The sequence below is a fragment of the Diceros bicornis genome, chromosome 35 (genome assembly GCF_020826845.1).
Source record: "Diceros bicornis minor isolate mBicDic1 chromosome 35, mDicBic1.mat.cur, whole genome shotgun sequence".
Taxonomy (NCBI): domain Eukaryota; kingdom Metazoa; phylum Chordata; class Mammalia; order Perissodactyla; family Rhinocerotidae; genus Diceros; species Diceros bicornis.
The window spans coordinates 14,114,664-14,396,822 of NC_080774.1; the positions used below are offsets into that span (position 1 = coordinate 14,114,664).

At 46.2% G+C, this 282,159-nt stretch overlaps 4 protein-coding genes across 7 annotated transcripts; 1 reads left to right on the forward strand and 3 right to left on the reverse strand.

The window, feature by feature from the left end:
- Positions 1-1,071: 1,071 nt before the first annotated feature.
- Positions 1,072-17,781, reverse strand: HRK (harakiri, BCL2 interacting protein). 2 transcript variants are annotated; one of them, XM_058531508.1, is made up of 3 exons: positions 17,323-17,781; positions 3,369-3,801; positions 1,072-2,639 (listed from the first exon to the last, which is right to left on the reverse strand). In XM_058531508.1, exon 1 carries the CDS (start codon positions 17,652-17,654, stop codon positions 17,379-17,381), a length of 276 nt encoding a protein of 91 aa, XP_058387491.1. In that variant the 5' UTR covers positions 17,655-17,781; the 3' UTR covers positions 1,072-2,639; positions 3,369-3,801; positions 17,323-17,378. The 2 variants fall into 2 exon arrangements, with proteins under 2 accessions (XP_058387491.1, XP_058387490.1); XM_058531507.1 differs by having other exon boundaries at positions 1,072-3,801.
- A 19,970-nt stretch (positions 17,782-37,751) lies between these two features.
- On the forward strand, positions 37,752-152,982 carry FBXW8 (F-box and WD repeat domain containing 8). 2 transcript variants are annotated; one of them, XM_058531509.1, is made up of 11 exons: positions 37,752-38,070; positions 53,157-53,261; positions 71,613-71,777; positions 75,480-75,568; positions 88,898-89,055; positions 112,749-112,945; positions 115,896-116,102; positions 134,402-134,529; positions 148,510-148,683; positions 151,310-151,420; positions 152,075-152,982. In XM_058531509.1, the coding sequence occupies exons 1-11, from the start codon at positions 37,783-37,785 to the stop codon at positions 152,217-152,219; spliced, it is 1,767 nt and encodes a 588-aa protein (XP_058387492.1). In that variant the 5' UTR covers positions 37,752-37,782; the 3' UTR covers positions 152,220-152,982. The 2 variants fall into 2 exon arrangements, with proteins under 2 accessions (XP_058387492.1, XP_058387493.1); XM_058531510.1 differs by lacking the exon at positions 37,752-38,070 and adding an exon at positions 47,868-47,897.
- A 7,601-nt stretch (positions 152,983-160,583) lies between these two features.
- On the reverse strand, positions 160,584-207,382 carry TESC (tescalcin). The gene is made up of 8 exons (XM_058531511.1): positions 207,222-207,382; positions 188,462-188,531; positions 174,647-174,727; positions 168,758-168,897; positions 167,327-167,388; positions 167,121-167,228; positions 163,022-163,069; positions 160,584-160,858 (listed from the first exon to the last, which is right to left on the reverse strand). Exons 1-8 carry the CDS (start codon positions 207,277-207,279, stop codon positions 160,781-160,783), a joined length of 645 nt encoding a protein of 214 aa, XP_058387494.1. The 5' UTR covers positions 207,280-207,382; the 3' UTR covers positions 160,584-160,780.
- A 29,479-nt stretch (positions 207,383-236,861) lies between these two features.
- FBXO21 (F-box protein 21) lies at positions 236,862-274,868 on the reverse strand. 2 transcript variants are annotated; one of them, XM_058531514.1, is made up of 12 exons: positions 274,630-274,868; positions 273,623-273,758; positions 271,677-271,771; positions 265,228-265,349; positions 262,532-262,678; positions 262,099-262,235; positions 260,751-260,887; positions 256,870-257,049; positions 255,420-255,552; positions 248,185-248,375; positions 246,042-246,199; positions 236,862-237,291 (listed from the first exon to the last, which is right to left on the reverse strand). In XM_058531514.1, exons 1-12 carry the CDS (start codon positions 274,866-274,868, stop codon positions 237,104-237,106), a joined length of 1,863 nt encoding a protein of 620 aa, XP_058387497.1. In that variant the 3' UTR covers positions 236,862-237,103. The 2 variants fall into 2 exon arrangements, with proteins under 2 accessions (XP_058387497.1, XP_058387496.1); XM_058531513.1 differs by having other exon boundaries at positions 248,185-248,396.
- Positions 274,869-282,159: the final 7,291 nt, after the last annotated feature.

Genomic DNA, 282,159 nt, shown 5'->3' on the forward strand with positions numbered 1-282,159 from the left:
AGCAGGGCTGCTCCTCCACAATAGATCTGCTAAGATGCTTCCCAGACGGGATTCTACAAACTGGCACATTGTAAGTGCTCAATAAATAAGTACTGAATGAATGAATCAGAATTTAAAAGTGAAACTTTCAGTTTAAGCTTTAAAATGACACTTTTGTCATCAACTTCTTCCCTCCATCAGCTCCCATGGGACTACGCCAGGGTGTCTAGCCTGTCCCCCCTGACCCCCCCAGCCAGCTTCTGACCCTCTGATTGGCCCAGGTGTACTTATGAGGACATTCAGAAAAGGAATTGGTATCAACATAGAAGAACAAAACTTGTGTTATGGTCACTGCAGCTTCTAACACCAGGTGGACTCTCTAAAAGTCCACAATGGCAAGCCAGTGTCCCCCCAAAAAACTTGAGGATCAGAGGAGGATCCCCCCCCCCAATTTCCCAGTGAGGGGAAGTGATATTCTGTCGCTGTCAGAAACGTGATAATAGACCAGTGACATAAACTGTGGAACCAAAGTCACAGCTCCATTGTCCTGTGACAAGATTGTTTAAATCACCGTTTTTTCATCAAAATAGAAAATAATAAAAAAAATGAGACCCCTGGAAAAAGTGGAAAAGAAGTCTCCAGTATCCCAATGAAAGAGTTAAAAAATGAGAATTGGGTTCTAGAAGACTTCCATGGCCCAGGACCATGGACAGCGGCCAGAGAGGCAAACGGGCTCCCCCCAAAGAAACCTGTTACTCAAGCTACATCTGTGCCAAAGGGAATATGAAATGGAACTCTAAATTTGAAAAGGGGAAAAGAGACCTTATTTTCTTGTGGGGGATGGGGTAGGGGAGAGAAGCTTCCAGAAGGGAATGGATCTAATTTGGAATGCTGAAGTCCCAAGAGACTCCAATCCCTGTGACTCCTGGAGGCCCCCACCCCCACCCTCTGAGAGCAACCAGCACCATCAGGAAGGAGGAGGCTGTTCCCTTTGCTCCTCGCCTCATTATGCAGCAAGCTACCTAAACGATGATCTCAGAGGCCTCCCCCTGCTTTGCACGGGGAACACACACACACACACACACACACACACACACACACACACACACTGCTGTCTGCTGAAACCCGATATGAGGTCTTTTTTAAAATTTATTTCAAAGCCTCCCTCCCTCTCTCTCTCTCTTCACAGACGCTCTGCGGTGAAGCTAATCAAAATCAATGACTCCTTGGCAGCCAGAGAAAATGGGGGAAGAAAGGGAGGGACGGTGCCAGCACTTTGCACACGGTGGAAATATTTTTTTAAAAAAAGCCACCCCACTATCTCATGCAATCCAAGTAATGCAACAGGAGAGACGGTGGGAACAATATATACATATATCTCATGCTTCAATTTCCTAATACAAATGTCCATCAAGAAGTCAAATCTCATATAAAAACAAGCATTAAAAACAACCCCTTGTCAAAAATCGGGGCAGTTGAGAAATGCACTCAAATTAATGATGTGCAAGAAAAAGCCAGGATTAGATAAATACATGGTTTCTATTAATACAAGAGAATATGTACAAGGGACTTGGCTGCAAAGCTCCACGAGGAGGTCACGGGTGCCCAGTTCTCTCAGCGATGTGGCTTCATTGAAATCAAAATTGCCCGAAACGCCAACCCTAGCATTTAGAGTTTGGATCCTCCAGCGGAAATGTCCTAAGCTAGTCAGGGTTGAAAAAGGGATTCTCTGACCTTTCACCTTTCCCCTGTGTCTAGGTGGTCAGTGTGTTCTCACCGCAGTCTGGAAGGTACAGCCTTAAAGCAGCAGAAAGCTGTGATTGCATATAACTACAGTAATGAAAATCCCCTCCCCCAAAATGGGGTGAGCTGGAAAGACTCTAGTGTCTGGCTGGGAAAGTCACTAAACATAAGCAGAGACTGGATTTCATATCATCCTAATTAATGTGCCTTCTCTAAGTTCACGGCTTGGTGGGGATGTCACCTGTGCTCTCTGCAGACCCTGCCTACACACCCATCCCCTGTAAACATAACTCTGGGGAGGGCTCCAGTAATGAAAGGGAACCCGTTCTCCATAAACAAGCTTTCTTTTTCGCTGTGCTGAGTTCCAGGCTGGAGGGGGTAGGGGGCTGCCCTCACCTTCCGCAGTTCTGGGTTGCATTTTTCTTTAAAGGGTTATTTAAGAAAACATAAGGCATGGATAAAAAAGAAAGAAAGACAGCTCCCAGCTTGCAGCAGCATTGAAAGGTCCTGCATTCTAAAGGACCTGGTAATTTTCAGCAAAGCCTATAGGGAATAATTCCCGTGTCAGCCCCCTGTCAACCTTCGCAACGGCTGATCCCTCTGCTGGCTTCTTAGAACTGGAAGGGTGTCTGCTCACCAGCCCACTGGACCCCCTGTCCTTGGGTACTGGATGGTGACCTGCAAATCCAGCCTTGTCGAATGACAGTCTGAACCTGCAGCCTGGCGCCTCACCATCGCAGCTTTGAAAACGGCAGTGTGATACCCCGCACAGAGGAATAATACCTGTTTTTGTTGGATCTTTGAAAATGAAAGCAAAAAATCATCATTGTTCCCTGACGAGTCTTTGCAGCCAAGTCTCAGTCCAGCACACATCTTTTTTTAGCCCTTCTAGAAACTTCTGAAAATAGTAGCTTATCCTGGGAGGGAAAAAAATCAGACCCTCAGTGAGATGCTGGTGCATTTCATTTAAATGACCCACTCCCTCCCGAAACATCCCTTGCTTATTAAATCACCCTTGACCAGAACGTAGCCATTTCTTGGCTCTTTAATCCATAAAACCTAAGCCCTGAAATCCTCTGGGGGGAGTGGGGGAGGCTGTGGGCTGAACTCCCAGGATACTTTGGTGGGGGTGGAGGAGACAGCAGACAAGTCACAAATGAGGTCAGTCTTCCACCTCGTCACCAGCAAGCCACTCAGTGCCGTCCCCTCCCTTCCTCCCTTCCAGACCCCAGGGTTTGCTCCCAAACACCTCTGGATATTGGTCCCCACAGAGAAAGAAAGAGACTCTCAAGTGGCACTTTTGCGACTCATCCCTTTTAAAAAAGCCTCCAAAACAGCAAAATAGAAATCTCTCTTGTCCCCTGGCCTTGCAGAATACCATGGCAGCACCAGCAAGAACACACTTAGCACCAGCAAGATTTAAGTGAAGCACCAGAGACATCAGATTGGTAGGGGAAAAAAAAAATCCCACTTGTCCTGATGTGACAGGGGGACTAGCCGTCTATCTAGGTAGGTGTAGAGAGAGAGGCTAGGACTTGTCAAGATTTAGAAATGGAGGTATCCCAGACTGCCCCCACAAAATTGGCCCCAAGTCCTCCTCGCTTTTTTTTTCTTTCTATTTTGCCTTTGGCAATTTTCCCTCTTACTCTGTCAGCATCCCTCCCCAGGCGGTTGGTCGACTCTGAGGCTAATTCCCACCAGTCTTTGCAAATTTTCTAGGTACACAGTAGGCGTCTCTCTTCTGGTGCCCCAGACATGAAAGAATATCAAAGTTCATATCGGAAGGTGCAGAAAAGGGAGGGACCACGTCCTCGACAAGGCATGCACTGAGTAGTAATATTCATATTTTCTTTTTTTTTATATATAGAGCTGTATGTAAATAGCATTGGGGTGTCTGTTTCTGCAGCTGGATATCCAAAGGGCTTCCCCAGTCCCATTCCTCCATGCTACTATTGCTCCAGGCGACGTCTTTATTCTCCACTTCCTTCTTGAAGTGCCAACTGCGGCCTTTCAAGCTCTGGGCTCCCCCTCAGGAAAACGGGAACCAGCTTTCTCCAAGGCCACAGGGTTTTCACCAACCTGCAGAAATAAAGATTTGTATTTTGGTCAGTAGGCACGTGCAGACAGCCAGTGGGGATGACGTCACCACCTTGGGCCTCTACACAGCCAGCCCCGTATGTCGGGAGGGGGAGGAGGGGAAGAGCTGCTAGATAATAGCTCTGATTTTGAAAGCTTCCCCAAAAGCTAGTCTTAGTGCCACCCCCCACAGAAGCTCTGTCCATATAGCAGACTTCCCCAAACATCATTTGCACACGTGCATGCACACACACACACACCCATCTGTTTTCAGACCTAGACGTTTACATAGGCATCTGCTGTGATTAAAAAAGAGAATGTGGTGCTGTGCTACCTTTTTGCTCCTCCAAATCAGGAACAGGACCCCCATCTATTCATTTCATAGATCCATATTCAAGACAGACTGTGGGACAGTCTCTGCTCTCATTCACTCATTCATTCATTCATTGCCAAACATGCCAAGTGCCATAGTAGGTGTTACAGAAAACAGTGACACGGTTCTTACCCTTGAGGGGCTCAGAGGCCAACAGAGGGAGATGGGAAGAAACTGATAATGACAGTGTCATGTGAAGAGCATGCAATCTGGGTAAACACGGGCCACGGGCTACGGGAGCCCAGAGGAGAGGCAGCTCATGACGGGGAGGGGGAGTCGGAGAGTGTTCCTCGGAGAAAGAGGCAGACCTCTGCCGAGTACCAAAGGATGCCAGGGAATTAGCCAGAATAAGATGAGGCTCTCCCAGCAGGGCAGAAAAAACAGCACATCCCCAAGAAAATGGAAAATCCACATCCACACAAAAACTTGTACACAGATGTTCAGAGCAGCATTATCCATAATAGCCAAAAAGTGGAAACAACCCAAAATGTCCATCAACTGATGGATGGATGAATAAAACGGGGGTATTTCCACACAATGGAATATTATTCAGCCATAAAAAGGAATGAAGTACTGATACATCCTGCAGCACAGATGAACCTTGAAGGCATTGTGCTAAATGAAAGAAACCAGACGCAAAAGGACAAATATTGTATGATTCCATTTAAATGAAATGTCCACAGGAGACAAAGCTTTGGAGATAGAAAGTAGATTAGTGGTTGCTTAAGGCTGGGGGGAATGTGAGGAATCGGGGGGTGACTGCTAATGGGTCCAGGGCTTCTGTTGGGGAAATGAAAATGCTCTAAAATTGATTGTGGGGATGGTTGCACAACTCTGGGAATATAATAAAAACCATTGACTTGTGCACTTTAAAAGGATGGATTTTATGGTAGGTGAAATACCAGGAGGAGGAAGGAGAGAGGGAGAGGGAGGAGAGGGACGGGATGGGGAGAGGAGGAAGGAAGGAGGCACAGGACAAGCGGAGGAGCAGAGGAATGAAATATCATGACTAGGTCAGGGAGCTTGACGAGGCTCAAGCAGAGAGCGTGCGATGGGGCCTGGGAGAGACGAGGCTGGCGAGTTAGCAGGGGCTGCCGGTTAGCAGAGGAGATAAGAACATTTCACACGTTACTCTAAAGCACGTAGGATAAGAACCGCCATGTGAGAAATACAAACCAAGGAGCGTAGGAAAGAGTGGCAGAGAGATCGCTTTATGACCTCCAAGTTGGAAAAAGTCTGGGATGTTGACCTGTACAAACTGCACCGACAGGCTCCCTTGGCCTCTGGCTTCCTGCCAGGTCCAGTCAACAGAAGGCACTAAAGTGACAGCGAGATCAGGGTATCTGTTCCCCCAGCCCCCCTCCTGCCGGCCATAGGTGGGCCGCAGCACCTGCCAGGCAGCTCTCTGGTTCAGCTCCAGGCCCCTGTCCAGGCTCCAGGCTCTATTCCCTCGCCTCACCCCTTCAGGCCAGGTGGTTCCAGCTCCCCTCTGTTGCCAGCCCTGGGGTACTGCATTATCCCTCATTGGTTTCCTAAACCCTGCCCATACCTTTGTCATCTTTACTAAATTCTTCTCTGATTACTCAGTGTGTGGTACTCTCTGCCTCTTATTTGCATCCAATACATATGACTGCACAAAAGAGATGAGTCATGATCACATGGACCCCCCCATCTACATTAGCTGACAGTCACAAGCATCCCAGTCTGCAACTTCAGACCTTCTGCTCTGACCTGCTTAGGTGGAGGCAAAAGACCTCTGCAGCCCGCCACCCCCCCACTCCCCTTCTATCTCATGAGAGCACAAGCACAGTAGGGCTTCTGCATCACTGTGTAGCCACCCTGTGTTTTCATGGAATACTGAATCAGGGTCATCCATCAACTCAACGGAGAAACACACTCGATTCAGTTTATGAAAACCAGCTTTTGTACATCCTAAAAATCTTACTTTGTTGGTTTCTGGTCATACGGATCTACAGAATGAAAATCATTGGAACTCTGCAGCATTACCTACAATGATTATGCTGCCTTAAACACGGGTATAAAAATGGAAGGATGGAGGGAGAGAAAGGAACCACATTTATCAAGCACATGCTATGTGCCGCTGAGTGTGTTAACTTTGTGCTAAGCATTGTTCTCTGCTCTAGCTAAGGCTTGGTGCCTGCCCTCCACATGCCTCCAGTCTTACTGGGGCAGACCTGACATGCCAGGCGCCAGTGCTGCAGAAGACCATTGTCCGCAGGTGTACTTATAGCCCAGAAGTCAGGATGCGGTTTCGCCCATCAGGAAAGCTTCAGAGAGGAAGCAGGATGTGAACTGGGTTTGGAAGATGTACATGCATATTTTTTCAATATTTGGAAGAAGGAAGGAAGGATCGTTAAGGTGGGAAAGGCCCTGAGCAAGACGCAAGGGCAGTGACAAGTATGGCTCGAACAGGGGACCGTGATGAGCAGGGAACTGCATCTGCAAGTTGTGGGAATGGAGCTCGTGTGGATAGGTGAGTTGAATGCAGATGATGAAGGGAGAATAAAAACAGCATCAGGAGGGGGGGGACTGCATTTTTAAAGCTGTGATCAACTGCATCCATGAAAGGAATGGCATTTTCTTGCAAAACTGGGTAGGACCAGCAACTGATTTTCACTTTTCCCACCTGTTAATCATTGAGCCTATGACGAGTCTTTCTAAGGGTTTCCCAGGGCTGCTAAATGGATGAATTCCTGCGCCCACTCATGTATTGGTGACAGGTTGGTGTCCACAGTGAAAGATGAACACCAGAAGGGTCCCCTGCACAGCCAGGGGACACCATGTCACCACGTCCCACCATCAGAGAGTGGGCATGTGCATACACTTTAGGGGCATCTTAAATTGGACACCCTAGGCTAAGGATCTAGCCCACAGAAGGGGTCACATAAATGTGCTCCAGGATGTCCCTTCCAGCTTTATTTGTAATAGCAGCAGTTTGGAAACAGCCCATGTGTCCATCGATAGGAGACTGGATTAATGAATTAACCTACAGGCACATTAGAAAGAGGTGATCTATGGGGCCGGCCCAGTGGCACAAGCGGTTAGGTGCGCGCGCTCAGGTGTGGCAGCCCCGGTTCACTGGTTGGGATCCCGGGCACGCACCAACGCACCGCTTGGCAAGCGATGCTGTGGCGGTGTCCCGTATAAAGTGGAGGAAGATAGGCATGGATGTTAGCCCAGGGCCAGTCTTCCTCAGCAAAAAAAGAGGAGGATTGGCAGATGTTAGCACAGGGCTGATCTTCCTCCCACACACACAAAAAAAAGAGGTAGATCTAAATGTGCTGAGACAGAAAGATGGCTATGAGTCTTCACTGAAAAGAGAAAATGGCCAAAGAGCACAATCTCAGATCTTTTTTCCTTTAATGAGTATATATATATATATACACATGTACAGATATCTATATATCTACATCTATCTATATACCCATATAAAAAGGTGTAGCAAAGAGGCAAAATATTGTAATGGTTAAGGCACAGACTCTGGAGCCGGACACCTGAGTTGGAATCCTGATTTAGACACTTAAAAGCTGTGTGACCTTGGGCCAGTTATTAACCTCTCTGGGCCTCAGTGCCTCTACATGGAAAAGGTGGGGAGTAATAGTCAATCTCACTGTGTTGATGTGAGGACCAAAAGTATTAACATTTGTGAGGCACAAAGTCCAGCACATAGTAAGGGCTGCATTTGTTGTTATTCTTATTGTCATTGTTGTTATATACTCCAGCCTGAAAGTTACCCCAGGCGAGTGGCTTTGGGGATGGAGTACAAGAGCCCTTGCAGGGCTTTACTTTATATACTTGTATATCATTTATGGTTTTTTTTCTTTTCTTTTCTTTTTTTTTTGCCAGGAGCAAGTAGTAAGTGTACAATTTAAAACTATTGTGAAAACACAAAGTCCACCACTCGCTATGAGCCACTGTCCTGCCCCTGGGATATTTCCCCTCACACTTGGCTCATAAAGAACTTTCTCGAATGCTGACTCACAGCCAAGGCGCACAACTGAAGAATTCATGAAACGCCTTTAAAAATGTCCCTGTTTCCCCTCTGCAGCCACAGTGAGGAGAGGCTAGGCGGGCAGAGGGGGAGAACGTGAAATCTTGAGGCCCTGCCCCCTGGGCCGCTGTCTGTCACCCTGTCTTGGGCACTGAGAGTGGAAAGCTGTGAACTCCAAGCCCCGCTGCAGGGTTAGATAAAGTGGGAGGCTCACCCCCTTTTTCCTCTATCTGAGAAGGGTTAGGACTCTGGGGTTCCCTCCTAAGAGGTCCCAATTTTTAATTTAAAAAAATACCATTTTTGCTCTTGGTATTTGCATACCTGATAAGTTACCAACTCAAACAGCAGAGGATATAGAAATGAAAGGTAAGCCCCCTTCACTGCACCCCTAAGCCTCCCCGAATATTTTCTGAGCATTTGCAGACACTGTGTCCCGCCCCCCCCATCATTACATGCCCAGAGCCCAGCACAAGGCCCCACACACAGTAGGTGCTCAGTTCAACCTGTTTAACGACAGTGAATAATAGTGGCAACCAGGAGTGCTTAAGACTCCTGGGCACAAAGCTCTCCAGGCAGAATCTTCCTAGAGGGAAGAAGATTGCTCTGGTCTGTGTCATGGCTTAAATCTCCATCCGTGTGGCTCATGCTGGCCCCTTAGAAAGCTGGGCGCTGAGGAGACTGGGGTGAGAGGACTGAAAGAGCAGAAGGCTGGTTTGGGGGGTGTCAGAAAGGACAAGGCCATTTGGCAGCTCCTGGAAGAAGTATTTGCTCCCCTCTGCCCAGCCCCCTCCTCTCCGTGAATAGTTATCAATGTGGTGGGTGAATAGTTGATTATGTAAAGACTATGGAGAGAGACCAGAGAACTCATAGCTCCCACTCACTATGAAGTTATGGCAGGTGGGCCTTGAATGCCAAACTAACTTGATTTCCAGAAGCGTGAGCTCTGAGAGTGCAGCAGTGCATGACAGAATCGACACCAAATCAAACGGGCAGACCCCTCTGAAAGTAATCTTGCCATATGCATCCCGTGTTATCACATGCACATTCTTTGACCCAACAGTTTCACCCCTAGGAACTTCACGTTTTTTCCCAAAGTTGTCCAAACAAGAATGTTCACTACAGCCTTGTCTACGCTCTCAGAAAATGCAAAACAGCGTAAATGTCCCCAGGGAGATGACCAAATAAGTAAATCATGGTCCATCCAACAATGGAACACCATGCAGCCATTAAAAAGGATGATGGCAACATTTCTTTGTTGACATGGGAAGATCTCAGCAAGCTATTTTTAGTGGGGAAAAAGCAGATTACAAAACAGTATGATCTCATTTATTTAAAATAGGATATGTGTGTGGGTGTGTGGGTGCATCGAGAGAGGTCTGGTAGGGTGGTCCTCCAAATCAGGGGTCTCGAATTTAAATGCATTGGGCACAGTAAAGTGTGCCCAGGAAGGGCGAGGTCACCAGAGAGTTTGCGTCCCATCTAAAGGGGTTTCCGACACTCATCTCCAGCCTTTTGCTGCCACGTGGGAATTCTGACTCTGTGTTGTCAGATCTTTCCATTTTTTCAAGAAAAACTGGAAATACAGGCTTCTACATGAAAGTGCCTGATACTTAAGTGCTGGGGGAAAAAAAAATTCCACTCAAATAAAACTCAACTGCAGGCCAAATTCAGCCAGGAGACCACCAGGTTTCAACCCTTGACAGACACGAGACAGTCAGCTGGCATTGAAGCCTGCCTCATCTTAACCCTCAGAAGCTATCTCTGTGCCTCAGTTTCCCTGTCTATAAGGTGAGGGACTTGGGGTAGGTGGTCTCTAAAGTCCTGTCTAGTCTGGCTATGTTTCTAGAATGGTGACCTTTTTGGGTCATAGCTCTTTGGAAAATCAGATGAAAGCCATAGTTTCTCTCTCAAGTGGGAGGAAACAGAGGAGTCTGAAACTGGACATAATCTTGGCTGCAGTTGGGATGGGCACGCAAGGAGTCATCCTCACTCTTAAGCACTCCGACAATGACCAGAGGTGTGGTCCACGAAGAACATTCCACAGACAACACAGATTTAGCTGAGGATGGTGAGAGCCAAGCTGATAACCACCTTATGTACAGAGGCCAGTGACATGAATGAGAAATGGGAAAAAATGGCAGTGTTTGTCTAGAAAGCCTTTCTGGACCTTTAGCATGAGATTTTATACTCTTTAGACAACTTTTATAATAAAAGAATGTTTACCAATGGCGGCCAGCCCCGTGGTGTAGTGGTTAAGTTCGGCGTGCTCCATTTCGGCGGCTTGGGGTTCATGGGCCCGGATCCCGGGCGCAGAGCTACACCACTCATCGCCATGCTATGGTGGCAACCCACATACAAAATAGAGGAAGATGGGCATGGTTGTTAGTTCAGGGCTAACCTTCCTTCAGCAAAAAGAGGAAGATTGGCAATAGATGTCAGCTCAGGGCAAATCTTCCTCACCAAAAAAAAAAATGTTTACATACACTTTAATATCAAAGTTCCACTTCTGGGCATTTTTAAGAAAATCATCTGTGATGTGCCCAAAGAGTTATACACGAGGATGTTCTTTATCATGTTGGAAACAATCTCAATGTCCAACAATAGCGGACTGGGAAGGTAAATGATGGAACAGCCAGATAATGAAATACTGAGCAACCTCTAAGAAGTATGTCACAGAAAATATTATAAGGCATGGAGAAATATCCCTGATATAATGAAGTCACATAGTGATTCCATTTGTTAAAGTACCTATCAATGCATTTTTTAAAATGGAAAGAAATATTAAAATGTTAAGAATGGGTAGTAAGATAAAAACGATGAAAATTTTCTTTTATTCAGTGTTTTCCAAGTATTTGATATGAACTTGCAATATATTTTGTAATCAAGAAAAAACATTTTTTTTTAAAAAAAAAGGATACTACACAAAGTTTCCCAAAGCAATTTAATTCCATCTTGTCCAAGTCTATGGCCTGGGGAGCAAAGATTCAGTGATGGCAACGCTCTGTGTGGCAGCCAGTTTTCTCTCCACAGGAGGGTAAAGGAGCTTTCTCTTTCCCTGCGTATCTAGCAGTAATAAAAGGACATATCTCATTGATGTGGGCTAAAACAGAGATTCCCCCACCCAACAGCAGGGGCACCAGTTTAGGGCAGGAAGGAGAGTAGGGAGACAATACTGAGTTGAACGGCGAAATTTCTTAGGCAATAGAAATCCAGCCAGTATCCACAGCGTTCTCAGGGCAGTGAGGGCTGGGCATCAGCGAGCTGGTACAGGATCAGCACCTCTCAGACCTTGGCTGGAGGCGAACTATTTCCCTTTCACTGAGAGGCTGGGTGAGGGTCAGAGCCAGGCTCTCCTGCCCCTGAAGTCTAGGAGCATCTGAGGCCAGGAGCTGGGATTTGTTCATGTCTGCATCCCTGCATCCTGGTGCCTGGCTCTGAGCTGATGCTCGTGTTTGCGGATGCATGATGACAGAATGTAGCCCCTTTATTGCATCACATCTAATTCCCCTTCTGCAAAGCACCTCTTCATGCACTGACAGTACCTGTGAATCACATTACTTATGAAAGCCTCTCTGAGCTTCCTTCCCATTGCACCTAGAACAAAACTCAGCCTCCCCGCCACGGCCTGATCTAGCCTGGGCCTACCTCTCTGACTTCTCCCCCAAGTTCATATGGCATTAGCCATGCTGCTCATGTTTTCTCTTCCTCAAACGCACCATGCAAAATTACACCTCCAGGCCACCGGACATGCTATTCTCTCCTCCCAGAACACCTTTCTTGCAGGTCTTCACATAGCTGGCTCCTTCTTGTCAATCATGTCACCAGTCCCTAGCTCCTCCTCGAAGTGGCCATCCCTAACCCCTGCAGGTAAGGAGTCCCCCAGGCTCTCTCCACTACATTACCCTTGTCTATTACCTTCAGAGCCCTCGCGCTTTCTGAAATTATCTCTGTGTTAGATTGCATGATCCAAAGATGGCCACAGCAATATCTCCTGTCTCACATGCTAGTCTAGAACTGTGCTGCTCCCCCGTGGGGTGGCGTCTAATTCCACTCCCCTTGAATCTGGGCCAGCTTGTGACTTGCTTCTAACCAGTGACTTCTGAAGCTGGGTCAGAAGAGGCAAAGCAGCTTCCACCTGGTGCCCTTGACACTTGCTTTTGGAGCTCTGAGTCACCAGGTTGGAATCCAGCTACCGTGAGGCTGCCATGCTGTGGAGAAGCCCAGGCCACAAGAGGAGGCTGAGTGGAGATGCTCTGATTGGCAGTCCCAGCTGCTACCCAGAATCAACAGCCAGACCTGTAAATGAAGATCCCCCACCGTGATTCCAGCCTGTAACTAGCCTGGAGCAGATGAGTCACCCCTGCCATGCCTTGTCCAAATTCCCAAGCCACGGAATGTATGAGCATAATCAAATAGGTGTTTTAAGCCACTAAGTTTGGGAGTAATTGGTTACACAGCAACAGTAACCAGAACAATCTTTATTGACTTATCATCTGTCTCTTCCCACTAAAATGTAGGCTCCATGAGAGAAGGGGCTTCTATGTCTCGGTTCTTCCTGTGTCCACAGTGCCCTGCACACAGTAGGAACTCAATAATTAATAGCTGAATAAGTGTAAGAAGCTGAATTCAGGAAACAGTAATACTTATCTTGCATAGTTTCTGACTGATTCATTTGTTCATCACATAGTTATTGCATACCTACTATGTGGCCAGCAAGTCACCAGGGGCCAGGGATACTGCGGGGCAGCTCACTGTTCCTGTGAAATCCCATCACACATACGTGGTGATGACCAGAGGGGAAACAGAACCCCCACTCCACCCCTCCCTGCCCCCACCGTAGGTCTGACAAGCTGACTTTTCAAAAACCAGAGGTTGCCAAATCCACCCAGCCCACATCTGGGGATGTATTTAATTATCCCCCAGTGTGGCTCTTTTTACATCCACAGCTCAGTCACTTGTGCCCTGGCCTCTCACTAGGCAAGCTGGTGACTCCAGACAGGGACCATGTGGCAGGAAGGCCCTGCACATCTGGCCCCTTCCCAGGGTTCCTCCCCAACAGCTGTCTCCTTCAGTTCGGATTGCTCCCTCCTCTCGCCTAGACTTTCAAGATCTAAAAGTAATCCTGGCAGGGGTGCAGCCAGCTAGGAGGGAGGCCTGAGGGATGTGCCTCCAAGTTTAACCACTTAATCCCCAAAGTAACTGCCAAGAACCAGTTAGCACGTCTGGCTGGCTGGCGGGCCAGGCCGTCATTAATTCATTAAAGCAGGCTCCTGCTGGCCCATTATCTTCTTTGCCGCTGACCACGTCGCCTCTTGGGCCTGCAGACTCTCCCTTTCTCTCTTTCTCCTTAGTTCCAAGGCAAGATTCTGCCCACCCTAGCCCCCTCTAGCAGCCAGATTCCTGGGCTCCATTCTCTCTCCCTCCCTGCCCCCTCCCAAGGCGCACTTCTCCCTCCCTCCCACGCCTCTGCCAGCCAGCGCTAACCATAAAGCATCTTTTGTTCCTTCTCTCCTGCCATCTTCCAGCAGTGACTGGTTAAATCACACCCATCCTACTCCCAGCCTCCCCAGCCTCCAAGGAGCCTCCCCTGAGGCTCTCTCCTAAAGGGAATCTCACTAGTGCAGGCATTCTCGGCTCACCACCTCCTCTGCTTGCTACCCAATATCTTCTCCTGCCCTGCATCCCCCAAGTCATCTGGGGGTCCACGTGCTACCAGCCTTCAAAGACAGAAACTCCAATTCTCTTTCTGACTTTGCCACTGATCCTTTGGGAAGACGCAGGTGAACTCTCTCTGCCTCGGTTTCCCCTTTGAAATAATAAGAATGGCATTAGCCATTTCATAACATCCTCTGATGAGTGAACTAAGCGCCAGGGACTGCACCGGGCACCTTAAATGGATGCCCTCCTTTCATCCTCCCAACAACCCTGACAGAGGTACAGCTCCAGTTTACAGATAAAGGCTGAGAGAGGTTATGGTTCTTACCCAAGGTCACACTGCTAGCAAGTTCCTGGGCTGGGACTTGAACCCAGCTCTGTCTGGTCCCTAAACCCATGCTCTTAACCACCGTACTGTCCTGGCCGTCTGGCCCTGATTCCCCAAGAGAGCAAGCAGGGATGGTGTGGAATTGCCAGCAATGACAATGGCAAAATTTTGTCCACTTCGGGAAAGAAAGATCCTAAATGCACAGTCATAATCATGGTAGCTCACATTTATATCCACTTACGTGGCTGGCAGTGTGCTAGAATTTTCTGTATATGAATTCATTTTACCCTCCTGACCACATCTATGCATTAAGTACTATTAGTGTCCCCATTTTACACATAGGAAAACAGTCTCAGGGCTGTGTGTGTGTGTGTGTGTGTGTGTGTGTGTGTGAGAATGATGACTTCTAAGAACAGTATTGCTGCTCACAGTAGAGGCTCAAACAAGTTTGCTGAAGATAGCTAAACTCACCCTTAAGCCTAAGAGAAGAACTGTCTGCCCTTTATGGCTGACTCAGGCCTCCCTGAAACACCCAAGGTACCCCATTAGTACTCCTGTTTCTCTTCTAGGGTAGGAAAAGCGGAGAGGACCACACACAAAACTCAACAAATTGTCTTTTGCCAGTGGATTTCTTTTCACTTCTCCCTAACTTACCAGAGGCCAGGAAAAGATGGGTTTCCCCCCAATAAGGCCAAAAGCGCAAGAAAGGCCAGAGCTGCAGGTGGTGGGTGGCAGGGAGGGAACTCCAGTCCCTGGGAAAGGGGCCAAGGCTGGGAGCCCGAGCATGGCGAACCCGGGATGGGAGCGCAGGAAGGGGGTGGTACCCAGTTCTACCGGTGTCCCGAGGGAGTGAGGGGCGGCGCTGGAGGAAAGTCTTGCCGGGCATCCTGGGTCAGGGCCCTCGAGGCAGGAGAACCCTGGAGGGTGTGGCTGCCGGGGACGCCCTGGCGGGACGGAGCAGGCGGAAGGATGAATCCAGGGGTGTGGGGAGGGGGTGGCCGGGAGTCAGGACGCAGCACGGACTCTGAGGCAGAAGCAGAGAGAGCAGGGGGAAACAAACTCTAAAGACAGTTATCTGCCCACGCCGCACCAGCGAAACTCCTCTCCGCCCCCGTCGCCTGCCGCGTGAGCCCGAGTCTCCCAACTGCTCGCCCGCGCGGAGGTCTCCCGCCTCCTCCCGGCCCGCAGCCTCCTCCTCCGGGCCCGCACCCCCAGACCCGACGCGCACACACAGCCAGGCCCTGGCCGGGCGTTCTCCGCCTCCTGGGTGGGGCGCTCAGCATCCCGCACCGCCCTATCCTGGGAAGGGAGCGCTCTCCCAGTCTCACATGGACCCAAGACTAGAGGAAGACGTGTCCTAGCCCCGCTCTCCAATTCTACTGGATTCCTCTCGCTTCCCATCTTTCCTCTGATTCACTTTCCCACTGTCTTGCAACTTGTTCTCCAGGCAGTCTCTCTTTTTCTCCAGCTGCCTCATCCTCCTTTCTTTCCCTGTCTCGCCGCCCGCTTTTCCTTTCCCTCTCCTCCCACCTTCTTTCCGCCTTTCCCTAAATTCCACGCTTTGGGCTTCGCGTCTCTCCCTCGACTCCCTTTTTCTGCCGCCTGCGTCCCGTTTAAAACGTCGTTCCTGTGCCTGGGAATCGGCAGCCCCAGCCTGGCCCCTTCCCGGCTGAGGGCAGCCCCGGGCCTCTCTTTCTGGAGGGGGAAAAGCGGATGGGACCTCCGGGAGCCGGCTGGAGAGCTCCCCGAAGCGCGCACCTCTCCTCGCCGGCGCCCGGGCTGCGCCGGCCCACGCGACATCTGTCGCCCGCGCTCCCGGCTCACACCCCGCGCACCCCCGCAGCTCCCCCGGCGCTGCCACCCCCCACGCTCCGGCTGCCGCCTCTCCCCGCGGGCACAGACGCTCGGGTCTCGCCTGCGGGCGCCGCGCCAGCTTCCCAGGGTGTCGGCGCACCGGGGCGCTCCGCCGGACCCGAGCGCGCGGCATCCGTGGACCCGTGGCATCCCAAGGTGGCTGGCTTTTTCACCTTCGACCCTCACCTTCGGCCCCAGACTCACCTATGGTGGGCTCAGCCTGAGTCTCTCCACCCCCATTCTCTGTAGCTCTCCTCTCTATTCCAGAATCTGAAAAGATGATCCTTATACGTTTGCTCGCCCAAAGCGCCTAGCGCAGTGCCAGGCACACGGCTGGTGCTCAATAATTCCCCAACCCCAAGGGCCTAGTGCACAGTAGATGCTCAATACCTTTCTCCCACTGGTACCAAACACACTTAGGAGCTCCATACTCACTCCCCACCCCCACCACCGCGCAGTGCCTAGCATACCGCAAGCTCTCAAACATTCCATCCTTAAACAGGGCCTAGCATCCAGAAGGCGCTCAATAAATGCTCTTTCATTAAGGCTTCCCCTTGGAGCTTCCCTAAGAGCCTCAGATCCCAGCCCACTTCGGGGGCATCTCCTTCTTCATCTCAGTCCCAACCGTCTGGTGAAGAGGAACCCAAGCTCCTTAAACGGGACACCTCGCTGGAGAAGGAGTGAAAAAGTTGGCAAAGCGGAGGAAAACTGCCAAGTGCGCGGGCCTTGGGAGAACAACAGCCAGCTAGGAACCTGGAGGGAGAGGAAGTCGCGAGATGCACTCGGGGACCCAGAGACTGGGGAACAGAAAGTGAAGTGACACTTAGGAAGAAGAGGGTTTGGAGCGGAGGTGATGGAGATGGCGGCGACTTAGGACCAGCAGGAGGCTTGGAAGAGGACGGGGGACTTGTCTAGAAACGGCGATAGATTATAATTATTTGCGTGGCTTGTAACTACGTTCTCATAGAAAGAACCCTTTTTAACTTGTATTGTGTGTTTACTTGCGGGGCTGGTGGGGATTATGGAGGCGAAAGTCTTCCCAAAGCCACCCCACTGGAGGGAGTGGCAAGATGCGCTTAAGCATTCCGAGAGAAGGGGACAGAAACAGTGGACCTGACACTCGGAAGGAGAGAAGGGAACTGGATAGGAGGGGGACGGAGATCCTTGCGAGAGAAGGGAGCAGAGGAAGAAGGAGATGGGAAGAGAAGAAAGCCAAACTTGCCGCGCTCCCGCTCCCAGGCCGGCCCAGCGTCTCCAGTCCCCAGCTACCGCGCCCTGGCGCGCGCTCGCTCGCTCGCGTACCTGTTGCTCGCTCCGGCTGGGTCTCGGCTCCGGCCCCACCAAGAAGCCCCGCGTTCCTACAAGTTCCGCCTGCCGAGTAGCCAGGCCGCCAGCGCCGCCACCTGCGCGGCCGCGCACAGCCAGGGCCAGTAGGTGGGGAGCGCGCCGGGCGCCGGCACCCTCCGGCTCCGCGCGCGGCGCCGCCACATGGTGCGCTGGTGCAGCTCGTCGCCGAGCGCCTTGAGCCGGGCGGCCGTGAGCTGCGCGGCGGACGAGCGCAGACCCAGGCGGCCCGCGCTGCAGGCACACACGGCCGGGGGGCCGCGGCCGCGGTGCAGGGGGCACGGGCACATGACCGCTCCACTCGCTCCCTCCCCGCGCTCGGGCCGCCCCTCGCCTCCTCTTCCTCCGGCCTCTGCGCCTGCCTCCGCCGCGCTCCAGCCGCCGGGGGCCTCCCCTGGACACCAAGTTTCTCCTTGTGTTGTGCGTTTGTTGTGCTGACGGCGCTATTATTAATTAAAGTGTCACATGGTGGAGGGGGGCGGGGAGGGCTCGAGGAGGGGGGTTACATCATCCGGCCCCGGGGGGGGGGGCTGCAGGCAGAAGAAACCGAGAGGTAACTTTTAACCCTTGCAGCGCCGATAGCGAGGGGGCGCGCGGTTTGGGGGAGGGGCAGCGCGGCGCGCTGGACGCGAGCAGGCACCCCGCCGCCGAGGTCCCGGGCTTGGGGGGTCGCGGGGGACCCCCGCAGAGGCGTGGAGCGCCAGCGAATGTTTCCTCGTCCTCTTTTTCCTGAATTCAGCTCCAGTTCCGATTTGGCGACGGAAGCAGGATCGTTTGCCGTTTTGGATGAAGCTGGTATCGAATTCGGCTGTATTCAAAAATATTCCGAGGCTATTGTTTCGTTTTGGGGAGGTGGGTTGATCCAAAATCTTACGAGAGGGCCAGTGTCAACCCAACTTGCCTACTTTCAGGTCTGACTAGGCACCTGTAGGCTTCGGATTTGAACACACCGGACACACGCCCCCACCCGGCTCTGGGCTTTGGAGCCAGACCCTATCGCGCCCCCAGCGCGGCTAGAAACCTTGCTGGAGGCCCGGTGAGGGGTTAGAGGGGTCGGTCCTTAGCCCCGGCGGGGCGCGGAGGCACGCATTCGCTGCGCGCCGCACTCGCACCCAAAAGACCCTCCCAAGGGGCTTTCTAGAGGGAAACTTATTTTTGTCTCCTTCCTTTGTGAATATTATTTTCCTGCCAGGGTTATAGTTTCTAGCGGCGATCCCGATTTAATGCGCGGTGGATACCCTAAGGGGTCGGTGGCGGGAGGGACGCTGGGGACTTGAGCCCTTTTCTCTGTGCAATCCAAAGGCTGCGCCTATGTTCCTTCAGACTAGAAGGTCTGGAGTTGTCCCTGCTAGTGAAGGTACAGATGGGCGAGCGGCTTTCAGGATTCTTTGGGAGAGAATGACCATCTCCGATCTTAAATCCATTGGGATTCAGATCAGTTTGGGAGTCAGAAGACCGGAGGAGCCCGGAGGTGGCTCAAGGTGGTGGTCTGGGACCTGATGAGGAAGCTTTGATTCTCTCCAACCCAGGGCAGAGTGTTGCTGAGGCCTAATGAGTCCTCTGGTCACTTGGAAAAGATTCAAGACCATGAACTTCGTTTGGATCTGGATTTATTACGAGGAGAGATTCCCCCGGCCTGCAGCATGTTCACGGCTCAGATCCCAGCTCTGCTGTGTGATCTCAGGGGCCCTTGCCAGCCCCGGTTCTCCTACCTTTAACCATGATCAACACTTCCCTTACTTAGCCTTCTTTGTGGGTTACTGGGCTAAGGTCTCTGCCTAGCTGCCTAGAGTAAATCTCGCAACAATTCTAGAGGAGGAGAGGGTGTTATTACTATCCTACATTACAGATGGGGAAACTGAGGCACAGGGAGGTAAGGCCTCTTGCTCAAGCTCACAGAGTTAGTGCAGAATGAACCTGTATTTAAACTAGGGCAGTCTGCCGCAGGCTCTAAACTCTTAACCACGGTTTTATACTGCCCCCTGTAATCTGGGAATAATAATACCTCCCTCCCAGGATTGGGGCAGAGATTAAATGAGAAAAATGTATGCCAGGCACCTGGCATGCAGTGGGCCCTGGATAAACCTTGGTTCCCTTTGCTTCTGGCCAGAACCACTTCCCCATTCTCCTGGGACTCACCTCCTTAATCCCCCCTAGTCTTTGCAGAGGGGAGCTGATCCATTGCCCAGTGGAGCGTTCCAAGAATGAAGATACAGTGTCTATTTAAAAAGCCCCTTGGATTTAAATTGAACAATTCCCTCCCCCCCCTTTTTAATCTGCACGCTTTTAACGGCTCACTTCATGGACATTAATTTTAATGGGACGATTATTACCCTGTTTGGAAGCCTGCCCCTCAAAATGCTGGACTCGCAAGGTGGCGCTGGGTCCGGTCCCAGCCGCTTGGATGTTTTCTGTAGCAGAGAGAGTGCAGCCTTGGCCGTGGGGACGTGTCATTCAGCAGAGGGAGAAGAGAAGGGGGTGATGGAAAAGTAGGGGGAAAGAGAAAACCTCTCGCTCCCCGACTCTGCAGTTGATAGTCGCTCATTTGCTCACACTGGAGTTGTTCTGCCCTGTCCCCCTATTTACCAGCTGGGGAACTTCGCCTTGAGATGAGGCTTTTTGGAGCCTCCATTTCCTCAACTGTAAAATGGGGATAATAGCCCCTATCTCACAGAGTTAAATAAGATCATTCCTATAAAGCACTCAACGTGGTGTCCAGCACATTCTTAGCATTTAATAAATGTTGGCTATTGTTAACATTTTAAAGTAGGTCATAGAGTCGCTAAGCAGTGTGCTTCGAAGAATGTTGGAGGGCCTGCACCCTCAAATATATATGGTTCCCCTATTGTGAATTGGCGATTCTGTCACTCATGTTAAGTATTGTCCAGAAAAAGCAAATTCTGTGGGAGAGTAACATAATGCTCTCGTAACACTTTAGTTAAAATGAGTTTTTGATTTTACTATTTAATTTGATAAACACTTATATAGTGCTTACTCTGTGCCAGGCACTGTTCTAAGTGCCTTAGACATATTAACTCATTTAACCCTCCTAACAATGTTATGTAATAGGGCAGGTACTGTTATTGGTCCTGTATTATGGATGAGCAAACTGAAGCAGAGTGTTTAGTGTATCCAAGGTCACACAACTGTCTGGCCCCCAGAGCTTGTGCTCTTTAGCATTATGTCACCACTGGGGACTTGGGAAGTGAGAGGGAGGCTGTTATAGGCTGACTTGTGGCCCTCTCCCTCCCCCCAAATTCCTACGTGGAAGTCCTAAGCCCCAGTACCTCAGAATGTGACTGTTTTTGGAGACAAGGTCTTTAAAGGGGTAATTAAGTTAAAATGAGGTCATTTGATTGGGGTCCTCATCCAGTATGACTGATGTCCTTATAGGAAGAGGGAGAGGCACCAGGGGCTCGAGAAGATGGCCATCTTCACACCAAGGAGAGAGGCCTCAGGAGAAACCAACCCTGCCAACCCCTTGATCTCAGATTTCTGGCCACCAGAACTGTAAGCAAATAACTTTCTGTTGTTTGAGCCCCCCAGTGTGTGGCACTTTGCTGTGGCAGCCCTAGCAAATGAATACAGAGGCAATGTGAGGGGCAGAATGTCCTAGAAGGGAAGTTAGAAGCAGATAGTCACCAGACTATGGCCGCTTTTACTGCCGGGTGTGTTCTTGGGCGTTTTTCTGGGTTCTTGAAGAGGGCTGAGTTCCAGGACTTCTCCTGTGTTCCCCTTCTTTCTCCTCCATGTCCCGTGGGAGGCTTTTAAGGGAGGAGGAGTTTTAGGGGATGATTTTGAGAAATAGTTCATGAAATCCAATTGATACCTTTATTCAGAGAAAACTTTCCCTACCAGTTGCAAGGATGCGCAGCCTCTCTCTCATAGAGTGAAGAGATAAGACAGATTTTTCTAGTCCATGCAAGTTCCCTATGGAATCCCAGTACTTAAAACTGGGCTTAGCACATAGCAGGTGCTCATAGCAGATAAATGTTTGTTGAAAGAAAGATTCAATGAATGAATGAATGAATGAATGGTAAGCATCCTGATTTGTCTTTCTGTCTTTCAGACATGCACTGTGATGTACATAGAACTGTTATCATTAATAACATAAAAAAATTCTTGCCCCAAATCATTCCCATACCTCCTACCAAAATCAATACTCGAGTGTTTTGAGCGGGAATGGGAGGGGTCTTTCTTTTCTTTAATTAAAACAATAATTACCTACCCTGGTGTTTGAGACTGAGTGAGCCTTACCTTATGTTGTTTTAATTCGTGTGGCTTGGTGGAGTGGTAAATGAATGAACAGCTGTGACCTCCTCCAAACAGCTGTGTTTCCTGAAGCCATGTATCAATGCCAGGGCCAGAGTCGATGCCAGGAGTCAGTTTGGGGAACAACAGAGTTCTCGAATCGTAGTCAGTGTGATAGCAGAATGGTTTGATACTCCAAGCCAGAGAGACTTAGGTTTGAACCCTAGCCCTGCCGTGCAATAGCTAGGTACCTTGGGAATATTTTTCACTTCTGTGAGCCTCCATTTTCCTATCTGCAAAATGGAAGTAATAATCATAGTTCCTCATTGGATTGTTGTGGGGATTCAGAGAGAATGTATCAAGTGTTTAGCAAAGTGCCTGGCACTCAGTAAATGTTAGTTATAGTGCTTGTTGATATATCAGGATTATTAAGTATCCACTTAAGCAACAGAACTGGGACCCTGACCCAAACCCACTGGGAGAAGAAGAGGATTCAGATTTCAGTGAGTCCAATATTCAATTACATCACATTTATTCCCGGGAAAGCCCCCTCCATTCAATAAACCGGGAGCAGGACAGCTCTCCTCTCTCACATGTATCCTATTTAACCCTCTGATACCTGAAAAGAGGGGCTAACTCCTCCAGGGATCTCCAAATTATTCATTAGATACTTCTCTCTTAAGGACCTTTTTGTTGCAAGTAAAGAGGGAACAGCAGACAAATGTCCGCAGCAGGAGAGAAAAAATTAACCAGCCCATAATTATAGTCTCATCAATACTTGAAGCGAGAAGGGTAAACCTCACTTAAATAAAACCTAATGCCGTGATTACTGGAGTCACAAGAGATGGGGTTGGTTAAACACGCACCCCTGCTGTGAAAATTCAGACATAGCGTCCTTTGCTCCAGCAATAATCACTTTATTGAAGGCAACCGAGCTTAGTCTACACAAGCGAATCACTAGACTTGAAATTATACTGAGAGGGTAAATGAGGATAAATGCTAGAAAACAATTTGGCAGATCTGGAAAAATTGAAAATGCGTGTGCTCTATGACCTGGTGGTTCCATTTCTAGCTATTTACTCTAGCCCAGTGGTTCTCAGCTAGGGACAGTTTTGCTCCCCGGGAGACATTTGGCCACGTCGGGAGACGTTTTTTGGTTGTCGAAACTGAGGGGTGCTACTAGTGTCTAACGTTTAGAAGCTAGGATGTAGTAACATCCTACAATGCACAGACAACAAAGAAATATCCGGCCCAAAATGTCAACAGTGCTGAGTGTGAGAAACTCTGCCCTAGATGTATCAGTTGGTACCCATTTGGTACAAGTAACAGAAAATCCAACTGGTAGAGACTTAAATCATAAGGATTCTTATTATTTACTTGACAACAAGTCCAGAGCAGGGATTGGCAAACTATGGCATGTGGGCCGTTTTGGTTTGCTCCCTGTTTTTGTAATAATTTTATTAGAATACAGTCGTGCTCATTCATCTACGTATTATCTCTGGCAGTTTTTGTGCTGCAACAGCAGAGTTGAATAGTTACAACAGAAATTGTATAGCCCGCAAAGTGTAAAATATTACTATCTGGCCCTTTACAGAGAAAGTGTGTCCACCCCTGGTCCAGAGAAAGGCAAGCTCAGGGTTCGGTTTGTGGTGCAAATATTTCATTAAGGATCAGGCTATGCCTTTGCTTCCACTCCACCATCCTTAGTATTTTGGTTTTAGTCCTCAGGCTTATTGCCTCATGGCAGCAAGATGGCTGCCGTAGCTCCAGATAGCACATGTGTACTGGGTTGAATAGTGTCCTCAAAAGTTCAGTTCAGTTCTCCATCTGGAACCTGTGAATGTGACCTTACTTGAAGATAGAGTCTTTGCAAATGTAAACAAGTTAAGATGAGGTCATACGGGATTAGGTTCTAATGTAGTGAATGGTTATAAGTTAGTTATAAGATACAACTTTGTTGAAATGGAAGTCCTGGCACCTAAGTCAAAATACAACTATGCTATTGATGGATGAATGGATAAACAAAATGTGGTATATCCATACAATGGAGGATTATTCAGCCTTAAAAAGGAAGGAAATCCTGATACATGCTACTTGATGGATGAAAATTGGAAACATTATACTAAGTGAAATAAGCCAGACACAACAGGACAAATACTGTATGATTCCACTTATATGAGGTTCATAGAGTGGTCAAATCCATAGAGACAGACAGTAGAATGGTGGTTGCCAGGGGCTGGGGGGAGGGCAGATGGGGAGTTAGTGTTTAACGGGTATAGAGTTTGAGTTTGGGATGATGAAAAAGTTCTGGAAATGGATGGTGGTGATAGTTGCAACAATGAGAATGTACTTAACGCCGTTAAACTGTACACTTAAAAATGGTTAAAATGGAAAATTTTAAGTTATGTATATTTTAGCACAATAAAAAAAAAAATCACCAGAAAAACCCCCCACCTAATTGTGATTCCAAATGTAGAAACCTTTCCTTGTTCTCAATCTTTTCTTTTACTTATTCCCACAACTTTTAGATTCACGGAATTTCAGATTTGAAAAACCCCCAGAAAATCATCTCAAAGTGTGGGTCTCTGGACCAGCAGCATCAGGCTCATCTGAGAATTTGTTGGAAGTGCAAATTCTCGAGCTTTACCCAGAACCACTCAATCAGACACTCTGGGGTGGGGCCCAGCACCGTATGCTTCTGATGCTCATTAAAGCATGAAAACCACTAGTCTAGATGATCTGTTCTATTTTGTGGATGAGGAACGCAGGGATCATAGAGGTCAAGATCACAGAGCTGGTTCCCTGATGAGTTAGAACACTAGCCAAGGTCTTTTGTCTTCCTGTGCCTACCAGTTGCTGCCAAATTCCATACTATATGGGCTCAGGGCTTGTAGCACACATGTTAAATGAAATTAATTCACTTTTTTTTAATGCCATCTAACGCTACAGCAATGCTTTTTCCCAACTGCAATAGAAAAAAGTGAGACCAACAGAGTAAAAGAGGGAGAGAGAGAAGGCAGGAGGGAGGGAGAGAGAGAGAAAGAGAAAGGGAGAGAGAGAATGAAGCAGCAAGAGAGACCTGAAGCCTTGTTTGAGAGCCTGAGTTTGCACCTACTCCTGAACCTCCCAGAACAAAATAAATTCTCTTTTTACCTAAAGTCATTTTAAGTTGGATTTCTGTTTTTTTTCAACCTGAGAATCTTCCAGCATGGTGTTGAAAAGGAACGGTGAGAAGGAACATCTTTGCCTTGTTCCTGATCTTAGTGGGAAAGCTTCTAGTTTCTCACCATTAAGTAGACGTTAGCTGTAGGTTTTTTGTAGTTATTCTTTATCAAGTTGAGGAAGTTCCCCTCTATTCCTAGTTTACTGAGGGTTTTTATCATAAATGGGTGTTGGATTTTGCCAAATGCTCTTTTCTGCATCTATTGATATGATCAAGTGATTTTTCATTTTTAGTCTGTTGATGTGACAGATTACATTAATTGATTTTTGAATGCTGAACCGGCCTTTGCACACCTGGGATAAATCCCACTTGATCATGGTGTATAATTCTTTTTATACATCATTGGATTTGATTTGCTAATATTTTGTTGAGGACTTTTACATCTATATTCATGAGAGATATTAGTTTGTAGTTTTCTTTTCTTGTAATGTGTTTTCTGGTTTTGGTATTGGGATGATGATGGCTTCATAGAATGAGTTAGGAAGTATTACCTCTGCTTCTCTTCTCCGAAAGAGATTGTAGAAAATGGGTATAATTTCTTCCTTAAATGTTTGGTAGAATTCACCAGTGAATCCATCTGGGCCTGGAGCTTTCTGTTTTGGAAGGTTATTGATTATTGATTCAATCTTTAATAGATATAGGCCTATTCAGATTGTCTATTTCTTATATGAATTTTGACAGATTGTATCTTTAAAAGATTTGGTCCATCTAGGTTATCAAGTTTGTGGGCATAGAGTTGTTCATAGTATTCCTTGATTATCCTTTTGATGTCCCTGGGACCTGTAGTGATGTCCTCTCTTCATTTCTGATATTAGTAATTTGTGTCCTCTCTCTTTTTCTTCTTAGTTAGCCTGGCTAGAGGCTTATCAATTTTATTGATTTTTTTCAAAGAACCAGCTTTTGATTTTGTTGATTTTCTTGATTGATTTTCTGTTTTCAATTTCATTGGTTTCTGATCTAATTCTTATTATTTCTTTTCTTCTGCTTACTTTGGATTTAATTTGCTCTTCTTTTTCTAGTTTCCTAAGGTGGAGACTTAGATTATTGATTTTAGATCTTTCTTCTTTTCTAATATATCCATTCAGTGTTCTAAATTTCCTTCTAAGCACTGTTTTCCCTATATCCCACAAATTTTGATAAGTTCTGTTTTCATTTTCATTTAGTTTAAAATATTTTAAAATTTCTCTTGAGATCTCTTCTTCATGTGTTATTTGGAAGTGTGTTGCTCAATCTCCATGTATTTTGGGATTTTCCAGTCATCTTTCTGTTAGTGGTTTCTAGCTTAATTCCATTGTGGTCTGAGAGTGGACATTGTATGACTTCTATTCTTTTAAATTTGTTAGGTGTGTTTTATGGCTCAGACTGTGGTCTATCTTGGTGAATGTTCCATGTGAGCTTGAGAAGAATGTGTATTCTGCTGTTAGTGGATGAAGTAGTCGATAGATGTCATTTCTATCCAGTTGATTGATGGTGTTATTGAGTTCAACTATGTCCTTACTGATTTTCTGCCTGCTGGGTCTGTCCATTTCTGAGAGAGGGGTGTTGAAGTTTTTAACTGTGATAGTGGATTCATCTAATTCTCCTTGCAGTTCTATCAGTTTTTGCCTCACATAATTTGATGCTCTGTTGTTAGGCACATACACATACACTCTGTTGTTAGGCACATGATTGTAGAATTGACCCCTTTATCATTAGGTAATATCCTCCTTTATCCTTGATAACTTTCCGTGCTTTGAAGTCTGCTTTGTCTGAAATTTATAAAGCTACTCCTGTTTTCTTTTGATTAGTGTTAGCATGGTCTATTTTTCTTTATCCATTTACTTCTAATCTATGTGTATCTTTATATTTAAAATGTCTTTCTTGTAGACAACATATAGAGGGTCTTGTTTTTTGATCGACTCTGACAATCTCTCTCTTTTAATTGGTGCATTGAGATCATTGATGTTCAGAGTGATTATTGATGTAGTTGGATTAATATCTACCATATATGTTACTGTTTTCTATTTGTTGCCCTTGTTCTTTGTTCCTGTTTTTGTCTTCCATTCTTCTTCTGCCTTTTGTGGTTTTAATTGATTGTTTTACATGTTCCATTTTATCTCCTTTCTTAGTGTATCAGTTATACTTTTTTTTTAATTTTACTTTTTTTAATGATTGTCTTAGAGTTTGCAATATACATTTACAACGAAGCCAGGTCCACTTTCAAATAACACTATATCACTTCACAGGTAGTGTAGGTACCTTATAATGACAGAATAATCCTAGTTCCTCCCTCTTGTCCCTTATATCATTGCTGTCATTCATTTCGCTTATATACAAGCATACATAAGCATATATATACATACATAAGATATATACACAAGCACACATAATTGAATACATTGTTACTATTATTAGTTTGAACAAACTGCTATCTGTTAGGTCAATTAAGACTCACTGAAGCATCTTGCTTCAGTCATCCCATTGCCTTCTGTCCCTGTGGTCAAATCTCCCTCTGCCTCCTTCTTATATAAGGATACTTGTGATTGCATAAGACCCACCTAGATAATCCAGGATACTCTCCCCGTCTCAAGATCCTTAATTTAGTCACATCTGCAAAAGCCTTTTTATCATCTATTTTACCTTCACTTACTCTTTCTTTGATGCTCTTCGTTTCTTTATGTTGATCTGAGTTTCTGATCTATATCATTTTCCTTCTCTCTACAGAACTTTTAACATTTCCCGCAATGCAGGTCTACTGGCAAAATTCCCTCAATTTTTGTTTGTCTGAGGGTCTTTATTTTTTCCTCACTTTTGAAGGATAATTTTGTAGGGTACAGAATTCTAGGTTGGTGACTTTTTTCTCTCAACACTTTAAATATTCCACTCCACCCTCTTCTTGCTTGCGTGGTTTCTGAGAAGTCAGTTGTAATTCTTATCTTTGTTCCTCTGTAGGTGAGATGTTTTTTCCCTCTGGCTTCTTGTAGGATTTTTTCTTTATTTTTGATTTTCTGTAGTTTGGAAATAATATGCCCGGGTATAGGTTTTTTGGCATTTTTCCTGCTTGGAGTTCTCTGGGTTTCTTGGACCTGTGGTTTGGTGTCTGACATTAATTTAGAGGAAATTCTCAGTCATTATTGTTTCAAATATTTCTTCTGTTCCTTTCTCTCTTTTTTCTCCTTCTAGTATTCCCATTATGCATATGTTATACCATTTGTAGTTGTTCCATAGTCTTTGGATATTCTGTTCTTTTTTATTTTTCAGTCTTTGTTCTCTTTCCTTTTCAGTGCAGGTTTCTGTTGAGATATCCTCAAGCTCAGAGATTCTTTCCTTGGCTGAGTCCAGTCTACTAATAAGCCCATCAAAGGCATTCTTCATTTCTGTTACAGTGTTTGATCCGTAGCATTTCTTTTTGGTTCTTTCTGAGGATCTCCATCTCTCTACTTACATTACCCATCTGTTCTTCCATGCTGTCTACTTTATCCATGAGAACCCTTAGGATATTAATCACAGTTGTTTTAAATTCCTGGTCTGATAATTCCAGCGTCTCTGCCATGTCTGATTCTGAGGCTTGCTCTGTCTTTTCATATTGTGTTTTTCTTTTGCCTTTTAGTATGCCTTGTAATTTTTCCTTGATAGCTGGACATCATGTATCAGGTAAAAGGAACTGCTGTAAATAGGCCTTTAGTAATGTGGTGGTGAGGTGTGGGGAGAGGGGAAGACTTCTATAGTCCTGTGATTAGGTCTGTCTTTAAGTGAGTCTATACTTCTGGATGGTGAACTTCACAAGTGTTTCTCCTTTTTTTTTCTCTCCCCCTAGGTGGGCTGGAGTTGACTGCTATTGAGTATTTCCCTTCCCCCAGGTCAGTTAGGTTCTACTAGTACCCCAGCAGGTTAGGCTCTGTTAACTAGTTTCTCCTGAGGGCAAGCCTTGTTAAGAGAGATGGAGTGCTCCGGTGTGTTTCAAAATTGTTCCTTTCCCCTCTCCCTGCAGGAAGCATGAGGGGATTTTTCTTTGATATTTTCTGTGAGAATGCGGTTAACTTCCTGGAGGTAAAACTCACCAAAGTGTGGGGATTCCTGTATGACTGGATTCCCTGAAACTGTTAACTCAGGCTTGTCCACACTGAGCCTCTGGGCATTCGTCAATTACAGTTCAGCTTTTCCTATCCTGGCACTGGTTCCTGCAGTGGTTTCCACTTGTGAGTTTCTGTTCTAGTAAGCTAAAATTCTGTATTCGCATGTCTGTCCCTTCAATCTTGGGGGCAGTGGTTTGCCCAGTGTCCTTGCCTCTCTTACAGATCCAAGAAGAGTTGTTGATTTTTTTGGTCTGCTCAGCTTTTTACTTGTTAGGAAAGAGTGGAGATTCCCAAGCTCCTTAAGCAAAACCAGATGTCAACCTATTGTGGCCGGCCTGGTGGTGTAGCTGTTAAGTTCACACGTTCCGCTTCAGTGGCCCGGGGTTCGCAGGTTCAGATCCTGGGCCCGGACCTACTTACCACTCATCAAACCGTGCTGAGGCAGCATCCCATATAGAAGAGCTACAAGTCTACAACTATGATACACAACTATGTACTGGGGCTTTGGGGGAAAAAAAGCTCTTTATTAAAAAAAAAAGAAGTCAACCTAAGAATCTTAACCCAATCTGGAGAAGGAGGAAGGCAGGGAAGGCTTCTTGGAGGAGGTGACCTCTAAAATGAAACCTGGTAGGAGGTAGGCAGGTGCAAGAAAGAGGGGATGAGAGTTCCAGGCAAGAGAGAGCATGTTGGGGTGGACAGCTATAAAAGGTTGAGATGATTAGAGCTTAGACACTGAGGAGGGAAAGTGTTGAGAGATCAGGTTACAGAGATGGGCTAGAGTCAGACCTCAGAGGGTCTTACATGGCATTGACCTTGGAGAATCTCATGAAAACGGACATTAAGCTTCCCAATCTCCAGATAACTCAGGCGCATCATATACATTCCTGCCTTCATCCCCACGACGGCTCCTGGGCTGTCCGTCTGCAAAGTGCTTGGGGGAAATTCTGAGTGGCTTAGGGCTCTTTGCTGCTATTAAGTGCCCACGTAAATTGCAACTTATTGGCTCAAGTGTTTGATTTCCTATTTTTCTTTCCATTTGTGTGTCACCTGTAATTAGAGTTCCAAGTGCTCAGTGCACCAAAGTGCTCGGAGTGATTTTTCTATTAAAACAGAAAGGAGAGGAGACTCATCGCTTCAGCAGATTGCAAAGTGCAATGGACCAAGTGACTCCATCTCCTGTAAGGGCACTTGTGCTGGGATTGATGAGACTTACAATGACGTCCCTCACTTCGTTCTTAAAGGAGTGAATTCATCTCTCTCTGCTACTGTGTGTGTGTGTAGTTGTGCATATCTTTATTACTTGCAGCCTCATCAGTAACACAGATATTTATTGAACATCTACTATGTGTGGTTACAAACTTCAGAAACACCGTTTGCCTTCTCTTAGCTCCATCATTCATGGATTCATTTGTTCACTCATTTATTTATTTATTCATTCAACCAACTGACAATTACTGAGCACATCCTAGGAACCAGGCTCTGTGCCAGGGGCTGAGAACAAGGATGAACAAGATAGACATGGTCCCACCCTCAGGGAGCCTCCATTCTAATGGGAGAGACAAACAAAGAAGGAAATAATAAAGAAACAATTTACGCATTGAGGTAAGGGTCAATTTCAGTGATATAGAAAATTGTGTGCAGAAACGTTACTTAGATGAGGCACTTAGGGATGGCTTGTCTGAGGAGGTCACATTTAAGTGGAAGGCTGAAGAGTGAAGTGGGGGTGGCTGCACTGAGAAGTGATGCAGGAAGAATGTTCTAGGAAGAGGGAGGTGAGTGCAAAGGCCCCTGTGGTGGAAAAGGGCTTAGCTTCTTCAGACTACAGGTCAGTGTGAATGGGAAGATGTAAGACACACTGCTGGTGGGGATGTAAAGTGGTGTGGCCAGTTTGCAAAAACAGTGTGGCAGCTCCTCAAATGATTAAACGTAACTAAAAATGATTTAATCCAGCAATTCCACTCCTAAGTATATATCCAAGAGAAATGAAAACATACATCTACACAAAAACCTGTATGTAAATGTTCATAGCAGCATTATTCATAACAGCCAAAAGGTGGAAACAACCCTAATGTCCATCAATTGGTGAATGGATAATCAAAATGTGGTACAGTCATGCATTGCTTAACAATGGGGATATGTTCTAAGAAATGCATCGTTAGGTGATTTTGTCATTGTGCAAACATCATAGAGTGTACTTACACAAACCTAGATGGTATGGCCTACTACACATCTTGGCTGTATGGTACTAATCTTATGGGACCACCATTGTCTATGCAGTCAATCGTTGACGGAAATGTTGTTATGTGGCACATAACTGTACATCCATACAATGGAATATTATTCAGCCATCCAAAGGAATGAAGTACTGAAACATTATATAACATGGATGAACCTTGAAAACACTATGCAAAGTGAAAAAAGCCAGTCACAAAGGACCACGTATTATATGATTCCATTTATAGGAAATCTTCAGAACAGAGAAATCTATAGAGATGGAAAGTAGAATTGTGGTTCCCTAGGGGAGGCTTAGGGGTGATGGCTAAAGGGAATTGGGTTTCTTTTTGGGGTGATGAAAATGTTCTAAAATGTGGTGATGGTTACACATAACTGTGAATATTCTAAAACCATTGAATTGTACACTTTAAATTGGTGAATTGTGTAGTATGTGAATTATATCTCAATAAAACTTTTTAAAAATGATTTTGTTTATTTCAAGAACAGTGGAGACACCTTAAGGTGTTTTGAACAGAGGAGAGTCCTGATCTGATTCACTTTTTCAAAAGCTCTCTGGCAGCTGTCTGATTCATTGCCAAGAGTGGAGGCGGGGAGACCAGTGAGGAGCTACTCCAGCTGTGATGACGGTGCCTTGGACTTTGGGCTGTTGGATTTAGCAAATAGCAATACAGGACACCTAGTTAAGTTTGAATTTCAGATACGCAAAGAATTTTTTTTTAGTATGTCTCACACATTGCGTAGGATATATTTATACTAAAAGTTATTCTTTGCTTATCTGAAATTCTAATTTTGCACGGACACTTATACTAAAGTTGTCTATCTGGAATTCCAATTTAACTGGGCATCTGTATCTTATCTGGCAACCCTACTCGGACTAGGACGGTGGTGGGGGAGATGGAGAGAAGTGGACAGATTCAAGATATATTGTGAAGGTAGAAATACCAAGACTGGTGTGAGAGGAAAGGGAGAGAGAGAACCAGGTTCCTGGCTGAAGCATCAGGGGAGTGTTGTCATTTGCTGAGACGGGAAAAACTTGGTTGGGGAAGCAAGGAAAAAAGTAATGTTGGGGTTCTTGTTTCATCAAAGTCAGGGTCAAAGTCATGCTAACAACAGGAATATCCTTACTGCACGTGGCCTTGACTGGGACACCTCCAGAAAAACTCAGGCTTGCCTTGGTGTGTTGCTTCTTACGTAGGCAGGCAAGGAAACCGGCTCTGGGAGTCTTAGAGTCTGAGCAGGAGTGAGAGCACTTGTCCTGTGGACCAAAGCCATCGCCTCCTCCGTCTGAGCCAGAGGTGGCTGAACAAGGCTTCTCCGATGAGCATGAGGCTGGAGCTGCATTTTCAAGACAGATAAAAGTGACCCAAGGACCGAGTCTGTTCGGTCTTCCTTCTCTGGGGAGGGAGACACTCTCAGAGGGAGGGGCTTTGGAACCAGGGTGGGGAGATTAAAGGGGGGGGCGCTCAATAAAAGCAGGAGGGGATTGAGGAGAGAAAGAGAGGTGGGGAGTGGTGTCCATATGGGACAACTTCCTTTTGAATGATTAAGTCTGTGACTGGCAGCTGACACTGAATCTCGTCTGTGCAGCATTTTTTAAAAATGAAATTATTGATGGGAAAGTTCTCAAGAACAAGCAAATTGTTCCTTGGTCCGTTTTTGTAAATCTGTTTTTCCCCCCACAGAATTTTATATTTTGCTAATATGAAGGCATAAAACAGCAGCAAAGGGCGATAATACCTATAGTGATGAACATCAGGGTCATGTTGGTATTCAACGTGGCTACTTACATCATTCTGATGTTTTTGTTAATGTCTCTAAACCATATACTTTGAGATCATAATCATTTCCTTTGATTAGTTTGCATAGTAATCTTCTGGCGTTCTCCCCACATTAGTGATCCCAAATGAGGTGCGATTCTCTAGTCCTGCTCACAAGAGCTAAAGAGGTATCTTAATGTAAGTTGAAAGGAGTTTTGTCCTAACTCATGGATTGTTCAAGAATGAACTGTTGGGTTTGAAGTCTACTGAATGCAACTTACACTTTTAATAAAAATCTTTATTCCTTAAAAAATGGCATTTGTTGCTAATAATTAGAAATCAGGATACTGATTTTTAGAATATATGGACTAAGATCCAACTGTTGGGTGGAGCAGAGTATTGGTTTCCCACTCTAGATGGGCATCCACGCTTCAGTTTGCTACAGTCCTCACCTGGCCCACTTGCCTCATTTTTGTTTCCTGGAGTCACCTGTAGGCATTTGAGTCTGTGGTCACTGAAGGCCTTCTGTAATAAGCTGAATATTGGCCCCCAAAGATATCCAGGTCCCAATCCCTTCAACCTGTGAATGTTATCTTAGATGATAAAAAGGCTTTTGCAGATGTGACTAAATTAAGGATCTTGAGACGGGGAGAGTATCCTGGATTATCTAGGTGGGTCTTATGCAATCACAAGTATCCTTATATAAGAAGGAGGCAGAGGGAGATTTGACCACAGGGACAGAAGGCAATGGGATGACTGAAGCAAGATGCTATGTTGCTGGCTTTGAAGATGAAGAAGGAGCCACAAACCAAGCAATGCAGCACTAGAAGCTGAAGAAGGCAAGGAAAGAGATTCGCCTCTGGAGGAAGCACAGCCCTGCCAACACTTTGATTTCAGCCCGGTGGAACGGATTTTGGACTTTTGGCTTCTAGAACTGTAGGAGAATAATTGTGTGTTGTTTTAAGCCATTTAATTTGTTACAGCAGCAACGGGAAACTGATAAACCTTCTTACCTTGTACATGAGAACAAATAAATTAATACCCTCTGCTCGTGTTCCCCGCCCTCACTACTTTTTTGAGACCTACTTGACCCTGCAGGAAAGAAATTCTTGCACTTTGGAGATCCAGTGTGTGGCTGGTTGGGGAGGACAAGTGAGATGGGAGGTTCTTGGGGGAAGGATGATGGCCATTTTTCAGCCATCTTTCAGGGGCTCTTGCAGACCTGAGCTGAGGTTCCCAGGGGAACCACAACAGATTGAGAATGGGCAGGAAAGGCTAGTAGCATGAGAGACACTAAGACTGAATTCCCACAGTCTCCCTCCCAAGATAGCTTTGTAGATGTCTTAATTTGGACCACTATCCCTTCCCCCTTCTTCTGTGTTGGGGAGCTCTGCATCCTCACTTCACGGGGTCCTGGAAATCCAGCCCATTGTAACCCCTGCCCCACAATCAAGGGCTGGGAATGTGACCCAAACTAGACCATTCAGATGATCCTCTGGGATAGTGGTTCTCAAGCTGGATTGTGCATCAGAATCACCCAGGGGGATTGTTAAACCATAGATTGCTGGTTTGTACCCCGTGAGTTTCTGGGCTGAGAATGTGCCTTCCTAACAAGTTCCCAGCTGAGGCTGGTCCAGGGGCCACACTCTGAGAACCCCTTCTGTGGGAATGTGAATCCCAGAAGATGGAAGACAGGTAGGGATTCAACCAAAACAGATGGTTCATGACTTCCTGTAATGAAATCCCTGAATCTGATCTGATTCAGGGCATTCTGAGGGTCTGGTTGTTCCTCTTTTCTTTTAACTTGGTGAGCCACCCTGAGTTCAATTCCTTTTTGCTTAAGGAAACAAGACTTATTGCTTGCAATCAAAGACTTTTAATGGATTGAACTTGCAAGGAACACTCTTGATATGGAAAAATTGGGGCTCGTGGAACCCCAACCTTACAGAGCATAGGTTAGACGTAATTTCTGTTTGCCAAGACCGTATTAATGTGGATCATAGCCATCATTTATTGAATGCCTACTATGTGTCTTATAGATGCTAAGAGTTCTACAGATATTTTATGAGCCTTACAGTCACTCTGAAGGGAAGATATTTTTATCTTTATTTCTCATTTGAGGAAATGGAGGCCCAGGAATTTGCTATTGGAAAGATATAAAATCAACATAAATATTGTCAGTGAATGGTAGGCAATACTGAGAAAAAGACAGTATTTTCCTCCCTCTTAGCATATTTCCCTTTTCTTTCACTTTCTCTGGGTGACTAACGGCCCTATTAACCTGCCTGCACCGCTCCTGCAAAAATTCTTTTAAAGGGGCAAGAGGAAACATTGATTTTTGACCATCATAATTAAGTGTTTAAAAAATTTCCAGTGTGCTTTTTGTTTTAAATATTAGATGTTCCATAAATTCTAGAGATATCAGAAGAGCCACATTTGGCTTTTGACCCACAAGTAGATCATCAAAACAAGTTTGACTGACCCTTGGAATTCATATGGAAAGTTAGCTGAATGTTTGGGGGAAAATAGCTCATTGTTTTTACTTTTACTATAAGAAGAATAATTCTTGGACACTTCTTATGCCCCACATCACATCCTCTTGACTCATCTTTTACTTCAGTCACTACTGTAGCAACTGGCTTTGTGCACAGGTAATCTGACAGACCCTCATATTAGCTGCATAGAGTATCTCTTGCTTTTAACCCCAGGGCCTCTCTGCTGCCTTGGTGTGGGACATCCATGGGAACTCGTTTCCTTATACCCAACCTGGACGTGAGAGATTATGAAAAACTCCTGGTTTAAGCTTTCTCTAACAGAAGATGAGCCAGTGGATAAACGCTCCCTTCTTCCGGTTCTTAACTCTTGGGAGGACAATCCTAAGATGTGTTCTTCAAGACTCCTTAGAAGTTCCCAGTGGGATGGAGTGTAAATTGCCTATAGCAGGGCCAACTCTTAAGATTAGCTGTCTCTCCTTCCCTATTTCACTCTCCTCAGTCCCCTTCCCCTGTTCCCTGAAATCACTTCTACAAATAACCAGCTACCTGATAGCCCAGGTTTCAGGCTCTGCTTTCTGACGGAACCCAGGCTAGGACAACATTCCCTGTAGAAAATTAGAATATACAGATAAAGGAAAAGAACACCAAAATCACCCATAATCCTGCCCCCTCTAGAGAGCTCTTCTGTTAAGATTTGGGTGTATATTCTTTTTAAAATGCATACACACTTTTTTTTTTAAAGACACTACTGGGATCATACTGTGCTATGGTTATGTATCCTGACTTTTTTCACTTGCAATATTGTGAAAATCTTCATGTGACTAAATTTTCTCCAATGAAATATTTAATGGCCGCACAGTATTTCATTTATTCATTCATTACTTATAGAGCAGCTACTATGTCCCAGGCACTGTTTTGAGTGTTGAAGGCACAGAAATGATCAAACAGATGAAGTCTCTGCCCTCCTGGAGCTGACTTCTGGTTAGGATCTTTCTTACAATCTAACGGGGTGTAACTTATTGAACCAGCGCCCTATTGTCAACTACTTAGATTTCTCCTGATCTCCAGGACTATAAACAATGCTTCAGTGAACAGCCTTGAAGGTACTCTTTGAAATCCTCAATTTTCTTCTCTTGGGTAAATTCCTAGAAGTGGAATTGCTGGGCGAAAGGGGATGCGAGTCAATGAGGGCGCTGGGATTCCCACCCAGATCTGTCTCTCTGTCTCTCTGACTTTGGAGCCTAGGCTAACAACCATGCTGGTAATAGCACTGAATTGAAAACAGTCGTGGTAGCTAGAGGCCGCCAAATGGTTCCTAGCCAGCTTAGGCATGTGGGCTGTATGATTTTAATAATTAACAGGTCAGGTCCTGAGTGTTTAAAAATAAAAAAAGATTAGAATCCTGGGTCTGCAAATTACCAGCTGTGTGATTTTTGGCTCAGTTTTTTCCAGAACTCTCTGGACAACAGTTCTCATCTTCGAAGTTGTTACTTATTCAGTAAATATTTATTAAGCACCTACTAATAGCTGGCCTACTAATAACTGGCCTCCATGCTAAGATTGGACAGTCCAGCAGGGAAGGGAGATATTAATAAACAATCACACAAATATAAAATTACAATTGTGTTCTGTGCTATGATGAGAAGTATAGGATGCCGTAAAAATCAGTAACAGGGAGACATGATTTTTTTTGGGGGGGTGGGGGTTGAGAGATTGAGGTATGAGCTGAGATATGAAAGATGTATAGGAGTTAACCAGGTCAAGGCGGGGAGAAAAATTCCCTGAGGCGGGAGCAGCAGGTACAAAGCATTTTGAAGATGGCATGCAATCGAATGCCACTTTCTTTCCAACCTCACAGCTCTTGCACTTCTAGTTCCTTCTGGAAATATCTCCTCTGAGATCTGATCTTCCCGTGGCTGGTTTCTCTCCTCGGGTGGTCTCAGAGATAGATGCCTTCCTTGAACATCCTTCTAAAGGTAACCCATCCTTACCTCTTTTATTACCTCGTTCTATTTTCTTCCCGACACCTACCACTGATTCAAGCGCTCATGTTCATTTGCTGAACATCTCCCCCACCACTTGAACGCAAACCCCAAGAAAGGAGGGATTGTTTTGGGGTGAGGCAGATTTAAATACTGAATTCTCAGCAGCTGGCATACAGTAGTTGCTCAATGCATGCTTGTCGAATGCAGGACCAGTGCTTGGCGCAAAGTCTGCGCTCAGCAAAAGCCGAGAAGCTGAGCGCGCGGTCAGCGCACAGACCCGGTCCGGGGGCGCGCCGGGGGCGGGGCGCCCGCCCGGAACCCGAGGGCGGCGGTTTCCGGCCGCGGCGGACACTTCCGGCGAAGGGACCGTGCCGTGGCGCCGGGGCCGAGGCGGACGCGGAGGCCGGGCCGGCGGCGATGGACGACCAGAGCCTGGACGAGTTCCGCCGGCGCTGGCAGGAGGAGCTGGCGCAGGCCCAGGCGCAGAGGAAGCGGCGGCGGCCCGAGGCGGCCCCCGGGCGCGGCGAGCAGGCCTCGGGGTACCTGGCGCTGGCCCAGGGCCTCCTGGAGGGCGCGGGCCGGCCCCCGGCGGCGCGGGCCGGCCGGGCCGAGAGGCAGGACGCGGCGAGCCGCTCCCGCTCCCCCCCGGCCCGCGAGGGCGCCGGCGGCGGCGAGCAGCTGGTGGACCAGCTCATCCGCGACCTGGTGAGTGGCCGCCGCCTGCTGCCGGGGCCCGGCTGGCCCGCGCCCCGGCGCACACCCCCGAGTGCGTTGTGCAGTGACTGTGCCACGGTGAGGGGAGGGATGGGCAGAGGCACCCGCGCCTCCGTCTGCGTCTCTGGAGGCCGCGGTCCCAGCGGGGGCGGGCGTGTCCCGGAGTTGGCGGTGTCTGCAGAGATTTTTGGATGCCGCAACTGGGGGCGGGGTGGTTGCTGCTCGTACCCAGCGGGTAGAGGCCAGGGATGCTCAGGAACATCCTGCAACGCACAGGGCAGCACCCACCGAAGATTATCTGACCCAGAATGTCACTAGGTACGAGACGGAGAAATCCTGCTCTAGGAAGACCCCTAACTTTTAGTTAACAAGTTTGCCTTTGGGGAGGAGGACCCAGGACACGGATGGGAAGGAGTGTTAACTTTTCTCCATGTGCTGTTTGGATTATTCAGGTTTTTCTAACTGTGCGTGTATTACTTTAAAAACATTAAAGTTTTAATTTAAACTAATTAAAGCTAACTTAATTTAAACTAAAAAAAAATAAATTTCCAATTAAAGCAGGAAAAAAAGAGGAAGAATCCTTCAGGCACTACCATTAGCATGGAGGGTCTTATCATTTTGTGGGACATGGATCCCGTCAAGAATCTGGAGGAAGAGGAGGTCCCTGTCTCAAAAAAAAAAAAAAAAAGAAGCCCCCTTCACAAAGTTAGGACAATCAAGACCACCTGCAACACGTCCATGGTTAAGACAAGACAGCAGGTTTTTCTTTTATTGATATAACATTGGTTTATAACATAAATTTCAGGTGTACATCATTATATTTGGATTTCTGCGTAGACTACATCATGTTCACCACACAAAGACTAATTAGAATCCATCACTGTACACATGTGCCCTATTACTCCTTTCACCTTCCCCTCTACCCTTTTCCCATCTGGTAACCACCAGTCTAATCTCTGTATTTATGCTTTTTTTTTTTATCTTCTGCTTATGAGTGAAATCAAAGGGTATTTGACTTTCTCTGACTGACTTATTTCGCTTAGCGTAGTACCCTCGAGGTCCGTCCGTGTCATTGCAAATGGCAAGGTTTCACCTTTTTTATGGCTGAGTAGTATTCCATTCCAAGTATATCACATTTTCTTTCTCCATTCATCCGTTGATGGGCAGTAGGTTGTTTCCAAGTCTTGGCTATTGTGAATAATGCTGCAGTTAACGTAGTGGTGCCAATATCTTTTTGCATTTATGTTTTCGTGTTATTTGGTTAAATACCCAGCAGTGGAATAGCTGGATCATATGGTAGTTCTATTCTTAATTTTTTTGAGGAATCTCCATACTTTTTTCCATAGTGGCTGCACCAGTTTAAATTCTCACCAGCAATGAATGAGGGTTCCCTTTTCTCCATGTCCTTTCTAACACTTGTTATTTTTTTGTCTTGTTAATTATAGCCATTCTGATGGACTTAAGGTGATATCTCACTATAGTTTTTATTTGCATTTCCCTAATAATTAGTGTTGAACATCTTTTCATGTGCCTGTTGGCCATCTGTATATCTTGTTTGGGAAGATATCTTTTCAGATCCTTTGCCCATTTTTTAATTGTGTTGTTTGTTTTTTTGTTGTTGAGTTGTATGAGTTCTTTATGTATTTTGGAGATTAACCCGTTATCAAATACATGATTTGTGGATGTCTTCTCCCAATTGTTAGGTTGTCTTTGTTTTGTTGGTGGTTTCCTTTGCTGTGCAAAACAGCAGGTTTTAATGGTTCGGTTTAGATTAGGCTCAAAGGAGTCTTCTGCAGCTTCCCAAAACAGTAGTAATTCTGTAATTGGCAAGGTGTTTTGATTAAGTGATGGCTTAATATTTAATGTAATATGTAGTTATATTCAAGTAACATTAATAGCTATATGAATTTTCCCCAAGTGTCTGATCCTGTGTTCTGCCTTATCTCTAAGGTTAGAGATAACCATTTTTGTAAATGTGTGTTATAAACATTCTCATTTAATGTGACAATTCTTATACGTATGAAAATTCGTGCTAGCATCATGTAAAAAGTGGGTCATCGCTGAAGAAGTCTGACGGATGTAAAAATCTTTCAGTGCCTTGGGAAGGTGGCTTAGCACCTGACAAGTTGCTCAGGCCAGGCCAGATCTATGCAGAAGTTATTCCTATGGAAGTAGATTTGTAGGCTAAGGCAAGACTGGCTTATCGAGTTACAGAAAAAAGGGAAAGCTGGTTGTTAGGGCGAAGGCACATTTGGGGCCTCACAGCTGAAATCCTCCCCACTGAGTTTGCCAGTGTCTTCAGACTTCACAACAATCCTGGGAGGTATTGTTAGTCTCCTTTTACAAGTGAAGAAACTCAGAGGTTTCCTGTAATTAGCCCAGGGATACCCAGCTGGTAAGTGCTAGGGATTGGATTTGGATCCAGGTCTGTTGGACTCTAAATTTTACCACGTAGGAGTTTTGCAAACTTGACTTGGTGTAAGAATCACCCTAGCCCTTATTAAAAGACAGGTTCTGGCCTGTTCCCCACACCTGCTGAATCAGTCTCCAGAGGAGGGGCCCAGAAATCCTATGGGTGGGGTGACCAGGCAAGTTTGAGACGTTGTCTCTGCTGTATAGCTTCCTTTGGTTTGAGGTCCTGATTCTCAAGGCTTTCCAGCGCTAACACTCCTGAAGGATAGGCATTGATACCAAAAATTAGTGGAGCCCTAAATGAAGTATTTTAAAAATGGAAGAGGCCTGCCTACTGCAGGATCCAAAGGGCACATCAGAATCTAAGTTTCATATGTTGTTAGAAAAAGCCTGCCCTAGAACATGTGCCCATGATCTCCTCTGCCCCCTCAGAGTCATCATGTTAGCTACTGGTAGGCTCTATGCTACCATGAGCAGCATCCAACCTGTGGGGCACCTCTAATTTTTTTGAGTACTTTGCAATCATCAGTAACACTGCTATAAACAAAGTAATAATTCATTGCATGCTTACTTGCTCCTTGGTACTATCTTAAGGATTTAGAGACATTATCTTCAGATCTCCCAACAACCCCAGTGGCCATTATTAGCCTCATTTGGCAGATGAGCTTTAGGAAAGTAACTGATTTTTAAGGGGCAGTGAATCTACGCAATATCTTAAGTCTGAGAAATGATGGTAACCTTTATAGAGAAGGCTTGGATTCTTATGTCAGTGGTTGTAAGCCCCGAAGCCCACAGAGGCAGGGAATGCAAATGAGTGAAGTAGGCCAGGTGTTGCTCATTCAGTCCTCTTTCCCAGTTCATCAGGTGTTGTGTTATGCATCTTTTCCAGATTCCAGCTATACTTCTGTAATGATGTGTCATAATTGCTGTTGTTCTTTTTTGTCACATTAAATATTAGACATGACAGATAGTGTAGAAATTGTCTTCATGATATCCCTAAAGAAAAATAACAACCATTTTTCTTAAAATGTGGCCCTCGTCTTGGTCTTATTTTTCCATTTTTTAAAGTTTTTTTAAAAAAAAATCAAACTCTATTGAAGTGTACAAGTCATAAATGTACAGGTCAAATAATTTTCAAGAGTCTACATGTCTGCATAAATAGCACCCAGATTACCGAACTGCATTACTAGCTTGTCAGAACCCCCGTGGGTTCTCTTCCACCCAAGGGTAACCGCTCACCTGACTTCTGACACCTTATTTTAGTTTTGTCTGTTTTTGAACTATGTAAGTAGAATCATACAGCATGTACTCTTTTGTGTCTGGGTTCTTGTGCATAGTATTATGCATGAGATTTATCTCTATGAATATGCCACATTTTATTTATTCTACTGTTGATGGGCATTATTTGTAACTAGTTTGTTAATACCCAGTTTGGAACTATTGGGAATAGCACTGCTGTGAACATTTTGTACATCTTTTGGAACATGTGTACTCATTTTTCTTGAGTATACCCCTGGTTGTGGAATTGCTGGGTTATGAGGTATGCATATGTTCAGCCTTAGTACATATTGACAAACAGTTTTCCAAAATGGTTGTACTGGTTTTCTCATGATAGTAACTCGAGTATGTGGAATATAGGATTTCACCTTCTTTGCCTTAAATATAACAACACCTAATTGAGATGACATATGGCAATGGAACTTGACCCCAGCATGGGTGAGATGATAGTGACAAACTGGGAAATTCATGCCATGGCTGGGTTAAAGGTGGGAGCCACTGTTTAGGTCACCTGGTTCTTGTCATGTAGGAATGTGTTCCCAGTGTTGCAGAGTCTTTAGATTTTTGTCTTTTAATTGGGAATATGTATTTTCATATGGCTCTGTCAGTTTTTGCTGCATAAAAACACCCAAAACTTTGGCTTAAAACAACACTATTTAGGGGCCGGCCTGGTGGCATAGTGGTTAAGTGCACACACTCCGCTTTCGCGGCCCAGGGTTCGTGGGTTTGGATCCTGGGTGCACACCCATGCACCGCTTGTCAAGCCATGCTGCGGCTGCGTCCCACATAAAGTAGAGGAAGATGGGCATGGATGTTAGCCCAGGGCCAATCTTCCTCAGCAAAAAGAAGAGGATTGGCATTGGATGTTAGCTCGGGGCTAATCTTCCTCACACACACACAAAAAACCCAAAAACACTAGTTATTTAGCTCACCATTTTGTAGGGTGGTGGCTTGGGCTGTGGATGAACTCACTCACGTCTGAGGTTAGCTGCTGGTCAGAAGCTCTGTTCCTGGGGGTTGGCTAGTTCTGTGTGTGTGTATCTGGGTTATGTGTGTCTCATCACCCAGCAGGTTAGCCCTGGGTGGGCCTTCCCAGAGTTACAAGAGCAGCAAGAGGGCAAGCCCCAGTGCTTTTTCAAGTCTCTGCCTAGGCCATGTTTGTTATTGTCACGTGGCTAAAGCAAGCCACATTGCCAAGCTGAGAGCCAGTGTGGAGTTACCCAAATGCCTGGATACAGGGAGGCATGAACAAAGTAGGGGCCATTAATACAATAATCTACCACACAAACTCTTCCCATTTTTTTTTTTTGCTGAGGCAGATTTGCCCTGAGCTAACGTCTGTTGCCAATCTTCCTCTTTTTTTGTTTTTTTGGGTGAGGAAGATTGGCTCTGAGCGAACACCTGTTTCCAATCTTCCTCTTTTTGCTGAGGAAAATTAGCCCTGAGCTAACATTTGTGCCCATCTTCCTCAATTTTGTATGTGGGATGCTGCCACAGCATGGCTTGATATGTGGTGTAGGTCCATGCCCAGGATCTGAACCTGTGAACCTGGGGCCACCAAAGATGAGAGCCCTGAACTTAACCACTGCACCAAAGGGCCGGCCCTGCCAATCTTCCTCTTTTTGCTTGAGGAAGATTCGCCCTGAGCTAACATCCGTGCCAGTCTTCCTCCATTTTGTATTTGAGTTGCTGCCACAGCATGGCCACCAACGAGTGGTGTAGATGTGTGCCCAGGAACCAAGCCTGGGCTGCCAAAATGGTGCATGCGGAACTCAACCACTGGGAACTGAACCACTAGGCCAGGGGCTGGCCCCGTAAACTTCCCATTTTTAATTGTTGGTAACTGATACAAAAAAGTTACATTTTAACTAGCACTGCTGGTTAAACAAAAGCTGCCTGTCAGCTGGATCTGCCTTGGGTCATGTGAGTTGGTGATCTGTGCTTTGTGTCTTCCCAAGAATCCGTGCTTGATCCACGAGTGACTCCTGAAAAGGAAGATTTAGTTCTATTCGGGACTCCCTAGAAACTGACAGGCTGATCCAGTTGACATGAAAGAGAAATAAAGATCTGGTACCACCTCCCAACATCCTCTCCCTTTTTTTTTTCCCTGAACCTGTGGTGCCCTCTGTTATACTAGTGCACGTGTTGTGTTTTGGTAGTCTCTTCCACTGCAGAGCCTTCAGGATCATCACTAGAGTGAGAACAACTCCTAAGTTAGCAGTCAGGAGTTAAGTTGCCTTTTGATGGGTAGGTGCACAGCTCTGCCTCCGAGTGTCGTCTGGCTGGGTGCAGGCCAGGCCTTTGATGGACAAACACAGCTGAAATGGAAACTTAGGAATGACTCCTCTGGAGCCTTGTCTTCTCTTGTGAAGCTTTTGTAATAGCACTTAGAAGCCATCTGTTTTTGGATGGTGAGTTGAGAACACCTAAATTGTCTTCTGGGTATACGGTTAAGCTAGTGAAAGAAATGATACACACCTGGACGGAATTTCAGAAGCAGAAGGCACTTTCTCCTTCTCTCTTCCATGTCCCTCTCTCCATACACTCGGGCTTCTCAGAGGTAGCGGAGGCACTTAGTATAAGCACAAGTATGCTTGCTTCTTTCTTTGTTCACTGTGGTGGTTGCGATGTCCAGTTGCTTGGTCCCATTTCTGTGTAGGTGATGTATCAGGACTCTGGGCTGCAAGCAACCGGGACCCGACTCAAACTGGCCTAAAAACCCAAACGGGAATCTCCTGATGCATATAACTGAAAATTCTGGGTGCTTAGCTAATGTAAGTAGAAATCTCTCTGTCTCTTGGTCCTGCTGTCCTTTTTGCTGGCTTTATTCACAGGTGGGCTCGCTCTCTTTGGGATAAAATGGCTACCAGCAACTCCAGTCTTCCATTCCATCATCTTAGCAACACAGGGGACAGAGAGCCTCTGTTTTCTGTAGCAAAGGTCATGAACGTAAATTCTCAGTTGTCCAGACTGGGTCATGTGTCCATCCTTGAGCCAATCACTGACTCAAATTGGCCAGGCTTGTATCCACTGCCCACTCCTGAAGATAAGGGTGGGGTCAGCCCCACTAAACCATGTTGACGGAGAGTGGAAGTGGGGTGGTTTCCTAAAAGAAAAGAAGAGGGAAAGGATGTTGGGCAGGAAACAACAGAAACGGCAGATGTCCACTTCAGGTGGTGAGTGTTTGAAGCAGCACTGACGATGCAAATGTGTGTGTTTTCTATTCATCCAACATGTATTTATTGATCGGCTGGGTGCTGGGGGATCAGTAAACAGAACGGATACTTCCTGACCTCAGAAGCCTGTAGTCTTGCTTCTTTTAATTAAAAGAAGGACATTAATGGAGGCAGAATAGCCCAGCTTGTGAGTCCAGGCTCTGGAGACAGGCAGACCGGAGTTCAAGTTCAGGCTCTGCTGCTCACTAGCTGTTTGACCTTGGGCAAGTTAACTTACCCTGCCTCACTTGTCAGTGAGGATGATTTGTGAAGAGGCAATGAAATAAGGCATGGAACGTTCTTAGCGCCAAGCCTGGTGTACAGTAAGCATCCAGTGAATTTAAACTGGTGCTATTGTCATTAGTATCGCAGAAGAGTTCATTATACTATCTCACTCCCTCTTGGCTCAGGCTTATCACTGAAAAGCCCTTTGCCTCCCTACCTCTTGGATTGGGAATCTCTTGGGGGAAGTCTTTCGTCTTACTCTTGTACTCCCACCTACACTCCTCAGTGCAGCAGGGCCCCATCTACTTTCGTAGAGTTGAAATAATGGGGGCAGAATTGCTGCTTCCAAAGCAGCCTTATAAAGAGGCTCTTTGGTCGTTAGAACCCGTGTGAATATTCAAAGCCTTCTTTACATTAAGATTTGGGTGTTCAGGCCTGATAAAAGTCTTAATACTGCTGGCCAATATCTGTTGCTTACTGTGTCACTATTTAATTTGTCAGAGCCTACGTCTGTGTTGTCAACAAGATAATTTAATGGCTTAACTTCTGTTTTTAAGTTAGAAACAGGCAAGGAAACTCGCTAACATGAAATGAGAAGACGAATGAGTCAGATGTGAGCTCGTGGACTGGCTTACCTGGATGCCTTCTCTGCCTCTTTGCCTTTCTTTTAAGGCTCAACGTGAATTCTGTCTCCTGTGTTAACTCTTCCCTGATCCCTCCAGCCCAAAGCTCTCTTCCTTTTCCCTTTCCCCCACCTAAAAAGTTCTTATTGTCGGTGCCATTCGTTTTTTCCTGTTATGAATTAGCAGGTCTCTACTTGGGCACGTTTGGAAATAGTCCCTGTGTATCCTAACAGCTTGTAGCCAGCTTCTTGTTGGAAGGTTCTGCTCCTTGCAGCAGCTTGGGCTTCACTCCTCCATTACACAAGTATTCATCAAGTAGCTGCTTAGCACCTGGCACTTTCTAGGCAGTGAGGATACAGCAGTGAACAAAACAGAAAAAATCCCTGCCTTGTAGAACTTACATTCTGGGGAAGAGGGACATACACAGTGAACAGATAATTGTCAGGTCGTAAATGCTCTGGAGAAAAATAAAGCAGGTAGAAGGGATAGAGTGTGTGTGCGTTGGGGAAGGGCGGTAATTTTAAATAGTGCTCTTCAAGAAGGGCTTCCTGGGAAGGTTGCACTTCACGGAAGGAGGTGAGGGAGCAAGCATGCTGAGACCTGGGGAAGGGATTCTAGGCAGAGAACAGCAAGTGCGGAGGTTCTGTGGTGGCCAGCGCCAGCTGGCCTCATGGGCCTGTGTGGCCTGTGTGTGGGCCCCAGGCTCAGAAGGGCCCTGTGCTTGGTTTCATGCTCTGTTGTTGCCATCCTGAAATTCTTAATCATTTTTAAACAAGGGGCCCCACATTTTTGTTTCACACTGGACTCCACAAATTATATAGCTGATCCACATGGTAGGAATGTGCTTGGAGTATTTGGGACCCTTGATGTGAAACCCTTTACTCTTTCCACAAACAAATCCATACCCCCCAAAACCCCTCTGGGGCCCAAAGCTTCTGACAAGGGAGCCCCCCACCCCCTGACTTCTCTCCTTTGTGGGTCCTAAAGCTCTGATCCCAGTTTAGACGAAAAGGCAGCTTTGAAAGCAGAGGCCCAGCCTCTTCCTCACACCGACTCCCTTCACCTCCTCACCCAGCCTCCTGGGATTGCCCCAGCGCTCATTGCCCCAGTCCTTTAGATTGGCCTTTTCTGTCCCCTCCCTTGCCAGAGTGCACAGGGAATCGTACCAGTAGGTGGTGAACAAGAATGGTTCTAGGAGTTGGAAAGCCCATAAAAAAATGATAAATCCCATGGACATTTATTGTGCATCTACTGTGTGCAAGGCACTGTGCTGGTTAGATACTGTAGTGTTATAGTTGCGTCATATTTACACATGCAGTCCACAAAAATTTATTGAATGCCTTTTGCCCTTTCTCATAGCTAGGCTTGGGGATTAGGTTAAATGGTAAGGGAGAAATTGGCTTTTTGTGGACTACTTGGGAGCTTAACCACTCTTTATAGCATTGTTGCTTTGGAGAAATGACTTCAAGTTCTAAATAGCTGACTTACTAATGGACTTTGGAATACCTTAGGGGACTATCTAGACTGCCTTTTGTATTCTCCGGTTTTTATTCCATTTTACGTGATGATGACGACTTATCTCTATAAAAGATTTTAGCTCTTGGAGTGTAGATGTCATTTCTCATACACTTGCTAATAGTACCTCCCCTCCCTCCAGCACCTGGCATGGCCCTGAATTCAGATAGTGTTTTGAACATAAAACACCTTATTTTAAAAATATATTGCTTTTCTTTGGGAAAATATCACATGCTCATTGTAAAATATTTAGGAAATTCATAAAAATAGAAAGAAGAAACAAAAATCCCTTGTAATGTCATTGCTCAGAGGCTACTGTTAACATTTTAGTGTACTTCTGTCATTTTTTAACATAAATAAGAACATGTATTTTGAGACAAATTTGGGATTGTAAACGGTTGCCTGGTTATCTTGACAGTGTTTCCAATTTTTTTCCCATTTAACCAGTTTTTTTCTAATGAAGACGCAGGTGAAACTGGAACGCCTCAATTCCTCCTGATTGAGATGGTGTGGGTCTACCCTGCTCTTCTGTAGTATGTGGGAAGTTGAGGTAAATTCCTTCAGACAACAGTCTCCTCTCAGTCACGGATTTAGCAGAAATGTTATTACATATCTATTGTTTGAACTCGGGTGATTTTCTCAGTTTCTTAAACACCACTTAGAGAGATCCTCAGTGTTCACTTTGCCCTGGAGATATACATTGGGAACAAACCTCAAGTCAGATTCTTCACTTTTCACTGATTTGGCTCTTAGTAATTATCCCTTCTTCTACTAGACAAGAGAAGACAGATTAAATTTCTAACAGTAAGGCACAAAACCAATCCATTTGCAGAATTAGTCTTACATTAGCACATAGGAGTACAAATCACCCTCCCTGGGGATGGATCTATTTGCAGTTTCTCTTAGCATTTTTGGAGGAAGTCCAGTAGACTTTGGGAAAATCTAGTATTCACTGACTTTGGATTAACAAAGTAATGTGACCCCTTTGTGGTTGGGTTTTTTTTTTTTAGCTTGACTGAGAAAGGATTGATTTTTATATCTGTATGATTTAGGGTTGTGGTTCTCAGCTTTTACTGTGTGTGAGGATCCCTGAGGGAGAGAGGCTTGAGCCCCACCCCTGGAAATTTGGGGCAGTAGGTCTGAGTGAGACCCTGGACATTTGAATTAAAAAAAAAACTACACAGATGGTTTTGATGTGTAATACAGGACGAGAGTCATCAATAGTGGTGGAGAATCAATATCTGAGCCATTAAAGAATTAAAAGCCAGGTGGTATGTTATCAAAAAGATGTTTTTCCTTCAGTTTGTAGGTCTGTTTATATGTTGGATTTATTGGTCTTCTATATGGTCTTCTGTAGCATAAATTTGGCCATTCTCACATTGCTTGGGCTATTAAATTGATGCGAAATTATTCTCTCTCAACATTGTAGTCATATTGACATTTTTGTAGTGTGACCAGATTTCCCTATATTAATATTTCCAGTGTCTTTAATCTCTTTTCCTCCTTCTTGGAATATCTTTGTTTCCGAAATGCTGACATGTCCGTTTCCGTGTTTTTAAGTCAGTATAGATATAGGTTTGGTTAATGGAGGCTGTAACTTTTTGGATGGCTATGTGCTTCAAAATAGCCCAGGTGGAAGACTGATCGCACCTTTTAAATTACAAGGTATTTTTCTGCACACTAGTGGCAAGTAGTGTTTTTTACTTATATTTATGAACTGTGGGAAGTACTAAGTGAGAGTGTTTAAGACATTCTGCTGCTGCTATTAGGGTATACGTGGTTACTGGGCTACAGCTTCTGTCCAGGATGTGGCTCCGTATCCTTGTCAAATCATACATACCTATAAAAGAACGGCATTTGCAAACACAGGGTCAAACATGCTCATAATTCTCAATCTTTTGTAAGGTATTTCCCAATTGATATGTTACTGGTAATAACAAAGTGAAGTTTGTGAATGATTTACTTGACATTGCAGCTACTCCAGTTTTTGTTTGTCTGTCTTTGGTATAAGAACATCACTCTAACTTCCTGCATTCCATTTTGCCTCCTTGAGTAGAGGAACGGGACGTGGGTTACCTAGACTGATGTTTCTAGGGTTGTGCACAAGAACCCTTGGGAATGTGTTGAACACGGGCCTGTCATGGATCGCATCTGCTGCTTTGGAAAAGTTGGATTTTCCGTGAAGCAGACTCTGAGATGGAGATTTGCATGCCCATGGTTTAGTGGGTTGGCCTTTCTGAGAGGTCCCGAATCAAGGCAAGGAGGCCAGGCCTTTGTCCCCAGGTATTGACTAGTCATTGAATGCACACTGCCCCCCAGAAGTGGGTGTAACCTGGGATGAAGCAGCTTGTTTGGCCAAGGGCAGTGCCTAGGAAGGGACTCAGCTATGAGCGAGAGGCAGCAGTGTTCTGGGCATCTGGGAGAATGAGTGTTGTGGACTGAGAGGGGAAGTCTGAAGGACCCACTGCAGCATCCACTGCAAGAGCCGATGATTGAATGTCTTGCCAAAAAGACTCCGAGTGTGCAGCATGAAACTTCAGGATTTGGTCTCCTGACTTCGTGGGTCTACGTATTTCTTAAAGATGTGGACCTTCCTTTATATAGTATATTGGTTTCTTTTTTTGCCCCGCCATTCCCCAACCAGTGGTAGCAACAGAGAGGGTCATTTATATGAAAGTCTGGGACTTGATCTGTTTGGGATTGATAATCATTTTGGAGTTTAGATGTAATTCTAAGAGCACAGTGATTTAAAAAAAAGTTTGGCTTTGTAATGTTGGTATTTACATATTTATAATTCAATGTGTTGAAACAGTTGTTGCCCTCCAGAACTTATAAATGGCCAAGAACCATCACAACTGCATCAGTAGTGAGACCAGCGTGGTGTCTCTGATTGTTGTATGGGGGCCACAACACCCCTGACTGGTCATTGGCACCCTGGTGGCTGCTCCTTTTTGTCTGCTGTGCACTAGAGCAAATCCTTCTTTAGTTATTACTGTGGCATAACTTTTAAAAGTGATGATTCTGTTTTAAAAGTCCTCTGGGAAAAGACCTGTGGTGTGGATACTTTCAATGTTCAGACTCCTGAATAACTTAGCCTCCACTGTACCATCCTTTTTTGCTGTCATCAACTATCATCTGCTTATGGTATGGCAAGGGGAGATGACTTTCTGTTTAAACAGCCAGCTGGTATAGGAGTAACATGGAATGTGGACCTTGGCAACAAATATTTGTTGGGGTCGGTCTGGTGGCATCGTGGTTAAGTTTGCACACTCTGCTTTGGCTGCCCGGGGTTCGCTGGTTGAGATCCTGGGCGCGGACCTACACACTGCTCATCAAGCCATGCTGAGGCGGCATCCCACATAGAGCAACTAGAATATATACAACTATGACACGCAACTATCTGCTGGGGCTTTGGGGAGGAAAAAAGGAGGAAGATTGGCAACAGATGTTAGCTCAGGGCCAATCTTCCTCAAAAAAAAAAAAATTTGTTGAAGGAAAAAAAAGGGAGCTAGAGGGCCACTCAAGGAAAGAAAATAGCAGTATTCACAATCAATTACTGCATGCCTGGCCCTTTCCATGTATTATTTCATTTTATTCTTAATAACATACCTATTTATAGGCTATTTGTATCTGTTTTACAGATGAGGAAGCTGGAGCTCAGATGTGTTTAGCCTGGTCTCATGGCTAGTCAGGCGGCAGAACTGGGATTTTCAGTTTGAATATTTGCTCTACACCTGCATGCTGTGCTGCATCCAGAGATCATGGTGGTTGGGATAAGGAGGCTGGTGGTAGGGTCGGGGGACGCTAACATAGAGGCGCTGTTTTCAAGGATGAGAATAGAGGATTGGCCAGCTGCATGGGCAAAAGGGGAAAGCTCCTGCCACTGGAAGTGTGACTTTTCTGCACCAGAATACCTAAAAACAAAGCCGATTTCTGGTGCTTGATCACAGCAGCGTCAAGTCCAGGCGCCAGTGTGCAGTGAGTCCTGAAGGGACCCACAGAAGCAAGCAGTGCCTGGCCCGTCTCTAACAGCGAGAAGCTCAGCATGGGCTCAGTGTGCACGATTGCAGGCTTTTCTTTGCCTTTGTTCTGCTCATCTGAGGATAAGGAACATTTTTCTCTTGTTTCTTTACCATGTAGGTAAAGTAGACTTCTCCACCTCACCATGGTCAAATAGTCCAAAAAAGAAAACAGAAGGAAGTCCAGGGTTGCAAAGGAGCGTCTCGTGTTGTGAGTGGCTTTCCTCCACTGGCGGTGACTCCCTCCAGGGTTGTGTTGAGAATCTCGAGTTATGTCTGTGCTGAGAGAGAAAGTGATGACTCTTTTTCTTGATGAGTGAAGCCAGTTAGTTGTCGGAGGGGACCTAGCCTGGCATTTGACCACTGACTTTCTATTGCTTTTTTAGGTGAGGACCTCTTTGTTTTCAAATTACACTTGCAGATTTTTTCCTGTTTTTTCTGTATAACCAACATTTTTCTCCTGGTTGAACATTCTGTTCCTTCTTGCCCACAGAGGACTGTCAACTTGTGCTCTTTTTTCCTCTAGAGATCTTTTTTGGCCCTCTTACTTAGCCTTGCACTGTTTTTGCAGTTGAGTACATTTCCTTCTTATGCCCTGTATTATCTTTTAGCCCTGAGACTCCTAGATGAATGGAAACATGATTCCAGAAAAATCTTTATCCTGAATCTTGGTAGGGTTTAAGTCAGTGCTCACACTCCCTTAAAAATGTCGAGACTATTTTCAATTTTTAGACTGCAGCCTTGCAATATATGACTGTTGTATTTGAGTGGTGAATTAATAATTTTCTTGCAACCACTAAGTCACTGATGTCAGCCAAAGCTTATTAAAAATGAATTTTATTAAGCGAGTTCTGTTGGGACAAAGAGCGCCGCTTTCCCTGGCTTTGCAGAAGCTCACACCAAAGTGAACTTTGGCAGGTGGATTTGGGAAAGGGCAGAGGGATACTTATGCACACTTGGCTTTTTTTCTGTTTCACACTCATATTTCTTTGTGCTACTGGGATCGTCATGACAGCCTTATCTCTCAAGTAAAACCTGTTACCTCATCCCTAATTGCTTATCCAAAGGCAGGCGAGCTCTAATTTCTCTGCATTAATAAATGACACCGAAGAAGAACTGCTTTGTTTGCTCTGGCTCACTCAGGTTAACCAGTGTAAGCCCCTGAGTGCATTAGGGAACCTTGTGCTTCTGCAGCGGCCACGGGGAGATGGGCTTCACCTCACCCAAGAGCAGCATTTTATTTTATTTACTTTTTGCTCATGCTCACAGCCCTATTCTCCTTTTCCTGATGAAAACACTTGAGTGACCTTGGTCAGCCTTTCTCCAGCTGTGGGTACTCACTTCCCTCCAAGTTGGGGGTAGTAGCAGTTGTCCTGGAAGGACCAGTGACCCCTGATTTCAAGCCTCATTTTCTTGGTGCCTGCTGCTCTCCTTTCCTTAGAAGCTCAGAGGCTTCCTACAAGCCTTTGCACTGAGTCCTGTGGGGTACCCCAGGTTGTCAGATGGCACCCCTGCTTCTCCTTTTTGAAGCATTGTGGGAAATGGTCTTGTGGATTACATAAGTGGATGTGAGGAGAGAGGCTTGTGGGGTTGGAGAATTGAGAGTGGCTGTCGAGTTCTGACTTAGTTCTATGACTGTGCTCTGCGAAATAGAATGCTTTGCTCCTCTTGGGAAAAAGCATCATCTCTCTTGTCACCACCTAAGGATATCTCTGGTAATTTAAAGGGCCTGTAAATATGAGCATGTTCGTATCTCAGAATCGTAAGCCTATTTCCTTTTTTCTCCTCAGAATGAAATGGATGATGTGCCCTTCTTTGATATCCAACTGCCTTACGAATTGGCAATCAATATATTTCAGTATCTGGACAGGAAAGACCTAGGAAGGTGTGCACAGGTAAGCCGTCACTAACCGATGTTCAAGATTTACCTACATGTGTAATTTAAGTATAGGAAGCTCTTGGGTAACAGAAATTTATTTAACAGAATTATAAACTTTAAAGAATTAATGAATTGGATAGCAACTTTACTTGAGGGTAAGCAACCTTGAACTTAAAGGATTGTGTTCCACATCACCACTTGGTGTTTATCTTTTTGTGACCATCTGCTCAAGAGCTCTGTTCTCCGTGCACTCTGAGTTATGGCTGACCTGTGGCAGTGTGCTCAAGGCTGACAACTCTGTGCTGGGCCTTTATTGAGCTAGCCTGAGCTGTTAATGTCCTCACCCTTTTTAATGCAAAGATGCCAGCCCTTGGTTAAATCAAGCCAGTCGTTAGGTTGGGAGCTGAGGGTCAGCCTGGGGACAGAACAGTGAAGTCATGTTTTAGGCCTGTAATCCAAATTACCCTTTAAACACCAGACTCCCACTCAGTGAGGTGTGAGGCATGTGAGAACTGATACCCGCTGAAGGAATTGCAGATCACTGCCACCTATCTCATGCGTAGTCTGGGTCATACGCCCGTGGAGTGGATGGTGGGAGATGTTGCCTAGGCCAAACTTGAGTGTGTACATGAATCACAGGGGATCTTGATAAAATGCAAATTCGGACTCAGGAGGTCTGAGTGGGGCCAGATATTCTGCACTTCTAACCAGATGATGCCTCTGTGGCTTTGGCCACGCTTTGAGAGGCAAGGGTTTATGGCATTCAAATTGGTCTCCTGTTCTCTTCTTTTTGGCGAAGAGTGTGTAATTTTTCACGAGTTAAATGTGTGTATGATTGCTGACCATTTGGCTTTTCATGGACAACTGTGTTCCCAGAAGACACTGGAGTATGCATTGTCCATAACTGCCAAAGAATAATTTGTTTATTGATTACCATTTCCCATCCCTGGATTCTATAATGCATTTTACACAAGTGTCTATGCCTTCAAGAGAAAGAGTTTGGTAAAATTGAGAGGCAGGAGAACTATAGACTAAAAATCCAAAGTACCACCGAGAATGTGAAGTTAAAAATATTAAAGTAGTTTGAGTGGTGCAAACTGTAGCCAAGTTTAGACTCTACAGCTTGCTGCCTCTGTGGCAGTTCAACGAAATCACACAAAATACAGGACAGTTTAGTTTTTGGTTTTACACTATTTCTTTTTTTTCTTTCTCTTTTTTTTTTTTTCTGGTGAGGAAGATTTGCTCCGAGCAAACGTCTGTTGTCAATCTTCCTATTTTTTTTTGCTTGAGGAAGATTAGCGCTGAGCTAACATCTGTGCAAGTCTTCCTCTATTTTGTATGTGGGTTGCCACCACAGTGTGGCTTGACAAGTGGTGTAGGTCTGTGTCTGGGATCTGAATCTGTGAACCCAGGCCGCCGAAGCAGAGTGCACCAGACTTAACCACTATGCCATGGGACTGGCCCCTTATGCTCTATCTTTATGAAGAATTTTGCTTAATCAAAATTATTTTTCTACTTAAATATGAATTTGAAAGTTTTCCTATTCTTTTTTTTTTTTTTTTTTTGTGAGGAGATCAGCCCTGTGCTAACATCCGCCAATCTTCCCGTTTTTTTTTTGCTGAGGAAGACGGCCCTGGGCTAACATCTGTGCCCATCTTCCTCCACTTTACATGGGACGCCGTCACAGCATGGCTTGCCAAGCAGCGCGTCGGTGCGCGCCCGGGATCCGAACCAGCGAACCCCGGGCCGCCGCAGCAGAGCGCGCGCACTTAACCGCTTGCGCCACCGGGCCGGCCCCGAAAGTTTTCCTATTCTTGATTGCCACAATGTTATTTAAGTTGGGAGTGTTGGCAAATATTTTTTGATGCAGTGTCTGGAAATCTTTAGGAAATGATGGAAGAAATTATTCAAAGGCTAAAATTCACTAAATAAAAATGTACTGAAGTGTAAACCATGCTCAGAGCCTATCGATTGCGTTAAGTGAGAGTACCTATGTTGTCTTCTTTCCCTTGGAAGTTGGATTTGTTATAGTCTAACTTTACACATTGGCCCTGTGCCCGAGAATTGAAAACAAGGGTGTAGCTAAATGAGTCCAACTCCTGGATTTCAGCCTGATGCTGTTAGCCGAAGTCTTGGAACAGGGTCTAATAGCTAGCTGCTTTCCACAAAGTCAGCATTAGATGATAAAATCTTCATTTTTGATAGGGAGCTGCTGTTTAAGGAATCGTTTCTTTTAACGTTGCTTTTTGCTCTCCTGCTTTGTAGAGGGCCATGTGGCTTTCACATCTGCTGCTGGTTTTCTCATCCAAAGAGTTTATCAGTGAAAGATAGGATCTTGTGGAAGAAGAGATCCCCTTTTTACAATGGGGCTGCATTTCAGGGTAGATTGGTTATGCTGGTGAGATTATTCTGCAGGTGTGAACAGTTTAATTTGCAACACAGTAGTCCAGTTGTCCACTAGAATTCTTTCCTCTTTGGCCAATTGGATTTAGGGTTTTTTTTTTTGTTTTTGGTTCAACCTAATTTTTAGAGCGCATATATAAGAATAGAAAATATTCTTAAACAGAACCCCTAAGGTAGCTGTGATCTCTGAAGCCAGGATTTTTTCATAGAATTTGTGCATGAAGATGACAGTGGATGGCCAGCAGTTTGTAGAATTGGCTTTGTTTTTTTCAAGTGTTAAAATAAAACCGCAACGTAATAAAAACCAGGAGCCTTTTCATTTGCTTCTTGTGTTGTTTTTATTTTTAAATGGGGGAAAAAGTCCTTCTGTTGAGTGGAGTGTCCTGCTGCTTTATTATTTCATTTTAGAGGGGGCTTGCTCGGTCTGTCTCTCTTCTCTTTTAATCCAGCTGCCTTGGGATTTTCGTGAAATTGGGCCATTGATGTGGAATTGGCACCGTGAACTACATGTGTGCCCTTGGAGAAAACCTGTTTGCTTAGATCTTTATGCCAAGTTGGTAACTAACAGTAAAGAACCCTGATTGGGGAGGACTTTTGAGATTTAATTATGCCACAAACTGTGCTGGAGAGCTGATTTTGCTCTGACTTGGTCTCCTTTCTGCATCCTCTCTCTTTTCCTGCTTTGTGAGGCTTTATGCTGTCAGAACTAAAATCTTGCTACATGAGCGAATGAGCCTTGTGTACTTTTTTTTTTTTTTTGCTGAGGAAGATTTGCCCTGAGTTAACATCTTTTGCCAATCTTCCTCTTTTTGCTTGAAGAAGATTCGCCCTGAGCTAACATCTGTGCCCATCTTCCTCTATTTTATTTGTGGGTCGCCACCACAGTATGGCCACTGACAGTGGTGTAGGTCTGCGCCCAGGATTTGAACCCAGGCCGCCGAAGCGAAGCATGCTGAGCCTAACCAGTAGGCCACCGGGGCCAGCCCCAATCCTTGTGTACTTTTGATGTGACCTCTCTAGCTCCATGCTATCAATAATTGTCTCTCAAGAGATTTAGTATCTCTGTGGGAGTGTTTCATGCTGAAATGTCTCAAACTGTGACTTCTAGCAAGCAAAGTTATGCATTGGGCAATTCATTGAACTGCTTTATCCTTTTGCTATTTGTAGTTTTATGTTCATTTTTGTTTGTGTGGGTGCACAGAATTCCTGGCATTTTAAAGGGTAATATTTTTAATTGGATAACAATTACAAAATTGTCGATTTTCAAAATTACAAAATTGTTTGGTTTTTATGAGAAGACTAAGTCTGCTGTTATATAAATCACAACGTGAATAATCCTGAGGAGTAAAGGTTTTTAGGGATTTACCAACATTCATTTTTAAAACTTTTAAAATAATTATAAATTTACAGGCAGTTGTGAAAAATAGTACAGAGAGGTCCTCTGTACCCTTCCCCCAGTTTCTTCCATTGGTAATATCTTGCATAACTATGGAACATCAGAGCAGGACATTGGCATTGGTGCAGTCCACAGCGCTTATTCAGGTGTCACTAGTTTACACGCACCCATCTGTGTGTGTGTATTTGGTTCTGTGCAGTTTTATTACAGGCGTAGATTCGTGTGACCACACAGTCAAGATGCAGAACATTCATCACAAGGGTCTCTGTGCTACCCTTTTATGGCCACACCCACCTCTATCCCCTTCCCTGTCCCTACCCCCTGGCAACCACTAATCTGTTCTCCATCTCTATAATTTTGTCTTTTTTTATTTTCATATATTTTAGTTACATGTATTTCCTAATGTGTAAGTTTAGAAATTTAGCTTGCATAGGCAACAATGTCATGTTTTTCAAGTAAAAGGTAGAAAAATGTACATGAAGAAAGCAATAAAGAAAAAGAGGAAAGATGCAGAGGTTAATAACTTGAGATTTATGGGGGCCGGCCTGGTGGCGCAAGTGGTTAAGTGTGTGCGCTCTGCTGCGGCAGCCCGGGGTTCGCCAGTTCGGATCCTGGGCGCGCACCGACGCACTGCTTGGCAAGCCATGCTATGGCGGCGTCCCATATAAAGTGGAGGAAGAGGGGCACGGATGTTAGCCCAGGGCCAGTCTTCCTCAAGAAAAAAGAGGAGGATTGGCAGATGTTAGCACAGGGCTGATCTCCTCACAAAAAAAAAAAAAACTTGAGATTTATGATAAAATTGGTGAGCAAGAAGTAGGTGTTACCAAAATAAATAAGTAATTCTGGAAGTAAAATATTAGTTTATAATATTTGAAGTTTCAAGGAAAATGTGATCTTATGATCTTCCCAGATGTTCAAATAGGAGAAACTAAAATCTGAGATTTTATAGCTAAAGGTTTTAATGAAATCTTTACAAGTCGCGAATCCATAGCTAAGTGCGGCTGGATTGATTTTTCACAAGAAATGATTCTGAAGACCTGTGGTTGCTGCAGGGTTCTCTTGGTTACCTTTCACCTTTGCCACCAGACTTCTCTCAGGGAGATATGTGCATGCCCCAAGACCCAAGGACCCTCAAGGCTTTCCTTTTTTTTTGGTAAGGAAGATTGGCCCTGAGCTAACATCCGTTGTCATTCTTCCTCTTTTTGCTGAGGAAGATTGTCCTTGAGCTAACATCTGTGGCAAGCTTCCTCTATTTTGTATGTGGGACGCTACCAAAGCATGGCTTGATGAGCGGTGTGTAGGTCCTTGCCCGGGATCTGAACCCACGGACCCTGGGCTGCCGAAGCCAAGGGCGCAAATTTAACCACTACACCACCAGGCCAGCACCTGGGGATTTCCTTTTAATTCACCAGGTTGCAGTGGCTGTCTCCTTTACACGAGGTTAGGAAAAGCAAAGCAGAGCTAGAAGAAAAGATGGGGAGCTAGATGAAACGAGAAGGGCAAAGTGCTGATAATCATTTCAACTGAGTAGGGAAGACTTTGGAGTTCTTTATGCTGTTCACTTTACTTTTTTGTGTTTGAAATTTTCCATAATTAACAAGTTTAAAAGAAAAAGCAGAAAGCAGGAGAGTATTTACTGGGAAAGTCAGAGCCTCTTGAGGGCAACACATGCCTGAAGCTGACCTTTGAAAGTAAAAGCAATCCAGTTTTTTGAAATACTGAATTTTTAAGAAACTGGACTTACTGTTTTATCTCATTCAGTTATTTACAGAGGGCCTACTACGTGCCATGTCCCGTTCTAGGCAGTGAGTACAGCAGTGAACGAGACATAAAACACCCTGCCTCTCAGACCTTACATTATACGCAGTAAACACGTAATTAAATAGAGTGTTTCAGATGGTGATAAGTGCTATGGAGAAAAATAAGAAAACAGAGGTGATGATGCGGTTGCACTTCTAAGTGGCCAGGGAATACTTCACAGAGATGGTGACCTTTGGGCAAAGACCTGAGGGAGGGAGGACGGAAGCTGTGCAGGTCTCTGGCAGAGGCAAATAGCAAGTGTGAAGGCCTTGAGGTGGAGCGCACCTGTTGTGTTTGAGGAACAGCAGGAAGGTCACGGTGGCCAGCTTGGGGTAGAGTGAATAATGGCCCCCCAAAAGGTGTCCATGACCTAATCCTCAGAACCTGTGAATATGTTACCTTTATGGTAAAAAGGCCTTTGCAGATAGGAGGAAGTTAAGGATCTTGAGACGGGGTGATTATCTTGGATTACCCAGGTGGGCTCAGTGTAATTACCAGGCTCTTTATAAGAGGGAGGCAGGAGGTCAGAGAGGAGAGAAGATGCTATGTTGCTGGCTTGGAAGGTGGAGGAAGGGGCCACAGACCAAGGAATATAGGTGGCCCCAGAAGCTGGAAAAGGTAGGGAACCAGATTTTCCCCTGAAGCCTCCAGAAAGAATGCAGCCCTGCTGCCCTCAGCTTGATTTTAGACTTCTGGCCTCCAGAACCTTAGGAGAATAAATTTGTATTATTTTAACACACTAAGTTTGTGGTAATTTGTTAGAGCATCAATAGGAAACTAATACGGGTTGGGGTGTAGTGAGCAGACAGTGATAAGAGAAGAGAAAGTCAAAATGTAAAAGGCACTTAATCCGTTAAAAGAACTTGAACTTTTATTCTGAATGAGGTAGGAAGCCACTGGAACGTTTTGAGCAGAAGGGTAGCAAGATCTGACTTACATTTTTTTTTTTTTATTATTTATTTATTTGTTTATTTTTCCCCCAAAGCCCCAGTAGATAGTTGTACGTCATAGTTGCACAACCTTCTGGTTGCTGTATGTGGGACGCGGCCTCAGCATGGCCGGAGAAGCAGTGCGTCGGTGCGCGCCTGGGATGCGAACCCGGGCCGCCAGCAGTGGAGCACGCACACTTAACCACTAAGCCACGGGGCCGGCCCTGACTTACATTTTAAAAGGGATCATTTTGGCATCTGTTAGGAGAATAAGGTGTAGGGGCACAAGGAGGGCAGCAGGGAGACCATTTAGACCACGAGCTACTGAAATAATCCAGACAAGAAGATGTGGTGGCTTGGACCAGGACTGTACCAGCAGAAGTGGATGGAGTCAGGATTGCTGATGGGTTGAGTGTGAGGAGAAGAGTCAACAAGGACTCGAAGATGTCTGGCCTGAGCAAGTAGAAGGATTAGGTTGCTGTTGTTGACAAGGGGAAGAAGGTGGGAGGAGCAGGTGTGGGAGAAGATCAGCTGGATGTGAGGCAGGAGGTGAGTTCTGGGTTGAGCGCAGGGCTGAAGATGTAAATTTGGGAGCTGTCAGCAGCTCACCGATGGTATTTAAAGCCAGGAAACTGGACGAGATCACCAGGGAAGTGAGTGTAGATAGAGGAGGGGATTCAAGGGTTGAGCCCTGGCACATCGTGATGATGATTAGAGGCACAGGAGACTGAAGAGGCGGGACCTGAGAGGTAGGAAGAAAACCCAGAGTGCATGGTTCTGTGGAACCAAGGGATAAAAGTTTTCGAGGAGAAAGGGACCAAAGGTGTTAAGTGCTGCTGTCAGCCAAGTAAGGGGAGGATTGCGAAGTGACCATTGGATTTAGCAACTTGGAGATCACTGGTGACCTTGACCAGAATCAGTGGTGTGGTGGGGGCAAAAGTGAGTGGGTTCAAGAGCGAACGGGAAGAAAGAAATTGAGATGTCTGTCTGTATACAGCTATCTGTATATGATGTGTTCTCCCCGAGTAGACTTGGTATATGAACATGTGACTAGAACAGTGACACTTTTTCCCCTGTTGTGGGCCTCACTGGTAACCCTAGTCCGGGCAGGGTTAATAAAGCTGATTTTTGAGCCAAGGGCTTTTTTTTTAATGCTACAATTCACAGTGGTGCTATAAAGCAAATGCTGGAGACACTTTTATTAGCACATTCTTGCAGCTGAGGCTCACTCAGTGGGGCTTTTACTAGGCAAGGCCATTTCAGTCCTGGTGTATTAAAGAAAGACCATTAGGCCTTTGGAAAATTTAGGCTTGTAAACTTGCTGGATTTAATATAACTTAAGAAATCAAAACAATTAGATTTCCTTTTGGCGAGACTCTTTAAAATTTACTTGTGGAAGTTGAACTAGATCTTTTTCTGTTGATTTTTTTTTTCCTGCAGGGTTAAAAGAAATTCTTAAAGCCTGTCACTTTTGTTCTCCTTTGAAAGAAGAAAAAAAAGGCGCCTTCCCTTTAAAGTTTGCTAGAGAAATTGTTGGCACATTTCTGTGTTAAATACCTAATTGTAGGTACAATCCTGATCCCTTTTTGGAAGTAATTTTCACCTCTAGCTTTTATAAATCCCTCAAAGAGATTTATTGTTTGTTATCTGGGATTTAAACTTTATCCTGAATATTATTTTCTACAGAATAAGACCTGTGATCTAGGGGTTAGCTGTGGGGATGATGCACTGAAACATCAACTTTTTGTTCTCAGTTTTTCATCCCATAACCCTGTTGTACTAATTTCAGATTGTGTTATTTAAAACAACTTGGCATTTTCTTTGAAGCTGATATAAAAATCTGTTTCAGCTTCCAGAGTTTTTTTAAGGTCTGATATATTTGAGAATTTTTGAAAGTCTCACTGAAAAGTTTCTCCATTTTAAAGTGGCTGAAATTTGTGCGGTTTACTCTCATGAAAACTGGTCCAGAATGTCTAATTTAATTGGAATCTTCTAGTTTATAATCACTGAGTATTGTATTTTCCTAAAATACTGATGATTCCGTGGCTCCATCTAACAAAAAGCTTGTAGCTAATTTTTGGACTACAGAATTTTTTCATCTTTTGAGTTTGCCCCCTATTAGGGGTCAGTCTGGTGATCCAACCTGACTGTTAAGAACAGGGACCAAAACTTTTCCCCATAGCTTCCCCAGCCATGGAGAAGCAGCCCCCAGTCTGGGCACATCCATGGGATGTCACTGACATGCAAAAGGGAATGGTTTGGCAGGTGGAGGTGGAAAGTGGATGAGCATTGCTGGCCTCAGTGCCCAGCACGTAGTTAGTGCCCCACACATATCTTAATTGATTGACCGATAACCCATATCGCTGTTCTCTCAAGGGTCTTCTGCAGAGCGCTAGGCTTTTGAGACACTCCTTGCAAGAGGAGTTCAGAACCAAATTAGTTTGGGGAATACGGCTTCGTACATCTCCTTACAGATACGCAATGCATGTCAGTCTATTAAAAGCTCTAAGAAGTTCTGCAGTAAAGAATCCTACCTAGTTTTGTCTAAACCAGTATTCCCAAACTCATTTGACCCTGGGATCTTTCTTTTAAGTAGCTCATTAACACCCTGAGGTGGTTGTTCTACTGAACATGCTTTGGGAAGTGCTAGTCTAGGTAGTGAAATAATGACTACATTTATATGTTCTCTTAGCTGTTCTGAGTCTTTTGTCTAGTAGTTACATTTCATAGTTTTTACAAAATTTTACATGTTATAATTTTTACAAAAAAGGCTTGTGTATCCCAAGATCAGAGTAAGCTGCCCTGTGTTTAGTTAGCAGTTTCTGCCTTCTAGAACCTATGAGGGTCTCTGTATGTTATCCCTTATCTTATACTTCAACCCTGAACTCCAGGGGTCTGCTAGGGAAGTACTCTGTCTGGAGCTATTTGAGTTGTTGCCTGGCTCCATCACAGCTGGTGTTGGTCTGTCTCTGTCTGTGTTCCATGACTGCCTACTGCTCAGACTCAGTCTGGCACAGACGGACAGACACCACCCAGTGTCATGGGCAGGCTCAGCTGTGGACCAGACTTGCCAAAAATAAAACCATGGTGTTCTAGTCAAAATTGGAGCGCTGATGTTATTGAGTTGTTATCCCATTCTTTGTTGCCTGATCACTTGTGATCAGATGAGGGTTTGTTTCCCTGATGCCCCTATGGCTAAGATGGAGAAGTGTGGGTTGAGTGTGGTTAAGTGGATTTGGAACTGATGCTGTAGCCATGCCCAGGGTGGGCTGCTTAATGGATCCATGTCAGGCTGCGGGGAGGGCTCTAGTGGTTTGCCATGGGTTCTGTCCTCAGCCTCATGCTGGTTAACTTTTTTTTTTTTTTTTTAAATAATTAAGATGCGATGGCCCGCAGACCATACACTGCAGATGACTTATGTATGGGAGAAGTAGCTAATGCAACAGATGACAGAATTCGGATTCAAAGATGATCTAAAATGCTAAGGGGGGCGGGGGTTGTAGCTGAGATGAGCTGGGATGTAGAATGGATAGAAAGTTTAGAAAGTTAAGAATTTAGGTTTAAAAAAGACTACTGTGGAAGGAAGAAGTGGGGACTTTTTTTTTTTTCTTGCAGTTTGTGTTTAAAAAGACTCTGAAGAATGATGAACACCAAATTGAGATTACCACTGAGGGGAAGAGGATGTGGACACAGATACACAGAAGTTTTAAGCTTATAAGTAATATTTTATTTCTTAAGTGGGACGGTAAGTCCAGGGGTGTTTATGATATTCTTTATACCTTTTTATTTGCATTAAATATTTAATAACTTAGACTCTAGAAGTTTTGGTGGACCATTAGTTCAGTAGCCATGATGACGTATCTACAACAAGTGACATGGCAAATTAGTGTCTGACAAAATCTTTCTGTGCATAGCACTTGACAGCCCATATTTGGGGTGTTGTTCAGTCCTGAGTACCACATTTGAAGAGGGACACTAGATGCACAAACATTAGGGTAAGTTCAAAGATAATGGGTATGGGAACTAGTCCTGGGACAGTTAGTTGAAGGAAATGGGTAATATTTGGACCAATGAAGAAATGACTAAGGGGAAACGTGATGGCTGTCGTCAGCCATTTGAGGAGCTTTCAGGTGGAAGAAGGAATAGATTTTTCCTTCAGAAGGGCAAAATCAGGGCCATAGGTGGAATCTGGTTTCTTTTCTTTTTTTTTCTTTTGTGAGGAAGATTGACCCTGAGCTAACATCTGTTGACAATCTTCCTCTTTTTGCTCAAGGGAGATTGTCCCTGAGCTAAGATCTGTGCCAGTCTTCCTCTATTTTGTATGTGGGACACCGCCACAGCATAGCTTGACAAGCAGTGAACCCTGGGCCGCCGAAGTGGAGCATGCCAAACTTAACCCCTACGCCATCGGGCCCACCCCTGGAATCTATTTTCTAACCAATGGAAGGAAGCACTTTCTAATAGACTGCCTTGCAGTGGGTCAGACTGACTGGGGAGGTCGGCTCTTCACCAGAAGCCTTCCACCAACCAGGGATGCTGTGCGGAGCTTTCCTGTGACGGAGAGTTGTGCCTCGTGGATCTCCAAGACCCCTCTTAATTCTTCAGTTTCTAAACCACTGAAGACTTGAGCCCGTGTGACACCTTCAGCATGATAGTGTGACACTTTGGTTCAGGAAAGTGGCAGAAGCCTTGCCACTTCTTTATGCTACCTGGTCTAACTTCCGATGCTGTGGATTCCATGCAAAGTGTCCATGTCTGCAGGGAAGGGGACTTAGGTGACGTGACTGCTTGTCATACCTAGAGCTTGCATGCCTACATATGCAGCAAAAAGGTAATTAAGGAAGCCAGGACTTTAATGTGCCATCAGAGTGTTCTGTTGGTCTCTATTGCTTTGACATAGTTTTGGTTGAATGAGGTATTGTAATAATGATTACTTTCAGTATAGTTTGCTTGAGATGGAAAATCATAAATTTTGAGACTGAAAAAAGCTCAGTTCTTGGATTCTGACTACTTTTTTACTTTGTAAGTTTTAGCCTCTTTCTGCTGCCATAGGGCAAGTAGAAACGCATTATAGATTTAATAAAGTTTTTTATTAAAAATATAAGAAAGCTGGGCCGGCCCCGTGGCTTAGCGGTTAAGTGCGCGCGTTCCGCTACTGGGGGCCCGGGTTCGGATCCCGGGAGCGTACCAACGCACCGCTTGTCTGGCCATGCTGAGGCGGTGTCCCACATAGAGCAACTCTAGGGATGTGCAACTATGACATACAACTATCTACTGGGGCTTTGGGGAGAAAAAGGGGAAAAAAAGGAGGAGGATTGGCAATAGATGTCTTCCTCAGCAAAAAGAGGAGGATTGGCATGGATGTTAGCTCAGGGCTGATCATCCTCACACACACAAAAATATATATATATATATTTCCCTATATATATATATATATATATATATATATATATATTCCCTATATATATTCCCTATATATATATATATGTATATATATATAGGGAAGCTAATGGCTTCCTCATTTAAAGTGTTATTTGGAAAAGCATAATTTCGTAGTAAGGAATGTGTGCATCCTGTAGTGCTATCAGGAGTGATCTATAGTAGTACGTGGCATATGTGGAAAGAATTACATTTGTAGAGTACTTTTCTTGAGCTCTGTGATTGAGATACCCAACAGTTCTGTTGGTGGTGGGGTATGATTATTTACATTTTAAAGCTGGGGAAACTAAGGCTGCAAGGTGGTAGAATTTAGTGTTATAAAGGACATTTTAGGATCTGACTCTCCCCCACCCCTCATTTCACAGAGGAAAGAGGTGCAGTGGAGCTTCGTGCCTTTCTTGTAGTATCACAGCTAGTTAGTGAAAGACTTGGCAGTAGAATCTATATTTTTTCCCCACAAGTGTACCGGGTTTTTTGTGATATCATGCTGCTGCTTGAATAATGCTGGTGATCTTAAAGTTATGTTCCTAAAAATTTATCAAATTTATATATATATCCCTATCACTTTAGGTCTCCGTAGGGAAGTCATTATGTAAAGGAGCTCTGCCATGAATTCTTTTGTACAGTGTAGATTTGTTTTGAATATAAATAACTCCTTTACTATTTTTTTAACTTTTCAAGTTTTGGTTTTTTTTGTTGTTGTTGTTGAGGAAAATTCGACCTGAGCTAACATTTGTTGCCACTCTTCCCCTTTTTTCATTGAGGAAGAGCAGCCCTGAGCTAACGTCTGTACCAGTCTTCCTCTATTTTGTATGTGGGTCACTGCCGCAGCATGGCCAATGAGTGGTGTAGGTCTGCGCCTGGGATCCGAACCCACAAACCCCAGGCCGCTGAAGCAAAGCATGCCAAACTTAACCACTACGCTATGGGGTCAGCCCCTAAAGATTTTTGTTTTTTTCCAATCTATGTGAACTTTGTGTGGTTTTTATCCTTTATTCTAGTACTACAACGTGTCATATTGATTTTTGTATGTTAAACTAACCTTGCATTCCTCGGATAAATTGCATTTGGTCATATAGATAATCCTTTTTATATGTTGCTGGATTCAGTTTGCTAGTATTTTGTTGAAGATTTTTGTATATATTCATAAGGGATGTTGGTTTGTAGTTTTCTTTTCCTGTGATGTTTGTCTGATTTTGGTATCAGGGTAATGCTGGCCTCACAGAATGAGTTGGGAAGTGTTTCCTCCTCTTCTGTTTTTTTTGAAGAGTTTGTGAATGATTAGTATTAATTCTTTTTTAAACATTTGGTTATTCACTGGTGAAGGCTGCTAGGCCTGGGCTTTTCTTTGTGCAAAGTTTTTTTTTTTTTTTAATATTATTATTATTATTACTTCAACCTCTTGTTATAGGTCTATTCAGATTTTCTATTTCTTCTTGAGTTAGTTTCAGTACTTTGTGTCTTTCTAAGAATTTGTCCATTGCATCTAGTTTATCTAATTTGTTGGTGTATAATTGTTCGTAGTATTCCCTTATAATCCTTTTCATTTTTGTGGTTGATAGTGATGGCCTCTCTTTCATTCTTGATTTTAGTAATTTGAGTCTTCTCTCTTTTTTTCCTTTGGTTTATAAAGATTTGTCAGTTTTATTGATCTTTTCAAATAACTTTTATTTCTTTCATTTTCTTTATTTCATTTATTTCTGTCATAATCTTTATTTTCTTCGTTCTGCTTGCTTTGGGTTTAGTTTTCTCTTTTTCTGGTTTTTTAAGGTGGAAGGCTAAGTTATTGATTTGAGATCTTTTTAAATATAGGAATTTATAACTATAAATTTCCCTCTAAGCACTGCTTTCACTGTGTCTCGTAAGTTTTATATGTTCCGTTTTCGTTTTCATTCATCTCAAAATGTTTTCTAGTTTCTCTTAGAATTTCTTCTTTGACCCACTGGTTATTTAGGAGTGTGTTGTGTAATTTCCACACGTTTATGAATTTCCCAAATTTCCTTCTGTTATTGATTTCTGATTTCATTCCATGTGGTCAGAGAACATACTTTGTATGATTTCATTCCTTTTAAATTTTTTGATATTTGTTTTATGGCCTAGCATTCTTCAGGTCTATCCTGGAGAATGTTCCATTGCACTTGAGAATAATGTGCACTCTGTTGTTGTTGGGTAGAGTGTTCTATGGATGTCTCTGATGTCTAGTTGGTTTATACTGTTGTTCGGTTCTTTTATTTTCTTGTTGATATTCTGCTTAGTTATTCTATCCATTATTGAAAGTTAGGTATTGAAGTCTCCAAGTATTATTGTTGAACTGTCCATTTCTTCCTTCAATTTTATCTCTTTTTGCTTCATATATTTGGGGGCTCTCTTGTTAAGTGTATATGTTAACACTTGTTATAACTTCCCAATGGACTGACCCTCATAAAAATGTCTTTTGTCTCTAGTAACAATTTTTGTCTTAAAATTTACTTTAAGTGGTATTAGTATACCTACTCCAGCTGTCTTTTGGGTATTGTTTATATGGTATATCTTTTTCCATTCTTGTACTTTCAACCTATTTGAGTGCTTGAGTCTAAAGTATGTCTCTTGTAGACAGCATATAGTTAGATCATGTTTGTTTGTTCTGCCGATCTCTGTCTTTTGATTGGAGTGCTTAGTCCATTTACGTTTAATGTAATTACTGACAAGGAAGCATTTACGTCTGCCATTTTGCTATTTGTTTTCTGTATGTCTTACGTATTTTTTGTTTCTCTTTTGCTTTATTACTTTCTTCTTTTGTGTTAAGTAGATATTTTTCTAGCATACCATTTTAATTTTTTTTCCCCCCAAAGTCCCAGTAGATAGTTGTATGTCATAGCTGCACATCCTTCTAGTTGCTGTATGTGGGACGCGGCCTCAGCATGGCTGGAGAAGCAGTGCGTCGGTGCGCACCTGGGATCCGAACCCGGGCCGCCAGCAGTGGAGCGCGTGCACTTAACCGCTAAGCCACGGGGCGGGCCCAAGCATACCATTTTAATTCTCTTGTTTCTTTTACTATATTTTTTTGAGTTATTTTCTTAATGGTTGCCCTGGGGATTACAATTGACATCTTAAAACAATCTGGTTTGGATTAATATCAACTTAATTTCAATAGTATACCCTAACTGCTGCAATATAACTTTGTTCCCTCTCCTTGCTTCATACAAATTATGTCTTTATAAGTCCATCAACACAGTTTTATGTTTTAGGCAGTTGTCTTTTGAATCAGATAGAAGAAAAGAGTTGCAAGCAAAAATACATTTATGCTGTCTTTTATATTTACCTATGTAGTGCCATTGAGTGGTGTACCGTACTTCTTTGTGCAGATTGTTACTGTCTGGTGTCCTTTCAGTTTAGCCTAAAGGACTCCCTTTAGTCTTTCTTGTAGGGCAAGTCTACTAGTGATGAGTTCTCTCATTTTTTTGTGTATCTGGGAATATCTAATTTCTCCTTTATTTTTGAAGGATAGCTTTGGTGGGTGTAGGGTTATTGGAGACTGCAAGAACAGTCTCTTCTTGCAGTGCTTTGAACATGCCGTCCCACTGCTGTCTGATCTCCATGGTTTCTGATGAGGAATGCAGCATCCCTTGTTCGCAGTGAGTCTTTTTCTCTTGCTACTGTCAAGATTCTCTCTGTCTTTGGCTTCCAGCAGTTTGACTATGATGTTTCTAGGTGTGGGGATCTCTGAGTTTATCTTCCTGGAGTTTGTGTGCTTCTTTGACTTGTAGATTGTTTTTCATCAAATTTGGGAAGTTTTTGGCCATTAGTTTTTCAGATAGTGTTTTTACTCCTTTATCTCTCTCCTTCCCTTCTGGGACTCCCATAATGCCTATGTTGATTCATCTGGATGGTGTTCCACAGGTCTCTGAGGCTCTGTTAATTTTGTTCATTATTTTTTGGTTTTTCTTTTGTTTATTTTTTCATTCTTTTTCTTTCTCAAACTAGATAATCTTAATTGACCATAAGTTTGCTGATTTTTCCACTAGCTTAAATCTGTTGTTGAGCCTCTCTAGTGAATTTTTTGTTGCAATTACTGTACTTTTCAACTCTAAAACTTCTATTTGGTTCTTTTTAAAAAATTTCTCTCTCTGCATCAATATTCTCTACTTGATGAAACATTGTGCTCATACCTTCATTTATTTCTTTAGACATGCTTTCCTTTAGTATTTGGAACATATTTATAATAGCTGATTTAGAGTCTTTGTTCAGTAAGCCCAATGTCTGGACTTCCTTAGGGTCATTGACTGCTTCTTCTTCCTGTATATGGATCATACTTTACTGTTTCTTTGCATGTCTCATAATTTTTTGTTAAAAAATGGACTTTTAAAATAATGTGACAACTCTGGAAATCAGATTCTCTCCATTATAGAGGGTTTGTTGTTGCTGCTGTTTGTTTGGTGACTTTTCTGAACTAACTGTCTAGTTTGTACTCTTTGTCATGTGCGACCACTGAAATCTCTGCTCAGTTAGCTTAGTGGTTAGCTAGGGATCAGGCAGAGATTTCCTTAAGTACATTGAACCAATAGGTCTCCCAGCCTTTGCTGAGGTGCTCTCTGTATGTTGGGGCATGCCTTCAGCATGTCAGCAGTTCACATCTCTGCCTTAGCCTTCACTTCCTGCTTGTGTAGAGCCTTAAGGTTAGCCAGAGTGGAAAGATCAGGGCCTTCCCAGGTCTTTCCTGGGCTCACACACAGTCCTACGCTTGCTCATGGCATTCTTGAGTCCTGGAAATATATTGGAGCCTTTCAAAGCCCCCTATGGACATCCCATTCCCTAGGTTTTCCTTTTAAGCCTTTTGGTCAGCGTCTTTAGCCCCAGTTGCTAATGCTGCCTCAGGCAGCTGCAATGTCAAACAGTTGTCCCTTATGGTTTCTGAGAAATACTCTGGAGATAGGACAGAGCAAGATCTAAGTCAGATCAGATAAAGGCAAGCCTTCAAAAAAGAGCTTTGCAGCAAGCTGCCGGACAAATCAAATGGTGGCAGTTCTCTGGGGATGGCACTTTTGGGGAGCTGTGCACCCATCTCGCCTCCCCAGTGGCTGCTAGGCCACTGGTTTTTACAGCTACCATAGGGGCAAGGATGTCGGTTTTCAAGGTTACTATGGGCTGGAGGAGGATGGGATTAGTGCGAGTTAAAACAACACAAAGGTTGCTATTCTTATCAAGATTCAGCCATTTTTCTTGAATAAATGCTCCTCAATGTTTCAAGCCTTTAATTAATTTCTAGAGTTCTGAAAAAATTGACTGACACTTTTTGGCAGTATTCTTGTTGCTTTTATGGAGAAGCAGATTTTTCTTAGATCTTACTCTGCAGTCCTGAAAGTTAACTCCCCATCAGTACTTTGTTAAACAAGGCACCCTTGTGCAATGAGAGTTTGCCGTGCACGTGCTGTGTGCTCTCTGCCTTACTTTGTCTCATGGTTCTTCTTCTTGTCTGCGTATTCGATGTCTTGAAGTGGTCCCGAGGGATTGTTAAGGAGCACAGGTTATTGTAAACCTCTGGTCATGACTCTTATTTATTGGAAGTGATGGCAGCCTTTGGATGGGCAGCAAGCAGAGGGTGTTGCAGACCGAAAGCATGTTGATCTGCTGGATCAGTTGCTCCTGTTGCCAGCAGAGTCCATCTTTTGCAGTCTGCCCAACTTTGTACATTATCCTGTAATGAAGAAACCCATCCTTCCCCTCAGTTAGGGTTGGAAGACAAAGCACTAATAGTTAAAATGGCCATTTCCTCTTGATACTGTTGGGATTTGAAATTCCGTCCAGACGTAGCATTAATTTCTGTATATCAGATCTTATGGACCTGGTTCACAGCTCGAGTTTTCTGTTAAAAAATTTTTTTTATTGTGAAATTTTTGTTGTACATTATGTGTTAAATATTTTTTAATCTACATATTTAAAATCTAAGTTTTCACACATAATATAAATTTGAATAGGACCAGAAGTTTTGAGTTATGAGTGTTTATTTTATCACAGCTTTTTATTTCAGAGGCCATCAGTCTCCAGCTGTATAAGATGGAAATGCAAGTGCCTCTTGCTAAAAAGTAGAGATTCTGTTCTGAAAAGCTCTGTATGATTGTGTATCTATTAACATGTTACAGTGTCTATTTTTTGCCTTTTGTGTATTTTTCTTTTATATTATATAATAATTTAACCAAATAGTCTAAAATGTGATATTAGATAGTAGTACAACAATTTTGAAACCTTGAAAGATAAAATGGAAACATTTGCTTGTATTTTTTTTTTACCTCGGAGTGTTTTGTTAATGAGACATTTTATACTGCCATAAACCCAGGGCAACAATAAAGGTGTTGATTGATTTTTGGATGACAAAGGGCTTCTCTAATTGCAGAATTTGACACTTGTGTCACTTCTGTTTTAGGTGAGCAAGACGTGGAAGGTGATTGCAGAAGATGAAGTGCTCTGGTACAGGCTGTGCCAGCAGGAAGGGCACCTTCCCCAGAGCAGCATCTCTGATTATTCTTGCTGGAAGCTCATCTTCCAAGAGTGCCGAGCCAAGGAACACATGTTGAGAACCAACTGGAAGGTAGGCAGTGGCCAGTATCATTACCTGTAGAAGGGTAGCCTACCAGGACACGGGAATCCAAGCCTGGGATTAAACACGGAGTCCCTCCAATTACAGCCCGAGGTTAACTGCCAAAAGCAAAGAGAGGAGTGTGGTGAGTGCCCCTCAGTTGTTGGTGCTTTGTTGTCCATTTTGTTCGCCATTAGAGTATCTGCCCCCATTTTCAACCACAGTATTTGGGAGCGTCCTGTTGTTCTCCAGGAGAGAAAGGGGGAGATTGAGTGCCAGTCCCTTCTCCTCTGGTGGTTAGGATCTTGGGAGGAGTGCTCAGCGCAGCCCCCTTCACTTTCACCATCTGGATGGATCAAGACAGCAAAAGCACCACCTGAATACAAAAGAGGAGCTGAAAATGCTATTTCCAGTAAATGTATTAAATGTCTCTAAGTACTGTCTTCTCTTCCCTCACATAACCTATTGGCTTGCTTCCATAACATTTATCACTTCAAAATCTCTACAGAAATATTAGATCACAGCTAAGAATTTTCACAGTGAAGTGTTTCTATAGGAAATAACTGTCGAGAGCAGTGTTACCTAAGGCTGTTTGAGCATGATGAGACAGCCGTGTGGTGGAGTGTTTCTCCCAGCTGGGTAGCTGGATATCCAGTTGTATGGAAGGGATAGAACCATACTCTCTCCTCTTCTGTGAAGGTCAATCCTAATAGACTTTGAGATTAACAAGCTTTTGCTCATTACTGATGGTGACATATTGCCTATGTGCACGTCTGTCCCCAGTCACCTCATAACCTGATTAGTGACCGATACTCTTGATCTGGGGAACTGCACAGTTTTTTCCTAGCAAAGTATTAAAGAGCAGTGTGTCTCTAATTCAGGATTTCCCAGCCTTGGCACTAGTGACATTTGAGGCCAGATAATTCTTTTTGGTGAGGGCTGTCCTGTGTATTATAGGATGTTGAGCAGCATCCCTGGCCTCTACCCAGTAGATGCCAGTAGCATTGTCCTCCTCCCTGCAGTCATGACAAAAATGTCTTCAGACATCATCAGATGTTCCCCTGGGGGCAAAATCACCCCTGGTTGTAAACCACCTTCCTAAAGAGAATTAGCATAGCTGTCCTTTCTTGGGCCGTTAAAACACCACCACTAAGTAAAAATCATGCTGGCCCCACAGCTGCATCCACACCAGGTAATAACTTCATGTGGAGGCCCCCAACTCTCTTGATGTGTGCTTGGTCAGGTCTGTGTGAGGGACACAAGTGAGGGACGGGCCTGAGGCTTTGACAAAGCGGCTTAGACAGCTGAGGGGCCAGAAAGCAGAGGGTCTGACCCTGGTCGGAGGGGCTGTAATTTAAAGAAAGCTTGAGAATTGGGCATTAACTAGGGCCTTTCTGTGTGGAAAAGAGGGATCCTTTTGAGATTTGTGAGCATGGGAACTGGAGATAGTCAGTGTACCCTGGCTCGAATTCAGAGATGTCACACCCCGAGAGAGAAAGCAGCAGCTAAGTTCTTTGTTTCCTCTTTGATAATAGAGAGGGGGTAGGAGGGAGGCAGGTACCACCTCATCTGGACTGGAGGTGGCAGAGTGAAGGTGTTTAAAGACCCACCTCATAGCATCTGGCCCTTAATAACAGTATGCAAGTGACATACAATTTAACTGAATGTCTGTTTATTGTTTTTTCTGTAACAAGCACCAAGCCATTTGTTTGGTAAGTGCTCAGTAAATGGTTGTCATGGGATGAGCCTGGAGTAAGACTGCAGGCAGAATGTGAGGGAGGCTTCTCTCTGGGGTGTCCCAGGCCCATTTCCTGACACTGCTAGAATGAGGACTATCTAAGTGAAATGTTAAATGACGCATCTTACATTAATTGTAATGATAGGACTCTTATTGTGATTCTAGAAAGAAAGCCCTATCAAAACATGAAAGGTAGTGTTAGAGCAAGGTGCTTTACCCCGTTGTAGCCTACGTTTTCTCATCCCTAAAGTGGGGCTCAGAATAGCCCCATTCATAGGGTTGTGGCCCTCGCCTGTCTAAAGATGCGTCTAAGGATCCTCCTGTAGGGCTTGGCCCATGTCCCGTTCTCAGTTACTGTTGGCCTTGGAAGCTCAGAGGCCTTTGCATACACATGCTGTGGTTCAGTGCTATTCTTGGTTAGCTTCAGGATGGGTTGGGCAGGTGATTTGGTTTGGTATCTCCTAGTCAGTGTCTGGAGAAACCCCAGAAGGGACCCCAGAGTTCTCAGGTACCTCTGCATAGAGCATCACCTATAAATGTGTGAACTTACGTAGACCTGCAGTTCAGAGCCAGTGTGGAAAAGGTTTGATAAGCTGGTTGTGGTGACTATATATTCCTTTTCCTGATATTTGCATAACTCTTTTTTGCTTGGGCATTCTAGAATCTCTCTAAGACCAGAATACCAGTGTGGGGTTGGAGCCTATGAGGGGGAGGGAAGCCATATGACAGAAGTTAGTAAATGCTATAAGCACACAGGTATTCATCCCAGGCCCTCTTCTTTTCTTTCAATACCTTTTGCTGTTCTCATCATTTTGGCTGTGGCCCTCACACAGATGACTCCCACGTCCTTCCCTTCCATCCTCATATCTCCACTAGCAGGACAGATCCACTTGGATGTGTCCAGCTTTGTCCCTCAGCCTTGGACTTGGCCCTCAAATTGAGTTAGATCATCGTGCAGATTATCTTGCACTGTGCCTGGAATATAGCTGCTTAATAAATGTTGATTTTAATGGAATGGATGCCATCTTTCTTCGAATATAAATAATAATAATAGAAGCTGCCATTTATTAAATGCTTGATGTGTGCTAAGAACTATGCTTGGAGCTTAGACTGTTTCTAATCCTGTGCGAGTCCAGCAAAATTGAAATTGCGGATTACTTGGTATTCGTGAACGCTGCATTCACGCTTGCTTCTTGGCTTAACTGTCCCACTCTTGCCAGCAGCCCACATGTGGATACTTTATATTCCTGCCGATTTCCTTTATTTTTATTTTTAAAATAATTATTTTATATATATATTTTGAATTGATAATAATGCTCTTGCTACAAATAATGCGAAAGTCATGAAAGGGCATATAGTGGAAAATACATCTCCCTCTCGCCTCTCTCCACCTACCACCTAGTTTCCTCCCGAGGAACAACCCATGTTATGGGTTTTAGGGTTTCCTTTAAATACCATTTCATGAACCTCTGACCTCTCAATCAGAAATAATGTCTTCTCTTCTTCCTTTTCCCCATCCTGATTTTTCTCTCTTTGTATATACTTTTTCATTTTATTCTGAGAGTCCTTATAAGGGTTGTTAACAGGTAAAATATCATTAAATACTTTCTCTCCTCTGAACTAAACTTTTTTTTGTACTTTATGCCTTTCTTCAGACATTTGCCGTTACCAGCCTACTGTGGAGTGTAGTTATTTGTGCTCACGTGTTTCCTCCATATCCTGTAATCTCCTTGAGTACAGGGGCAGCATCTCCCACATCCCGTGCCCTCGAGTTCAGTGCTTTTCGTGTATTGGTAACTTGTAAATGCTAATAGCTTAACATATTATTGTCATCTTTGTCCTTTCGAATGCCCAGATTACTTTGAACACAGTACATGCCGTAAGAAATCACTGTGGAATGTAGGTGAAAGCAAGGTGCTTTGTCTTCCGGCTATCCCAAGAATAGTATAAACCGCATCCCCCTTTTCCTTACACAGAATCGCAAGGGTGCTGTGAGTGAGCTGGAACCCGTTCCTGACGCAGTTTTATGTGATGTGCGTTCTCATGATGGTGTTGTCATTGCTGGGTAAGCAAAAACAATTTTTCACTTAATACTCTTCACCTTAGGGTCTTTCATTTTTCATGGACCAAATTCTGAGTCCCAGTGACCTTATTTTCCCTTGAGAATATGTATCTGAGATGGAAAATCTCCATGAGTCTGTTCCCAATACCTGAGAGCTCTGAAGTCAGTGGAGAGATGTGAATGGTATAGAGTGAATCTGTAATCCGTCCATCTCAACATCTTTCCTAGCTTTTAGACCACTCTTGTGGCATGTTATGTTAGATTTTCATTAAGGCAAACAGTTTGTGTTTTATGAAGACATAAAGTCAAGCAAGAGTAATAAGTGTTGGCACAAACAGGTCCTGTTCTTGTTCTCTTATTTGAAGCCTTTATTATGCAGAAGGGCTGTGGCCACACATAACCTTCCTTCTCCACCACACAGTACATATTTGCTATTTAACTTGTCCTGAAATAGGCGTTTTATTTGTCTCCATGGCCAAGAAATTTAATTTTAGCTTCTGTAGATTTCTTTGGCTTCTGTTCCAAAAACCACTTCTATGAATTCTTCATATTTTACTACAGAGATGCATTTATATATTTCTTTAATGTATAATGAGAAGAGCAATTTTCTTTTTGGATTAAGAAGATATCTTGAACTGTGGTCTCAGATTGTGTACATAATGCTATAAAGTGAGACCAGGACACTTAAACTTTGAGTCTGGATTGGCTTTGGAGTGAGCCACCTAACACAGGTTCCTTCCTGGAGGAAAACGGCAACAGACCTTGGACTTAACTTAGTAGTAGGGGAGTCTTTTTCTGTAAAGAAAAATCTTTCCTTAAAGAGCACTATTTGAATGGAAATTCCAGACAATCAGATTATTTTAATATTTTGTTGTATGTAATACCTATGAAAGAAGTATTTTTACTTTAAACAGGATATGCCCAGGAGGAATGCTTTTCTTTAGCTTTTGTTTTACCAGCCACAATTTAGAGGTTAATGCTCTTCTTGGGAGTGCTATAGAACCATTATTTTTAGAAAGATTAGTGGACCAGAAATCTGTCCATCCAGTTGTCAGTGTGGCTTTAGGCTTCTGCCTCTCATTGCTCAAGTGTGGGCCTAAGACTTGCTCATGATAGTCAGGTCCTTTCTTCCCACTAATTCTGAGACTCCCTGGTAACTCTGAAAGGCATTTATCATTCTAGCTCAACGGGGTCTCCTAAAGTGTCAGAAGATACTCGAGGACAGAATGTTGAGATTGGACTGAAAGATTTATGAAAGAAATTGGGAGTAAAGGAGACTTGAGTCTGGAAAGCCGATTATAAATTTCTTACTGGACATGGACCTTACCCAAGGCAAGCTGGCCATGAGTCCAGATGCCAGTCCTGCTTTGCCTGCCTCTCCGTTCCCCTGAGGTCTGCTCAGCATTGCTCTGTGCTGGCATAATCTGTAAAGCGATGGCAGAGTTTTTTGGATCGATAAGATGAAACTTGATCTGTGGGTCAGAGGCTCCTCACGGCTCCTCTTTCTACGAGAACCTTAGGTTTATGGCCTAGCATCAGATACTTCAATCTTGCTTGTATGTAGAGCATCTTGTGTTTATCATTAAAATTTTATCTGGTGGTTACGATGCTTGTTTTCTGGGTCAGATCTTGAATCCCTTTTCATTTGAGACAGTGGTGTTTGTGGTTACCTCATTCTCAATCAATGTTGTATTCACCAGGCCCTCTACAGTTATGTATCTCCAAGGAGCTTCTTAAAGAGACAGTGGCCACCTCACCATTTCTTTCTCTTCTACTTACCTTGCATTTCTCTTCTTTTTCTTCTCCCTTTCCTTTTTCTCTTATTGTTTACACAAGTGGAATCTGTTCAGAGGCTTAGTTTTGTATATCTAGAGCTCAACTATGTAACATTTTTGCATTTAAACCTATTAAATATATTTCATGTAATTGATGGAGAGGAAAGACTGTTGGAAAATCTCTTGCTTCTTCCCAGCCTTTCTATCCTCTCTGTAAAAGATCCTGATTTGGAGTCGTGTTGCTTAGGCCCAGACTAATTTGTATTTTAGCCTTACAGTTGACCCAGCCTTGGTTCTGCCTTACTCTTGCACCTGGAACCAGGTAACCTTCCAATGCTAGTCACTCATAAACTCACCTGAGACACTCGAGTACCTATCAAGTGAACAGGACTGGCCCCTGCTTACCTGAGGCCTGTTTTTTCCAGTAGAGGAAACAGACGTCTTTCTCAAAGCTTGTCTGATCTTTCACTCTTTTGTCTGTGAGTCTTTGCTTCCCTTACTGTCTCATGGATGATCATTTCCAATTAGCTTTTGTGACATTCCGAGCCCTTTAAAATTTGTTTCCAACCTCCCTTTCTCCTCATTACTCTCCTTGGTGTACCTTTGTTTTTTTCCACGCTATTCTACTTAGTTACACTTTGACCACGTCTTTTTTTTAAATTGAGATGTAATTCATATATCATAAAATTCACCCTTTTAAATTATAAAAGTCAGTAATTTTTAGTATATTCACAAGGTTGTGTAACTGTGTACCACTGTCTAATTCCAGAACATTTTATCACCCCAAAAAGAAACCCAGTCCCCATTCTTTAAGGGCCAACTCAAGTCAGTCTCCCCCCACAATTGTCGATAGCACTGTCGCCTGTAACCCCCCCACTGCCACCCCCCACCATCTACCCTTCTTGTAACTCCTGGAGAAGTGATTATCTGCAGCTTTAAGGCAGCTAATCATGTGGCCTCGCGGCTTCACCTAAGTATTTTTGTTTTATGTTATTTTATTTTGAAATAATTTTTAACTTTACAGCCAACTATTTTGTTCCAGTTAATTTGTAAGCCTCTTTTAGAACTAGAGGGAGTATGAATATTTTATTAAATGACCAATAGTGCTTGTACTTTTTTGTCTAAATACTCAGACCCCTGCAACACCTGTATACTATAAGTGAGAAACTGGAGAAAGTTCTAATTTCTCTTGTCTGTTCTCTGATTTCTCAGTTTTTTCAACTTAGAATCATGCAATTTTAAGTGTGGAAGGGACTTCAGAGATTATCTATTCCAAAGCACTTATTTTGTGTGTGTTAGCTGAGGCTGTGAGAGGTCAGATGAGCCCGGGTGGGCACATGGGCGCTGCTCTGCTTGGCTCCTGCAATGTCTGTGTGTAGAGCCGGGCCGCAGGGCTCCCTTCTCAAGCCCTCATTTGCTCCTCTGACAGCTTGTCTATTACAGCATCATTTTGATTTTTCTTCTTGGCATGCTTGTTTCTTGTCTGTTAAAAATGAAAGCAGTAGTAAAACCATGCTGTTTTTGCAAAACTGTTAGCAAGTGGAGAAGAGAAAGCCACCTAAATCTCAGCATGCTAACACAACTCCTGTATGGTTGTTGGTGTGTATGGTTTATTTTTCAGTCAGTTTTTCTGTGCATATTTTTACATTATATAATCATAGCCTACATTACATTTTTGGCCTTTTTGTCCTCACTAAATTGATGAGATTTTTTTTTCATGTTATTACATGCTTTTCATTACTTTGATTTGTTGCAAAAACTCCTAGGATATAATTATATCCCTTTTTTCTTATTCTTTCTCCTAGTATTGGACATTAAAGTCATTTTCTGTATTTTGTTATTGTATAATGATATGACTATTTTATGTATAGAAGTTTGCAGCTTTTTTCCTTTTTAGTACTACAAATATTTATTTTTATTTTTATTATTATTTTTTTTGATGAGGAAGATTCGCCCTGAGCTAACATCTGTGCTAGTCTTCCTCTACTTTGTATGTGGCACGCTTCCACAGCATGGCTGATAAGTGGAGTGGGTCCGTGCCCAGAATCTGAACCCATGAACTTGGGCTGCCGAAGTGAAGCACACGGAACTTTAACCACTTGACCACGGGGCCAGCCCCCCAAATCTTTATTTTAAAGTGATAAAATGCATGCTTATTGTAGGAACTTTAAATTCCATGTAAGTGTATAGAATAAAGAGTTAAAGTTCTTCCATTGTCCTCCCCTAGTCTGATTATTTTCCTAGGCTAGAGTCCGTAAGTGGAATTACTGGATTTAGGGGAATGAATTTATTTTCCAGATTAAGAAATTGTTGTAAAATGCCTTCATAACTCTCAACTTCTTTCCAATTTAACTTTTTTATTTACTTATTTGTTTTGTGAGGAAGATCGGCCCAGAGCTAACATCTGCCAATCCTCCTCTTTTACTGAGGAAGACTGGCCATGGGCTAACATCCGTGCCCATCTTCCTCCACTTTATATGGGACGCTGCCACAGCATGGCTTGCCAAGCGTTGCGTCGGTGCGCGCCCGGGATCCGAACCGGCGAACTCCGGGCTGCCACAGCGCAGCACGCGCACTTAACCACTTGTGCCGCTGGGCCGGTCCCTCCAATTTAACTTTTTGATTTGAAGTCTCCAAACCATCCCTCAAGCCTGCTCTCCTGAATATACCTTCCCTCTTCCTACCAGGGCCATAAGTAACCAGGGAGCACACCTCCCTTCTTTACTATCCATGACTTAATGTCCTGCAGTCTGGCTTCCATCTCAGCCCTTCCACTGAGGTACACTCTCACAGGTCACCTGTGGTCACGAACCAATGGCCTTTTCTTGGCCCATCCCTTTCAGTCTCTTGGCAGTGTTTGATCTTGTTGACTCTACCCCTCTTAAAATGCTGGAGACTGTGTATTAAGTATCTTTGTACCCTCAGAGCCTAACACCAGTCCCAGCACCCAGGAAACTGAGGAAAGTGTGTATGCAATGAGAACTCCTCACAGGTCTGAGACCCTGCACTCTCTGAGCTTCCTTGCCTTTGACCTGCCTACGCTCCTTCTCTGGCCCTTCTTCTTGCCCTTCTGTGGTCTCATTTGGCCGCTTAGCAGTGGTATGCAGCATCCCAGAAAACACCTGAACTAGTTGTTTTCTTTGCTGGTCAGATAAGTGGAAGTTCCTTCTACTGCGAATAAGCAATTCAAACACAGCCTTTACTTTGATTTTCCAGTTAAAATTTTTCATTTCTTTAACTTGAGAGAAATTTGTGTTCAGAATCTGGTATACTTATGTATTCTATACCAGTTCAGATTGGTATAGAAACCAAACTCTGTACAATAAGCCGCATGTCGCTCTGAGTTTAGCCTCTGCTGCCTTTTCTTTGTGATGTGGTAGCACTCCTGAAATGTAGTGAGGTTTAGTGTGGGCTTTTGTTCTATTTTAGAAGAAGAGATGTTATCTGGAAAGTTTGTTGATAATAAGTGATTAGGAAGCATGGTTTTTGTTTTCTTTGTTTTGTTTTTTGATGGTGACAGCTCTGAGAATTTTAGATTTTTTTTTTTTTTTTTTTTTTTTTGGTGAGGAAGAGTGGTCTTGAGCCAACACCCGTTGCCAGTCTTCTTCTGGTTTGTATGTGGGACGCTGCCACAGCATGGCCTTATGAGTGGTGTAGGTCCACACCTGGGATCCAAACCTGCGAACCCAGCCACCAAAGTGGAGTGCGCCAAACTTAACCACTGTGCCACCGGGCCGGCCCTAGAATGTTTTTCAAATTATCTGTTTATCATTGAGGGAAAAGAATAGAAGAGATGAGAATGTGGCCGCATCCCTGACCTGTTCTGTGATGCTGAGACTGTTCTCTTTTTCCCCAGGTGCCCTCTGGAAGTTAAGTGTTGAAAACAGATGACATCATGAGTTCAGAAAGGTCACATTATAAAACCTGAGATGTAGGTCTAGGTGTAATTTGCCAGAAGTCTGTTTGCTTTACTGCCACCTAGAGAAGGAGAGCATCTCAGGTAGAACTTGCAGGAGAAAGTCAAGCCTGGGGCTCACTGGAGGCCTTGTGCCAGCTCTGCTAACCATTAAGCTATTAGCTCACCAGAAGCTTTTATCAGATGCCCAGGAGTATGGTGGTGTTTTTGCAGTAAACTCCCTCCTCACTGTTACTTAAGATTCATAAGTTGAAGCATTTCAGTTTGCATGAGAAAGCACACTTTTCTATTCACATTGGAGGACCATTTCCCCCCCTTTTGGTTTAAAAAAATATCAAGCACCCTCTTTGTTTTCAGGTTTTTCTCAACACTCCTAAATGGTTTTTCTCCCCTGTTTTCTGCTGTTGTGATCTGCTGTTTTAAGGTACAGTTCCCGCCTTTACTGGAAGGAACAGTGACTATATATCCATGTTTCTCCTCGTCCAAGTGTGGTTGGAGGGAAAACTGTTATCATTTAATGTTGCAAAATATTAGCTATCTTCTTTCCCTAAAAATATCCAGTTGTCCCACTTAGTCTCATGTGTTTTCATCCATCTCCATTCCCTTTGAGACAAGGGTACCCAAGTAGACACAACAAAACTGCGACACCTCTCTAGCTGCCAAGTGACCTCTGGCTGTTGTTCTGGCTTTGTTGTTATTAGCTGTGTCTGTCCACACAGCCTGGACGTCAGAGGTGAGAGGGTTTCCAGTCTTCTGTAGACGTGAAGCAAAATTTTGAGCTTCCAGTTTATAAATGTAGAATTTGATGTCTGAATCTCTGGTTGGTTCAGTTTGCCCATTGGCACTTGTATTGGAATGTTATCATTGTTTATAACTGAGAACTGTTTGAAAATATCAGTTCAAACATAGGTGTACATCTAAGGTAACTTGAAATACCTTGCTTTTAGCCACTTTTTTCCTCCGCTTTTCCCAGTAATTAAAAATGTGCCTTTGTATTGGCCATGTACCATGCCAAAATATAGCTTCAATTTGCAATAGTGTATATTTGCCCTGAATTTTAAAATATTTCCTGTTCAGGAGCTGAAGACCTCTAGGATGGTGTTTCTAATACTCTGCTAGTTTCATGTGAATGTATAAGAAATGGATAATACCTCGGATTACTTTGAGGTTCATGAGATAACAGATGCTTTGTAAATACAGATTGGTGATAAAAGTTGCATTAGATAAATGTCTCCCCATATTTATACTTACTAAGGACATACTTTCTATCATTCTCCTTTTTAAAAAACTTTTGACAGTTTTCCTTTCAACTTTGTTTTATATAGATTTTGTGCTGCTGCTTATGATGACATTGGGCTGTTTCCCATAAGGAATTGGATCATTACCCATTAGGGACCTCCTTTTAAAAATACTTCAATTTATTTATTTATTTTCTGCTGTGAGGTGTACATGCTTTTCTGGTAAATAAGTCTGAGGTAAGATATTGATAAGAGACCAGAGGAGAGCATTACATTTGTTATATCCTTAGTAAAGGAGGTCCAGAATGTACTTAATAAATACTGGTGAACTCATGACTGCATTTATCCATCTCTGGTTCTCCAAGGAATAATGGGAAGGGACCCAGCTACAATAACTCTGCATAATCATCATTGACTCTGACTCTATTGATTGTGATTAACCAAGATATATGGAAAACAGTTTTAAGTGTGGAGTGCATGTATCTCGTAAGGTCCATTAAGATGTTCGTTATTTTTCAATTGATGCGTCTTAAGCTGCACTTGATGTTTGTAGTGGTGCATTCCACAGAAAGACTGCACTGCGGATGGAGTTCATTTTGTTAATTGCATCATACAACACAGTCGTGTTTCATAGAAAACAGTAAATACTCTTGATTTCATTGATTTGTAATCTTTGGTATTACTAAAGAAAGTATGGAGCACGTGAGTAGTTCTTAAAACCTCTGCATGGTAAGGACGTAAATGTTTCTTGAAATGTGGGCTTTGCATTTTTAGGAGCCTCTGCCTAATTGGTTTGCAGGCTTTTTCAACCACTTCCATCTTCTGAGTTTGTCAGTAAATTCATTCATTCAACATTTACTAAACACAGATGAATACTGCAGACACATCCCTTGCTCATGGGGAGAGATGCACATCGGTTGCCTGCATTACAGGCTGTTACCGAATGGCGTGGGAGATGTTAGGGGAGGGGAAGAGCAGGACACGTAGCACTCTGGGGAGAGGCACCTGGTACAGGCTCAGAGTCAGGCCGGGTTCCTCCTGGGAAGTGACTTCTCAGCTGAGGCTGGAAGGATGAGTAGGAGTTGGGCAGGTAGAATTTTGTATGGGGCAGGTATGCAAATAACTTGTACATATGCAGCCACTCCTCACTCCCAAACCAACAGTGGGCATTAATAATCCATTACAGCACTTATTTTTCTGGTGAACTGGATGGAAAACAGCTTCAGAATCCTCAACACAGGGCTGTAGGCAGCCACTATCAATTTATTGGATTTGACACACAAATGAAACCATTTGCTGTTCCTGGCCCAAGGCCTTATAACAAGGCTCCTTGTGGCTGCTGTGTATGTGACGATAGGATTGTGACTTTGTTTGGGGGGGCGCTGCATGAGTATGGCCCTGTAGAGGGTGAAGTTTCACCTGTCTTTCCTCGTGTGCTCTCACATCACCTGTGAAGTGGGTGGGGGAGGCACTGTTGCCTCTGCCCAGCCCCGCATTCCTTGCCAGCATATTGAGCTTTTTTGTTGGCTTCTTGCCTTCTAGTTGAGGCATAGTGGTGGAATTGATGAGTTAGGGTCGGGGGCTGTGTCCTCCAAGCCTGAGTCACGATATTGAAACCAGTAAAATTTCTTATATTGCACTTAAATGGGGATGGTTCTTAAAAGCTGTATTTGTTTAAAGACACTGTCATCGGAAGAGGCAGAGTGGCTTGTTGGCCAAGCAGCAGTTTGGGAAAAGACTGGAGACCCATTTGATCCTAGCTGTGCCACTAAAATGTTTCTTGTGACCTTGGGTAAGTCACTTAACCTTACTTCTAGCATTCTTAAATCAAAACAGCCCTCCTGGTTGTTATGAAGAACCTTAAAATAGTTTTTAGCAAATAAGCGCTGGCACCTGGAGTAAAATGCAACCATCCCCCCTACTCCTCCCACCCCATTGGATGTTTATACAAGAAGAAAGGTTAAAGGTTGTTTTCAGCTGTACATTTCTTCCTTTTTCTTTGGGTCTCTTGGTCTAGATAAGTAGTCTGCTTATTGGAAACTTACTAGTTAATGAAGCTCTTTGGTGGTAAATCATTTTAAATTGGCAGTTGCTGTGGCGTGCCAGGCTTGAGAGAGGCTCTATTCCCATTCTTTCAACAAAAAATCAGCTGTGGTCTCTGACCTATTTATTTGGAGGTAAACTCAACGTTGCCAAGCGTAAAAAAGATTGGGAATGTGTAGAGTTGCGCTGGTCCATGCAGTGGGCCAGGGCATCCTTACTCATTTGGAAAAGGCTTCTTTCTTCAGTTTTTCTTTAGTGTTCTTATATCAGCTAATATATTAGTTGCAGTTGTACTTTGCACAGACACTAATTAGAGAGCCATCAACCGTGGGTCCAAAGGCTTACTGACAATGCAGCTGTCATAGTGGTGTCTTAATTGGTTGAGTGTAATTGTCATCAGGCAGCGATAAAGACATCTGGAGCTCTGGAGAAACATCAGCCTTTTCTCCTCCCTCCCTCCTGTATCAGTTCTTGCTTCTCCTGGCCAATGTTGTTAAATGCTTTTAGATCACGTTTAGGGTTTGGTCCAGGTCCCTCTGCCCCAGCCAGTGTTTTACCGTTGTGAAGATGTCTGTTTCTTTAGCACGAATTCATTAGCCCTGAGCCTGAGCCCCACTGCTGTGGTTGCTTTCACTTGTGTGAGATTTTAGAGCCTACTGCTGAGTTATCACACAGTACCTGCTGAAATAGGATATTTATTCTCTGTTGCCATCATAAAGGAGACATAGAGTCTTTTATATTTTGCCTCCTGAGTCATTTTGCAGCAAAACATTTATGCTATTATCATGCTCTTTGGCTATGAAAAATGGAGTTAATTTAAATTGATGTCTATGGAAAATTTCATGTTTACTGAAATAATTTAGCTTACCCTGTGTTTTATAGAGAGATATGTAATCAGTTTGGAGATAAATGCAAGAAGTCTAATGCATGTCGATGTGTGCGTTCTGAGTGTTTCACTGATCATTAGCACTGAAAGGTGGGCAGTAGGAATAAAAGGTGCCACTCAAACCAGTTGGGTTGTTACTTGTGGGCCCCCTTGCAATCACCATTTAGTTATTAGCTGTGTGTAAGGCACTGTGATGGAGACTGTGGCATTGAGGTGCAGCCTTCTCGAGGGCTTCACAGTCAAGTTGAGGGACATCATTTCTCGGACACAGGGCACAGTAGTTGAGTCAGAGAACGCTGCATGGAGGAGGAGGGCCTGTGCTAGACCTTGAGGAGTTGGTAGGCTTGGGCTGGGTCAGTGGTTCTCAATCTTGGCTGCACATTAGAAACACTGATGCCTGGTTCCACCCCCAGAGAGTCAGATTTAATTGATCTAGGGTGTGCTTGGGTATGAAGAGTTTTGAAAGCCTCCCAGGTGATTCTAATGTGCAGCCAACATTGAGACCCACTGGGCTGGGTCCTGAGGAGGGAGGGCACTCCAGAAAGGTGGATGACCTAAGCCCAGGTTCAGAGACAGGAGTATTTGGAAGCCAGTGAATGGCAGGCTTATCTGGAGGCCAGCTCATGCTAAAGAAGAGTAGAAAATGAGACTGGGGAGAGGGGGCAAGCTAGTTGGTGGGCGGTTTTCAGTGCTAGGCCCAGTAATTAAAACTTCATTCAATAAGGTGTTAAGGCCTAAGTGTTTACAGAGGGCTTCCTAAGTATGCAGTGCTATTCTAGTCTCACTGTGCTAGTCATTGGGTTCACAGCTATGAGCAGGACCCAGCCTCTGACCTGAGAGGCTTGTAGGTCTGTAGGGGAGATGAACAGTCAGATAATCACACACACGATTGCCACGAGAGAAGAGCCCAGGCTGTTGTCATGGTAGATCATAGGGCACATGGTCTCGTTTGGAGGGTGAGGGAGAATGATTCATGTAGTCATGTAGTTTTGAGAGCTTGGCTTGTGCAGGGTTGTGGAGGTGGGAGAGGCTCAGATGTAGGCTGTCATGGTGTCTGGGGGACTTAGACCAGGGTGGCATCCCTGGGATGAGAAGAGCAGACAGGGTCTGGCAACCTGAATGGCTATAGCAGTGTGGGTGGGCAAAGGAGGTGTTGAGGAGCCCCTCAGTTTTGTACCAGTGACCTGGGACTGATGCCTCACTGACATAAATAAGGAATTCAGCCACAGGCTAGTTTGGCGGTGAGCTGAAGCTTTTTGAGGAGAGCATGCATTTAATTTTACATGTGTGGAGTCACAGTGTGAGTGGGACAGCTTCATGGAAGAAAGGCTCCTCAGGAACCTTTAGATATTAATAGAGTACTCCTCTCTGTGGGATGTCTGCCCTTCCTCTCTTCTTCCCCCAAATAATGGAGAGATCAGCAAGTTGTATTTCACAGTTCAGTGTTGTGTACTTCAGCAGTTTTCCAAGTTTTGGTTTTGTTGTTGCTTTGTCTCATTGGGTAAAGGGGGCTTGGGGGGCTGGAGCTCAGGACACTAAAATCGTCTCCTCTGTACCCCTCTGCTCCCCCTGTGGCCCCTGAGAGGGTGCCGTGAAGAACCATGTGAAGACTACTGCTGTGGTTCGATATACAGGTAATAAAAAACAGAATGACCAAGACTGACGGAAAGGAAGTACATTTTCCTGGTTTGTGCACTTCTTTTTCTCAAAGTTTCTTTGTTCTCTGATCTCCTAAATTCCCTCTGTCTTTCTTTCTCTTACCTTCTCTGTATTTCTGAAAGACGTTGCCATCCTTCTCACCTTTCCTTTCTGAATTGGCTACTTCCTTTCACATAGAATTTAACCTTAAGAATCTAATCACACACACAGTCTAGAAATGCAAACGTGTTATCTCTGTTTAGTGTCTCTGTATCTAAGTCAGGGACCTTACTCCAGGGAATGCCCGAGTCGCTTTCGGGGTGTCGAGGTGAGCCTGGTGGTTTTGGTGCGGCGAGGTGTGTGTTCTTATGCAGGGCTCCTCGTTATGACGGGGCATCTAGAATGCTGCCTGGAGAGCCCAGGAGCCAGTGGCTGTGCTTTGGCCTTGGTGATATCAGTATCTGCCCTTGCTTGTGCATCGCCAGGCTTAAATCACACTCGTGGAATGAGCATTTCTATTTACTGGAGGATCAGTGGGCAAACAGCGGCCGTCAGTCCAATTTTAGAAAGCACATCTCTCCTATTTGGCTCTTTACACCACACGCACAATCCTCGGGCTTCGTCCTGCAGGGAGAGAATTGAATCCTCCAACTTGGGGAATTTGAGTGACAGAGTGACCTTTGAATTGTGTAATATATGTCTTTACTGTCAATTAATAATTTGAGGGAAATACTACTACGTTTAGTAAATGAAGCACTCTTGAATCAGTGTTCTTAGTTTATTAAGAAATCTCATGTGAGAAATTGATCTATAACTGCTTCATAGATGTACCATGTCATAGTTTTCAGCAATTAAATCTCAGGGGTTCTCTTGTTCAACTTTACATTCTAACACGGATCAAAGAAGCCCTGAATGAACGATAGCTTGGGCCTCAGGAAGACTGTGAACCTCTTGAAATTATCTGCTATCTGTGTGTTTGTGTGGGTACATCATGAGCCTCTTAAAGCATTTCTAACATGCCTCACCACAGTTGCTTTATGTGTTGGATCAAACCCTCTGTAGCAGATGTAAGGAACTTAGCATAAGTACCTCAATGGCAGGCGGTGCACCACCTCATCATCTGGCCATTCCATTGTCCTAGGGGCCTCGTGTCTGAGCAGGCTCTGGCCCTGCCCAGGCTTTGATGGAGAGCGTCATTTGTTGGAGTGGCAGGAGTAATAGGAGAGAGTGAGTGCTCCTGTTTTCTAAGTGGGCAAAACTGGGGAGTGTCATGCATTTCGACAGGAGCTTTTCATGAGAAGGCAGCATTGTCTGGCTGCTAAAGGCAAGATTTAATTGTTTCAGCAAATCAATTAGTCTTTAGGGACTTTAATCAGTCAAATCTGATGCATGGATGAGGCATTAGAAAGCTTGTGTCTGTAAGACCATTAGTCCTTAGCGTTTCTCTGTCGTTTGTGTGTATGCGTTTGTGTGTAAATACTGTGGCTTCTACATATTTCTGTTAGTGATCCCTTTACTGAGAAAACTTAAGGTAGCAGATTGGCTATAATAATGTAAGAGGAAAAACAAGGAGATCTTGAGACCCAATTTTTTATTAAAATGTTCTCATTTGAAATTGTCACTATTGTGCTATGAGAACATGAAAGATGTTCACAGCCTTCTGTTATCTGGTTGACATTTCCTCCCGTTGGTGTTACTCATCTGAACCGTGTTGCAGGAGTGGTTCCGCACCCACCAAGTCTTACTCCTCTGTTGTTTTAAGGCTCTCCCTGTTTTTTCCACCATGGCCCTGCTCTTCATTCCCCGTTTGGAACCAAGTGTCTCTTTCTTTTCCAGATACACATCAGGGGATGTGAGGGTGTGGGACACCCGCACCTGGGACTACATAGCTCCCTTCCTGGAATCGGAGTATGAGGAGGACGAGCCTGGAATGCAGCCATATGTCTCCTTTGTGAGGATAAACAGCTCGCTGGCGGTAGCGGCTTATGAGGATGGTAAGTAAGCTCAACCCTCCTCCCTATTAAGGAAGAAAAAAGCATTACAAAAATTAAGCAGCTGTGGCCAGCTTCCCCCGTAATCCCTCCATACATACACGTGGGCACACACACATGTTCACACACATACGCTCACTCTTGCCTTTATGTGAAGAAGTTGGCCAATAACCCTCAATGCATTAGTAGGCATTGGAACACGGCACCCATTAAAACTGGTGTTTAATTCCTACTGGAACTGTCGGGTTGGGATTTAGCGCCAGACACGAGGCTGGCCAAGCCATCTTAAGCAAATGACTTGTTTGGTGTAAAATATTAAATATACTTGGCCTACTTTTCCTTTAGTCTCTGCTCAATCCAAAGGGAACAGTGAAAAGGAGATAGATGTAGATAATCTATTGACAAATATGGAGATAGAAAAATAAAAGTCAGTTGCCTACCTTTTTCTGGCACTTAGCCACATACCCTATGAGATAACTTATGGTAATATGTTGTCTCTCTGGGCAACTGTGGATATACAGAACTAGGAAAGAGTAGTCTAAAAGTAGTTTCACATAAGTAATGAGACACTTGACAGTTTACAGCTAGTAGGAATAATAATTCCGATGGCCATGATATCCTGTACTTCACCTCTCACGCTCCTGCTTCCATCATGTTGTAAAGTTTGAATCTCCAAAAGCTTTGTTTCCCTGCTTGCCTGGAAGTTGGACCACAACTGTTGCAGAATGTTAGTCATCACGTGTGGCACTGTTGCAGATCTTCAGAGTCACTGTAACATTATCGGTTGGCTCAGAGAGACAAAACTATAGTAAAGTAGCCAGTGGGAATTTTATATCCACATGCCATTTAAAAATAGGGGTGAAATCTTAAATATTTCCATTTTATTACTTTAACAACGTGAACTCTGTTCTTTTGGTTTGACATGAGTAGATGCCATTGATGGGTTATTTTCATTTCAGCCTTCAGAGATTCAGCTAAGCTGTGTCTGTGGTATATAATACTTCATATACATTTATTGAGATCCTGGATAGATAACATATGAGGAGCCTGAGTGTGCTTGCTACTTTCCAAATTATCAGTGAGTTTTTTTTTAAACAACTATGCAAAAGTTGCAGTATTTTTAAGTTAGTCATACAGTTTTAGAATCATAGGATAGCCTCCCCCTGCCACACACACATGCATGTGCGCACACACATTTTTCTTCCCATGGGGAAACTGAGGTCCAGAGAGGCCAGCTAAGTGGTTTGCTTGAGGCTGAGTCGTTAGTCAGTAGTGAATCCAGAACTGCGGTTGTGTCTCCTAGGCCATGCCGTGGTTGTGGTGCTGTTTATGTGATACCAAACACAGAGACGCTGGTCGAAATGTGCGCCTGATAGCTCACATCTCAGGTTTTGTGAGTTTGAAAATATAGCTTGAGGTGATGTGCAAGTGTGCTGCTGGTTGTATATTGTCTCTTAGAGTTGTCTTTGTTGCCCTCATCCCTATTGTTGCACAGAAATATTGGAGAACTGTGTAGATATGATAGAGAAACTACTTTCTTCAGCAACTGATTGCCAAAATATATTTTAAATACTTGGTTTTTAAAAAAATTTCATAGATAAAATTCAAACAGAGCAAAAACGTATAAAATGTAAAAGAAAATGCATCCAAAAAGAAGTTGAAGTGTTCCTCCTGGTCCCCTGCCTCTAGGCCCTCTCGCATTTTACACGTAGGTCCTACTCTAGGTATGTTTCTGCACCTCGCTTTTTTCACCTAATGGCTCGTCTTGGTGTCTTTCCATATTAGCACTGGTAGGTAAACCTTACTCTTTTTCAGCCTGTGTAGTATTGCATTATGTGGCTGTATTATAATTTATTTATTAGGGCCCTTAGTGAAGCATATTTGCAGTGTTTATTTTTGTTATTAAAAACACTGCGGCAAGCAATATTCTTGAACAAATACCATGACGGACTTGTGCATGTGTATCCCTGGGGTAAATTACTAGTCATTACTGGGTTGGAGGCTACAGATGCTTTACTTTTTTCGTGTGTGTGTGAGGAAGATCAGCCCTGAGCTAACATCCACGCCAATTTTCGCTTTTTTTGCTAAGGAAGATTGGCCCTGGGCTAACATCTGTGCCCATCTTCCTCTACTTTATATGGGACGCCGCCACAGCATGGCCTGGCAAGTGGTGCCTTCGTGCGCGCCCAGGATCCGAACCTGGGCCGCCAGCAGCTGAGTGCGCGCACTTAACTGCTACGCCACGGGGTGGGCCCCACTTTACTTTTTGATAAATATTACCAAATTGCCCTCCAAAAAAGTTTCACTAGTTTATAGTCTCACCAAAATATGTAAGAGTGCCTGCTTCCTCCTGCTTGTCTGATAGGTGGAAATGGTATTTCACTGTTTTTGTTTGCCCTTCTTTGTAGGAATATATGGACATCTTTTCATTGTGTTTTTGTTTCTGTTTCTTTCTCTGCGCATTGTTCTTTCCCCATTTTTCTTGGCATTGTTATCTTTTCTGGTTAAAAAGAAAGGGCTAAGAAAATAACCCTTGTCATATCTATTTCGAATATTTTTTCAGTTTGTCATTTATTCTTCAATGGACTTTGTTTATGATTTTTTTGTGTGTGTGTGAGGAAGACCAGCCCTGGTCTTCCGATGCCAATCCTCCTCTTTTTTTTTTTTCGCCGAGGAAGACTGGCCCTGGGCTAACATCCGTGCCCATTTTCCTCTGCTTTATATGGGATGCCGCCACAGCATGGCTTGACAAGCAGTGCGTCAGTGCGCACCTGGCATCTGAACCTGCGAACTCCAGGCCACCGAAGCAGAGCGTACACCCTTAACCGCTGCGCCCCCAGGCCGACTCCATGGTTTATTTTTCTAGATGGTAATTGTGTGTGTGTGATTTTTAATTTTTTAATTCATAAGTGAGTGGTTTTATTTTGTAATGTTTTTGACTAATATATTTTTAGGGATGTTACGGTCAAACTAATATCAACAGTTATACATTGAAAAGTCTTGCTTCTACCCATTTTTATCCACTCCATTCTAAAGCAATCATATATTTTAGTTTCTTGTCTGTCCTTCCAGTATTTCTGTATTGCAAATACAAGCAAGTATGAATATCTATTCTTATTTTCCCCCTCCCCACCTTTTTTTTTTTTTTTTTTGGTGAGGAAGATTGGCCCTAAGCTAACAGCCATTGCCAGTCCTCTTCTTTTTGCTGAGGAAGGTTAGCCCTGAGCTAACATCTGTGCCCATTGTCCTCTATTTCGTACATGGGATGCCGCTACAGCATGGCTTGATGAGCGGTGCGTACGTCCACGCCCAGGATCCGAACCTGTGAACCCTGGGCCGCTGAAGCAGAGCGCTTGAACTTAACCGCTAGCCACCAGGCCATCCCCTCTCCCCCCTCTTTTTTTAAAAAAAGATAGCATACAACTTTATATTATTCCACACCTTGACGTTTTTCACTTAATGACATCTTGAGAGGTTGTCCATGTCAGTGTACAGACAATGCTCCTTTTTCTTACCTGCGTAGTGTTCTGCTGTGTACAAGTACCTTGGTTTATTTACACAATCCCTTATTGAGGAATAATTATGTTGTTTCTGATCTTTTGCTGTTAGAATTTTGTAATGAAAAATCTTATACATATGACATTTCATGTGAGTGTAGGAAGGATAGTTTCCTATAAAATTTCTGGGCCAAAGGGTAAATGCAAATGAGGTTATACTATTTTGCACTCTTAACAGCAAGATATGAAGGTGTACCCATTTCCTCACAGTTTTATCAGCAAAGTATGTTTCAGACTTTTAGGTATTTGTCAATTTGATAGATAAGAAATGGTATCTATATGTAGTTTCAATTTACATTTCTTAATGTTGAAAGGTTGAATTTTTTTCATATTTGTATCTGCTGCTTATAATTCTTTTTCTTCTGTTACTGCTATGGTTCACTTTTCCTATTTCAATCTTGTTCAATATAGAGTTCATCCTGGGACAGTATAAGATATGAATCCAAGTAGTTTTGCGTCGCTTAACAACAGGACTATGTTCTGAGAAATGCGTCATTAGGCGATTTTGTCGTTGTGGGAACATTATAAAGTACGCTTACACAAACCTAGATGGTATAGCCTGCTACACACCTACGCTGTATGGTACTAGTCTTATGGGACCACCAACATATATGTGGTCCGTCGTTGACTGAAATGTTATGCAGCATGTGACTATATCTTTTTTTTCAGCATCTCTTATTGGAAAGCGCATCTCTGCTTCACTGGTTAAAGGTGCTACCTGTATAAGTTTTTTGATAGGAAATTCTTCTAGTATTTGGGTCTGCTTCTGGATGTTGTGTTCTGTCCCAGGTGGACCGTCTAGTTGTATACGTTTACATGATCATGTGTGTCCTTTTGGGTTTCATGTCATGCTCGGGGGTTCCCCCTACTCTTAGATGAGTTAAATCTGTAGTAGTTCCCTGGCTGCATCGTTTACATTGAAATCTTTGATTTGTCTCAAATTCCTTTTGATATTGGGATTATTTCTTTGATAAGAGCTCTCGTGTTTTTTTGTTCCTCTCTCACTCTGAGCTTGTTTTATCAGTCTGATCGGGGCTGTTACTATTTCTGAGATAAATGACAACTTCTCTTTTTTCCCCCAGACCTCAGGTGGCATTGTTTTTGGTCTCACTTCAGTTTAACAGATTGACACTGTGATATTTATACCAACATATTCATGAGTAGCTACTTCTGGGCAAAGACAGATTGAAATAATCAAATGCACATTTTTGTATTGCTCCTTTCCAGGAGCGATGAACAGGCCCTTCTTAGGCACAACATGGCAAAAAGGAAATTTACCTTGTGGGGTCTGCTGTATAAAATTTGTGACTGTGCTGCATAGAAGAAAAGGATAATAAAATGAGTTAATGAACTTCAGCTCCCTGGTTGTGCCAAAGGAAAGCTCTGTAGCCGTTGAGATCCCCTCCACAGAAGGAGTCAGATCCAGAGAGGGAGATGGAAACTGCTCTGGGAGAAAGTAAGTCATCCCTACGTCCTTTTTGGCCTCCTTGCCCGGTAGGAACACTGCACACCCACTTGGGGTGTGGAGATTTGGCATGGTGGTCCACAGTTGTGATTTTTTGAATTCCAACCCACTGGCCTCATATTTCTTCTGCCTTGTTTCCGATTGTCAGCACTGGCCGTCCTCCAGTTTGATTTTACCACTAATTGTGTTGCACGTTACCGTACTGAAATGAATCAAATCAAAATGCTTTTCCTGGAGCATTAGATAAAGCAGGCGAAGGTTCTGAGTAACGAGCAGATGCTGCTAATGCAGGGACAGTGGGGACCTTGCCAGGACCCCATCTGCTCCATGCTTGCCTGCCTTTGGCCTCGAGCCACAGCATTAGGGAACGGCAGTGTACTTGAAACCCGCTCCCTGTTCACAGAGTTTGTCTTGAAAACTCACTCTTTGGTGAGAAATGAGATTACACACTTCTTAGGTGCAAAGAAGTTCTTATTTGTCCCTGTAAGTGGAGAGAGACAAGACCCAGCGCATATTAGCATATGGAAACCTAGGTGGGACAGCCAGCAGTCTTCTTTACATGGTGCCATCAAGCAAGGCAGATTGGCTTATCCACTTGTGCAGCACTCCCCGTGCAATTGTCTGAACACACACATGCTCCATTGTCCCGGCCTCTGCCTGCCCTGGGCCGCAGTAACGATGAGTTCTCGTTTACTGACGTACCAACAATGGATGGGAGTGTGTCCTCCAAGCTTCTTCTTAGCAGTGAACGGTAGGACCGTGTTTTAGTTTGATGGCTGTGGAGACTAGGTGCTTCTGAAGTTTTGTTTATAATTTTATGTTTAATAAAAAATCAATTCTTTGATAATTTTTCTCATGTCTCTTGTTTGTATGTTGATGACATTTGAATGTCATGATGTAACCTTTGAATGTAATATACAATCTCCTCCCCTCCCCTAATCAAAATTGAAGTTTTAGAAGTGGATTATTAACATACTAAAGCATTGCCTGGGAGATGGCTGGGACAACTGGCTGTGAATTGTCGAGAATTTTGGATTTTTTTCAAGGCCTTTCTTTTCTGGTCATTTTTCTCTTAAAAGTTTCAATAACCAGTTCTTATCTGAAACCTTTTCCTACCCTCAGGTGTACGAGTCTTATTCAGACACTCAGTGAACAAAACAAAAGGAAGCAACTTTCTGACAAAAACCAAAAAAATACCAGGTGTTGTCCTTGTGAAGGACAGGATACATTTATAAATTTAAACAATTTTCTTAACAGTAGGAATGCTCACATTTTAAAGAGATTCAGAACAAAATTAATAATTGAAATGCAGAGTTCTGAACCCGGTGGTTCTTTTGGTGTTGAGGAGGCATTTCTCAGTGCATTGAACTTTAAAGCTGACTGCCACCTGGCGTGGCCTAGGATGTTAGATTTTCTTGCATGGACAAGACGTAGTGACTATGTTTATGTGATGGAGGAAGTTGCTGAATAAAAATACCTTTTAAAAGGTTTTTCTGTTCTTCAGTGAGAGGAGTTTGAAATATTTTTGCATTACACTTACTATGCTTTGGACTGAGTATGCATTACAACTAAATAATAGGGTAGTGTTCCTCGAATGGGAGTCTACAGATATAATCTTAGGTGGGAGTTTTGACATCTCTAGGAAATTTTTAAAAATCTGTGTATTTTTGTTGTAATCTAAAAAAAAAGAATCTGGATCTTTTGGCTTTTTAACTGAACCATGCTGTGGAATCTTAGAATCTGAATTTGCATTTTGTAGTCACAGGCTCTTGGCCCCAAGTGGTCACCTATGTGCTTTGTAATGCTTTGTTTTTCACACTGAGGAGTCCACAGATTTATTTTCAGAGGTCTGCAAGCTCTCAAATTTCAGAAATACTAGAGAGGGAAGTTCTCATGCTGTAGGTGCCAACTAGCAGATGATCAATTTCTAGGATAACTACAAATTTTTGAAGTTACTGGTGAAAATAATTTCTCGCACCGAAAAAAGTGGTTACATTGAATTTATGATACAAGATTTGTTGTTAATCCTTTGGTTTATTGGGGTGGTTTTACTGAAAACTGATTTGTAATAGGACACAGTGTGACGCATAAATTCAAAGTAGCTGTACTGTCTCATACAGTTGAGGTTGAAAATGGAAGGAGCAGTGAAGAGCACAGGGTAGCTTTGGAGAGAGAGTAGAGACTAGAGAAATAAATTGTCCAAGTTTTTAAATGCACCTAATGAAAACTGAGCATGAATTTGTTCTTTAGAGGAAAATAAATCGAATTTTAAGTCAGAATTTAATTTCCTTTTCAATATTTGCAATTTTGGTTGTAGCGTTTATTCCAGTCTAAACCCTAGAGCTCCGTTAAAGCAGAAATATATTTGTGGAATGTATTCTTGTTGTAAAAGCAAAATGTGTCCTCCTGCTTTTTCAGTTAAAAAGCTGTTAGCCAGGCCCGTGGAGTAGGAAGGCAGCCCCCTGGGGCCAGGGGCAGGTGGGGGAGGAAGTCTGAGTGGGGCAGTGGGCCTGGTGGGTTTGGGAGGTTGGCTGCATACAGCCATTGAGCAGGTAAGCATACTGAGGAGAATAGTAGCCAATTTTCTCATTATTGGGGAAGGGAGGTACAGGTATGGAAGGGGGATAGCCAGAATGAACTCTGTGGGGCTGGATTGGAATAGAAGGTGTCAGCATGGAGTTCCTGGTTTTTAATATAGATAAGGAAGTAAAGAGAGATGTGTGTGTGTTTGTGTGCACATATGCGCGTGTAGGTCCTGGCTGTGTTTGCAGAGAAGATGTAGAAGCAGCAGCAGTGCAGTAGCAGTGAGCACACCTAGTGCTCAGATCTTGAAGAATATCATTCTCCACTAAAAGGAGCCAGGCCTGCTTGGAGAAGTGGCTGACTCCAGGGCTGGGGCAGGGAAAATCTCCAAATATGTGGAAATTCAACAACACACTTCTAAATAATCCGTGAGTCAAAGAAGAAATCACAAAAGAAATTAGGAACTATTTTGAACTGAATGAAAATGAAAAACAGTACTGTCATGCGTCACTTAACGACGGGGATACATTCTGAGAAATGAGTCATTCGGCGATTTTGGTTGTGAATATCATAGAGTGTCACAAACCTGGATGGTACAGCCTACTACACACCTAGGCTATATGATACTAGTCTTATGAGACCACCATAATATATGCGGTCCATTGTTAACCGAAATGTCATTATGTGGTGCATGACTATATATCACAGTGTATGGGACATACGTAAAGCAATGCTTAGAGGGAAACTTGTAGCATTAAGTGCTTATATTAGAAAAGAGAAAGTCTCAAATCAACAATATAACTTTTTACCTTAAGAAACTGGAAAAAGAGGAGAAAACTTAAAAAGGTGGAAGGAATAAAGTAATAAAGAACAGAAATCAATGGAATAGAAGAGAGAAAAAAACAATACAGGAAAATCAGTGAAACAGAAAACTGATTCCTTTAAAAAATTGTTCAAATTGACACACCCTAGCCAGAGTGATCAGGAAAAAAAAACAGAAAAGAAATGAATTACCAACATCAGGAACGTAAGGGGGGACATCATTACAGATCCTACAGATGTTACAAAGACTGTAATGAAATATTGTGAACAACTTTATGCCAGTAAATTCATCCAGTTAGATTAAATGGGTAAATTAATTTTTTGAAAGACACAAAATACCCAAGTTCACTTAAGAAGAACTAGAAAATGAATAGCTCTATTTCCATTAAAGAAATTGAATTTGTGATTTAAAACTTTCTCACAAAGAAAAGTGCAAGCCCAGTGGCTTTACTGGTGAATTCTACCAAACATTTTAGGAAAAAATAATACTAATTCTATACACTTGCATAAAATAGACTAGGAGGAATACTTCTCAACTCAACTTATGAGGCCAGCATTATTCTGATACCAAAACTACATAAAGAAGAAAAAAAACAACTAGTACATGAAAAAAAGTAAACTACAGATTGATATTCCACATGAACATAGATGTAAAAATCTTTAACAAAATATTATAAAATTGAATCCTGCAATACATGAAAAGGCTAATACATCGTTTCCAGTTAGGATTTATCCCAGGAATTCAAGGTTAGTGTAACATTTGAAAATCAGTCGATATAATTCATCATATTAACAGACTATAAAAGAAAAACCATACGATCATCTCAATGAAACAAAAAAATATTTGACAAAAACTAATTTGTATTTGTGATAAAACTCTTAGCTAAATGTCATAGAAGGGAACTTTCTCCATCTGCTTAAGAGCATCTATGAAAAGCCAACAGCTAACTTCGTACTTAATGGCAAAAGACAGTGCTTTCCTGTTAAACTCAGAAACAAGGCAAGGATGTCCACTTTCACTACTGTTATGCAACATTGTTCTGGAGGTCCTGCTTACTGCAGTAAGGCAAGAAAAAGAAATAAAGACTTACAGATAGGAAAGGAAGAAGTAAAATTGTCTATGGATAAATTGTCTATGAATACAATCCTAAGCAATCAACAAAAACGTTACTAGAACTAATAAATATCTTTAGCAGTGTCACTGGATATGAGGTCAATATGCAAAAATCAACTGTATTTCTTCAAGTTAGCAGCAAACAATTGGAAATTCATATTGCATCAAAACTATAAGATAGTTGGGTATTAATTAGCAAAATATGTTTAAGACTCATATGCTGAAAACTATATAATATTGCTGAGAGAAATTAAGGAAAGCTCAAATAAATGGAGCGTTATCATGTTCATGGATTGGAAGATTGAATGCTGTTGAGATGTCAGCTCTTCCCTAATTGGTCTAGAGATTCAATCCAATCCCAATCAAAATCCCTGCAGTCTTTTTTGGGTAGAAGTTGATTCTAAAATTTAAAATCTAAAAAAAAAAATGCATGGAGCCAAGATTAGCAAAGAACAATTTTGAAGAATTACGAAGTTGGAGGACTTACCCTACCTGATTTCAAGATTTGCTGTAAAACGACAGTAATCAAAATAGTGTGATACTGGTGTAAGGACAGACCTGTAGATCAATGGGACAGAATGAAGTCCAGAAGTAGACCCGCCTACTGACTTTTTACAAAGGTGCCAAGGTAATTCAATAAAGAAATGATAATCTTTTCAATAAATGATGTTGAAATGTGGATATCTATATGCCTTCTCTTCCCTACCCCTTAGGCTCTACTCTTACTTTATGTCATATACAAGTTAACTAAAAATGAATTGTAGACCTAAATGTAAAACTTCTAGATGAAAACAAAGAAGAAAATCTTTGTGATCTTGGGTTAGGCGAAGATTTCTTAGGACACAAAAAATGCATATTATAAAAGACAAATGATGAGCTAGACTTCATCAAAATTAAAAACCTTTGCTCATTAAAGATGCTATTAAGAAAATGAGAAGGCAAGCCATAGACGGGCAGAATATATTTGGGAAACGTATGTCTGATACATGATGTGCATCTAGAATATATAAAGAACTTGTACAATTCAAATATAAAAAGACAACCAATTAAAAATTCCAAAAGATTTAAATAGACCCTTCACCAAAGAAAATATACAAATAAACAGTAAACACATGAAAAGATGCTCAACATCATTAGTCATTAGGGAAATGTGAATTAAAACCATTATGAGATACCATTACACACTTGCTACAATGGCTTAAAAAGACTGATATTACCAAGTATTGGTGAGACTGGAGCAATTTGTAATCCTCTTCCTTGCTGGTGGGAATGCAAATGGTATAGCCACTTTGGAAAACAGTTTGGCAGTTTCTTATAAAATTAAACACAACCTCACCATATGACCCAGCAGTCACTGGTATATATTTATCCAAGAGAGTGAAAACATATGTTCACATAAAAACTTGTACTTGAATATTTATAGGATTTTATTCATGATAGCTCCAAACTGGAAGCACCCCAGATATGTATCAGCTGATGAATGAATAAATATGGCATGGTATATCCATGCAATGGGACCTTACACGTCAGTAAAAATGAACAAACTACCGATACCTGCAACAACATAGATGAATCACGGTAGCATATGCTAAATAAAAAGAAGGCAGACCCAAAAGAGTACATACTGTATAATTCTACTTATATGAACTTCTAGAAGCACCAAACTGTAAAAAGCAGGTGAGTAGTTGCCAGGAACTGGGACTAGGGGAAGGGGACTGACTGTAAAGGGGTCTGAGGGAACTTTTTGGGTGATGGTAATATTCTATATTATGATTGTGGTGGTGGTTACGGGACTATATATTTGTTTCCATCAAATCGTACACTTGATGAATTTTTTTTTGCATATAGATTATACCTCAATATTTGAAAAGGCAAAAAATACCATTTTAATACTTTTTGCAGTGTGATCAATGCTACTCGTGCAAAGTTAATTTTTAAAAATTTTTTGCTCAACAGGAGAGGACAGTGTCTCGGAGGTGTATTAGGTTAGAAGGACAAGAATGCTTTCCTGCTCAGTTCTATATTTGAATAGATGATCAAGAGCAGAGAATTCCTCTGTTGGCTCCTGGCCACCGAAACACATTTAGTGATTTAGGTTTGTTTCTGAATTTTTAATTTTCTAGTAATCTTTCATGAATAAATCTGGACCTATTTCCAAAGGGATCCAAAGAAGTGGTTATTGCATATATGGGATCATGGCGGCAGCAGGCTTGGCCAGAAATAGTGTCCATGTATACTCTGAATTGTTCCTTTTTCTTTGCTTTGAACTCTACTCCCCAACAGGACTTAAAAACCAGGATTGTGCAATATTACATAAAGGAGTTCCTGGATAAGCAGCTCTCCCTCACCCTCTATTCCAAGGCCATGGAAGGCTGTTCTGCATATTTTTAAAGTGCTTGACTTATGACCTTTGAGGTGAAGACCTGGACTGACATTCTAATTTCTAAGAGTTATAAGAATACATAACTCTTATAACTAAGAGTTGTAAGAATACATAAGAATATATATTATATATAACTATATTGAATATAGTTATAAGAATATATAACCTAATATATTGTTATAAGAATAAGAGTTATAAGAATATATAGTTATAAGAATATATTACAAGAATAATATATACCCTAGTAACATTGAGCACAGCGAGTGCCCAGATTTTCGTTTCCAAATATCATTAATTCTTTAATAAAAAGAACCAGTGCTAAGACAGGTAAATACAAGATGAGTCTGGAATGTCTTGTGGGGCCAGAAAGTAAGGACGTTCAACAACAACAACAAAAACGAGATACAGGGGAGCAGGGGGTTCTATTTATAGGACAATGAAACCAAACTGGAGTTCCCAACGGCCAAATCAGGGCCAATTTGAACAACAAAATATGGTGGTAGCGGATTATAACCTGTAGAATCAGGTAAATATCCATGAGTCCATACCGGTGTAAATAAATAGTTGAAAAATGAAGGAGAAAGGGCAACTCTTCCCTCACAGTAGCGTTTCGGTTAATATGTGGAGAAGGGATGATGAAAATAGAAAATCAACATTTGGCAAGCACCACAGTGATAATTGTTGCAGGCAAGAATCATCACTGGATGCTAAAGTTAGTATGATGAGAAACAGGATATTTGCATAGTCTCAAACTATCTCTCCACAAGAGAAATATAGTAACTTTATAGTGGAGAAACCTGATGATAACCACCTTAGCCAAGAGATGAAAGTTACCGTTATCAATAATGAGACACTGACATCAGGGACCTCCTGATATCATATGCTGAAAAAGCCCAACATTATTTCCTGTGCTATTTTTGCCAAAACTGTGTAACCTGATTTAAACATGAATGAACATCAGACAACTGTGAGACCTACAAGATAAATGTGCAGTACTCTTCAAGTGTCAAGGGCATGGAGGACAAAGAAAGACTGAGGAATTGTCTCAGATTGGAGTAGAGGAAGGAGAGATGACAATTGAACACAACGTGGAGTTCTGAATTGGATCCTGGACCAGGAAAGTGATGTTGGTGGGACAGTTGGTGAAATTGAGTAAGATCTATAGGTTAAACATATTGTATCAATGTTAATGTCCTGGCTTTGATCATGCTGCTATGGTTACATAATATGTTAACGTTCTGGGAAGCTGGGTGAAGAGTACACTGTAACTTTGTATAATTTTAGCAACTTTTTTGTAAGTCTGAAATATTTCAAAATAGAAAAAAGAATATGTTAGATTATTAAACAAGATTAGATTTTTTTTCTCACAACAGTTTAATGCCATGCTTTTGTATGTTAAATGATTGCTCAGAAGAGATTGTGCCTGTCCCTCTTCTGTTGTCTGGATGGTGTGGGGGCCTGAGATTAGATGAGATAGAGCCTGTGTTCTTCTGGTGGTGGTTATACAATTAGGGATTCTCAACACACTGTTTCTGTTTCTTGCTATTTATCTTTGGGCTATTCCTTCCCCGCACCGCCCCCCCCCCACCACCACATTCCCCCCCGCACCGCCCCTTTTCTAAAGCTTGATGGTGAGTATCTAATCTATGGTGTTTTGTTCCCAAAGAATAAAGAATGAGGTAGCCATTTTATTTTCAAATGTCAATGTTTAGAAATATGCCAGAAGTTAACATTTTTTGCCACTAGTTAAAACTTATGATAAACAATTTTTGCCAGTTTTATATATAAAATGTGAAAGAGAGACCTAGTTTTTGAAAAATTATTTTAAAGGGTAAATGAAAAAGTCTCAAGACCACTGGTCTTAAAGGCAGGTAGATCTGTGGGTCTGGAGTTCAGGGGAGAAATCTGTCTTGGGCTGTTGTGATCCTCCTCTGAGGGAACACGGAGGGAGATGGAGGAGCCCCAGCCCAAACATATGGGGTCCTCATGGCAAAACCCGTCTACACGCTGGGGAGATGTGCATGTGAATCTGAGTACCAGAGTGAGATGTTAGGTTGTCTGTGGTTTCTATTTTCTCATTGTCATTTGGTATCAGGTGACTTAGAACTGAGAGCAGTTTTGCCATAATCTAAATCTTTATGTATGGCTTTTTTCCCTGTTTTTTTTTTTTTTTTTTTCTTTCTGAGGAGATCAGCCCTGTGCTAACATCCGCCAATCCTCCTCTTTTTTTGCTGAGGAAGACGGCCCTGGGCTAACATCTGTGCCCATCTTCCTCCACTTTATATGGGACGCCGCCACAGCATGGCTTGCCAAGCAGTGCGTCGGTGCGCGCCCGGGATCCGAACCAGCGAACCCCGGGCCGCCACAGCGGAGCGCGCGCGCTTAACCGCTTGCGCCACCGGGCTGGCCCCTTTTTTCCCTGTTTTTGTTTGAGCCTTTTAATACTTTCATTGAAAGGGAATTAATTGATAGTATGGTTTCAAGATCTTTTGAGGATTTGGAATGGAATTTCTAAAAGCTGCAAGATGTCATCTCTGGAATTTTCATTGTAAATCTGTTCTGAGAAGTCACTTAGTTTGCAGTGTAGCTACTGAAAACATTTGTAAAACACAAGTTAATGTTTTTACTTTTGTTAGTGATAGCCTTTCAAATTAAAAAAAAATCATTTTATTATGGGAAATTCAAAATACACAAAATTGGAGAGAATAGTGTGACGAACTCCCATATATCCATCACTCAGCTTCATTAGTTACCACATTATTTTAATTATTTTTATTTATTTATTCCCCCAGAGCCCCAGTAGATAGTTGTATGTCATAGCTGCACATCCTTCTAGTTGCTGTATGTGGGACACGGCCTCAGCATGGCCGGAGAAGCGCTGGTGCATCGGTGCATGCCCGGGATCTGAACCCGGGCTGCCAGCAGCGGAGCGCGCGCACTTAACCGCTAAGCCACGGGGCCGGCCCATACCACATTATTTTAAATTACACGTTTCTAAATATTATGTAGTTATGTCACTGAACATATGAATGGAACTATTTTTGAAGATAGACATATTTTCCTTTTAAAAATACACAATATATTTAAAGAGAGGAAGAACAAGGAGACTAAGACTGAATGCCAGTCCTGGCCCAGGCCCTGTACCCATCTGTCCCTCACTGGTCTGCCCCAGGGGATGTGGTGGCGATGTTATGGACACCTTTGCACTTTAATTCACCTTAACCCATCGATGGGTCAGAAGTAGAATTTGAGTTTTTAATTTAATTTTGTACATCAGAGTTAAATATTATAAAATCATGCAGATTATGACTGGAATAAATAATAAAAATATGCCATTACTAGTATTTATAAAGATGTATATACAAATTGTAATACATTGTTTGAGATGGTAATTCATGTAGAAAAAAATCAAATAGTACCAAAGGATGTATAGTAAAAAGTAAATGCTCTTGCTCTGCCTACTGCCACCTGGTCCCCTGATTCCCCGGTAACCCCAGTCTCTTCTCTGGAGGCATCTACTACTACAGGGTCTGATATACTCTTCCAAATATATTGTTATGTTTCTGTCACTCAGGTAGGTTGTAGGAAAGAACTGGCTGGAATTAGTGGCTGCGTGCACAGTGCTGTCTCTGCCACGTTGTCTGCCTTCTTGGCACTTGCCCTTGCGGAAGAGCTGGCCCAAGGGGCTTCTCTTCTCCGTCAGTCTGCTTTTCCTTGAACTTTGCTAACGGTCAGTTCCTCTATCCAGTCACACTGTCGTAGTCTTACAATCTATGATCTGCCTTCTTTTCAATTTTTGATTCTTCTCTTTTCACTTTTGATTCTTCTTTTTAAAATATTTTTCTGCTTTGAACTTGGAGACCACTAAATAATTCCTCTTTCCTTCTTGACTCAGTTTCTGCTGTGGTGATCTCATGTCTGGTTGCTGCTTTGCTTATGCCCTAAGCATTGGCCCACAAGCCCGTGCAGATTTTCTCACTTGTCAGTCTAAAATGCAGCTTCCAGAATGCCTTGTATTTATTGTTATTCTGCCGTAAGCAACAGAGTTCAGCTTTGGAGCTATATGCAACTGGAGTGTTGAGGACGACGTGCACAGTAGATGCAGCATCCAGGTGAAGAATGAATTGCATTCAGCTTTTTTCTTTTTCAAGAACGTCCATGATTTAGCCGTTATTTATGACCCTCGTTTGCACTGATACTAATCTTCCACTGGCCACCTCTTCCCTGAAAGCAAAACTTCTTTTGTCCTTTCAAACCTTTTGCCACCTTTACATCTCTGGCCTATATTTCATAGTGATGTTTTATGCACTTAATGAATGAAGAGGTACATGTTTAGTGAGTGCAATGGGTATATCTTAAATTTTTGTTAAAATGCTTTTTCTCTTGTTGCAGAATTTCTTTTGACTCCTGCTTAATTTCTTAGAGGCAAGTGTTTATTTACATGTTGAAAATTGAGATTGCCAGCTGTCTTTATAAATAGTCAGCTTCATTCAGTGTCTCTGAGCTGCATTTAATTGATCCTATCTACTTAACTCGTATGAAGCTGAGCCCAAGCCTCAGGTGTTTATTGTGCAAGCTCAAGAGGATGGGAGCTCTTGGCTAAAAGGAGCTCTAATCAAGAAAGCACTAAAGACCACCAGACAAACTGTAGTTCAAGAGGTGACCGATCTATGCCTTTCTAAACTGTTAACCTATTTTAAATTTTATGGTGCATGAAAAAGATCAAAGGGGAGGGGCAATACCAGTTGTGTTTGTTTCCAAAACCAGTTCAGCAGTTATTTACCTTTCAAGCAATTAACATAATTACCATTATGCTAAAAAGTAATTTTGGAAAGTTCTGCCCTGAGCTCTTACGACTCCACCGGGACAGTTTTAGTTGGGACTTATCTTTTTGATGGAAGCCTAATTGCAATTTTGGCTTTGTGCACACAAACAGAAGCAGCTAATTGTTTAGGCAAATAGCAGATTAATTTAAATATGCATCCCTAATAAAACAAAAATGGTATCCATTATGGTCCTTGTTCCCATGACGAGGAATATAAATATTCTGTGCAAGTACCATTAGGCAGAGGTCTTAAGGATTGTCGACATTATTTCACAGTGGTAGCACTTGCCTGATACCAAGTAATCTTTACAAAAGCCAACATAAATCAGTGTAAACTCATTTAGATCCCATTTCCGCTATGTGCAGTTTCATTACCACACTCTGGCTGGCCTCCTTTGGGAGGTGGGAGGGGCATGCTGCAGACTGGCATGGGTGCCCATCCACAGCTGCGGAGCGGGCTTTATGTCTCTCCAAAAGACTGGCCGTCGTTACTAATGTCATCTTTCATGACTGTTCCTAGGGTGACTGTTCTAGGGTGAACTCACAGTTCTGTCAGCCCTGCTGCCGCTTGTCAAGGTGGAGGGTCCTGAGCCCAGAGAGTGGGTGGGACTGCCAAGCCCTACTCCTGTCCACTTTATTGGGCTGAGGGCCCTCACTCATTGTATTCTTTCAGATATTTTGAGAGACCCTTTTTCTTCTTTTGTCTGTGTCCTTTTCATATTTTTCATGAATGAAACAGTGTTGTGATCCCAGTGCAAGCCAGAATTAAACATCTTCTGTCCAGCTATTGAGGTTTCGTCAGGTAGAAAGACAGACGCCTGCCCTCCTTTCAGTTTTCTCAGCGTGGGACAAATGGAAGCCCTTGAGCTCCAGCTCTTAGGGATTATGCCTGGTTCAGGGAAAGATGGCAACAACCAGCTTACGTCACTACTAAGGAACTACACAGAACCTCACTTTGCAGTTGCTGAGAAGTTTTCTCTTGTCTTACCTTGGCCAAGCATGCAGGATAAGTGCAGGAGAGACCTTTCGGGATATTTCTTTGCTCTGAGGTCCTGCCTCAGCACCTCTTTAGGGGCAGGCATGTTCATAGAATTTGAATGGTCTTTTGGCCTCAGCTGGTTAGACAAGGATGGGGACCCCAGGCCTGGGGGCAGCTGATTCATCGACTGGGATGAGCCTCAAACTTTCAGTCTCAGTTGTGTGCTTGGAGGAGAAGCCCTCCTAGAGTGGCGAAGAGAGAAAGCTGGTTTGTGGAGAGAGAGGCAGTGGCAAGATATGTGGTCAAGAGACATATACCACCTTGGTTCCGAATGTTTTCTAGGTCCTGGTTCTGATCCCTTATAATCTCCAGCTGTATTTTGTGCCCTTGGGTTCCATCAGATAGCTCTGTTCCTTTCCAGTCAGTTTCCTTTTGTATTTAAGCCAGTTTCAGTGGATTTCTGTTTCTTACATCAAATGTTCCCTTGCTAAAACATGACAAGATTCAGGAAACCTTTATTGACGTTCAGCCACATTCAGTAGTCTGAATTTACTACCACAGGGAATGTAGCAGGAAGAGGACACAGTCCTGTCGCTTCGTAAGCCCACGCAATATCAGGAGCCAAAGCCGTGTTGTTGCTGCATCTGCAGTATGATAAAACTTGGCCTTTCAAATGAATTTACATCAGATTTTTAAAATCATCACCTATTTGAGGAGTGAATTTATTTGGCCCTGACAGGCATTGACTACTTTTTCCTTAATGTCGTGCAGTGGACGTGGACCCAGTTCAACTTGAAATGTCTGGAAGAGTTAGCTGCTCCTTTTTGGGGATCTTCACATAGTGTGACAACATGACCAAAAGTTAAGCTCATCCATTGTCCCATTGCACTTTGTATACATCTCTCTGTTATGTAATATTTTAGTTATTAGATGTTTATGTTTCTCTCCAATGTGAGTTTTGTGAGAATAAGGGTCATATCCTTTCTGTGTGCCCCCAGATGAGATGCCTGGGAGATGCCACTAGAGCATCAGCTCCGTGCAGTCAGGGACCTTTTTGTTTTACTTTGTCTTGTTCACTGCAGTTTCCCCGGTGCCTAGAATGGCAGCTGGCCCAAAGCAGGGGCTCAGTAAATACTTATTGATTGTATTGTTGCATTGATTCTTTTTTGGCTAAATATTGGTTAACATGGATGATAATCCGCTACAGTATTGTAAAGCATTCTTGTAATTCAAGTATTCACTGTTTGAGTCCCTGCAGTTTTGAGGTTGTAAAAGTAGCCATGATGTAAGTGTATTAACTAATAAGTCGACCATTTATAAAATTAGCTTTCACTCAGATATCTCTCTTGTTAGCTGCTATATCTGTTCCTGCTTACCTTGCCCATGTGTTTTTGGGTCAGATATCTAAGAGTACAGTTGCAAAATGAAACTGCAAATCTTGCAAAAGCTGCAGGATTTAAATGTTAAAAGTGATATTGGAAAAGCGGTAGAAGTGGTAATTACATGGGTAAATATAAATGACTCTTTTTCTTATTATTTAAGTCTCCTTAAAAGATAATTGCCGGGGCCGGCCCCATGGCTTAGCGGTTAAGTGATTGCGCTCCACTACTGGCAGCCTGAGTTCGGATCCTAGGTGTGCACTGACGCACCACTTGTCCGGCTATGCTGAGGCCATGTCCCACATACAGCAACTAGAGGGATGTGCGACTATGACATAAAAACTATCTACTGGGGCTTTGGGGAGAAAGGGGGAAAAAAAAAAAAGGAGGAGGATTGGCAATAGATGTTAGCTCAGGGCCAATCTTCCTCAGCAAAAAAGAGGAGGATTGGCATGGATGTTAGCTCAGGGCTGATCTTCCTCACAAAAAAAAAAAAAGATAATTGCCTGCTTATGCAAAAATAATAACAGTGCATGTGGGGTTTATAACTTGTAGAACTAAAAATATGATAACAATAGCACAGGCTAGGAGGGAGGAAAGGGAAGTACACTGCTGTAAAGTTCTTACACTGTATGTAAAGTGGTATATTATCACTCGAAGGCAGACTGCATTATCTTACAGGTGTATGTTAAAATCCTAAAGCAACCACTAAAATAACACAACAAAGAGTTTTGGCTAATAAGCCAACAAAGGAATTAAAATGGAATAAACACATAATCAATCAGAATAAACACATAATGAATCCAAATACTCAATCTAAAAGAAGGCAGGAAAAGAGGGAAAAAGGGATCAGAGAACAAATGGGACAAATAGAAAACAGTGAAAGGGTATTCAACCCATCCTCACCAATAATCACATTAAAGATAAATGGTCTAAACACCCCAATTAAATGTGAGACCAACTGTATGCTGTCTACAAGAAACCCACTTTAAATATAAAGACACGGCAAAGTGAAAGGACAGAAATATGTACACCAAGCTAACACTAATCAAAAGAAAGCTGGAGTGGCTGCATTAGTGTCAAGCAAAGTGGATTTCAGAGCAAAGAATGTAACCAGGGATAAAGAGGGACGTTTCATATAATAAAGGGTCAATTCATCAGGAGGACATAACAATGCTACGTGCTTATGCACCTAAAAGTGATCTTGGAGGATTGTGCAGATGATAGTGGCACCATTGGCAAGTGAGGATCTGACCAAGTTATACGCTTAATAGTTGAAGCAGAGGAAATTGACAAAGATCATGACACAACAGGCATTTGGAAGAGAAAGATGTGACCATTAAATTGATGGAACCCGACAATATATTTTCCAAAAAGACCCTTCTTAGGATAGTTCTGTGAAACTCAACCTTGTGGTGAAGGGTATTTTATGGCATACCATTCTGTTGGAAAAATGATGCCAAAAAAACCAATACTTGATTAATAATGAAAAATGTGTTTATAGATAAACTCCATGTGTGCTTTGAGTGAGCTGTGGTTGAATAACTTCCACCCTTGGCAGAACACAGGGTGAGATGACATCGGTTACTCATCTAGCTCATAGTTATTTTATGCACTTGTGAATGCAGCCGCTTGTCCTGCGCTTTTCTAGCTAAATTCCAGCCCAGCTTTGGACCAGTAATGTTTAATGACTTGGAGCTTCTGTTTCTTCTCTTATAAAATGAGGATAGTGATGCTCCTCCCAAGATGAAAGTGAGCACTGAAGGAGAGGAGACGAAGGATAGTGTCTGAACGGTTGAAAGCTCTATGCAAGTAGCAGTTTGTATTTTCTTTACTTTACTATTTTCTTTACCGTGTTTTGTGATGTCTCCAAGCAAATGCAAACGAATGCAGTACAGAAGTATGTGCAGGAGTCACATCTTGGAATGTGCCTATCTGCTATTTAATGTGTAGAGCCATTGGCATTTTCTGCAGTGTATCAGTTTCTTCTGGGTCAGAATGGAAAGAATTTGCCAAAATCTTCGTCAGGGGAATGTGTCGTGGAGCCTTTTGCGATCTGCTTATCCCCCATGTTTGTCATGATTCTTAGGAAAGTATGCTGTGTTTTACATCTGAAGCAACATTTAACTTGAAGAAAGCTCTGCTTTTGTTTGTAATCACCTACTTAGCCTACTGACAGCTTGAAAGTCTCGCAAAGCAGCCCAAATGTATTATTTTCTTCTGCCTCTATATTTATTTAGTGCTGAATGATACTTTATAGTAAGATCCTAAGTTCAAAGCATTTAATGTTGAAGGACAATGTATGAGGCAAGAAAAAAGAAAGATGGGAAGATGGATTGCAAAGAGAAGAAATGTGAAACGCTTTATCTGTTTTAGGCAATAGGAAGTTATAGGAAGTGGAACTGGATTTATGGATGAGCAATAGAGAGGAAATTAGCATTGTTAGTAGATTAAATATGCTTTATAACACAGCAGGCACTATAGAATACATTAAAGAAAGGTAAAAATGATAGGTCTGTCTCCAGCATTTTATAAGGTCTGTCTTCTTTAGTCTCCCCAGCAGTGGGATGTTATCTTCAGTTTTAAAGAGGAGGAAACAGGCTCACGGCTTTGAGTAATTTGCCCTGGACCTTCATCCAGCAAGTGGTGGAGCTGGATTTGAGTTCTAATAGCCACGGACTGTGTTATCTCCACACAGTTATTTCTCAGTGAATTTTGAAAAATAAAATCAGGTAGAATTGGAATGGGAGATTATCCAACATGATGCAGAAAGAAATTATTTTCTTGGATAAATCTTTGTGGGAAAGAAGTGGCTTAGTGGATGGGAATGATAAAAAGAAATTATTTGGTGAGAAATGAATAAGTAGCATCGCAAATTGAGAAAAGTTTATATTTCTGATAGAAAAGTTTAAGTTCCCGTAGACTACTGGTTCTCAAACTTGAGTGTACATCCCCAGAGTGTCTGTTGCCTGAGCATCTGCATTTCTGACAGGCCCCCAGTGATGCTGATGCCGCTAATCCGGGCGACCACACTTGGAGATCATTGCTGTAGACAATTCCAGAAGGGTGGAGACATGGCCAATGTGTGTAAGAGGAATTCATCTGGGTAGCAGTATGCTGGGGTGCTGGAGAGAAGAGTGTATAATAAAATCAGAATTTTTAACAAGCATTGGGTAGTCAAGCTCATGTTTTTGAACTATTTAAAATAAAGTGCCACTGCCAGCTGGGGCCAGAAGAGGGTGGTGGTGAGGGAGGATGTAAAATACTTGTAAGAACCACTAGAGTAGGTTTATGGCTGTTTTCAGGTATTGCTGATGTCTAGAACAGTGCCTGGCGTATAACAGGTGCTCAGTGGTTATTTGTTGCATGAATGAGTGGGCAAATAGAAGAATGAATTAAGAACTCCATATGTTAAAACTGCTCAGCAATTAATATATATACTCCCATTCTTCTTAGGTCTCTCTCATAAAAAACATTAAAAAAATTTTTTTTTTTGGTAAAGATAATTTTTGGTAAAAATTTCAGGGAATACAAGGGGATATACAGTAAGTTTCCCTCCTACTTTTATTCCTTTTCCCTAGTTTCTTTCCTTAGGGGTCAGTCATTGTTAACAGTGTCTTGTGTGTCCTTCTGGGATAGTCCATGTATACATTTGTGTGTGTGTGTGTACATTTTATAAAACACAAAAGTAATATAGCATACTATACCGCTATTCTCTCCTTTACTTTTTTTGTTTAGCAATATATTTTGTGGATCATTTCATATAACTTATATGTAAGGCTGACTTTTTTAACCGCTCATTTTATTTAAATTCCAAACTATGGAGGTACCATTATTTAAGTAGTTCTCTATTGATGGACGTCTAGATAGCTTTCGATCTTTAGACATAATTAAAAACATTACAGTGTCTAACTAAATTACAAATGTATATAGGAAATGTTATCAAATTGCCTTCAAAGTGTGTGAATTAGTTTACATTCCCACCAACAATTTAAGAGAGAGCCTGTTTCCTTGTATCCTCAACAACAAAATGCTTTATGAAATTTTTCTTTATCAGTTTGATGAAAAATGGTATTTTATTACAGTTTTTATATTTTTCTGAGTGAATTTTTACATTTTTTTCTCATGTTTATATGTCAGTTGTGTTTCTTTTTTTTTTTTTGAGGAAGACCGGCTCTGAGCTAACATCTATTGCCAATCCTCCTCCTTTTTTTCCCCAAAGCCCCAGCAGATAGTTGTACGGCATAGTTGCACATCCTTCTAGTTGCTGTATGTGGGATGCAGCCTCAGCATGGCCGGAGAAGCGGTGCGTCGGTGCGCGCCCGGGATCTGAACCCGGGCCACCAGTAGCGGAGCGCGCGCACTTAACCGCCAAGCCACGGGGCCGGCCCAGTTGTGTTTCTTTTTATGTGAACAGCATGCTCATGTCCTTTGCTCACCTTTCAATTGTTTTTTTCCTTATTGAATCTTAGAAGCCCTTTATATGTTAAGGCAATTGGCCCTTTGTTATATGTGATGCAAATATTTTTTGTAACCAAACCAACTTATCATTTATCTTTTAGCTTTCTTTATATTGCATGATTGTTATTTTATAACTGGGCATATTAAGTGAATTTAAAATTGTTACTTGCATTTTTTTTTCTACATAGGATTTCTCAATATTTGGGATCTAAGGACTGGAAAGTATCCTGTTCATCGTTTTGAGCATGATGCAAGAATACAGGCACTAGCCCTAAGCCAGAAAGATGCAACTGTTGCCACAGCTTCTGCTTTTGATGTCGTAATGTTGTGCCCCAATGAGGAGGGATATTGGCAAATAGCTGCAGAATTTGAAGTTCAGAAACTGGTGAGGTTTTAGTGTGGTCATTTTATTTTTCATTCTTAGAATCTCTGGTCTCATATAAGCAAATAGTAATGATGTTGGCAGCTCCCATTCACTCAGGGCTTATTGTGGGCCTCACGTCCATAAATCTCACAATAGCCTTGTGAAATAGGTAGTAAATTTCTCCATTTATGAATAAGCCAGTAGAAGCTTAGAGCAGTGAATTATCTTACCCCAGGTCCCAGAGCTAAGAAGTTGTGATTCAAACCTCAGGGTTGACTTCAGGGCCAGAGTGTCTCACTGTGGTCCTCAGCCTCCTTCACATTAACAGGACGTTCACCCCTGGAAATCTGAGGTCAGTTTCTGGCCTAATATATAAGTGAAAATGAGTTCAGTGCTATCATCCCAGTCCATATGGGAAGGGAGGTTTCCATCCTACACTTTCTTCATCTTAAGATTTTCTCACCTGGAATTTAGAGTAACTCTTGAGTGAAAATGGATTTAAGTCAGTGTTAATTGGGTAGCTGTGTTCCAGGATGCCATCTGCAAAGCTGAGCAACCTGAAGAGTTCTTCACATGGAGCTTATTTCTGAGTTGAGTTGTACATGAGTCTCTACATTTGTACAGTAGGAGATGGTTTGGTGGTAAGAAGGAAGGGCATTCTCTCTATGCTGAATTTGGATTTAATTTAAACAGACTTGATCTTGGCACTAGGAGGAGAGTGAGGAAAGCCAACGCTGAGAAATGAATTGATGGCCTGGCCTGGAACAAGTCCTGTTCTTCTCCCTCTTCCCCTCATGGAAATCTGGTCAGACTTGAATAACTAAAGAGCCATGGCATCACCATGTCACCTCCATAAGCTTCTTGTCCCTTTAATGATCAGTATCTGCAGTTTGGGTTTAGTATTCCCCCAGACTGCCTGATGCTGTGATCTCCTCTTGGGTTTATTTATTAGAAAAATGTGAAAATTCCATATTTCTGTTTGTTCTCAAATGTACCATAGTGCTTATTATTTGGTCTTTACCTAAAGAGCACCATAGACCAGCAATAATTATATGAACTCAGACAGTTACTTAAGATGCAAGTCCCTCTATAAAGTGTAAATCCTGCCTTGGCAATAAGGCGGCGTCCTGGCACAGACTGGAAGCTTTTTGAAGTAGTTTACAGCTCCCAGCAAATGGCACAACCACTGTCAATCTGAGCCTCTTGGTCTGTCCAAAATCCAACATTAAGTTGAAATTAAATGGCTAGGCTAAGGATGTTGATTTTTGGAAAATAAATTATTTTTAGAATAGGAGAAAGAGGAGGCAAGCAACCATTGCTTGAGGCATGTGTTATAACACTTTTTATGTATTATTTCTCACCCTGGATGAGGGGTTGCAACAGAACGCACTGTCACTGGAAAAGGCACCCCCCGGCCCATAGAGCTGGGCCATTTTTGTCTTCCCCAAGATAGGCTCGCTGAATCACAATGGCAGTGTTCCCGGGTTTGTGATACCGGCCTAGAACATCCTTCCTTTGTGATGGGCCCTCGGCTCGGGATGTGGGGCCGCCATTCGTACGGTCGGGGCCAACGATGAGCAGAGTCACCTGGACGTTTACTTTCTCAAGCTCCTCTGGAAAGTCCTCAGGATTCAGGGTTTTGAACTCCTTTAGCTTATTGTCAGGGCCGTGGAGTCCTTTTACACTGCGAATTTTCATAATTACATAGCATGGCTTACCTCCTGCTTTTGTACTTTCAGAATTTACTCAAGGAGGTGAAAACCTGATGTGAACTGCACTCAGGAGATGTGTCACTTATGGATATAGAAAAACAGATTATTCCCAGGGAGCCCCTCATACCTGTGCAGATTAGAGAAGGAGGGAGCAGTAATGTGGTTGGGAGTACTGTGCTAGTGTAAAAATGCTCGTAGGGGCCTTCCTGCCCTCGGATGACATTGAAACCAGGAGAGAGCAGATAACTCAGATACTTTCAACCTTTTAGCAGCACATTTTTGGTATTTGCACAGATGTTAAAATGAGATTTTTGCTAATTTGGAATTGAGTTTTATTTATTCAGTTCCCTGTAAAAAAATTATTATTTATAATAATTATTACAAAACCTTACCTTTTTTTGAATAGTTACTATACTCTCGTGGTTCAGAATTTAAAAGACTCAGTAAGGTTTGCGGTGAGAAATCTCACTTCCACCCCATCTCACAATTCATTTCCCTCCTTGAAAGCAGCCATTGTTAGATTTATGCATGTACAAGCCAAGCACATCATACGCTTCCTCTGCCCCACCTTTTACACACTGAATCCTGTTACTCACCTTGCTTCCTTGCTTTTCCCGCCGAATTTACCCTGGAGATCCCATTTGTATGAATTTATAAAGAATGTCTTCATGCTTTTTTCTGTGACTGCGTGGTGTTCCAACGCATAGATTTACTGTAAGTTATTTAATTAGTCCCTTAGTAACCCATGTTTAGGTTTTTCTAGTTTTTATCTATGACAAAATAGTGCTACAGCAAATAACAATTGTTTTGCATAAATGCGAGTTTATTTGTAAGTAAATTCCTAGAAGTGACCTGTGGGATCAGAGCATATGTGCATTTGATGTTGTGATAAGTGTGGCCAGACTTCCCTCCATACCAGTTGGACCAGATTACATCACACTAACTGTAGGTGGGAGCCATAGATGTGGTTGTCCTCCATCCACTTCCAGCCCAGTGTCTTGGCAGACTAATTGGTCTTTACCAATATGACGGGTGAAAATGGTATCTTAGTGAATTTTTACTTTGTGTTTCTCTTATTAGGAGTGTATTGTGTTTCTTTTATGATGAGCATCTTTTCATTTGTGTACAAACTCTGTTTCATTTCCTGTGAACTGTCTATTTGCCCATCTTTTTCTGTTGGGTTGCTGGTCTTCTTGTGGATATGTGGTAGGAATTGTAGGTGAGACCTAAAGGACTAAACAACTCTTATCCTTTAACAGGTTGACTACCTTGAGATAGTTCCAGATACTGGAAGGTACCCTGTGGCAGTAGCCACTGCTGGAGATCTGGTATACCTGCTAAAAGCTGAGGACTCTGCCAGAACCCTCCATTACGTCTACGGCCAGCCTGTCACATGCCTAGATGTCTCAGCCAACCAGGCTGCTTTTGGTGTGAAGAGTCTGGGATGGGTGTACGAAGGAAATAAGGTACAAAAAAATAGCAAGATGTACAACTAACAAAAAGGAACATTGGTTTTATTTTTTAGAAGGCAAATGAAAAATTAAAGCTCTCTGATATGTTTTTTAAAGATGTATTCAGGCAATATATCAGCGTGGTAAAAAAAATTCAAGCACTTCCATAGGGTATAAAATGAAAAGTAATCATTTCCTTTCTCCTTTCCCCCAGCCCCACTCCACAGAAGAAACTATTAACAGTTTTTAGGTATCCATCTAGAAAAATTTAATGCATATATAGGTACATTTATACACTAAAAAATGTATCTTTGTAGAAATTAGATCATAGTATACATGCTGTATAATATACCTTGGAGAGCATTCCATGTCAGCATACACCAAGCTCCCTCTCCCTAGGATTCCAACATATGCTTACAGTCCATAGTCTGTTTAGCCGGCCTCCTCACTGGTGGGCATTTAGGGTGCTTTCTCTATTTTGGTTATTATAGACAATGCTACAATGCATGTTGTAATTTGCACAAGTCCTTGTGTAGTATATCTCTAGGATAAATTCCTAGCAATTATGTTGCTTGGTCAGAGGGTATGTGCACTTAAGATGTTGATGGACGTTGCCAAATTGCGGTCTAAAAAGGTTGCATCAAAATTTACATTCTCACTAACAGTGCGTAAACGTGCCTCTGATACTCTTTGAGTCAGAAGGAAGGAGACAAGTTTTTAATTGAAATTCTTTGCATGAAGACTAAATTTTATCGCTACCTAGCATTTTGCTGTCCTGACCGTAGGCCAAGTACTTAGTCTTACAGCTGATTTATAGAACTCTCTTTCTCTTCCAGTGGAATCAGGGGAGGGAGGGATAGAGTTTTGTTTTTCCTCCAATTTGCCTGCTATTGACCCTGCTGGCGGTTGGTGTAATCCCTGCGAAGGAACTTCTCTGAGCCAGCAGTTCCTCTGATAACATCCTTCTCCTAAGAGATGTGATTTTTACATCTTGTTTCCCCTGTGTGTAGTCATCTGTAAGGTCAAATCCCATATATCTAGGTGTTCACTGGTTTTGCAACTTAAGTGCTCAGAGAATTGAAGCATCCTGATCCCAGTATATATTCGTCATCCGGGAAGATAGATAAAGCAGTAGAAAATACATGTGGCTTCTTGTCATCTCACTGTGAGAAGGGACTCCCTTTGTGCTCAAGTCGGCCTGTTTTGGTGGAGCACATTCGGCATGTCTCAGCTGGAAAGTCTATGATGGTCTAACTCCTGTGTTTCGCCTTCTCAGGAAGTGGGGGAAGAGGACAGCAGTTGGTTTCCTGAGGCAGTTTCCTTTCTCTGGCTTTGAAAACACTTTCTTTTCCGGTCCCTGGTGAGCTCATTTGTTGAGAGGAGAGAGACTATTTGCTTTCTAATTTTTCATCCATCATGCTTTCAAAGTTTGGTTATCTCATTTATTTCTCGAGTTGTCAGTGTAGTGAGGTTATAATTATGTTTAGTACTAGCCTGGTTTAAATTTTTCATATTTTTAATAAATTTTTCATTTGGCAGGTCCTATTTCTCTTTGACTTACCTGAGTGGATTTATTTCTATGGTGATACAATCATGGTGGATATATTTGAGAAACCAGTTGAAGGGATAGTTCAGCACAAAATTAGACTGGGAGCATCCTTTAGATATTGATGTAAGTAGGCACTCTTTTGGATGCCTCTCAAAATTTCCAACGCAATTAAAAGCATTAGTTATAAGAATAATTAATACATTATTATACATGACTTTTATTATATTAATGTATTATTATACATTAATTTTCTGAAAATTGATTTTTAAAATTTATAGTCCCTCAAATAACTTGTTACCCGGTATTCTTCATTGGTATTTTACAATTAAGAGTGGAAGTAAATTTGCTATATGAATGTGTTTAAATATCTCTTTGGAATCTGACAGAAGCATTTAGTCATCCAAATATTTTGTGAGTACTCCACCAACCCTCACACACTTGTGTGGGTGGGCGGGTGGTTGCTGTTAGTAGTGCTGGGTTATAATAACTTTGCATTGAGATGTTTCTCCAACAGGAATGCCACCCACTCGAACGTGAGGGAAGCCAAGCTTTATCTATGAAACTTTCCTTATTTTGCAGAGACAGAACTTTCCATCTGATTGTGTTTAATGGGTTTTCTGCTTCCTCAGAAAAACATGTATTTTTAAGGACTGTAATTGTCAAGTTACATTTGTGTGAACTGAGCCATGTCATGGGTGGCTCTGTGAGATTTTAGTCTCATCCTGCTATCCTATAATGGACTGTCATAATTCTCAAATGGTCTCATGTGCAGGCTCGGTGTCACTGTGCTTGTAAATACCATATTTTGGTTGTATCTGTGCTCAGCCTGGCAGCATGTGTCCAGCACATTTTATTAGCTTGGTGTGAGACTATTAGCAGTCCAGTTTGCCTGGAGCTGTGTACCCATGGGGGGTTAGTGTCTGTGTCTCTGGCCAGTATATCTAGGATTCAGGTGAAGGCTTTGAGAGAACAGAGAGTTTGGTTTATTTTCGTTTGTACCTGATACAGAACTGGAGTTTAGCTATAGTCCATTATTGATTAACTGTGGTAAAAACAGACAGTGAAGTCCAAATGTTGATATAGAATTTTAGTCCCTAATCGGTAGACATATTCCAGAGGGGTTATTTTTGTTTAGCTAGAGAGTATCCTTGTACCATATGATGATCACATTAGCATTTTATAGGCATCACAGCTGTCTGAGCATGGAGTAATAATGGTTCCGATTCCTCCCTTCACATATCTACTAGCCAGCCCGTGGTGTATTCATCACAGATAGTTACGGAGCACCAGTTGTGTTCCTGGCGCTGGAGTGTTAAAATAGCAAGATGCACAGGTTTCAACACACTGGTACTTGTCAAGTAACCTATCTCTGTTAATAAGCATAATTTTCTAAGGAAGTGAAGCCAAGTAACTTAGCGAAAATTTATCTGTTTAATCTTAAAAAAGGTTTGTGAATACAGCTGGTTGAATCATTCTAGCTCAGGCAGGCAGGATCAGAGAGAGTCAATGCTCTGGTACATCTGGGTTTGCCTATGGCACAGGGCTTCCCAGACCTTGGGGTTTCAGAGGCCCGAATTAGGGGCCACAGTTGGGTTTGCCAGCATTTTCTTTGGCCAAGTAAAGTCAGAGAAAAAATGGCTATTATCTATTTTCACTCCTTCTTAAAAGATCAGATCTTTAAACATCTTAGGAAAAAAAAGTATTTTTTGACTAGGTAATGTATTCACCTGATTCAGAAACCAAAGACACGAAAGGGAGAGTGTGCGGAGGGATGACTCCTTCCCACTCTTTTCAACCTACCACCCAGTTTCTTTTCCTGGAGCCAAATCAGTGTTGCCAGTTTCTTGTGCATCCTTCCGGAGATGTTTTATGTATATATAGGCAAATTACCCATATGTGCGCTCAATCCCCTCTTTTTAAAAAATATAAATGGTAAAATGCTATATTATTCTGCACCTTGTTTTTTCCTGCAACAAAGTCTCTTGGAGATCATTTCGTCATTTCTTTTAACGTAATAAAGAACTTCCTGGTGTGTTTTGTGCGTGCAGCTTTGAGATTGCACCTTGTGGATGTACCTTAGTTAATGGGGCTAGCCCTCTGCTGATGGAAATTAGATTGCTCTCAGTCTTTTGCTATATCGGATGACACTTGGTCCGCATAGATGTGTTTTATAGGATTAGTTCCTCAGAGTAATGTGCTGGGTCAGAGGGGTCTGTGCCTTTATCATGTTGATGGGTTTTGCCCTCTGTAGAAGGTGTTCCTTGGAAAGTGGTGGATGGCACTGCATCCCATTCTCCTAGCAGCTCCCTAACATCTTTTCTCTCAGGAGCCTTACAGAAATATGACAACAAAATGAGGCCGGAAGGAATAAATTGAGATCTATCTGGTTCCTTCATTTTAATTATTTTGTAACTTTCTGCTTTTAGGATAAATGACTTCATCTAGAATCACGTGGCTTCACCTAGAATCAGTGCAGCGGGACTGAGAGCCCTGTCAGACCACCGTTAGGGTGGAAGGCACTGCTACACTCAGTGATATGTGCCCTTCTCGGCTTATTTGGTACCTTTGAGGGGGAATCCGGGGTTCTTTTAAGACAGTGAGCCGACCTGCCTCTTCTCTGTAAACTGCCAAGGGTTGGACGTATGACTTTTGGGCTCCTGTCCAGCACCCACGCTCCTCGATTCTTTGATTACGTGGTTAGGTAGTTTAAACTCTTTCCTTTGCCTGTGGAGTCGCGTGGAGCTAATCCACCGTTGGAGGCTGCTGGGTAGCTGAGGGCTTCTGAGATGGGTTGAAGAATCCATTGCTCTGCTGTTACTTCTTTAACAGGATCTCCTAAGGGCCCTGCTGATTGCTGGCAGAAATGCTTGGGCAGGAACTTATTTAGTACTTTTTCATCGATCCCTGTGTCTTGCTGGGCAAGGGGTATGTGTTCAGAAGGGCTGCTTGAAAGTCCTTTACTTTTAGATGAACATGGGTTCTTAAGTTTTGGTATTGCATTCTTGGGTTCTCAGACTTCTTTTATGCCTAAATGACCTTAAAAGTAGCCATTGCTAAGTTGCATATGATTGTAAAAGAAAACAAATGTAACAGCAATTACTCTGGCCTCATCTCTTCATCATGCTGCAGTGTAAATGTCAGTGTCAGCTCTGTTAATGTAGCCCTCTGTGCCCAAGCATCCCTTTAAAATTTGTTTTTTTGTCTCATATTTCCTGAATCTGTCAAAAATACTTCCATCCATGAAAATGTATTTATCATACCATATCATCTTTATTAATTCTTCTGCTGCCTGAATTAATTTTGCTCTCAGAGGTGGAGGGTTAGAAGATAAAATTGCCTCATTTAAGAGCATTATGTTGGCGATGAGTCTCACGCCTCATAAAGGAAAAGAGACCCGCTTAGGGCTCTCAGCATCATTCTGTGTATTTGGACATATTTCCTAGTTTAGTTCTGAAGTACTTGGCATTCTGTGGCAGATTGTATTAGGCAGCACGCGGCGTGCATCCTAATCAGGGAGATGTGAGTGAAGTGATCCAGAAGGCTGGAATGTGTGTGACAAGGACGCTTGCTGGGCGCTGCTGCCTCAGCTTACATCACACTGGAAAGTGATTGCTAACGTCTCTCATGGTAATCATTCCCTGTACATGGACGTGAAAAGACTCTGGATTGGTTGCTTGCACTCGTCACGAGTTGAAATATCTGTCTGGGAGAGCCTTTGGAATCAGAAAGGTAGTGCTCATGGATTCTGGCCACATTCTCCCATACCTACACCAGAATAGGAAATCCATCTTTTCGCTTGTTCAAGGTTCCGTTCCAGAGGAGAATCAAGAACTTAGTATTTTACAAGCAAGATGAACAATTTAAAATTGAAAGTTCACCAAGTAAATGTTTCATTTCCTTTTTACTTTCACCTTAAACCTTTAACATTTTTTATTTTTACTTTCTTCTTGGAGTAATTGAGGAAAATAGCCCTTGGAGACCAGTTTTCTGGGTTATTGAGTGATGTTACTACCAAAAGGATCCATTTTTGTTGCTAAGGTTCTGTCATTGTTAATGACTATGCATTGAACACAATACTATATACTAGATTTCTGATTGCACTGGAAACAGAGATGAACCAGACATGACGTCTGCCTCGGGGCTCACAGCCTGTGGTCCTTAACAACAACTTGGTGATATGAAGGTGGTTTTCTCCATGTTGAGATGGACACAAAGTCATAGGGAGACCTTCACAGTGAATCCCCGAGTAATGAAACATTATGCAGATAAATAGGTGAGGATTCAACATTCAAATGTGTTTTGTACATATTTTAGTATTAAGATGATAACAGTAATTGATATAATTGTTAGTGTATTGTTAGTAATTAATAATAATAAATTCTCCTCACATGTTGTAAAAACCCTGAAGCACCCCCATAGAGCCCTAGGGTTTCTCAAGATAGAGCAAAACACCTCTGACTGAGAGACTTTTGAGGACCCAACCACCTCTGATGTTCTCTACAGCCATGGTGGGTGATTTCGACGAAAAGTAGTTTTTGGAATGCTGCTGCTTCTTACAGAAGCTGTGAGTGCTTTAGGGTCTCTAGCGATCCTGAGCCACTCCTGGGAGGGAGTGAAGAAGTTATAGGAATTAAGTATAGGGAAAAGTCAAGGTGGGGGTATAACCACTGGGGACTGAGCGCAAGGTTGGGGGTCAGATAAACCTTAGACGAGCTACTCACATGCCGCAGGTGTCACATTTGGAAAGGGGACAGCACCTGGGAAGGGCAGGTCATGTGCTTTGACTGTGGCTGGTGCTCAGTAGTTCTCAGGTTCCTCCTTCCCTTCTCCATCCCACCAGCTTTGGGGTCAGGCTGGAGTTCATCAGGAAAGCCTGAGCAAAGGGCAGTCCAGGCAGAGGCAACAGGCCTGGAGGAGGGGGTTTCCAGGGGGGCCAGAAAGCTGGCCCAGGGGGTGATCCAGGCTGGCTGGAGCACAGGTGCCGTGGGCTAGTGTGGGAGTTGTACTAAAGCCATGCTTGTAGTGATAGTAGTCTGTGGTTCTTCACAAGATTCATTTTCCCGAGAATTGTTTTGAAAGAGTGCATTTAGAGTAGAAAGGGACAGGTCAATTTAGCTTCTTGCGGAACTAATGCAGGAAATTAATGTGAATGCTGAGTCACTTTGTATAAAAGCCTTTGGGATGTAAAGCCTTGTTGGAGAGGGCTGGCGCTGTGTCTTAAATATCTTTTGTCTTCACTCATACTATAGTTTTTGGTATGCCAATGACATTTGTATCATTTTCTAATTTTCAAAAACATTGATCAGTATTTTTGAATCTCTGAGCAAGTTTACAAGACCATTACATTGGTATGTGATGATCATTGCCTTTTTTCTCATTTATCTTTTGAATTAAGCTTAGAATTTTATTTAGGGCCTAATTTTTCTAATGGCTTTCCTGATTATTTCTGTGGAATTTCCAACCTGGTTTACCATTCCATATTGATGGGAGAGTGTGAGCCTTGAGTTGATATTTGCATTTATTTCACCTTGTGGATAGGTCTGGCTTTGGTTCCTTTGTGTCAGATGAGTTTCCGAATAAATTCGGCCCAAGCAGCAACTAGTTTTGTTAGTGTTAAAAATCAGTTTGTTTTTTTCAGTTAATGAGGATTTGGGGGGCGTGTTGGAAATGTTTGCCTTTGCTCTGCAGGTGAAAACAGTAACACTATAGACTAGGCTGTGTGCTTTCCATATATGTCCACACATATCCATACGGTGGAGACTGATGGTGTTGGTTTGGGGGAGGGTAGGAGAAAGAGGGCACATGGAAAATGGTCTGTGTGAGTTTGGATTTCAGAATATTTAAGATATTTTACTGTTTTCAAATACACATAGCAGCTTCAACTAGACTAACAAAATATTACCAAGTAGAGAACTTTTCCTTTTTACTCAGTACATAGATGAATATGATTTATTAGTTTACTCAGCATTTCAGTCTTCTATAAGGCACTGTGTTAGAGAGTGGGTTTATGATTAACTTATCAATTATTGAGTTGCAGATGAGTTCTTCTAATGGATGCAAAGTTACTCTTTTAAGCATTCTCTCAGTGTGTTATTAATTTACAGGGTAGGTCCGGTTTTGTAGATCGGCAAAGGAAAACTCCATCTCATTTCCACATCTGAACGAGCACATTCCAAATTAAGGGACTCTGGGGGAGTGATGAGGTTTACAGTGTGTCCAAGTGAGGCCAGGAGTCCTCTGACCTGTGCCGTAGGCAGAAAGCAGCTCTGCTGTGACCACGGTTCCAGCCCCGGCTCACCTCTCCTGCCCTGGAACGGTCCATTGATACGGAACCGACTGACTGGACCCAGACCGAATTCATACCCAGATTTCTTTGGATCTGTCTAGGTTAGGACCTCTGGCCTAGGCTCCACCTATGCCCTTGGGTGGCCTCTTTGCGCTGTGGTGTTTCCTTAGGATGTGATCTCTTATCTCATGTTCATAATAAGTTTTAAAATGTGTGATGAAAATAGTTCCTCCCCAGCGCCCCACCCTCACTTGCCCCCGCCTTTTCCCCACCTGTGTGCTCTTGTTCCACCTGTCGGTGCCCCTCCTCGTGGTCTCTTTCAGGTTTTGTCAGAGCGCTGGCTGCGTGCTGAGGACTGTGGGTGAGGCCCTGGTGCCGGCCTTCTGCCTGGCCTTCAAGACCGGGGGAGACAGGCTCCTGCTCTCCATTCCACACCTCCAACATGAGCCCCGTGCTCCAGCCGGCTGGTGCAGCCTCAAATATGGCACGTGTATTCCTGACTAGCAATATAGCATTCCCTCTTCCCCTCTTGTCTCTCCCTGTCCTTTCAGGAAAGGTCCTTCCAGAGTCCCACTTATCAGAAGGAGCCTTCCCAGCTGTTCTGGCTCTCAGTGAACATCCTCCTTCTCTGACTTCATCCTCCCTACAGTACACAGGGTCTGCATCTTACATTTTGATACTGTTACTGCCCAGCACTATTCTTAACCAGATTGGCATCAGTTGGAAGGCAGGAAATGAGCATTTATAGCTGAGTAACACTTATTTAATGTTGAAATTCTTTTTTGTCTTGGGAGGCAGTGTAGGGTGTGGTGCAGGGTTCTCAAATGCCAGAAAAAATGGATCTCTGGACCCCAGCCCAAAGCTTTTGATTCGGTGAGTCTAGGGTGGGGCCTGAGGATCTGCATGTCTTATCAGTGTCCAGCGCTGCTGAAGCTGCAGTCCTGGGGCCTTGCTTTGAGCACGCTGGGGTGAGGTTTAAAGAGCGTGGGCCTGGAAGTCCACCCACCCGGGTTTGAGTCCCAGTTCTAGAACTTCGTAACCGTGTCAGTGGATCGACCTCTATGCCTCTGTGTCCTCATATGTAAAGTGAATAAAATCATGATCCCTGCCTTATGGAATCATGGGGATCAGGTGAGAGAATGCGTCATAGCAGTGTTTTGGACATAAGAGAACACCATAAATATTAGCCATTATTGATAACCATTTTTGCCAGGAACCGGAAAAGGCATTGTGCTGTGGTAGCAGACATTGACACTGGAATGAGAGTAGCCAGGCTCTGCCTAGTGCATCCTCAGCTGCTGCTGTAATTTGGGGCAAGTCACTTAAAATTATTTAAGCCCTAGTTTCTTTACGCATAAAGTGTAGACAGTAGAATTTGTCTGTCTTCTTAGTGCTTCTGAGAATCAAATGGAATGATATTCTGAGAGGATTTGTGTGAAAGGCGTATCATGATTATTAACAACAGCTAATATTTATAGTGTTCTTTATGTGCAAACAGTGCTAAGCATGTCTGTGCTAATGCAGTTGTGTACGCATAGTGTTGTTCAAGGTCATTGTGCCCTCAGGGGTGTGAGAGGAGCATGTGGGGTGGACGGTTTGCTGCGATTTTCCACTCTCCTCCGTCAGGAGGAGGACAGTTTGTTTCACTCTCCTGATTTTAGCACTCTCCGTCATTTGTTTCACTCATCTGATTTTAGCAACATTCTGCCTCGTCCAGTGTAACTTGGGACCAGACTAGAAGTTGCCAGGCTAGTCAAGTGAAAATTGATAACCAAGCCATTGTAAAATCCTGACTTAACATGTACAATGTTAGTGAAGTCTGTGGGCTTACAGATATCTTTACATTACCATCATCTCACCTGTAATCTTCCCATTTGAAAAATAATGTCCAAGTCACCTTTAATTTTAAAGAATTCATTTCATAGTTGGCAGCCTGTTTTCCTCCCTATATAAAATAGTTTTAATAATAACTTTCATTCTCATCGGGACCGTGATTAGTTACATGTGGTTAATATTTGTGAAGTGCTTTGAAACTGTCCGTACTCTTCATTATGATGGGGCCTATTGGGAGCATAAAAGGAGGATGTGAGGATTTTCAGCTTTCAGTTATATATTTGCATAATAATTATAATCTCTTTGTTGGAGTAAATGCTCTGATCATGAACATTTCCTGTTCATTTTATGTCCCCTTAACCAGTTCCTTGTAGTCGCATCTCTTTTCCTCATTCTAGCTCTAGGACAGAGATTGTCCAAAGAGATCCCCGATGCAAAATGGAGAGCATGTTCTGCTTACTCCAAGAAGTAGACCTGCCCCCCCTATTCCTTCCAGCACCCGTGGATGTGGGGGGAGAGAGAGACTTGGATGATGATGGCCTGCATTTTCACCCAAGCGTACTCTTGCTCTCTGGGTTCTTTTCAGGCTTAGGTCACAATAGGTATTGGTTTGGCCTCGCTCTGGTCCTTTGTAGACATCTGCCCACATCACAAAGCCCCACGTTTGGCACAGTCTGCGGTGATTGGCAGTGCCTCCCCAGGCAGAGTCCAGTCCTGGAACCGCAGGGGTTGCAGGTGCATTGGCACGTGGTGGTGGGGAGGGCACACAGGCCTTGCCTACCCGGTGCCTGGCGACGCTCAGCAGCACCGTCCCATCCCTGAAATATCTGGGCCTCGTGGGCTTGTCACTCCAATTAGAACTTAAACGTGAAAGCAGCCCAGGCTGCTTCTCCCTTTGTTCTGTACTGGAGTGTGGACTGTGCCAGAAGCATGTCATGGAAACTGTTGAGGGGCTGCTCCGTTGCAGGGATCTGTGCTTGTGTCAGGGGTCCATTTCTTCAAGCTTTGCATCTTGCTGGTTGCTGCTGCTAAGTGCACCTGAGAGGCAAGTTTTTGTTTGCCAACAGAAAGTCACCTTTGGGATGGTGGTGAAAGTCATTTTCCACATGTTCACAGATACGCCTGTTACCAAGCCTCCCGCTCTGACTTATCTCTGGCAAGGACTTACAAAATAGTCTCTCTGGCTGATTGTCAAAAATTACATCATATCGGAGTAAACTGCTTTTAAATCAGACATCCATTATTCATGTATATTAACTGCTTTTTTATTTTTTTATTGGCTATTTTGTGTATGATTTACTCTTTTCTTGCTAGCACCCCCTCCCTCCCCAATTGTCTGTCTTTCTCATCGTTTTTTAAAATCTTAGCTCATCTGTGAATTTATAGAGGCTGTTCGCTTAGCTTTGTATGTGAACATCGATATGCAGACCCTGCATTTTTTGTAGTGATATTTTAGTCCACATTTTCATGGGTCACATTTATGTTGGTCAGAACAGCTACTTGTGCCGTTTCATGGGTAAATTCTACCCCAAAGACTGAGAGGTCTTTCTTTTGTGTGTCTTTTATTTTTAAAAAATAAGCATGACTAGTCTTGTACTTCAAGATCTGTACTGAGGGAAACTGTACCTCCCACCTATGAAACAGCTAGATACGTTGCTGTTGGTGGAATGCAAATTGACTTAATGTGTTCATTTGTATGCGTGGAGCATGTCTTTACTGTAAGGCTGGTGTGTCGTTCACCTGTAATCGATAGATACAGGCAGAAATGTGTAGCATTTATTCATTCTTTCATCAAATATATACTGAGTCCTTCCTGTGTGCCAAACTAGGTACAGATAATCAAGGAAGCCTCTGTTCACTCCAGACCAATGCTAGACGGTCCCCTATGCATCTGGCGTCTCAGTGGGCGTGGTACATTGCCCTGATTCAGGGCACTTGACTGTGTGGAACACTAAGGACTAGATACAGTTAGCTCTACGTATTTAACCCCAAATCAGCGTTGTTGCTGTATATGGTCCACATTTGTATACTTTGTGCACATTTACCTGAATCTTGCTCACTGTTCCTTCCAGCACCCCAGACCTTTTTTCTGGAATAATTTTCCATCTTGTAAAAGTATATTTTTTAGAAGTTCTGTTAGTGAGGGTCTCTTAGCCACAAGTGTTCACTGTGTTTTTATCCAAAAACCATCTTTATTTCCCCCTCATTCTAAGGTAGTTTTACTAGTCCATTATGTTTCTAGGTTGACTTTCTCTCAGCCCCTTGGAGAGATGATTGGTTTTGACTTCCGTCGATGCCGCTGAGAATCGGCTATCAGTCCCTTCTATGACTCTGTCTTCTTTTGGCTGCCTTTAAGATCTTTTCCTTGCCTTTAATTTTCTGTGGTTTCGCTCTGATGTCACTAGGTTTGGATTTAGTTTTATTTCCTGTGGGGGTTTCTTGTGCTTACTTCCTTTCAGTTGTAGAAAATTCTCAACCATTGTCAAATTTTCCTCTCTCTCATTCTCTCTATTCTTTCTGTCTGGAACTCAGGTTAGATGTGTGTTGGACCAACTTTTCTTTCCTCTGTGTTGTTCACAGCTCATTCGTATTTTCCATCTCTTTCTCTCTGTGTTGCATTCTGAATAATTTCTTAAAATCTGTCTTCCAGTTCACAAAATTCTCTCTTGGACTCTAATTACTTTAACTCATCCATTGATTTTTTTTTAATTTCTAGAAATTATCTTTGTTTTTCAAAGCTGCTTAATCAGTTTTGCTGCTTTTGACCCCTTACCGTAACTCTTTTATTTCTGTAAGCATTTTCAGCATGAGTATTTTATATTCTTTATCTGATAAATACCTGATATCCTTTGAAGTCTAATTCTTCTGTTTGTTTTCTGGCTCTCATGTATGATGAGTTGTTTCCTTCTGCATTTGGATTTTTTGTGTGTGTGTGAGCTCATATTTGGCTGATCTTGATTTGTAGATCTCCTAAAGGGCCTGGATTGAGAGGGTCTCCTCCTGAGAAGATTCTGCCAGGTACTGGGAGGCATGTTACCAACCTGAAAATATTTCAAACTAATTACTAGGCATGGGGTTTTTTGGCCTCACAGGTAGTCTAAATTCAAACTCTGAACCTGTGTGAGGGCAGATGAGTGGTTGCAGACCCTAGGGCAGACGTTTTCCATCCTGAGCTGAGCCTGAGGCAGACAAGTTTCTGGGTAGACTCTCTTTGCCAATGGATAGATTTTTTTTCTAGCTTGCTTTTTACTGAGTGAATATAGCTGTATGAGGGCCCCAGCTTTATGTGGAGGTCTCAGTTCTGATGTTCCACTTGGTGCTGGCTAGAAACTTTGCCTCCTGTTTCCACAGTTCTCTGGGCCCCTGACCCTGGCAGAGCAGTGTCCCCAGACAGCCCCTGGCCTGAGAGCCACTTCCCTTCCTGGTTTTAGTGCTCTCTTTGTTTTTGGCTTCTCCAAATTTCTCTGATTTCTTAGGAGTTAAACAGAATGTTTGAAGGAATGTTTGTTAATAGACTGAATCTTTTCCAGAATTTTCAGTGTTTGTGAACAGGAGGGTTTTCCAGATGTTCTGGTCTGCTTTGTTGTCAGAGGTGGAACCTTAGGCCTGGATACAGTTTGAGGGTCCTAGAATCTGGATATTATGGAGAGAGATCTGTGGAACCTCCTTCTATTTTGAGTAGGATGAAGTTGTTCCTTTATACAAGCCAGCAGTAAAATTAGACCTCCAGAAAGGGGGAGTGTGTTAAGCCACAAAAGGGATATCTGAGTATTTGCTGTGTGCCAGACTGTGGTAAGCTCTGGGTTTGCCTGATATTGTGCACCAATCATTCAGTCTACCAGCAGTTACTGAGCACCCGGCACACACTGGGCCCTTAATCAGTGCTGCAAGAATGAATGATAGGATTTCTGCCCCAAGGAACTTATAGTCTAAGTCTAGGACAGTGTTTTACAACACGTGGAGTGGCACTTGGTAACAGAGCCTCAGCTGACCTGCTAAAATCATATGCTTGGTGACTCGCCTACCCTCAGTGTTTGAGAACCGCAGGGCTGGGAAGAAGTTGGAGGAAGCTAATGCACGGTTCAAGATGGCATCTTGGGAACACCAGATGCAGTGTGCAGACAGTCAACACCTCCAGCCCTGACAAGAGGGAATGAACTATGTGTGTTGAGGGAGGGCACAAAGAGAGCACAAAATAGACTTGAGTGGGATGGAAGAGGAGAGAGCATAAGGGTTATTTGCTTTACTCTCTAGGATTCGGCCTCTTATGACTTCTCCCACTTAGAAGGGCAAAATATATGTGGTAGTGATGGAGGTGGGTTATTAGGGATCAGAAAAGAAAGTAGGTAGACTTTGTCATCACCAAGAATGTCAGTCACATCTTCCTCCCATGCCTTTTATCTTTCCCTCCACTTCAGTCCACCACAGTATCTCCTGACTTTTGCTCTCTTTGTCACTTCTCTTTTTGTTTTTTTTGGGAGGAAGACTGGCTCTGAGCTAGCATCCATTGCCAATCCTCCTCTTTTTGCTGAGGAAGACTGGCCCTGAGCTAACATCTGTGCCCATCTTCCTCTATTTTGTATATGGGACGCCGCCACAGCATGACCTGACAAGCCGGGCGTAGGTCTCTGCCCGGGATCCAGACCTGCGAACCCTGGGCCGCTGAAGCAGAGCACGTGAACTTAACCACTATGCCACCAGGCCGACCCCTGTCACTTCTCTTTTTAAAATGGTAGACAGACAAATCGTGTGTAATTCACAAAGCCCTTTTAAAGCCTATAGTCTTGTAAGGAAGCCTGCTGACCACTCCTCACCCCTTTGGAGAGGTAGTGCTGGGGTTCTCGGAGTGAGCTGGCTGCTCAGGTTCACATTATTATTGGTGTACTGCCTTTGGCAGATATAGGAGTATGAAGAATACTCACTGTTTCGGTGAACTTAATCAAAGAAAACACAAATGGAGTTCCTTGCCTCATTCGTCAATATATGACCAAAAGTCTGGGGCTGCAGAGCTCTGTAATCTCTTCATAGAGCGTTTTGTATGCAAGTGGTTGTCATTCAGTTATGAGGGTAATATCAGTCCTAGATTGAGAAAACGTTTGCAGTGCTAAATCCAGGCCTTACTGTGTGAAGGAGGAAGTTGGCCTGCCTTGAGCGCCCCCCATTACAGGGACAGTAGCCATTTCTCAGCTCTTTCCCTCATGGTTTGGTTGGAAAGCCAGTCCTGGACACACTAAATTGTCGGGTCACACCTGGAAGATGCAGGGCCTGCCTGCACCAGGGCAGCTGCTGATGCTTCCCAGATGTTGGGCCTGTGGCCACTGCCTCCTTCCTGACTCTGCACTGCTGCCCCTGCCATTACAACGGCAGCTACTAGGACATGGCTGTAAGGTGGGTCTCCTCGGAGAGGCACGTACCATGTACGGAGGAGCAGGACAGCTGGTGGCCATGCACCAGCTGGCGAAGAGGTGGATTGTTTCAGCTGGCAGCAGGCTGCGGCTTCTGCACGTCATCTGCCGTCCCTGTTCATTCCAGTGCCTACTGCATACAGGATGATTAATACGTATTTCTTGACTGGGTGTTGAATGCATTACACCATTATTTATTTTGTCTAAAAAATTAGAAACGACACAAAAATCCACAAAAATCCAAATATCAATATGGAATTATATATTCATGGAGAAATTCTGTGTAGCCATTAAGAAAACAAGATCTATCTATAGTTACTGACAAGGAAGAACTCTCATGTTATTTAATAGGAAAAACAAGTTGTAGAACAATAATCCCATTCAGAGAAAAGAAAAATTTTATACACACACACACACACAGAGAAACAGACAAGACAGACGTGTATAGAAAAAGTCTAGCAGTATATATACCAAACTGGTAAAGTGTTTGTTTCTGAGAGACGGTTACACAGAAAGCTACCACTTTTTGTTATGTAATTATATTATGTTAGAATTTGTTACAAGATGTATGTTTGAAATCAGAAAAAAGATTTTTTTAGAAGTAGATTTCAGAGAAATCTGAATAATCGACAAAATTAAAAGTTAAAGTTCTAAGACTAGGATTTATAAAAATACTTTAAGATCTCTGAGAAGAAAAAAACGACAGATCTTTGCTCAAGTTCTTATTAAAGACAGTGCTTGCTTCCACCTACTGCCCTCTAGATCTACCTGGAAGCCAAAGAGAAAGGACAGCCACCCAGTGTCCTGCGGTTGCACACTGCATCTCTTGTAGTTCTCTTTGCAAAATATACGCCGGTCTTAACATGGGTTAGCCATTTTAGATGATTCTTAAAGAAACATCTAACTCCTATAAAAATTTTCTCTGAAATCACTATTTAAGCTCTTTTGTAATATACACTTGGTACTTAAAAGGAAAAATCACGGCAACATGTATTGATTTGGCGGCCACATTAGTGCAGAACATTTTCTCCAAGATTTTAGCTATGGGTAATTTTTTCCTTCTTTCCAGCATATCCATACACCTCTGAGAGTGAGTTGAGTGGCCGTGGGTTGAGACTCACCCAACTAGGGCAGTAAAGAGAAAAATTAGTCTAATGCATGGTCTTAACAAGAGGGAGAGTGTGAGCATGAATAATTAATCTCACTAGTCTGTGGCAATCAGATAAAATGAAGTCCCATTTGCTCAACCTTATTAAAAGAGAGAGAGTGCAGGGGGGAGAGAGAAATGGTAAAGGTCGTTCAGGGACTTGTAACATGGAAAGACCCGCCTTTGAGATGGGTAATGTGTTTTCTAATCTCTGTGGTCTTTAACTAAACGTAATGTTAAAGGTACTCTTCAGATAGTTCTGATTCATTGAATTATTGAACATTTTAGAAAATACTTGATCTTAACTACTAACTAGATGTCTTTATGCTGAATTTGCAGAGTCTTCTTAGAGAGGGATTAGCTCTTACTATATCACTCAGAGATGATCCATCCACTTGTCAAAAAGAACTTCTAGAAAAAGTAAAGACATATGAACTGACTCAGTGTCAGATTTTAATTCTTATATTTACCTATGGACATGTTACATGTTAAAGGCCTGCCTTCCTGCTATAGAAGTTGAAGTATTTTAAAAACAAGAAGATACTGAGTCAAAGAACCCTATTGAAAGCTCTATAATGATATAGAAGTGCAGAATATTACTTTTATAAGAGACCATGAGGTTACTGTTTTTAATTTTCTCTTTCCAGGAGCTGATTTTATGCAATTTTTAGGTTATTCACTGTAGATAGAAGATTTGATTATTTCTATGTTCTTACTTGGAAGAATAATCTTATTTTGGATATTTTAGAATGGTTGAAATTTTCTCAGTCAGAAACTTTTATTTTTAACTTCATGAAAATAAAATTCAGCTTGTTCTCTGTAGTCTTTATGGATTAAGATTGCATTTTAAATTTTGAAATTGCCCTCTTTCCTTTCAGATGCTGTTGGCAATAGTTAATTAATATTATAGTGTTGTTTTGACTGTTAGGAATTTCCAAAGAGTCACTTGTTAGAAATGTGTGTTGACAATGAGATTGATGGTTTTCAAGGTGGAGACAATTTATTAACTTCTCAGTACTAAAATAAGAATCTGTATGCTGATAATTGATAAATGTATAGGTTAACAAGAAAAAGAAAGCACATCATTTTCATGCATGTGCTAAGAGAGTTCCTCTGCAAAATACTGATATTAAAACTTTTGAGTTCAGTGATTAATTTTAACCACATGATTAACAGAATAGAATGCGTGCTCAGAAGTTGTGTGTGTGTTAATGAGGAGGCTTTTGAACTGTGCATTTTGGGGCAAGGACTGTGTCCTCAGTACCTACAACAGTTACTGAGCCATAGCAAGCATTTAATTTTAATTGAATTAAGTTAAATTTAATTACTAAGATTTTTTTTAGTAGAAGACTTAAATAATCTTTAGAAAGATCTCTTATGAATCATCCTTGTTTTTCTTTTGGCTGGAGAGAAGGTACAGACGTGTTCAAATATAGTGAGTACACCGTCTGGAGATCAGGGACACCTTGTTTGCCTCTGTAGCTTATAGGACAGAGCTTCCTACGGCTAGCTAGCGGAGAGGACTGAGGAGGGAACAGTTTGGGAATAAGGCTTGGTGTTTTGGTTTATAGCTTAGTCTGAAGGAATCGTCTAGTGGCTAACTGCAAGCGTCCTCTTCCTGGGTACTTAGTGTTCTTTCTTTTACGTTCTGTGGTATAAATACAGAGGGGGAAAAAGAAAGAGAACCGCTGTCGGCTCCTCTGCTAGTTCCTGATCTCTCGTGAGCGTCCCCATTAATTCCAGAGCAGAAGCAGTCACCCTCCGGTAGTTTCTGTGCCTCTTTTCTGTTAGGAAACTGGGATACCTAATTTCCCCATTTGGCATTTTCCTTTGTGCCTTGTGAGTTTGTTTGCACCTTGACCTGAGGAACTCTTTGGATTTTCCTTTATGTTCTTTTGCATTTCCGTTTGTCATTCTATTAGCCGTATCCCTTTACTGTCGTTACCTGGAAAAGGTCAGCATATTAAGCAGCAGAACATCTTGAACAGGAGCTGAGTGGTAGTGACCCCGCCCTGGATGATGCTGAAGTGAAAAGTGTTTGATTAGGTCTGCTGCATGTAACTGCGCACCCACATGTTTTTCTCCGCCCCCCAGATCCTGGTGTATAGCCTGGAAGCAGAACGCTGCCTTTCGAAGCTGGGTAACGCGCTTGGTGACTTCACTTGCGTCAACCTCAGAGACAGCCCTCCCAATCTCATGGTCAGTGGCAACATGGACAGGAGGTATGTCTGAGTTAAAAGCAGCATTTTGGGGCCACAGCAGCTTCCACTGAGGCCTTGCCCCTCAGCCTCTGCTGTGCTCGCTCATTTCCCCTGCGGCTCACACTCCTCGGTTCTCACTCCGCAGCCTTGCCCACCTGAGTTCAGCCCTGATCCCATCAGTACCGTCTCTGTGAACTTGGAGAACAAAGTCTGGTATTAGGTAATAGTTGGATAGAGCCATGTCTCTGCCTCGTTTCTGAAGCACCATGGCAATGTTGTCTTTTAAGCCATTTGGTGGACTCAGTTGGTGGAAGGTCCAGGGAGACCACTTGGAATATCTTTTGTCCCCCTGCTGCAAAATTTGTTTGGCATTTAAAAGCTCACTTTCTAATATTAAAAACAATAACCTAAGGGATGAATCATGTTCAACAAAATAGGGTTGCCTGCCAAATGATGTCAAGAGTGTATTTCAGAACACTGTGGTGTCCCTCTGGTGATGGGGGAAAAAAGAGACTTCATGTGAACAGATTCCAGTTTCTATTTAGCTGATTAGCAGCCTTCTCTTTAACGCATTGGCTTAGGGAGGCGGATTTTCCCGGTACAGGGTCCGGTGCCAGCCATGGACGCTCCAGGAACCATCAGTGAGAAAGGATTAGAGTGTTTGAAAAGACCCTCTGAGTCCAAATTTTAGGTTTTTTCCCTCCCTGCCCCCTCTCCCTCTTGTCTTGTCTTTTCCTTTTCTTTCTGGCTGGTTATCTGCCATGTCTGATCCAGTGCCCTGAAGAGAGGTAGCATGGCTGGAGGCCAGGGTCTGCCGGCACCCCCTCCCTTGGGCCCAGCCCCAGGCTGCAGGTGGTGGGCTGCTCGCTGGGGGGATCGGATCGTGAGGCGGCTGCTCCTTCGTGCCAAATCCCAGATCTCTGCGGCACCAGTGCAGCAGCTTGCAAAAATAATGCTTTTGTCAAATAATATTTTCAACTCCTGACCTTCACCCCTTTACTATCCCCTTCCCTTAGTAAGTGTGCTTTATTGAAGGAAAACACTCCATCATTTTTTCTCAAGGTCTTCTAAAATGGCTGGTATTTCCAGTGTTTGAGAATTGAACTCCCCGGTGTATGTCCAGGCAGTTTTTCTCTTAAAAGAACTAGGCCTGATAAGTGGCCCCACATGTGGCACAGCAAATGAAACAAATCAGTTTGTAGCTTTACTTTCACGTTTTAGTTTCCAGACTGAGCTGTACAAAGGCTCCAAGCTTATCAGACAGGATCTCCCCACAGGGACCTAGCAGCCACTCGCTTTCCAGGAGAGCAAATGCAGAGGGCTTTTTGGGGCATCCAAATGGAAGAGTTTGGGATTGTAGGTTATGCTTCGGAGTTTGTTTACAGCATAGCTTTTACGTGTTCAGTTACAGCTCGGCTCACAGGAAACTGTGGTGTTCCAGAGAAGAGACCTCTGTTTTCTGCATAACTTAGCTCAGTTAGCTCCAGAAGAACGGTTAAAGCCAGATTGTCATGACCACTGTCAGCTGTGCATTGTACTGTCAGTTAGGAGACCTGTATACCTAGTAAAGCTGACTCTCTCCTCTGGAGCAGGGCTGCATGATCACATCCCCATTGCCAGAAGAGGAGCTAAATTCTCAGTGTAAAAGGGCTCTCTGGTCATTTTGAAGGCTGGATTTGACCATGTGAAGTGCATTTTATTAGTAAACTCTAGTATGTTTTATAAAACCCTCTGTCTCAATGGATGAAAAGAACAGACTATGACTTGAAGGGAGGGCTAGGGCTGTCCAAAGTGGCATTTAATTCAGACAGTCCTAGATCTTTGTGCCAGCTGTCTGACCACTGCCAGTACATCAGGGGCTCACCATCGTATATAAGATTGTCCCTTATGAGTCAGAATAGCAGTGTTAGCAATATGAATTTGAAACACAGGGGTTAAATTGTACATCTGGAAAAAGGGAAGAATAAGGAATCTAGACTTTTAAATGTAGCAGAGGGGAGTCTTTTTTTCCCCCAAAGGCTTAATAGCTATGAGTAGGATCTTGTTAGAGATGTACACCCGGGCTTGTACAGCTTATGTTTTATTTCAAAAGTGGGAGTAAGGGGTCAGATATTATGAAAGGAACTATGTCCCTGGCTGTCACTTAATGGCTGATGCAATTAAGAAAACCCTGGAACCTCCTTTTTTTATTTAAAAGCCTGGATTTCCACTGCATTCTCTTAGTACTTTATAAATAACTTGAGAATTAAATGGACTCTAAAGATACATAAAACTGTCCAAGGTTAAGACAAAAATAAAGCAATTTTTCATTGAAGTAAGGAAATCAGCTTGAGTTAGTTTGCAAACAAGGGTGGAATTTCGCAAGGAGTTTTTTTTTGGGGGGGGTAGAATAGGCTGAAATTAAAAATGAAAAAATTACTCACCTAGCCTATTACCCTTTCCAGAAAAAACGAGGATAATAGAGTCTGATGAAGATTAAGAGAATGATTAGGGTGGAAACTGAGTTATTGTTGATTTGTGCTTTCCCTTGCTGAGAGGGAAGGGCTGTACAGTGGGGAGAGAGCGGGGGGTGGAGGAGGGGGAGGCTCTGTGCAAGAGTTTTAACACTATGGGTCAGTGAGTTTTTCTAAACGCGTATTTCGTCTTCCTGTGAAACCAAGAAGAGCAAGCAGTGAGTGATGTTAGAAGAGGCGTGGTGCACGCTAGGGTTAGCACTGGCTGTTCTGCTCGCCACAGTACCTGCCTAGTGCTCAGTGAGTGCTTAACACTATGCGCTGTATTTATTCTAAGACGCAAGTTTCTTTTGTTCTTTTTTTTTACATTTTCACATCTGTGAAATCAGGATGTGTCCTTTACAACAGCATCTTAAAATTAATTGGCAGCATTTTTAAATGTTACGTAAAGTAATGATTCTTCTTACCATCAGTGGTGTTTTCAATTAAATGAAAGTACGTATTTGTTCAGTGAAGGCAAAAATGAATAGCTTAGGAATTAGAACATTTAGGAGAAGCTTGAATGGGTTAGCAAGAGAAAGTCTGCAGGAAATAGACCACTTTGGTTGTTCTTTAGTTTAACCTCTGGGGTTCACTGAGCATTTAGAATCTGTAAATTTATCTTTTCCACCAAATTTAGGAAGTTTTTAGCCTTTATTTCTTCAAATATTTTTTCTGCGCTAATCCCTGTCTCCTCCTCTTCTGCAGCTCAGGTGATGTCAGTGTCAGACCTTTTGATATTGTCCCACAGGTCACTGAAGCCCTGATCATTTTCTTTCCTAAATTTTGTTTCTGTTCTTCAGATTGCATAATTTCTATTGAGCCCATCCAGTGAATTTTTTATTTCAGATTTTGTATTTTTTGGTTCAAAATTTCCATTCAATTCTTTTTCATAGTTTCTGTTTCTCTGCTCAGAATGTCATTCTTTTTTATCATTTTACCTTTGCCTCTTGAAATATAGTTACAATCACTGCTTCAAAGTCACTGATAATTCCCAAAATCTGGGTTATTTTAGGGTTGACATCTGCTTGTTGTTTTTTCCCTTGAGAATGGGTCGTATTTTCCTGGCTATTTTTTGGGGGGGGTGGTAATGTCAAGTAATTTGGGGTTGTATCTTGCACATTTTGAATGTTTTATTGTGTGCACTTTGGATCCCGTACACAGCCGTCTGGAGAATGTTGAGATCTTTTAAGCCAGCACTCACCTCGTCAGGTTTAGACTGCCGTGCTGTCTTGCCTTCTGTGGGTGGTGATTCCAGGGTCAGTTCACCTTCCAGAGCCTTTCCTTTTTCTCGGGCTCTGGCCTGCCCCGGGGCTGCTCACGGGGCAGTGTGAGGTGGCCGTGGTTTAATAACTCTCGGTTGAGTTCTCAGAGCCTTTGCTGTACTGCTGGGATCTGTCTGGATTTGTGTGGGGTTGTACGCAGGATTATGGCTCCCCTTCTCCAGTTTCCTCCTCTCATCCCTGCACTATCCAGCCTTCAGAGGCTCCTTTCCCTGGGCCTCTGACCAGAAGATGGCTTTCTCTCAGAGTGTTACCTGCCTGCATTGCTACCACCATGCGGCTCGGTGACTAGGGACTACCTTTGGGGCAAAGCCACAGAGAAAAGAGAGGGAAAAACCCACAAAGACCCCACACACACACACATTCTTTGGACTGCAGGGGCCCCTTTCCTTGGTCCTTCAGGAAGACGGAGTTTCTACTGGAGGTTTAGCCCCTGCACCACCGCAGAGCTCTGCTGCTGGAGCTCACACTCAGGGCAAGGCTGTGAGAGAAAGGGGGGAAATGGGAACCCTTTCCCCATGGCCTCTCCCCCGACAGGCCACCATCTTGAGTGGACGCTCCCCAGTCCTCAGGTATTCGCTGTTTGTGTTTTGCCCGGAGGTTTTGGTTGTTGGCAGCAGAAGACAGAGGCAGTAGTGGGCTGTCTCCATCTTGGTCGGAATCAGAACTCCCGCTTTCTTTTAAATGATTTAAATAAACATGATAGTAGGCAGTAGAGGGCTGAATTAGATGAGGTCCCTTCCCATTCTGTTGTTCTCAGTCCTCTCATCTGTGATCTGCTCATTCCTTTCCCGTGAAGTCAGGGATCTAGAAGGGAGAAGCTTATCAGTGCTCTGCTGGGAGGCATCAGCATGACAGTGGGTGGTCAGGGCTTGTGTCCAGTGGCTCGTGGGCTGCCACTGCACGTTCACCACACCAGCAGATCCCACTGCTTTTTTCTCCCTGTCATTTCAAGTTTATTTTTAAAAATGTTAGCAGCTTTATTGAGATAAAATTCACATGTCTACAATTCACCAATTTAATTTGTACAATTCAGTGTAAAGTTCACAAAGTTGTACAAGCATCACCAAGTCAATTTTAGAACATTTTCATCACCCTAAATAAGAAACCTGTACCCATTAGCAGTCATTCTCCATTGCGCCCAACCCCTGCAGCTCTAGGCAGTCACTAATCTACTTCCTGTCCCTGTGGATCTTTTTGGACAGTTCATATAAATGGAATCATTTAACATGTGACCTTTAGTGACTGGCTTCTTCCACTTAGAATAACGTCTCCAAGATAAACGTGTTATAGCCTGAGTCACTGCTTCATTCTTTTTCATGGCCAAATAATATTCCATTGTATGAATATACTACATTTATTGATTCATTTATCAGTTAATGAACACTTGGGTTGTTTCTACTTTTTGCCTGTTAGGAATAATGCTGCTGCTATCATTCAAGTATGATTTTTTGTATAGATGTATATTTTCAGCTCTCTTGGATATATACTTAGGAGTGGAATTGCTGGCTTATGTGGTAACTCTATGTTCAACTATTTGAGGAACTGCCAGACTCTTTTCCAAAGTGGCTGGACCATCTTACATTCCCACCAGCAGTGTATGAGGGTTCTAAATTCTCCACATCCTCACCAGCACTAGCTGTTGTCTCTGATTACAGCTGTCCTAGTGGGTATGAAGTGGTATCTAATTGTGGTTTTGATTTTCATTCCCCTGCTGGCTAATGATGTTGAACATCCTTTCATGTGCTTTTTGGCCTCTTTGGATAAATGTTTATTCAGATCCTTCACCCATTTCTTAACTGGATTGTCTTTTTATTTATTGAGTTGTAAGAGTTCTTTATGTATTCCAGATACCAATCCCTTATCAAACATGATATATAAATATTTTCTCCCATTCTGTGTGTTGTATTTGCTCTCTCTTAATGGTGTCCTTTGAAGCAGAAAAGGTTTTAATTTTGATACAGTGCAATTTATCTATTTTTTCTTTGTTACTTGTGTTGTTGGTATTAGATTGAAGAAGCCATTTTCTAGTCCAAGGTCACAAAGATTTACTCTTATGTTTTCTTCCAAGAATTTTTATAGTTTTGGCTCTTACCTTGAGGTCTATGATGCATTTGGAGTTAATTTTTGTATATGGTGTGAGGTGGGAGTCCAGCCTCATTCTTTTGCGTGTGGATATCTAATTGTCTTAGCATCATCTGTTGAAAGACTATTCTTGCCCTATTGAATTTTCTTGGCACCATTGTTGAAAATCAATTGACCATAAAATAGAGAGGTTATTCTAGGTATACTCATCTGATTAAAATTTAAAAGGATATTAATGCTGAATGTTTCTGTGTTTCCAATTTGGGATCATGTGCCTTATTATTTGGTGTTATATACATCATCATTATTGTCTACAGGTGGTATCATGGGCTGGCTTGTTATGGATCGCAGAATATTCAGTCTAGTAGAGCCCCTCAAGACCATCTAATGCTGGCTCAGCTGAGGAAACAGATTCAGAAAGGTTAAGTGATCAGTCCGAAGGGCTTATTACTCTTTTTGGGCAACATACAGAGAACTCTCAACTTCAGAGAGAGCTTTAAAATACAGAGAGCTCTGAGCAGAGCCTACTTGGATTAAACTGGGCAGTCCTACCTTGAAAATATATTTTTCTAGTTGCTGTTTAAAATGAATCATTCACCAAAGGCCATCATCAGTGCTGTATAGATAAAGCTATTGATTTTGGCCCATAAAGTTATATTTAAAATCCTCTTTAATAGCCCAGGTTCAATGAGACAAAACAGAATCATGTATTGATTTAAAAAAAAAAAATACTAGTTTACTTGATTAATTTGGTCATTAAAAAAAAAAAGCCTACGTTTTAATGCCTTCTTGCTTGTTCCCTTTATTTTGTGGATAGAAATATAGCTGAAGGTCAGGTCCTTCTTAATGAAACTGCCAAGCCAGAGTCTGAGTAGGCTTCATCTTTGCCATCAAGTACAGTTTGCTATATTATATGGGACTATTTAATCCAGACCAATGGGAAGCGAGCCCTGAGTTGTGACCCCCAATTAAGGAGTCTCGGAGCTTACTTCTTGCCCTGACAAATACAAATACAAAGTTGTGATGTGCTCCTGGTACTGCTGCCTGCTGTTAGAGAGAGAGTGAGTGGGGTGTAAATCTGGTGTTCGCTCCATCTGCAAGTGTATAATAAGTTATTCAAAGCTCTTAGCCCAGGACCAACCAGAGCGTGCCTCCATCTCAGTTCCAGCACGTTTTCCTGCCCATCAGATGGATGCTCCTCTGTTGGAGTCTTTGGAAGGTTCTGGTGTCTTTTGTTTTAATTGGCGGGCTAGAGCTGACTCCTGTGGTGTGATTTTCATTAGAGAGGGAGTGTTGGAGCAGCCCTCCAAAGCCAACCATGAATATTAAACATAATACAATTACAGCTTTCAGACCAATTATTTTTCTTTTCAGCAGGCAAAGTTGATGAAATACTCGCTAGATAGGGATTCACAGTGTCTACCATTGGCTTCTTTTTGTCCTGAAATCAGTTGTCTTGGCATATTTTTGTGCCCATTTGCTGTGCTACCTGTTCCCAGCGCCGAGTATTTGATTTGAGTACAGAGGATGGAGGCTCTGCCAAGGTCCTCCGCGGTTCCGTTGGTGCCCGCACTGTCCGCTGTTCCCGGCAGACACCGGTTTCTTAACGTGAGTCTGAATGGCTCGCGTGGACTTTGCACGCTGTGGTGTCTGCTCTTCTGTCTGTCGACAAGACACCAGAGTGACGCCTCTCAAAGGAGATGTCGTATAAGTGCTTTTCTTTTTCTCCTGTGGGGAGAAGGTCGAGGCTGCTTTGGCCCACTTTGTTTTCCTTAGTGACACGAAATTTACGAGCATTGTATCTTTTGGTGTATTTGTTTATTTTGTTTGGAGCCATCCATGCTGGTATCTAAATACAATAGGAAAACAGATGGCAAACTTTGAACTTCTGGACCAAATTTGTGTTTGCCTTTGTCTCCTTAACAGCCAAACTGTAAATTATGGAGGATAAATATTCAACAGAGGAGCTCTTTATGAAAATCACCACAGCAGAATAGACCATTATTAACCAAATATGCACTGGAAACTACTTGGGCTAGAAATTTCTCCCCCCATCCTTTCCAAGTTGCCCTCAGTAAGCGGTGCAGCTGTAGCCTAGAGGCAGGTTCCTTTCACAGCATTGAGACCTCTTCTTTCTTCTCTGCCCAAACATCCTTAGCTCTCCTGCCCACAAATGCCTACAGATAGGTGTCTCTAAATGCTGACAGAGGGAGACCTGTGTTTCATGCCCCTCCACGTCTCCCTCCCCGACCCCTTGCTGGAAAGTGGGGATTGAGTGCATGCTGGAGGGATAGAGCTTTTTCTTAGTCTGCAGCATCTGCTTGGTTCCCTGTTCTCGCCAGGAGGAATAATGGATCTCTCCTCTGTGTTCTGAGATGACATGTTTTTTAAAATCCTGTTTTATGTGACATTGCCTAAGTAATAGATGCTTATATTATTTTAGAAATGATAAAACAAAGCATACGTATGGGAGTGCATATGAGATATGTGTACAATTTGAAGAATAACAGATCGCCTGTGCGCCCACCACCCTGCTTAAGACACAGAGCCTGAAGGCCTCTGCTTGCCCCTCCCAGCCATGAACCAGTTCTTGTTTCTTAAACAACATGGCAGCGTCTAGAGTAAAAAGCAAAAGCCGCCTTATTCCCCTCATTCTTCCATTACCACTCTTCTCCAAGGTACTGCTGTTGCCAATTCAGGTATGTCCTTCCAGAATTTTATCTTTAAAATTTTCGGTATTACTTATACAGGTAACTTGCTTATTCAGAATTGAAGTCAGAAGCACAAAGACATATATAGGGAGAAGTTGGCCTCTGGGAACTTCTCTTTCAGAGCAGCCTGGTCAGCCTCCTCAGCTGTGACTGCGTAACCGTCAGTGTTCTCCAGAGGCGTCTGCACCCACACAGCGTGGGCGCCTGTATCTCCACCCCCAGACCCCCACCTGTCACCCTGCTGGGCCTGGTGCTCCTCACAGGGCTACAGATGCCTATCGTATGTATGGATCTGCCTCATTCTCTAACGACTGCACAGGCTTCCACTGTATGGATGTACCATAATTGCTTTAACTAGCACTCAGTTGATGGAGCCAGTTAATTGTGCCATCCGCATCGAGTCATTCAAATTCGTGACAACTTAAATGTTTCTAATTTTTCCTGTCAGTTTAATTATTGTTCCTTAGTAGGTAATGTCTTTTTTCCTTAGGTTGCTTTTAAGGCCTCTTTTGTTTTTTGCATTTTCCCACATTATTATGATACTCTTAGATATGTATATATTTATTCTGATTAGTGCTCATTGAGTATGAGTATGTATGTCATTCATTAATTCTGGAAAAATATCAGTCATTAACTATTTGAATGTTGCTTCTTTGTCATACATTCTGTTTTCTCTTTTTGGACCTTCTTTTGGACGTATGCTGGATTGTCCCCTTCTATCTGTCATGTCTCTTAACTTCTCTTTCACATTTTTCATCTGTGTATCTCTTTGTGCTCCATTCTAGGTCATTTTTCAGATTTATCATCTAATTCACAAACTCTTCTAGTCTAATGAATTTAATTTCAGGGACTATGTTTTCACTTGTAGAAGTTTTATATGGCTTTTTTATAAAGCAAGAGTCCCAGCACCCCCATGCCCCCACCTTTGGGTGGGCCAAAGTCTTATCATCTCGCCCCTGAGTTGCAGTAAGATCCAAACCCATTGGTTCCTGAGATTGGCACCTGCCAACAGCCTCACGCCCACCACAGATACATACAGGCAACCGAAATTGCATCTGAAGCTCTCCAGGCTGGTTTTCAGCCTGGGGCCTGGGGAAGTCGCTTACTGTGTGAGCTCAGAAGTCCATTTAACAGAATGTTTACTGTTAGCGCCATCGAGTCGAGTCTGACTCCTAGCGCACCTGTGGACAGCGGAGCAGAACCCTGCCTGGTCTTTTTATGCCGTCCTCTCACCTTCCTGTGTAATATCCGTCAGTGCTCCATTGCTATTCACAGGGTTTTCATGGCCAATTTTTTCAAAAGTGGGTGCCCAGGTACTTCTTCCTCTGTCTTAGTCTGGAAGCTCCATTGAAACCTCTCCACCATGGGCGACCTTGCTGGTGTTTGAAATACCGGTGGCATAGTTTTCAACATCATAGCAACGTGCAGTCACCACAGTATGACACCCAACAGACAGTAGTGTGGTTCCCTGACCAGGAAATGAACCTGGGCCACAGCGGTGAGAGCACCAAGTCTTAACCTCTAGACCACCAAACAGGTTGTTAGTTATATTTTATCCAGCAGTATTAAGTGATTTTCAATGGGAGGGTCAACAAGTTGTCTGAAACAGAAACCCCATCTTTTGCTACTAAAAAGTATTGCTGTGGGTTAATGGCCTTGTGTGGGTGTGTGTATTTGTACACATGTATTACACAAATCTGAGATAAATTCGTAAAAGTGGAATTGCTAGGTCAAAAGTGAAGTATATTTTTTATTTTGCTGGATATTGCCAAATCACTCCCCAAGGAGAGCTCTGTGCTTACATTAGCTGTATGTGAGTACCTCTCTCTCCAGGTCTCATCAGCATGGAGGGTCCCACAGAGTACATTACCACGCTTGATCTTGGCTGGCTGAGTAGATAGCTGACAAGTGGTATTGCAAAGTAGTTTTATTTTGTAATTTCTCTCATTGCCAGTGAACTTGAACATCTTACATATGTTTAAAAGCCATTGGTATTTCTTTTTCTGTGAACTGTTTTTTCTTTTCTCTCATTTTAATATTGGGTTGGCATTCTTAACTATCAATTTGAAGGATTTTTTTTTGCTGAGTAAGTTTCGCTCTAAGCTAGCATCCGCGGCCAGTCTTCCTCGTTTTGTATGTGAGCTACCCCCACAGCATGGCCACTGACAGGCAAGTGGTGTGGGTCTGCGCCTGGGAACTGAACCCAGGCTGCCAAAGCGCAGTGTGCCAAACAACCACTAGGCCACAATGCTGGCCTGATTCCCCCCCCGGCCCCCCCAAGAAATTAGCCACTCCTCTCTGTTCCAGACATTTCTTCCACTTTATCATTTGCCTTGACTTTATTTTTCCCCCCGTGTGGGAAAAACTTAAACACTTTTATATACAGTCGTATTTTCCTTTTTGACTTCTGGTTTGTTTTTTTATGTTTAGAAAGGCCTTCTCTATTCTGAATACTTTTATAGTTTAATTATGTTTAACTCTTTGAGCCCTCTATAACTTATTTTGGTGTAATGTAGATGGTAGAACTCCAAGTTGAAAAAGTTATTATAGGGTATTTTGCCTTTAATTGCTATTATAAATGGGATATTTTCTTTGATTACATTTTTAAAACTAATGGTTGTATATAAGAGAGTTCTTGATTTTGACATACTAATTTACATTTGATCCTGAGTTACTGAATTATCTTGGATTGTCATCTCTAATGATAAATTTGTCTACCTCTCATTTTCTTCTTTTATGTAATTTTTTTAAAACAATGTGAAATAATAGTGGTAAAAGTGGATCACTATTTCTTTTAAGATTTTATATTAGGAATAAGTGTTGTATTTCATCAAATTTCTTTTTAGCACCCATGGTAATGACCATGTGGTTCTTATCTGTTAGAGTAACATGGTGAACTATACTAATAGAGCTCCTGGATGGACTCCACCTGTTCATAGCACATTGCCGTGGATTCTGTTAGTTCGTATTTTAGCGTTGTCTTTCATTGAGCTCTCATTGTCGGGATTTTGGTAGTAGAATGCTGGCTTCATGTAGAGAGCTGGGATGCTTTCCTCCTCCTGTGCTGTGCAGCAGTGCACGGAGCCCTGGGATGGCTGTTCCTTCCAGGTCGGGCCGGTGTCACTTGTGCTTTTTTTGGGAGGACTGTTGCTCCTGGACAGCTCTCCCAGTTTGCTCTTTGTTACTTTATCTATTTGGATTTTCCATCTCATGGGGGTCAGTGTTGGTAATTCTTATTTTCCTGGGAAATTTATTCATTTAGGTTTTCAAATTTGGAGATTTAAAAAATTAACTCAATAAATAGAAAATCTGAGTAGATGATAATGACTTAAGAACCTGAATTACTAAAAAAAAAAGAAAAAGAAAAAAAAAAACTATCTACAAAAAAAATTAGGTCCATGTAGTTTTTTTGTTTTTTCCAGGCAAGTTTTACCACCATTTAATAAACTGTACCCTTCATCATTATAAAGTACTCTCATCTAATGCTTTTTTTGCCCTGAAATCTACCTTTTCTGGTATTAAAATTGTCACCTCTCTTGCTTGTCATTTGCACGTGTCTTTTGTGTATAGATGTGTTGTTTTACTTGGTGGCCCGTGTGTGGTGCTTCTTGTTGAGGTGGGTCTGCCCCGCGTGCGTCTGCTGACGCAGCAGACGAGTCAGGACCTATGTAAGCGTCCACCTCCTCGGGCTGCCTTTCAGTGTTTGTTTTATACGTCGCTGCATGGCCCGTGCTGGCTCCTCACAGCCCTTCTGGCATTTTGCTACATCACTTTCTTTCAGAGAATCCACAGGTAACTCACTTTGAGTTGTTTTCTGTTTTAAAAAGAAAAGGTCTTAATTATGCCTTCAACCGTGATAAGTAAGCTAGGTATAGAATTTTCAGTTCAAAATAATTTTCCCTCGGAACTCTGAAAATAATTTGTGTGTGCGCACACGCACACACTTATATAACTAAGAGTTTAGGACAGAGAACGTGTTTCAGATAATCCTTTCTCACCTCGTGTTTGTGTCAAGCACGTCTGTGGTCACACGTTGCATGTCAGCATCCCGTCTGTCCAGCTCCCTGGCTAGATGGCAAGGTCTTTTCAGGGTGGTGTCTTTTCCTTTTTGACTCACAGCAGAGGGTTGTTAAACTCACTCGCACTGAAATTTTGCCACATTCACCTTTAGCGTTTGTGGCGTATTTCAGGAACTAAGTATGTTAGTGTTTTTAGTGGGTAGGAGATTTCCGTCTCATTATCTAATGTATCTGTGTGTGGAAATTCAGCATATACTTGCATAAAAAGTAGTTTTTAAAGAGAATCTTAAAGAAATTCAGATTATTACAAAGCTGGTAATTATTTCAAGACTTTAGATAAGTGACTGCCAAGTGTCCACACACTCTTATCACGATTCCGTCTTGCTCAGTCCACCACAGATCTTCCTCAGTTTAGGATGGGGTTACGTCCCGATAAACCCATCATAAATTGAAAATATTGTAAGTCGAAAATTGTTAGAGTAAGAAGTTGAAAAAGATCAACAGTTTTCAATGACTTTTTTAAAGCAGTAGAAAACTTTACACACGCACAGTGTCGTTTCACAAGATAATTTATTTAATTGTATGTATATTTCAAAAGTAAAAAAAAAAAACAGTCTATTACAGTGTAGACATATTCATCCTTCAGTAAATGTTTGAAGTAAGAGGAATCCCAAAGCTGACCTCATCCCAGAGTTGTGTGATTCAACAGTAGATTGAACTCCATGCTGGAACCCACCATCGTAAGCTCAAAAAATCGTTAAGTCGAACTGTCATACGTCAGGGACTGTCAGTATAGACACATTCTCTCTCCAAATTTCAGCAAGATGGTGATGAGCTTACAAAATTATCAGAGTTAAATACCGAAAAAGTGTCGTTTTCCCAACCAGGTGAGGGTTTGGGTTGCAGACAAGTGTAGCCAACTTACCTCTTGTCCCTAACAGAATAGTGTTCCACCAGCAAAATTACCATGCTGGGCTGTCAGCTTACCCTTTGGATAGCCTTTGCAGGCCAATGCCCATGTGGAGGCACAATGCCCGTCAAATCTCACTTCCCTCCACCTGGACCTGCACCCAGGGCAGGTGTCTTCCCTGTTGAGCAGATAACATGAGTGACAGGGCAGCTGATAGATTGGTCCTGAGTCTGTCTTGTTCTGTGTGCTTTTACATCATTCTGATTAAATAGTTGTGGGTACTCTGAACTAGTTCATTTCTATTGCATCTTGGCGTCCTATGATAGTATACTAATAAGGACAGAAACGTTTTAGATCAGTATTTAGATGTTTGCAACTGAAAGGGTTTTATATGCTGTTTTCATAGGATCCTTGTGCACAGATCAGCACAACCGAGGAGGAATTTGTCATTCTGGGCTTAAATCCCATTTCCCTTCTCTCTGCTCATCTTGGGCCTTCCAGGGTGAGGATCCACGATCTCCGCACTGACAAAATCGCCCTGTCACTCTCTGCCCACCAACTTGGAGTCTCTGCAGTCCAGATGGATGACTGGAAAATTGTCAGTGGAGGCGAGGAAGGCCTGGTCTCTGTGTGGGATTATCGGATGAACCAGAAGCTGTGGGAGGTGCATTCTAGGTAAGTGGTTCCTCTGGTGATTTTAGTAATAACAGTCACAGTAGTGATAATAGTAGTCACCCTCTGAGCCAAGCAGGCACTGTGCTAAGAGCCGTCCATGTGTTACTGTGCAGGCCTCACCGTACCCTGTGAGCTAGCTGCTCTTATTATCTCCATTTTTCAGAGGAGGAAACTGAGGCTCAGAGATGGAGCGGGTCATTGGAGAGGCAGTTCCTCTCTCTTGCATCATTAAAATTGCCACAGTTCATGCCCGGCTCAGGTAGAGACCATGATGTGACGCTCTAGCTCAGGTGCAGGCAAGACAGCACGCCACCGTCCTCCACTCCACATGCATGATGGTGATTTCTTGGACTTTCTAAGACACTGTTTTGAAGGACGCTTAGGACTGAAAGTATTTGGGCTTCAGCTAAGGAGGAATTTGTAATTTCAACTTTTAACTCGTATAGTGGAGAGAAATAGATACTATCCCAAGCAGAGGCCTATGGCTTCACGGATGTGGGTACATTTATACTAATGGAGGGGGCCTAACTGGTTCAACATGTTGGAGCTTCTGCTGACCCTTAAAGCAGAGGCAGCCTAACCTGGAGCAGGGTCAGCTGGAGCTGCTCGGAGGCCGTCCCCCTGCCCGACATGACCCAGCCCTGCAGGCCGCCAGTGGGAGACCCTGCTTTTGAGGCAGCTGGGAAGAAAGGCAACAAGCCTTCTCCCAGCTGTCCCTCAGTACTGTTGTAAGGAGACGTTTGGAGGCAAGTGACCGTGAGGACAGAGGAGAGCAGACACAGATGCCAAGGCCTGCAGCTGCGAATGGAGATGTGTTCCCTCTAACTGCTAGTCCTGATAAACCAGACCCATGAAAAGGCAGGACAGTCTTCATTGTAAGTAACAGAGGCGGCAAGGTTAAAAGAAGAATTGGTTTCTCCCTTGGAGGGCAGTGGTAGCGAGTGCGTCCGTCTGCCTGCAGACTTGAGCCCCGGGGGGCGTGTCTGCACGCCCAGCTCTGGCTCTGTGGGCATCGGCCCTTTTTCTGATTTCTGTGGAGATGCACTGAGTTGCCACCAGGTGGTGCCAACAGGCAACTAAAACTCCCACACATAGCATCGTAGAGAGATTTGTCTTTAAGGAAAGCCTTTTGTTTGTTTTAAAGAGCGGGCTCAACCTGGCCTCTAGGGCCATTCTCACTGCAGCCAGGCCCCCAGGGACTGCCACCAGCCCCTCTCCCGCTTCCCATCAGCGGCTCCACTTAGTTCCCTAGGCCCCACTCCAGCAGATCTCTTGTTCTTTCCCTGAAAAGCTGCACTCCCTTGGATGGGTCATTCAGGTGAAGCCAGGGTAAGTAAGGTCTTCCCCAGGATTGCTGTCGTGGCCCAGCATCTACCTTCCTAACTCGTTGGTAAACGCACACACAGTTCTCACCACGGTTACTGGCTTGTCCCTCACGAGGTCACTGTTTTCACCAGAATAAGGCTGATGCCTCACCCTTCAGTCTGTTGCCCAGAACTCATGTCTCACTCAGGTCCTTGCTGCCTGTGCTCACTGCCGATCTTGATTCTCTTCTGTGTTCTGGTCCAGCTGTCACGTGGTCAGTGTCCTGTCGTGCCTCACTGGGCCCTTCGTGAAGTCCTCTAATACCACTTTCCTCCAGTTGGTGCCCCAAACCGTGGACTGACAAGGCCGGGCTCAGACTCCTCCTTAACGTTCATTGCTGTTGAGAGACTCCTCTGCTCTAGCAAAGAAGCCTGTCCCTGTCCCCGGCCATCCTAGGAGCAGCCCTGGCTCAGCCTGAATGGGCCTCTCCCTCGTCCCCTTCTCTGCTACCCTCTGCCCTTCTGAAAGGGCCTGGCTGATGGGCCAGCATCTCCTGGGGCCTGGCGGACCCTTTCAGCCCGTGGTGATGTCTCCTGTTCCTCCTCCCAAGGGCTGAAGTCTGTGTCCCATCTCTGTGGCTTATAAACATCTCTCATGCTCCAGAAACATTGGCTATATTTTGTGGCAATGTATCTTACCTTCTTAACTAGTTAGCGTTAAAAAAGATGTCTGATGCAAGCAGCTGCCTGTGCCCATAGTAGGCACTGGGTACAAGTTTTCAGAATGAACAAAAGCCTTTACTGCATAGATTTCAAGCCATTTCCTTCCAAGGTTTTCTGAATATGCTTTCACAACGCAGAGTACATGTGTCATTTGTAGTCCTCTGACTCAGGAGAGGGGGCCTTAAGGGTCACCCCCAGGCACTGCAAATAGGGAGCCTGGCTTGGAGAGCTTGAGTGACTTGTCTCAGGCCCCTGGCCAGGGGGCGCAGAAACGGGGCTGTTGTCCACAGCATGCTGAACCCTCTCAGGTTGAGTGTGTCCCTCATGTGTAAACATGCCCAGCTTTTGGGGCCGTCAACCAGGATACGTGAGGGCATTCAGACTTGTTTTCAGAGTAGGGCCCAGAGTGTGGCCTTGCTCAAACCAGCTTTGGAAACTGAGGCAGACATGGTCTCCTCCTCCTTAAAAGAAAAGCTTGGCTCAGAGGGTTCTCGAGGCCCTTGCAGCTGTAAGCTCCTGAGACCGTGGTACAAATGTAGGATGTGCTCAGTTTCCACGGGACTGGCCTTATAGGAGTTCTCTCTCCCTCTGTGTTCCAGACACCCCGTTCGTCACATCTCCTTCAACAGCCACAGCCTCATCACGGCCAATGTGCCCTACGAGAGGGTGGTGCGCAACGCCGACCTGGACAACTTCACCACTCACAGGAGGTCAGTGGGCTGGGCCAGCTTTGTGGGTGTTCAGAAAAGACCATCTTAGTTTGATTTTATCGTAGAACCCCCTCCCCCATGCCACACTGCTCCTTGTGTACCCTTGGGCACAGCCTTCTTTCCATAGAAATTGGGAGCTTACGTGTAGGTACAGTAGAGTGAATTAGCCGAAAAGATGTGCTGAGTGCCTGTTTTAAGCACTTCCCCAACGGTAGCTCACTGCTTCTGCAGGGCGGCTGCATGGGGCGGGGATACAGGGGGGGCCGGCCGTGTGTGCCGAAAGCCCGAGGCACAGTGCTTAGGGACCTGTTGTGGTTAGAATCCGAGTGACAGTGGCAAAGCTCAGTCCTCTGAGTGGAGTCCCGTGCTCGGTCTGCTGGGTGGCTCAGTTGCCAGACAGGAGCGACCCACAGGCAGGTGGTGCCAGTCCCTCCCTCCAAGCTCTTAATTCCCATCATCAAACTTGTCCACTCACCTCTTTACCTCTAGTCCAGGGATCTTGAGTGTCCCACACACTGTGGGCCCAAAGGCCAGATCTGTTAAATTGAATCACCATCCTGTCTCAAGCGAATGCCTGCTGCCAAAACAGAAGCTGTAGGGGTGAGGGCCGGTCACACAGTGCTGACCCTGTCGCCCTCTTTGTGCTTCCTTTAGACACCGGGGGCTGATCCATGCCTACGAGTTCGCAGTGGACCAGTTGGCCTTTCAGAGTGCTCTTCCCATCTGCCGGTCGTCCTGTGACACCACGGCGGGTTACAACTACGACCTTGCGCTTGCATTTCCCTATGACAATATTTAGAGAATAGCCTCACTTGGGAGCAGGGATGAAAATGGGAGGAACCAATGTTATGAATTTTAAAGCTACAGCAGAGCTCTGCCCCAGGTTTTAAATGTTTGGGGGAAGAACGGAACCCCAGGGTCCACTTGTGTGACACCACACATTCCTGAACTGCCTTTGCTTTTCTCCTTTGCCTGCTCGTTTTCCTCCTGTGGAAAACTGGAATTTGTCAGGGCTTGTTTCATCTTACTATGTTCCCTCTGTCTTACGGCTTTGAGAGCCATACACTGATGACTCAAATTTATACCTCCTTCCCCCTCACACACCTCCAGCTCAGCCCTGCGGCTGCTCCGGCCGTCTCAGGAGTGGCCCCCCGCCCCAAGCCGAGATGCCCTCTCTCCTGGCCACCTTGTGGGTCCCCCGTATCATTGTGCACACTCGGCACAGGGCCTTGCTGCAGCTCTCCACATCGGGCCTGGACTTATCACTGCTTAACAAGGTGCTTCAGTGCCCTGCTCCCGCCTCTGCTGGCCAACTTTCCAATCTCCAGACCTTTCCTCTTTGGGGGCCTTCGGAAGTGCTGGTCTCCTAGCCTACACGGCCCCAGCACTCACCCATCCTTTGGATCTGAGACCCAGTGTTCACTCAGGGTGGTCTTTTCTGACACACCCTGACCACCACCACCCTCTATAACCTGGGCCAGCAGTGCTTCTTCCTCATGGCTGTTACCACCGTTTATAATTATATATTTATACAACTATTTCATTAATGACTATTTTGCTTACTATTGTGTCTACAATGTGTGATACAAGGTAGATATTTTCTACATATTCCTTGAATAAACAGCCATCCTCCATGTGGGATGGAACGTGATTCTAGGGTAGAGAATGAACCGGGATCTTAAATCGCTGAGATAAAACAGGGCAACACGAGAGAACCTTTGTGTTTGATCAATAGCTTCCATTTCCAAAGGATTAGGAGGGCAAACCATTGATCACTCTTGATTCGGGTTGTTCTCAGCAGCAGCAGCCACCTAATAGACCATCAGCATATCAAAGCAAAGACTGATAGAATTACGAAGGGAAACAACATCCACGCTCAGTGGGTGATCAACAGATCAAATCATAAAAATATTTAAGGATTCAGAGGAATTACTTAATGTATAAGCTTGATCCAATAGATGTGTCCAGAATTTTGAACTTTTCAAATACCCATAGACCATGCACAAGAAAATGACCATGTATGAGACCACAAAGAAAAATCTCAGATTGTGATTGATTGATAGCATACCGGCCAAATTCAGCGACCACAGTCCCCAATGCAGTAAACTGAGAAATCAGCAAAAAGCAAAATAGTAAAACATAAACATACCCCTGGAAATTCCTAATACTCCTGAATTAACCTGGTTTTAAAGAGCGAAATAAAAATGGACAGCGAGCTCTCTAGGCCCGAGTGACAGTGAAAGCACTGACCATCAAAACCCCGTGCAGCCAGAAGGGAACAGAGAAGCTGTGACTTGGTAACAGAAGCTCAGACTGAAAATAAATGAGCTCCACTATCACCTCAGAGAGCTTAAAAAAGGTGACAGTGACCCCAAAGAAAGTAGGAAAGAGTGAAATAAGGGTAAAAACATACATTGACTTCAGTGAACAGAAAACCAGCCAATAGTAGAGTTTATCATAAAGCCAAAAGCAGTTTTTTGAAAAGATAAAGTAGACAATCTTGATCAAAAAAAAGAAGGCATAAGGGACCATCAGAAACAGAACCAGAGATAACTGTGGGCACAGTATTCTTATTGTGAGGACAGTTTGCCCACAGTAGAGAAAAGGGGAGCTCTTCTGCTGAACCACAAGCGTATGAAGTTGGGAAATGCATGCCATTGCTCAGCATCCTAGAACTTTTGAGTTGTGAAGGTTTTGGAGGGTTCCTCAGATTGCGTAAGATATTCGTTCATTACAAATCTACATCCGGCAGAGGACAGCGGGGCCAGATGAGGAGCTGTGGCTGGGAAGCCTCGCTTCTCGAAGGGAGAGCGCTGCTTTCCTTCAGGCCGCCTTCTAGGAGGCAGCTCTGTCAGGAGGTTGAAGGGAAAGGTTGAAAGGAGCACTGCTTCCTTTCAACACAATTAGTCCGTAAATGAAGCCAGTCTGCAGTTAGCAAATGGAGTCTTTTATTTACTCTCATTGTCTTGTGGTGGTCTGACCCTCTAGTGACCTCGCTTTATAAGGTTTTCGTTTTTTTTTTTTTCCCTTTCTTTTTGGTGAGGAAGATCAGCCCTGAGCTCACATCCGTTGCCAATCCTCTTTTTGCTGAGGAAGATTGGCCCTGGGCCAAATCCATGCCCATCTTCCTCCACTTTATATGGGACGCCGCCACAGCATGGCTTGACAATCGGTGCTTCGGTGCGCACCTGGGATCCGGACCTGTGAACCCTCGGGCCGCATTAGCGGAGCACACGCACTTAACCGCTGCACCACCGGCCCGGCCCCTCTCATAGTCTTAATGCAGCTGGACCACTGGGTAAAATAAGTAGCGGTCCCACCCACCCTCTAACCCAGGCTGACTTTACAGTCATTTTGCAGGTTCCTTCTCCCTAACTTTGTAGGAATTAAATAGAAGACTTCAAAAGAAATTAGACCCAGAAAATTTTACTCAAGTTAAAAAGAGTTTTAAACTATTGTTATTCGCTGCTAACAGCTGACCCAGTATAAAATGTTACAAGCACGGGGTTGGTTTGGGTTTTGTTCCCCAGCCTGTTGATAACATCTCCCATTCATGAAAATTGCCTGGGTTTTGTGAAAGAGAGTATATCAGACCCACACTGTAATCTCCAGGTACACCCACCTCAGTCAGTGTTTTGTGCTGTAAACTTTACATCCTGGAAGAAATAGGCCTCATGGGGAAAGGATCCGAGTGCCTTTATAAACCAACACTTACCCAGCGACTTGAAAAAAATCTTGGCCCATGTCCACCCATTCTGCTCAGCCCATCTTACCTCTGTCCCCACTGTCTGTTTTGAGGGAGTTTCTTTGCAAGTTCCAAGTGTTTAGTGGAGTTATCGTCTCCTTCTGTAGCTCCTCTGCTTCTCCAACTCTCCCCACCCCCACCCCCGTCTCCCCTAAAGACAGAAGAGACTCATGCTGCTGGGGGAGCCGGAGGGCCAGACACCACAGCTCTCATGTCTTGTCTTAAAACGTTGTATGACTTGCTTTGTGCTTTATGTGTCTGTTGGATATGATATTAAATTTTTTCCAATGTATTCATTGCTCAGATGACTCGTCGCCTGGGCAAGGTGTGCATGCTCGCCCTCGGCGTAGCTCTTCACCAGTGTTCCCCCCCTCCCCTGCTGGTCTCACCACCTTCATGTGGCTTGTTTTCCAGTCCACAGGTAAGTCGTTTCTCCCAGAACCACCTCTGCAGGGGCTCTTAGCCTAGGATCTAAGCAAGTCACAAAATTATATAGGAAATTGTGCATAAGGGCATTTCCTGGGAAGAAGTGTGACTCTTGCACCAGATTCTCAAAGGGGACTGCAGCCCCCTTGAGAATTTCATCTCTGCCACTGGATTGTGCTGTTCAGTCCAGGCCGTGTGCTGCCGTTGCCCAGGCAAGAACGCCTGTTGGAAAGATTCCGGGGATGGCCTCATTTCCCCTTCCAAGTAGGAACCTCGCCCTGGCTGACGATTTCAGCTGATCAGAGGAAACACTGAATTTCCCTGAGGGTGGTGTTTCGGTCCTTTCTGAAAGGGAAAGCTGACAACCCCCAAGAAGAAGTCTCAGCCCCTGCACTTCTCTACAGGACTAGAGGCCCCACTTTTAAGGGGGTAGTGCTGCCCACTCTGCATTTAAATGACGAACACCAGCCACTGCAAACCCACTGCTTATCCTTGTCAAGAAATGGCTTCCCCTAGTGTGGGCACAGCCTTCTAGTGAAGACCATCCGGTGGCCTGCCACTGCGGGCAGGTCTGACAATGGGCTTCAATAGGAGCCGTCTCCTCCTTTCTGACCGGGGCCTCTGCTTTGAGCAGCAGCTGCGGCAGCCGGGAGCTTATGGTGCCGGCCAGCCCGGCCGCAGCACACAGACCTGCCCGCCTCACCCTGTGTGGCCAGGCCAGATGGTTACCTGGCTACTGCTGCAGGGGCCTGCAGCGATTGGGCCGAGGCCACCTCTGATGTGCGATGGCCGATTCCCCTCACTGGGCTCCGGTGGGTGCTGTGTGAGCGCCCGGCCCGCTGTCAGCCTCTGGTGTTGAACGCAGGCTTCCATCAGCAGGCTTTCGACGGCTACACCGGAGACCTTTTCTTTTCCTGGGAAGGGAGGGAACGCTCCCCTTGCCCCTGCGAGCTGAACCCGTCGCGTCACATCTTTTCTTCCCCCGCCCAGTGCTAGGACAAACACTGCCTTGTCACTTCTCTAAGATGGAGGTGGCTGCCAACTGCTTCTCAGCACAGCCCTCGACCTTACTGCTGCCCGATGAACCACTCTTGGGGTAGAGACCAGAACCCAGTCCCTTGCTGAGCTGGTCAACAAGCGGATTAGAAGGATGAGCAGCCACCACGTTGCCATCAGAGTCTTCAGTCCGCCTGGAGCCAAGTTCGTCCATCACTGAACCCCTGCTGGCACTGGTCACTGGGTCTGGAAGAGCCCGGAGACAAAGGCAACACTGATGCCTGGGAAGTTGTGGTTAAAACCCTGGCTCCTCCCACTCAACTCTCCAAGGCCTTCCCAAGGTCACTGTGTGGGAGGACAGCTTGCAAAGCAGGTGTTTGCAGAACGCTTGCCAAGGCAACTTATATTTTTAACTAACTCCATCAGCCCACGTAAGTCACTCTCCCGTTTGCAGTGCCACAGAGTTTAGCTTCAGCCTTAACTGCAAGTAGGTAGGGACGGGGGCAACTGCTCAGTGACAAGGCCCAGACCATACATGACCTGTCTCCCACTAGCAAAGCACAAAAAGAACTTTCCAGCCCCTTGGACCAGAAAATAATGGCGTTGTTTTGTTAAAGTCTAGCAATAATTCGTTCCCTAAGAGAGTGCTTGGCCAAAATTGGAAGCCGTTGTCATCTTGCTCTGTCCCCTCATCCATAATTCACGTTCAGCGTAGCTGCAGCGTGTCTCCCCTGAGCTTCTCAGATTAGATTCCCATCACATAGCCCTTTGTAAACCTACCAAATTGATGTGTTTGTGTCAAATTGCTGTATTCTTTTAACATCCAAAAGCTGAGTTCTGCTACCTTTTCTCCTTGGTAATAAGGCAATATAGGACTAGATGCCACTTCGATTGCTGGCAAATAGGTGAAGAACATGGTGACCTCACCCCACTATCCCGAAGGCTGAGGACACGTCCCTGCTGGCTTCTCCACCCACAGCCTGAGGACCTCAACGCACTGACTTACCTTCCTTCAAGTATCTGACTTAGCATTGATCTCTGCCTGTTTCCTTTTAGTCCCTGGTATAATTCCTGATAGAAGGAAAGCTGTTAAACAAGCGCATTTATTGATTCCTCAACTTTCCTGTTTTAGAACAAATTTCAGTACATCACCTGTCTTGGGCTGGTTCAGATGAGCTGTCCCATCCAGGGACAAGGGGGTGCTGCACTTGCTCGGGGTCTGTGCAGCCAGAAAGCCCCTCCTGGGCACGCCCACTAGTTCATCAGCCAACAGGAGCCATTTCTGAGCCACGCCTCTGTCCTCGGCACAGACGGCCATCCCGAGACCTGGCCCCGAGCAGCGACCCTCGGCCTTTGTTAATCAAAGGCCATCAGCCCCGTAGACGATGGGGAACTGACCTACCCTGTCTAGAAGCAGGTTGGCACCAGTAGGCAACCCGATCACTCCCTGGATGACTGACTGAGCAGAAATAGTCTTGTGTACATGGCTCCCTCGAGCCGGGCGGGCGAGCTCTGGGTGAAGAAGCCCGCGCTCTGGTGGGAAGGAGCCCTAACCCCACAATTAGATGGCACCCTCAGTGACTGTGAACAAACTGGCTTTCTCCTGAGCAGCATGGACTGGATTCACAGCGAATAAATCTCATGTTAATGAATGAGCTGTTTAAGTAAGCCCTGGCCCAAAGCTTCAAAGCCATCAGGCTGGCCCCTCGGTGGTCTGGCCAAGGGAAAACGTTTGATGTGTGCCCCCAGTAGCCACATCTCCAGATTAAAACTCGGGGCACTGGGGCTGATGGAAGATTTATCATTTATAAAAACAACACTTTGTTAATGAACTGCCTTTGTTGAGAAAAAAACAAAATCGAAGCAAATTGGGCGAGTCCCAGAAAATCCAGGCCTCCGGTGGCCTTGCCAGCTGTCCTGCTCCTCAGTGACACCATGGATCCGTCTCAGTTGCTTGGGGCAGGAAGGACAAGCATGTGGGGAGGTGGGAGTGCACGCCTCTGCAACGCCACAGGGGTCACTGGGGACGCTTCCCAGACAACAGCTGACTAGCACCACATCCCCACACCAGGCTGTCCTGGGACTTTCTAGAATCCTCCTGCTGGCAGCCAGGAAACCGAAGACGATGCCCAGCTACAGGGAAGGCAGGGGAGCGGGGAGGGAGTTCACATCCCCTCGCCCAGGAAACTGCCGGGTGTCTGCTTCCCAGTTTTCAGGGCTGCTCTCCCACTGGCTTGCCGGCGCCTTGAGGGCAGCCCTATCTACCGATTTGAATGCCAAAACATTTGTTGAGTTCAGTCCCAGTCTAAGGAGCAGAGCTCCGAAAGTGACGTCAGCCACGCTGCCTCTAAGGGCCCCGTCTGCAGCATCGGTAGAGCGAGGCTGCAGTCTGCCCTGAGCCTGCGGGGCAGTTCCTGGCCAGCCTCCCACAGCACGCGGGGTTCAGAGGCCCGGCCCGTCTCCCACGTGCTTACTAACGACAGAACGCAGCCTCCTCACCTCTGAGGTCGTGCGTGTGAACCAAACCGTGAGGGCTTCCCGAGCTCCACTTCCGCCAAGGAGTGCCACCCTCGGGGCCTCTGCCATCCACATGGTCCTCCGTGCTACATGTCCACACCTCCCTTTAACTCGCCTAGCTGCTCTGCTTTGGTTTTTAAATTTAAGTACCCACGTTAACGTCATCCTAAGCGACGTATTTGCTTATATGTGCATGAAACAGCTCGGGAAGGATGGCAAAGAAGGGCTGGCGGGCTGCCTCGGGGAAGGGAAAATTGGGGGGCCAGTCCAGTGTAGGATAGACTCCATGCGTGCCTTTCTGTACCTTCTGAATTCCAAACTCAACGCATGGGCATAAGTAAGATAAAGCACGCTTGATATCAAAACTATGAATTGGAGGGCCAGCCCGGTGGCACAAGCAGTTAAGTGCGCGCGCTCCTCTGCGCGGCCCGGGGTTCGCTGGTTTGGATCCCGGGCGTGCACCGACGCACGGCTTGGCAAGCCATGCTGTGGTGGCGTCCCATATAAAGTGGAGGAAGATGGGCACGGATGTTAGCCCAGGGCCAGTCTTCCTCAGCAAAAAGAGGAGGATTGGCAGATGTTAGCTAAGGGCGGATCCTCCTCACACACACACAAAAAACTATGAATTGGAAATTTGAGAATGCAAATAATCGGAGTTGCTAGTTATCAGGAGGACTTTCTTGGAAGGCTAGCAAGTCTCCTTCCGGTGAGTGTCAACGAAAGAAACTGAGCATGTGGTAAACGTGACTACCAGGAGGCAGCCTGGGACGTAAACAGTGACAAGTTGTCCACAGCAATGGGAGCACTGTGCCCAGTGCTGTCAGCCCTCTGCTGACTCACAGCCACGGCCACCGAGATGGACACCTTTTGTTTTCTTGCTCCCATCACAGCCCATCCCCAAACCGGAAGGTGACATCTGGAGTTGTGGGAGATGCTTACCTGGGGAGTCACCTCCCCGTTGTGCCCAGTCTCCACCGCTGCCACTGACGTGGGAGCTGCAGAGTGCTGGCCCCTGCAGCTGGCCCCATCCTGCCAGCAGGGACCACGGGCACAGCCAGTCTGACCAGCTGTGGTTAGGAGCCATGTCCAGAGTCACCAGCCAAGCCTTGAGATCCAGCGCCCCCAGCAGCACCGGGGCCCCGCCGGCACAGGCTGAGGGCTCCGGCCCTTTTCCCGACAGCCTCAGTATGCGGTCAGGACACTGAGGAGGCCCTCCAGCCAAGTCCCAGCCCCTGTGGAGCAAGGGGCTGCTCTTCCTTACTCTACTGCCTAGGATTGAGAAGGCAGGCGAGTTCCCAACACTTGTGCAGGGAAAATAGCAAACGCTTTACCCAAAATAAGCCAAAAAAGGAAAAAGAAAAGCCTTCTTCCAAACCAGCCTTTGAAAATTAGCTAGCGGCTGCTTGCTCCTCACCTTCAGCCCCCGCCACCAAATGGCCAGGCTACCTGAGTGGACGTGAGGAACAGACAGGAGCCACCTTCATTAACAAACCCTTTTTATTAGCGATAAAAACAGCCCAAGTCCCCCATACCATACCCTACAGGGAAAACGAGACGGGCAGAGGAGTGTTGACTATTTACAAGAGCAAAAGGACCCCGCGAGGAGCCTCGCCGCTCCAGGCCCCGCAGGGAGGCCACCCGTGCGGAGTGCAGTGTCTCTGTGGGGGCGGCGGCCATCAGTGGCAAAGGGCCATGGTTTCCACATTAAGGAAGCGGACGTGCATCTTGGTCTCGATGTCAATCCCCTGCCAGATCTGGAAAGGATGGAGCAGAGAGAGAGAAAGTCCCCAAGGCTGCCTCGCATGGACCAGCCCAGTTCCTCACCATCTCCACACCCACCTCCTCCGCCACCCACTGCGATGTTCCAGGCAGGTGAAAAGCAGAGGGCTGTGTTTCAGGACGATGAGCTAAGCGAGGAAGCAAAACTCCATCTGCCTTTTTGCTGGTTAATTTGGCTCTGACATTTGGATTCTCTCTGAGATTGTCACAGCAAGTTATTATTATTAAGTACGGAATCCAGGCTCGTAGCTCCAAGTCATTTGAATCCCACCCACCACTTCAAGCTCTGTGATTTTCATGCAAATTTCTTAACCCTGTTAAACCTCCTTTTCATCAGTAAAATGCCAGGACCACCACCTGTGCTGCCCACATCCCACAACACTGGGGGTCTCCAATGGAAGCATCCACAGAAGTGTTCTGTAAACTGTTAAGGGCTGTGCAATTGTAAGGTTTTACGAAGCCATTGTTGTTAATTAAAAAGTCACAACAGTTTGCCCCCTAAAACCCCCCTGGGATAGGAGGTCACCTTGTTCTTTGCAGACCAGCTCACGCCCAGGAAAGGTAATTGCTACTCGAAGACCACGCCCATTGCCACATACCTGGTACTGGTACTGTTGTCACAGTCCGTCCTGGCCGGGTCCCTAGGGGACATCTGGGCTACCAGACCCTGCCACCCAACAGAGCCCCACCACTCCCAGGACTGTACCCTCGCCAGCTCCTTGGCCACTCGGGGCCCAAGAGGGCCTGAGAGAGAGAGAGGGTGGGAAGGATGCAAACACCGACGGAGGGATGTGGTGGGCGGTGACTTCTCACTGGCTCTCTGCTTATGTAAGAACTTCAGACTCTCAAGCTGTCCCCTCAGCATCTCCAGGGACAGCCATAAGGCTGGAAACAGGGAGAAATCATTTCTGCACCTGTTCTGGGTGTGGCGAGGATGCCGAGAAAACGGACCCGGTTCCGGGTGAGTGCTCCGACCCTTGTTGAGTGGACAAGATGTCTCCAGGGAAAGATACCTGGACACCGGGGGGGTTTCTGCTGAATGCCAGGTGGGACAGGCCCCCACGGTGCAGGGACGCGCTGTGGGGGGAGCACTGGAGGCATGGCGGGGGGTGGGGGGCAGCCATTCGGGGAAGAAGTTGTTTCTCAGGTGAAAAAAAAAATTCATCCTTCTTCACCATGCCCAGCCCTGGCACAGGGCATGCGCGCGGGACGAAGGAGCTTGCTGCCCTCCGGCCCAGCAGCCCCCCTCCAGTCTTTCCATCGTGGCCCCACTCTCCTGCCACGTCTGCCTCCCTCGCATTTGCTGATGACTGGCCAGGTTAGCAGTGCAGGCTCGGAGGAGACGCCCAGCCCAGCTGCCCTTGGCTCTGTGGGGCTGTGGGCACCCGAGTCCCTGGCCTGGCTCCAGGCACAGGCCCGTCACGCTGCTGGGTGCCACCCTAGGTCGGAGGCTGGCACAGCATGGCTGGACCTGGAGCCTCTGGGTCCTGTTCCCCTGACTTCCTGTCGTCTTCAACTCCCAGAAGGGGCTTGGGGCACCGCTGTTGGGGTGCTCAGGCCGAAATGCTCAGAGCAGGGTGGGCTTGTCTTCCTGCCACGGGGTATCTGCCAGTCAGAGTGGCGAGAGGTCCCGGTTTCCAACCTGGGAGCCCGTCTGTAACAGTGAAGGCCCGGCGAGGCCTGAAAGTCCACTAGCGGGGGCTGGAGAGTCCACCCCAAGGCTGGAAGAGTGGGCAGCCAGTAACAAGTGCCATCTACAAGGCACAGTAAGAGAAAAGTGAGGGGCAGAACCACAGTTGGCTCCAGTGTGTGCTTCTGAAAAAAGCTGGTACTCTTCTAGAACATCCCAGAACCCCAGTACCAGCTGTGAACAAGGATGCTTCTGAGGAGGGGGACCAGGGTCTCATGCAGGAGAGAAATGGAGTTTTCCTTGTATGCCCTTCTGTACTGCTTAAATTGTTTTGACCATGTGTGAATATTACCTTTTCAATAAAAAGTAAAACCAGTTTACACTGTTTTACAGGCCATGCCCAGGCTTAATCTCTTTCCACAGAGACGCCCATCTCCCTCCTGACCAGTGGGCCCCCCCTCAAGCCCCCACCCTGGCCCGCAGCCCTCCCCCTCCTCCCAACACCCACCTTCAGGAAGTCGTCAAAGGTGATCCCCTCGTATACCTGGTCAGGCTCCTGGGGACAGAGCACATAGCATAGTGAGCAGTTCTGCCAGGAGCCTCTGCACCCCACCCCACCCCAGAACACACATGGTTGGGCCTGTTGAGGCAGAGTCGCGAGAAGAGGGGATCATTCTGGGTTGTTCGCCTCCAGCTCGAGGCCAGTCACACTGAACTCCAAGTCCCCTTCACTGGCTAGAGGCGGGTTGGGAGGAGAGTGCGGGGAGGACCACAAGGGAGGACCAGGTAGACGAGGGTAGAAATGGAGGGAGTGGGCACAGAGGCACTGGCTCTCCTTCCCACACAGCCGCCTCTCCACCCTTCCCAGCAGCATGGCCACCAGGAGACCCTTCCTGCTGTTTCCTCGTGCAGCCTCACACCAGCCTCGATAAGAACCAGTTCCAGGCTAATCTGAGCTCCCAGAGCACAGGGGAAAGGGGTGAGGGGATGAAGGGCTGGCCTGTGCGGCCCACGCCTGGCACGCAGTGAGTCACTGTGATAAGCCGGCCATGGGGCCTCTCACTGCCCAGTCACGGGCAGCGCCAGTCTGTCTGCGTCTTTCCTGCTCTGGGCACACAGGGACCGCAGGGACGATAGTGGGGCTCCTGCCCCTTTTGCTGTTATCTCAGGCTCTGCCACACCAAGTCTCCAGGAACCTGCCTGCAGCAGCCTTTGTGACAGTGGAAGCCCGGTGACGCCCCAGTGCCCATCAGGAGACCAGCGAACTAACTCTCGGTCATCCACGCTACTGATTACCATGCAGCCACCAAGAAGGGGGCGATCTACACGTGCCGATACGGAAAAGCCTCCAAGATATGTACATAGTGGGAAAAAACAAAACAAGCAAGGAGCAGAAAGATGTCTGCAGAGCCCGTGCATGCAGATGTTTCCTACACCACTAACCAGACCACCCCCCTCTGCCGTGTGGATGTGTGGGGTCAGGACGTTCAATTCCACGTTGTGTAAGTCAAAAATGAAGGACGCGCACGTATACATTGGTAGGAAAAGCCCATCAAGGCCGTTCCCCTTAGGGAGAAGGACAGGAGGAGACCCTTCTCTTTTTGCCCCTCTCGGAAATTTGTTCCTGCGTGTATTTAAGAACAACAGTAGGCACTCTCCGTCAGCTACGTGCCAGGCACCGTCCCGAGTGCTTTACAAGTGTTATTAGCATTAATATTGACTCACGACAGCCCCCGAGGTGGGCTCTGTTCTTACTCCCATTTTACAGGTAAGGCCACTGAGGGCACAGAGGCGAGGCTGCCTGGCCAGCTGGGAGTAGCAGAGCCGCCTCCAAACCTGTGATAGGATTCTTCGTCCTCTGTGGTGTCTTCTTTATACTTTTGTAATACAGAAAACAAATCAATATGTATATTTTAAGGTTATCAAAGCCACCAGTGCTCAGATGCCTGGGCCAGCCCAGACCCTGGGGCTCCCTGCTCTTCCTGCCACGGACACAGGGAAAAGTGGCCGCCCTCTCCCTGTGGGCACCCCAGGTTCCCAGGGCAGCCGAGGAGAGCTAATTATAGATAAGGCTGCACTAGCCCGAGACCAGGGCTGGAGGGTGGGCACCCGACGGAGGGGAGGGTAGACAGGGAGGGGATGAGACCCCAGCAAAGCAGCCCCACCCTCCAGCTGTAGGAAACCGCAGAGAAAGCACTCTGGAAAGAAATCGTTGCCCCAGTCAATAACCAACTTGGGAAGTCCACTAAAGTGGGGGTGATGGATCGTGTGTCTTTGGCGGGCGGCGCGGGCAGAAACGGTAAGGTCCTCCGAGGCCAGATGGTATTGAACCGACGCAGCTGCCCCTCGCTCCCGGGAGCACACAGCTCGTCTGTGTTTATCTGGCCGACAATCACATGAGAAGATACTTTAAGATCACACAGAGGATCCTAAGTAAAGACAGACGCCTGGGACGCACACTGGGAAGCCAGCCGCGGCAACGAAATGCCTCAGCTTCTGAGGCTGTGCAGGTTTTATGCAGATTAGCAGCTGCCAGCTGCCAACAATTTTACTACAGCAAATTAAGAAAACCGTCGCCAGTTGAAACTGGAGTGGGACGGGGAGCAATTTAAAGAAAGAGTGTAATTAAATCAAATGGGAATTTGGCTCCACAACCCGGCAGGGGATCCCTGCACTCCCCACCGAGGTCACCAGCCCTTTCTGTGGATGTTCATTTGCTGAGTGGGGTGGTTTCACCAAAGCCAGAAGCCTCCCCCTGGGCCCCAGAAGCAGACAGATAAAAGGCCAATAAAAATGATCACAGCCCCCGGGCCCGCTGTAGCCCCTGATGACAGGCTGGGGCACACACAGCAGGTTCCAGCAGGAAAACATCCCTCCGCTCGGGTGGTCATGAACCCAAAGCCATAAAGGGGTCTGGACCTGCAGCCACTTTACATACACAGGAGTGAAGAGGGGCGGTCATGTGGGACCACCCAAAGCCCTCAGGAAACGCTGAGATGGTCCCTGCGGGCTCAGGGCCACTGTGTCAGAGGCTGACCAGGCTGGACCGGCCCTACAAGAGTGAGTCTACCAAGCACAGTAAGATTGCTGCCCCTGAACTCCAGAAAATTTTTTATGTCCCTGAGCCTCGGTTTCCCCACCAGTAAAATGAGGCTAAAATCTATGAAACAATGCATGTGAAGTACCTAGCGGGGTACCTGCACATCCTGTGTGGTCCCCCTATGGGGGAGGAGTGTTTGGGGGCGCCTGGCCTGCCTGGAGCCCCCCAGGAGGCCCTGCAGGAGCCTCCACACGCCCTCTGCTCACACGGGCAAAGTGACAGTTACCCCTGCACTTACCACTTACCAGCAAACCTCATTTTACTGCACTTCACAGATGCTGCATTGTTCACAAGACCTTCCACCAGCAAAAAGATTACAACTCACTGAAGGCTCGGATGATGGTTAGCATTTTTTAGCAATAATGTATTTTTAAATTAAGGTATGTACATTGTTTTTTTAGAGAGACTGCACACTTAGTCTACAGAATAAACAACTTTTATGCACTGGGAAACCAAAAAATTTGTGTGACTCACTTGATTGTGATATTCGCTTCATCGCAGTGGTCTGGAACGGAACCCGCAGTATCTCCGAGGTCTGCCTGCTGCTGGGTCCCTCTAGTTCAACTGTTCTTCCCTGGGGACAATTTTGCCCCCACCCCCCAACCTGCTGCTCCCCAGGACACATGGCGACGTCTGGAGGCATTTTTGGTTGTCACAGCCTGGAGGGTGTGGCTGGCATCCAGTGGGTAGAGGTTGGGGACGCTGCTCGACACCCCACGAGGCCCAGGACGGCCCCACCACGGAGAGCTATCGGCCCCCCGTGTCCACAGTGCCAGGTGAAAACACCGCTCTGCCTTGCCCGAGTTCATCACAGGCCTGACCAGCTCAGTTCTGAGAAACGACCTGGCCATTTCTACACCAGCGTGACCCCGACGAGCCTCAGGATGTGTCCAGCACTCGTGCTCATGGTCCCCTGGAGGCCCTGCTGGCCTTCCTCCCCATCACAGCTCCACCCGTGGTGCCGCCTGGAGCAGCGGTGGCAGCCTCCGAAATGCCCGTCTAATCCTCTCACGTCTCTTCTGGGGCCGGCGGGGGGGCCTCCCACCCTCCACAGCACACAAGCCCCTCTCCTCTGCTCCATCTACACACCCCCATTCCCAGCTCACCTGACCCCACACCATGTGGCCCAAAAGAGAGCTCCCTGCTGACCCCTGCCTCGAGGCCACACATCCCCTCCCGGCCACTTGAACAAGGGCTCCCCCTGGGCCTGGGGAGGCTACGCAGCTGGGTCTGTGGGACCCCAAAGCTGGGCTTCCCTGCCTGGCGTGGCTCTCCTGGGGTTGGGACCTCCAGTCAGTCTCCTGGGGGACAGGAAAGCAGCAAGTTTTCTGAGCACTGCTCTGTGCCAGGCCCAGTTAGAGTGGTGAGCAGGACAGGCATGGTCTGCCCTCTCAGGCCCTTCAGAAACAGACTACAACCAGGGCAAGGTGGTGGGAGTCAGCGGGCAGAGGGGGCAGTGGGGAGGGTGGGGTTCCCGCCCCTCTCTCCCTCCACCCGGGGAGCTCACCATCTGCCCCACGCAGACGCTGGCGGCCTCCATCATGGCCCCGTCAGCGATGGAGCGAGCGGACTCCTTCTCGATGTGGGGGTTTCCTGAGAGCAGTTCCTCGACCACCTGCCGGGCGGGGCAGAGACAACCATGACCTGGGGCCTCCATCCAGAACACGGGGCGGGAGGCGCCAGGAGCCCTGGCGGGCGGGGAGCATACTTTACATTTCGATATTCTTCCAGGGTGATGCGGCCGTCGCTGTCCGAGTCATACATGTGGAAGAGAACTGCGGGTCGGGGGAGAGAGGGGGCTCAGTCAGGCAGGACGGAGGGCCCCCAGTCCCCTGCTTCCCCAACCTTCCCTGCTCTGAAACCCACCTCAAACTAAGCAAAAGACACCAATAATGAAACCTAAATGCCAAAGCCTTAGGGCTCAAAAGCAAAGCCCAGGGGGCCAGACTGACCACTTCCTGGTGGGTGACCATGGGCAAGTGACCTAACTTCTCTGAGTCTCAGTTTCCCCATCTGTAAAATGGGAATAGCAACATGTCTCCCTCATGGTGGTGTGAGGGTTGGTGAGCTACAACGGTGGATCAGGGCCAGCGACCGCCTGGCACACTGTGAGCGCGGATGATGTGACAGGATCATTAACGTGCGGCCACGTCACTGTTATTTCAAAGTATCATTCCTGAATGATCATTCCGTCATCACGGCCTCGTGGCAGGTCACGGCCCCGCTGCCTGCATCCCGCCCCCTGGCTGATCTGAGCCGGCCAGGACGGCACGAGGGACACTAGCGCCTCCTCTGGTTATTCCTCCCTTAGTGACGTCCACTTTGTTCCTTCACTGACATCACTCAGCATCCCGCAGCCCGAGAGAGGCCAGGAGCAGAGGGGAGGAGACCCCCCTCCCGGCTCAGCCTCAGGGGGCCTCGGCTCACGTAGCCTCCCGCATGGGCGTTATCCAGCCCTGACCAGACGCCCGGTGCTGTGCAAAGCACTTCAAAGACATCTGTCATCTTTCCTGGGCTGCCCGGGGCCCCTGCACAGACTGGGCTCTGAAGTTCACACAAGTTAAGGCGTTTGCCCACAGCCACCCTGTTGAGGGAGGGGAAACCAGGGGTTTCAACCCACCTCCATCCGATTCCACATCCCCCACGACCCCCGACCTGGCCCTTGGAGCAAATGGGAAGCTGGGCCAACACCAGGTGCCCCCTGGTCCGGGTGCCACAGGAGGGCACGGGACCCCAGCCGGGCAGTTCCCGCAGCCCTCCCGTACACATTCCAGAACTAAATACGGGCCCGGCCTCCATGGCTACAGTCTCCTGCAGACGAGGCCGCCTCGGGCGGGGCAGGGGGGCGTCAGGGGTCATGGGAAAGTCCCCGGGGGAAGGGAGACATGACACAGGCCACCGGGGACCCTGTGCCGCTGGCCCGCCCAGCTCACAACCAGTCACGCTCCGGAGCCCAGGGCCCAGCGAGGCTCCTCCAGGACAGACCCGCCCGCGGCCCAGGGAGGCGGGTCTGCCAACTCTGCAGCTGCAGCGGCTCATGGAGGAAACCAACTTTCAGGGCGCACCTCCTGCTCAGGGCGCGGCAGGACCCGGGGAGATACGGCCCGGCCCGGTGTGGCGGGGAGGGGGACCCGAGGCACGCACATCTCAGCTTCTCTTTCCGGCACAGCTGCACCTGCTCCTCATCCATGGCAATGTCGATGGGCCGGAAGTAGGACATGATGGTCAGAAAGTCCTCGAAGTTGATCTCGTCGGCCAGGCCGCTGGGCCCCTTGCGCAGGTTCCTACGGCGGGTTGGAAACTGATTAAAACCTGGGCCCTGTCCTTTAACCACCAACAGCTCCCGAGGACTCAGCCCTTCAGGGCACACACTGCGCCCAGAGGGCTGTCTGGCCTCGGGTTCTCTTTCCCAACAACCTGCTCGTGGGGACGCCAGGGGCCCCACGAGTTTTCTCCCAGCCCCTGCACCGCCCTCCCAGAGCCCAGCATCCTGGGGCTGGGGGAGTCAGACAAGCGCACAGCTGTTGCCAGGACGGAGGGCTGCCTGGGCGTGCTGCTCATTCACGGGGAAACCGAGGCACCGAGCAATCCGGTAACCCACCCAGGGTGCACCTCCTGACCCTTTCCTGAGACCAGAGGTCGGCAAACTGCAGCCCACGGGCCACATTCCGCCTGCCCCCTATTTTCGTAGGGCCCATCAACTCAGAAGGGTTTTATATGTTTTTAAATGACTGCAAAATGCTTTGGAAAAATACCCCAAAGAAGAACAGCATTTCATAACAAGTGAAACTTATATGAAATTCAAATTTCACCGTCCATAAATAAGGTTTTATTGGCACACAGCCACACCTCTTCATTTGCTTTCTGGCTGCGGCTGCTGGCGGGTGACAACGGCAGGGCTGAGCAGTTGTGACAGAGACCATGTGGCCACAAAGCATGAAATGTTTGCTCTCCAGCCTTTTGCAGAAAAAGCGTGCTGACTCCCGCCCCCTCTCAGCTGTCTGAAACTCTAGTACCGTGATCAGCCGCAGGCAGCGCTGAGGAAGCTGTTTACTACCCAAGTGCAAATTTCGCCAAGGATTTCAGAGTTTTTAATAAATGAGGGCAGGTCGAGGTTGTCCCTATCGATGTGCTTTTCTGGAGAGACAAGAAAGGGCTCGTGTTCCGGGCGGGGCTCAGGGAATGTGCTGTGCCCTGCACAGCGCCTGGCGCACAGTAGGTCCTCAGCCAGTGTGTGCAAGCACATCGGAAAGCCACCAGCGCGGGTCCTGGCACGAAGAATGGTTGTTGGGAAAACAGAGACGACCGGCTCCCAACCCACTGCTGCCAAACCCCCATCACTAACCGACTTTTGTCACAACAGTCTGATGGCGGCTGGGGCACACTGCCATTGAGCTGATAGGTGAGGGGTCCCCCACCCTCACTGTGCATCTTGCAAAAGGACAGTTGCCCAGCTGGCTCCAGACGACCAGCAGTTAAGGGCTGGTGCTTGTAAATTTACCTGGGTCCCCCCTGCTAGGGTCATGACTGTACCTTGATTTAAAGGGATATGTTTTCAGTTCTCTCTTGAGGGGCCCATCTACTCCCTTTCAGAAACCGACTGCCCCGCAAGTGTGCACTACACTTCACAGTTTGCAGTTCTCGCTATTCCCAGTTTCCCATTCCAGGAGATCTTCCAGAAACAGGTGGATCCCAAGCCTGGAATAGGGAAGGTGGATCGTGAAACTACAAATCCGAGAGATGAGACGAGGCAATCTTTCCCACCCTCTTGAAGCCCCGGCTTTGGGTGTTTTTCACAGTCTCCCCTTAAATCTTCTATCTTATAAAGTTTCCCCCTGCTCCTCCTGACAGATTTTTGATCATCTCAAAGTTCTTGCTGTCAGAGACAGAGGCCAAATGTATAGGGCATAAAAAGAGTCCCTGGATTTATCGGACTCCTCAGAAGCACCTCTCACTGCGGTTGGTCACCCGTCCTTCCCAAGTGGTTTAGGCTGCAGCAAGAGGGACTAAGATTAGCGCCTGGGAAAATATGATAGGCCCCAGGAGGGCAGGCCACGTGCCTTTCTCGGAGAAGGTCGAGACCCAGGCTGCTTTGGCATCAGGTCCCAATTTGAGAGGAAGGGGTCCCTTCCCCTCCTAGTGTCCCTGGGAGGTCCACATGGGCCAACATCATGGGCTCTAAAAGCAACGAGAGTACAGAGGCCACGAAACCCCAGACACGGCACCTGGAGCCAGCCCCACCTGCTCTCCACTCCATTTCCAAAATGGGGAACGCAAGGTCAGAGCCGGTGGATGGAAGAATGGGGGCTGCAGCCAAATCGGCAACCCAGCGCAAGAATGCTCTTTTTGCAAAGACGCCTGATTTAGAGCAATATTTTCGCCTCCTTATCTTTCTGATGATCCCGTAAGGAATGGGGGTGCCTGGAGGTGGGGATGGACCCCACCCAAACTGCCTGCAAGACTGGCTTCTCTGTTCTCTGTCCTGTTCCCAAAGGGTCTTAGAAAGCAAGGCTGACACTGGTATTTCAAGAAAAGAAAATCTGTCTCCAGCACGCCCTCCGAAGTCCTCACTTGCCTCCTTCTCAGGGTGAGATGTGAAGGATGCACAGGACATGCAGGGGCTCGGCTGCGGGCCCCAAGTTGTCCTGGGTGCAGGCCAGGGGAGCCTTTCTTTATCCCCTCCTCGGTGACTTCCCGGCTGCCACCCTCTCTCCAACACCCAGTTTTCTAAGCACTGCCTAGGCCGAGGCGAGAGCCACCCCCTCCCCCGGCACAGCCCTCCGCTCCTGCTCATCGTCCTGCGTCATCGTCCCAGAGCAATTCCCTAGAGCAGGCGCGGCATCGTGAGATCCCTCGATTCCCCCCCACCCCCCACGACTACACCTCCAGTCAATCATCAGTTTCACTCGCCCGATCTCTCTGGGGCCCTCCCCCTCCTCCCCCGGCCCCCAGGCCAGCCTCCACCATCCCGGGGGATCCTCCAGCCCTGCCCTCCACAGGCAGCCAGAACGAGCTTTGCAAAACGCAAGTTGGCCCCTGCGGCTCTCCTGCTCGCCCAGCTCCCCAACCCCCCGACTTGGTCTCCCAGGCCCCGGGAGGTTCCGTCTCCGCCATCCACCCCACCTCTCACCGCCCCTCCCTGCCACACTCCCCACCCGGGGTCCCTACAGGCTTGTTTCAATGTCTGCCTTCTGGATGCTCAACATCCCCTCATGGACCGATGTCCCTCAGCCTTCAGGTAGCCCCGCGCCTGCACCAGCCCTCTGACGGCCGGCCTACCTTCGGACCCTCAAGTCCTCCCTCTCCGGCCTCTGACTCACCGTCCCAAGTCCAGCGGCTGCCTACTCAGGGCCGCCTTCCTGTCTTCCAGCCGGAGGGAGGTCTCGGCTCCGGACCTCGTCCAGGCCCTGTCCCCCTGCCACAGGCAGCCACTCACGGGGAGCAGCCCCGCAGACACCTCAATTCCACCCCAGAGCCGGAAACACAACTCCTGGGTCTGTCCCCGGTTCCCGCAGGTGAAGCCGAGAGCCAGGTGACCTCGGGTCAGATTTGTTTTAAGGAATAATTACATTTAGCAAAAGGCACAGATCTTGCGTTTGGACAGAGGGACGCACCTGTGAAGCCCACCCCCCAGGCAGGATACAGACCACTTCGCATCCACCCCAGAGGCTCCCTCGCGTCGCTCTCCAGGCTAGCCACACTCCCCCAGGGTGCTGGTGGGGACCGAGGAAACAGACCGGCTGCCACGGGCTCTGCGGAAGCAGGTTCGCTGGTTCAGGGCTGTCACCCTGTTCTCACCTCGAACCGTGGAGACATGGGCCCCTCCAGCCTCTGACCTGGAGCCCGGGTCCCTCATGTCCGGCCAACTGCACAGCTGGTCGGGTCTCCATCGAGGCTTTGGAAACAAGCCTCACAGACACACACACACAGGCAGGGATGTGCACACACAGACACACCCCACGTGTGCACTTACACCTTTGTCACGTCAGGCGCCCACTACGCTCTGCTCACTCTACCATCATCCTGTGACGGCTCCAACTCTAGACCCAACGGCCTGTGTCGACTCCACGTCAGGGGCTGCATCTCCCGCCCGGCACCTCCCTCCCCCGCACCCTGCCCTGGCTCACTCGGCCCCGGCTTCCCAGCACGTCCCTCTGAGATGCCTCAGGCGGAACCAGGGTTAAAAAAGAGGTGGGGCGCTGACTCGCACTCCCATCTTCACCACGGACTGTGTGACTTTATCCAATGTGACCATGTGCTGTGGAGACTCCTCTGGTCCCGGCTCCCTCACCTCCACCCCCAGATCTAACCTTCCCTCTCTCATCCCCTCGCAGGTGTCTCAAAGCCGCCCACTGCTCTCCGTCTCTATTCAGCAGCCCTGGCTCAAGCCTGGGGACCACAATATACCGCCCTCCCTGGCCTCTGTCCCCTACAATCCACGGGCAGCCAGAGTGAGCTCTACAAAATGCAAACCTGGTTCACGCTCCACCTTAAAACCCATCAGTGCCCCCCACTGCTGCTCCTAGGTTGACGTCAAGACCCCTCCTGCTGGTCTAGGGGCTGCATGATGCAGCTCACCGCCTCTCACCATGCTCGGCCTCTCTGCGCTCCAGCCAGGCCTCCTCTCTGCCACTCACGCTCCTGGACTCCCTGTGCCACTGGGCCTTTGCACATGCAGCTCCATTCTCCCAGAGCACCTTCCCTCCCTGCTTGGCCTGGTTAACTCTTGGTCACTCTCTCCTCAGGCCTCACCCCACAGGCCCTGGAGGAGGCCTCTGCATCTTCTGGGGCATCCTGAGGACCCCTAACCCCCACCTCATGAACAGGTGAGGCTCAGGGCAGCTCAGGGTCTCACTCAGGGCCCCACAGTCCTGGCAGAACCAGAGCTGAGCGGTTCAGCCTCGTAGAACTTGAGACGCACAGGAAAGTCCCCACCCACCTTCTGGCTGCAACATGCCCATTCCCTTCCTTCCTCTTTCTGCTGGTTCCCGTTCCTCAGCCATCTCTGCAGACACAGGGTGTCAGGCCCAGGGCCCCGGTGTGCTTGTCTCCAGGCCCCAGCAGCCTGGGGAGGGCGTGGCCACCCTACCTCCTGCACGGAGCCTCAGACACAGTGAGTCTCCATCCGGTCAGGTGAGTCTTTCAACCCAACAACACTGGACACGTGGGGGCACGAGCTCCGGGACGCTGGCCAAGGTGCGCCCGCTCTCTGTGCCTCAGTTTCTGCGTCTGTAAGCCAGGGTGATGAGCATACCAATAGCTAACCCAGCACTGCGCCCGCCTCGTCTCAGTGCACACCCACAGCAACCCACGAGGCGGAGGGTATTACCACCTCTACTTCACAGATGAGGACACTGAGCAGCCTCCAAGATGGTCCCCAATGAGCCCTGCCTCCTGGTTTTCACACCCCTGTGTAGGCCCCTCTCCAGGTGTGGGGTGACCCAGTGACTCACTTCTAATGAAGAGAATACAGCAGAAGTGATGGGATGTGAGATTAGGTTACCAAAAGATAGTGGCTTCTGTCTCCCTCTCTCTCATTCTGATGTCTCACCCTGGAGGAAGCCAGCAGCTGCCATGTGTGAGTGGCCCTGTGGATTAGCCCATGAGATGCCTCGGCCCAAAGCCAGTGAGGACCTGAGGCCTGCAGACAGCCACGTCAGTGAGCTCGAAGCAGAGCCTCCCCCACTCGAGCCTTCAGATGGCCGCAGCCCCAGCTGACCCTGAGCCCAAGAACCCAGCTCATCTGTACCCAGATCCCTCATCCCCGGAAATGGTGAGATAATAAACACTCATTGTCTCAAACTGCTAAGTTCTAGGGTAATTTGTTACGCAGCCATAACTAACTAAATACAGAGGCAAGAGAGATTGATGAGCTTCCCAAAGTCACCAGCTCTGAATCCAGACTGACGCCAAACCTGTGCTCACAGCGCCCACCCAACACAGCCCCTCTTCTCTGCCCCAGTTTAACTGCGAGGAGTTACCCCCCGAGGACAAAGTCCCCTGCCATTGACTGGTGCCGGGAAAGGAGCCCACCTGTTGTCGAAGAAGGCACGGACGATTTTGGATCGGATCGGGTTGAGCTCCAGATCAGGGACGTTGTTGAAGTTCTCCTTGCTGGGTTCCAGGAGGAGCAGCGCCGGGAAGAGAGAAGAAAGTGGATGTCATGGAACGCTCATCACTCATCGGGCTGTGTTTTTCATCCCGAGCAGGCCCCACGGGAATAGTTCAGAGACGGGACTGGAATGCACAGCACCGATCCGCCTCCTCCTCCAGCCTCTGGACTGGCAGGAGCAGGGAAGATTTGGAGGCTCAGAGATGCTTTTGTGAATCCAACAAATGTCCTGGACATTCACCTCCAGAAAAATGCAGGGACACACGATCTGCACCCCATTCTGAGGGGTCAGAGACCGCCTGAGGCCCATCGCAGACCCCCAGGTAGGCCCAGCGCAGACCCCTGCTGTGGCCGTTCTGGAATTGAAGCAGCAAGATGCTGACTTGGAGATTTGGGAAACAGTCTGACAGGCTCTCAACTGGTTAAATGCAGAATTAGCACGTGACCCAGCGATTCCACTCCTAGGCATATACCCCAGAGAAATGAAAACAGACATCCACATAAAAACTTGTACATGAATGTTCACAGCAGCATTATTCACAATAGCCATAAAGTAGAAACACCCCAAATGCCTTTCGATTGATAATTAGGTAAATAAAATGTGGTCTCTCCATACAATGGATTATTATTCAGCCATAAAAAAGATGGAAGATGAACACACTCTACAACACAGACGAAACTTGAAAACATTACACTAAGCGAAAGAAGCCAGACACACAAGTCCACACAGCATATGATTCCATTTGTATGAAATGTCTAGAATAGGTAAATCCATAGAGACAGAAAGGAGATTAGTGGTTGCCAGGGGCTGGGGGACTGGGAGCAACAGAGAGTGACAGCTAAGGGTACAGCGTTTCTTTTTGGGGTGATGAAAATGTTCTAAATTTGACTGTGGTGCTATCCGCCCAACTCTAATTAGTAAAAGCCACCGAATAGTGCATTTTAATGGGTGAGCTGTGGGGTATGTGCATTGTATTTCAGTAAAATTGTTTTCAAAAGAAAAAGATGCTGGCTCGGGGCAGGAGAGGGTGAACTCCCAACACAGCGCTGGGTCCCGGAGGCTGCGGGTCTGCAGCGTGGAGGCGGCAGTCCCTCAGCTGCCTGACCTCCCGCATCCTTTGTTCTCGGAATCTGCTCCCTGCTCACCTTTTTCTTCTGCTCCGTGGACTTCAACAGGCAACGGCGTTGGAAGGGCCCCAGGGACACAGGACACTAATCCCGGGGCACAAGGAGGCACACCCGGGTGGAAGGATATCAGCTACTTAAAAGGGGAACGTCCCGGGGTGGGATCTTCATCGGATTTGGGACTCAAAACTGGAGCAGACCCGTGCTGGGAGAGGAGGAAGCGCCACGGACACAGAGAATCAAGCTCTGTCTGTGTTGGAAGGTTCCAGAAACACACGCTGGCCCCTGTCCTGCCTCCACCTGACAGAAGGGGAGGCTGGGGCTCAGACAGGAGAAGCAGGACCTGGCCCCGGGGCCCGGATCCCCCCGTGTTCTCTCCTCGCTGTGCTGCTTCCTTTCTCTCTCTCCCAGCACTCCTGGAGGCATCTGGCCAAACTCAGGAGCCAGCGTCAGCGGACACCAACATTTTAGACTCGTGACAGCCCAGTTCTGAGAAGGAGGGCACTCCCAACAGCTGGCCTGGAGTGATGGAATATTATTCTGTCATTAAAAGGGATGCAGCACTGATTCATGCTACAATGTTGATGAAGCTCGAAACCACGACGCCGAGTGAAAGAAGCCAGACATGAAAGGCCTCATATCATGTGACTCCATTTATGTGCAATGCCCAGAATAGGCCAATCCATAGGGACAGAAGGTACACTGGTGGTTGCCAGGGTGACGGAGGCAATGGCTGATAAGTACAGAGTTTCTTTTGGGGGTGATGAAAATGTTATAAAACTGACTGTACACTGTAAATGGGTGAATTGTACAACATGTCAATTATATCTGTTAAGCTGTTTTAAAATTCCCCTAAAGTATTTTTAAAAGCCAAAAAGCAAAGGACCCCTGCACTATGACTCTGTTTATATAAAGAACAGAAAGTGCCCACACTGACCCATGCGGCTGAAGTCAGGATAACAGGCAACCTTCTTCGGGATGGTGACTAGGAGGGAGCACGAGGGGGCTTTTGGAGGCTGAGAATGTTTTGTCTTGATCTGGGTGTGGGGTCCTGGGTGTGTTCAGTCTGTGAAAGTTCATCTCGAGATGACCAGTCACTTTCCTCTGTGCATGTTACAGTCCCCACTGCACCAGCATGCCCAGCTGTCCTCCCCTTTCTCCTCAACTGCGGGAGGCGACCACAGGAGGAAACACAGAGAAAGCCCAGAGTGCCCTGGACGGGAACAAGTCAGGTCGAAGAGGTCACAGGGAGCTTGAGAGGGGATTTTGAGAGACAGAAAGGAAGCAACCAGCTGCTACGTGCCCAGTTAGTACTTGAGACGCTGAGCCCCCTCCGGTTTTCACTGGCCAGGGAGTCTTTGCTCCTGCTAACCCTTCCTCAGCCTCAGTCTCCTCATCTGTGAAGTGGGCACAGCCTCTGGAGTCAGATTTGGGTTCTACCTGGCTCTGCCACCTGGGATAAGCGACCTAGCCTCTCTGAGCCTCCGTGTGCTCCTCTGGAAACAGGAACCTCAGAGGGTTGTCGTGTGCTAACGTGAGATGAAGTCTGGAACACGCTTAGCACCACGCCCGGTGAGGAGGGAGTGCTCCACAGATGGAAGCTTCAGCCACGGCACCCTAGCTCGTGGGGCAGGACCCCACGATTTCCACAGCATCATCTCCTCAATGCCGTGCACAACCGGGGCGCACAGGTGAACGAACAGATGAGCGAAGGGATGGTGGGTGCGGGCAGGGCTTGTCTCCTCGTCCAGTCTGCCCTGAGCACCCGGCCTGCGCCCGGCTCGGCTCCTGCCCCAGGTGTCCAGACCCTTCAGCCGCCCCCCAGGAGTTCTCCGTCTGCGGATCCTTGGAGAGCATCAGGGGCCTGCTCTGCCTTGCTCGGCTCGGAACGGGCTCTCAGAGGAGCCGTCTCCCAGGACTGCTGGAAGGATCCGATTCGGGGACACATTCGTGGAAGTGGAAGTGAGTCTGGTTAACTCCCAGGAGGGAACAGAGGCCCAAAACAAGGTAGCTGCAGGTTCCGGGGGTGGAGTCCCCATGCTTGTGAAGGTGGCAAGGGACCCACGAGGACCCCCGGCCACCCTGAGATCCCAGAAAGGGCCAGAGGGACTCTAGGGCTGACCGCGAGGGAGAGCAGGCAGCAACGCCCTGGGACGGAGGGGGTGGAGGTAGGAACGACCTCACCTCGTAGAGCCTGACGAGGACCCTGGAGGAGAAAATTAACAACACAGAGGCCTGACTTCCCACTGAGAGCAGAGGAGGTGAGGCAGATGCTAGGATCGAGCTGGGGGCAGGTGTCCCCGGGTCCCGGCCTCACAGCCCCGGCAGGTCTGTGCAGGTGTCTTTGAAGCCCAGTTGTCTTTGCTCCATCTCTCCTAGGCACCTGCTAGGCCCACACTAGAATCTCTCCTCTCCCTCCCCACGGGCACTGTACTGACTCTCCAAGCCTCAGTTTCCTCATCTGTGAAGTGGGTACAGACCCAGCACCTCCCATATCACAGGGATGTGAAAGTCTGGCACACCCAGGGGCCGATCCAGGCTCTGCCCCTGACCGGGCACATGATCTTGGGTGAGCCACTGCACGTCCCGGAGCCTTGGACTTCTCATCTGTAAAATGGGGATGATGGGACTAGCTGGGTAGTATCATGGGATTAATGAGAGGAACGCATGTAAGGTGTGCAGCATGCTGCCTAACACCCCGTGAGCTCTTAATTCTAAAATGATGATAATAAAAATAGCAGCTCGCCTTCTATGTCCTTCCAAAGTGTCAGGGACTGTTGTAAGAGCTTTACATTATTATGTTATAAGGTAGGAACTTATCTCCATCTTTTTTTTTTTTTTTTTTTTGGTGAGGGAGATCAGCCCTGAGCTAACATCCGTGCTAATCCTCCTCTTTTTGCTGAGGAAGACAGGCTCTGAGCTAACATCTATTGCCAATCCTCCTCCTTTTTTTTTCCCCCAAAGCCCCAGTAGGTAGTTCTATGTCATAGTTGCACATCCTTCCAGTTGCTGTATGTGGGACGCGGCCTCAGCATGGCCGGAGACGCGGTGCGTCGGTGCGCGCCCGGGATCCGAACCCGAGCCACCAGCAGCGAAGCGCACGCACTTAACCGCTAAGCCACCAGGCCAGCCCTTATCTCCATCTTAAAGATGAGAAAACCAAGGCAGAGAGGTGAAGAAGCTTCTTATTGTGAAGATTGGTACCGACTGACCCAGGCAGCACAGGGAAGCCCGAGAGCAGCTGCTCACGACAGTCAGGTCCAGCTGGCTGTTCTTGGGGACACTCCCAGGTACCTGCCCACTTCCCAATTCAACAAGTTGAGTTGGACCTCTAGCCCAGAGCCTGAGGCAAGCGAACCAGAGCTTAATCGCAGCTTAATGCCCCATCAATGCTGGTTTCAGTCTTATTTTCCTTCTCCCCGACCTGCCCCCAGGTGCCCACTGGGCTGGTCAAACCGGCTCAGCGGATGTGTCTAGCCGTGGGAACAGGCTTGACTCGCCCTAGCCCAGGGTTGGGGACAGGTCACTGCTCTTGGGCCAGAGCTGATGTAAGGTGGCCAGTGAGTGGTCCAACTGCTCCGTGACCAGCGGGGGGGTGGTACGCCCACGAGGGCCCCAGGGGCACACGACTTCCTCCCTCCTCCAAGGGTTTTTAAATTTCCCCCTCGGGTCCTGAGGGCTTTCACTGTACAGGCTGTGCTCAATGCTTTGTGAGCACCGCCACATTTAATCACCCCCACGCACCCACTTTACAGGCAAGAAAATGAGGCCCAGAGAGGGGAAGTGACTAAGCCACAGTCACACAGCAAGGAGAGGAGCTTCGAATCCGGTTCTAATCGCCCCATGCACTTCCTCACACTGGCTACTTCCTTTGAGTTGCACGTTTTTACTTTAAGGCAAGAGAATGAGCAAGATCTTCGTTGGGCATCTGTTCCCACCCAGCCCAGAGAGGCCCCATCCAGCGCCCAGAACAAGCGCAAGACAAGCGTCTGGCCCACAAGGGAAGGAGAAGACGGGAAAACCACCGAGGGCGGGCGGGCTCGTCCTCCGGCTCGTGGTGTGGGGTGGTTTCCGGTTGTGTCTGAAGTTCAGCTCAACGGCAGAGCTCTCTCTGCGGGTTCTGGGCTTGGGCCGCCCTCAACCACACCAGGCTCACTGAGCTCCGAGCTGAGGAGGCAGCAAGGCCCCAGACGCTCAGCCCAGAACGCCGGCCTCCCTGCTCTCTGCTGGTCCACGGCTCCCTGCAGCATCGAGGGAGGCCACTGGGGTCTTTCCTTCGTGGGGCGCCTGCCCCACTCTCCCCACCCCACTCCCTGTGCTCGTTGCTTAGCATTTGAAGTTTCCCACGCGGTGGCCACGAGACAGTAGACACTGGGGAACCTGGGGCCCCACGGGGACTCACCAAGGAGGGACCACATCTCATTCAGCATGCGTCTTCCCAGGCAGAGCTGAGCTACTCAAAGTGCGGTCCCCGGACCAGCAGCATCACCTGGGAGCTTGTGAGAAATGCAGTCTCGGCCGCTCCAGAGCTGCTGAATCAGGACCTGCATCTTAATATGATCCCCAGGGGATTCGTGTCTAAGTTAAAGTTTGAGAAGCACTAGGAATTCCCTAAATGCACTGGGCGGTTCTCCCATCCACGTGCCTTTGCATAAACGACTCTGGTAAGAAAGGCCAGGTCCCCTTGTCCCCAGGCAGATGCCTCATTCGAAAGCTGGGGCAGCATCACCACCACATTCCTCCTCATCACATAGGCTTTCTCCCCGCCCCTGTAACCACTCCACGGGGCCTGCTGCCCTCCCAACACCTGTCCTTGACTTATCACAGGGTAGCAACCAGTATTCCAGCACCTTCCATGTGCAGGCACTGTGCTAGGTGCTGGCTGCAGCAATGAACGGGACTGACACAATCCCTCCCGGGATTCTAGTGGAACAGAGACAGAAAAGAGTCTCTCAGGCAGCAACAAGCACTTTGCAGACAGACCAAGCAGGGACAGGACAGAGACCGCTCGGAGCTGATGAAATCTCACTGGGGTGGTCAGCAAAGGCCATGGCAAAGGAGACACACGAGCCGAGACCTGAAGGAGGCGAGTTCTCAACTCCAGGGAACGTGTGGCGACGTCTGGAGACATTTGTGGCTGTCACACTGGGAGGGCGAGTCACTGGCATCTAGTGGGTCGAGGCCAGGGATGCTGCTCAACATCCTACAGGACAGCGCCCCCCCCCCAAAGAATTCTCCAGCCCCAAGAGCCAACAGAAACCCTGCTCCAGGGAAAAGCATTCTAGAAAGAAGGAACAGTGTGTGCAGGAGCTCTGAGGGGGGAACAGCGAGAACGGCCACGCGGCTGGAGCAGAACGGGCCAGAGGGTCAGGAGGTCGGAGGGGCTGTGGGCCGATCGTCCGGGATCTGCAGGACACAGAGCGGCCTCGGGGGCTCTGACTACATTTCACTCGGCGAGCTGGAACGTTTTAAGCAAAGAAGTGCCATTTTAATGGGCTCCCCCGTACGTTACTGTGGGTCTATACCATGGAGGGGCTGGGGGGGTGAGAACAGAAGCAGGAGGGCCAGGGAGGAGGCTGCTGCGATAATCCAGCTGAGACATGACACGGCCTGGAAGGGACATCTGGGAGGACGAGGAGCAGCTTGCCTGGGGACGTGTTAAGTGTGAGATGCCTTCCGGACATCGAGTGGCTATGTGAGTCTGGCGTTCAGAGATGTCCTGGCCGGAGATACAGACTCGGGAGTTAGCCTCCAGGCGGTGTCTCGAGCCGTGAATGTGTATTTTATTTCAAGGACAACGGGAAGGCCAAGACGACCCTCGGGGGTCTGCGCCCAACCCCAGCTCTCCTCTCACCACTCAGCACGCAGGCTGACGAAGCTCGGGCCGTCTCCTCGCCTTTGCGCTGGCGGTTCCCTCGGCCTAAGCTCCCTTCCCTCTTCTCTTCACACACCGGCTCCTTCTCTCCACTCCGCTCCCAGCCCCATCGCGCCCACCGCAGAGGCACCTTCGCTGACCACCTATCCCAGGGTCGCCCTCCCTGCCCCGTTTCCCTCCTTCATCATGTGCCGATATGTTAGTGACCTCTCTGGCACTCGCTCACTCTCTCACACACACACACACACACACACACACACACACACACACACACACACACGCATGCACCCCGGAACAGAAGCCCCCCGAGGCAGAGGGAGCCTCACTTCTCATTCAGCATCCTCGGCACCAGAACCTGCCACAGAAGACCCTTAACACCTGCGTCTGAAAGCAAGGACCCAGCCGGTCTTAAACATCCCGGGAAACGAATCTCTGAAAAGTTTGATGTGAGCACCCGCTAATGAATCTAGGACCATCTAGAAAGCTCCTCTCCGCTTCGGGGGACATCTTGGCATCCTTTCACACCAAACAGCTCCCTCCGGGCTCTCCTTCTCACACCTGCCCTCACACACTCACCGGAGCAGATGTGAGAGCCCCAACTGCCCCGCTGGCTGCTTCCCGGGTAGCTTCACAAGCCGCTGCGGGTCTTCCTTTTTACACAAGCCTGCATCCTCCTAGCTGAGGCTTTCAAGGGGGCCCTTGTTAAGGCTTGGGATACATTAAATACTGACTGCGAAGCAGCCTGACGCCCTATGCAGGGCTGTGACTCTCACTATCGTGAGAACTTCTAAAAAAAAAAAAAAACCTGTAAATTTTTAGCTACCTGACAGGCTAAAAGCAAAGTGACTGAATTAAGAAGTGACTTAAGATGCAGAAAAGCAATGTGATCACAGAGGTTCAGGGCTCCAGCTCTTTCATCAGCCAGCTCTGCTTTGGAACCCCAGTGCTGCTGGGGTAAACTTTAACCTCTTTAGCCTCAGTTTCTTAACCTGTGAAATGGGGTAATGGGGTGACCTTCAGAGGGTTCCTGAGACCCTTGAGACCACACAAGTGAGCATTCAGCCAGGGCCTGTCACACGTTAGCATTCGGCTCATGGCCGCTGGGGCTCCCGTTGATGCACACGACCCCGAGCTAACCTCTAACTCGATAAAGCTGCGGGAAACCCTGCCGAGGGTTACAAGACAGGACCTCGAGCTAGCCCTTCTGTGGGTGCCCTGGTGTCTGGCTGATCAGAATGCTGCTCTGCACCTTGGAACACCTTGGCATTCAACAATGAACCGTGCGTCCTTTCTCTTCCCCACGTACATCTGTGGTTGCATTTATCCCAGGCATCACTCCAACATTCAGTGGCTTGATGAATCTAAAAATATTTTCGTAACGTGGCTCTGTCTGATCAGGCCTCCTGCGGGCCTGCACTGCTACGATTGAAGGATCCCATAGCATCTATTTCTGGGTGTAGGTGAGCCCGCCAGAGCGCTGTCAGGAAGTAAAAAGTCGCTGTTTAAGACATTCACCAGTTAAGTGACCCAACTAAAGAAAGAACAAGTGCACGAAGCCATTACTGTATTTTCTTCACCGTCTAAATTAGTATCTTTTAATGGTTTCCTTATGGAGGGTCTTCCCTGCCGGAAGAAAAGCTTTTGAGGACAGGAGAGAAGTCTCTGCAGGGTAGACGTTCAATAAATGTGTCGGATGAAGATTTCCTAGGCAAGCATTTTGCCAAGAGGCCTCAGAACTCTGTGGTCAGGGTGGATTCAGGCTTTGGGGGTCTTGAAACATATATAATTGGGGGGGCCCTCTTAAAGAAAAAGTACGCAGCATTATGAATTTTTTTAAAAATCAGGTGCCAGGCCTCGTAAGGAACCCCCACAGAGAGGGGCCCCAACGCACTGGCTTTAAAGGCCTCAGGGTAACCCCCACCCCCAGACATCCTTAGATGATTTTCAGAAAGAGAGGGAACCTGACCGAGCACGGGCAGGAAATAGTGGGTTAAGATTCAAATCAATTTTGGCAGGTTTTACCTTGTGGGATTATTTTTTTAAGCTACATTCAATTTATCAAAGTGACAAATTCAGAAACCCAACTCTTTGTCAAGCTTTTAAATGCAACTTACAAATCTTACCAGTCTATATATAAAGGCCGCAGGTTTGAATAGTCACTTTGGAAAAGGGGCCTTTTGCACTCAAGGTATTCTAAAGCCCCCTGTGGGATCCTAATAAGCTCCCGCCACCTCGGCTCTCTGAGGGGGGGGGGCGAAGGGAAGTGCACCCCACACCCCACACAGACTGGGGTACTAAGGGTCTTGCTCGGGGAACCCCAGGCAACACCTTTCTCATGGGGGAGCATGTCCCCACAATCCAGCCAGCTTTCACCAACAGGCCTCTAAATGCTAAAGAAACGAATCCTTTCCATGATGTGAAACCCCAGCACAGCCCAAGGCCCCGTGGACAGCCCCAGGGATCAGGGAGGTTGAAGGCCCAGGCTGGGGTCACTCGGGAAACCCTTAGCAGAGTGGGGATGGCACTGGGGACCAGATCACAGCCCAGGGCCTTCATCCCTCAGCCTGGGAGGATGGGCAGGAAAGCAAAGGGGCCTGAAAAGCTTCCCCACTGCCCTTCTCCAGGCCCCGGAGCGGGGATTAGGATTAGGCAAAGCAGTTCCCGGAGCCTGGGAGGAAGCCTTCCTGTGGGCCTGTTTGCATAAGGTGCTGCTGCTGCGGTTTGTCACCTCCTTCCTGCAGGCTGCGCCTGGCTGTCACCATGTGAAGCTGACACTAACATCCCAGCAGAGACTGCGAGACACTGGAACAGGGGCTGTGGTGAGGGGAAGTATACACCAACATCCCAGGACGTTAAGGGCAGAGGGCCCTCAGATGGCAGAGTGGGGAGACAGGTCCTTGGAGGTCATTCGCAAGTCAGGGCAATGCCCCCACTTCCTTACAGAGGGATCTCAGCACTGGGTTCAAATCCCAGCTCCTCCACTTCTGAGCTGTGTGACCCAGAGCCAGGTACATGGCCTGAGCCTTGCTTTCCCATCTGTAAAATGGGGAGAACAGGTGTTCCTACCACTATTTCCCATGGGTTTTATGAGACTGAAGTAACACACACCAGCTGTGCAGCACACAAAACATGCTCGAATCATAATAGCTTATATTTGTGAACAGTTCTTATAAATTCTTTTACTAGGACTATGTAAACCCTACGAGGGAAGTACTATTACTAACAATGGGTATCATGTACACCATGCGTTATGGGTTATAAAGAACCTTTCTAGTCATTATACTCACTCACTCGTTCCTCACTTCGTTGCTCATTCATTCATTCAATCAACCATTCCCAGAGCATTTGCTGTTACAAGCCCCAGACTCAGCACTAGGGCCAGAGAAAAAGAGAGGCCCGGTTCCTGTCTCCCAAGGGGCCAACAGTCTGTCAGGGGAGGGGGTTGGGGGGACAGTTATAATTCTGTGCTGTGAATGTTGGGATGGGGCACCCAGGAGGAGGGTATGGGGGTGCAGGGGCAGGAGGGGTATCTTGGAGGAAGCGGTGTCCACATTGAGACCTCAGCAAAGCATCTTCAGGGGCCAGCATCTGAAGACCTGGGTGGGCTCCAGCTAGAGCATGGACATGACCTGGAGGGCAGTGGGGAGCCCCCGAGGGCTGGGGAGCAGGGGCTGCTCACTGGGTCTAGGCAGACATGCTCAGGGCTCTTGCGAGGGCAGGTGTGGAAGGGCGATGTATATGGTGGTCCTGGGGTGGGCGTGCAGGAGAGGGGCGGACGGGGTCCAGGGAGGGCGGCAGAGCCAGCGGCTCACCTTCCCCAGCCCCGGCCTGGCCTCTGAGCCGCACGTGGGCCGCTCAGCGCCCGCAGGGGTGCAGCCCCCCCACCCAACCCTGGAAGGCCCAGTGGGTACTGTCCTCGGTGCTGGGTAAGGCCCACCTGACCGCGACCACCCCGCTTGTTAGAAATGCAGAGTCCCAGTCCCTGCTCCAAACCTGTGAGCCAAAACGTGCATTTTAACCAGGTTCCCAGGTGACTCACACCCACACTCGCACCCACCATCTGCGGGGGAGGCAGAAACAGATGCTTAAGACACCTGAGCACCACAGGGAAGAAGTAATGGGGCCTTGAGAGCCTGTCAGGGCGCCCATCTGGTCTGGGGGGAGGGGCCATACAGACTTTCCCGAAGAAGTGCCGTTTCTGTGGAGACCTAACAGATGTGCTGGATTTGGTCAGAGAGAGATGTGGGGAAAGATGGGGGCTACAGGCGTGAGGAGAACGAGGAGGTCTGAGCTCTCCGACGGACCTCCCAGGCCAGGTGGCGGGGGACCAGGAGACTCAGGCTGTTGGTGGGGGACAGAAACTAGCAGCATCTGCTGGGCTCTAACTATGATCCAGGCACCGTGCTCGCCAACCCAGGACCGCGAGACTCAGGGTGCGGTCCAGGGACCCGCAGCATCGCTGTGGGTCAGAAATGCAGCATCTCAGGCCCCACCCCAGCCCCGCTGAAGCCAAACCTGCATTTTAGCAAGATTCTCAGGTGATTCGAGCACACACTCAAGATAGAAGGAACTGGTGTAGGACCCATCATTTCAGTACATCCTTGCAAAGGCCCATGAGGGGCCCACGAGGGGCTCAGATGCTGGAAGCTCAGAGTGGGAGGGGCCTCCTATGGCACTGCAGCCACTGCCTCACTCAGCGCCTGCGCTCCCCACCTCCACTCCCACCCCAGGAACAGAGGGCACCACTTGGGCATCTCAAGGAGGGTCCTCACAACCTCACAGACAGGTGGAATGAGGACAGTCCCGTCTGCCAAATGCCAAGGAACCCAGCTCAGAGCAGAATCGTCCTGCAGGCATCTGCTCACTTTTAAAGCAAAGCAAATCCCAAATGACCGTGCTCACTCTACAGATGAGGGGACAGGCTCAGAGAAACAAAGCAGCTAGTCCAAAGCCACACAGGCAGGGATACAGAGGATTCAAATACAAGTGGTTTCCCAAGTCTGGGTTTTTGCCTCTGCTTCCTCAAGTCTGAAAATTAAACGCACGTGGAATTTGAACCTAAAGCCTCTCCCCAGCCGAGACCCACAGACCCCAGACCCACAACAACGAGAAGCCCAAGGCGGCTTATTAAGGGTTTGGGGGTGCAGCTTGCTGGAAAATTATCTTGAGAAAGGGGGCTCCGCCTTCACACACGCCCCACCCTGAGCTGCCTGGTGGTGGTGTCCACTGGTGCAGGTTCTGAGCACCTGGCACAGAGCACGTGCCCCTGAACTGCTGCAGGAAGGAAGGAAGGATGCCCTTGACACGTCCACATTCCAATATCCAGCGTGCACAGGTGTCACCCCCTGTTGCACCTCGAGGTGCTCAGCTGAGGTGTTCCCACCTTGCACCCCTTCCTCAGCCCACGGCCCCAGGAGGCCCACCTTGCCCTGGGAACCACTCCACCCTCCAGCCCCGCCCCTGGCGGATGACCCAGCCCACTCCCTCACAGCTCTGGGACAAAACAATTTGCATTTCCGGCCCCTGGCCATGGTGATTGGCTCAGACCTGGTCACATGACCCGCATGAGAGCCAATGAGAAGCAGGTGACTTTTTGCGGGGCTGGGCTCTCTCTCCTTCGTGGGGCTTGGTGAGCCAGATGCATGGAATTAAAGGTGTAAATCCTGATTGCCTGTTTCTGCCTTGGACACAATCCAACTGAGACCAGAGGCCACAAGAACCTTGAGACCACCAGGATCTGAGCTCTGGAAGTGGATGCTTTGAGAATACCAGGCACTGGATTAACAACATGCCTTTGTTTAGACAAGAGAAAGTGGCTATTTACATGTCAGTTTCCATAAAACTAGGGTGAAACTTAAGTCTGTTTACTAAAAAGAAGGAAGTTTTCCCGCACTATTAGAAGGTTTGTTTTAAAGTTCCAAGACCATAACCTTGAGACTCTGAACGTTTATGTTAGAAACGTTAGAAAGTTTGCAGTAGAGCACTGTCCACTTTGGGTTGGAAACTTCCATAATTCAACTGGAAGCTTCCTCACCAACTTTGTGATGATCAGCTGGCTGACCAGGACACCGCACTCACCTTGCTCTAAATAACTCAACCACATCTAAGACTGAACACACTCCCCTAGAATAAGGGACACAGTTCAAGGCATTCCTGCTCATAAAAAAGTAACCTACACAGCTTCTAAAAGATTAACGTTAAAAACGCAATGGGGGATCTTTCTTGACAGAAATCTGAGGCTGCCTCCCGCCCTCTTGTCTAAGCCTGGAACTAGCATCGCAGAGGAAGCAGAGTCAAGAGATGGGGCCTCATGACAACATAGGAGCCCCTGAACTGGGCTGCCCCACACTGACTCATCTTTAGGTGCCCAGCGGTGGGCATGATCCTGGCATGTAACAGGTCCTCAATATGTGTCTGAGATTCCAAGCACAGAGGCCAGAAGCATGTTCCATTTGAGAAGTCAGAGCAAGGTAGGGGTGGCTGCCTGGCTCTTCATCCTGCCCCTTGTCTTCACTCTAATTATAATTTTCTGGTCCTAATAGAAACAGATGTGGCCCTTGCCCTCTGAGGTGAGAACATCTTGTCTAGAAGGGACCAGAATTAAAACAACTACAGGTTTGCCTCAGGCAATGGGGCAACCCAGGGACCACCGTGCACTCAGGGAAAGAGACAAATGGACAGAGACATCCCCAAGGGCTACGACCGGCCCAACGCCAAACCCAGCTGCAGATCTTACCGAATGGTGGGCTGGTCTCCACTCAGCTGCTTAAACCTCCGGTGGAGCTGCTCGATCTGGTCTGATGAGACTGAGGAGGAGGAGAAAGAAAGAAAACAAGAGAGAGAAGGACATCATTGACCACTGAACTCACTCCCACAGGGAGGCTGGAGACATCCTTCTGCCTCATCCCCCATCCTGTTCCGTTTGTTCTCATGACGTCTCCCCCCGTGGCAAAACCGAGCACGGGAGGAAGAAGCAAAGGGTCGCCCGTTCTTCCTGGTAATGCAGCTCTGGGGTCATTCGTGCTGCCTCCCTTAGCAGTAATACAACTATTCCTAGATTCAACAGCTCCCGGGACAGGACAGACATGAACCAGTTTATTTTCTCCTTCTCCAGCTCACTAAAGAGATCACATCCGCTTGTCTGACTTTCTGCCCTCCATTCCTGAAGATGGCTGTTTTCCTAGCTGAGAAAGGAGCTTTGTGTAGTCATATAGTGAGAGGCAGAGGAGTAGGGAAGGGGAGAAATGATGAGGCTGGTGCTGGAAGTGACTTGGGAGCCTAGTGAGAAATGTACGGGGAATCTGCTGCAGCAAGAGAAGTGGAAGGAAAAGATAGAATTTTGAGAACTGCTGCCGTGGACGATGCATTTAGATTCCCCCAACAGTTTTAGAAAACCTAAGTAGAGGAGTTTTTTTTTAATGATCATTTTTGGCTGGTGGGCCATGTTTCCTCCACAGCTAAGACTGGACCTTCTGGGCTCCAGGTTTTATAAGGGTTCCACCCTCGCGTGAGTGCTGATTTTATGAAACACACAGTATTAATGCTCGTAGGCACCTTCTCACTTCATCCTCAAAACAACCCTATGACGGAGTCGTCTTGTCTTTGTCTTATAATTTGAAAACTGCAGCTCAGAGTGGTGACGATCACACAACCATAAGTGGCAGAGCTGGGATTCAGTCCCAAGTCTGCCCAACTCCAAAGCCCGCCCTCATCCGCTACACAGTATGGCCTGTTCGCCCAGACTCTCCTGGTGTTCAAGGCCTGAGGTCTGGTTCCTGCAGACTACATACTGTTCAGGCAAAACCTTCCAAAACAGTGGCTGGGCTGGGGAATAGCTGTCTCCTCCACAACCCTCTCAGCATTTCTCACCCCTTAACACCTTTTCTCTTCTTGTTCCAGAGGCAGCTCATTTCTGGGGCCAACTTGTCACCTTACTTCATGTTCATTTGGGGGGCCTCAGGCCCAAAGCTGTGAACCCTTCAAGAATCTGCAGCTCAGAATTCTCGAGCCTCCCTAGAAGCTGTTGTTGGCTAGAAAATACTCATTATGACCGCCGACCGGTACTGAGGGCTCGCTATGTGTCAGGTGCACATCTCCACGCATTAGCTCATCTCTTTCTCACCACCCTGGGAGGGGGCTGTATCCCCATGTTACAGATGTAGAAACTGACACTCAGGAAGGTTGGATAACCACTGGGGGAAATTACCACCTTTCTGGAGGAAAACATGGCCATTTATATTACATGTATGTCAGCAAGGACATTCACATGCTCGCTGGCCCAGCAATTCCACTCCTAGGTACATATCCAACAGAAACGGAGGCTCATGCTCACTAGAAGATATGTAGAAGGATGTGCATGTCAGTGTGATTTTAACAGCCCCAAACTGGAAACTACCCAAATGCCAAGCCATGGCCCAATAAATTGTTCAAGTGTGGTATATTTAAACAATGCAATAGTATACAGCAATGAAAAGGAACAGATAATATGTGCAATAACTTGGCTGGGTTTCAAAAATATAATAACAAGCAAAAGAAACCAGACCTGAAAGAGCACATACTTTATGTTTCCATTTACATTATGTTCAAAAACAGGCACAACTCACTTACAGTGTTAAAAGTCAGGATAAAAAGACTACGTATTGTATGATTTCAACTCTATGACATTCTGGAAAAGGTAACACTATGGAGACAGTTACAAGATCAGTGGTTGCCAGGTGTTGGGGGGCAAGGGATGAGCAGGCAGAGCACAGATTTTTAGGGCAGTGAAATTATTCTGTATGATACTATCATGGTGGATACACGTCATTGTACATTTCTCCAAACCCGTAGAATGGACAACACCCAGAGTGAACCCTAGGGTAAACCAGGGACTCTGGGCGATATGATGTATCAATGTAGGCTCATTGATGGTAACAAATGTCCCACTCTCGTGGGGGATGTTGATAGCGGGGGAGGCTGTGTATGTGTGGGGGTAGAGGGTATATGGGAACACTGTACCTTCCCCTGAATTTTGCTGTGAACCTAAAACTGCTCTAATAATAATAAAGTCTTAATTAATTAAAAAAAAAAAGTCAGGATAGTGGTAATCCTTGATGAGGGGGTAATTTGAATGCAGCACAAGGGGGCAAGAGGGGCTGGCTTCTGGGTACTGGGAATGTTCTTTCTTGATCCAGGAGCAAATTACACAGATGTGTCCTCAGAACCTTCACGGAACCATATGGATCAGAAAATACAGATCTATTTTTCTGTATGTGCTATTGCAATAAAAAGTTTACTTAAAAAATTCAGTAATTCTACTTGGCAAGAATTTATCTTGAAAAAAAGAAATCCAGCAGGTACAAAGAGATGAATACATACATGTGTTTACCTCTGCATTCTTTATAACAGCTTAAAAGCTGGACTTAACCTAAGTGCTCACCAATGACAGATGGGTCACTTTATGGTATGTTTAGCCAGCTGAAAAGAAGTATGCTACCTTTAAAAGTGACACTGTATATCTGACCTGGAAATGCATTCTACACATAATATTGTCCACAAACAGCTTGCTAGAAAAACAGCATGACCACATGTTAGGGAAAATATATAAATATAGACAAATGTATATAAGTAATGAAAGAAAATTTGGACTTGATTTTCCCCAAAATAATAGCAATTCTCTCTCATAAAGGGATTAAGGACTTTTTTTGTTTTGCTTTGATATATCTATATTTTCCAAATTTTCTCTAATATACAATGTATATTTATTAGTCATGTAATGAATATTTTAAGCACACAATATGGTCCATTTGGGATTGTCAAGGGATCTCAACAACATTGTTACTGGTGAATCATTCATTGGCTAAGTGCTATGTCCCAGGCACATGTGTTTTATTTAATCCTTTCCATGACCCTATGAGGGACAGATTATTCCCATCTTACAGAAGAACAAACTGAGGCTCTGAGGAGCTAGGTAACTTGCTCAAGGTCACTAAACTTGAAAGAGGCAGACCCAGGATTTAAACCCAATTTGTCTGGCAGAACATGTGTGGGGTTTCGTTTGGTTTTCTGTTTGTTTGCTGGGTTGGTTGTTTTTTTGTTTTTTTTTTTTTTACTGATCCCCCACACTGCCTCCCTTTGGGTGATCACAGGCAGTTCCCAGCTCTAACCTGCAGATTAAAAAAATACACTGGTCTGATGAGAAATAATGATCAGAAATTACAGCCAAACACATGGTGCTCCTAAACCATGCCTAGCGGAGATGAGTTACCTTGAAAACACTGTGCGAAGCGAAGGAGGCCAGTCACAAGGGCCACACATTGTATGATTCCGTTTGTATAAAATGCTCAGAGAGGCACAGCCACAGAGACGGAAAGGAGAGCAGTGGTCGCCTGGGGCTGAGGGAGGAGAATGGGGAGTCTCTGCTAAGAGGTACCGAGTTTTTTGGGGGGGTGGGATGAAGATGTTCTAAAATTAGATAGCAGTGATGGTTGCACAACCCTGTGATTATACTAAAAACTACTCAGTACAGTACACTTCAAACGGGTGAAACATACGGTACGTGAGTTACATCTCAATAAAGCCATTAAAAGAATAAATTACATGCATAATCATGACAACCACAATAGTCAACATTAATTGAGCATTTACTGTGTCCCGGGCACTATGCTCAGCTCTTTTTTTTTTTTTCCCTCCCCAAAGCTCCAGTACATAGTTGTATATTCTAGTTGTAGGTTCTTCTAGTTCTTCTATGTGAGCTGCTGCCACAGCATGGCTACTGACAGACAAGTGGTGTGGTTCTGCGCTCGGGAAGTGAATCCAGGCCGCCTAAGTGGAGCATGCTGAACTTTAACCACGAGGCCGTCAGGACTGGCGCTCAGTTCTACTCTTGCTAAGCCCTGGCTGCTATAATCCTCTCATCAGCCCCATCAGGTCGGCACAGTTTTATCCCCATTCTAGAGAGGGGGACACGGAGACTTGCCCAAGGGCGTGCAGACAGGGAGAGGAGCATAAACTAGAAACCATCAGCGTCCCGGTTTCTCTAAGGAGGAGTTTCCAGCTAATTGCATCCGAAGTGCAGACACACACACGTGCATGCACACACACACGTGCACACCGCTTCCGTCATGCCTGATTAAAGCAGAGGGATTAGGGAGACAACCTTCCACCTCTGGTCCCCTCTTTTCACACCCAAATCCCCAGAGCCAGGAGCTCAGTGCTCAGCTTAGGTCGGGCTCCTCAGCCTCAGTAACTGGAGGAAAGAATGTCTGAGGCCTCAGGAACTGACTTTCAAAACACCCCACCCACCCTCAGCTCCGGCCCCCGGCTGACCCTGGGCAGCTGATAACAAGTGTGGCTGTGTCACACACCCAGGACTGTGCAAGGCCCTGTCTGTGGTCCCCGGGATGGAAGCTTTCCCACATTCCCTGCTCCCCACTCTGAGCCCTTTCTCCAGGCCCCTGTGAGGTCACAGTTGCCATGGGAACGAGGGGCCGACAGGCTGCCTTGGTGCCTGGCATCTCGACCTCGTTCAAAGTCTTTGGTTTTAGATTTCAACCTGAGGGAAATGCACACCCTTCCACTCGGCTGGTGGGAGTTTAAATGGCCCAGCCTTTAGGGGGCTGACTTGTCCCTTTGTATCAAAAGCTTTAAAAAAAACTGTACACCTGTGCTGCCCAACAGGACCAGCCACATGTAGCTACTAAGCCCTTGAAAGCTGAGATGTGCTGACATATAATACACACCAGCTTCCAAAGACTTAGTACAGAAAAGAATCTGTCTCTGTAAACTGTCTCAATAATTTCTATATTGACTATATGTTGAAATAATATTTTAGATAAAATGGGTTACATAAAATATATTAAAATTAATTTCACCTGTTTCATTTTTTTAATGCAGCTACTAGGAGATTTAGAATTACATATATAGCTCCTAGAAAATTTAGAATTATTACATTTGTACTGGGCAGTGCTGATATATGTGCTTTGAACCAGTCACCTGATCCCTAGGAACAGATCCGAGGAATTGAGACAAGTATACAGAGATAAACAGATAAAAATAATCACTGTTGCCCGTTTAGAACAGTAAAAAATGGGGGAAATGCTGAGCCACAGGAAACTGGTTAAAGAAATCCTGGTACATCCTGCAGACAGAATACTACACAGCCTTAAAAAATATTTTTAAAATATTTAGAACACAGAAAAATGTTCATGGCATATCTACATGGAAAAACCAGCAGACTACAAGATTTCATTTATATGAAAGTTCATACTGATATATACATACACATACTGATTGACAGGAAAGGATTTAAAACCTTTTGTAAATTGTTTCCAGATGACAGAATTACAGGACATGTCTCTCCTCTCCCCTCTCCTCTCTCTTTTGTGCTTATCTGCCCTTTTAACTTTTCTGCAATTAACAGGGATACTTGTGTAATCATATGTAAAATTTAAAAATTTTAACCGTGATGGCTATAATGAAAAATAAAACAAAAAATGACAAGTTTTGGTGAGGCCATGGAGAAAGTGGAAGTCTCCTGCATCGCCAGTGGGAATGTAAAAGATACAGCCACTTGGAAAACAGTTTGGTGGTTCCTCAATAAATTAAACATAGATTTAGCAAACAATCCAGAAATTACACTCCTAGGTATATACCCAAGATAAACGAAAACGTGCGTCCACACAAAAACCTGTAAACAAATGTTCCTAGCAGCATTACTTAAATTATTCATAGCCAAAAGGTGGAAACACCCCAAATGTCCATCAACAGACGAATGGATAAACAAAATGTGGTCTATCTGTACAATGGAATATTTAACCATAAAAAAGAATAAGTATTGATCCATGCTACAACATGGATGAACCTTGAACACGTGATGAAAAGTGAAAGAAGCCAGACACGAAAGGCCACATAGCGTATGATTCTATTTACATGAAATGTCCAGAGAAAGCAAATCTACAAGCACGGAAGTAGATCTAGGGGCTGGGGTGGGGTGGAGTGACTGCTAACGGATATGGGGACTCTGTCTGGCCCTGGCCTTACCCGTCAGGCTGTGGGGCCAGCTTGCAGCCACGTCACGGCTAAGCAAGGGGTGGCCTGCGGGAAGAGAGTCACATGGACCAGGGGGTCAGAGACAACCCTCAAGAAGGAGGCGGCAGGAAGACACTGGGGGCAGAGAAATGGGCCTGGAATCCCCCTCGAGGTCCAGCCTCCGTCGCCTGACTCGGGAGGAAATGGAGCACCAGCAGGGGCTCACGTCCATTATGGAGTGGTCGGGACTACTCGAGCCTCTATTCCCAGGGGCCCAAGTCTGGTGGCGAGGGACACACAAACTATCACTTGCTCCTTCAGCATCCATGCTGGCTCTCAGAGGTATGGGGGCCCGATGGACTTCCCCATGGCCCACCTGTGTCCACTCAACCCTCTGACAGATGCCCCCACCATTCATGAAGAGACACTTACTGGGCACCTCTGGCTTGCTAGGCACCTGCTAGTTGCTGGGGATGCAGATGCAAAGGGCAGAGCCCTCATCTACTGGAAACGCATGTCACCTCGCTGGGATCCAGGGTAATAAATGTGGTGTCAGCTTGCCAAGCGACACTGAGGTTGGAGTGGGGCTTCCAGTCCATGGGGATGGGGTGGGAGGTGATGCCCGATGGGACCTTGGAGGCTGAGGGCCGGGCGGGGGAGGGCATGGCTGGCAGAGGGGAAGAGCTTAGGGAGACCCAAGTTCTTGAGCAGCGCGGAAGGCAGACGAGGAACAGGGGAGCGTGGGGGGGGGTGGGGGCGGTCGCACATGTCGGCATGTAGACTTCACCCTGAGCTTATGTAGGATGCTAAGGCAGGGAACAAGATCCCGTGTGCCTCGAGACGGAATGGAGGGTGGATGTGGATGATGGGGCTGGTAACCTGCTGAGAGGCTGCAGGTGTAGCAGCCCAGGGGAATTGGGGGGGAGGGAGGAGCTGGGTAGGGGCTCAAGACCCAGTTGGAAGAAGCAAGAGCAGCTGAGAGCAGCTGCGAGCATGCTCGTTGCTCTCTGCAGGGGCTCCCCAGGGCCCACCCTGTCTCCCCCAGTGGTGCCAGCCTGGATGCAGGCCCCAGGACACCAAGTGGCATCACTGGGAAGGTCTCAATGGCTTCCAGGGCCCCCAAAGCTCTCCGGCTCACCATGTCCCAACAGAATGGCCAAGACTCACCCCAAGCATCAGCTGAAGTCCCGGAACACAGAGGTGAGCCAGGCCAGGCGGGCAGAAAGGCGAGCTAAGAACATCGCCAGTTCAGCCCCAGCGTCACCTCCTCCTAAACTGTCTCCCTGAGGCTGCTGCCTCCTCCTCCTCCTCCTCCTCCTCCTCCTCCTCCCTGGTGATGCAGAGATAATAATAGCACCACCCTCACGAGGCTGTTCACATGAGGAAAACAATCAAAATCACAGACACACTGTGCACAATCACCAAAAGGTGGGAACACCCAGATGTCCGTGAGCTGGTGAATGGAGGAACAAAATGCGGAATATCCACACAATGGAACATTATCCACCACAAACAGGAACGAAGCACTGACACCTGCTACAGCACGGATGAACCTTGAGAACATGATGCTCGGTGAAAGAAGCCAGACACACAAGGCCGCTATCGTACGCTTCCATTTATATGAAGAGGCAAATCCATAGAGACAGAAAGGAGATTAATGGTTGCCAGGGGCTGCGGGCTGGGAGATAAGAGTGACTGCTAGTGGGCATGAAGTTTCTTTTGGGGGTGATGAAGATGTTCTGGAAATATACTGGTGATGTGTGTACAACACTGTGAATGCATTTAATGCCACCGAATTGTATGCCTTAAAATGGTTAAGATGGTAAATTTAATGCTATGTGCATTTTGCCCTGATTAAAAAAAAATCACATACTCCTTTGGCACTGGACCTGGCGGAGGAGCAGGAGACACTGGAGTTGCCATGAGTGTCACGATGCCCCTAAAGCAATAATCCCGTGGTACCGCCTCGGCTCTTGAGCCGGCTCCAGGCTGGGGAGGGAAGAGGCAACTTGTTGTGTGCCACCTGGGGCTACAGCCAAAGCAATGACTAATCCTGGGCCTCGGGGGGAGGGAGAGCAGAGGGCCGGGCCTCCGCAGCCTGGAAGGGACCCACCCTCGCACGCCTGGTGCAAGCAAAATGCTCCACGGTGCTGGGTCTTGCTTCTCTCTTTGACCCGCCCATTGTGTATGCATTACAGACCACGCCTCACCGCCGGAACTTTAAGATAAAATAAACCAAAGATGTACCTGGGTGCACCTAGCCTTGAGAAGGAAGTTATCAACCCAATTCTATTCTCTGAAGCAGCAACAAGAAGATGAATTGCTGGCTTTTATCCAGCACCTCTAAAGGCTTTTCACGCAAACTTCAACCCACTTTGCAAATGCGAAAGCGGAGGAGTTCCTGGTAGGAGCTGCCCCAGGCCCACACCAGCATGGGGATGGCATTTATCTTAATCTCAGGTACAGAGGGTGTCGTTAGGATCGCTGTGGGTTTTTTCCACGCAGAGTGAAGCTTCTGATTCTCAAGATTGGAAGGGAAGCAGGGACAGAGTGAAGTGACTTGACTTGAGAAAATCTCCTCCTCTCATGAGCAATGAGACAACTTGGAAAGCTGTCAGAGTGGGCGAGCATGACTCTCAAAATCACACAGTCTGTACTCTGCACATCCACGCTCACCTCTCCCCAGCTATGCTCGGGTCTTTCCACTTGCCTTATAGCAGTAATGATAACCGCCACGTGGAACGTTCACTCAGAGGCAGGAACTACGCCAAATGCTTGGCATACGTTATCTCATTTAGTCCCATAACAGTGCCCGCCTCTTAGGGTGGTTATCATACCCATTTTACAGATGAGGAAGCTGAGTCTCAGAGAGGCCAAGTTACTTGCTGAAGGTCACACATGAGTGGCAGAACTGGGATTTGAACCCGGGGCTGTGACTCCAGAATCTGTTCTAATCACCGGTTGCTATGCTGTATGCCAAAACTGAGACGTGATTGGGACAATGAATACATATCATTTATGTAACTCAAGAGACAAAGAGGTCTCCATTTTAATAAAAAGACTAAAGAGGAGGAAAGGAAAAAACAAAGTCAATCAGGAAAGATCTGGAGAGTGGGCGTCTTTCAGAGCATCTAAGGAACTTCTTTTCACATCCTTCCAGAACCTATCTTCAGCTCCTGATTTATGCTGAGGCCAAACCAAGTGGAGATGGGCTTACCGAAAGTACTGGGGCTTATTATGGTAGGACATTTAGATAAAGAACTCTAGTTCCTTTATATGGAGCTAACACAGACTCTCCATTCCACTACAAATACATAAAGCACTGGATAAAATAAGAAAAAATTAAATAGACCACTCAGCTTGAAAGAAAGAGAAATACCCAAGTGAGGAGGGAACTCAGACCTTGCAGGGTGAGAGTGTCAGGTGCTGCCAGGGTGGCTCAGGGCTATCAGAGGGGTTACCGGCTCAGACAGCTGAGGGCGGGGGGTTCCAGCCCACTGAGTGACAGAAGTGGCCTTAGGTGTGAGCTAGAACTGAGACTCCTATCAAAACGTGGAGCACAAAGGGCTGCTTCTCCATGTAAGGTGGGCCAGAAAAAGTGTTCCCCACTGGCCCGGAGAATCAACAAGGAAGCTGACTCTGCCAAGGAGGTGGCAGGGCACAGAGAAGAGGGGTAGGCCTCCATGATGAATCAAAACTCTAAGCCTGTGCCATGCACAGCTGAAAAACCCAAACCTCCATTGTGCAGGAAAGCCAAATTGAGAATTAAGTAAAAAGTGGTTCTAGACCAGAGAAAGCCTTAAGGTAACCAGCACGATAAATGCAGAGCACTGTGTGAGCCCCTTCTATAACCCAGGGCTCTCAAGGGGGGGTGGGGGGTACTTTAGGTAAGCCCATCTCCAGTTGGTTTTGCCTCAGCATAAATCTGGAACTGAAGATTGTTCTGGAACAATGTGAAAACCAGAGGGAGACAGCCCAGTCAAAGATGAGCTCATAATCAAACACCAAAGCACACAAGCAAATGATCCCCAATATGGGAGAATCAGCAGACAATTAACAAGAGCAGTGGTACCCCAGCAAGGTGGAACAGAAGAGACTACATAGTAAGCTTTAAATTATTACAAATAATGAAAGAACAGTGCTCTATGACAAAAGCAATAAATTTGAAAACTCTATAGAACTCATACGATGTTTTTTAAAAGTCATTGGAATTAAAAAACTTAATAGTCAGGTTAAGGCAGCAAAGACGTAACAGCTAAAGAGAGAATTAGTGAACTGGAAGACAGACCTAAGGAAATGATTTGGACTACAGCACCGAGCAATAAAAAGATAGAAAATATGAAAGAAAGGTAAAGAGGCATTCAGGACAGACATATGGTCCAACATATTTCTAATAGGAATTACTGAGGAAGAAGATAAAGGAAAAAGATAATATTTCCATGATGAAAGACATGAGTTGTCTGTAGAATAAAACAGCATAACACATTCGCAGGCAGGATAAATAAAATAAATCCACACCAAGACACAGCATAGTAAAAAAACACGAACAACAAAAATTTAAAAACAGAGGAAAAAAAGCAGATTTCTACAAAGAAATATCAATTAGACAAAAGAGCTGACTTCTCAACAGCAACAAGAGACCAAAAACAAAGAGAAAATATGCAGCGACCTCAAATTTTATACCCAGCCAAATCATCATCTGTGGGTGCTGGCAAAATAAAGACATTTTCAGATAAAGGTGACAACTCAGAGTCTCACTGAAAAATCTAGGGAAAGGTGTAGTATTAAGAAGAAAACTAGGGGCTGGCCCAGTGGCATAGTGGTTAAGCTTGCGCACTCCACTTTGGCAGCCTGGGGTTCGCAGGTTCGGATCCCAAGCATGGACCTACGCACCGCTCATCAAGCCATGCTGTGGCAGTGTCCCATATACAAAATAGAGGAAGATGGGCACATCTTAGCTCAGGGCCAGTCTTCCTCAGCAGAAAGAAGAAGATTGGCAACAGACGTTAGCTCAGGGCCAATCTTGCTCACCAAAAAAAAAAAAAGAAGAAGAAAACTAAATATATGAGGAAGAACAGTTGCAAGAATTAATAGTATCTGCATAAAACAATAATAGCAACCAATAGGTAGGTTTTAAAAGTAAAGAAAAAAATACTAGAGTGATACAAATTAAAGTATTTTAAGGTCCCTTGAGCACAAGGGTAAGATAATTAACTTTAGGCATATCAAAGATGGCAGACATGTTAAAAATGGAATGGATTACTGAAGAAAGTTACAGAATGCCCTTAAAAAGGAGAAATGTAACCAGCTTCTGAAAGGTTTATAATCAAAATGATTAGTACCTGCCAACAACTATTGAACACTTACAATGTGTCAAGAGCTTTACTCCCATTTTACAGATGAAGGAACTGAGTTTCAGGGAGGCAAAGTTACTTGCCTAGACAGTACAAGGCAGCAATGTGATTCAAACCCACATCTCTCTGCTGGTCAAGGCCAAGGAGGTGGGAGGCCACTGTGCACCCAAGTGGGACTCTGGCTAAGGTCTCGGGGGATGCAGGTGAGGACAAGAGAACCCCTGAGAACTACCAACTGGGTGCTCCCTCGGGGTTCTTTGATCACTGGGACCCTGGCATGAACCGCCTCACAACCTCAGCACCCCCGGAAAGTCGTTCACTGTAGCCGCCTTCTCTTTCCATCACTGTCTAGGACTCAGCCACGCCAACAGTGCTGGTGTCTCCTGCTGGCCACCTGCCCTCCCTCCCAGAGGCACCTGGGCCCTGAGACCTGACCGCTCCTTCTCGCCTCCTAGGGAGCCGTGCCGAGAACGGAAGACCCACTTCTGACAGCCTGCCCGTCCACAAAGGTCACACCACTGGGACAACAAAGGCCTTTTTGTCCTAGTGATTAAGGTGGCTGCCACCACCAGCAGAAATCACCCTCTCGACCTTCTGGCATTATGAATTAATAATAAAGTTGGAGCCAGCAACAGGATGCACGGCAGGACCTTGGTGATATGTCCTCCCGGTCACCTTGCCCACTCTCACCAGCACGGGCAAGCAGAGGCCCGCCTTGTCTTCCCAGAGCAGCGGGCACTTGTGAGCCGAAAACACCGCGTTCCCTCGGCTTGAGATAATAGACGCTGAAGTGCTTTGCAAAAGGAAAGGCATCTTATCAACAGGCGAGGTATTTTGTCTGTCTGATTGGGCAGTATGGCGTATCTGAGTGTTGATTAAATTCTGTGCTGCATTCTGGGGGCCACTAACTCACAAAAAAATGACCTGCCAGGGTCGGGGGGTAGGGCGGAGGCAAGAAAGAAAGATGTGTGAGAGATCTAATTACTACTACTCCGTGGAGCTAGGAAGACTTGGGGGGGATTGCCAATTGCTTTCACACAGAGAACACACAATTTCTTCTTCTGAAACAGACGGGAGCCACCCTGTAAGACCCCAGGAAATGGAGGAGGTGGCACATCCCTACCTCTTCCTCCCAGAACTTCCCAGCCCCCTCGCACTGCCCATCATGGAGCCTCCCCCACCCAAGGGTAGCTCACAATTCTAGAACCTTCCACATCACCCAGAGCCAATCCTATCAGCCTTGAGGCCCGATTCTCCTCTTGCCAACTTAGTAAACGAGTGGGTGGAACACAATTAACGAGGTCATGGGGTAACAGTGTCACCTCTCCCACATATACAGGCTCTTCGAGTCGCAGTCTCCATCACGTGGGTCTATGTGACACAGGAGAAGTTGTTTCTGCTTGCACTTGAAAAAGAGTCAACCACTAAAAGGCCTGGTTTTGAGTTTGGGTTCCACGCTCAGCACCGAAGTGACCTTGAACAGTCACTTGGCATATCTGAGCCTCAGTTTCCTCATCTGTAAACTAGTCACAAAAGTCCCATTGGGCTCTTATGAGGATGGGAAGATGATTGACACCAAGTGCCCCAGAAAGAGCAGGTCCAAGGTGGAAAGGGTCCACTTGGGCCTCCCTCCTGTGGTCTCGGCCACTGTGCCCAGGACGCCAGACCAGCGCCCCCAGGGCTTGCCCCGAGTGCTCAGCCTGCGGGCACTGGGCCTCCGTGGGCCTCACAGACATGTTTCTTCCTCCCCAGCCAGTTTTTCATTTTCCCTAAAAGATGTAAGTGCTTTTATTATTTTCTTATTGACGTATGATTTACATACAATGGATACATTTTCACTGTTTTGAGAACCTGATGAGTGCTGGGGGTCTACTTCCCCCAGAGCCACACAGACACAATTCTGCATCCTATTTCGTGGGGTTTAGAGACTCCCCAAGGATCCCAGATTAAAAGCCACAGTCCACCCCAGAGGAAGTGGAAAGGGGGCTGGGTAGGGCTTGATGTCTGTTTAGCTTAATATGTCTCCGCAGACGACAGGAAGACCACAGTGGCCCCGGCCGGCCCGCCCTTACCCCTGGAGCTCCTGAGCTTCTGGAGGGCAGGGAAGGTGTCTGGTCCACCTGGGTATCCAGTGCCTGGAACACGGTGGGACGTGGCGAATGTGCCGAGGCCGTGGTCTGGGGCCGCTTGAAGACTGTAACCCAACAGTATTGCCCAGGGCGAGAATCCAGTGGAACACGCAGTGCCGCCCCCACCAGCCGGCCTGGCCCACACAGGCTTCCCCGCATCTCTGGCTCCCTCCCCAAATGGTGAGTAAGGTCTAGGGGTCAGACCAGGAACTGATACCCCACTCTACTTCTCAGCGGCCTGTGGCCTTGGGCAAGTCACACCATCTCTTGAGCCTCAATTTCCTCATCCATAAAATGAGAAATCCACAGTATTCCCGGGAACTCCATGGATCAGCGTTCGGCAGATGACAGGCTCTTGCCAAACATTAGTTATTACCATTATGAGGTCTGAACGGTAGATCTGGGAGATTGTTTTCTCGCCTTCCTTCTGGCAGTTTCTTGGCATCCACACAGACATGCCTGTGGAGCTGTTTGGGAGCCTGAAGGAAAAAATAGACCCTCGACCTTTCCCAGAATCCTCCTCTTACTTCCTTTCCAACTCCAGGAGCAGGCACGGATCGGGGGGGCAGGAAGTGGCCACCTCCAGGCCAGCGCAAGGTAGTGAAGGGGAACGGGCTCTGCTAAGTGATTCCTAAGCAGACTTTCTTCCTGCCCAGGGCCCATTTCACACCTCTGGACGCACACTGGGCCTAGCTCCATTCCTGCCATGGAGGGAGCGTCAGAAGGGCCAGCTCACCCCTCACACACACAACCAGGGTGCCTTCGCTTGGGTTTTTTTATTGTTTATTTTTTTCCCCCAAAGCCCCAGTAGATAGTTGTACGTCATAGCTGCACATCCTTCTAGTTGCTGTATGTGGGACGTGGCCTCAGCATGGCCGGAGAAGCGGTGCGTCGGTGCGCGCCCGGGATCCAAACCCAGGCCACCAGCAGCGGAGCACGTGCACTTAACCGCTAAGCTACGGGGCCAGCCCTCGCTTGGGTTTTTAATACCAATTTTAACAATCTAGGCATCCAGCTTTCTTGCTTAGAAAAGATGATTGGAAATACCTGTTTCTGTTTTAAATCAATCAGTGAGACTCTCACAGGCAGGGGGAGGTGGGTGTACAGACCTGAGGATGACCTGCGTGGGCGAGTCTGTGCTCAGGCCAATTTTGGGGGGGGCTTGCTCAGTGCTGAAGCCAAGCGGGTGCATGGCATGGGGAGGGAACCAGAGATGCCGGGAGGGCTGGCCAGGCCAAGGCCGGCTGATGGGGTGGCACTAGGTTTCCTACTGGACACGCGCTCCTGGGCAGTACTCCGCGGGTTATCAAGTCCTCAGGCTCATGAACCTCTTGTGTTCTGAGTACCACACGCTACATACAAAGGTGAACAAGACACATTCTCCCCGCTCGCAGGGAGCTCCAAGTTTTGAGAGGGCAGCAGATGACAAAGCCAACGATGACGTGGTGCGATGTGTGCTATTACGGGAGGGAATGCAGGGCCTGCGGGAGGCCTGGGGATGGACATTTAACCCACAAAGGCTGGATGGAGAGTAGCCAGGGATGGCTTTCTGGAAGGGAGCAACAAAAGCTGAGCCCTGACCGATGAGGAGCCTTGGCTTCATAAAGAGACAGTGTTAAGAGGAAATGTTTGCAACCTTAACCTGGGTGGTGGTTAGAGAAGTATTCCCATATGCAAACACCGAACTGTCCACAGTCAAATGAAGAGTGCTCCAGGCAGAGGGAACAGCTTGTGCAAGGGCCTCCAGGTGAGAGAAATATATGGGCAGGCTGTTCCTACCCACTCTGGGTTCCTAGAAATCGGAGGCAACTACACACAGTAAAAGCAGAGAGGTGGCAGGATAGTGGCCTTGGGGATCCAGGGGTCTCCTACTCCTCCACTTACGAGCCGTGGCACTGCAGGCAAGTTGCTTTACCCCTCCGAGCCTCAGTTTCCCTTATCTGTAAAATGGCCATATTATCACCTTCCCTGGAGGGTTATTAGAAGATTCCAGGAGAGTGCATGCAAAGTGCTCGGCACAGAGCCTAGTGCTCAAGGAATGATGTCAACCATCACCATCCTACGCTCGCCCTGCTCATCGTTTCTGGATGGAGTCCTCAGGAAGGCACCAGGCTGATTCTTCAAATCAGGGACCACCTTGATGCTCAGAGAGGCGAGGGGAGCCTAGCAACCCTGTGGGCACAGCCTGCTCTCTGGCTGCCCTGGCCCTAGGCTCTTCCCCCATCTCAGGGATGCTTCCCAAGGGTTCTGCCCAGCCCTCAGGATCCTGGGAGCCGATGTTCCCATGCCAAGCCGAGTACTTCACAAATAGATACATACATACATCATCTTATTGATGGGGGCACCGATGCTCAGAGAGGTCGAGACTTGCTTACGCTCATGAAGCTGGTAAGAGTGACACAAAGTTTTAACTCTTAGCTGTGGCTTAGAGTGACCAGGCCATACAAATGTGTTTAAAGCATGACCAATAATACTCAACACTTTACATACATTCTCTCATTTACTCCTTCCCAACAATTGGGAGGAAGGTATGGCTACTATCCCCATTTTACAGTGGATGAAATTGGGGCACACAGAGCACAAATGACTTGCCCAAGTCCACGTACCTAACAAGACCCCTTAAATCGGGGTCCTGCCACTACCTGAGCCCTGATTATGGCTGTGTCCTCATCACATACAATTCTCATTTGTTGTCCTCAACTCCTTCCTGCCCAGGGCCTTTGCACGTGTTGTGCCCTCTGCCCGAAATGCACTTTCCACTGATTTTCACGTAGCTGTCTCCTTATTTGGATTTCTGCTCCATTATCACCTCCTCAGAGAGGCCCCCCTGGTCCACCCTAAAGACATGTTTCACCATCTCTCCCCCAACTCTCCTGCCACTGTATTGTATCTTGTTCACAGAGCTTGACACCTATGGGGTGATTTGTTTATGCCGTGTGCCTGCCCTCAGGAACATCAGCCTCTCTGGGTCACCTCTAAATCCCCAGCTCCTGGTCGATAAACACTTGCTGAATGGGTAAAAGTGTCCAGACTGTGCCACCCTTTCAGAAGACTACGGGGCACCTTCTACCTACTTAGAATTCAGAGGACTGAAGGTGTTCATCTCCCACAGCCTGACCTCAGAAGCCCTTCCCTGACCCCTGCAGTCTCCCTTCCCTCTTTAGGGTGTGAAATTTGAGTTCTGGGCAGCAAAAAGGGAAGCCACATCAGCCCCTTCTAGGAAAGCTACGGAGCAGGAACGCTCAGTATCTGCCTTCCCCGCGGAGACCGGACCCAGGAAACTGACAAGATTCCCAGCATGCTCTGCGCCTCATCACCTGTCAAACCCACAATGGGGTGGAATTCCCCCTACTGCCTGCTGTGGGCGCTGCCTGAGAGATGGGGCTGGTGGCCAGCCGCCCCTTCCTGGCAGATCCCAGCTGCAGAGAACCCCCGCCTCCACCCTGCAGATACCAGGCAGCCAGAGGACACTCAGGAAATAACAAAAGCAGGGGAAACCCAAGAAAGCCCAGGAAAGAGAAATCCTACCTCCTGGCTCACATTAAACCTTGGGGTCGCATCGGACTTGAGGAAACTTTTTGAAGAAGTAAAATATTCACACATGGTTCACAACGAAAACATTACAAAGTTCACAGTGAAAAGCTCACTCTCCCTTCATCCCCTCCACCAAATCCCCCAATAAGTATTCATTATTCCTACTTTCTTGTGGCTCCTTCCAGAGTCCTTGATGCCAATAAAGCAGTTCCCAATATATACTCTTAACTCCTTTTTTTAAACAAAAAGGGTTCCATATTTATATACTGCACCACACCCTTTTTTCTCCAGTTGCAGAGTTTTATATCTGTACCTAGAAAGATACACATATACGTATGTGTATGTATACACACACACACACACACACACCAGTTATTAACGGCTTTCTGTAATTTTCACCCAATTCTCCTGGAAAGAGGTGTTTAGATTGGGGGTCAGGAGGGGTCGTCTTTCAGCCCACACACACAGGCTGGGCCACCCCTCCGGTGATCAACTACGGACGCTGGCTGTCTGCACTACACTCAGAGCAGGCGCCGGGAGCCAGCTCCCTCCTGGACACAGTGTCTGCAGCTCCCATTTCTTGAGCATCTCCCAGGTACGAGCAGAACTCCCCTTCCAGAGAGAAGGAAACCGAGGCTCAGAGAGGCAGAGTGACTAGCCCAAGGTGACACCGTCAGGAAGCGGTGCCGGCAGGGCTCACACCCGGTCTGTCCACCACCAAAGCCAGTCAAGCGCGCAGCCCGGCTGGACTCGGGCGGACGGGCGCTTCCGCTGTCACTGGCCTGCGGTCGGCTGGCGCGGAGGTCCGGCCTCCCCGTGCGCCCCGCCCCGGGGCGCGCAGCCTCCGCCGGGGCCGGAGACCCGGGAGCTGGAGGAACGTCGCGGGCGCTGCCTCGCTTAAACCTCCCAGCCAGCCGGGGCGAGGCGGGCGCCTGAACCCATTTTACAGACGGAGGACGAAGGGAGGCGCAGAGAGCCCGGCTCACCTGCCTAACGTCACACGGCCGGGAGCGCCAGAGCCCGGCTCCCACGCGGGTCCCGCCGACTTCAGAACTTCCCGCCCCCTGCGCACCGTGGAGCCAAACGACTCTCAGGTGCGGGGCGCGCACCAGCGCGCATCCACGGACGCCCGCTCTCCCGGGCCGGGGCGCCCGCCCTGCGCTGGGGGAGCCCGGCCCCGCTCCCTCTCCGGCCCGCAGTCCCCAGGCCCGGGGCTTCCCAGCCAACTCCGAGAGCACCGAAGCTGAGCGGCGCGGCACTTACTCAGCGTCGCCGCGGGGCTCCTGGCCGCAGCCTGCCAAGCGGCCGGCGGGGACCCATTTGAAGGAGGGGGAGACTGAGGCGCAGAGAGGGCCAGCCACTCGCCCAAGGTCACACAGCGCGGCGGCGGCGGGCTGGGAGCCCCCGGGCCAGCCAGCCGGCCGGCGGTCCCCGCTCCGGTCCCCGCGCCCGTGCCCCGCGGGGTACTCACAGCCGGTCTTGCCCACGAGCTCCCGCACCTCCTCGGACGCGGAGTGGGCAGCGCCCATGGTGTCCGCAGCGGGGGCCCGGGGGCGCGCGTCCCTCGCAGGCGCCGGGCTGGCGTCGCCTGCGCAGCGGCCGGTCCGCCCTCGGGTCCAGCGCGGGCCGGGACGCGGGCACCGGTCTCAGCCGCGGTTCCGCGTGGGGCCCCAGCGCGGCCTCTTATAGCGGCGGCGGGCGGCGCGCCGCGGTCCTAGCGCGCGCCGGCTTCGCGCACTGCGGGCAGGGGGAGCGGCCCGCGCGGGGCCGGAAACGGCGGGGAGGGGGACCCAGCAGCCCACCGCCAAGGTTCCTCGCTCCCCAAAGCAGCGGCCGTGCTCGTCGCGCCTCGCCGTTCCGCACCCTTGCCGGCTCTGGAGAGAAGCAGGTGTGAGCAGAGTTGGGGTGCAGGTAGGAGGGCTCCGGCAAAGTGAGAGCCCGGGAGGTTTCCCTGCCCACCCCCACCCCGGTTCCAGCACACATCCTCCCAGACCTCAGGAGCGAAACTCCCCTGGGACAGTGAAGGAAGACGGGAGCATTAATTCGTTCTGTGCTGAACAGCAATCAAGGGAATATAAAAATAGGACTCCAACTTGAATGCGCGTTGGGGGCTCGTTCCACCAAGTCCCCTCCGCCTCCCCAGCACCCTGCTGAAGTGGACACACCCACGTGCCAGACCGGCCCATCCTGGCGGCCCAGCCCAGGAGCTCGGGGTGGCGGTGTTGTCAAATTTTAGGAGCAGGGAGGTCCGCCCCCCCGATTCTGACTCAGGCGGGGACCCCCGGGGCGGGGGGGGGGGGGTTGCATTTCAGCCAAACTGCCCAAGAGCTTCGATGCAGGTGGACCTCGAGCCTACTGGGCGAAGTTCTGCGTTAAGATTCCTCGGGTTCAGTAGCCAGGCTGGGTGGCCAGCGCCAGTCCGGCCACCTGTCTGACTATGATTCCTTCTCCTAAAATGGGGATAATATAGTTAATGAGATGTCTATGAGAAGGGCCTGCCATGGGACACAGCACAAAGTCGTCTCTGTGGAGTCATGTCCACTTCACAAGGGAGGACTGATTCTCAGGGAGGTCACACAGGGCAGAAATTCGGAGTCCACACTTTCTGGTTCTCAAGGCCAGGCCTTCGGGCTCCATCGTGCTTGGTGACTTGGCCATCAATGATCGGCATGCATACAGTGTCTGTCCTGGGCGCCAGGCTCTGATAGGGCTGGGGTGCGGGCGCGGGTCCTTCGGGGCTCCCAGGTGGAGACTTGGATGGGCCCACCCACATCAGCTTCCCAGGGCACTGGGGAGGAGGTGTCCATACCTGTAGACCACAGGCCCAAGCAGAGGGTCACAGCCCTTTCCCGGGCAGGGTGCCTTTCAGAGCCACCAGGGGGCTCCTGAAACCTGCCAGAGCAGCGGTATCTGCCTGTTCCCCTCTGGTGGCATTCACAGAGCTGGGCAGCACCTGGAAGCTGCATTATAAAAACTCCCTTGGGCGGAGCTGAGGCCTAGTCAGGCTGGGGAAATGTTGGCTGTGGGGCATCGGCTGGTCTGAGTGAACCGGAAAGCTGACCCAGAGACTGCCTTTCGGGTCAGGATTCTAGAAACCCAGACTGGCCTCTGGGGTCAGGAAAGGGGTCCCCTTGGGAGATGTGGGCCCCTGAGCCAGCCCACTACCCACAACTGCTGGGAATGATTTTATTCTGGCTTACAATATCGGTTCCCGGAATTGTATTATATTAAATGATCCCAGGATTAAATGATGGGGCTTTCTGCTGGGGAGACAGAAAATGGTGCTCTCCTGACTGTGTCTCCTCCCCCTTGGCATGGTGGCTCCCAGAGCTAGAGGCAGGGCAGGTAGGTGGGGAGGAAGACCTGCGACAGTGCTCTGGGGCAGGGAGGGGGCACATGGCTTCACTCTGCCGCTCGGGGGATCACGGAGAGGCCCCCAGTGTGTGGGGTGAAGGGAGCCCGTCTTTACTTCATCACCTGTCTACACCGTCAACCTTGTCTCCCCACTGGCCGCCCTCAGCTCCTAGATGAACACATACACTTGTTCGTTCGGCCTGGAGCTCCCTCCCCTCCCCCTTCCCCAGGCCGGGCTTCCTCTTCAGATCGCAGCGTGATCACCTCCTCCCAGAGGCCTCCGCAGGGCCCCCATCCGCTCTCCTGGGTCTCCTGCCAAACAAGCCGCCTTCGCCAGCCTGCGGGGAGCTGAAAGAGAGGAAGCCTGGGGTGTTCTGACCACGGAGAATTTTTTTCCTCATTGCAGGGCTTGGAGAAATAATCAGGAACACCTTGTGGCAGCAGGAAAGTGGGGACAACAAGGCACAATTTGGGGGTTTGCGCGTTCATTTATTCATTGCACATATATTGAGGCCCTGCTGTGTTTAGAGCCCTGGCTGGTCCTGGAGCCACAACCGGGGATAACCAGCAGCCACACTTTCACTCCTAAGAACTCTTGAAGGAGTGCGGAGACAGAGACACAGGAGGTGACAAGGCAGGGGTAAACACGGGCTGACTTGGGCTCTCGCAGGGCCGCGGAGATCTGGAGTGTTCGAGCCAGAATGGCCCCTGGAGAGAGTCTGCTATCCCTTAAGCTGAGCTTCGGGGAGTCCATGATTGTCCCCAACTGTGGTCCCAAAGCCACACACCAAAGGCAAATACTGGGTGGAGAGACGAATCTGTGAGATTTGGGGGCCCCGCAGTGGCACCCACCCTCCTCTACCTGGGCGTTGCCCCCTCCTCTGGCAATGATGCACAGACGCCGCAGGGCTCCGTCCACACAAAGCCTGCTGCCGCCAGTTCCAGGACATCACGGCATTAATTCAATCCTCCCAGTGGCTCTGTCGGCGTCAGAGCACGAAGGAGGTCTGGCGCTCTGCATGGGGTCTGGCCCGGCTGATTGGATCTGTTGTCTGGAGCCATGGCACAGAGGCACCCCGTGTGGTGATCTTTATCCTCCCATCACACAGCGTGACCTTCTGAGGGCTGGCAAACACTTCAGTCACCAGGCTGAAGTGTTCTCCTTCTCCTGGAGGAGCTGATTAAAAACAGTGGCCGCAATTAGAAGGGCTGGTACCTGTGAGGCCCGGAAGGGCAGCTGAGCCCAGAGATGGAGAGGATGGTCCTCATTCGGCTCTCCCACATTCCTGTCTGGGAAGAAGACTCCCGAACCAAACTTGGGCAAGTGACTTCACCTCCCTGGGCCTCAGTTTCCCCATCTGTAAAATGGCAATAATAATGCTGCCTTCCTCAGGGTGCTTATGGGGGTGAAATGTGGATATTTGTAAAGTGCTTCAAACAGCGTGTAGGTAGCCAGGCTCTGAAAGGGAGAGAGGAAGCCCTGATGTGTAGCGTTTGCCAATTTCCGTGGTGTAAATACTCCCACTGTGGTCAATTTCAAGCTACCAATAATTTAATAGCTGGCTTGCAAAACTCCTGAATGTTTAACAATTCGCTCTTGCAAGCTGGTCCGAGACAAGTCAGCACACCACTACACAGTAGACTGTTATTATTATTCATATGTTCCTTCATTCATTCATGTACTCACTATTGAGGGCCAGAAATTGGGACACTACAGTGAAGGAGTCAGTCTCTACCCTCAGGGATCCCAGAGTCTGGAAGGACAGAGAGAAGCAGACCATCACTAATGGGTAGTACACTAATGGATACTGGATGCTGTGGGATCCTGGAGGAGAGGCACGCGACACAGGTACATTTCATTGATGGGAAAACCAAGGTGCTCAGAATGGGCGGTAAACCAGAATCAGAGAGCAGATAGGAAGTTGTGTAATGGCAGTTCCTGTAATGTACCCGTCTCACTCTCCTGTCCCTCTGATCACTTAGCTTGGGGGTACCCCCAAGGCTTGGCAATGTTCTGGGAGCAACAAGACACTTTTCTTAATCTTTGGGCCACTGACCCCAAGAAATTTATGGGGAATCCAAGTGCCATCTCCGTTGGCCTCTGACTTAGAGAAGACCACACCTAAACCACTTCAAACAAGTAAGGATTAGTGATGCTTTTGTAAAATGTATCTGGGCATGGCGGGGGTGGTGGTTGGATGGGGAGACCCGCAGGTGCCTTATGCCAGCGTCTTGGCTCTGACACACACAGTTTTAAGCTCATTCAGCCTCCTTCTGCTGGTTTCATATGTCTTGGTCTCTTGGTTTTAATGTCAATGGAATCAGAGATGAATCATCCCCGGGTTGTACTTTGAATTAAAGTTGTCCTTTGCGTCATTTTTTAAACAATCCTTTTTCACCCAAGGCACCCCGATCTTTTAAGCTAACCTTGGGCAACAGCATGCTGTAGGAGATAGATTCAGATCTGAGTTGGATCCCTGCTCTGCCATTCCTGGTGTGTGCCCTTGCGTTCGTTCCTTTGCCACTCTGAACTGTGGTGTCCTCATCTGTATAATAGGTCCACAATCCCACCTTTATCAAGAGGATTCAGCCAGGGTGAAACGGCTGGAATGCAGCACACCCTCCACAACTGTTCATTCCCTCCCTTGGGGGCAAATATCCAGGACTGTATAGCCCGCCTCGCTCTCCTCTTTCTGTTAGCCCTGCATTCCTCTCTTCCCCACGATTCTTAGGGAGACAAATGAACAGAATTCACACTTGAACCTCTGTCCAGCCCCCACTTCTTATTAAATCATTTCCGGTCTTGGGAAAGAATAGTTGTTTCTTCTCTTCGTTTTCTGAGAGGTTTCAACTCACCCCTGAGTTGGAAAATCGTGTCCTCTCGACTGCCTGGGATGAGGGTCCTTCTGGGTGTCCAGCTTCCCAGACCCTTCAGCTCCCAGTGAAGTGCCTCCTGCCCTCCCAGGCTGCCCTGCGCCAGCATCTACGTCACAGCCCAGACCGCAGAAGGATGCAGCTCCACGGGAGGGAGGGCTGACCGGCTAAAAATAGGAGCTGGGGGCTCTTTGGGGAAGGCGACTCGAGCATGTTTTTCTATTATTTATATAATTACAAATAGTGACCTATTACTGGAACTTGCAGGGGGCAGATGGAAGCTTGTCCCTGGATGGGCTTCAAACTCTGCCTTGTTGTCTGAGAAACAAGCTCACCAGAGAAGCAGAAAGAGGTGGCAGGGGCCCAAAATCTATTTTACATGCAGGCTTTGCAGAGCGGGGGCGGGGGGGGGGGGCTGTGGAAGGAGATAGCGATAATCAGCGTGTGGAAGGGTCTGCTGGAAGCTTTTCTCAGACACAAATGCAGCAGCCCGGGGATGGGGTTCCTGGTAGGGTCACTTTTATTTATTCAGTATCTGTGATGTGGGGAGAAGCATCCTATACCATTGAACAGCAAGACTGTATGGCAGAATAACATTCCCCAAAGAGGTCCGTGTCCTAATCCCCGAAAGCTGAGATTATGTTATGTTTCATGGTAAGAGAGAATTGAGGTTGAAAATCAGCTGACCTTGAGATGGGGAGATTACCCTGGATTATCTGGGTGAGTCCAATGTAATCCACAAGGGTCCTTATCCCTGAAAGACGAAGGCAGAAGGGTTAGAGTCAAGAGCGATGTGATGCGATGTGAGAAAGACTCTACGGGCCATTGCTGGCTTTGAATTGGAGGATGGGGCTACAAGCCAAGGAATGCCGGCAGCCTCTAAAAGCTGAAAAATGCAAGGGAATGGGTTCTCTCCTAGAGCCTCCAGAAGGAATGCAGCCCTGCTGACACCTTGATTTTAGCCCAGGGAGACCCACTTCAGACTTCTAACTCCCAGAACTGTCAGATAATACATTTGTGTTGTTGTTTTTTTTTTTTGTGAGGAAGATCAGCCCTGAGCTAACATCCGTGCTAATCCTCCTCTTTTTGCTGAGGTGGACCGGCTCTGAGCTAACATCTATTGCCAATCCTCCTCCTTTTTCTCCCCAAAGTCCCAGTAGATAGTTGTATGTCATAGTTGCACATCCTTCTAGTTGCTGTATGTGGGACGCAGCCTCAGCATGGCTGGAGAAGCGGTGTGTCAGCGTGCGCCCGGGATCCAAACCCGGGCCGCCAGTAGTGGCGCGCGCGCACTTAACCGCTAAGCCACAGGGTTGGCCCCATTTGTGTTGTTTTAAGCCACCAAGTTTGTGGTCATTTGATACAGACTGGGTTTGCACTTGCAAGACCCCAGTGCCAAGGAAACGGCATTGACCAAACTGTCTTCCTAGAGGGATGGTTCTCTAAGTTTTATGTGCATGCAGATCACCTGGGTCGTTCTTTAAATTCTGGTTCCTGGGCCTCTCTCCAGAGGTTCTGACTCAGGGGGCCCAGGAATTCATGTGAAATGAGAACTCCAGATGATTCTAATGTAGATGGTCTTTTTTTTGCTAATGGCTATGTTGAGATATAATTCACATACCATAAAACTCCCCAATTTATAGTGTACAATTCAGTGGTTTTAGTACCTTCACAGAGTTGTGCACCCATCACTACAATTTTAGAACATTTTCATCATCTCCAAAAGAAACCCCATACCCTTTACCTATTTGCCCTCAATCCCCGCCTCATCTCCAGCCTCTGACAACCGCTAATCAGCTTTCTGTCTCTAGAGATTTGCCTATTCTGGATATTTCATATAAGTGGAGTCATACCATCTGTGACTTTTTGTGTCTGGATTCTTTCACTTAGTATGACGTTTTCAGTTTCATCCATGTTGTAGCATGAATCCTTCATTCCTCTTTATGGCTGAATAACATTGCATTGTGTGGATAGACCACATTTGGGGTATCCATTCATCCGTTGATGGCCACTTGGGTAACTACATGGTTTTCCTTAAAGTATCTCATTGAGCCATTGCAGCCAAATGATAGGTGACTGGGCACTTGAGCATTCCCATGCTGTAGATGTGGAAACTGAGGTACATAGGGGCTCAGATCACCTGCTCAAGTTCACATGGTTAGTAGACAGAGCCCTGGAGGGTCCGAGCCCCCAACCCACAAACCAGGGATATCTCTTGCAGGTGTCTGTCTCCACTGAAGGTGACACGGCTGGCCTGGCAGTAAAGGAAGAAATGGAAAATCTGCTTCTCCCGTCTGCTCCATCGGTTTGCCACAATTTCGCTCTGCTACTGAGTAATGAGCCAGGAGTTGAGGGTCCTTAGCTGAGGGCTGAACACTTTCTGTAGTATGTGACCCCACTGACTCCTAAGACCACACCGTGGGAGGTGCAGTCTTCACTCCCCGTTATAAGCACAAGGAACTGAGGGCCTGGAGAAGCGACACCAGGGTCACAACATCTTGCCTGCCACATGGGTGGTTCTCAAACGGTTTTGTGGCTCAGGGTTCCTTGTGTAAAAGGTGGGCCCAGGTATCTGCTTTTTAACAAGGTCCCCAGCTGCGTCTGATGCATCTGAGGACCACACGTGAAGAAATCCTGCACCACCCCAAACGTCTGGGGCAGAAAACAGGGGGCCGGGTGTGCTCATGAGACCCCTTCAGGAGCTCCCCAAAGGCGTCTCATGAAAGGTGTGGCAGGCTGGTGTCCAGGACTGTGCAGGGCGGGGGGGGTCAGAGGCCCTTTGGAGGAGTCGCTGGCTTCTCGTGGCCTCACTGTCCCCGGGCACCTGTGGGAACAGACTCCGCACTCCTGGTGCAGGGAGGGAGAGCCTTCCCAAAGGGCCACAAATATTCACAGACCATGAGGAAAACCAGGTGCTGGCACATTCTCCACTATTACTGACTGTCCCCTTGGATGCCTGGCCGCCTCCAGTGTGCTGGGAGGTGATAGGGCTGGGACGGGACGCTGAGCCAGCTGCCTTGGGGACCACGAGCTGCTCCGCCGAGCTGACGGGGCAGTACCACTGGCTGCGATCCCGCCGCCTGCTTCATCTCAGCGCCTCCCCAGCCAAAGGATGGGGGTGGGGGCAAGCACAGCCACCTCCTCCCCCCCATTCCTCCCTCCACTCCCGGGGTGGCTGCAAGTATAAGCGAGACCCCCGGCTGAGAGCCTGGGAGACAGGATGATAAATACCTGCTGGGGATCAGAGTTGGCGCAGTCAGTAATTTGGGGCTTACTCGGGAGGGGAGGCAGCAGGCACCTACCATTTGGGCCAGCTCGGGCAGACGGCGGCGGAGGGCACAGGCAGGCCCGGGGGGCAGTGGAGGTGAGAGGTGGGCCCCGAGCCCCGCCGCCCCCAGGTCCCCCCGGCCGTGCTGACTCGGCAGAGCGCAGAGCCCGCTCCGCTGACTGGGCGTTCTTCCCAGATGTCCACTCTCAGCTGTCTCCTAGAACTCCCCTGGGGCTGGCTGCTGAGTGCAGAGATGGGAACCACATCCAGCTCTGGCCTCCGTGAAGAGAGAAAGAAGTGGATGTGAAGGAAAGGCTTCCCACTGCTCTTTCGAGGCCCTTAAGCAGAGGAAACGTCCCCCTGGCAGAGACTCCGGGGCGGGAGGATGGGGGGAAGATGGTTTGCGGGCTGCTGGGTGCCCGACTGCGTGTAGAGCCAGGTGAAAATCCTGGACGGGGTTCAGTGTTTTGACCTGGCGGAGGGGCCCGCTGGAGGGAGGAAACCTCCCTCCCTCCCGGCATCCGGTGGGAGCTGAGTTGGGGGCTCCAGGCAAGATTGAAGTGCCCCTCGGAATTGGCCCGCTCAACCCTTTCATTTTCACAGGGGAGGAAGCTCAGGGAGGTCAAGGTCACGCAGCAAGGACGAGCCGGCTGGGCCTAGAATAGGGCCTGAAGTCAGAGCGGGGTGTGGGGAGGGCAGTGACTCTCCAAGGCTGGTCCCTGGGCCATATGTCAGGGTTTCTGGGACCTACTCGGAGAGAATCACTGGGGTGAATTTTATGGACTCTCACATTTGAGAGCCTCTGTTGCAGAGGTCGGGGGTGGGGTGGAGATCTGGGTTCAGATCCTGTCTTCAGCCTTTGGCAACGACTTTATCCCTCGAATCCTTGGTCTCCAACTGTAAAATGGGTACATGCGACTTTATGTGATGGGCTTACACAGTGCTGGCGCACGGAGGGTGCTCGGTAGCTGGCGGGTATAACTCTGGTCACCTGGCCACTTCAAGGCCAGTTGCTAGTCCTGGCCGTGTTTTGGTGGGGACTGGGTGGGGGGCAATCTCCTGCACCAGCTGACGCGTGGGGGAGAGTCTGCGGTGGGAAGCTGTGCTCAGCTGGTGATGAGGAAGACACATTGAGGCCTGCCCCTCGGCTGTCCCCAGGGGAGGTCTAAGCCCTACGGAGGGAAGGGGCATAGACAGGGCCAGAGAGGCCTGAAGCCCAGCCACCAGATGTCCCAGGGTGAAGGGAAGGCAGCCACCAGATGTCCCAGGGTGAAGGGGGGGCCCCGTGGGTTTCTGGGGAGAGGCAGGCGCATGTAGACAGGAGTGAACTCGGCACTGTGGGCCCCTGTGGGCTTACAGATTAGCACGAACAGGAGAGTGCATGCTGCGGACAGCCCAGGAGCAGGAGTGTCTAGAGGGAGGCATCCCTCCCTGGGGACCTCGGTCACCAGGAAGGCCAGGGCAGAACATGAGGGCAAATGAGACAGCACCCCGAAATACCTGGGGGACTTTGTGGGCTCACATCCTGCAGTGTGCAGGGGGGGCGGGCTAGCCAGGACCCTCCAGAGATGAGGACCTGGGGGCTGGATTACAACAAAGGCCCTTCCCTCTATCTATCCATAAAGTACGGCAGATGGGGCTTGCCTCCCCGCCATTCACGCTGAGCGCTTATTTCCTATTCCAGAAGATGTGGACAGAAGACCCATTGCTTTTTGACATTCAGAAGTCAGGAACAGAGTGTTCTCGAAATGCACAGATATGTATATATATTTAGAAGCAGCAACATAGGGCTAAAGTCTCTTTTGGGACGACTTGGGAAGGGCAGGGCAGCCTTGTCTGCTGAGGGGCGGGGGGGGGGGGTGTGCACCATGAGTCCAGGTGCAGAATGAACCAGAGCAACTTTAAACCTGGCCACACATTTGAACCACCTGGGAAGGTTTAAAACGCCTAGTGCTCAGCCGGCACCCTAGACCCCAGTTAAGTCAGGCTGGGGGGCGGGCATCGGTAGCTTAAACCCCCAGGTGATTCCAGTGCACTGTCAAGTTTGAGAGTCCCTGTCTCCACCCTGGCTGCAAGTTAGACCCACCTGGGGAGCTCTGAAAGATGAGTGGGCTCATCCCAGGTGCATGGAATCAGAATCGGTTGCGGGGGGGCAGGTGTTGGTGTTTTCGAAAAGGTGCCTCCAGGGTGGGGAATCACAAAAACCATCAACCTGGTGGTGATTCCTCTGCCGCTGGTATCCTGGGTGTATGGGTGTGTGCACGCTATCGTGTTTTCTTGGCGAGTTCCAGGAGTGTGACCTCGGGCTGAGACCAGTCGCTTGGCAGCTGTGCTGGAAGACGTAGCTCATTAACCCCGTGTCCCAGACACAAGAGGGGCACACAGCCTTGCCAGCGCACCCGGGAACAGCTGCCCATCACCTCCCCTCCGCCTCTTTCGACTCAGGGGGCATTTGGGGCCTCACGCGGAGAGCCCCTCTCTGTAGGGACAGTCCTGGTAAAGGAAGCGTTAAGAATCTGGGGAGAATGTCAGCGTGACCTTGGGCAAGTCGCTTCTCCGGCACTGGTGTTTCCTTGGCTCTCCCTTTGTCCTTCCTTGAAGACAAAGCGTGTCGGTGCATGCTTCGGGCTTTCTGAAGTCAGGTGTGATGAGTTTTAAAAGATGATCTGTCAAGCTCTTGCTGGATGTCAGAAGGCAACACCAGGCTGTAGAAAGGGGGAAACTGAGGCTCAGGGGGCTAAGTTTGGTGGAGCCAGGGCACAAGGTCAACATCCTGTGCAGACACAACGACCCTCGAAAATCCTCTGGTGACCATCCACTAGGTACTCATCGCTTTATGCACACAGCCTGGGCAGTAAACATGTATGATACATACATGCAAATGACCAGTAACATACCGTGCGTGAGCCCCTCCAAATGGCAAGGCATAATTTGAAACAGAACTTTAATTTATCCTGTTTACACTGTGCTCTTTCCCTGTTCCCTCTCCTCCCTTCCCCTCCATCCCCCTCAAACCTCTGCTAAAAGCTCACAGCTCCTGGTGGGGAACCACAATTTAACCTCGGTTTGACTTCATCTTTGTACTCTATCCCCAGAATTTGTTTTAACTTCAGAAAAAGTCAGCGGTCACCCGCTGGGGATTTGAGCAAGTTCCGGACTGAAGGTCTCCCCTCGGATCGCAGGAGTTCTGCAACTCGAGTGTGCCTAAGAATCCCCCAGAGTGTCTGGTGCAGTGGGCAGGGGGCTGGGCCTGGGGTCTGCACTTGCAGAAGCCCCCAGGTGATGGTGAGGCGGGGTGAGCCTGATGGAGGCGTCTCTGCCCCTCACTGCTGGGTGAAGGATCTCAATCCTGCCCCGTCCCCTCCCCTACTGGCGGCTGCTTTGTCCCCATCCTACCCATCAGCAAACAGTGGGATGATGAGGAAGGGGAGAGGTGACAGATTAGACACCTCCAGACTCAAGGAAAAGCCCACTCACCTTGGGGACCACCTGGCCCCTTTCTGACACCTTCGTCCAGGCCCCGAGGCTCAGGGCAGCCCTCTCTGGAAGATGGGTGAGCCCGCACAGCAGCTGTTGCTGAGCTGGGAGAAAACTCACATCCCCTGAGCCGCTGCTGGGAGGGAGGGGGCTGCTCCGCCACGATGTCACCAGAAAGTGTCTCCTGTCAGCCCTCAGCAGCTATTCTTAGCCTCGCGCACACACCTCCGCCTGTTAGAAGTCTCTAGACTTCAGCAGGCTTTTTATAAATAACTTAGAAACTTGTGGTGTGCCAGGCCGCTGGTGGAGTACTGATTTCTTTTATGCAAGATGTTTAAAGAGACTCGGCCATGGGCACACCCTCCCTCCCCAGCGAGCTCTGTAAATATTGTCATGAAGTCAGGATGGTCACTTCCATCAATTGAACTCAGAGGCCCCTTCAGGAAGAACAGCTAACAGAGGCTGCGTTGTGTGTGTCGAGCTGTGCGCTCGGTAAGCACCGAGCGATTTCAGAGGCAGTCACTGTGCGGTAGGTACGGCTGGACGACCTGGGTTCGAATCCTGGCTCTGCTGCTTACTGGTCACGTGACTTGGGGAAGCCATTGGCTTCTTTGCCTCCATGTCTGCGTCTGTGAAACCGGGACAGCACAGTCAGGCCTCTGAGGCTCTGCGTTGCTCCCGATGGAATGAACGAGGAAGCAGCCACTGAGGAGGGACCGCTGTCTCCAGCCACCCACAGGAAACGGAGACCCCGCCTCCAGGGTCAATGACTTGCCCACACTGGCTCCATCAGTAGCACAAGCTGGATTTGAACCTGAGTCTGTTTCAGTGACAAGCTCACGGTCAATTATAAAGCTCTGCTGCCCCCTAGGGACGGGGGGGAGTCAGACACGATCAAGACGAGCGGGACTTCCCACCTCTGAGAACCTGGGACCAACGGGAAATCAGCCCCACTGCACGCCGCGGGGGAGCCATCCTCCTCTGCCACCTGTTTCCTTCTCCTGGAGACCTTGGGCAACTCAGTGCCCCCTCGCTGAGCCTCAGTTTCTTCATCTCTAAAATGGGTTTATAATAATAGCGTCCACTCGGCAGAGTAGCAGGAGGATTAAATGACATAAGGTTTTTAAAGGCACTGCCCCTCCCTTCTTCTACTAGCCCCGTCAGGGTGGGCGCCATCTTCAGCCTCCGAGATAAGGCTGCCCTCCTCCAAGGCCAACGATCTCCAAGAGGTGTCAAGGCAGAGAAGGTACACGTCTTCCTCCAGATGTCCCCACAGACCTTTCAGAACTTTGTCTTTGGCGCAGATCCTCTGGGGACTCGTGCAGGCGCTGGTTGTGTGTGTGAACGCCTCTCTCCATGGACAGTGAGGCTCTGCTGACCGCCTCGCAGGGAGCAGGTGCCCAGGGGAATCAGAACGATGCTGCTGCTCTCCCTGGTCCCCCTCACCCCCCACCCTTGGGCATTATGGAGCAATTCAGTCACCACCTGGTGACTTTATCCCGGTGCTTTCCACAGTTTTTCACATGTGCAATGGAACCACACTTGTCTGAACTCACAGCTCCAGCAGGGAGTCAGGAATAGGGCTTAGTGATATGACCCTCAGGACATAGCCTCTTCCCTGGCCCCTCCTCTCTGGCGGCTCTCAGTTATCCAAGGCTGCTCACCCACGTCTGGCCTCACCATGCCCTCCACCCTATGACGGAAGAGGCGTGCAAAAGTGATGCACTGAATGGGGGGCGAAGCTTGCTCAGAAGCTGGAGGGAGAGGAAACGGTGCACCCAGCGAATGTGTTTTTTATCGGACTGGAATGAATTCCCCTCATCTCACAAGTTTTCTCTCCTTTCGGCTCATCCTCCAAAGACCAGTTTTAAACTCTCCTTTCTGGAAAATCCTTCTCTGCTGTCCTCAAATCATACCACCCTCTTCCCTCTCTGGAATGCTCCAGAGTAACGAGGAACGGGGGGGGGGGTGCAGAATCAGCGGGGTGCATTGAAAGTTCTCTGGCAGGTGAGACGAACTCAGTATAGAAGGCAGCAGTATGGACAGATGACAGCTCAGTGTGCGGATCTGAGGGAAAGGGGGGCTGGAGATTCAAATTGGGGGTGAATTAGGATATCTGTCCTTGGACCCAAGGAATCGAGCTTTGAGACCACTACCTCACGTGGAGGGTGAAGGGGACCTGGAATCCTCCATCAGCATAGTGACTATAATTAGGGTTCAGCTGAGGTCCTTGGAAAAATCAATTCCTCCTTCCTGGCCAAAGAGCACTTTGCAGCCTCCTGCACTTGGTGGGCAGCATCGACCTGCTTGGGACAGCACAGCACTTTCTTCGTTGGGTCTTTAATCTCCAGAAGAGTTAGTATTTAGTACAGAGATGACAAAGTAAAGCAAAGCCATAGTTTTTGTTTCTTTGCTTTGTATTATATTGGAAAGTAATCTATGTATATTTCGTATTGTATGTGTTTGAAACATTTAAGAGAATTTGGCATCATCTAACAGAAAACCTTGTGATTCCAATTTTAAATGAATTGTGTAATCAATTACAGCCAGATCTTTTTTCTAATTGTGGTAAAATACACATAACATAAAATTCACCATCTTAACCATTTTTAAGTGCACAGTTCGGTAGTGCTAAGTACATTCACATCATTGTATTGGACAGATTTTTAACTTGAAAGTTATAAGATTTTTACTAAGTTTGCAAACGGTATGCTACTGTTTAACAGAACTTAACATTAACCATGTTTAAAAGTTCAGCTTAGTAGATGTATAAGAATTCATGAAGTACTTGGGAAGGCTTTGAAAAGTGCTTAAGAAGAAACCAAATCTATTAAATTCACTGATGCACTTAAAGTATGTAAAGGAATTAAGTGTTTTTTTAAAAAAAACTTAAAAGTGATTGTAAAATATAGTTAATTTATAAGCAAAATAGTGAGATTCATAAATTCAACACAAAATCTTAGGGAAGAACTGATGTTTTGAATTTGTATTTGTAATAAATAGAATATTAATTTTAAAACAAAATAAAGTTGTCCCTGAATAATCTGAATAATCTTTCACAAAAGCCTTTAAGGACAGACACCAAAAAACCCTTGTTGACAAACCATTTGTGCATAAAATACCTCACTACTTGGCGGTTCCCAAACTTGAGTGTGCCTCAGAAGCCCTTGGAGGGCTTGCTCAAATACAGATTGTGGGCTGCACCCCAGAGTTCCAGATTCAGCAGGTCTGGGGCCCAAGACTCTGCCTTTCTAACAAGTTCCCAGGTGACACTGATGTGGCATGTCTGGGGACCAGACTTTGAGACCCTCTGCCCTAGATCCACATGGACCCACAGAGGCCAGGCGTCACCATTGTCAGCTGTGTGGCCCTCGCTAGTTACCACTATTTTGGGGGCCTTCATTCTCCTGGCTCTAGCACCAGAATAACACAACAGTACTGACCCTGCAGGGTTGCTCTCAGGGTCAGAGAGAGCTCCATGCAGGGCAGGCCCGCAGTGGGCGTGCAGTGTATGGTAGAGACGACCCTATGATGCTGGTAGACGCCCACCCTGGCCTCAGAGCCTGGGTTCCTCTTATGTCCTCCATGTACCCAGCATAGTGCTGTGCACACAGTAGGTGCTCAAGAAACACTGATGTCAAGGCTGCTTACTGCCCCTTCCCCATTTACCATGAATAGTGGAGGGCTGGCTATGGGGGCAATACTTACGTGTTACTCCAGGCGGCCTCACTAAGAGCATCTGGGTCTCAGGGGCTGCTTTCTCCATGAAGGGGGAGAACTGAAGATGCCCAATGGGAGGAGACGGTGAGGCTGTGCTGGTCCCCGGCTGTGGCTTGTGGAGACGTGGGATCACTTTCTACTGAGTGTCGAGGGAACCTAAGGCAGAGCAGAGCGGTTGGCCGGGTTCAGAGCACCAGCCCGGCTGCAGAACACGGACATCAGACCCACCACGCAGGTGGCTGGGAGGAGTCAAGGAGAGGTGCCCCGCACGCAGGGTGACACGCCAGTGCCCGCCACAGAGAACACGACACGAAGTAACAACCAGCTCATCATCTGGGGAAGAGTCCCTTTGAGGACAGCCTGGCGACTTTTCAAATGCAGGCTGTCAGATCAGGTTCTCCTGTTCTTGGGGTGTGGCTGCCACTCTGATGAGGCCCTGGTGGGTCCCCACGCCTGCTCCAGGTCACTCGGAAGAGAGAACAGCAGTTTCCTCCCCTGACTGTTCCTGCGTGAGAACATTCTGTCATCCCACCCATCGCCCGTGCCACACTCTGTTCAGCTGGTTCTTGGATCTAACGTGCAGAGGCAGTGCCCGAGTTGGGCTTCTCTAAGACTGACATGAGGAAACAGATGGCTCTCCCAGCTGGGGCTCCTCAGGCCCCTGGTTCCCTGGTATCTAGGTTTTCACCACAAAACTTCCCCTCAAGGATTCTGCACATTTGGTTGGAAAGCGAACAGAGAAAGATTCAAGATTGGGAAGCCACAGTGGGAGGAAATGTATTCAGCTGCCTGCTCTTTGTACTAATGAGCATTTATTTATATTATAATATAATAATACAGCATTATTTAGGTTATTTAGGACCTGTTAGATTGCGAGTGAAGAATACTTGGTGTAAACATCACAGATCGATATTATCCCTCTTAGCAAGAAGTTGGAGATGGGCATTTCCAGCGTTGGTACAGAAGCTCAGCAAAGTTGGGGCTCTGGGCTGGCATTCTGTAATTCTTGGGCCTTCCCCTCATGGCTGTAATGTGGTTGCAGCAGCACCAGGCATCACATCCTCTCTTGATAGTACTCCATGTTCAGAGCTGAGTAGTTGCAACAGAGACTGGCCTGCAAAGCCTAAAATATTTACTGTCTGGCTCTTTATAGAAAAACTTTGTCAACCTCTGCCTTATTGTGATAAGCATTTAAAAGACAGAGCTGTGCCTGCCCTTGGATTGGCAAAACTCTGGCTGGGAAGATGACACACACAGAAAGAAAAAACAGTAGACACACCCCATCACCAGAGTCTATATGTCTGGAACAGTTTTTGGGCAGCTCTTGAGATGGATGGTTACTTCCCTTTTCCTTCTAAAATTATTTCTTCTACCTGATGCCCGTTGCTTTCAGAATATCATGAAACATCATCTCCAGTCAGTTTAGCAAATGCCAGGCACCACACTAGGTGCAGGAAGTACATATATAATGGTGATCCAGCCTGTGTGCCTGCCCTTAAAGAGCTCCAAGCGTTTTGGGGACACAGGCAGGAAGTGAAAATTCAGAGTGGCAAGCGCTCAGATAGGGTTAAGCACGGGATGCTAAGGGAGGGCAGAAATGCCCCGCCCAGCCAGGGGGAAGATGGGGTGGTAATGTGGAGAGGAGCTAGCGGGAGAAAGCAAGGTTGAAGCTGCACTGGGCACAGGACAGCGGTGTTGGAGATAAGGTGTTCCCTGCAAAGGGAACAGCCTACGCAGTGGCCCAGAGGTAAGCGCGAGTAGGGAAGGCAGGGAGCCTGTACTTCACGGCTGATGCAGAGTCTGTGCACTGGAGGGCAGTAAGCTGCCCTCAGGAGTTTGGATTTTATCCTGAGGGCAATGGGGAAGCCATCAAGCAAGCGGGTAACTGGAGGAAATACATATTTTAGAAAGACCAGGTTGGACGCAGTTGAACTTCCAAGACAGGAGAAAATGGTGGCCTGGACCAGGGTGTTGGCAGCGGGGATGTACCCAGGTCCATGTGGTCCCCTCGGCAGGACCTGGCGATGGATGAAACGTGAGCAGTGAGAGGAGGGGCGGTGAGCCCTTCATTCATTTGGGACTCAGCAGACCCCTCCCGAGAGGGAGGGTCCCCATTTCCCTGCATAGCGCCTCTCAACAGAGGGTGTGGGGCCACATAACCAGCTTCCCTCCAAGACCCCTCTGATTTACTCAGTGAGTCAGCAGTCTCCACATGCCTGACAGCCACTGACGGGGAAATGGCAAGTTCTTCCAATACCCGGATGGTTCTAGGCCTCAGTGAGAAATAGCTGGTCCTGGTCCGCGGGAGACATGGAGGACAAGAACTGTGTCCCTTCTCTCCAAGTCACTCGGTGGAGCTGAGGAAGTCCAGGTCTGGTCTGCAAACATGTCCCAAAGACAGTATTTCGGAAGGCACGGTGTCTCTCGTGTGACTTCTCCCAGCCTGCTGTGTTCTTGTGGATTTGTGGCACGTGCCACAGAAGCACTGATGCATGACCAAAACCTCACATCCAAGCCTCCGAAACCCACACGTCACTGGGCCACCAAGGGGCAGCGGCATTTTCATTTAAAATAAAGGGACAACAGAGAGACAGCATCTCAGGCAAATGGGCAGGCAGGCCCCCGGCAGACGCAAGGCTTCTGAAGGGGAAGAGGGAAGCAGATCGTGGAAAGGATTCACGATCGGGAGGCGGAGTGGGGGTAGACGAATCTCTCCCAGCATCAATCTGCGCGGCTCAGCAAGAGAAATGACACAAGTAGTAAAACAAGCTGGGCACAGATTTTGCTTTCTTCTGAGTCACCCAGGGAAGGAAAATGGAAAATTACCGCTCTCCTTCTCTCTCTCCTTCCCAAATGGGAACACGGGTTCCTAGGAGGGAATAGCGCAGCCTGGGGTGTGCGACCGGCTGGCAGGATACCCGGGCCATCCTGTGCGGCTGCTGGCTCCTTCCTGGCTCTCTTGGTGCCCCCCATTCCGCAGAGTCTTCTCTTGGCAGGTCGCAGCGTGCTGGAGCTTAATGAGCTATTATGGTTAGTGGCGGGGTTTGCTCTGGGCTACTGTGCAGCCGCACCAGGGTGACTCACGCTGCATGGACCTTGCCTAGACCGTGACACTTAGCAGAATCTATCACTATCAGATGAAACGACAGAACATTTGCTCCAGAACCGTCTGTTTGTCTCTATCACCGCGTGCACAATGCTGCCCGCAGGGAGACTTCTGCTCCCTCGGGATTGCCGCTCCACGCATCAGACACCTGCGCGTCTCAGACCCGGAACCAGCCCTTCTGTTCAGCAGTGGCGTGTCCACCCCCAGCTCCAAGCGCAGGGTGAAACCAAACTAAAATGAGTAACAAATGGTAAATGGTGCTGGGATGATTTCTAATTAAGAGAAGAGGAGAGTAGGAGATCTTAGCTGTGGATAAATAACAAGCTCATATAAATATGTGACTGAGTCACCATCTTGAGCAACCAAGAAATCGGCAGGTGGTCCTCTGAACATCTTTGGCTGGCAGCTTCTAATCCCTGGAAAGGCAAGATGAGGATGAGCACACAAATGAATCATGCTTTGGCATAAGGTCGTAAAGTGTGCGTCCTGGGTCTACCCTTTTGAGTTTCACTAATTCAACCAAACTGTGATCACTGAAACCCTGTCACAAGCAAGATCACAGAAAGCTGCAGACAGCTTTCAGGGAGGGCTGCCTAACTCTATGTGTTTCCAGGATAAGGAGTTAAACTCCATCAGGACAGTTGTAATCTTAGTCTGTTAGGGCTGCTACAGCAAAAATACACAGACTGGGGTGGCTTAAACAACAGACGTTTATTTCTGACGGTTCTGGAGGCGGCGAAGTCCAAGATCAAGGTGCCGGCAGATTCGGTGTCTGGTGAGGCCCGCTTCTTGGTTCATAGATGGCCACCTTCTTGCTGTCCTCACATCACAGAAGTGGGGAAGGGAGCTCTCTGGGCTCCCTTTCATAAGGACACTAATCCCATTCGTGAAGCTCCATCACCATGACCTAGTTATCTGCCAAAGGCCCCACCTCCTAACACCATCACCTTGGAGGGTAGGTTTCAACAGATGAACTTCAGGGGGACACAATCACTCAGTCTATAGCAGTTGTAAAGACCAGCCAGGGTTTTGGAGTCAGGCAGAGCTGGGTTGGGATCTGGGCCCTGTCACTCAGTGGCTGTGTCATCTCGGGCAAGGCACTCAACTTCTCTGAGCCCTAGTTTCCTCGGGATCGTTCCAAGTCCACCCAGGGCTGGCCCAGAATAAAGGCTCAGGAGAGTGTGAGCTTTGGCACAGTGTGGACTGTCTGTGCTTTTTGGCAAAGAGTGTCCTGTCACAGGAAGGCAAAGTGACTTCATCTAACATTCTGGAAGCATTCGGCTGCCTCTTGTGTGTCAGCCACTGTGGACAGAGACAGGAGTTAAGTGTGGAGGCTGACCTCGGGACCTCACACTCCACATTCCCACTGAGGTCTACAGGAAAGAAAAACAAGGTCTCCCCCAACGCAGAGGGAAATGGAATGAAAGATGCCAACCAGCCTGGGGTGGACGGGCTCCTGCTCCCCAGAGCCAGGCATGGTCTAAACAGCCACGGCATGACACCTGTGGCCACCTGGTGTGTAAATCACCCACGCACTGAACCCGGTTATTCCAGGCCTGAGAGGACAGTCCCATTCGGTTCTAAAGCTCTGCTGACTGTGTTTTCCACTTTAGGAGGTCCAGGTCCTGAAAGCAGAGGATGAACAGACTCACCACAACAGAGAAGAACCGCGGCCCTGTGCCCAGCACCCACGCCAAGTGCTAACAGACTACTGGCCCAGCTGGAATCACATGCACATGTGCAGAGCTGAAGTTTTTGGGAACAATATCAGCCAAGGCCAGGGGACTGGGCTGAGCCCCAGCACGCAGTATCGCCTGGCTTAGAAGACTTCGGCCTGGGCCTCTCCAGACGAATGCTTTGAAGTCTCTTAAAACAAAGCTTTGACGAGATTGACACGTACATAAGAACATTTCTACTATCCAGTGCTCAGAAAAACAAAAGCCCCGTGAGTCTGGAAGGGGAGAAGTGGAGAGTTGTGTTAAATAGCATTGAAGACGGGGAATTATGGAAGATGGAACTGGTTGGCTTGCTTATTAGAAAGAAACAGCCATCAGCATAGCCAGACCGCTGGCTATGCATCCTTAGTGGGCAGAGAAGGGTAGAAGCTTAAGGCACAGGAGGGGTAAGAGGCGAGCGCATGAAAATTTCAACGCTTCAGTATGTCACTGGCTCATTCATAGGACGAGGCAGGCTCAGAAGACTGAGACTGTTACGTTCTCTGCAGATGCAAATGGAATTGCTAAGCATGCGTCCCACAGAGATAAAGCACGGCCCCAGACCGAGCTCAGATGGCTTCTTCTTGTTCCTCAGCCCAAATCATTTTCTTAGCCAATGCAGTAGATTGAATTAGGGTCTTAGATACAACTAATTAAAAAAATAAGGGAGCCACGAGATTGTGCGTGGGCCATTGCAAGTGAACTCTGCTACCCCCCCCCATCTGCACAGCTTTGTAAGATACAGGCTAAGGGACCAGTGCACTGGCTCTCAGGCGACAGGGACACAGTGCTAAGTCTGTGGGCTCCCACTACACTTTGATTGGAAAATGTAAGCAACCCGTTCCTTTGAGGATGGCACGCGCCCCTGCTAAATTAGCAAATGCTTAAGAAAAAATTTGTTTCCACTGAATTTTATAGCTGTAGTAAAAGAACACTTCAGAACCTAAGCTTACCTGAAACAGTAGTTATTTTGTTAGTTATAACAGCTACAGGGTTCACCTTGGACAAATAGATTTCGAGTTGAATGATTTTTAACTGTTTTTCTTTGACAACTTCTACCCTAATGATTCAAGCTCTGGGCCAGGGTGGATGGAGAAAAGTGAAGTGGCATAAGATCCTAGGATAAAACTGGCCATTCCTAAACATACAATTCCATCATATTTAAGAGGCACTTTTTGCATCATTACTGTTCATTTTTTTAGGAATGACTGGTATTGTGGTTATGTAGGAAAGCGTCCTTATTCTTGGGAGATACATGCTGAAGCATTTAGGGAGAAGTCTCATGTTAAATGTTATTACCACGAAAAACCAAAAATCCCAAAGGGACACAAGGAAACTCCTAGAGGTGATGGATATGTTTCTTACCTGGATTGTGGCGATGGTAATATGAGTATATACATAAGTCCAAACTCACCAAATTGTATACATGAATTATGTGCAGTGTTTTGTATACCAATTACACCTCAATAAAGCTGGGGAAGAAAAAGCAACTTCCTTTAAAAAGTCTTCGTAGGCTTGGAATAGGGTTTCCCCAAACTTCAAGAGCGCCATTGCTGAGATGGTGAGGCATAACCCCTTCTCATTTTCCCTCAACAAAGTCAATGTGAGTAAAAGAAGAGAGTGGCTGAAGTGGGCCAGGAGGTTGTCTCAGCACAGTTAGTGATGAAGAAATAACTAAGTTTTGAATCCCAAATAATAATGATGATATTATTAGCAAGACACTTTCTATAGGGCAAGAAAACCCCACAGAGGAAGAAACACCACTGCTGTCAAGTCCAAAGGCCCAGGCTTGAGTCCGGCTCTGAGACAAGCCAGATCAAGGCACTTAACCTCTCTGGGCCTCATTCCTTCTCTTTGTAAAAAGCAGGCACAAGGGTCTAGCAGCTGATGATTAAGGGGCCCTCTAGCTTTCAAATTCTCTAATCCCATGGAGACAACTTAGGAAACAGTTTTGTCCAAAGGTAGCCATTACTCAGAAAGTCTTACAACTGTACTTCTTTCGTCCCACTTTTATAAGAGGCAAATCACTCTCAAACTAATCAGGTTTTTTTTTTTTTTTTTAAGGAATAGATTCTAGAAGATCCTGGGGTCAAGTCAATATACTAAGCAAAGAAGATTATGCAATCCATATCCAAATAGGCCGTTAGAATATATATATTTTAGCATTTATAGGTGACAGAAATGTACTTCTCCTGGATCACTATAGCTCCGGGCACAAAGGTGGGCACATTAAAAGACACCCAAAGCCGCCCCGTGGCTTAGCGGTTAAGCACGCGTGCTCGGCTACTGGCAGCCCGGGTTCGGATCCCGGGCGCGCATCGATGCACCGCTTCTCCGGCCATGCTGAGGCCGCGTCCCACATACAGCAACTAGAAGGATGTGCAACTATGACATACAACTACCTACTGGGGCTTTGGGGAGAAAAAGGAGGAGGATTGGCAATAGATGTTAGCTCAGAGCCGGTCTTCCTCAGCAAAAAGAGGAGGATTGGCATGGATGTTAGCTCAGGGCTGATCTTCCTCACAAAAAAAAAAAAAAAAAGACACCCAAAGATAAGACAGCAGTGGTCAACCAGTGAGAACGGACAGACAGCTGCTCTTCCCAATGCCTCCTCCCGGGTGGGGCTCGAATTCTCAGTGGGGCGATATTGCCCCCAAAGGGCAAAACAGGCTCTTGGAGGGAGTGAAAAAACCATTCCTCTTTTAATGTATAAAGCACAGATATACGTACAATACCTAAGCAGACATACAGTTATCTGTCGTATTAAAATTTCATGAGGGTTCACAGGAGCTCTATTCCCAATAGCTAAAAGGTGGAAACAGCCCAAACATCCATCAACAGCCGAATGGATAAACAAATGGAGTCTATCCACACATAGAATATGATTTGGCCATAAAAAGGAATGAAGCACTGATGCACGCTACAACATGGATGAACCTTGAAAACATGACGCTAAGTGAAAGAAGCCAGACACAAAAGGACACACATTGCATGGCTCCGTTTATAGGAAGCGTCCAGAACAGGCAAACGTATGGAGACAGAAAGCAGACTGGGGCTTTGAGAGGGAGAAAGGGGGAGTGACTGCTTAATGGGTACAGAGCTTTATTTTGCAGGTGATGAAAATGTTTTCTAGACAGAGGTGATGGTTGCACAACATTGTGAATGTGCTGAATGCCACTGATTTGTACATTTTATTTTATTTTTCTATTATTTCTTTTTGTGAGGAAGGTGAGCCCTTGCTAACATCTGCCAATCATCCTCTTTTTGCTGAGGAAGACTGGCCCTGGCCTAACATCCGTGCCCATCTTCCTCCACTTTATATGGGACACCACCACAGCATGGCTTGCCAAGTGGTGCGTCGGTGTGCGCCCGGGATCAGAACCGGCGAACCCCGGGCCGCCGCAGGGGAGCGCGCGTACCTAACCACTTGCGCCACTGGGCTGGCTCCTGTACATTTTAAAAAGGTTAATTTTATGTTCTATTAATTTCACCTCACTAAAAAAAAAAGGTCCAAACAACTTCATGGGGGGAGGACGATTAGAAAAAAAATATCTAAAAAGGCTCCTGGAGGGGGAGGTTACTGGAAAAAAGGTTGAGAAAGATTCAGGTGGAGGATGGTAAGAGACACTGGGAAAAGCACTCTGCACAGTAACAGCCATGACTGAGAACATCACCATATCACAAATGGCAGGTTGTGAAAGAATTCTAAAACCTTGACATGATAGCGTTTGGAGATGGGAAAAACAATGAACTCTTATTCAAGGTTTTCTCTACTGTCCCCTAATTCAACACCTTGATATGAAAATTTCCATTAAGAATTCTGTTGTTTCACCAGAAGTAGACGGAAATTCTAACATGCAAGAATTCTATAATGCAGACTGTCCAACTGGTTCTCTCTCCAATTTTTCTTTCTTCTGTACAACCTCTTTTTCTAAGTTCACTAAACAACTGGCTTTAGCTCTTTCCACTCCCCAGAAACTTGACATCCTTGTCCTCAGTTTTTTTTGCACAGCCAAACAGGAAGCAGAACTTCCTATGGAAACACGAGCCCACGTTCAACTTAAAAATAAAACAAAGAATCCTTGAAAGGAGAATGGCTGTGACCATTCTCTATATATTCTCTCTATAGTTAGGAAAACCTAAACTATATGGTGTCAGCTTAGCAGTCAGGTGGCAAGGAAACCCCCAGGGCAGGCTGTGAGGTTGGAGGGCTTTGTTTGGGGGTTACACTTGGTTAAATTGTCACTTATAATTTGTGGGTGGAGCCACCGAATCTGTAGCTAGAATAGGGAAGGAGTTGAAAAGAGACAGAAGGTAGTGTGTGTGGGGGTGGCTCTTTGCTGCTGACAGCAAGGCATGACAAGAAGAGACGCTCAGGCAAAAATGTGCTGGTTTGAGAACTGAAATGGAAGAGTCAGGAATCCCAGGCTTTCTGTGTTGAAAGGGCAACGGGTCTGTGCACCCACAGCAAAAGCTGCGTAGGAAATCACTTTGAGCCCATTAAACAGCGAGACTCAGCATTGACTGGTATCAGACTACGGCAGCCCTCACTCAGTTGGGGGAAAGAGGCAGGCGCGGGCCGGAGAAGCAAGGAGGTAAAGCAGGCTGTAAAGTTCTGGAAAAGAGCTTTGGGTGCGATTACTGGCACAGATAGGCTAGTGGCCTGCTAAGGTTTCGAGGAGTCATGGGCAGAGGACTCACAGGCTTCTTGTAAAACAGTCTTGGATGGGCCCCAGCCTGCACCAGGCAGGAAGGGAACTTGAAAGCTGCACAGCTCCCAGGGAGGGTGCGCCCCCAACACTCTTGTGACTGACCAGCGGGGAATTCGACTCAGAGGGCAGGATGGGGGAACAATGGATGAGTTCCTCCCAGAGAGGGGAATCGCCCCCACCCCAGGGCACAGGGTCTTCATGACGCCCACCCAGCAGTATCTCGTCCCTGTGAGAGCCCAGGGGCTTCTCCATGTCTCATTCTTTCTTTTTCCAGGTGGGAGTTTTTATTGCGGTTGTGATGTCCCTGCTTCACCAGTGAACGGGAACTGGGGAGATGTGATAAAGGTGGGGGGTCAGACTTCTTTTAGTTCATGGGGGCCGGCCCCCGAGGAGCCACATTGGATTGAGGGAGGGGACAGCCTGGCCTGCAGAGAACTGAGGTCCGGGCAGGACGCAGAGAGTGGGGAGGAGACACTCAGGGCACAGACAAGGCAGGGCCCCCAAACCTTTCTTCTTCGTGGGCACCCAGGAGGCCATTTTCCAGCCTCCTTTGGAGTTAGGCTGTGAGTCTGTGACTTGAGATCTAGCTACTGAGGCAGAAGAAACAGATTGTGGCTTGCCCTGTGAGGTCTCCTCTCCTCCCCTCCCATAGCATCTGTTGCAGAGACTATGGATGTGAGACAGCAGCGTGACCTGTAAGGAGTAACCCCCACTGCCTGGTGGTCATGCTGTGGCAGGAGTGAGCAGTCCATTTCTGGACTGAGCCACTGACATACAGGCTGTCTCCCTGGGAAGCGGGGCATGTCCTGCCACGAGAAGAGCACCCCCGAGCACACTGAGACAGTGGACCGTAGCTGACAGCCACATTTGTTCCCTCTTCATTCCCAGCCTCCCTCGAGGAATGTGAGTGGAAGTGGTGAGTATCTCCCAGTCTCGGCTCATGGAACCCTCCCAGACGTGGCCCTCCAGGCTCACTCCCCTCCAGGCTGGGTGAAGGGAGATGGCCCCAGGGTGCTCTTGGAAGCCACACGCCGAGAACAGTTGAGCCTGGGTCACCCCGCTGCACGAGGGCCACCCCGCCACCCCATTCCCCTGCCCGGTATTACGTGAGCAAAAGAGTTCTTTTCTGTTCAAGCCATCATATATTTTTGGGTCTATTTATTACAGAACTAGCATTACCCTAATACAATCATTGCTAAATGGCCATAATACATTTATTCTGTAATTGCACATAATTTTATTCACCGAAGGAATGTCCTTTTCTCTTAAGATTCTAAATTTCCAGAACTGAGACGTTAGAAGTTAAAGTTGCTGCCAAGGCAAAGGAGAAAAACATGGCGAGGTAGTTGCTCGAGTTGTCGGTTGTCAAGAGCTGGGGCTCGGAGGTCAGACACCTGGTGCAGGGCCGGGCCTCCCGCCCCCAAGCAGCATGCTCTCGACTCCCCATCTGCACGGCGGAATGCTGGGCGGGCCGATCCCGATCCCGCAGCAGGGCTCAGCAAACTAGGGCCCCCGGGCCAAATCCAGCCTGTGGCCTGTGTGTGTACAGCCCGCGAGCTAAGATGTTTCGTACATTTTTAAAAACAAAGAATATGTGACAGAGACCACAAAAACATGCGGCCTGCAAAACTATTCACTACCTGGCCCAGCCTCATAGGGTTGCTGTGAGGACTGACAGTTGAGGCCAGTGCCTGGCTCACGATACAAAGTAATACGTGCAATACAGCTATTAATGTCCCCCAAAACAAACTGTCACATAGCCAAATTCTGCATTTCGTCTAGGTGAACATTCTCTCCTTCCCTCCAAAAAACAAAAGAAAAACATGAAGAGCAACATCTTGGTTATTATGGCCACAATACTTTTGAATTAGAAAGTTGCTGGTAGTCTAATTTCCCTTACTTGGAATGTGGACTGAGGAGAAGAAATATTTTTCCTGTAAAGGGACCTGATGGTGGCAGAGGAGCCTAGAACATGAAAGCTTGACTCAGTTTAATATGTTAAGAGAGACCGAGACATCTTAAAATTAGAACAAGACTTTAAGTAGATATTATAAAACACAAAATTGATTTAGCAACAGTATTAATGCTGGTATTTGCAATAAAAAAACTTTGCTGTGTAAATGCACTTATAACGGAGATCTATTATGAGGCTCAAGCAGAGACAACATAAAGCCGACCTTTCCAAATCTGATTAGATGCATATGTTCTCAAAGAAGTCGTGTGGCCAAACAGGTCTGATGATAAGTTAGGTAGACCAGTTTTGGACACACTGAGACAGTGTTTCCCAGAGTTTGTCTGCAAACACTGGACTGCAGGGATGCTGTGTGTGTGCGTGTGTGTGCATGCGTGCGTGCAGGGGGAGGGAAGCCCTAGGGCCTGATAAGTTAGGAAGACACGGCACACTATACTCTCCTCTTGGAAGGTCACAATGCACAACCGCATATGAAAGGTTTTGAGAAACGCAGCAGTGTGGGAAACTGGTGACTGTTTAGCCCAGGACTTCCTTCCATCAAGTCTGCAGCAACATCGTGGAGAAACGGCGCTCTGCAGGATCGGGGACACGGCGCATGCCGTGCGGCCATCAGGTCACCGTTAACAGCACACCGAGACCCTGGGCTTCCCTCACAGCATCTGCAGTCCCTGTTTCACAGCACGTACTTGAACAGAATTAACGAACTGCACTCTTTGCGTTATACCCAGATACTCTCAAGATTACCAGGGAGCTTCCAAAATTAACAGTTGGCGGGGAAATCACAGTATAAACGTCCCGTTCACTCACCCACGTTAAGAAAAATTCAGTAGAGCAAATTTTTGCACATTTTGAGGAGAAGGGAAGTGAGAGACATTCTGCTGTTGTCACGGCTGGGCTTTGTGTTCTGGAAGGAAATTGGGCAGGCCGTTTGTATGGTTTCTCTGGGTAAGTTCTATTTATTAATCATTGTACAAAAAAGTCTTGGCATTCATTTGAAGAGAAAAGAAGTTACTATATCCAAATATTTAGTATTTTAACATTGTGAAAGTTCTACTTTTATAACAGGGCTTTTAAAATGGAGAAAACTTTTGGAAAAATTTTAAAAAGAAACATGATTTATTAGAGTACAGGATCCAAAACACGTTTTTAGAAAAATATAAAGTGCCCAAATACCAACTTACACAGGTGACATAGGCTTCCTGGAGCCAAATGAAGCATTCATGAAGAAACACATTTAAAAACAGTCTAGATACATATTTACATGGGGTCAGCAAAGGTCAACCATCTTTCTTGACTGTGATGTTATTCTAAGAAAAAAGGAAATCAAACCAGAAAACCAACAGTTATAACTCTCAGCATGCTCCCGAGTTTCTGAATAATGCATCTCATTAGTATTAACTCCATATTACCTAATTTTCCCCTTACGTGAGAGTAGTGTAAAGTCACCCACCTCAGGCAGGCTGGGCACTGGGAGTGGTCACAATTCCAAAAGCAAGTCCAGATCACCTGCCTGTGGATTTGACTGACCCAGCAACATGCACCCTGGACGACAGCTAACTCAGGCTGGAAGGAGCCAGCTGGCCAAATCCCCATCTCTTTCTAGTAACTGCTTAATAACTGTCACTTGCTACTAAGTGGTCTCAAGTGGCTTCCTCAAACCTCGGACATCCCAGGGTTTCTGAAGGGTAAACAAGAGGCAGTCATCAAACTTGGTGTGAAAACATTGCATGCAAATGAAGACAGGCGGTGAGGCATGCCTGGGCCACAGCCCCCTAAAGCCTCACTCACTAGAGCAAATGGATTCTTTGAATCTTAGAGAGTAAAGTGACTAGGTCCTAACTCCAGAAGTTAGCTCCTACTGGCTAACTACAATATCAGCTCGCTGGAGAGCTGGCAGGTCGAGAATGGCGGGAGCTCCAGAGCTGCGGAAAGACCGGTTACCTTCATGCTCAGTCACTCAGAACATGGAAAAGAAGCCAATGGTATCAGAATACGAGGTGAGACCCCCACGGGACTGGAGAAGCGCTGCATCCCGACGCCTTCGTGGCAATGGTGACCGGAGGGCAGACGACAACTCACGTCTCCTTCCCCACTGATCCAACACTCTTAACACTCAAGACGTTTTATTTCTTTCTACCTGCCATATTCAAGAATTTTGAAGTGATTCTAAGGGATGACGGGGGCATTTTAATTTTTAAGGTTCATTATTTCTTTTTTTTTCTGAAACCTCATTTTTAGGTCTTTGGAGACCATAGAGCATGGTTTCTAAAGGCAAACATTTTAACATTAGATTGTACTTCCTACTATAAAGAGAACCCATCACTAATTTAAGATCTACACGATACTGGATTTAAAAAAATACTTATTTTAAAGGGAAGAATAGTAGATGAATATGGAAAAATTCATTCACAAAAATCATTATTATGCATTTTCTCAAATAATATTATGTAATAAAATAGAAAACTAAGGATTCATTGAGATATAAGCATAAATCCCGAGAGGAATATGGAAGGGAAACCATGTCATTCTCCCAATTCAAATAACGAAAAAGATAAACACCTGAAATCTGCTTTAAAAATTAGAAAAAAATAAATTCACATGATTCTGATTACCATTAGTTTGTTAATGTCTCTATTCCCAAGAGGCTGCCACATCACTTACAGCGTTACCGTTGAATAAGCAACTCAACTCGGGGTAAAAAGAAACAATCCTGACTTAGGACTGCACACGTTCCACAGAGAAATCAGGAAGAAATGAGTGCAAACACATACCCCCATCTGTCCAGCAAATGAAACGTTCTGAGACAAATGCAGACAGACATAATGGAAAGGGAACAAAAAGAATGATTCTAAGAGTGTCGACAGTGAGACCTCATGAAGACAGAATGTCACAAACTGTCACCACAGGACAAGCCACGCTACTGAGCACAGTGCCTTTCAAATGAATTCACTGGCGTAGGCGGACAGCAACACTGTCTTTGCAGCTGAAGGGGAGCACACGCCATTTCAGCTTGGAAGGAGGCAGACAGCACTACTGGTTCAGTGGCTTTCCCGGTGGTGTGAATCCAGAGGGACCCGTGGAGACGTCTTCTTCCGGTATCCTGTTCTCTGGGAAGATAGCAGCAGCAGCAAAGGTCCAATGTCCCCTACTCGTCTTCACTCCACGTTCTCCTTCTTTGCACTGTAAATGTTCTGCACTGTTTCATAGACAGACTCCAGATCCTCTGGATATCGAATTTCTAGCTCTGCGTTCGGGATGTAGTGAGTGCCAGTAAACTCTGAGAAATAGCGTCCAACATCGGGGTGTGAGATTTCTTGAGGCTCCACGTTATATTCCAAGTTTTCTGTTGATAAAGAGGCACATGGACATTCTTGTTAAAATCGACATTTCTGCAGCATTATCCAGAGAACTTCCAATTACCCCTTTGAGTGGCATTTTTGAGGTAGGGCAAAAGGAAAGGCAGGATGTTTATGGAATTTGGAGGAGGTAACAGGAAAAAGGCAGCGAGCGGCAATCAGGGGATGGAGGGATGGTGGCATGAGATCCCCAACAGCTCCACACTGAACAGAAGTATTTTCCTATTCTCTGAGCAAGCTGTTTTGGTTCCAGCAAAACACCAGCAGTCTCCTGGGGATTGGCAAACTGGAGACTCGCCGTGTTCCTGTGACTTGATCTAGCACATAGAGATGTATGGGACTAGGGTATAATTTGTCACCTGTGGTTAAGCTTCTGAAGCCTCCACATATCTGGTTACGAGTCTCATATCTGCCATCCTTCTTGTCTACTAACGTGAGTCCCTCCCACACAGATCATTTCTCCACCCGAGTTCCTTTCAATATGGCTGTGTACTTCCAAATGCGAGCCAGCCAGTTCACAGGGCAGTCGTGGGATCCAGTGGGAGGAATGGAAAAGTGGCTTGCACCTCTAGACTCTATATGGATATGGGTTACATTTGTATCAACTCTTAGGAAAACCACATTACATCCTCTCCTTGCCTCTATTTTGCCACTAGGGAAATAAATAGAAGATTCTTTTAAACTGGAATGATAAAAAAAAGATGACAATACATGCGAGGTATTTTAAAGGCTGAAATCCTTTCAGATGGCTTCTCTCCAAAAAACTATTTGAAAAATGGCTCCTCCATGGGTCCAACGAATGGACGACGTCTTGTGTGCCCTTCCTCACTGGCCACGGAGGCCAGGCCCTAGACTGGGTGTGGGCCCTTGATCCAGCAGAAGCCAAGCTATACCCATGACCTGGCACCAGAAAGGAGCAGGGCAGGCACACGCTCCCCACTCTGATTGTGTCCCAGTGCAGGCTCGGTTCCCGTCCACATGAAGCCATACTTGGCACAGCCTATCACTTCAATCAATTCAAGTGAGCCCGTGCAAGCCCAGCCAGCAGGCCAACTAACACCAACGGTGCAGGAGGATATCTCTTAAACGGCTTGGTTAAGCATCCTAAAATACAGAACATTCGGTGCCCTCCATCCAGAGGCCCTGCATCCCCAGAGTACACAGGATAAACGTGAGCATCTTTCTGAACAGCTTATCTTTTTAACTGGTATTTGTCTTTCAAGAGAGAGAAAGAGTTGTATAATTTAATCTGTAACTTTTTTTTTACCACAAGACAGGAAGATTTAAAGACATTTTGTGCTAATTGTTGTTTTAGGCTGTTTCTTCAGATTGCGGTTACGGGATACATCAATTCGAGAATCAATACTGCTAAGGAACTCACATACAAATCACGTGCGAAGACGAATGTTCAAAGACTACCTTAGCATCACTTATAATAGCAAAAATGTAGAAACAGTCTCAACATCCAGCTGCAGGTCACCGTGTAAATAAATGGAGGCGTTAACTCAGCAAAACACCAGGCGGCCAGAAAAGCCGGCAACCTATGTTCCCGGTCCTATGGGGCAGTGGGGGTAACAAGTATCCATTACCCACAAAAGGCCTGAAGGCCACGTATCCCGTGGCTGCGTCACACGGTGCAGCCACACCCTCTTGCTGGTGCTTTGACACTGGGCACTGACGATGCACCATGGTGGCTGTCCAGGCTCCAGCTCAGGTGACGCTCACGTCACTCCACAGGAGCTCTGGTCACGACCCCCTCTGCAGCGAATCAATTGCAGACAGAGTGAAGGCCTGGCCCAAGGAGCCGTCCAGGACTAATCCCAGACGGGCCACTGCCGGAGCCGGAGGGAATCGACGGAAGAGACACAGACCGCGCAAGGGCGAGGAGCTGCCATATCAGGAGAGAGCAGGGAGGGCAGGGCTGGGACAGACTCCGGGGAGCGCCACCACCGCCTCGAAAGGGCAGGCTTTGGCCCAAGGTGCTCTGCAGAAACAGGGGCCGGGTTTTTCAGAAAGGAAACTGGGCAGTCTGCTAACCTGGATGTCTCTCTACTGTTACCACTAGACCTCTGTAGGTGACTTCACTTCTTTCTTCATGTTTTACATTTTTCTAATGCTGTAATCAGAAACATCAATGAATGTAAAATAAAACTTGAATGTTCCAAAATGCCAGTGCCTGAGGAAATGCCCTTCCTGCCCACCTGCCCCTGCCGCCCCATGCCCCGTGGAGTGAAGCATCAGAGGTGATCTTCCTTGGGGGGCTGAGGGGGACGTAACCACGGCCTGCGCCTTACCCAGGTCACTGCTGAGGGCCTCATTCTTGGCTTTTCCTGCAGAGCTATGCAGAAACAGTGGACGGAGGGTACAGACTCTGAGAGTACCACCAGGAGATCAAAGTCCCTTTGCTGTGACCGCTCTACCCCCGGCAGGCAGGATAGAGACAGTTCAGGTAAAATTCCAGGGGGCGAGTGAGAACAACTGCTTTGCTGCCAGTTTGTCTAGAGCAGTGGTTCTCCCCTGGGGGCCATTTTGCCCCTGATGGGACCTTCGGCAATGTCTGAAGACATTTCTGGTTGTCACAAGCGGGGGCTGCTACTGGCATGGAGTGGGCAGAAGCCAGAGGTGCTGTTACACAAACGCCCAGGACAGCCCTCACCACAAAGAACTGTCTGGACCAGAATGCCACTAGCGCCTGCTCTACAGAAACTCAGATGTGTTTTAGCATTGTTTCTCTCTCCTCCTCTCCATGTATTATTAAACAGAAGCCTGGTGTGGGTTAATACTTAGCTTCTGAGTGTTGGGAGGAGGGCAGAAAGGTGGAAGTCAGGTTATTATCACGGATCTGGAAGGACAACGTGACTCGCAGCTGCTGCACAGAATTCCGAACGTGGACCCCAAACAAGAGGCATGGAGAGTAAGGTGTGCAGAATGCAGGTGTGCAGAGCACTGGGGAAACATGTAAGGGGTAATAAGCGATGGTCCAGAGGGTGCTCACAGCCCCACTCCTGGCTGTTCAAGATCAACACGGACTGGGATCAGTGCATTGACCTGCCTGGGCTCCTAGTGAAACAGGAAAGAAAGTACTAATAAAAAATTTTTTTGAGGCGAAAACAAGATAACGAAGTTGGCAATACATATATTAGGAGGGGAAAAGAAATACCAATCTGCTAAACCAGGCCTAAAAAATTACTTGCAGAAGAGTGAAAAATCTAAGTGATACAAAATTGAGCAAAATATTAAACAGGACTACTTAAAAGTCCTGGAAAATCTTGAGAAATCTTTCCCATTCCCTTGAAATTTTCAGAGAGATGTGTCTGCTTATTTTAAAATTTCAGTGACCCCAAATATATGACCACACTCCTGTAAACTATGGAAACACCACCAAGAGTCCTCCGTGGGCATCTGTCCTGTCCTGGTCCCCGCCCCGCCTCCCCTCCGAGAGGAAACCACTGCTAGCGTGAGTGGACCCTTCCAGTCCTTCTGTGAACGTACACATAAGTAGCTAAACACAACTGTATATACTTAAAAGGTCGGCACTGTTCTATGCATGTTTATTTGTACAAAACATACTATAAGCATTTACCTGCAACTGGTTTATTTCATTGCAGCTTAGTATTCCACAGTTGGGATATATACCCAATCTACCAGTCCTTATGAAGGACACGGTGTGGCTACCATAACCAAGGGGACCACAGGCGCTTTGGGTGAGTGCGTCTCTGGTGGAGGGACCAAGGCTTGGAACCACCACATCAGAGAAGGAACACTTGAGAATTCTACAATTTAAAAGACAGAGCCAAATCGGCCTCTGAATTGGCTGAAGGTTTACACTCCACCCCTGCTGCAGGGAATCCTCCTCACACTTGTGCCAGCATGTGCAGACTGCCATGGACTGTGCGTGTGGCGGTGTGGCGGAACTTCAGTCTGGAAGTGGACGATAAATTCTGGAAGAGGAAACTGACAATTGGTGAGGGCAGACCAGGCACCAAATGTGCTACAAGGTGTTTCCTCATTACATACAGAGCACATGTGAGAAGGAGATGTTCACATCGCAGCTGAATTCCCGGCCCTCCAACATGAGCAGCTGACTTGAATTCAGAGCATCTGTGAAATTCATTTTCCGCAGTATCTGAGAAGCAGGTACGGAAGGGGAGACAGGAGTTGCTGTTCTCCTACCCGTGTCAGGAAAGTATTAAAGCATGCCCCCTAGTGGGAACAAAAATTATAAATATGCAAGACACTGTATATCCCTCCATTAGGATTTAGGTGATATCTAACATATTGAGGGGAAAATTCTCTTAATTATGCAGAGTAAAATTATGTGAAGATGTCATGAATGTATGTGGTTTATAATTTACTCTTGAACTCTCTGTGGAGAGCTAATAATTAGAAAACCATTCATTAATGGGTTCTACCCACGTTACTAGGATCACTGGAGCCAAAAGTCAAAAGTTTAGATCAAGAAAAAGTTTAAAAACAAATAACTTAATGCAAATAAATTAACCCAGAAATGTTAAAAAATATATTTAAATAAGTGTTTTTAAAATTTAGCCTCTCAAGGTCTCCCACTGGCTAAATATGAGCTAATGTGAGCATAAAATTGTCCCAAATGATTATAACACACTAAGTAAAAATACAGGAATCTATGGAAAGGGGGGAAGGAGAGAGAGAGAGAGGGGAAGAGAGCAAGACAGGGAGAAGAGAGTGGGGGGTTGGGGTAGGAATGCTCTTATTTGCAGAAGTAGAGGGAATAACAGGAGTAGAAAACCACCATTTTCCAATTCTCACCTAATAATTTAGGCAAGGAGAGTCAACAGGTGCTAAAACAAACCATACGGTTCAAGATTACCGGGGACAGGATATTAACAGGATGGCACAGTACGACCCCATGGATCTCTTGTTAATTGCAAAGAGAAAAGTGTCCCTTAGAGTGAGTCACCATCTTAGCCAAGTGACCAAACCTGGCCTAACAGGAGACATCCAACACCATGGGCCTCTGGACAAGATGCAAGGCGAGGCACACAGCATCTGACAGTAAGTGCTCTGGTCAAAAATATTAGCCTGATCCAATCAAGCTGCAGGCTTAACTTCCAGGTAACACACAACACACAGATAAGGAAACAGTGAGACAAATCCAGAATGTCAGACAATTTATAAGACAACTGGCCTAGACTCTTCAAAAATCAGTCACATGAAAAAGAGAAAAAATGAGATGAAGAATGAGCAACTGTTCTTTAATAAGAGGGATTAAACAGCCATAACAACCAAATGCAGGATGTGAATCCTGGCTGGATCATGATTCAAAAGCAAACAAACAGCTAAAAAAGTTATTCTTGTGACAACCGAGAAATCTGAACAGCGACTATTAGATACTATGAAATAATTCTTATTTGTTAGGTGTGATGATGCAACCGTGGTAATGAAGAGAACATGTCCTTATTCTTAGAAGACGCATGATTAAGCATTTAGGTCATGATGTCTGCAATATTCTTTCAAATGGTTCACCAAAAAACTAAAATCTCTATCCACAGATGAAACAGACATGGTAACTGCTCAAGGCTGAATCCAGTGGCGGGTGTATGGGGTATTCACTGTATTAACTGTTTCATGTTTGAAAATGCTCTTAATCCAAAACTGTGAAAAAAAAGTTAGCCTCGCATTAATCACCTACTGCATGCACTCACTTCACTCTTCTGAACGTCTGTTTAAAGCTTCTCTCTCTCTCTCAGACAGGCATCCCTCCCTCCAGCCGAATGTGAGCACTTAGGTGTTGTCTGGAATGACCCACGGAGCTAGGGCCCCATCAGTGAACAGGGTAGCCTCAGGTCCACACTCACGGAGCTTAGGATGGAGCACAGGAGCCAGATCGTCAAACAGGAAACCTGGCGTGGAGGCCCAAGGACTCTGGGTGGCAGTGTGCTCAGGGAGCGCAGAGCAGGGGCAGAGGACCCAATGTGAGGGCCGTGGGGGAAGGGGAGGGGTGAACAGCTTCTTGAAGGAAGTGACATTAAACACGAAGCATGACCTGAAGCATGTGAGGGGGGAGGAAAGAGCCTGTCTATAAGGGTTGACAACAGCTGTGGGAAGACCTGTCTCTGAGAAGGACGATCTCAAGGAACATCCAAGTCTGATCCGGCTGGAGTATGACGGGGTAGGAACAGAGAGGAGGTTGTGAGAGAGGGTCTATATTACCTCTGGGCCACGCAAAGGAGTCTGGTCTGCCAAGAAGACACACCTGACAAGTAGTTTAAATAGCAGGTGGCCTGGTTCGAGGTGCACGCTGGGAAGATCCTTTAGCTGTTGTGAGGAAAACGCCCTATGGGGGTTAGCCTGGACGCAGATGCCGGTTAGGAGGGTGGTGCAACACAGGCAAGAAATGTTTGTGGCACGGAGACCGGGAGGGCGACAGGGATGGCGATAAGTAGATGGAAACATGAGAGACATTCAGAAGACAGAATCGGTGCGATCTGTTGACTAACTGCATGTACGACCAGGGGGAGGGACCGAGAAGTGAGAGATGGTGCCCACGTGGCAGCATTCGATGAGAAAAGCAGAAGCAGGTTGGGGTCAGGACAAGGGAGCGGCACAATGAGCTCAGTTAAGAACACTGCTGAGTGCCTCCAAGTGCAGACGCCCAGGGGGCTGCTGGAGAGGTGGGCATGGGCCCAAAGAAGAGCTGGGGTTGAAACAAGGCTTCGACAGTCACCAGCATATAAACACTTAACGAGGCCACAAGAGAAAGGAGATGGCCCCGGGGGGGCCCTACACGTCATGTGAGGCCCTTCTCAGGGGAGCCCACGATGCAGCTCCTCTTCATCTCTGTACCTGCACAGCTGAGCACCGGGCTGGCAGGCGACAGATGCCCAGCAAACACTGAAGCCCACATAACCAGTAGCAGAAAAAGTGGACAACTATCATAGGGTAATGCAGGCTCCTCAGTTCTAAGAATTTTCTACAAGTCTCAGAATTTAAAATTAAAAAAGGCAATTTGCTAACATTACCCATAATCGTTTAGTTCAATCTCAACTTTAAGAGTGTAAAACTGACAACCAAATAAATTTTTTTTACGAAGTCATTACAATATTATGACTCGACACCTTACACTGCATGTTACTTAAGATACAATTAGAGATGAAGCCTGAATCTTCAACATGGACACTGGACAAATTCACAACACCTAAAATCAAATGCCTAGCTTTACCTACTCTAAAAAGCCCATTTTTAAGTTAACATAAATGTTTCTAGAAACTCAAATATCAAATATAGAAAGTCTTACTATCAACCATATACAATGGGCAATAATGCACATGTGAAGCCACAGACACTGGCCCGCAGTGTTGGTGACAATCCCCTTTATCCTTGTGATAACACTCTACGATGTAGACTGTGAGATGCTTACCGAGTGATTAGTGGGGGTGCAAACAGTCCATGAATCATTCCGTAATTTCCTAACCATTTGTTGATTTTTAGAAACTGTTAGTACAATTTTTCGTTTGACACGGCTTCAAAAGTTAAATCAAATCGCCAGCACCTTCCTCGGACATGGGGCGCAGGCCACCCCCTCCTGTCACTTCCCATCATACAGACAGAGATTAAGTGACCTGTAGTCTCTTGATGTGTATGATCCTCTCTCAGCTTCTGATGAACTAACAATAGTTAATAAGAAACTTTTTCTAGTCTTTTTGATCCTCTGAGATTTTTATACATCCAACATTTCTATGATTGCATTTCCTAGAATATAACACTGAGTTAGGTCAAACCTGAGGTCTCAAGTCAGATACAGAATGGTGCAGCACGATGGTTAAGGATATGGCTCTCTGCCAAGCTGCCTGGGTTCAAACTCATACCCTATACGTTAGAAGTGAAACGACCCCACGTGCTTCAGATCCCTTGTGTATGAAATGAGGATGCAGAGACGATGGTAACTGTAGTTCTCAAACGGAGTTCACACACATCAGAACACTGCCAGTGGCCGAGCATTCAGCATTCGTGATCGTTTTTATTAATACAACATACGTTGTGAAAGCCCTGACAGACAGGTAGGCATCCCACTGGATGGAGGGACAGAGAAAAGGGAGAGCCACCCTGAGGGCATCTCTGTCTAACCTGCCCCGCAGGCCCCATCCATCCCCACCCCAGGAGTACCTTGGGCTAGCCCCTGCTAGGCTGGCAGTGGGCCCAAACGCCTACCCAACACTGCTGACTCTCCCAGGTGCTCTTGGAGCCAGTGCTGTGGACTACAGTTGCCACTTGAGGGCGTCTCTGGGGGAGCACAGCTGGCTGCCAGGCTCAGGAGCCCAGAGGGTGCTAGGGTGGCTCCCCCAACAGTGTCCATTCAGTGCCCTCCAGTCCAGGCAGGCAGTACGGACAGGGCACAAGCTGACACTCCTTGCCTGGAGGGAGCCAATGGCAGTGCCTGGGAAGCAGAACTTACAGGAATTTGATTGGCACAGGCAATGCCCAATGAGCACAGAGGGCGGCAACAGCACTGGAATAGGGTCCTGGCTGTGGTCGTGACTGAGGTGGAGATGCTGTGGTGGTGACTATTTAACCTGTGGTACGGCCACACCAGTGCACACCCACCATGTTTAGCTGGCTATGGGCCCCGATGAGGTGAGCTGTGGGACAACCGCCCCCTCTGAAGAAACTGATGACCTGTGCCCACAGTATCTGAGTGCTCAATGGAGTGCTTAAAACAAGCCTGGGCGTCATTCCAGTACAGACAGAACCAGCCACTCACCTTGGGCTGCATATCTACAGGAACCATCCTCCACCAGGACATTATAGAAAGGCTGATGATGGCCATGAGGCAGGCTGTGGACGTTCATGTTTCGAATCCATTCGTGTCCCATCATGCAGGTGGGGTCCCAACCATAGATCACACAGTTATAGCCATACCTAATCAACGTAAGAACAATGGCAAATCAATTCCCGGGACCCAGTCATGACAACTATGAAAGGTATAGGCAACAGCTTGGCTTCTCTTAAGCTGACGTTTCTTTAAATTTACCTGCTTTTACTCCATGTTGAATCATTTTTCAGGACACTCCTGCCCCTCTTTATAAACTCCTCTTATTATCAGTATGGCACTTCATTTGGAAAAGTATAAACTTTCAACAAAGAGTGATGGGACAACAATGGTTAACCAAATGGAAAAAGCTATCAGGACCCAGGCCTGATAATCCACAAAGTCAGTTCTTAGTAGAACAAAGACCTAGATGTAAAATGCAGAACTTTACAAATATCTTCATGACTCGGCACAGGGAAAGATTTCTTAAACAAGGTACTAAAAATACAATCCATAAAGGAAGAGATTGATCAGTCTGACAGCATTAAAGGACCCTGATTCAAACAGACTATTAAAAATACAGGACAACTAGGGAAATGCAAACTCCGACCAGATATCTGATGAGGTTAAGGAATTGTTTATTTTATCTCAGATATGACCACAGGATGATAAATGTATTTTTTAAAAAAGAGAGAGCCCGTACCTCTCAGCGAGACCTACAGAAATAGCTGTCGATGAAATGGCATTCCGGGGAGGAGGGAGAGGTACGGGGGAGGAGACGACACAATGAGGACAGACCCTGTTAGGATAACTGCTGATGCTGGACACGGAACATCACCTGCTCGTTATACTTGTTCTCTCTGCTCTCATATATGTTTGAAATTTCCACAATACAGTTAAAAAAAAAAAAGCATGCAATAAAAGAATGAAGAACACTAGCCAAAAACTGGGAAAAGAGTTGCAACTTATCTGCACATAGAGACTAGTATACAGAATAAAGAACAACTACAAATCAATAAGAAAGACTAATAACTCAGCTGAAAAATAAGCAAAACATATGAAGAGGCGCTTAGTAAAAGAAAACTTGAATGGCCAGTAAACTCAATCTGCGTAGTAATCAGGGAAATGCAAATTAAAACCACAATAAAATCCCATTTGCCATTTACTGCATAAGTGCATTTTTAAAGGTCTGCCAGTAACACAAGTTGGCAGGAGTAGGAACTCTCGGCTCCAAGCCTGCTGGTGGGATGTAAGTCAGTATAGTCGCCCTGGATACAGTTTAGTTTCGCCTAGTAAACCGACCATGAGCATATTCCACGACCCAGCAGACCCCTACCCACAACTCACACTCAAGGAGGGCGAGATTAAAAGATGGGAGTGAGGACAACGAAGTGTCAAACTGACTACACTGGAGCCGTTTTAAATGGAGTCAGAGCTGCCTTTCCAGAGAAACCACCTGCTGTTTGGAACCCTGGACTGGGCCAAACCTTTGGCCTGGGCCACAACAACAACTGTTTTACATGCAATTGTTGGCGAAGTCAGCAGGAGAATGGACGTCCTGGTCACAAAGACTGAGGACATGGACTTTCTGAAGATAGAATCAATGGTCAATGTTTGGTCAAGACTAGCTCTCCGCCTCCAATTAACATTCTTTGTTATACAACCTCGCTCCTTTGCCTTTAAAGGCCCTGACTTTTACTCCCCAGTGGGACACTATTTGGGTTTCTACCTGAATCTGTGCTCCCCGGAACTGCAATTCTTTGATCCCAAATAAACGCTTTGCCTCTTAAACTGGTTTCTGTTTTTGCAGGCTGATAGAAGAAACGAGAGAAAAAACTCTTTGCTTACAGTTGCTTCCATCTTCCCACAAAGAGAAGGGTCAGACATCTAAAGGTCACTAAAAACATGAGAAGCTCTCCCAGCTAGGAAAGCGAGTTCCTTCTTAGAAAACAAGAAGGTTAAAGACACGGTTCAGCTTCCAGTCCTTCCATTGGGGACACCGGCCGCTGCTTCCAGGCAGGTCCCCTTCCAGGCGTCTCACAGGTGCTCGTGTGTCCTCTGCAGCCCCAGGGGGGCGGACGCCGTGGGCACTCACCTCTTATGTTTCATAATGAGCCCAATGGAGTAGCAGACGTCTCTGTGCTTCTCGTGGGACCGGAGCTTCACCTCCACGCCCACCTCCTCCTTCTTGCGCTCAATGTGCTCTAACGTGTGCTGCACCAGATAGCCCACCGCCCCGTGCTGCCCGGGGTCGAGGGTCTGGATGTGCTGGAGGATGTCAAGCACCTTCAAGACAAGACAGAAAGACTAGGAGATAATATTTTCATTTAGGCCTTTTCTTTTTCACGGCATGGGATTTAGACCTACATAACCTGAAAAGGGTGGCAAGGCGGGGCGTGCTGATGGCCCAGGTCCCTGTGACCGATTGGCTCTCTCACCCAGTCAGCGCTACGTATGACGCCCAGAGTTGGTTGGCGTACTCACTTCTAATACTGGGAACAAGCCCCAGACACCCAAATGCAGCCAGCGTGAACGTGAGGCATTACTCAGAAACACGGTGGACTGGAAGAAGCATGAGGTCAGGAGGCAAGGTCTGCCTTTTGCGTGCACGTTTGGATTAGGTGAACTCTAAAAGGTTCCAACATTCTTGGTCAGTGTGGGGGTTCAATTTTTTATACAGAGAAAGAAAAGAATTTTGGGAATGCAAACTGGTGTAGCCTCTATGGAAAACAGTATGGAGATTCCTCAAAAAATTAAAAATAGAAATACCTTATGATCCAGCTATCCCACTACTGGGTATCTACCCAATGAACCTGAAATCAACAATCCAAAGAGGCTTATGCTCCCCTATGTTCATCGCTGCATTATTCACTATAGCCAAGAAGTGGAAGCAACCCAAGTGTCCCTCGCCTGATGAATGGATAAAGAAGATGTGGTATATATATACCATGGAATACTACTCAGCCATAAAAAAGACAAAATAGTCCCATTTGCAACAACATGGATGGACCTGGAGGGTATTACGTTAAGTGAAATAAGCCAGAAAGAGAAAGACAAACAGTGCATGATTTCACTCATTATGTGGAAGATAAACCAACACACGGACAGACAGAACTGTGTGGTAGTTACCAGGGGCTAGGGGGGTGGGGGGTGGGCACAAGGAGTGGAGGGATGCACTTATATGGTGACTGATAAACAATAATGTACAACAAAAATTTCACAATTAAAAAAAAAAAAAAGAAAGAAAGGAAAGAAGTTTAACCTTCCACTCATGAATTGGAGGAAAAATACACGCTAAGCTGTTTCAATCAAGATCAAGAGGATAGGGCCGGCCCCGTGACTTAGCGGTTAAGTGCGCGCGCTCTGCTGCTGGCGGCCCGGGTTCGGATCCCGGGCACGCACTGACACACTGCTTCTCCGGCCATGCTGAGGCCGCGTCCCACATACAGCAACTAGAAGGATGTACAGCTATGACATACAACTATCTACTGGGGCTTTGGGGGGAAAATAAATAAAATCTTAAAAAAAAAAAAAAGACCAAGAGGATGTCTGACAAAGCTGCCTCAGTGCTGCCTAAGATGGAAGGGGTCACAGACAGGCCACTGAAGCGATGCAAATTAGCTCAGTTACGATGTTATACTTGAAGAACCAAGACATGTGCATCAGGGTTCTGAAATCCCACTGGTCGTTTCAACAATTTTAACTCACAGTGGAATTCAGTAATCCACTGGGCAGGCAGAAACCACACCTCTGTGGAATTTAAATGACCAGGTGGTAGTAGCAGAACTGCCTGACTCCTGACTCCAGGGTTACATTCTTTCTACTGTACCTGGTGCCTCTGCGGGAAAATACAAATTCAAATAAAGTTAAAACACACATACAACATTCTCTGGCACCCCTTACATTACAGCGTTTAGCAGCATTCTGACAGGCTTCTCCTTTGGAAACTGGATCGCCTCCTATTTACTGACTCCTAAGACAGAGCAACCTGGATTCTAGTCCCAGATCTATCAAACTAGCTGTTTTTACCTTCGGATTAGTCTATTCAATTATCAAATGATGATTAATAACTGCCCTAATTCCTGATATATTTTGACCCAGTAAAAGTGTTGTGAAAACTAGTTTTATGCAATGTAAGATATTATTATTCCCAAACCCAATCTTGTCTTCCAGGCTGAGATTTGCAGGATCTCAATATTTACTGAACACTTATTCTCCACTGGTCACTGTGGCAAGCCTGTCACATTTTTAAATTTCATTTAATCCTCCCAACTTGAAGGCCAGCAGTACGGTCACTGCCAATCTCCAGAGAAGGAAGCTGGCTTGGTGAAGGTAAGTCACTTGCCTGAGGTCACAGGGTTATGAAGATGTGGAGAGAAGATGTGGACCTGGGGCCGACTCTAAACCCCAGGTGTCACTCACTGTCACACCAAAGCAAGAGGAGGAGTATTTTAATTAACTGTTATGAAAAATGTCAAACACATAAAAATGGACAGAATGGTATAACCCCAAGTGCCCCAAACCCAGCTTCAATCAATATCAGCTGAGAGCCAGTCCCCATCCACTTCCCACCTCCAGGAGTGTAACTGTAGTTTGGGGGACACTAACAGCATTTATTCTCTGTAGCTAACAGCATCAGATTTAACAGTAAGCTTCCACTTACTATGCTCGTGTAATGGCTTTCCTTGTGTTCCCCTCTGTAGTTCCAATTAGCTACTTTTTACCACACTTTCAGTACATTCTACAGACACAGCTTCCCCTCCTTTCCTAGCAGACCCTCTCCAGCAGGGAAGTGAAACAGACATAACCTGGAATCTTCAAAGCTCAAAGGAAGTCTTGAACTCAGAGTAGCAGAGGAGGAGATGTGGTTCAGGGATAATTACCCTCTCCTTCCCTTGATGTGTGGGTGACAGGTGAAGAGAGAGGGCAGAAACGGATAAGATACAGCGATATGGGGTCTGGTGTGTTCCTGGAGCAGTGCTGACAGCTGGCACCATGTCTCCACCAATGTCTAGGCCTAGAATCCCAGAGTCCACAACTCTTGGGGTAAAGATCTTCGAACTGGGGGTCTATTACTTATAACTGGCAAATGTTTCCTGTAAAGGGCCAGCGTGAATATTTTAGGCTTTGTGGACTCAACTGCTCACCTCTGCCGCTGCAGCTGGAAGCAGCCAGGGAGAACAAGCAGACAAATGAGCACGGCTGTGTGCCCATAAAGCTCATGCACAAAACCAAGCAGCTTTGGGCCCACGGGCCGTCATTTGCTAGCCCTGCTCTGCCCACTAAGTGCAGGTTTCCCCTGAGGATCTCTCTCAGTTTGTGGCTCCATCCTCGGGGTCTGCTTGTCTGTGGGCTCTGCTACTTTTGGGGCTTTGGCTACCAGGTGCTAGTGCTGGCAGCCCCCGCCCGGTGCTCCACGACAGCGGCACTCGACGGCTCCAGGTCCTATCAAAGTCAACACACCCCAAACCGAACACTTGCTCCACCCCCGAGACAGGTCTGTTCTTCAAAGACCCCCTCTGTAAGTGGCCACACAGTCACCCTTGTTGGGAAATCTGGATACCCTCTTTGAGCCTTCTCCTTCACTCATATCTAATGAAGTTCTGTCGTTTCTTAATCATTCATTCAAAAAAACTTATAAGCAGCTACTGTAGCAGGAACGGTGCTGAGAGTAGGGGACCAGCCACAGTGAAGAACGAAAGAGACGTGGCCCCTGTCCTTAAAGAGCACGGTCCAGTGGAGAGGACGAGGGAACACACAGCTACAGCACACTCAGACTGAGTTCTGTGAAAGGGCAAGCACAGGGCTGGCACGAGGGGAGAGCCTGACCTCAGGCCGGGGGCCAGAGAAAGGGTTTCAGAGGCAACGTTGGAGCTGAAGCTCGGCAGAAGTTAGCGGGCAGATGGAGTCGAGGGACAGGGAGAGGGGTTCTAGGCAGAGACGCAGCACGTGCAGAGGACTGACGCGAGAGAGCAGGGGCAAAGGGGGACGTGGCCGCGGCGGCGCAGAGTACAAGGAGGCTCAGGCCGGCAGGGCCAGGCCACCAAGAACCCGGTGTTCACACTGGAGAGAATGAGGCTGATCTTCAAGGCAATGGGGGAGCCACTCAGAGGGTTCTGAGCAGTGAAGGGACACAATTGACCTTCTATTACTCTGGCTACAGTGTGTAAGACGGGTTCAAAGAGCAGAGGGAAGGAGAGCACTCAAGAGGCCTCTGTAATCTTCTAGGAGTCAGCCATGCACAGATGTGCACTGCATCTGGACAGGGTGGTCTAGAGCCCAGAGTCTAGGCAGGAGACCAAAGATTCAGGAGCTGTCAGCTACAGATGGTAACTGAAGCAAGGAGACTGGGTGAGATCACCCGGGGGGGAAGGTGCAGAGTAAAAAGAAGTCCAGAAAGTACTACGCAGTGTGGAGCCTTTAAGGGAGAGACAGAGGGCAGCAACTAGCAAGAGCCTGGGAACCAGGGGCCACCGAGCCAAAGGACCGGAGTGTACTGGGTGGGGAGCGGCCCCAGCGATCAAGATAAGGAAGACAAGTATCTACGGGATTTGGAACACGGAGGATGATTTAGCAAAACGGGGTCATTGGCTTCCTAGGCAAGAGCAGCTCCATGGAGGAGGGGAGGGAACGGGTCCCTGTGTTCTGAGGAGTGTGTGGGAGGCGAGGCAGGTGGCCGTCACACAGTGCGGTCACACGCATGGCCAGTGGGCAAGGATCTTAGCCGTGCAGGGGAGGAGAGATAAGGAGGCAGCCGCGGGGAAATGCCAGCAGGGCTGTCCTGGGAGCGCTTGTTGTTTTTTTTTCCCCAAGATAGGAGAGAGCTGAGAATGTTGAATGCTGACGGCAGGCAGCAAGAGAAAGCTGAAGATGGAGGAGGAGAAATGAAGGAAAGCAGTGGTCCAAGGAAAGGCAGGAGAGTGGGATCCGAGCACAGTGGGGGTTTCTGCCTTGGAAAACTGGAGGGACATCTTCTCCACTGAAACGCAGACAAAGAGGGAAGGGATAACTACGCTCAAAAGGACGGAGGTCTGGCCGCAGGAAGGAGAAAGTGCTCGTCCGCTGGCTTTCTCTGAAGCAATCCTGCCTTAGCCCACTGTCCCACGCGGGTAAGGCACGTGAGTGGGCTTGGGCGCCAAACTCCTGTGCGGGTGACCTCGGCAAATCACTTAACTTCTTGGTGCTGCCTCAGTTTCACTGTTTGTAAAATGGCAACAAAACAGCATCCACCCCACAGGGCTGGAATGAGGTGTTCAGTGTTAGCAACTTTTTAAAATTTGCCTATCCTACACTCTTTCCGTCACAGCCACAACAACCCTGGATTACTGCAATAGTGACCAAGTGGACTTGTATTTCTCAACTTTTCCTGATTTAATTCTGTTGAAAACAAGGTAACCTTCCGGTCTTCCAAGTTTGGGAATGCTTCCCTTTACCTAATCAAGTCAAACAGATTCCAAGCCCTCCACACTGATCTCACGCTCGAAAAAAGTATATACACGCACTCACTTGTACCTATGCACGTGTACATGTATAGAAACCCTTGTTAGGCTGACCTCCTCTGCAGACACCAAGCTCTGCCACCCTTGTGCCATGCGCAGGCTGTAACTGCAGTGACCTACTTTTCTGCCCTCTCAAGGTGTTTCCCATCCTTCGAGGTCCCCTTTGAATCCTTCCTTGGGAGAGGAACCTTTTCCACTTGCTGCAGCACCCCCTGGATTCATCCCTAGTGGGAGGCCCCAGTTTTCCTTCACCGTCTTGGGTGTCGTCTCCCTAGCTGGAGTCCATGTTTGTTGAGGGGAGTGCCCGAGGCACTGAGGGTGAGCCACTTTTCATTCCTGATCTCTGAGTGAACGGTGGGTCGAGGTGCTAGACCCTAGCAGCAAATGAATAGCTGTCGTGAGGAATAATGTCCTGCATGTAACAATCCTGGAACTTGTTTCAGTGACATTTGCTGGGCAGAAAGGCAAACTTGACCATCTAAGGAGGATACAAAGGTAATTCCACAGGAGGCAGGGTTAAAGTGTGGGCACTAGACCGAGTTAAGTCCTCAAAGGCAAGGACACCAGAGTGCCTGCAGACCTTCCCCCAAGGGGATGTTAGCCTCCCCCCTTCTAAGGCTGGCGTGTAATGTAAGTATAGAATTTACTTATAAAGTACTGTGCTTTGAAAGGATCTCTGCATTTTACAAGTTATCACGACATTCCTTAACTAATCTAAAGTAAAAAGTGACAAGAATTAGTTATGTATATCATAGTATTAAAAACACAGTGAAAGAATAAAAATAAACTATTAAATTCTGGACAACAGGGTCCTGGGAAGCAGGGGTAACTTCAGCAGAGAGTCTAGTTTTCCAGCAACTCTTCTACCAGATCACACAGATGTTCTGGGAGGACATCTGTTACCTGGGCTACAGGTGACACCCTAAGATAGGAGCCTGGGGATTTTCTTGCTGATGTGTCCTTTCTCAGAACTATTGTAGATCTTTGAGGTTGTGAATAAATGAGACTATTTACATCTAAGCAATGTCATTTAGACTATTTACTTTCTCAGGGAAGATGTTATCACTCTCACAATACAGGCAGATGATTTCACGGTGATGTCGCTATGAGAGCTCAGAATTCAATTCTCTCACCAGGCTGTTCTAAACACACAAAATGGTTATTAACATATTCCCATGGAAAAGCAAGTGCATGACGGAACCGCGCCACTGCTCCTGCATGTGACACACTACTGGACTTCCACACCTGCCGCACCCACGGCTCGCTGAGGAGCAGCTCTGACCTCAAACATGGCAGCCTTCTGAAAGTGCTTGCTGCAGGCCACAGGGGCCGCTGAGGAATGCAAGTGGAACAGCACCAAATCCAACAGTTCTCAGAGACGTAACCAGTCCTTAACTAGTCCAGCAGCTGGACCTGAACACCCCTAAGACTTAATTTTCCCATGTCAAGCAGAGGTATTTATGTATGGTCAACGGAGTCACTAACAGCATAGCTGGAGGGTGACCATTTAAAGTCATGCTTCCCCCTGCTGAGTCAGGGTGACGTGGGGAAAACACACCTGTGGGGCACCAGTGGGTGAGTGGTGGCATAGGCCTTCTTGTTCTGGGAGTTTAAGGCGCTGACCACAAAGAGAACTCTTCGGCAATATAACCAATTTTTTATTAGAATAAAGGAGACAAAAAAATATCATTGATGGGTCGAGATAGGGAGACTTTGAATAAATTTGTGTTTATCCCCCATGTTAATACAAGGATAAACTTGTAAGAGCCTCCTTTCAAGCTGGGATTTCCCTCTCTAAGGCAAGTGCAAAGCATCAAAGTAAAATAATTACCTTCTCTGGCCAGATTCCCAGGTGGAAGTAGAGCCGGGCTTGAAGGAGGAGAAGCTGCACCTGGTCCGGGTACATTGCCAGGTACAGATCCAACGAGTCTCTCAGGAGCTGGTACGACTGGTCGATGCCTTCCCTAGGAGGGGTAAGAAATCTGTGTCTTACCCTGCCTGTTTCTGAGCTAAGACCCTCTTGTTCAAGGCCCAGGTTTTAAAAGTAACTGAGACAAATCCCACACGTTTTCTGATTCTGATACTTCTCTGTTCAGCTAACAGTTACAACGCTCTCTTTTTTTTGGTGAGGAAGATTGTCCCTGAGCTAACATCTATGCCAATCTTCCTCTATTTTTCCTATGTGGGATGCCGCCAGAGCGTGGCTTGATGAGCAGTATGTAGGTCCACGCCAGGGATCCGAACCCATGAACCCTGGGCCACCGGAGCAGAGTGCGCGAATCTGACCACTATGCCACCAGGCTGGACCCCTACAATGCTCTTAATAAAAAAAAATACACAGGAAATATAAATTTTGTACCCCACTTTGGTGATGGGCACTAAATTAAAATCCTAAGTGTATTCATTATGTAGTCACCTCAATAACACTGGACATAATTAAAAATGAATTCTGAATAGGTGGAGCACAGAGGACTTTTCGGGCAGGGAACCTGTTCTATGTGTTACTGTAATGGTGGATACATGTCATCATATATTTGTCAAAGCCCAAAGAATGTACTACTCCAAGAGTGAACCCGAATGTGCACCGTGGACTTTGAGTGACAATGACGTGCGAACGTAGGTTCGCCAACCGTAACACATGTACCCTTTGGTGGGGGATGTTGATGATGGGGAAGGCTGTGCAGGTGTGGGGGGCGGGGGTAAATGGCGACTCTGTACTTTCTGCTCAGTTTTGCTGTGAACCTAAAACTATTCTAAAAAATAAAGTCTATTAAACAAAAAGAATTCTGTTACTAGGCAGAAAACTATTAACAATGTACAACTTTCTAGTTTCCCTGTAAGACAAATTTCCTTGGACTCAGAAGCAAGAGTTTCATACTTTTACATGTTTTCTTATCGAAGTGATAGAAAGGTAAAAATTAAAAGATGACTAAGCACTTGGACATGAGAATAGCCTGCCCCCCAAAAATAATCTGTGCCAGTCTCAGATATTCTTGTTACAGGAGAATGCTTTCAGTATTTATAAGCAGGACTTGTCCAAGTCCACCGCAAAGATATCAGAGAAAAGTCACTCAGCACATCTTAAATCTGGATAGCACCGTGTCATGGGAACCATCTTCCTCCGTGGTGGGCAGACAGTGTAGACACCCCACCTGTGCCACACAGCATCCAGTGCTCTGCTGTATCCCAGGGAGGCTCATTACATACAAGGCTCTGTAAGGCCATCTGAGCCTCCCAAGACATGCCCTCGCACAAGTACTGGAAAACCAAGGAAACCTTACCGCTTTCCCAGGCTTAAAAGGTTTCCCACCATTCGCTGTAACACCTTCTTTACGTTGACCACCCCATATAGCGCTGCGGTCACATGCTGGCCGATCAAGTATTCACATTCTTTCACCGTCAGCTGCTTGCCTTTCCCAAAGGCATCTATGTAGATGTAGTCAAAGATGTCCAGAGTCGCCCTAGCCAAAGAGCACGTGTAGTCAGCCAAATCTCAGATTAGAGCTGAACAAGTCAATCTTTAAAACCCCCGATAAGTAGCTCAAATCAGAGACTAAATGTTAACACAGTAGCATTTCTACTTAAAATATCAAGGTCTTGTCTCAAGTTTAAACTCGGACGCTTTGTACATGCTCTACTGTGTTAAGACCGCAATACACTGATATTTAAGGAACAGCGCTGAAATGTACCATCTAATACAGTTTTTTTGGGAGATTAATCTTAAAACTCATTGCCAGGGACATCCATCAGAAGTTTGGTTGAGAAAATACTTACGGAATGCCTGAGGCATTCCACAGATTAATTCCACAGATCAGCAGTAGTTAATGTCTGTGGATCCTGGGCCCCTTGAGGCTATGATGAAAGTCATGGCACCTTGAACCACAGGTATTCTGCCCTGGGTTCTGGAGACCCATTCAGGTGGTCACAGATCTGCTGAGCCCACCATGGCCTCAGGCTGGGACCCTGCCCCAGACCAAAGAGAGCTGTGTCCCTGGATTATAGCATGTCACTCCTCCCACGGAACTGTTGTCTGTGAACCATGCTCTCGAGTAAGCAGAGCGGTGGGAGGCAGTACATGAAACAAGCTCTCACGGCATTACCCAGTACACTCTAGGAGGACTCCTGAGGGGTTTAGGAGAGTCTTTGTTTCAGTGGTAGTTTTTTTTTTTCTTGAGCAACTGTTTCACTTTGATCTTATGCCCACCGCAAATCACCTAAGAGATTTTCTCTTAGGTGCTAAAAAGCCCAGTCAGATTTCTTCCTCTAATCATATTAATAGCCCACCTTTAGCAAGACATATACAAATGTTCCAGAAACAAGGAATGCTCTTCAATTCTTTTTATGAGTCTAGGAGAACCACACATATACACACAAATCTGCAGGCAAAAATCCTAAATAAAACATAAGCAAATCAAATATAGCAATGTATTTTAAAAAATCCACATGATTAAGTTAGATGTACCCCAAGAATGAAAGAAGAGTTGGACATTTAAAAATCTATTTCAGCACATACAGACTAAAAGAGAAAAACCATATGATCCTATTAGTAGACACAGAAAAGAGATTTTGGAAAAAAAAAAATCCAATGCCTATTTCTTAATAAACTCCTGGCAAACTAGGAATTTAGAAGGCAGCTTTGATAATCCCAATATAAGGTACTGCCCCCAAACATCATGCTTGATGGTGAAATCTTAAAAGCCTTCCATTTGAAGTCACACCCAAGTCAGAGGTGCCTGCTATCATTGTTTCTACCCAACTTTGTACAGGAGGACCTAGCCAGCAGAGTAACATAAGTAAAAGAAAGAAAAACATCTAAGGGCTAGAAAGAAATAAAGAAACACAACTGTCACGATTCATAGGCAATATGACTACCTACATAGAAAAGGCAAGAGTTGACAAATTATTAGCACTAATAATTTATTCAGCAATTATCAGATTATCAGACCTATATCTAAAGATCTACCCATGTCCCTGTACACTATCAGTACTTAGAAAATATAATTTTAAAAGCTACTATTTACAATAGAAACAAAAATTTAAGGTACCTAAGGAATAAATCTAACGACGTCAAAGAGCCCGATGAAGAAGACGATAAAATCTTTCTAAGGACATTAAAGAAGATTTACATGTGTAGGGAGATATCATGTTCACAGACAGAAAGAGTCAGCAGTGAAACACTGGCAACATTCCTCCTATTAATCTATGAGTCCATTCTAAAGTAAGCTCTGGTGCCCATCAATATCCATACGGAGTTTTGAAGGAAACTGATAAACCGATTCTGAATCTACAGAAGAGCCAAAGGCCAAGAACAGCCAAGGCCGTTTTGAAGAACCCCACGGGGGTCTCACCATGAGGACAAATGGTGAAGCTACAGTAATGAAGACAACACGATCCCGGTGCGGGCACATACAAGCGAGGACGCGAAGGCCCGCAGCCCAGCTGCTGGGTCACGAGTGTGCACTCGCCCACATCTTCCCTGCCTGTCCCTGAGGGCAGAGCCCTTTATAGGTCTCAGTGTTTGTTTCTGCCAAGTGCCTGGGGTGCTAACAAATGATTTCATTGTTTGTTTGCCCTGTACTGTATGTTCATTGTAGCCTAAAAAGGAAAAATGACACTGTTACCACACAGAAATGTACTCAACAAGGGGTTACTGGGGTAAATAATACGGTAATTGGTGTTTTAAATGCTTTATATCATGCAGAAATCCTTGGCGGATCATTATATGGGCATTTAAGAATATTTCAGAGATATTTGGGGAAAGAGGAAGACCAAATATGAGATGGATTGACTCCACAAAGGAAGCCAGAGACACGAGTCCACAGAAGTTGAGTAAGGATGTTGAGGACAAAAGACTGTGGACATCACTCATCCACAGGGTCACCAGGACTTGAAGCCGACTTGATGGCACACAAAAAACTTAGGGAAAGGGAATGAGCTGAAAAAGCATTTTTCCCATTTAAAATAATGGAAAATCGGTGCCTGCTATCCAAAAAAGAAACCATCCAATACATTTTTAGGAATAGATTATACTTGGAAAACAAGGGAAGCCTGGACACATTATTTAAAGAAACACATATATGTAATAAACTGTAAAAATTTGCATGGAAATAATAAATACTTTCAAATTAACTGGTGGTTACCTCTGGAGAGGAGAGGAGAGATAAAGGGATAAGGAAGAACGCCCAGGAGGCTCCAACTCTACGTATGTTTTATTTCCTATACCAGGAGGTAGAAATACAGAGACCAGCCATACTTTTTTTCTACCTACGCATCAGAAACTCTACTAGGTGTGTACAGCACTGATGTCATTTAATCCTCCAAACCACTTGATGCAAAACATCAGCCCCATTTTGCAGAGGAAAAAACTGAGGCTCAGAGGAACCCGAGGTTTAAAGCCAGTCTGACTTCAAAGCTCAGGGACTTTTTTTAGACTGCTCATCATGTCACCCAAGAGCATCACAGTTAGCCATCAGGAAGGGGTTTCAAAGAACAGGATATAATTAAATAATTTTGTCTCTTTTTCCTCTAAATGGCACATTCAACGAGAAGATATTTCTACCTATTTGATGAACCATTTCTTTCAGAAAAGCTAGGCTACAGCTGAAAAGGAGCTTTATGCCCACTAGGACACCAAGTTTAAAAAAGAGAACAAAATAGAACTCATCAACCTGCTTTACAAAATGCACATCAGTCACCAACGTGGCCTATAAGAAGCGCCATTGATGATGAGAACTCGAATATTTGCTTTGCACACGAATGAAGAAATTGGTTACCCTGTTCTCTCTCCCCCTTTCTCCCCTCCTCTTGTGTGAGGAGGGAGGGAGAGGGAGATTTCATGGAAGACTGGAAACTAAGAGTTTCTTTAAGAACACTTTGATCTGATCTGCTTTGGAACAAAGAGACTTTGAGATCCACATAAGACCTTGAACTCCTTAGTCCTATTCTTCAAAATTAAACTTCTTACTTTGAGATAACTGTAGATTCACATGCAGTTGTGAGATATAATACAGAAAGATCCAGAGTGCCCTTGTTCCACAACCAGAATACTGACACTGATACAGCTGAGAAACACAGTTTCATCACCACCCTAGTCTTCTTGACCTCAGTTTCGTTACCCCCCGCTCAGCACAGTGGAAATCAGCACGAGTCACAGATGGCTCACCCTTCTGCACCTTGGCACCACCTCAATAAGAAGTGACTGGGGAAGTTGACAGGCTCCAGTGGGACCCCCAGCTGCCGGGCAACTGTCAAGTAGAGCAGAGACATGCTGATCGGGATTCCTGTTCTGCGGATCAAAACCTACAAGAGAAGAATGCTTCAGCTTCACAGAGATGACCGTGCCTTCTCACTCCCTCAGCACACCTTATGAGGCTCCTGCTGTGCCAGGCATGATGCCAGGCTTGTCTGCATTTACATCTGGGGGCTGCAAACCACAGTTCACGGGCTGAAGCTGAGCCACCACTTGTTTTTGTATGGCATGCATAAAAAGAGTTTTAACATTTTTTTAATGTTTAAAAACACAGTAAAAAAAATACTATTTTGTGACACATGAAAATTATATTAAATTCAAATCTCCACGTCCATATATATAGTTTTATTGGAACACAGCCACATTCATTTGTTTTGAACTGTCTGTGCCTCCTTTCACATTACAGCAGCAGAACTGAGCAGTCAGGACAGAGAGCATATGGCCTACAAAGCCAAAATAATTTACTCTCCGGCCTTTTATAGAAAAAGTATGCAGACCTGTGATTTTTAGGCCCTCCTTCTTCCAGAAAGAACTGAAGGCCATTTCAAGGAAAGTATGTAACGTATGACAAAAGAAAATACAAGTAGCATATAGAGCAAAAAAAACAGATATGAAAATGGGCCAAGAGGGAAGAAAATGAAAACTAAGGATCGGGGCCAGCCTGATGTGGCGTAGCAGTCAAGTCTGTGCGCTCTGCTTCAGTGGCCCAGGGTTCATGGGTTCAGATCGCAGGCGCACACCTATGCACCGCTTATCAAGCCATGCTGTTGCAGCGTCCCATATAAAGTAGAGGAAGATGGGCACGGATGTTAGCCCAGGGCCAGTCTTCCTCAGCAAAAAAGAGGAGGATTGGCAACAGATGTTAGCTCAGGGCTAATCTTCCTCAAAAACAAACAAACAAACAAAAAACTAAGGATCAATGACACGGCTGGCCCGATTGCCTCCGACCTTCCAGGAGGCCAGTGCAAAAAGAAAGACCCGTTTAGTTTCACAGTTAGTGTTCATAAGATACAAACTGACCAAACAGAGTCAGACAAAGACCTATTTCTAGTCAGGAATTTCTCTCAAGGGTTTTCATACAGAGGATACTTCGTGGTAAAACACATAAAACCCACAGCAATATCCTTATAGTAGAGGCAAAAATGAGTTTCACCGGGCATTGAGAGATGAAAAGATCACAGTATTTGCTTTCAAAAAACATACGGTTTATCAGAGATGAGCTTAAACACACGTTATTATTTTTTAAGATATCCACATTTACCTGGTGCATGTATAAGTTTAGGGCATTATAGTAATCCATTCGGTTCCCCTTGAACTTCAGCTGGTCATAAAGGACATAGTTCATGGCATCCAGCACCTGGCTCTGGAGTTCTATTTCCATTATCATGGAGGATTCACCTGAAACACAGAGATCTACTCTGAGGACACAAGCACAGATAAGGTTGTGACCAGGGTCCCGAATAACTCATAACATGCAGACACTGGCAAGGCCTAACAATATTCATCAGGTGTTGCCAAACCACGTGGAGAAAAGAATATGTATTCAAAGTCTTTTACATTATCCAGGTGAACACATGATTGAGTCCTTAGTCACTTTTTCGTGACATAATGGGAACACACTGTAGGATTTCCCAAATTAACCAATTACTCTAGGTTCCTGCACAAATACAGCTGGATCCAAAGCAATTCCACACCTGCCTTGAAGGCCAAGCTAGGGTGTCGGCTGTTTATGCCTCGGAGGGTTTTGCAAACCAGCTCTACGATGCTGTCGATCTGGGCCTGGATGTCTCTGAGGCTGATGTCGGAGAGTGGGTTGCAGTACTGGTCAATATACACGGCACCTGAAAACAAACACCAATTATTCAATAAAGCCCTATTTTTACCCTTTCTTATCAGTTTCTCATTTACCCCAGACACCTGGGCCATAGCTCTTTCCACCATCCCACCAGATAAGCTTTGTATCCTGGATGCCAGGCCTTGCTGCCAAAACACTGAGAAGGAGCAACAAACATCCTCACAACAAAGGAGCACAGATTTCACTATTTTTTTTTTTTTTAAATAAACCAAACCTCTCTCAGAGGTCATGGACTCAAAAAACTGCAAACTGCATGACACATGGCATATTTCCATAGTCTACTGCAGAGAGAAATAAATGCTCTCAAGGCGATCTTTTCAAGCTACTTCTCTCTCCCTAATTCTCTTGTAGTTCAAAATCCAACAACTCCAAACACTTAATGGTATAAGATAGTTCCTTTACTTAAAAAAAAAAACAGTTGAAAGCCCTCACTGACAGATATGCCTTTCCACGAATGTACCTCTCAAAGGAGAACCAGTCAGTGGACTTTGGAGGTAACTGTACTTTCAAACTAGAGAAACAGTTACCCTCAGGGAGCCTGCAACTAAAAGCCTGTACAAAGCACACTGGAGACACTGTCTCTTAAAGATCACCACTCTTCACGGCCTTAGGGAATTCTTTAACCAGAGACGGAAGGGCTAACTTCATTATGTGGTTACAGGACATTTTCACTTGGGAAGCCATAGAGTCATTTTAAATTCAAGAATCTCAAACCAGTTCAGGATCTTGATGCCCTACCCATACCCTAAGGAGCCGAAAGCAGCTGCATGGGGGTCAACATGGGGGTCAATTGCTCCTGGGTCTCCTGGGAACCGAGCTTCTCCACCTGCAGCTGAAGGAATTCTGTTCCACCCTATTGCTATGATTCCTAGACTTCATCAACGGCATCAGATTATTCTACTCAGTCACCAAGTACCAAAATCCAGAGCCAAATTCCACTCACTCAACTACTTAAAAACCTCAAAGGCTTCCCAACGCCTACAGTGCTGATTTGGAAGGGTTATTTGAAAATTATAATATTACTTCATATTTAGAAGACGAAAAAGAAGCACTTGTTTTCATAAAAAAGCTACAGAATATAAAGCTTGTCAAATTATTCTCGACTGTGGAACAAACAGGAGGATGACTTTCAACTCCAGTATGCATGTGAGACGATTCCAGGGTGGCGAGGATATTTTATTTTCGTGAACGGAAACAGATTTTTCATTTCCTTTTGGATAACACTTTCACACAATCAACAAGAATCTGCACTAGGCATTGTGGAATGATGGCAACATAAGGACGAGGAACACAGCAAACTGAGTGACTAGTTGGAGAAACAACTTGTACACATGAAACAGAAACAACGCAATACAGTCAGCGCTACTGTCTTAGTTCTGAGGGGAGTAAAACCTGCAAGTGTTGCAATAGTCAGAGAAACTTAACGGAAATGAAACCTGAACTGAACCTAGGAGGGTGAGTAGGATTTAAGAAGGAATTCTAAGGAAAAGGGATACCACGAACGAGGATGTGAAGTAGGGTATCTGTAGGGTGCCAGTGAGGACAACAGCCCAGCTGGAGCAAGTGGAACATTTTGGAGAGTAACGAGGAAAGGCTTGGATTTAGGGACAGGGCTGAATTATGGAGGGCATTGAGCAGCAGGCAGAGATTTAACAAAAGAGGCAATCAGCTGGCCACTTTGCAGGCTCACATAGAGTGCTGAAAACAGGTGGGGTTTCAGACTGGACTGGCACTGGTACGTTGGTTGACTTGAGGGCAGGAGGGGGTGATGCTCAGGAAGCAAGTATTACTTAGAAAGCTATTGTTGGGAGAGGTGGTGACAGCCCGCACAAGAACAGTAACAGAATGGAGACAAGACAATGAGAAACATTGGAAAGGAAAAAAAAAATGACTTGCGTAAATCACTGAGAGCAGGGAACGAAAGTGAACGGTCCTATCTGTATTTCACAACCATAAACTATGGGAGTGACTGTGTAATATGCTAGGAATTTAAAATAGTTAAAAAAAAAAATAAAGTCACATTTTGTTCTTGTTCAACTTAGTCGGAACAGAAAGTTATTCCCTTCATCTTGCCTGTCCACTTGATTTCTTTCTACTCACTTCTCACTATGGACGAGCACTCACTGATCTGTAAGAACATTGCGTCCTCATTAAACGTCAACCAGAGGTCAAGGGATTTGCTTGGGGTCATACGAAGACAAAACTAGACAAATCTATTCCTGATTTGAAATGATGCTGTAAAGCTTAGAAAAACAGGGAACTAACCTCATTAGTTAAAATATCAGCCTCCATGCTTTGAACTTATGGTGCATCTTTAGAAAACACTGTCTCTTCAGCTGACGGCTAAAGATTCTGACAAAATCTCAGCTCTAAATTTAATAGTTTTGCCTACCTAATTGATCAGACCCTTTAGCCCAACCTTCAGAAGCCCAGGCAGCACAGTTTACTTTTCCACTGCTTTCTCATCAGGGACAGTTTCCACTACGGCTCTGAAAGACAGCTTAGCTGCATATTGAAATGTTGTTCAAGTCTCACCTTCAAGATATGATTCATAGTCATCAGGCTGCTGAAGAAAAGCCTTAAGATTATTTAAAATTTTCTGTTGTCGTAGGTAGTAAAGAATTTTTTTTGCGTAGTATTTCCAGGTTAAAGCTTTTCTGGAAAAAACAAACAAACAATAAGTCAATAATAATTAAGATACTAAAACTTCCAGTTATCTATTTTTCACTTCACACTAATCATACCATGTAAAGAGTCTACTTCACAAGAAAAATATGATTGGCTCACGATCATAGAGAACTTATTATCATGGAGCAGACAGCACAATTTAGGACTTTGCACTTGTAATCCAACACTAAATTAGTCGTGCTGAAATTCAAGAAACAGTTATCTGTTTGGCTTCAGATTCACTAAAAGGAAATAGAAAAGAAACCTGAAAAGTTAGGGGACCTGGATGAGTCTCCGGAGACATGGCTGAGGCGTCTGGAACCCTGCGCTGGCCCCTTGGCATGTGCTGCTTCTTGCTCCCCTCACTGCTATGTGACCTCATCCAGTCTCCTGGTTTCCAACAGCACCCATACTGACAACTCCCAATCTATTTTCCAGAACAGATGTCGCCCCTAAACTCCAGACCTACATATCCAACTGCGACTCCTCCTCCCCACTTGGGTATCTGGTGAGCACCTCAACTTTCTTCCCCTCGCAGAGTCATCCTCTCTCAGATAATGGCAACCGCATCATTCCAGTCAGGCCAGAAACCCTGGAGGCATCCTTGACTCCCTGCTTTCTCTCATGAGCCACATTCAATCCATCTGCCAATGCTGCCACTTTTATATTCAAAATATATCCGAAATGTGAACGCTTCTCACTAACTCCTCTAAGGCACCACCGTCTTTTGTCTGTACCATAGCAGCATCCTCCTCACTAAGCTTCCCGCTTTGAAGCTCGCCCTTCATAGTCTATGCTCAGTGGAGCAGCCAGAGTGCTCTAGCTAACACGTTACATCACAGCACAACAATTCTCTGCTCCAAATTCTCCGACGGTTTTCCACCTTGCTCGAAGTAAAAGCCCAAGTCCGAATGACGACCTAAAAAGGCCTTTAAACTCTCGCCCCATTACCTCTCTGACCTCAATTCCTACTATTTCCCTCCTCAGGCCAGTCCCCAGTCATGCTGGCTCCCCTGCTGTTCCTTCATCGCCTGGCTAGTGCTGCCCTTAGGCCTTAGTACTTGCAGTTCCTTGTGCCCGGAACGTTCTTTCCCTGGAGATCTGCAATCTGTGCCCTCATCTCCTTTCAGGTTTTGATTCACATGTTCCTTTGAGTATGGCTTTCTCCCACCACCCCTCCCTCACCCTCTTCCCTGACACACATTTCTCTATAGTGTTTCTCATTGTCTAATGTAATCAATATCTTACTTTGTTTAGCGCCTATTTCCCCACTAGAGTGTAAGCTCCGTGAAGGCAGAGCTTTCTGTCTTGTTCACTGTTGTATCCCCACTGCCTATAATAGTGTGGGGCACATGGTAGATGCTCAACAGATACTTGTTGAGTGAATGAAATTCTTCACCAGATCTCCCAAATACACACAGGGGTCAAGGGAAGCAGGAGAGTGATCAACTTATCTGTCTGACTTCATAAAGAAACAAAGGACTCTCACTCTCCAGATAGTAAATGAAAATCATCAGAGCTAGGTTTTACCACTTTTTAACCTTTGAGCTGTAAAATATATATCAATCTAGAAAATCACATGAAACAAATGAGTAGCTTAATGAACTATTATAAGGCAAACACCCTTATATCTACCACTCAGGCCAAGAAACAGAACTTTGCAGACACCCCAGAAGCCCTCCATGGGCCCTCTCCTCCCCTCTCAATAATCAAATCCATGCCTCTATGGTCATCACCTTGCTTTTCTCTATAGTTTTTGCCAAATGTGTATCCCTAAACACTCTAGTTTGTTTCAATGTCTTTTAAGTTTCTTATCCTACAGGATCGCCCGCCATCTTTTTTCCCCTTGCATTTTTTTTGTTGAAGAAACCTGGTTGTTTGACCTGTAGTTTCCCACAGTCTGGAATTTGTTGATTGCATCCATATGGTGTAGTTTAACATGTTCTTCTGTCTTCTGAGTTTCCTGTAAATTGGATGTAGAGGCTTGATCAGATTTGGATTCCATTTATTTGACAAGACTACTTCACAGGTGGTAACAAGTTCTTCCATCAGGAGGCAACCATACCTTGATTGTTTCTTTTTGTGATGTTAGCAGCCACTGCTACACAATGACCAGGTCTGTTAATTCATTAGAGGTTACAAAGTAGTGATATTCTAATTCAACCATCTGTTCTTCATTTATTAGCTGGCATACTCCTATAAAGAATAATTTGCCCATATCTACTATTTGGTCCCCCAATGGCATAGTATATTATAAAAGCAGGGTAAATGCTCATTTCTTTCCTTTATTATTTTTCAAAATAATAATTTGGGTTCTTATTATCCTCCAAAGGTGACCTATTAGTTGTTGTTAAATATTATTATGAACTCACGGAGCTAAATATATTTGATGTGTTTCAATCCATTCTATTTATTATCCATACTGATGCTCCAATCGTCACATCTTTGGTCAATGGAAGCCTCTTCATGTTGGCCCCTGAATGCTTCTGACATGAAGTGTTGTTACTGTTCTTGCTATCTGGTTCCAGGCTTCCAAGATGCTCCAGGCTCATCTTTTACAGCTCCTGTATTGGACCTAGAATCAGCCATTTCTCCAAAAACCCTGGCTTCTTCTGAGAGGTAATGGTATACCAAGACCACAACCTGGGTACTAGGGATGATCATTCCTACTAAGTTGTTATTGTTTCTAGACCTTTTCAGTGGACAGAGATAGTAAGTCTAGTGTATATATGTGTGCACACACACATACACACACACCTCTACATATATTTAAATATAAGCTATCTCATGAGTTCATACTGACACTTCTAATTCAAATTCAGAACAATAATTTTTACCTTATTCTATTTTAAATCTATATCTTTTTTCTTCCAGAAGAATCCTGCTTCTCCAGTAACATAATTACTCATTTGCTTTATTGTACATCTCATTCTCTCTCTCTCTCACCCCACCCCCACCCGCCTCGGCCTCAGGATAACAAGACCAATATTCTCATCATCTTGATGATTACTCGAAAACAGCTAAATATTTTGCTTATGTTCTCCTCCATTCTCTGCTCATTTTTTTAAACAGTTGTAGTGTACCTACATTGTCAGGGCTTATGGCTATTACATACACTACCTTCTATCCTATGAACTGGCATCTGGATTTAACTCTATAAGTAAATGCATATTTAATGTTCACACTAGTCCTTACGTCAGTCTCTCTGATTATTTTGGTTGTTTGAAGCTCATTTTCTAGCTCATTTCTTGGGAAGGGTTTGAAAGTCCCCGAGTTCTTGTAAGATAAGTTTGTCTGCAGCCTTTTTACTTGGAAGTCAGTTTGGCTGGATATAAAAATCCTTGGCTGACATTTTCAATCCTTGAGTATCTTATATATGTTACTCTTTTTCTCTCTGGCATAGAGCATTGCTGTTGAAAAGTCTGATATTCTGATTTTCTTTCCCTTATAAGTGACTTCATCTTTTTTGTTTGGATGCCCAAAGGACTTTTCTAAAATCCAACAGTTTTAGTGAAATATGTGTCAGTGTTGGTCATTCTGGGCGAATTTTCTCAGGTACAGTGTATACTCTTGTACTATGTTGTTTCAAATCTTTATTGTGGAATGTAGTCTTTTTAATAAAGACTGCACAGAACAACATAAATGCAAATTGTTTTCAAATATCCAGGGGCTGGAACTTTAGTGTTTGCAGAAACTACCCTTCTTCCTTCCTATGCTTTCCACATCCAAACAACAAGCACTGCCACGAATGAATACGAATAGGGTCCTTCATGGAAATTGGTATTCCAAAATATTTACAAATGTGAGAGTATTCTCTGTCATTTAAAATCAACCCTATTTTAGGCTCAAAATATACACATCAGGTCAAGGGGTAACATTTATGATCATTACTTCTAAAAAGACTATAACAATATATATTTTTACTGGCTGTACATAATCAGTCTTTTTCGCTAATCTGGTAAGTACAAAAGCAATATTTCATTGTTATTTAACATTTCTTTGAGAGTGAATTTAAAGGTCTTTTTACATGATTGCCAGACACTTGGATTTGCTCTTCTCTGAATGTCATCCTCCTATTCTTTGTACATTTTTTGATTTCTTCTTAGAAATTTTAAGAACCCTACTGACTTTGTTTATGGTTTCTTTGGTCATACAGAAGTTTATTTTTTTATTGCAAAGTCACTTGTCTATATTCTTTTATTGCTTTTGTATTATCAGCCTTGGTTAAGGAGGTCTCCCTAGACTGTACATGAAGTCTCCTTTTCCTCGAGGGATTTTCATGGTGATCATTTTTAAATTTAGGTTCTTTACTCTTTTGGAACTTAATTGCTGGATATGACGTAAGTTTTACTTTCTCCTAGATGGAAATTCAGTTATGCCCAGGACCACTCATTAAATAATTGATGTACCACCTTTTTCCCTCCAAGTTTAAATATATTCAATTATCTTTTATAGCTGGGACACATTTCTGAATTACTCTTTGCCACTGATGTGGCTATCTACTTTTACTTAAACATTGTATTGTTTTCATTACAGGTAGCTTTATATGTTCTATTATCTAGTGACGCAAGTTTCCCATTGCAATCATTAACAAATTGTTTTTTCTGGCTCTTCTTGTGAATTTATTCTTCTGTATATATTTTACGACAATATTATCCAATAAAACACCAAAAAGCTTTCTTGTCCCATAACTCTTTTTTGATCCTAACTGGAATGGCACTAGGTCTATGTATTAATTTCAGAAGAACTGACATTTTTGTGATGGTAAGTCTTCCCATACAAGAACATGCTCTATCTTATTTTAGGTTTTTCAATAACGTTCTACACTCTGACCTAGGAAACCTATTCCAAGGAATCCATTTAGAAATGAAACCACTAGAAACATCACCTTCCACAGTAACACAAAATGGAGAAGAAAGTGGTTACCCACCAATAGAGGGATGATTAAATAAATTATAGGATATACTACAAAACAGTACGCAGCCATCAAAAAAAGTGAACTGGATTTTTTACCCCTTGATTAGGATAGATTTTCATAAGGTAAATTTGAATGAGAAAAAAAGACACAGAAAAGTACCTATTTTATGATCACAATTTCGTGAAATAATGATCCCCTCCATCCTCACATATATCAGTGTATATTAGTATGCAAGACTACAACCTAGGTTGTCACCATGAATTACAGGGGTGGGGGCAGGGAAAGCCAATACAAATGGAGTAGAGAGGAAGGCAAAAATAACATAAGCAAGAAAAAAACAGTCTGCACTAAACATCAAATCAAAACTAAAACAACCAATAAACTCAGTATGTATGATATTACATTTATGTACTTAAAAGTATATGTGTATATATGCAAAAAAGACAGGTCAGCTTTTATTTTTAAGGCTGCACAATACTGACTATTAGATCATACTTCAAATCATTTATAGATAAACCAAAATAGAAACGGAAAAATGACCTGTGTACTGAACTTATCCAAGGCCTAGAATAGTGACACATCTTACCTCTCCCCTACGGTTGTTCCACTGATAGATATTTCTCTCCTAAACCCCCTTAAAAACAACAAGCAAAATATCTTACACCTTGTTTGTGAGATATTTCACAATGATCTCTCTTAAGGAAGATGCTAAACTAGCATTCTTATCTTCCATCACTAGTAAACGTTTCCAGAACTTTTAGATCAGAAAATCTTTTCCCTAGATAAGTTAGGCTGGAAGCCAAGTCATTTTTTAGTTAAACTGGAAATTAACCTTCAAAGCAGAAAATATAAGGAATAAAAAATTTTAAGCAACAACCAAGAGATAATAGATTCTTCTTGATTAGGAAAGATAAAAGAAAGGCTCAACCAAGTATCCATACTGTTCTCGGCCAAAGTAAGATTACTTCTTACCAAAATTCAGAAATAGTAAAAAATCATCCATCAAATTAAGACATGCCTATAAAATTATTTAAAAAAAAAAAAAAGATTCAATTCACGACAGGCAAATTTGGTGGTGGTAGGTGGAGGGATGGTTTATATTACCCAAACAATGTAATAGACACATGTGCCCGGAGCAGGGTATTTAACCCACAGTAGGACTAAATACTAATTCTCTGTTCTTTCCAAAAGAATTTCTGCACAGTTTCTTTAAATTCCACTGTCTCAGTGTACTTATCTAATTTACACAGACTTTTTCAAAAATATAACTACAATAACACATGAAACATTTGGAAATGCAAGTCCTATGGTTCAGCCACATACAAATTATAGCAATTCATTCTGGGGTTATTACTAAAACAAACAAACAAACAAAATCTCTGCTAAAACTATGGCTTACCTTCCTTCCATATTTAGGATACACACCAGTTCATCCTCAAAAAATATCTCTGGTCCCTCAAGATTCTCAATGTCACTAAAACCGTTACAAGGGACCTATGAAGAAGACATATACAAACAGGCCTCAATAAAAAGGAATAATGTCATTGCCACTCTCTTACACAAAACTGAGTTGCAAACAAAGATGCTTATTTTCATGGAATGAAATAAGTGCACTATCTTGCACCACCCAGGATGGTTAGAAAGTAACATGCAAAGTAACAATTTGTTCAGATCTTGCTAGTTGCAAATGAGTTATATTTTCATAGACTGGAATTTCTGAAACTGCTAACTCAAGAGTTCTAATGTGAAGAAAAATAGCTCTGAAAAAATAACTAGAAATACAAAATCTCCTAATTCACAATAACTATCTTGTGCAGTCTACACTGCACTCCACGAGGAGAGGAGGGCAGAGAGAGAAGTCTAGTGCTTTTGGCAATTCAACCCACTGGGCATGTTTTCTCCTCTGTAAATTGAGGTGGTGGTACCAATCGGCTTTTAGGTCCCCTTGGTTTAAAATTCTATTACTTCTCCCACTTTTCTTTTTGAAAGTAGCCAGGAAATTTCACATCAACCTATGTGCACGCAGAGAACACAGGAATACAAGGGTCCTGAGCCAAAGTAATCACCCGCCCACAGATCAATCTTAAGTATACTCTTGCTACATTCAAAGTCCTTGACATACTTCTAATTAGGCAGTGGTACAGGGAAAGAGGGAGCTAAGGAAAAAACACAACAATTCATCATTATTAGACAAAGGCACAGGCTGTTAAAAATGCACATAAAACCAGCTGGACTAGAAGTAGAGGCTGCAAACCAGTAGCCCATGACCAAGGGCATCAAACATATTTAGCACCCAAATATATGTGGGTACAAACACATTTAACCAGTATTTAAAATCTGTGATTATGAATGCTTTAGCCAGCTTATCCAAAGTTGAACGTAATTTTGTCCCTTCTAACATTAACAAACATTTATTTATAGAAATGAACCACTCTAGGAAATATCTAGTTTTATTCTCCATAGGGGAATAAGGTCAAATTTGTCCCAAGTTCAAATTTTCCCTTTCAAAACTTGAAAAGCCTGGAAAATACTTCAAATGTATGAATTCCGTTAAGTAATAGTAATTAAAATTAGAAAACAGAGATTTATCTTCAGTAAACCAGGATAGTAAAATACATCAGATTGGCTCTATTTCTAGATCCCTAATGTGAAACAAATTTAAAATATTTTTTCTATTTTCCAGAGTTACAAAAAGTTGAGAATCAGGATCGGATACAGAAACTGCTGTGAGAGACTCTGTGGAAGGAAAAAAACCAAAAAAAACCCCATGCATTTCAGCAATATTAAAAAAACAAACTTATCAGGATAATGAATGCAAAACATTTTAATTGAGGGAGTAATACTTCTGATTTACAGATAGCTTTTAATCCTGTTACCTTAACAAACAATGCAGTTTACTACTGGTTAAAACTTGCAAAGCCAGAGAGAAGAACCATATTAACTTTGTCAAACGTTCTGGGAAAACAACGGGGTGAAATTTGTAGTGTTCAATCACTGATGATCCCCCAAATCACGTGGAGATTGCAAAAAATACGTTTAACCCACTTGCAAAGAAATAACGCTGATCTGAATTCCCTTCACATTGTGTTGCAGGTCCCTGCCTCCCTTTCCACCCCCATTCTCTCTCTGGCTTTAGTAAACTCAAGCTGGCAGGGACAAATGGCTTCATGTTGTCGGAGAGGAGGAAAAGGACACAATGACTCTTGCAGCCGTCTAAGTGAGTAAGGGATTGTGAGAGCACTGAAAAGGGAGATATCAAAAAGCGCTGGATGAGCTAACGCTCCAGACCCAGACGCAGACACCACTACCAGGCAGAAGCGTAGAGCTACATCAACAGATCCTTACGTGCTCTGAAAAGAACCTCTTTGAGAAGGAGGCTACAATCTTCCGGGCTTCTAACCCAGCTTTTTGCCGAACTTTATACTCCTCCAACCAATTGACGTAGTCGGTGGGGCTGTAGTGTTTCATAAGGGAAGGCCACCTACAAGGAGAGAAACACCCCCTCAGCTTCAGAGAGACTCAAAGGCAGGCGGGCAGACAGACACGAATCAAAGGCAGCCTTGGAAAACAGGGAAAGCGGTACGGTTTAGTGGTCAGAGGGCCCCCGGCGGTGGACCTAGTTCAGCTCTCCATCCGGCACGCACGCACTCGCTCACGGTGTGACCTTGGCGTCGCAAAAGGAATGCTGCGTCTCCACTCCCCATCTATAAAATGGGGACAGTCGTAGCAACAGTAATAGCGATGACAATGACAGTTAACATTTATTGCGCGCCTCCCAAGAGCCGGGCCCTGTGCAAATGCTCCCTACACATCTTCTGGTTTAATAACCACAAAGGTGGGTCTCAGGATCACCGTTCCAAGTCGACGAACGAGGCTCAAAAAAGGGAAGCCGCTACCCACAAGGTCATACGGCGAGTGTGCCAGGGCCAGATTTTATGCCGGGTCCCCCACGGAAATCTGTGCTCTCGGCCAACAACCCGGGGATGCTGCGCCCGCTGCCTCCAGGGCTGAGGCTCAGCGCATCACCGGATCCATGTAAACATCCTAGCACAGAGTCGGGCACAAAAGAAGCGCGCGGGCTGGGTGAGCCGTGGCACTACCGTCGTCATCCCTCAGGGAGGGCCCGGCGGCTGGGCGCCCCCCGATGCGCAATTTGGGCACCGGAGGGTCCGCGCGGCGTGGACCCGAGGGGCCGGCGGCCTGGAGGCCTTTGTCTGTCGGTCCGCGGGAAGCGGTCCGGGGTGGGCGACGGGGGTGGGGTCCTCGCGCGGGGAGGGGCAGCGGCGCCGGCCGGCCGGGCCCGGGCCCGGGGGGCGCAGAGCGGGGGCTCGGGCAGCGGGGCGCTGGCTCACCTCACCCGGAACTGCTCCTTCCACACCTTCCCGCTACTCTGGCACAGCTCGCGCAGCCGCCGGCAGGTGCTGGAGACGCGGCCGATGTCGGCGGCCGTCAGCGAGCCGCTGCACAGGATGTACTCCAGCACCTCGCCCGGCAGGTTGACGAGGCAGCTGAGGCCCGCCGCCTCCGGCGCGGCCTCCTCCGCCAGCGCCGGCACCACGTCCATCGCGCTCTCGCCCGCTGCCGCCGCCATCTTGTCCGCGTACCTGGGCCGCCGCGCGCGCACGCACACGCCGGGGCGCCCCGCTTCGCCCCGCCCACCGGCCCGAGGGGCGGGCGCGACATCGCCCCGCCCACGTCCGTGGCCACGCCCCCTCCTCCCGGGTCGCGCTCCAGGACTGCGCCGCCGCCAAGGGAAGGAAATGCGTTTTGGAAAAGAACTGCGCTGTGGGCCGGGAGCCGGGGTAGCATCCATCTTTCTCGTGTGGGCTGAGCGCTTCCTGTGCATGAGCTCCTCGGACCTTCCCAAGAAGCCGGTGCACTGTTTCTCTCCCCAGGTTACAGATGGGGAAACTGAGGCTCAGGAAGATGAACAGACTTGCTCAGAGTCCCTTGTCTTAGATTCTAATCCAGATCCGCTTGACTTCTGCTTGACTGTAATAACAACACACAATATTCTTGAGTGGGTGCGGTGCGAAGCACTTTACATACGTTCTTCAGGGACTCCTCATTTGAGTCCTCTAGGATAGGTACCACAATTATACCATTCTACAGATAAGGAAAACAAGGCTCATAAAGGTGGAAGTCACTGGTTCAAAGTCACAGAGACAACAAGTGGTAGAGCCTGGATCTGAACCCTCAAAGCAGGAGTTACCACACAGGTGTGAGTGGGGCCTCTTCTATATATACATATTTAAGCCCAGTTCAGTGCCAAGCCCTGTGCTGTCTGCCCTGGGGGGACAGAGGTGAGTGAGATGGTGCCCTTGCCTCCCAGGAGCTCAAAGTCCAATTAGGGGGACACACAGGTATAGAACAATCTGTTGTCAGTACATGGAGGCGCAATAAAGTGTCCTCCCAACTTGGAAATCAGAATGCCCTGAAAGAGTTGAACAAGTAAAGTTATTGTCAATGGATGGTGTTAAGCCATCCATGGATCCCTATGGCCCTTAGAAATAAATCTGAAATCTCTAACATTGTTGCAAAGGGAAAGACTCCTGTCTGCCTCTCCTTGCCTCTTTGAGGCCATTTTCTCCCTCACTAGCCACGCCCCAGCCAGGCTGGTCTCTTTCCTGGTGCTTCTGTCCCTCACATGTATACTATTCCCACTGCCTGGAATGTGCTTTGTGCCAGCATGCCCTCCTTCCAGCTGCTCCTCCTCTTCCTCCAGGCCTTAGCTTAACCTCCCCAGATGCCCTCCCTTCCCTCACCCCAGCCCCCAGCACCAGATATGGCTCCTTCCCAACATTTTGCAATCTTGTAACTATTTGCTTAATTTATAACTATTTGTTCAACCTGTGTCTTTCCCACTAGATCAGAAGCAACTTCAGGATCAGGACTGTGTTTGATTCACCTCCAGAGGCCCAGTTACTTGGCCCAGGCCTGGCACGTAGCCGATTCTCAATGATTATCTGTTGATCGCAGGCCTTTCTGAGGTCCAGTTTCTCGTCAGTAAAATGGAGAAAATAATAATAATGCTGGGCTCCTGGGCTGTGTTAGAATTAGTACATTTGTGTAAAGTGTACAGAACTGTACCTGGCACAGAGAAAGTACTCAATAAAACAGTGTTATGGAGAAATGGGGAGAAACTGCTTAAAGGGAACAGGTTTTATTTTGGAGTGATAGAAATGTCTGGAACTAGATAGAGGTGGTGGTTGCACAACATTGTGAATGTACTAAATGCCTCTGAATCACTTTAAATGGTTTAATTTTATGTTATGTGAATTTCACCTCAATAGTTTTTTGTGTGTTACTGCATATGTTAGTTTGCGAGGGCTGCCATAACAAAATGGCACAGACTGTGTGGCTTAAACAACAGAAATTTATTTTTTCATAGTTCTGGAGGCTAGAAGTCAAGAGCAAGGTGTTGGCAGGGTTGGTCTTCTGCAGGCTCTCTCCTTGGCTTGTAGATGGCTTTCTTCTCCGTGTGTGTTCACATGGTCTTCCTTCTGTGTGTGTGTCTGTGACCTAATCTCCTATTCTTATAAGGACACCAGTCATATTGCATTGGGGCTCACTCTAATGACCTCATTTTACTTTAATGGCCTCTTTAAAGACCCTGTCTCCAAATCTGGTCACATTCTGAGGTCCTGGGGGATAGGGTTTCAACATATGAATGGGGGGGCGGGGACAGAGGTACTGCTGCTGCTGCTCCTAGTCATTAAAACAGAGAGGTTTAGAGCAGCCGCTGGAGTCTGGTAGATCTAGGAGAGAGTCTGCACCGCCACGCTTCTCAATTCAGTGGAAGTTTCCTGGCCTTGTTCTTGTCTTCCCCCTGCAGACACTATTTACCACTTGCTTCTCCTCGAAATGCTGGTTCCCCTTGGCCTCTGTGGCCCCAGCCTCTCCTGGTTCTCCTCCTACCCCTAGGGCAGGTCCTTCTCAGTCTCCTTTGCCATCTCCCCCAGATGGTACATGTTGGGGTATCTTGGGGCTCAGCCACAGGCCCCGTTCTTTCACTTTCTCACCCCTGTCTACAGCTGGAATGATGATCCAAACCCAGTTTAAATGTCCACATTTCCCTCTCTGGCCCAGCCTGTTCCTCTGAGATCTAGGCTTACTCAGCCAGCTGCTCCCCTGACATTCCCTTTGGGGCCCTGAAACTCAACTTATCCAAGAGTGAACTCACACCCCCACCCCCACTTATCCTGTCCTCTCTTGATGGTTCCTGCCTTGGGAAAGGCTGCCCATCCATCCATTCCTGCAAAACTGGACCTTGTTGCCATCCTTGGCACCTCTCTCCCTCACCATCCATATCCAAATACCCAATAGATCTTGACTTCTCTGTGCCTCGGTTTCCTCATCTATAAAATGGGGATAATGATAGATCTTCCTATTAAATGAAACAATGCATATATATCAGTTACTCTTGCGGCATAACAAATAAACCCAAAACTTAGTGGCTTAAAACAACCTCGTTTTTGTGCTCTTGGTTTTGTGGGCCAGGAAATGGAGAAGGGCTCAGCTGGGCAGCTCCGAACTGGAATCAGGTGGCGTCTCCAGATTCCGTGCTTTCAAACACTGCATGTCCTCACTGTTGTCAGACCCCACAGGATCTGAGAGAAAGGGCTGAGATTTTTGTCTTAAGTGCGCTTGGAAGCAGTCTCCATATTCAAATGCCCAACAGAGGTTAAGTTCTCTGTGTCTCAGTTTCTTCAGGGAAACTTTTTTTTTTTTTTTGGAACGGGGATGCCATTTTCTTTTCCAAAATATCATTCCTAATTTTTCTCAAATCTGTGTCTTTCTCTCAGTCTCCTCAGCCACTGCCCTAGTCCATGCCCCCTCTGTGGCTCCTAACTGTTCCCCTGGCTTCCACCCTGGCCCTAAGAATGTGAAAATCAGCCCTGATGATGCTCAGACCTTGATAAACCAAGTTTCCACCCAGTCGGGCAGAAGGTAGACCCCCCCAACTGCACAGACGATTGGTAAGTCATTCTTGTGAACAACTCTTGCTTTCTTATCAGTGACATCCTGGCCCTCCTTCTTGCTTCCTGTCTTCTGATCAAAGATGACTAAGATACTAAAATCGCTTGCCAATCCAGAAAATCCTCTCTGTGACTCTAGAAAAGATGGAGAACAGTTTTATTATTGAATAAGCGTTAAACCAGACTGTGATGCACATCACAGGTAATCCGCTGATGAGATTACAAAGACAGAGAGAAATCCCACCCTTTTTATATACACCAGTCACTGCCTCACGTACGTGCTCTCGAGATTAGTGGTAACTTGTCCTCAGGTAAGAGGACCTGACCACACCTGTCCTAGTTCATGCATTCTTTCCTAGTTCATCCTAAGCTCACCCGGTAATTGGGGTACCTATTGTGCTAGCTAACTGCCCTCATCTCAAAGAATAATACAACTTCTCATCTTTACGACAAGCAGGTGCTTACAGCTGGGAACAAGGTGCTCATGTTAAACTCCCATGGTCACAGGGAGATAGGGACATTATCTTCCCTGATATTTACATTTCAAAGAGATAGTTCCCAGGTCCCTAAGAAAAACATTCCTGGGTTGTAATAGTGGCAAGAGGCGTACTTAGCCTTTAAAAAGATTTGTAAAATGTAGTATGCGCGCACAACGGAATGTTCTTCAGCCATAAAAAAAAAATGGAGCACTGATACACGCTGCAACATGGACAAACCTTGGGAACATTACACTAAGTGAAAGAAACCAGACACGAAAGGATGAATATTGTATGATCCCACTTACGTGAAACATCTAGAATAGGCAAATTCATAGAGACAGAATGGAGATGAGAGGTTACCAGGGGCTGGGAGGGAGGAGGGAGTGGGGAGTTATTGCCTAATGGGTACAGAGTTTCTGTTTAGGGTGATGAAAAAGTTCTGGAAAGAGACAGTGGTGATGGTTCCACAACACTGTGAATGTCCGTAATGTCATTGAATTGTATACATAAACATAGTTACATGGTAAATTTTCTGTTATGTATATTTTACCATAATTTTAAAAAATAGCACGCACAAAACAGATTTGCATACATCTCAAAGAGATAGGAAAGCTTTACACACACACAATTTCTCAAAGAAATGCTCTAAGAAAGGAAGGAGGGAATGGGTTTCTTTTCCTTTTGGCAACAGGGAAAATAATGAGTTTTTAAACTTACCCTACAATACCCTCTTGCTGGACTGCCGCCTGTATTCAGCTGAGAGCTGGTCCCCACTACCTAAGTTCCTGTTTCAAGTCACCCAGCACAAGCCCAAATCCTAGAATAACCCCCTCCCAGCCCATCCTGCCTGGTCCCCCCGACTTCCTCCGGGGCGCCCTATCCCTGCTGCAAGCCAATAAACCTCGTTGTGGACTAAAGGTGTATTTCTGTTTATCTTTGGCTAGAGGACTTCAACATCGCTCTCCCATGAGATATTCACAGTCTTTGAGAGAGACCAGTTCAACCCCCTTCAGCATCTTCAATGGCTTTCCTTGTTCTCAAAATAAATATACACATCCTTTCTCTTCTGGTCCATCTCCCCAGACTCTCCCTCCCACCAGAGAGCCTTTGTTAATACAGTTTCATTTTCCTGGAGTGCTGGCTTCCAGCTCCTAACTCATCCATTAGATTTCAACTTAAGCACTCGTCTGCAGAAACGCACATCTGCTGACCACAGACTAGGTGAGCTTCTTTTGTCTTGTGCCCCCACAGAATCCCCTCCCTTTCATTCGGTGCACACTCCCAGACTGTCATAACACACACCTTGGCATGATTATTGGATTCACCCACCAGCACAGGCAGATCCAGGTTTCGTGGGGCCTGAAGCTTATACTGTTTAGAGGCCTTAATTTATTTTTATTTTTATTTTTTTGTGAGGAAGATTGGCTTTGAGCTAACATCTGTGCCAATATTCCTCTATTAGGTATGTGGGATGCCGCCACAGCATGGCTTGATGAGCGGTGTGTAGGTCCATGCCCGGGATCCAAACCCTTGGACCCCAGGCCACAAAAGCAGAGCATGCAAACTTAACCACTACGCCACTGGGTCAGTGTCCAGAGGCCTTATTTTAGAAAAGGAATATTCAGGGATGAATTCATAAGTAAACAGGAGAGCATGTATGTAGAATGAGAAATGAAGGGGCCTTGGGTGGGGTCTTTCCAAGTGAGGGGTCCCGAAGTTAAGCTTCATTAGCTCCATAGTAAACACGTCTCTTCCTATAGAATGGTAACCTCCATGAAAGCAGGGCCTCTGTCCAGTTTTGCTCAAATACTTATTGAATGTACTGCTGGGGTATGTGAAAGGATCTCACACTCTCCTACAGAGATACTTCTTCAGACCAACTAACTCCCACCGTTGCTGTACGTGTGTGGCTTGTGCCCTCACCTTCCTGAAGTCTCGTCAGTCACCTTATTAATGGACCACCCTACGTAAACTCTCCGTCACTCTGCCTGCTTTGTTTTTCTCCAAAATTACTTACTTATCACCATCTACTACTCCCCCTTTCTTAAAAAAATGCACTCACTTGCTGTCTCTCTCCTTCTGATAGAATGTGAGCTCTACACTTGATCTCCAGGCCCTACAAAAGGACCTGACACATAGTAGGTCCTCATTATATTTCTATTGAATGAGTGAATTAATCCTATAAATGCAACTCAATTGAGTTGAATGTATTTTGCATGTGGGTGGACATGAATCTTGGGGGACCAGAGGGCAGACTACGATAGGCTGAATAATGGCCTCCAAACACATTCACATTCTAATCTCTAGAACCTGTGAATATATTACTATGATGTGTGGGATTTTTTTCCCCACACCACCAAGCAATTCTCCAACATCAGCTGAGTGGCCTACAATTTAACTCAATTCTGACACTACCTACCTGAGAGGCACTATCTACTATCGACCTGGGGACAGATCCCACAGGTTAAGGTTCAGTCCTACAAAACTGCCCTTTGCAAGTCCATGTTGCCACCTGTGTTTCAGACCAACGGGCTACAGGTCAGGGTTCCCACGACCCCCTCCTTGTGTTTGATTAATTTGCTAGAGCAGCTCCCAGAACTCAGAGAAACATTTGACTTACTGGATTACCAGTTTATTATGAAAGGATATAATTTAGAACAGCCAGATGGAAGAGATGCATAGGGCAAGGCATGTGGAAAGGACGCAGAGCCTCCATGCTTTCTGAGCACGCCATTCTCCCCAAATCTTCATGTGTTCAGCAACCTGGAAGCTCTCCGAACCCCGACCTCTCCGTTTTTATGGAGGCTTCCTTACATAGGCGTGATTCATTAAATCATTGACCATTGGTGACTTATTCAACCTCCAGCTCCTTTCCCCTCTCTGGAGGTGAGGGGGTAGGACTGAAAGTATCACCCCTCTAATCACGTGGTTGGTTCCCCTGGCAACCAGCCCCCATCCTCAGATGCTTTCCAAAAGTCAGCTCATTAACATATACTCAGGTGTGGTTGGAAGGGGTTTGTTAAGAATAACAAGACATCTTTTTTGCTGAGGAAGACCGGCTCTGAGCTAATATCTATTGCCAATCCTCCTCCATTTTTTTTTTCCCCAAAGCCCCAGCAGATAGTTGTATGTCATAGCTGCACAGCCTTCTGGTTGCTGTATGTGGGACGTGGCCTCAGCATGGCCAGAGAAGCGGTGCGTCGGTGCACGCCCAGGATCCGAACCTGGGCCGCCAGTAGCGGAGTGCGCGCTTAACCGCTAAGCGACGGGGCCGGCCCCATAACAAGACATCTTTATTGCTCTCATCAGTTAGGAAATTCCAAGGGTTTTAGGCGCTCTATGACAGAAACAAGGAGGAAGACCAAATATGTATTTCTTATTATAAATCACAATATCACAGTCTCCTTACATGGCAAAAGGGACT

Excerpts from the sequence above, each read along its gene's own strand:
- HRK (XM_058531508.1), bottom strand. The coding sequence starts at position 17,654 with ATGTGCCCGTGCCCCCTGCACCGCGGCCGCGGCCCCCCGGCCGTGTGT.
- FBXW8 (XM_058531509.1), top strand. The coding sequence starts at position 37,783 with ATGGACGACCAGAGCCTGGACGAGTTCCGCCGGCGCTGGCAGGAGGAG. Across the intron at positions 53,262-71,612 it reads ACCTAGGAAGGTGTGCACAG|GTGAGCAAGACGTGGAAGGT; the intron begins GTAAGCCGTCAC and ends CTTCTGTTTTAG. Across the intron at positions 75,569-88,897 it reads GATGGTGTTGTCATTGCTGG|ATACACATCAGGGGATGTGA; the intron begins GTAAGCAAAAAC and ends TTTCTTTTCCAG.
- TESC (XM_058531511.1), bottom strand. The coding sequence starts at position 207,279 with ATGGGCGCTGCCCACTCCGCGTCCGAGGAGGTGCGGGAGCTCGTGGGC. Across the intron at positions 188,532-207,221 it reads GCTCGTGGGCAAGACCGGCT|TCTCATCAGACCAGATCGAG; the intron begins GTGAGTACCCCG and ends CCTCCTCCTCAG. Across the intron at positions 160,859-163,021 it reads CCTTTGACGACTTCCTGAAG|ATCTGGCAGGGGATTGACAT; the intron begins GTGGGTGTTGGG and ends CATCCTTTCCAG.
- FBXO21 (XM_058531513.1), bottom strand. The coding sequence starts at position 274,868 with ATGGCGGCGGCAGCGGGCGAGAGCGCGATGGACGTGGTGCCGGCGCTG. Across the intron at positions 273,759-274,629 it reads AAGGAGCAGTTCCGGGTGAG|GTGGCCTTCCCTTATGAAAC; the intron begins GTGAGCCAGCGC and ends CTCTCCTTGTAG. Across the intron at positions 255,553-256,869 it reads CTTTTAAGCCTGGGAAAGCG|GGAAGGCATCGACCAGTCGT; the intron begins GTAAGGTTTCCT and ends TACCCCTCCTAG.